The 288,358-nt window shown below is 41.1% G+C and overlaps 4 protein-coding genes and 1 pseudogene across 36 annotated transcripts in view; 1 reads left to right on the forward strand and 4 right to left on the reverse strand.

Moving 5' to 3' along the window:
* Positions 1-61,036: 61,036 nt before the first annotated feature.
* Positions 61,037-78,808, forward strand: SLC10A2 (solute carrier family 10 member 2; the record flags this gene model as incomplete). The annotated part of the gene is made up of 6 exons (XM_081265621.1): positions 61,037-61,413; positions 66,824-66,942; positions 73,325-73,413; positions 74,501-74,676; positions 75,970-76,127; positions 78,681-78,808. 6 exons carry the CDS (start codon positions 61,037-61,039, stop codon positions 78,806-78,808), a joined length of 1,047 nt encoding a protein of 348 aa, XP_081121747.1.
* On the reverse strand, positions 78,500-227,072 carry LOC308632122 (protein-lysine methyltransferase METTL21E-like). 26 transcript variants are annotated; one of them, XR_014018428.1, is made up of 9 exons: positions 225,118-225,753; positions 224,798-224,877; positions 214,739-214,905; positions 213,886-214,003; positions 208,512-208,788; positions 206,987-207,121; positions 172,649-172,954; positions 171,685-171,887; positions 170,536-170,632 (listed from the first exon to the last, which is right to left on the reverse strand). XR_014018428.1 is itself a non-coding variant. In XM_081263848.1 (8 exons), the coding sequence occupies exons 1-7, from the start codon at positions 225,306-225,308 to the stop codon at positions 200,405-200,407; spliced, it is 918 nt and encodes a 305-aa protein (XP_081119974.1). In that variant the 5' UTR covers positions 225,309-225,754; the 3' UTR covers positions 199,597-199,729; positions 200,358-200,404. The 26 variants fall into 26 exon arrangements, 19 of the variants coding, with proteins under 19 accessions (XP_081119960.1, XP_081119963.1, XP_081119972.1 ...); XR_014018429.1 differs by lacking the exon at positions 172,649-172,954 and having other exon boundaries at positions 170,546-170,632; XR_014018431.1 differs by lacking the exons at positions 170,536-170,632; positions 171,685-171,887; positions 172,649-172,954; positions 206,987-207,121 and adding exons at positions 199,590-199,729; positions 200,172-200,439; positions 204,084-204,133 and having other exon boundaries at positions 225,118-225,754.
* Positions 209,264-212,176, reverse strand: LOC308632062 (heat shock protein HSP 90-alpha-like; annotated as a pseudogene). Its single transcript has one exon. The product of its transcript is annotated as a heat shock protein HSP 90-alpha-like (transcript).
* Positions 227,073-236,271: 9,199 nt separating the features above from the next.
* ERCC5 (ERCC excision repair 5, endonuclease) lies at positions 236,272-260,613 on the reverse strand. Of its 2 annotated transcripts, none has more exons than XM_081290234.1 (15): positions 260,103-260,613; positions 255,498-255,673; positions 254,134-254,249; positions 253,496-253,582; positions 252,329-252,389; positions 251,044-251,187; positions 248,956-249,163; positions 247,599-248,684; positions 244,904-245,136; positions 244,442-244,561; positions 244,097-244,310; positions 242,805-242,949; positions 239,089-239,289; positions 238,273-238,357; positions 236,272-236,882 (listed from the first exon to the last, which is right to left on the reverse strand). In XM_081290234.1, exons 1-15 carry the CDS (start codon positions 260,188-260,190, stop codon positions 236,331-236,333), a joined length of 3,516 nt encoding a protein of 1,171 aa, XP_081146360.1. In that variant the 5' UTR covers positions 260,191-260,613; the 3' UTR covers positions 236,272-236,330. The 2 variants fall into 2 exon arrangements, with proteins under 2 accessions (XP_081146360.1, XP_081146359.1); XM_081290233.1 differs by having other exon boundaries at positions 236,745-236,882; positions 238,273-238,347.
* Positions 260,614-264,246: 3,633 nt separating this feature from the next.
* The window catches only part of BIVM (basic, immunoglobulin-like variable motif containing), a 40,408-nt gene continuing 16,296 nt past the window's right edge, over positions 264,247-288,358 (reverse strand). For 5 of the 6 annotated variants that reach the window (XM_081290255.1, XM_081290256.1, XM_081290254.1 and 2 more), the window contains 8 exons: positions 283,246-283,372; positions 278,724-278,819; positions 278,343-278,447; positions 278,036-278,130; positions 269,448-269,580; positions 267,998-268,084; positions 266,748-266,844; positions 264,247-265,920 (listed from right to left, as the gene is read on the reverse strand). In XM_081290255.1, the coding sequence (XP_081146381.1) occupies positions 265,627-265,920; positions 266,748-266,844; positions 267,998-268,084; positions 269,448-269,580; positions 278,036-278,130; positions 278,343-278,447; positions 278,724-278,819; positions 283,246-283,372 (1,034 nt within the window). In that variant the 3' untranslated portion in view covers positions 264,247-265,626. The remainder of the gene's footprint in view (positions 265,921-266,747; positions 266,845-267,997; positions 268,085-269,447; positions 269,581-278,035; positions 278,131-278,342; positions 278,448-278,723; positions 278,820-283,245; positions 283,373-288,358) is intronic. The other variant, XM_081290258.1, reaches the window with a different exon arrangement.

The raw sequence follows: 288,358 nt of genomic DNA on the forward strand, positions 1-288,358 counted from the left end.
CTCACTGTATATGGAAGACTTTTGCACTAAATAAAGTTAAGTCACTAAGGTGAATTAAATACGTTCCTGACTCTTGAAAACTTTCACCTTTTTTTCTTGCAGGTTAATTAGATAAAGCAATTACAGTGATATACTGTGCAGTAACAAAATACTTTCCAAGTGCAGAGGGCAAGAAGATGAAGGCACTTGATGTGTTAGAAAATATAAAAAGACTTGACGGAGACCCCTTAGTGTCTTCATAAAGGCCGCCAAATGCTACCTGTTGGCACAGGTGGCTGCACACCTATGAACCACTCACTTTCTGATGGTCAAACTTGTTGATGGTTCCAGCCCTCCAGGTGAAGTGGACAATAGTAGAAGATAAAGTCTTTCCCTAAAAATATAATGTGGGGGCAGAGTCCTGTGACCACACATGTGGAACTTGGCTTCTAAGACCTGATGACCAATACAACTTCTAATCAGTCACTTTCTCTAGAGGAAGGTGTCCTCGGACATGAAGCACCTAGGTTTGACCGGCGCTGCCCAGGTCCCCTTCTAGCACCCAGCAGTTTTATTACTTGGAAAGAAAACTACTAATTCAGATTTCCTGTCCAAATCATTGCATCAGTTCTCCCGACCATAGGTCATCTGGGAATAGCAGCAATGACTAGAGGGAAAATCCTCAATTTGAGCCTCTCACAGGGGCCCTGACAATTCAAATCCACTCAGTAAAGGCAGCGTGGTCAGAGCACATTCAGAGGAGTGCACTTAACACAGAAAACACCTGGCATGCGGACTCATTTCCTGATCTCTGTGAGTACCGTTGCATAAAGCTTTTGAGACTTTCTAAGAGGTTATTGGTCCCAGGGTGCCTAGTTTTCCCATAGCCCAAAGAAAATAACAACTTCAGAACTGGTGGTAGAGGTGCTGAGGGTAAAGGTGTAAATGTCACAAAAAAGAAAAAAATAGCAAATTCAAGAATCTATAAGGAAGCTTGGATTGGAAAACTAGGATAGTTGTGATGTGCAGCAGACTGGGAGTACTTCTCAGTTCCAAAATAAAGAACTCTGGATACAGCAAGGGGTGTGACCTGCAGCCTCAAAGCGGGAGTCCAGAGACTGTGGGCTTTGGCCCAAGTTACCTGCTTGTTTTTTAGGGACACTGATGAAAAAAAAATGGCCTGAGGTCGACTGGACAGACACTGAAGGTCTAAGGAAGCATGTAGCATCAATAAGAACACCCCAAACTACCCAGACAGGGCCAGACAAAAGAAAGACTAATAGAGTCCAGAGACTGAGATCAATACCTCAGGCCAATTGTACAATCAATACTCTCCTTAATGCTCACTGAAGAATCCCAGTTTTCCTTGCTGTCAATAGGCCCTGCTGAAAAGCTCCATTTCATTTTTTCCTGCTTTGCAAGGGTGGCGTGTAGGGATGGTCAACAGGGTCAGGGCACAGAGCTGGCCCAGATGTGATAAGCAGAAAACTTTGAAATTGCCATCCTCTCTCAATTAAGAAAAAGCAAAATGCCCCTGAAAAAGGTAACCTCTGGCCATTCCTCCTGCTCCCGAACCTGAGGTATGGGAGTGACACTGGACGGAGGCCGCCATCTTGTAACAAGGTGGTAGGCAAGAGCCAGGAGGTCAGCATGGTGGACAGAAGGGCAAAAAGAGACTGAGACACTGGGATGTCCCATTTTGTGCTCTTGGGGGAAATCAACCACTATTTGACTGAGCCACCTTATACATGCAGAGTGTAACATTCAGTGAGCAGTAGCCAAGTGAGGACAGTGTAATGGCACTTCCTGACTCCCAGTGATGAAGAGCCAGCAAGCCTGGGAATCCAGATCCATAGAAGACTTCCTGTGCATCCAGTGTGTGCCCATAGGTGCCAGCCACATGCCTCTCAGAGATAACATAATCTCCTTTAAGATTAAAAAAGAAATTATGCATCTTTAAGGAGCCAGATGGACTCCCAACATTAAGACAAATGTGACAGAGCGCTCAGCGTATCCTTACCCGAGCAGAGGAGTGTGCATACCGTTTTGATAAACAATGGAGGAAAGACAGAAAGCAACTAAAATTAGAATCATGCCAGAGCCCTGACATTTCAGATGATATTAAAACTACAAACTGGCACTTATAAATGACAAGAAACACACAGGAGACGAACACATCTGCCTTGTGCAGCTGATTAAAAGTTTGAAAGGAAACATTAAGACTCAGCACTTACAGATAATGCCTGAAGAATTTCAGATTAGTTGTAGAGAGACAAAGAGGAAAGCACTATTCTTCTGGCTCATGAAGAAGAAATGAGGCCCAAACACCTGGTTGCTGAAGCAAACAAACCTTAGGGATGCTGGGATTTATTGCTTGATATGGGTGAACTGGCCAAAGCAGAGGGGTGGACTGGGTAGCCCCGGGGACATCCCACTGCACAGCAAACATTGTCGGGAGGCTCCATGAGCTCAAGGAAAAGGACAAAGAAGAAAAGTCCACTTGGTTTAAGAGTCATTTTTTGTTAAGAAAAGCCAGACCTTCCAGGGAGCCTCAGCCAGCAGAGCTTTCAAATGGGTGCTTTGCTGGGAGCATGCTTAACCAGAACTTTGCCTTCCCATGTAAGGAGGTAACGTGTCACTTTGCAGAGACTCGGGGTGTATGAATGCTGGTCAAGAGCCGTCAGCAAGTCTCACCCAGAGCTGACCACCACCTCATCACTACTGACTCAGGTCAGACCCTCAGAGCAATCATGGTGCCTGAGACCCTACACTCTGCAAGACACTAGGTGCCCCGGGTGTACCGAGAGGCTGATGCACAGCAGCAATAGAACTGAGGGCAAGACAGGGTTGAAGGTTCCTTTTCTCCACTTGCTAAGAACTTGACAGAAATGTTAGGAACCTCTGTGTTAACAAAATTGAAAAGTACTTTAATGGAAAGAAACCTGAATTTTAATTGTGTCTATACCCAATAGATGAAGAAAATCTTAGCAACATGCTCTTCTTTGGAGAAGGAGCAGCATGTTGTTAAAGGGAGAAAGACTTTGATAGGAACCCCAGCTTTCCTCATAACCAGGTGTGGTCTGGATTTGTTCACCAAAGCAGCAAAACCTCAGTCACCCTGCATTTGAAGGGCATTGTGACACTGACATGCAAGGAATTGGGGAGGACTGAATGAGATGCTTCTGCAAGGTTTTGATTAGCAGAAGTTGAAGTGTAGTTATCCTTGGCAATTTTTAAAATGTGACTCACACTGCCTTCATGAGTAAGATATAGGTTCAAGAGTAAATCACCATTCTAAAACACATTTAGACTCCAGTGAGAGGATTTCTGATCCTTGATCTGAGAATTTTAAAAACCACTGATGTTGGAAGATTTTGCCTCACTCCAAGCAACGAGCTAATGATAAAGAGCAGGAGAGTGCTCTGCTCTTGGACCCTGGGGAGACCCTCACCTCCAAAGGATCAATAACAAGTGCATTTGCCCAGAATAGGAGTTCTGGGCCTGAAGTAATGAAAGTTGATCCAGGATGATGTGACCCAGGCCTGTGACAGAGTCAGGGTGGAGGGTGCAGGGGGAACGCAAGCTCAGCACATCTGGTCCTAAATGTCACAAAGTCTCAGAACAATAATGAGCATTGGCTGAAGGAAGAACCGGAGATCCAAGAGGCCTCAATCCAGCAGGTGAAGTCACACAAACAACACAAATGTTGCTGAGCAGCCAGCCCACACCAGCCAAGTGGGACTCATGATCTCACAGTAGAGCTATGATGCGGAGCTGGTTCTGCCCATCCATATGAGCAAGCACACGTCCACAACAGTCAGTTGTTTAGGTCACACCAAGTCTTCTGAGCAGAGATGAACCTGTCTGGTCATGAGAGTCTCCTACTCCATTCAACTCCACAGGGAAACCGTTGCCTCTGGTCTGGTCCCTGGTGACTTAGAGTAGCTTCACAGTGGCAGAACACATGGCTCTTGGTATCTTGGGACCCATTGGTTTTACAAAGCTTTCTGATTCCAAATTCCCAAACATGACCTGCCTGTCAACTGTCTTGTTCTTTCTGATGACTAGATATAAAATGTCTATAAAAACATAAGCAAGCATAATATTTTTATTTCCTTCTGGAGCTAAAATTTAATTGAGGTTCTTAAAGAGTGTGCTGTAGCAACTCTGGAAGTCCCAAGAGCACTCAGTGACCACTCTTTCCAAATAATGCTGTGACATTGATTGTGTCTTCACCATGTGTTGTTTTCCTTGAAGTGACCGGCTCACCTGGTTCATTTTCAAGAAAATAACTGCCGAATACCCAAGTCTGCGAACCTTGGTTTTTCTTTCCACCATTCGTTCAAGGAAAGAATGTTATTCTACATAAACGTGGCAGTTCAGCTCAGATTCCACCAGCTCGAGGTCTTTTCTTGGAGACAACAACTGTCCCATGGTACACAGTAAAAGCACACTCTAACTACTTGTCGTGCCATCACATAGAATATTTTTTAAATGCACTAAAGGGTTGAGATTTAATAAAATAAACAATCGTGTTGCTTCATCACAGGCCTGTTTCAGAGGAAGTGGCTGTGTTGGCTTTTGTCTCTGCTGTGACTGTGAGGCAGGAGGGGAGATTCTGAGGACCATTAGCACAGTGTCCTGTTGCTGCCTGGATGTGTACAAAGGCAGCCTTGTTTTACTCACCGCTGCTTTTGCAACAACAGTGCAAATGTCAACAAAAAACAAAAAGCAAATTTGTTGTCAGTGACAAAATCTGACCTTTCCAGAGGTGGGAAATAATGGAAATTTAGAACGCTTGTATCACCACTGGAAGCTTTCCAATACTTAACAGATTTTTGTGATGAAATTAGTAGCGATATTAGCAAATGTGATTTTTCAATGTTGTACTATGAAATGTGACAACAATTGGAAGATCTTCATAACACTGTGAACCAGTATTTTACAAAGGAATATGCTAGATTTTGCAGAAATAGACTATGAAAAACTCACTGTCACTTGCCCCACTTGTCAAATGTTGGTGTAATATTAAAGAAGCAAATCCAGAATTACCTATGAAGGCTATTGTGTACCCTCTCCTTTCCCAGCACCATTAGCGGGGGGGGGGGGGGGGGCAGATATTCTTCATATCCTTCAACCAAAACCATATATTGCAGCAGATTGAAGGCAGCCTCCATGAGGTCTAGATCTCTTCTATCAAGTAAGACACAAAAGGGATTTCAAAAATACAAAGCAATGCAGCTATTTTTCTTGCTGAAATCTTGTTCTAGTAAATATGTTTTTTAAGAAAAATATATCTTACATGTAATGAGCTTATCATTGACATTGTAAATGAATTAGTGAATAGACATGTTTACGCTTTTCTCAATTTTAATTCCTAGTGCAAAAAAATATCAGTAAAAACCCACATGAACAAAACTCTTTGGGGTCCTCAAGAAATTTTAAGAAAGTGTAGAAGGGTCCTGTGATGATGAGGTGTGAGAGCTTTTGCCTTAAGCTGGAAAAACTCCAAGGATCAAAAAGTAGTGTTAGATAAGACACTTGTGTACCTCGTATGAATTATTCAGGGCATCTTCAGTGGAAGGCAGAATAACAGCCCTCAAAAACATCAAGTCCTAATTCTAGAATCTATGTGTCTGTTCATGAGGCCAAAGAGAAGGAAGTTTGCAGATAGAGTTAAAGTTGCTAAATAGTTGCTCTTGGATAATCCAGGTGGAGCTAATAATATAATCACAAGGGTCTTTAAATATAAAAGAAAAAGCAGAAGAGACCATGTTGGGATGATGTGATGTGAGAAAGACCCCAGCAGCCACTACTGGCTTTGAAGATTGGAAGAGGAATGCAGCGGCCTCTGGAAGCTGTGACGTGGGAGAAAACAGAGCCACCTGGGGACTTCAGAAGGTGACGTGGCCCTGCCACCACCCAACCGAGGAATACCCATTTTAGATTCCTAGCCTCCAGAACTGTGAGAGAGGAAATTGGTGTTGTTTTAAGCCACTGACACTGTTGGATTTACCCAGTGCCTCGGATCTCAGAAATAAGCTCATGTGAATATAGCCCTTTGTCATGATGTGCTCTAGGAAATGAATAATTGTGAAAAATCAGTCTTCCTCACGCGATTTGGATAAGGTTCATCTTGAACCTGCCCATTACAAGGCCAAGCATAGACCCTCAGTTATGGTTTGGATATGAGGTGTCCTCCCAAAACTCCTGTTAATACAGAAATATTCAGAGATGAAATGATTGGATTGTGAGTCCTGTCACCTGATCAGTCCATCCTAGTCTGAATGGACTGACTGGATGCTGACTGTGGGCAGGTGGGGCACGGCTGGAGGAGGTGAGTCACTGGGGCGTGCCTGGGAAAGGTCCTTCTTCCCTACAGCCCCTCTCCCCATCCACCTTTGCTTGCTAACTCCACTCAGTAGCTTTCCTCCACTGGGCCCTTCCCACCTGAAGTGCTGCCCACCTTGGGCCAGAGCAATGGAGTCAACTGTCTAAGGACACCAAATAAACTTTGCCTGTTTCAGGTTTTTTTTTTCCAGGCATTCTGATCACAACAACTAAAACACACTCCAGATGCCCATTCTGTGCTTCATCCATGGTTAGCTAGCTATGCTGTTTTGTCCACAGTGTCAACTGGAACAAAATACCCAGGAGTCAAAGTTGAACTCAGCTTCTCTCCTTCCCCAGGCCTCTGAACTTGAGCCTACCCACAACCAGAGCCAGCATGCAGCCCCCCACAGATGTCCTCTCCTAAGGGTAAGGTGATCTCAGGGTGACACGCTCTCCAGGGAACTGTTCTGTCATTCGACTCTTATCCTCCCATTCCCACTAGGGTCTTGTAGCCCTGTTTACTCTTCCTTAGGAAGGAAAAGCCTTTTTCTCCCTGACCTCTGAGATCTTTGCAGCCTTCAGAGTCACCACATTCTCCTATGACAACAGGACCTTCACCCTCTAGTGATAATGTTTTCCAATAAACTCTCTAGCTAAGCCTTGATTTGTTTTTATCTGGCACCAATGAGTCTGTGGCAATTTGTTGTAACAGCAAGAGGAAACAATGCCGGTACCACCTCAGCTAACAGCAGCCTACTTGCCACAGCCGCCCTGGGAGAAGGAAAAGAGCAGGAGTACCAGTTAACAGCACTGGTTCCCATGCACCTGTAGTTCCTATCAAATGGCCAGGATGGTAGTATTCATACCAAAAATGGTGATGATATGAGATTGAAAGTTTATCAACATGATGCTCTTTGCCCAATGAAATTGGTGGTCCCTCAATTCAAACTGACAGGTGGCATAGCAAGAACTCTCAAAGAACTTCTGAAATTCCTCAATGGCCCAGAGTCTCCTACCCAGGAAAACACCTCCATAGCCCAAATAACAAGCTGGGGTCATTTCTTACAACATGAGCTAGCATGTTGAAAAACCCTTATTTCATTTAAAATGAAAAAGTAAGCCTTGAAGAATATGCACATATATACCATTCCCTGGGTGAAAAACGGAGAATAGTCCTATCTAGTTCATAACACTGAAACCCTTGAGTTCAGAACAGAGGTAGCATTTACAAGGATGTCTTCTTGTAGTAGGAATGACTTTGTTTCTCTGTCAACATTCTTTCTAGCACAGGGAGGTGCAGTGCCAGCAATCCTGAGAGATGGTGTGTTGAAGTTGCAAAATCAAACCCCTTTACTTCTTAAGAAAGAGATAATTTTGACCTCCCAAGGCATCCTGATGAGCCAGATGTTTGAGTTATGTTGGGTGCTATCTTAGTGTCTTCAGGTGTCACTTTGAAGTTGAAGGTTTAAAACCAAAGACACACACAGTCCACTGGATTTTGTTAGCAGGCAACTGTAAGTCTGTGACACACGTGTACAATTACACTCGCTCATCTCCACCAGGCCACAGGGCTCCAATTCGGGCTGTTTATCAACCCTCCCTATCTAAATCCACAGGCTGCAAATTTTATCTATCAGAAACACTCACTATGATGGAGAAATAATCACTGCACTAAAGATAGCACACATACACTCTTCTTAGCTGTCTCTGGCTCTTCCACACAGTAGGTAGAATCTGAGACTCCTGGCTTATCGTCCCATAGAACGCAGCACAGCACAGGTAATGCCTGGTGCCTCGTAAAATGAAAGGCTCTCTGTGCTCCTGGCCATGTTTTACCACTGTTCCATTCCTCTTTGGAGCCCAGAGACCTGGTTTGCATTTCCCCTGCAGCTTGAAATCTGCAGGATGCTTTCCCAGATGAGTGGACAGCAGCAGGGACCATGGCCCTGCTCCAAGGAGCCCAAGGGACTGCACACGTTACTGTTGTTTCTAACTGGCCACTGGACAAAACTTTAGCTTGCCACCAGGTGAGGATTGGAGGTTGTTGAGGGTTAGACAAAGCCAAAGAGCAAAGCAGGGCTTCCTATAGGTGATGGACAATCTCCCCCTCCTGACCCACAGTTGATCCTGGCTGTGCAGGCGCCTGCTGACCTGAGGTTCTGCAGTGGGTCTGGAGAGAGGGATGGTTTCCTGTCATTAGATACCAAGTTGTGGAGGGTGACCAGCTTTTACCAGATTCACAGTAAAAACCTAAAGCCATCTTACTACACTTTAAAATTCAATGGAGTCAAAAATATCTTCTTTAAATTCTACAGCACAGCTCAACTATTAAAAATCTTATATCTCTGTTTTAAGTTCAGTTGTAACAAAAGAAAAGTTTCTTTTTTTTTTCTTTTCTTGCCAATGCTCGAGGGGAAAAAAAATGAAAAAAAAAAGAAAGGGGAAAACAAAGAAAGACAGAGGAAAAAACTGAACCTGGTGGTGTAAGAAAAATTAACCAGGCTAGTGGGTAAAACGTAAAGGAAAAGCAAAATATGGGTTTAAAATGAAAATCAAATAAAGAATTGCTATAATACTAGACTTTTAGAGCTAGAAGTCCTTTGGGTAAGTGAACCCCATTAATGATTTATCTAAACTCTTGTCCACTCACTCTCATCTCACCAACAGCAGCAAGCATTGTCCCTCACCAGGGTGAATGGGCAAGGGAGCAAGGAGTTAATGGGCCCTCAAACAAATAACACAGAGGACAAGAAGCCCCTGCTCAGAACTTGCTGGAGTGCCAGGGCCAGGATTCAAGGTTAAGATCCTCAGGTTGGTCTCTGAGACCCACACACACTCCAGGACCCCAACCTTCATTTTGACAGCTTTCTTTCCAGAGGACTGTGGCCAAGGCAGGTGGTCACATGGCCTGGGCTGCAGCTTCCCACTTCCTGCCTCAGTCCTACTGCTGACCCCTGCAGCTTCCTGTTTCCTTTGTCTGTGCAGAATACACCTGCTGACGGTTCTTCTTTCTCTCTGGCCTCCACACCACTGATGACCCCGGTAGACCCTGGGGTGTTGACGATGAGGACAATCTCTGATTTGTCTCAGCCCCGCAGCTGACAGCAACTAACAGAGGTTTTGGCAAAGAGAAGGCAGCCTCTGTGTCATATGGAAACGGAACTTTAATGGACTCAGAATTTGCTCATCCGACAAGCATGCATCAATCACTACTGGACACCAGGTCCATGCCGTGAGAAGGGGACCAAAGATGAGTTAGCACCAGCTTCTGCTCACAAAAGGCTGATTTGAAAATGAATGCAAATCTATCAAGTTCTGCAGGACAATATAGTACCTAAGCTTGTTCCTTCTGACACTGGGTGGGAGGTGCCTTTTCCACAAGGCCAGTTATTCCACTGGTTTTGGAGAAAGCACTTGACTGGGAATCACAGCCATGCTTAATGAAGTTTTTATAATTTGATATTTTTAGAGTTAGATTCAAGTTAACAGAGACCTAAAGATGTTAGGGTTAGGTAAGGGAAGTATAAGAAAGAAAGGAAGAAAATCAAATCTGAGTAAAAGCAAAGTAAAAAGATAATCCGATTTTACAGTGGAAGATGTTGCTCTGTTTCTTTGTCTCAGGTGAAGGCTCAGAGGAGAATTTCCCTCTATTCTTCAGAAAATCCACAGCTGGCCCAGGAGGCCAGGCACGTACTCAGCTCCCACCACAAGACTTCATTTAGAGCATTCTACTATTTTTAAAAATGGATTTCTATAAAATGCTTGATAATGTGGACTGGTTTCTTTGGGGTCTGCCTCTGCACTATAGCTGCATAAAAAAAAAGACATTAATAACTTCTCCGTTAATGGGTTTTTCAGAGTCTCTGAAGACTCACCTTATACATTAAAACTTCCTCCACTTCGCCCCCTGGCTAAATCCTGATTGCCCTTGGAAGGCATCTTCAGGACACAGTGCTGCAGTCAAGGATGGCCCTTTTCCGGTGTTCTGCACCGGGCACTCGCAGACCACAGAACCCAGGTGCCGTCCTTCCAGCATCATTGTACCTTTGCCCCGAGAAATGCTCAGCTCCACAGGGGCTGACCCTGCCTGGTCGGCGGAGGACATCAGTGACAGAGGGAGTGTGGCGCTACCCCGACTTGGGAGGTGGCATTGAACCGCTTATTTCACATTTCTGTCCTTCACCAAGACATTCTAGAATTTCCTAACTGTAGGCATATATAAAATATATGAGCAAGTGAGTTCCTGTGGTGTGTGTGTGTGTGTGTGTGTGTGTGTATAGGACAAAAATCTGAAATAACCAGTTCAATGTCACCTCCTGAGTTGAGGATTCAGATACACCCTCTCTGCTTCTGTCAGTGAAATTCTTATACAGAAAAATTTAAATATATATATATATGTGCGTGTGTGTGTGTGTGTGTGTGTGTGTGCGCGCGCGCGCGTATTTCAATACAAAAATTTGAGACCACTCCAGATTTTCTATTATCTGCATATCTGGTCTTTATTTATATGCATAAGGGCCACAACATCACAGAATATAGACCTTCGCCATGGCAGGTTCATGTCACTGCTTCTAGTGTCGAGATTTTAGCCTTCCAGTGAAAGGAAGTGTTAGTTGTGCAAGTATCTGTCGTTGTCAGGATTAATGACTATTACCAGCCCAATTTAGCTTAGTAAATAAAACCTGAAATCAGATGTGACAAGAGAGGTCCCACAGCCCAGTTACTAAAACAGGAGTTCTTTACCTTTTATATGTTACAGACACCTTTAAGAATTTTTTTTCTTTAAATATATATATGCACCCACACAAAAAGGTGTGCATGCCGTTCCTGGAGATGACAGGCCCTCACAGCAACTTAGGAGTATCTTGCTCCAACAAGCAGCTCACCCTTCCTGTCCCATCCTCCAGCCCCTCCCCAGCCTGGCAGCTCCCAGTTGGATCTGTGCCCTCTTAAGCTCCACCCCAAGAGCACTCCTTAAGGAAGCCACCACCAGGTACTTGCCGTGGTCCTCATGTGCCTCCCCACACTGCCCTTGAAGAAATGGCAGTCTGGCTAACAAAGCGGCACTGGTGTAGACAGATGACAAAGTGTTTGTGGTGTTGAGATCCGTTCCAAAACAAATGGCAGTCTCAGGCTCCTCAGCGCGCTGTCAGGAGACTGTCAGGGGCTGCCTGTGCGCCTGCATGTCCCAGGAAGCCTGGCCAACTGGCACTCACAGGAGGTGACATCTATCAACAGCGTCAGCCTCCCAGGCCCCCAGCAGCACAGCCAAAAGCATGACAGAAGAGACCCTGGGGGCAGCAGCTGCAAGGAAGCCACAGAGAAAAGTCCACTCCAAAATTTGGGTTTGGGATTATGGATCAGTGTAGCACGCAGGCCGAAATCACAGGGTGTGGGCTCCATCAGGCTTCATTCTGCTTCTTACTGGACCATTCAAACCAATTGCTGAAGCACCCTAAGCCTCAGTTTCCCAAATAGAAAATGGGGGTGATTGGAAGGAAAAAAAACCTTCATTTCCCAAAGTTATAGTAAGTGGTAAATGCAACGGTAATAGGTACAGATACAAAACCTTGCATAGTGTCTACTAGGTTTTAAGTATTCAGAGACTCAGAACAGAACAGTAAATGAAGTCAATTCTAGTGTATGAGAGGAAACTGTGCAAGTTCTCCAGGAAATGTATGGGGACTCCTTGGCCTTCCATAAGAAATCCCATGTTCTGGGTAACTTCGCCAACAGAGTCGAAGTTGTTGTGTTTCTGGGAACTCTCTTCCCACTTCCAGGTAGCTGTTACTGGGCTCTCACATGGTGGGGGCGAGAGAGACGAGAAGAGGAGGAAACAGAGACTTCTGAGCTCTCTTCCTATACGGACACTAGTCCTGTCCGATCAGGGTCCCACCCTACGGCTTAACTTAACCTTAGGCACCTCCTACACTGGTTGTTAGGGTTTCAGCATGGGAGCAGGGGGCACAAGTGGACAATCCACTGTAGAGCAAGTAGTAATAGATTTTATGTCATCTTAGGAATTTGAAAAATGAGGCCAAAACTAAGATATTTTCTCTGATTTACAAATTTTGTACAACTGAAGTAAGAAAAATAAAATTTCTGAATCGAAAAAAAAAATGGTTCATCTAAAATAAATTTCTCTTTCTCTGGGTTAGGAGGGAGCCATGCCAATCAAAAATGAGCACTGTAGTGAATATTTATACAACTTGAGGTTGGGAAATGGAGCCCAGAGCAGGACACAGGGTGAGAGATGTCAGGGAGCCAGGGTGGAGGGCCGTCTCCGGTCCTCCCTACACACCTGGCTCCAGCCCTGTCACTACGGTGATGAATATCCTAAGGTTCATGGCACACAGAGAGTGAGGAAAAAGGAAGGGGACACTTTCTAAATGGGGGATACCAGCCAAGTTTTCTGCCAAGTCTTCCTGGTTCTCCTTCTTCTCACTGATCCTGGAGAAATGAAAATGGAGAAGATCAAGAGAAGCCCTCCCACATTCCCAAGCTTCTCTGTCTGCCTCTAGCTTTTCTTCCGGCTTGCATGCTATTCCTCCCTTCCCTGATGGGCAGAAATGTCCTTCAAGTCCCAGGGCAATGACACTGATTTCCTCTCTGTGATTCCTCAGAGGTTCCCAGCCCATCAGCATTCTCTCTCTTTCTCTCTCTCTCTCTCTCTCTCTCTCTCTCTCTCTCTCTCTCTCACACACACACACACACACACACACACACACACCTGTATCCCTGTGTCCCGATATGTCTCTCCACTCTTTCTACTCTAAACTTTTAGCAAGTTCTTCACCTCTCCATTTCTCAGTTTCCTCCCATAGAAAATAGGTATGATATTGACATTTATCTCACGGATTTGTGATAAGGAATAAAATAATAAATGTGAAGCACTTAGCAGTTGGATGTCATATTATAGGTGTCTAATATTTGACTGATATTTGCCTAATATTACAATATGCTTTTTGTACCTTGAGTATTTCACACATCTTGAACAATTTTCCAGGCCTCCATTAACTACATAGTATTCACAGGAGTCCATAAGCACCGCTAGGGGCATCTAAAATTATGTATGCCATATTCCTTTAAAAAAAGTAGACTGCATTTGTGATTGTGTGACAGATTTATGATTTTCCCCTATAAATCTTTGATCTTTTCAAATCAGCCTTGGTGAGGCATCATTTATACCTAATATAAAAGCACCGTTTTGTGTAAGGTGTGATGTGTTTTGACAAATGCTTACACTGTTGTAAACACCACCACGTTCAAGATATAGAACACTTTCATCTCCCCCAAAAGAGCTACTGTGCCCAGATCCAGGCAATTTCATTCTGCTCTCCATCCAAGGAAACCACTGTTTTACTATCACTAAAGATTAGTTTTACCTGATCTATAGTTTTATATAAGTCAAATCCTACAGTATATTTTCATTTCTTCTGGCTTCTTTTGCTCAGCTGAGTATTTTCTGAGATTCACCCATATCAAATCTATCTTTTGGCTCATTCCTTCTTATTGCTGAATAGTGTTCCCTTTGTATGGACATACCAGGATTTGTATATAACTTCACCTGAAGATGGATGGCTGGTTGTTTCCTTTTGTCTAAGATGAATAAACCTGCCATGAACATTTCAGTACAAGTCTCCATGTGAATTTATTTTTCATTTTTCTTGGAGTAGAATCACTAGTCAATACTGCAAGAGTCTATAAGAAACTGTCAAGTTTTCCCTATTTTGATCCCTCCCACCACCTCTAGAAATGGACAGTTCCACAGCATCACCAGCATGTGGTATGGTGAGTGCTTTTCCTTTTCATGATTCTAGTAGACATGCAGTGGTATCATTCATATTTCCATGATGGCTAGTAATGGCCACCATCTTTCATGTATTTCATGTCCATTGCATTGTCCTTAAAGCAAAGGGGACAGTAAAACACTACATCCTAGATGTCCCTTTCTGACTCCACACACCAAGCCAAGCTCAGGAAACAACGAGAGCAAGCCTGGGCTGGAAATCCAGATACACGTCATCTTGAAGGACTGACTTTCTCTCATGCACACGGGGAACCAGGGCAAGCTAATGTTGTCTGCAGAAAGCTATCTTCTTGTGTATCCTGGACAGTTTCTCCTAGGGACACTGGCCACACAAGCAAACTAAGCAAGTCAGAGCTGAAGATGCCACACTGTTCCTGCAGCTTAACATGTAAGTAACACCCCTGTCTGAGTGGGGCTGGACACAGAACGGAGGGCACCGTGGAGAGGATACACGTCACTTGTCCATCCAACCACCACTGGACAGACACCATGAAAGGGGAGGCACCTCTTGGCAAAACACCATGAAAGGGGAGGACAGAGGGGCCATCAGTCAACTGTGACCACTGAGCTCTTCTTGGAGCAGTCACTGATCTCTTGTGAGTTTTTCCCCATAAACCATGTGCCTCCCATGCCGTCCCTGGGCACTGTCTGCAACCTACGTCACTGCCCTGGCACAACTGGACCTTGCGTGAGACAGCCATTCATATAGTGTCCTGTGTGAAATGCCTGTTCAAGTCGATTTTCTGTTTGTCCTTCCTTATTACTGAGTTGTAGAAATGCTTTAGATATTCTAAATACAAGTTATTTGTAAAATGCATGTCTAGCAACACATCCTCCTGATCTTTGGCTATTCTTTCATGTTTTTAACTATGTTTCTCTAAAAATACAACTTTTTGATACAGTCCAATCATTTACCTATTTTCAGTTTTTGTGTACTGAGAAACTTTTTCTTGCCCTAATGTCACAAGCATTTCCTCTTACGTTTTTGCTGAGTAGCTATGATCCACTTAAAGTATATTTTTGTGTAAGTTGCAAAGTAATTTTTTCCATACAGGATGTTCAGTTCTTCCAGAACGATTTATAAAAAGAAAAAAGAATAACTCAGATACCTTTGTTGAAAATCAATTGATTGTATATCCATCGGCCTATTTTAGGCTCGATATTCTGTTGGCTGCCTTTGTATCTGTTCTTAGGTCAGTACCACAGTCCTGAATACTGCTAAGTCTTGAAATCAGGCAATTCCTTCTGCTCTTTCAAAATTGTTATTCTTCTGCACTCTCCGATAGAAATTTTTGCAATGATGAAAAGGTTCTATATCTGTTATATCCGATACAACATCCTTTAGCCACATGCAACTAATGCTACTCAAAATCTGGCTATTTTGACTGAGAAACTGAATTTTTAACTTTACTTAATCTAAATTAAACCTTAAATAGTGGTGGGTGGCTACCATGTTGGACGTCAACGCTCTTTGCCTTTCCATAGAAGTTCTAGAGTCCTTGTTCAAGTCTATCAAAATAGACTTCTGGGATTTTGATTAGAACTGCACAGAATCTATAAATCAATGGGGAGAACTAATATCTTAATATTGAGTTCTAAATTCAAAAAAAAGTGTCTCCGTTTATTTAGCCCTTTAACTTTCTCTCAGTGGTTCTTACACATTTCTGTGCACAGATCTTATACCATCTGAGTCCATTCGGGCTGCTATAACAATATACTATAAACTGTGCAGCTTATAAATAACATAAATTTATTTCTCACAGTTCTGGATGCCAGAAAGTCTAAGATCAAGATGTCAAGTGGATTCAGAGTCCTAAGGCAGGCCTGTTCCTAGAAGGTGCCTTCTAGTGTGTGCCAACATGGTCTTGGTGGATGTAGGCAATGCGCTCCCTCAGGTCCCTTCTATAAGAACACTAATCCAATCCGTGAGGGCCACACCTCATGACCTAATAACTTCCCATACTTATACCATCACCTCAGAGGTTAAGATTTCAGTTTATGGGTTTGAGGGGAGGGGATAAACATTCAAGCCAGAATATACATTGCCACAGGCTGGCTGGGCACAAATCACGAGCCACTGAAACAGGAACAAACTTTATTGCTGAACTCCACCAGCATACTCCACACACGCTCTCCGGGAACTCTCCCAAATGCCACCCACGTGGCTCCTCTAGGAACCACCAACAGGAAATCCCTCCTCCAGCACTTCCCCAACCAATGGGAACTCTCCGGGAGTAGCAAGAACTCCAAAATAGCTGGGAGGCGGACAGCAGGGGTCTAATATTACAATTGAATACACAGCTTAACATAACCATTATCATCTCAATGGCTTGCTGGTGTCACCTCTCAACCACTTCATTCTGGCAAAAATGCCATGCGTCATTCTGACTGGGCTATGGCTCTCAGCAATACATGTTTTTTAAATTATCCCAAAGTGTTTTGCTTTTTCTGTGCAATAGTAAGTTGCATTTTATTCTTTCTTTCCAATTTATATAACTAATACATTGAAAAAAGTTGATTTTTGTACATTACAATTACATCCCGAAATCTTACTAAATACTCACTCATTACTTTTTGCATTTGCTTCTGTAAAATGTTGTATTCCTGAGGCTTTTGCGTATACATCTTCATGTCATCTCTATATAAAGATACTTCTACTTCTTCCTTGCCAATCTCAGGCCCTTCATCTCTTTTTCTTGCCCTACATGGAATCTCTGGTACAATACTGGATTTAAGTAATGAAAGTGGCTCTTTGTCTTGCTCCAGGCATAGAAGAATAACGTCAGTAAATTGGAAATAGTTCTCTTCTAGACACTCTTTGCTATACTGAAGAAATTTCCTTACACTCCAAGTCTACTGAGAGTGTTTACCAGGAATGGATGCTGTGTTTGGTGAAATTCTTTTCTTCAACTACCAGGATGTTATATAATTTTTCTGTTTTTAGTTTGTTAAGTACACTTTTTTCGCTGCTTTATTTCCAAACATTAAATCTCACCTTTCCATTCCAGAAATAACCTCTACTTGGTTACAATGCTTCTATACATTGCCCAATTCCATTTGCTAAGGATTTTTGCGTTTTATGTCCATGAGGATATTGGCTATAATTCTGGCTTGCATTGTTTGTGAGGAGCTAGGGGGGTTGCTCTTAATTTCATTCTCCTCTTGCTTTCTTTAAGATTTTTTTCTTCTTAACCAATATTCAGCAATTTCATTGTCACATGCCTTAGAGTGTATGTGTGTGGGGGGATGTGTGTGCGCATGCACATATACCTTTCCGGAATTTATTTGTTAAACTTTTTTAGTCTATTTGCTTTTAAAGATTTTCTCAAATTTTGGAAAAAAAGGTTAGGAATTTTCCTCTCAAACCAACTTTTGCTCCCACTTCTTTGGTACTCCGAATATGTTGGACTGCTTGATACGGTGTCACAGGTCACTGAGCCTTGTTCCGTTTTTTTTTTGTTGTTGTTGTGGCCTTCAGCCTTTGAGCACATTAGCAGTTCCAAAGTCCTTATTTGTTAATTATGTCATCTACGTCATTTCTGAGTCCATTCCTAAGGATTTATTTTCCTCCTAATCACAGGTCACAGTAATGTTCAACAGGGTGGAGATGATGGCTACTGTGACTGCTCTGCTACCGCATTCTTCTGTTTCCCTTGAAGTGTTTTGGCACGTGTTTAAGTTAGATGTCAGCCTGGTCCTCTAGATACTTGTTTTTAGTTTCAATGACAGCAGAAGTAGAGTGGCCTTGATTCTGGAGCACTTCTACCTCTGCTACCAAGACACAGCATCCAGGAGCCCCTCCTAAGACGCAGCCTCCTGGAGTCTCCACTGAGCACCTGGGTTTCCACAAGGTCTCTGTCCACTTGGCTGCTGGTGCTTCCGCTCTGAGAATTGTCTGATCCCAGGCCCATCACACTGACTCTTTGCCCGGCCTAGGAACTTCATCCTGGGCATATGAAGATGTGAAGGTCTTTCTCTGAGTAGCTCCTTTCTTCTCAGTACTCTGTCCTGCAGATCCAACTTCCTCCTCAACTTCCTCCTCCGTCTTCTCAGCTCCGTGCAACCACTATGCTCTGCTGGTTATCTCTCTCCTGGCATCACTGTCCAACAAGTGCTTTCAAGCAGAAATCTGTAGCAATGATAGGATTCACTGTAGGACTTCCTGAATCCAGGGTTTAAGCTCCTAGATTACTACTCCTATATTTACTAGCTATGTGACCTTCAGCAAGTTGTGTAATCTCCATGAACCTCGGCTATCCCATCTTTAAAATTCTGATTATAATAGTACCTAGCACCTGGGGTCATTGGGCAGTTTCAATGTGTTAATAGATGGACAATATTGGAAACAGTGTCTGGCACAAAGAAAGTGGTAGATGAACATTAGCTATCGCTGATATGGCTGCCCACTAGAAGCTTATGTGTGTGAAAAGCAGGCAAAGCACAAAGCATGGAGCTGACAAAGGAGGGGACAAAAGCACTTTAGTGAGGATACAACCAGGTGCTGCCTCTGTAAGGGTGTTCATGTGGTCCCTGACGATGCTCTAGTCTTCACGCAAACGTGATGTGCCTTGAGTTGAATCCCACACTTCTTTATGCACCACCACGTCCACCAAGACCAATCTGCCCTCTGGGTCCCACACTGGCTTCATCTCCTAGCCAGAATGGCTCCAGTAAAGACCCACGTGTTTCCATAATCCTTCCTCTTCATCTCCCAACACCACCACTCTTCCCGGTCCCCCAGAGGGTAAGCGCAGGCTTCATCTCAGCTTCTCTCCTGTTCATCACAGCAGAAGCCCCCGTGGTCCCAATACCCTCCTCCAGCAGGACTGGGCCAACGAAGGGTCTAGCCTTTCCACTGAGTGTCCAGAGTGAAAACCCAGTACTACTACTCAGAAGTGCTGGGAGTCAGGGCCCTCTGGGAAGGACTTTGATCCTAGCCAAACAGAAAAACACCAGAAGATAAACTCTTCTCCCTTCCTCCCTACTTGACTGCTCTGAGACATGGTAGCTCCATGCCACCTCTCCACCTTTCTGGAAACCTCCCCTGTGACTGAGCACTTGGCTGCATCATCCCTGAAGCCATGGCCATCTCTCTCAGGCACTTTGAATTTTTCCTGCCTTTTGTGCCTCACTTTCCTTTTTCCTTTTAGTCCCCTTAGATTGTGTTCTTCAATAAAGCAGAAATTAAGCAAAAAAAAAAAGCATAAATAAAGCATGCACGCTTGACCTCAGGCTATGTTTTCTTGGGTAAAAACAACTTGTTTTCTTCTAATAATATAGATTAACTTGCACTGACATGTGCACTGCATCTTCCCTTTTTGCATATTCATATCTATTGTTAAACATATTCATCATCTATTTTTGTAACAAAGTACCCAACATTTAGTGGCTTAAATCAATAAACATCTATTATCTCACAGTTTCCGTGGCTATGGCATTCAGAAGGCGCTTAGCTGGGTGCAGCTTAAGGTCTCCCATGAGGCAAGATTCCAGGTAGGGCTGTAACCATCTGAAGGCCTGATTAAGGCAGAGCATTGGCTTCCAATATGGCGCACTCATCTGGCTCCTGGCAAGAGGCTTCTGCATTCTGTTAACTCTTGGCCAAGCGTTTCTCTATAGGCCTGTTTAAGTGACCTCATAACATGTTGCTGGTTTCTCCAAAAGGAGCGTTCCAAGAGAAGGCCACAAGGAAGACACAATGCCTTTTATAACCTAGTCGTCAAAGTGGCACACCTTCATTCTGCCTGTTCAAGTTGCCAAGGGGAGTAGAATAATTCTCTACCTTTTGAAGGGAAGAGTGTGGACAGGCATTAAAAGCACCACACCTCATTCCCCTGGTTGTCGTATGTTCATAAGATCAGTCACTGGGGGAATACTCCACAGACTTAGAGAGATGTCAATGAGCCCCCAGAGGACTGAGCGGATGGCCACCACTAACACCAGGCTCTGACCACCTGTCACACAGCATTCACCATCATAAGTGACTCCCACGTGTTTTCAGAGGGAAGTATAATGCTAAGGAAATGCCTTGGAATCATTTTGGTCCATGCTGTACTCTTTATGCCCTCTTCCTCTCTCTCTGACCCATATCTGCATCTTATAAACAGTGTCTGCCTCAGTTGGGATCTAGAATGTCCCCCGAACATTTATGTGTTGAAGCAGTGTTCAGAGGTGGAGCTTTGGGGAAGTGATAATGTCATGAGGACTCTGATCTCAGAGTCCACAAGTGAATGAACCATTGGGAGGCAATGGATCCTGCAGGAGGTGGGACCTAGTTGAAGGCAGTGGGTCCTTGGGGGCATGCCATCAACAATTATATCTTGCTCCTGGCCTCCCCCTCCCCCTTCTTCCTGGCCATCATGAAGAAAGCAGCTTTGCCTCACCTCACCCTTCCACCTGATATACTGCCTCACCACAAGTCCAGGAACAATACATCAGCCAACCATGGACTGAAACCTCAAAAACTCATGAACCAAAATAAATATTTTTTCATCATTTAAGTTGTTTTCCTCAGGTATTTTGTCACAGCCATGAAAAGCTGAATAATACAATGTGCCAACAATTTATTTATATTGAATTGCATCTATTCTTGGTAATGAATTCTATCAAAAATCAATGTTCTCCATTGTTAGTAATTACAGGTTATTAGAAGAAAATAGGTTATCAAACGAAAATCACTATAGCATAGCACCTGGCATGGTAGATGATCGATAAATGTTTTCCTCTAAATTAAAAAAAAATCCAAATAAACCACTTACTCATCAGCCAATAACTCATGGTATATTACTGTTGGAATCAATGCAACTTTAATCTTGTGGGTTCCAGTTCATACAACCTGAATTTGTTTTTCTCTGACCTTAAATAGTAATAGGTAATTTGTCTCTTTAATCTGATTTTTTTGGGGGGTATAGATGGATAGATAGGGTATTTCTATTTAATTGCCTTCCTCCCTACTTCAGATGTCCCTTTGACCTTGGTGAAAAATAAAGTGAATCTCTCACACTGCAGTTTTAATTAGGTTATTACCCTGCATATCCAATGAGGTTGCAGCTTCTGTCACAAGTTACCTATTTAAAATATATTCTTTCACCTACTAAAGGAATTAACCTTTTAACTGAAAGTAAACTTTAATAGCTGGTCATGGCTAGAACTTCAGATGTGGTATTACTATTATTTAAGATGAATACTTTGCATACACATATAGGTAAACCTTGTGGATAGGTGCTTATTAAAGATCTTTATGTCTCTTGTTGAGTTCCTATGTACAGCCAACTTTTAATTATTTGCATTAATAGGGTAACAACATAATTGAAATTAATGAACCATTAATTGTGTCGTATCTTCCAAAATCCTTTCTTCTTCTCTTTATCACAACATTGAACACACTTAAATAACCTGAGTTTGATCTCTTTCTATTTCTACTACCCGTGCTTAAGTGGCTAATAAGCAAAGAAGAGTCAACATAGGTTCACCAGAAGAAAAGCTGAGAGCTGAGTATACTCAAAAGTCAATGTTCATTGTGCAAAAATATAAGAATGACCTGTACTTCTAGGCATAAGAGCAGAGTGTAGGAATATGTTGTCTAGTGGTAAGTAGAAGTAGTAACACTTAGGTCAAGAAATAATGCTGTTGTGACTTGGGAGGCTGAAGCAGGAGGATCACAAGTTCAAAGCCAGCCTCAGCAATTTAGCAAGGCCCTGGGTAACTTGGCAAGGCCCTGTCTCTAAATAAAAATATTTTTTAAAAAAATTAAAGACTGGAGATGTGGCTTAATGGTTAAGCACCCCTGGGTTCAAACCCCAGTGGAAGGAAGGAAGGGAGGGAGGGAGGGAGGGAGGGAGGGAAAGAGGGAAGAAAGAAAGGTAGGAAAGAAAGGAAGAAAAGAAGGAGGGAACTAAATAGAAAATAAAAAGCAAGAAAAAAAAAGAAGGTTTTCAACCAGGTCAATGAAGAGTTTTTGACTCATACTCCAACTTCCCATGGTGCGTAACACTAGAGCATCTGTTCAAAAAGGACCTCAGATCCAAAGCCATGCAGGGAAGAGTGGTGCACATCTCCACTTCTGAAAACAGTGCACTCAGGATGAAGGGCCTGACCACTTTATATCCAGCATCCCCACTTGACCCACATAAACCTCACCTTTGAGCCACTAATTCCTTCCACTTCTGGAATCCAGGTCACCATTTGCCAGTAATTCCCTTCACCCTACCTCCATTAATCCAGCTGCCACATGGATCCTCAGTACACCGTGCTCACTCCCAAAGGAGGAGAGCACAATGACAGCAAGTTCAACTGAGAGAAGGAAATGGGGGAGAAAAGATCCCCATCCCATGGGAAAGGTCAGACTGTCCCAGCTTCAGAAAGGGCTTGTAATACTCTGCTCAGAGGAAAGGCTATTGCAACCGTGCTGTCCTTGAAATTCCAGCCGGTGAACACCACCATGGGAATTGACCCAGATTTCCTGGTGGATCTATTCTTAGGTTAGGAAGAGGATAATGGGCTTCTATAGAAGCAATAGGGCTGGACTCCACCTGGAAGTTTCTGAAAGTCATTTACTTATACAAAAATCATCTGTTCTATGCAAGGCCAATGCCAAACTACCGTGCATTGGACAGATATGGCTACCCAATGCCTCCTTTGTGAAGGACCTTGTACTGTTTACCTCCCATTCCCTGCAAAAGATGGCAGGCATTGCTTTGATACTGCTGACCCTCTGGAAGTTGACTCAAAGTATCTATCTGGCTTAGCAGAGAGAGAAGCCAACACTTCATCTCCAAGAACCAAGGAAGCGATTTGACAATTGCTTTTCTCAGAGCCCAGGGATCACTTAACATTCCTGCAGGAGCCATCTCCCCCACGCTCAGCACGCAGCTCCAAAGAGCACTTAGTCACCAGGACCTCTTCAGAATCCATCTCTTTAATGAGTGCTTTGCCCTTACAGAGCTGACTCAGACAGACGCATAAGGCCCCTGCCGTTGATGTGCCCTAGATCTTGAATGTCCTTCCAAACAAATGCCCAATAGCTGAAAGCCCATTTATTTGGAGAGAAAAATGCATTTATTCCCATTTTAGCCCTGCAGGCAAGGTCTGGCCATTTGGAAACAGAAAGAGAAAAAGATATCTTTATATTGCATGTCTTATATACCATTTCAATCAAAGCAGCAAGGCCAAACTTACACAACACTTCCTACTCTAATTTTAATATTTTGCACATAGATTATTTTCTAAAGACTCTTACTGTCACAAGTACCCTTTAGTCTATTAATCTAAGAGTTCCTAAATTACATCCATGTGCAATTTTTACCTAAATATTTATGTCTTTGAGATTGAAATTGTGGCTTTTTATTTTTCTAGGCCACTTCCTTTATAATTCTGCTTTTTCCTGTTTTTCTTCACCACTCCCAGGCCATGTAACCTGGAACAAGTCACTTCCCCTCCTTTGGCCTGAAGTTTTTCACCTATGAAGTGACAGCATAACAGACCCTACCACACAGGGTTGATGGGAGGGTCTGTGCTAATACATCGAGAAGCAAACAGAACTGAAGTGAGCACAGACCCAGTCCATTCTCACCCAATACCACCATTTGAGAGAGAGAGAAAAAAACTTCAGGTCACTGTATCTGAAAATTCCATTTTACATAGTGAGTATCAATAAGTGCTATTCACTGTATCAACCAAAGTCTCACTACCAAAGAGGACCATGTTCCAGGTATCCTGGTCCTAAAGGTGCTGATCTCTTTCAGTTCTCTTTGGTCAGCAATGTGCTCATGACTGGCTGACTCCTGACTTTTGACTTTCCCTCTTTTCTGTGGTTCTCCTCTTCAGACTCCCTGACAGGTATAGTTCCACATTGTCTCCGGCTCCAGCCTCCTCTGGCTGCCTGGGGTACTTCATACAATACCTGTCCTCCAGCACATCCCCCTTGGCGTCCTTCCCAGAGATGAGCAAGCAGTGGGGACAGGTGCCTGTTCAGTGCCAGAAGCTGCTCCAGGCACGAGCTGGGAATGGACATTGTGAGCAGGTCCTGGGCAAATCAGCATGGATGCACCTTCATAGCTGTTTGAGCTCAGTCTTCCATCCATCATTTTGTGGACCAACGAGAGATAAACAATGTTTTAATGTGCTTATTGTATATTCAAGTGGGAAGAAAATTTGCCATCAACTGGGTGGTCACTTTGCACGTGTTATACTTCTGGGTTTTTTCTTTCTTGGACAAGTCCACAGAGCCCAGAATGAAGAATTGTTTAGGAGAGAAGATTGCCTAAATCCAGAGGAGCAATGGTTTGATTGGGTCAATCTATCCAGGTCTCTGAAAGAGTGGCATGCCAGGAGCGACTTGCCCTTGGCTCCCCTCATCTTCACCGTTACTGCCCCAACCTCCTGAGGTCTGATCACCTCCTTCTTGCATCCCAAATCACCTCTAAGCCTTTTTTGCTCTTATGCTCAAATTATACCTGATCCAACTCTCTTCCCTAATGAGTGATTGATCTAATCCATGCACTCACCTGCCGGCCTTACAGCCTGCCACATGGAGTAGAAACTCCGTGTTCTAGCATTTAAAGCCCTGCAGAAGTTTAGCTCCAGCCTATGTTCCTAGCCCTCTCCTTCGCTTGCTTACACACACCATGTACTCCAGCTGGACGGTTCCCAGCAATCTTTCTCAATGATTTGCAATTCTATTTCCCCCGGAAACTTACTCTCCCAATTCTCCCTCACCCTTGCTCATTTTCCATATCAAATTCTACTTCCTCCCTGACCACAATCACCATATTTTCCCACACTCACAATGAGATGCAATCTCTTCTGCATCAGACCTCTCCAGTGCTTTGGTGCACCTCTCCGTGGGCCTTCAGTATATCCTGCTCTATATTATAATCCTCCACACATCGAATTTCTCTTTGTCATTATCAAACCATGTTCACCTCGACGGTAAAAACCATATCATTACATCCTCTGTCATGCTTAAAACAGAGCTTGGCGAGCAGCAAGCACTGAGTTAGCACTTTTCAGCTCGAATTGAAGATTGCATTGTGGAAAGCCATCCTTTTATTTACCTTATGTTATTTTGTTTTATTTTGAAAATCTTACTGTTATCAATCTAACATTGATTTTTCCCTTTTGAACTCCTCATATTGCCAGTAAAGAATGTCTCAGAAGGCTGTGTCTAAATACTGAAAGCCAAAGACAGATACAGAGGCCAGAGAGGGATTGCATCTAAAATTTTCAGATTAACGTCCAAGGACACCTCGTTTTCTCAGACCGTCAGCATGATGCTGGCTTCCCTGACATAAAGTTTAAAAAGCAAGTTCATACTTCTTCTTTGGGGTCCATACTTCTCATTTGTCTTTGGTTTACCTCTAAGAGTCTTTCACCTCCACAGTGGTTTGAATGTCCCTCGAATTCATGTGTTGGAAATAATCCCCAGAGCCACAGTGTAGGGAGGTGGGCTAATAAGAGGTGGCTGGGTTAGGAGGGCCCTAGGCTCAGAAGTGGATTGCAGGAGCAGGTGGTCACAAAAGTGAGTCTGCACTCAGGTTCTCTCTTGCACACACACACACTTGCTCTTTTGCCTTCTGATGTGTTAAAAATACAAGAAGATCCTCACCAGAAGAGGTGCCTGGGCATCAGACTTCTCAGTCTCCTGAACAGCAAGACATGAACTTATTTTCTTCATAAATTACCCAGCCTGTGGAACTCTGTTATGCAGTAGGAAACACACTGAGACAATCACGGCAAATTTCTTGTCCTATCCATCTTCTCATTACAAGCAGTTTAGAAATGCAAATATGAAGGTTTAATTTTTAGAAGTTATGAGTGCTGATGAAAAACACATATCTCTGTGTCCTCACACTTTTCTTCTCTGTCTCTGTGGTTTCTTCTTTCTGGGTCTATTTATGCCTTTAAATGTGGTTAAGTTCTAAAAGACAACAGGCGGAAAAAAAATGAGCAAATTCACTGTTAAAGAATGCAGTTGGGTACTGTGGCTTTGTCATTGGTATTTAAAATACAAAACAAAAGAATGTGAATTTAAGAGATCGTCACAATGTTTTATCTGGCTCTTCTAGCAGGAGCACCTGGAAAAATGTACATTTTTGTTTAAATAGATTTCTCTAAGGCCCCTCCTAGCCTAGTATATTGAACACAAGGCGTGTAAAACAAAGAAAGCAGTAAGGAGAAAAACGGTTGATACTTTTTGTTTGTTTGTTTCTAGATTCTTTAAAAAAAAGAAAAAAAAACTTGGAATTGCTGAAGCAAGCAAAGAACGCTGGCCCTGGCAGAGTTGGCCCAGACTGTCTCTCATAATCAGTAAATTGAGGGGTATAAAGGAAGACTTTCACCTAAGCCCCACAGCACCTGTCACAGTCTAGGGTGGAGTCCATCTAAAGGGAACAGCCTGGCCATACCCTTGAAGAGCTCCAATACAGCTATCCGAAGCATCCCCGTGGCTGCTTACTGTGGGTCACTTCTGTGAACACACACTCAGGTACCTGTGCATGACACAACCGGTGAGATCCAAGGCAGCTACACAGGCTCAAGGACCAGAGGCTGAGCATCTGGAAGCCCTGGGTCCTTGACATTGTAGAGCAAATCTGCCCAGGAAGATGAACAGGGCGGGGCTTCGAAGTAGGTTTGCAAACCAGAATGCACATTTCAGGAATATCAGTGAGGGAAAAGAGGTACTCTCTTAGGCATTGTCCCACCCGGAGTCTCCATTTAGACATTTTCTACTTTTGTAAAGACTCAAATTTTCTTAAAAGCAAAATGCCTACATATTTGACTCTTGCCATTTCCTTAACTTAAAATTTCTTCTATGTTTTATTCTTTTTATGAGGATGACCAGACTTGGCAGGTAAAAATACAGGACAGCCAGTTAAATTTGAATTTCAGATAAATAATAAATTATTTTTACTAGACCTATAGCCTATGTAACACATGGGATACGCTTACACCAACATAAATTTCATTGTTCATCGGGAATTAGCATTTAAATAAACGAACATTTTTACTGTGTGTCCCAAATACTACACAGGACATATTTACGTTGAGAAATTATTGTTTATTTCGCTGAAATTCTAATTTGGTGGCTGTCTTGTATTTTGTCTGGCAACTCTGCTTCTGTACAAATTCTCCCATTATGTGAAGCCCATATCAAATCCTATTTTTTCAGTGAAAGTTTTTGTATTGACCTCACTTTAAAAGGATTAATGCATTTTGTTAGTCAATAGACTTGAACACTATTGCCCTCCACAAATTGTTAGGCACAGGGATAAAACAAAGAGTCCATAGTTAAAAGGCAGAAGGTGGCCTTAGAGGGGCGGTGGGATGCAGGGAGCAGGTGCCAGGAGGGCTGTGGGCCTCCTCTCATTCCTACCCGCCTCTTCTGCCTTTTACGCTGTCTCTCTTCAGTGCTGCACTTCGCCCATGGTAGGTACTGATGTGCATCTGTTTTACTATTACAAATCCTTTGTCACTCGATGACTCTTCCCTGGATTCTTACAAAGACAAGCACAAGGTTGATTGGGTTTGTTTCATCTTTACCAAAGGGAGAAATTGTGACTTTTCCCATGTGCTAAATGTAAGAGGGTCTTCTGAGTGTACTTTACCCAGGCATTTATTTGATCCTCGCCCTGAACACTTTATACGCTGTTTTATGAAAAAGGAAATGAAGACACAAAGTGGTCCAGTTTCCACACCCTGAATCAGTGCTGAGATTCGGAGCCAACAGTCTGGCTCCAGAATGTTCTGTTGCCACTCTATAATACAGTAACACAGAGATATTAAAAGAATCCAATTAAATTAGCTTCTGGATGCTTTTGCAGACACTTAGCATGTTCTCTTTTCAATTTTTAAAGAGCAATCCTTACTATGTTTTTAATGATCCATAAATGAACCATATAGGCTCAAGGATGACTCAAGGGGAAAATGCTAAGAGGAAGCTAACCCAAACTGCCATCTCACATAACAAAGGCACACGGTCCACACAGGGGTTCCCTGCCTTGCAGCCTTCCTAATGATCCAGTCTGTGCTGAAGACCAGGCAGGGTCTGATCCGGCAGGAACACCAGCCACCTTGATACTGCTAGGCAATAGCCCAGCTTATGGATCGGAGGCAGTCATGAGGGCTTTTTAACTTCAGGTTAGTTATCACAGAGTTGAAATAGCTTAAAACAGCCTTAAACATTTGCTTTAGAAATTTTGGTAATAAATTCTGATAAAAATAAACAAAGAACAGACAGAGGCACTTTGAATTGGGTGCTATAACTACAGCTTTACTGCAGACAGACAGATTAAGTCAAATGAATGTCCTGGTGACTTTCAAATCTGTCCTTTTTTGGGCTACTAGTGAATGTAAAAAAATGTACATTTCTCCCTCTGCATAGAATGAGAATACCTAAAACATAAAGAGATTAATCTGGAAGCACCTCAAACCCCCTTCTCTAAGTGGTACAGTCCTTCACAATTCTTGATGGAGGGGATTTCTAGCAAATATTTTATGATGTGAATTTCAGCTTCCTGGGATACCACTTTACTATGGGAAAAAAAATGAAGAATTGGCAATGTCCATCAGGAGATTCTCATCTTCAGGAGATAATTGTTCTGCTTTGAATAACACAGGTTGTGGTAGTTTAGCCTCAGTGTTCCTGTCTCACTTAGACTGATGTTACATTAAGGAAGTTTCGCTTAGTATAGTCTTTGCAAATAAATTATGATGCTAAGATAAGAAAAATAAGTTAAATTGCTAGGGAAGGTCTGTTTGTCCGTAGACAGCATACTCACATCAAAGCAAAGGATCTAATAATAGTTTTTTTTTAAAAAAGTCTATTACCTACAAAACATAGTTTATGGTCTCTTTCACTTTAAGAGTCAGAAGAGAATGAAGAAATGAGAACTTAGAGAAAATTGTATTTAATACCTATATAAACCAAAAGTTTCAAAATCTCAAAAACACACAAAACTTTCTCAATTGTTAGGGATTAACTGAGTGGTAACTGAAGTGGTAGGGTGTCACTGGAGGAGGTGGGAATTGGGGCATGGCTTTGGGTATATATTTGCATCTGTCAAGTGGAACTCTCTCTCTACTCCTGATCACCATGATATGAGCTGCTTCCCTCTGCCACCCTCTCCCGCCATGGTGTTGAGCCTCAAGAAATAGAGCCAGCCTTCTATAGACTAAGACCTCTGAAACTGTGAGCCTCCAAATAAACTTTTCCTCTCCTTTACAGTTGTTCTGGTTGGGTACTTTAGTTACAGCAGCAAAAAAATTGACTAAAACAATTGTCTTACATATACATTAATACAATCTTCATATGTAATTGACAACACTATGACATTTAGAAAAGCATGAAATGTCTACAGAGACACCTTGAATAACCATGGCACAAGGGCCTGTGTCCACAACTATAAAGCAGATGGGTCAGGAGAACAAGAGTCTCCACGGCTGGAGGACTTTACAGGCTGCTGCGCCTCCCCCTCCTTCACTCTGTAGCATCTTCTCTAGAATCCGGCCAGCCCCTCTGGAGTGCAGAGGGGTGTGCCACATCTCCCTGGAGGTCATGGATCATTTCCACCAAAGACTCATCGCTGGAACTGATTTATTAACAATGAACGGAGAAACAGGGCAAGACCAGGCAGGGACCTTGAACGCACATTTCTCCATCTCTCCTGCAACAAACGCTTTCATCTCCCTTTGAACCTTCTCCCATTTTTCCTCTCAATATTTAGAGAATTGGGTGCATGACTAGGTGACTAAAAACAGCGAAAGGGAAATCAGCATGAAATGCAGGTGAGATCGGGAACAGGTGGGTGGGTCAGAGGAACAGTGCAGGGCTCTGATGGAGGACAACCAGTGTCCTTAGGTTGGTCTGGAGCTGAGAAAAAGCCTTGCAATCACAGACCACCATTCTCAACAATTGTTATTAAAAAAGACATCACATAAAACTTCCCATCTCAATCGTATTTAAATATGATTTAAGTAGCATCAGTTCTATCTTCACGTTGTGAAACCAGACTCTACAACCTTCCCGTCTTCAAAAACTGCCACTCTGCCCCTTGAACAGCAGCCCCCTATCCCTTCACACAGCCCCTGGTTCTTCACTCTGCTGTCAACTTCTAAGGGTTCTACCCCTGGACACGTCACTAGCAGAATTATGTAGCCCTTGTCTGGTGGTGTCTGGCTCATCTCAATCAGCATAGTGTCCTCCGGGTCCATTCGACTGTAGCAAATGACCTGACTGCTTCTGTTTTAAGGATAATATCCCACTGTTTCGATGTACCACGTTTCTTTATCCACCCATCCACCCATCAGTTGACATGTAGGTGGCTTCCTTGCACCTCTTACTATTGTGTACCATGAACACGAGCATGCAAATATCTCTTTACACACTTGTTTTTAGTTCTTTGGGTTATATAAAAAGCTGTAGGCTTGATGGGTCACTTTTTTCCCATTTCTTGAGGTTCATTAAGACATTTCTTAGTTAAACTTACTATTACTTTTTCTTTCCAGGTGCCTGTCCTTTCAACTCCTAAAATTTTCCATGGACAGCTGGGGACAACCTTCTGCTGGCTCTCCTACACAGATCAGAGCTGCTGAGAAAAACCAAGCCTTTTCATTCTGATTTTTACGTTGTCCTGCAAGGGGGACCCAGTCCTCCTCTTGCCTTGGCACCCTAGGATGAGGAGTGCTGCTGACTCCCTCTAGGGATTGATTTTGGTTCAAGTCTTCACTAAAGAAGGCCTGCCAGGAACACAGATATAATGTATAAGAATGATCTTCTTCTTCTCCTTCTTAGAAAAAGGATTTCAGGTATTTTTAGGTAGAAGAGAGAAGAGAGGAGAGGAGGGGAGAGGAGGAAAGGGGAGAGGAAGGAAGGGGAAGGGAGAGGACGGGAAAAGAAGGGAATATATTATTTTAGGATACTTTACATGAAACATGTATGAATGTGTCAATGTATGTAATAAGCCATGAGAATAATGCACAGAACTAGATAATGCCCACTAAAAGCCCAAGATAAAGATGATCTATCTCTACAAATTAAATTAGCAAAATAAATACATCAAGGAAAAGACTGATTTGACGGAAAAAATCTCCTGAAAGATAGAATGGTTCCAGGAAAGTCTCTAAAAAGTAAGGCCCAGGAGAGCCCCAACATGGTGGCGGGCACGGAGAGATCAAGTCTCTGACCTCTCCAGCTGCATGGGCATAGGGAATCGTAAACTGTCTAAATACTGTTTGCTCAGGATCACTAGGCAATGCTGAGCTGACATGGATCTAGGGCCAACAGTTTGGGCCTCTCAGAACACACACCGAGCCCGGATCGGCTGCATTCAAGCTCCGGTTCGCCTGCTTCTTGTGACTCAGCACTAATGATCCCGCTGAAATAACTGGTCAGCCCTTCTAAACTTACAGAGGTAAAAGCCAACCGAGCCTTCATAGGCAGTGGCCACAGGATTGAAACGGGGCTTGGGAGAGACAGTCAGGACTCACCCGTTGCATTGGTCACCCAGCAAAGGGAACGAACGGTCACCATTTGCATGGGATACCACCATGGCAGAGAACTGACGTCACAGGTGGAGGAGATAACTTCATTGAAACCAGCGGCAACAGCATCAAATAAGTTTATAAGAGTAAACAGTAACTCAGCAGTCAAACAGAACAAGAAGTAACATGAGCAGCATAAAAAAGCAAGGAAGAAAAGGAGTATAAACAATTCAGGACAGCCTAAATATTCAGGAGGACCTAGAGTCACCAGAAAAATGGCCAAATAAAGAAGTCAAGGAATACCTTAGACAGATGGAATGGAACATTAAAGAGGATACGAGACAGCAAATCCAAACAGTGAAAGAACACATTGAAAATGAATTACATAAACAGATAAAAGAAGAAGTTAAGCATCTTTATCAGGAGATAGAGATTATAAAAAAATCAAACAATAATTCTAGAAATGAAGGAAACGATAAACCAAATTAAAAACTCAATTGAGAGTATCACTAACAGAGTGGAGCAAGTAGAAGCCAGAACATCAGATAATGAAGACAAAATATATCATCTTGAAAAGAGTCTAGCCAACTCAGAAAGGCTGGTAAAAAATCATGAGAAAAACATCCAGGAGCTATGGGATAACAAAGAAAAACCAATCTTACGAGTCATCGGGATAGAGGAAGGTACAGAGATTCAAACCAAGGGAATGAGTAACCTGCTGAATGAAATAATTACAGAAAACTTTCCAGAAATAAAAAAGGAAACGGATATACAAATTGTAGATGCATACAGGACACCGAGCACACAAAATCACAGTAGACCAACACCAAGACACATTGTTATGAAGATAGCCAATATACAGAACAAAGAGAAAATATTAAAAGCTACAAGAGAAAGGAGGCAGATTACATTCATGGGTAAACCAATAAGGTTAACAACGGATTTTTCATCACAGACGCTGAAAGCAAGAAGATCCTGGAACAACGTATTTCAAACACTGAAAGACAATGGATGCCAACCAAGAATTCTGTATCCAGCAAAATTAAGCTTCAGGTACAACAATGAAATTAAAATCTTTCATGGTAAACAAACGCTAAAAGAATTTGTAGCCAGAAAACCAGCATTGCAAAGCATCTTGAGCAAAACACTACATGAGGAAGAAATGAAAAACAACAACCAAAACCATCAGTGGGAAGTGCCTCAGTAATGACAGAGGTTGGTGGAGAAAGCTAATCATGGAGAAACAAACTAAATTAAAAAAAAAAGAAAGAAAAATAATCAAACATGGATGGCAGTACAAACCATATATCAATAGTAACTCTGAATGTTAATGGCTTAAACTCTCCAATAAAGCGACATAGGCTGGTAACATGGATTAAAAAAACAAATCCAACAATATGTTGCCTCCAGGAGACACATCTGATTGGAAAAGATATACACAGGCTGAGGTGAAAGGTTGGGAAAAAATATACCACGCACACGGTCCTCGTAAGCAAGCAGGGGTGGCCATCCTCATATCGAATAAAATCGACTTCAAGACTAAGTTAATCAAAAGGGATAAGGAAGGACATTATATACTGTTAAAAGGAACCATTCACCAACAAGACATAACAATTATCAATATTTATGCACCAAATAATGGTACTGCGACATTCATAAAACAAATTCTCCTCAAGTTCAAGAATCAAATAGACCACAACACAAAATTATGGGTGACTTCAACACACCTCTCTCACCATTGGACAGATCCTCCAAACAAAAGTTGAATAAAGAAACTATAGAACTCAATATCACAATCAATAACCTAGACTTAACTGACATATATAGAATCTATCAACCATCAACAAGTGGAATACTTTTTTCTCAGCAGCACATGCATCCTTCTCAAAAATAGACCATATATTATGCCATAGGGCAACCCTCAGTAAATATAAAGGGGTGGAGATAGTACCATGCATTTTTATCTAATCATAATGGAATGAAACTGGAAATCAATGATAAAAGAAGGAAGGAAAAATCCTACATCACATGGAAAATGAACAATATGTTACTGAATGATCAATGGGTTACAGAAGACATAAAGAAGGAAATCAAAAAATTCTTAGAGATAAATGAAAATACAGACACAACATATAGGAATCTATGGGAAACAATGAAAGCAGTTTTAAGAGGGAAATTTATCGCCTGGAGGTCATTCCTCAAAAAAAGGAAAAACCAACAAATAAATGAGCTCACACTTCATCTCAAAGCCCTAGAAAAGGAAGAGCAAAACAACAGCAAATGTAGCAGAAGGCAAGAAATAATTAAAATCAGAGCGGAAATCAACGAAATTGAAACAAAAGAAACTATTGAAAAAATTAACAAAACTAAAAGTTGGTTCTTCAAAAAAATAAATAAGATCGACAGACCCTTAGCCATGCTAACGAAGAGAAGAAGAGAGAGAACACAAATTACTAACATACGGGATGAAAAAGGCAATCTCACAACAGATGCTACAGAAATACAGAAGACAATTAGAAATTATTTTGAAAACCTATATTCCAATAAAATAGAAGATAGTGAAGACATCGATAAATTTCTTAAGTCATATGATTTACCCAGACTGAGTCAGGAGAATACACACAATTTGAACAGACCAATATCAATGGATAAAATAGAAGAAGCAATCAAAAGACTACCAAACAAGAAAAGCCCAGGACCAAATGGGTATACAGCGGAGTTTTACAAAACCTTCAAAGAAGAATTAATACCAATACTTTTCAATTTATTTCAGGAAATAGAAAAAGAGGGAGCTCTGCCAAATGCATTCTATGAGGCCAACATCACCCTGATTCCGAAACCAGACAAAGACACCTCAAAGAAAGAAAACTACAGACCAATATCTCTGATGAACCTAGATGCAAAAATCCTCAATAAAATTCTGGCGAATTGGATACAAAGGCACATCAAAAAAATTGTGCACCATGATCCAGTGGGATTCATCCCTGGGATGCAAGGATGGTTCAATATACAGAAATCAATAAATGTTATTCACCACATCAATAGACTTAAAGATAAGAACCATATGATCATCTCGATAGACGCAGAAAAAGCATTCAACAAAGTACAGCATCCCTTTATGTTCAAAACATTAGAAAAACTAGGGATAACAGGAACTTTCCTTGACATTGTAAAAGCTATCTATGCTAAGCCTCAGGCTAGCATCATTCTGAATGGAGAAAAATTGAAGGCATTCCCTCTAAAATCTGGAACAAGACAGGGATGCCCTCTATCACCATTTCTATTCAATATAGTTCTCAAAACACTGGTCAGAGCAATTAGACAGATGAAAGAAATTAAAGGCATAAAAATAGGAAAAAAAGAACTTAAATTATCACTATTGGCGGACGACATGATTCTATACCTAGAAGACCCAAAAGGGTCTACAAAAAAAACTACTAGAACTAATAAATGAATTCAGCAAAGTGGCAGGATATAAAATCAACACGCATAAATCAAAGGCATTTCTGTATATCAGCGACAAAACTTCTGAAAGGGAAATGAGGAAAAACACTCCATTCACAATATCCTCAAAAAATAAAATAAAATACTTGGGAATCAACCTAACAAAAGAGGTGAAAGATTTATACAATGAAAACTACAGAACTCCAAAAAAGAGAAGTAGAAGAAGATCTTAGAAGATGGAAAAATATACCCTGTTCATGGATAGGCAGAACTAACATCATCAAAATGGCGATATTACCAAAAGCTCTCTATAGGTTTAATGCAATGCCAATCAAAATCCCAAAGGCATTTCTTGTAGAAATAGATAAAGCAATCATGAAATTCATATGGAAAAATAAAAGACCCAGAATAGCAAAAGCAATTCTAAGCAGGAAGTGTGAATCAGGCGGTATAGCGATACCAGATTTCAAACTATATTACAGAGCAATAGTAACAAAAACAGAATGGTACTTGTACCAAAACAGGCGGGTGGACCAATGGTACAGAATAGAGGACACAGAGACTAGTCCACAAAGCTACAACTATCTTATATTTGATAAAGGAGCTAAAAGCATGCAATGGAGGAAGGATAGCATCTTCAACAAATGGTGTTGGGAAAACTGGAAATCCATATGCAACAAAATGAAACTGAATCCCTTTCTCTCACCATGCACAAAAGTTAACTCAAAGTGGATCAAGGAGCTAGATATCAAATCAGAGACTCTGCGTCTGATAGAAGAAAAAGTTGGCTCCGATCTACATATTGTGGGGTCGGGCTCCAAATTCCTTAATAGGACACCCATAGCACAAGAGTTAAAAACAAGAATCAACAAATGGGACTTACTTAAACTGAAAAGTTTTTTCTCAGCAAGAGAAACAATAAGAGAGGTAAATAGGGAGCCTACATCATGGGAACAAATTTTTACTCCTCACACTTCAGATAGAGCCCTAATATCTATATACAAAGAACTCAAAAATTAGACAATAAGATAACAAATAACCCAATCAACAAATGGGCCAAGGACCTGAACAGACACTTCTCAGAGGAGGACATACAATCAATCAACAAGTACATGAAAAAATGCTCACCATCTCTAGCAGTCAAGGAAATGCAAATCAAAACCACCCTAAGATACCATCTCACTCCAGTAAGATTGGCAGCCACTATGAAGTCAAACAACAGCAAGTGCTGGTGAGGATGTGGGGAAAAGGGTACTCTTGTACATTGCTGGTGGGACTGCAAACTGGTGCGGCCAATTTGGAAAGCAGTATGGAGATTCCTGGGAAAGCTGGGAATGGAACCACCATTTGACCCAGCTATTGCCCTTCTGAGACTTTTCCCTGAAGACCTTAAAAGAGCGTACTACAGGGATACTGCCACATCGATGTTCATAGCAGCACAATTCACAATAGCTAGACTGTGGAACCAACCCAGATGCCCTTCAATAGATGAATGGATAAAAAAATGTGGCATTTATACACCATGGAGTATTATGCTGCACTAAAAAATGACAAAATCATGGAATTTGCAGGGAAATGAATGGCACTAGAGCAGATTGTGCTTAGTGAAGCTAGCCAATCCCTAAAAAACAAATACCAAATGTCTTCTTTGATATAATGAGAGCAACTAAGAACAGAGCAAGGAGGAAGAGCAGGAAGAAAAGATTAACATTAAATAGAGACATGAGGTGGGAGGGAAAGGGAGAGAAAAGGGAAATTGCATGGAAATGGAGGGAGACCCTCATTGTTATACAAAATTACATATAAGAAGTTGTGAGGGGAATGGGAAAATAAACAAGGAGAGAAATGAATTATAGTAGATGGGGTAGAGAGAGAAGATGGGAGGGAAAGGGAGGGAGGATAGTAGAGGATAGGAAAGGTAGCAGAATACAACAGTTACTAATAGGGCATTATGTAAAAATGTGGATGTGTAACCGATGTGATTCTGCAATCTGTATTTGGGGTAAAAATGGGAGTTCATAACCCACTTGAATCTAATGTATGAAATATGATATGTCAAGAGCTTTGTAATGTTTTGAACAACGAATAAAGAAAAAAAAGGAAAAAAAAAGTAAGGCCGAGACTCCCACAAAATCTTAGCTGAGTATTAAGAAAATCAATGACTGATCAGAGAAATTACAATTCTAAGCGTAGTCCGCAAGAGGCCAAAGAAAGGTCTGTGTGAATCAGAGAAATGTTTCAGTGTGCATCAAGATCATTCAGAAAGAAGCAATATTGACTGGGACAGAAACATTGCTCTTCCCAGAGGTCTCGGGCATTGGGAAGTGTGTATGGCAAGGAGAGTTCCTTGCATTTGCCATAGCCTAGAGCAGGTAAATGGAGGGAATAACAGCCCAAGATCATCTATTTCCTGTGTGCCATATCAACAAGCAGAATTTTCAAATTCCCTATGGTACCAACACTGCAAAGGAGCCATGTGAATTGAGGTCACTGGAAATAAATTTTCTCCATTGAAATGAGTAATAATCAGGCACTGTGGTTCATACATTGCTGTCTTGTGTATCAAGTTAAGGTTTTGGCCTTTGGGAAGTTTATAAACTCCAATCACTCTGTTCCTCTAAGCCTTATGTCAAGTCACTCACGTGGAGATCTCACCCTGGTCCCTGCTTAGCTATGCAATCCCCTTACCACTTCCTGAGTTATGGAAGTCCGAAAAGCGGCCAACTGCTTGGAATAAAGATGAGCTCTTACAGACAAAAAACATTAATGTCTCAAAAATTATTCTGCCACATATGCAATGAAAATTCAAAATGCTTTCCTCAATAATTATCAAATGTTGAGATAACTGTCAGTGAAACAGATGGAATAAATTATGGTTAAATATTTAAACATTTATTAGGACTGAAGTAACTTTTCAGACAACCAAGAAATCCAGAATAATATTCCTCAAGATGTAGTGGAGGTTTTGGAGTTCTTACCCCATCTGAGGACCTCTGCTCTTTTCATTAGGTACTGGGTAAGAAAGGAAGGCATTTTAATGGGCAAATTCCAAGTCAATGAGCCTTTCTGTTTGGAGAAATGAGATATGCCATAGGAAAATCAAGCCCATGGGTAAGTCAACTGTGGCGCCTCATGTGTCTCCATGGAATGGCACCCATTGATTGAAATCCCACATTTACCAGTACTCAAGAATGTTCCTAAACAACACTTTTCCACATAGTATCATCAGCATCAGTCACTCTATAATTAGGTTCCATTAACATATCCCAAACTCCAAAGGGGTTGACAATAGTAACATCTAATGCATAAAAATTTAGGTGTTAGCTCTCCTTACCATTGAATTGTATATCCTATTCCTTTTTATTTCTATTATATTCCTTCTCAGGAACACTGAAGATTAAGTTTTCTTTTGGAAGTTCATGCATTTCAATATTTTTGATACAAGTTTTCTGGAAGATGAAACAATATAAAGACAGAAAATCCACTCATGATTAAAAATGTTTCCATCTCCACTCTCTCTTCCCTGTCAATCTCCTTGTTGAAATTAAGCTTCGTCTTTGAGGAAAAGAGATTAGTTTGGAAAGAAGGAATGGAATATTTCTCAAGATGTGCAAAGCAATCTCCACTTATATCAAACAAGGAAGGTGGACTAAAATAAAATATAAGTTCAGTCACACCTGTAATATTTAGTGGGTGCATGAGCTTCAAGCAAAATACAGTAATTTGAGTAAAAGACCAAAGACAACCAGCAGCTGAGGTCTGAAATGGTACTCACTAGTACAACACACTGTCGTATTGTTTTCAAAATGAAGATTGCACATAAATTCCAAATTCCAAATAGATTAATTCATTGACAAAAATAAATTCACATATAAACATTAATCTACATAAAAGGTAAAAAAGAAGATAAAACTAAAAGTAAATATTTGATAATTTGTCAATGTGAAGTAACAAAATAAAGGCAAAGTTAAATATTTTTGACCAATATTCCCACAAGACTAAATAGCTATAAAATCCTTAAAAAGAACTTCATGAAGATGTCAAAAGCTAATAATGTAGGAAATAAAGAGACCCAAGGAAAAAATATTTTGAATGTAGAGGCCATTTTCCCCCATGGTTTGTTCTTAGGATTCTGGGAGAGAGAATTAGCTGCATAGTGGGTAGATCCTAAGTGTGTGGAAGACAGTGATTGGAGTCTGGTACATAATAAAAAATAATAGCCAAGATCTCAGGAGAGAGAATAAATAATCAAAATCCAGGGGTGGGGGAGGGGCAATGGAATCTGATCCCTGATGGCTCCAGTTACACCACAGTCTACTATAAAAGATTTGTAGCCCCCATCCAGTGCAGGCCACTGATCCAGGGTCACTCAGGTGAATTGGGGGTGACATGAAATGACCATGCAAACACACAAAATACCTTTATCTGGGTGTCCAAGACAGCTCCCCCACCTCCAGCCATGAGCTCCCATAAGGGGGGTAAGAGAAAAACAGGAGAGACTGGTGAGAGGTGGGGGGCATGTCCTGAAGCCCAGCTTTTTATTGGGGGAGCTATTCAATGAAACATGAAACATTCTGTCCAGAAAAGGGCAAGGGGTAGGATTACAACAAACAGGTGGGTGTAACTCGACCCATTGGGTGATGCCCAACCCAGAGCTGCACCTTTCTATCTGAGCAGAGGTAAGTCCACATGCATTGCAATGGGTGCAATGCCAGTCCAGTACCTCCTTGCTCAGGACTTAAAGGTGTGTGCATGACTCCTGTTCAGGGCAGCCCTGACACTCACTGGGTTCACACAGACCACAATCAGGATTGATATTTTCATCAGAGAATGGGGCCATCTAAAAATAATGAAAATTACAGAAATGAAAACTGCAATAACTGAAATGAGAAAGATATAGATCAGTCAGTTAACATAGTTGAATGGAAAATGAATTGATAAACTGTTAGGCAGGCCAGAAGAATAGAACAAAAATAAAAGACAGAAAATATATGATAGTAAGCAACTCAGAAGGTGCAGTTAAAAGGCCTACAGTGTGTGCAATTTACTTCTGAGATAGCTTGTCAGAATGGAGAAGATACTGAGCAAAGCATTTAAAATCACTATGAAGCCTAAACAAGATATGTTTTTAAAAAAAGTATATGCAAACACATCATGTAAAATGATAAAAACCAAACAAAAAGATAAAACACCAAAATCAGCCAGAGCTGGGCACTGTGACGCATCCCCGTAATCCCAGCAGCTCAGGACACCAAAGTAGAAGGATCATGAGTTCAAAGCCAGTCTCAGCAATTGAACAAGGCCCTAAACAACTTAGTAAGACCCTGTCTCAAAATGAAAAAGTTAAAAATGAGCTGTGGATGTTGCTCAGTGATTAATCCATGGTTATGTGTGTGTATATCTATGTGTGAGTGTATGTATATATATAAACACACATATAACCAGGGGTTTTATATATATATCTATCTCCATGTTTTTTGTAGCACTATTCACAATAGCCAAGATATGAAATCAATTTAAGTGTCCATCTGCCTCAGTCTGGCTGGGCACAGAATCACGAGCCACTCAAGCAGGAACAAAACTTTATTTTTGAAAAAGCCGCCAATACTCTGTACACACTGGCAAGCCAAAAACCGGTCCACCCACGCATGCATCTACCGGAACCAGAGCCCAGCACCTCCCCCGGAATTCCCTCCTACTGTCCTTCCCCAACCAATGGGAACTCTCCAGGAGTCCCGTAACATGAGTCCCATAGCAGGCCAAGGTGAACAGCAGGAGTCCAATTTCCATATGAATGTAAATCTTAACATAATCATATCATCTCAATGGCTAGCTGGCATCACCTTACAACTGAAAGTGCCATGCATCATATTATTTGCTTGTGGCTCCTAGCATCTGCCCCCTTCTGTTTAATTAAGCAACAGGCAATGTGGCTAGGGACCGTGCCTGTTAGGTATGTCCAATTCAACATATGGTTCTTACCCGTCATCGGAAAACTGACCTCTAGGGGTCAGCCTCCTGTCTTAGGTTGATACCACTGCAACTGAATCATACTGACTACCGGTCCAGTATATAGCCATACCTGTGGATAGGCCTATGCACCAGTGGGGGGGTGAGGTTCTTTGCCTCACCTCTGTTGGCCCCCAAATTTGACCTTGGTGCCGGTGGGGGGGTGACGTTCTTTGCCTCTCCTCAGTTGGCCCCCAAAATTAGACCATCACTAGTAGAAGGGAGGAGGATACAGAAATGCCACGACATCAAGTCAATAGACGGCTCTTTAGGAAAAATTGCATCACTGGTGACACATCAGCAAAGATACGCCAGCACTACCATAGTTCGCTGCATCAACAGATAGAGCACAATGCATACAAGTGATACATAGTCCAGGCAAGTTTTGTAAGCAGTTCAAAGTGGAGGAATCTATCAATATGTCCATTTCCTCCCAAAATAAATCGACTCAGTGATTGAGCATTACTTGTTGAGTTATTATTCATTGATGCATCAGTTTATACAGTTTGTTGTGATAATTACTGAAGAAGTTGTAGTTTGGTTTCATCTTTGTCTTCACCGGCACTGGGATGAAAATAGCGATTGACAATGATGTTAAGAAAAGAGACGAAAAAAAAAATGTAACATTTCAGCAGGTATTAAGAAAACAATTTTTAGAACAATTTACATTATCCTGAACAGAATTATTAAATATAATGAAAAGGAAAGGTGAAAGTAAACAAACAGATCTGTTAACCTGCTTATTTGTACACATATTAAAACAGTCTTCAACAGCTGCTTACCCAAATTAAATTAAACCATTAAAATCACGTGAATAATAAAAAAAAATTGGGATCCATATTTTTATGAGCGCTCCTCATATATGATATATGGACATACGCACATACAGACATACAACACAAAACAGAAATGTGCACACGTAACATACAACATATAAGACAATAGTAAAGGCCTTGTAGATTACCTAGGTGAAATCTCCATTGCAATGTTTAAAAACTCCATAGTCAAAAAATAAAACTGATCAGAAAAACATTAATTTATGTCTGTATGAGCTCAAAAATAAAATGAAACTTTATGATGTGGGAAAAGCAATAATAAAATAGATATTGAAAAAAGCATCCTGGTTGATCACTGTCGAAGATGTAAGAATAGCCAAGCTGGAGTTCTGGATATCAGCTGTTATGGATTTGAGTCAAATCATCTTCTTTTTCTGTAGAAATTGTTTTGGTTAATCTCTCTGGAATCCAAATCGGCTGCTGTTCCTCCTGTGGAAAAACACAGACAGAGCCCCGACTCAAGACTATCACTGGATCCGGACCTTTCCATTGTCCTGTTAGAATATCTTTCCAAAGTACCTTAGGCTTATGTACATTTTTTGGATACAAATGTCTTTCCGCAGCACTAAGTCCCGATGAATCCAAATTTAAAAAGTTTAGAGTAAAAAGGGTTATTTTAAGTTTATCTTTGGGGGATATATACCCCTTTCCAATTCCCTCCTTTTGTTTTAATAAGTACATTTTAATAGTTTGATGAGCTCTTTCAACTATGCCTTGTCCTTGTGGATTGTATGGAATTCCTGTTATGTGAGTAATGCCAAATGATGAGCAAAATTGTTTAAAAGAGGTGGAAGTATAACCAGGACCATTGTCCGTTTTTATCTGTTTTGGAACGCCCACAGTGGCAAAATTTTGTAAGCAATGAGCTATAACATCTTTAGTTTTTTCTCCGGCATGAAGGGAGCCCATCAAAAATCCGGAAGAAGTATCAACTGTAACATGTAAATATTTTAATTTTCCAAATTCTGGCAAGTGTGTGACGTCCATCTGCCAAATATGGTTAGGTACCAGTCCTCTAGGATTGACTCCAAGAATAACTTGTGGTAAAAAGGTCACACAATTTTGACATTGTTTTATTATTTGTCTAGCTTGTTCCTTAGTTATTTTAAAATGCTTTTGTAAAGTATTAGCATTGACATGGAACCTTTTATGAAAATTTAAAGCTTCTTCTATTGTGGAGAAAATATGTATGTCATGTGTAGATTTATCTGCTAGTTCATTGCCCATACTAAGGGCTCCAGGCAATCCTGTATGTGCCCTGATATGTCCTATAAAGAACGGATCTTTTCTGTCCCAGATTAGACTTTGTATAGCGGAAAACAAAGAGAAAACAGTAGAAGAAGGTGAAATCCTACCAGCATCTTCAAGGGATACTATAGCATTAACTACATACTGACTATCAGAAAATAAATTAAATACAGAATATTTAAACATCATAAAAGCTTGTAATACTGCATTAAGCTCTACCTTTTGAGCTGATTGTTTGGGTACTAAAAATGTAAAAGTGTGATCAGGAGTAACTACTGCTGCTGTACCATTGTTTGACCCATCAGTGAATATATTTGGAGCATTTATGATAGGGGTTTTTCTTGTCATTTTTGGAAAAACTACAGGATGCTTAGACCAAAAAGACAACAAAGGATTAGATGGTAAGTGATTATCAAATGAAACACTAGTTTTACACATGATTATTGCCCAATTATTTAACTCATTAGCTAACTTATCTATTTGATCCATAGTATATGGAGTAATAATTTTATTTGGAGAAATCCCAAACACTCCCTTTGCTGCTTTTATTCCTTTGAGTATTAATTGTCCTACAGCCTCAGGATACCTAGTAAGAATAGTGTTAGGAGAATAAGATAAATGTATCCATAATAATGGACCTTCTTGCCAAAATACTCCTGTAGGAATATTTTTTGTTGGTAGTACAATAAATAATAAAGGCAAACTTATATCAATTCTATCCAAATGCATATTTTCCATATATGTTTCAATGATTTTTAATGCTTTTCTTGCTTCAGGCATTAACATGTGGGGTGAATTTGGATCTGATGGACCTTTTAGGATATCAAATAAAGGTCCCAACTCTCCTGTTGGTATGCCTAGATAAGGCCTTATCCAATTTATGTCTCCCAATAACTTTTAAAAGTCATTAAGTGATTTGAGTTGATCTACTCGTATTTGAATTTTTGGTGGACGGACCATGGTTGAGGATAATAGAACTCATAAATAATTAATTGGAAGATTTAATTGTACGTTATCTATTGCTATCTCTAGATTATAATTTTTCAATAAGTTTGTAAGTGTGGCATAACATTCTAGCAATGCGTTTTTATCTTTATGTGCCAATAACATATCATCCATATATTGAAATATTTGTAGTTCAGGATTTTGATTTCTAAGTGGCTGGATTGCTTTATTAACATAAATTTGACACATAGTTGGGCTGTTAGCCATCCCTTGAGGGAGTACTTTCCATTCATATCTCTTATCAGGACCTTCATGATTCAGTGCAGGGATAGTAAATGCAAAATGTGGACTATCCTCGGGATGAATTGGAATTGAAAAGAAACAATCTTTAATATCTATAGCTAAAACATGCCAGGTTTTTGGTAAAGCAGACAATTGGGGAATCCCTGATTGAGCAGGTCCCATAATAACCATCTCATTATTAATGGCTCTTAAATCTTGTAATAATCTCCATTTATCAGATTTCTTTTTAATGACAAAAATGGGAGTATTATGGGGGGATACGGAAGGTTGTATATGTCCTTCTGCTAATTGTTGTCTGACCAAGTCATGGGCTACTTGTATCTTTTCTTTAGTCAGGGGCCACTGAGGAACCCACACTGGTCTTTCTGATTTCCAAGTAATTTTGATTGTCTCAGTGGCCCTTTCTGAAAACCCAATCCATGTCTATTTATTTCTTGATCTATTTGAATAGGTGCTGTCATACCTTGTTCTTGTTCTCTTAATCTTTTTTCTTTCCTAAAGCCTTGTTTAGCCCTAGTAGTGGGCGTGTTAGGATTGATTTGTTAATGTCAATCCTAATTGATCTAGGACATCTCGTCCCCATAAATTTACGGGAAGATGATCCAATACATAGGGCTGTATAGTTCCTTCACATCCTTCAGGATCCCTCCAATCTAATACCATAGCACTTCTATGGGGATTTGTTGCCACCCCTAGGCCTCGAAGCGTTTGAGTGGCTTGTTGTAATGGCCAATGTCTTGGCCATTCTTGACGAGATATGATGCTGAGGTCAGCACCTGTGTCCAGCAGCCCATTAAAGTCATGTCCTTGAATATTTAATTTTAGCATTGGGCGAGAATCTAAATTTAAAGACAGCATAGCCCAATCTACACCTGTGGAGCCTAATCCCTTGGAACCTCTTTCTACATTACAACTGGAAAATTTATCATGCAGGCTGGGTATTATTAATAACTGTGCTATTCTATCTCCTGGTGAAATTACTGATATACCTCTTGGAGAACTGGCTATAATTTTTATTTCACCCTCATAATCGGGATCAATTACCCCAGGACTTATCATAAGTCCTTTTAGTGTAGAAGAACTGCGTCCCAATAATAAGCCTACTGTTCCCTGGGGAAGAGGTCCTTTTACTCCTGTGGGAATGATTTGAACTCCCATCTCTGGAGTTAGTACTGCTCTGGCAGAGGCGCAGATGTCCAACCCTGCGCTCCCTCTAGTTTGTCTGATGAGGGATTTAATGGATAATGCGTCCTGGGCACTACCTTGATGGTGCTGCTGGGTTCCTCCATTGCCCCGTATATTTGTGGTTTTGGGCCCCGGGGCATTGGGCCCTCTAGTCCGTTTTTTGGCAATGGAGCCTGATACCTTTCTCCACGATATCATGGGTAAACACTTGGTCCTTGTCCATTTTTTGATAATGGAATACCCTCTATGGTGGTTTGAGAACGGCATTCATTAGCCCAATGTTTCCCTCTATGGCATCGTGGGCAAATACCCGGTATTCTATTCCTTTGATACCTAGTTTTGTTAAACCCTCCTCTTATGGGGCAACTCCTTTTAAAATGTCCTGTTTGATTACAATTATAGCATGTTTTTGGCCTGGCATCTAAAGCCTGTTGTACTGCTGCTAAGACTTGCCCTTGTTCATTAATGTCTCTACATAATTTAATATATGTGTTTAAATCTTCATGTCTCCATGGTCTAATGACCTCTCTGCAGCAACGATTTGCTTGGTCATAAGCCAGTTGTTTTATAAATGGCATTGCCTGTTCTGTATTTCCAAATATTCTAGAGGCTGTCTGAATAAGCCTATCTACAAATTCAGCATAAGGTTCATTAGTTCCTTGTATTACCTTAGATAATTGACCTTGTAAATCTCCATGCCCCTGTAAAGTTTTCCATGCCCTAACTGCATCTACAGCAATTTGTGCGTATATGCCAGGGTCATATTCAATTTGCTGTCTTTGACCCTCATAAGGTCCCTTTCCTAATAACATATCTAGATTTCTTTGAGGGTAACCGGCTTCTGCATTTCGCCTAGCTGTCTCCATGCAAAATTCCTCATTGGCAACCTTCCATAACAAATATTGTCCTCCATTTAGCACAGATCGATACATGTTAGCCCAATCTGCTGGTGTCATGTCCAAGTTGGTAACAGATTCGACCATACTAATCGTAAAGGGTGCTTGAGGGCCATAGGTTGTTACAGCCTCCTTTAATTGCTTTACTGTTTTGAAATCTAAAGCACGGTGAATTCGTTGCCCTCCTGCCTGCTCAAGTACAGGACATGCTAATCTTTGGGGTCCTGCCTCAGAATTCCGTCCATCAACTACGGGAGTTGAGGGCCGCTCAGCTGTAGATGGAGCTGTTGGTTGAATTACGCCCTCTGGTGATAGAACGGAGTTAGTAGCAACCTCCTGTTGTAACTCTCCACCTGATGGCTGCTTTTCCTCTAAGCTTGCTTTCTTTAAATTTTCCTCTGTCTGACTAGCTTGAGAGACCTTCTCTTTTGCTTGATCTAACGTTCTTTCTACCATAGTCTGGATTTCTAACAATTTACTTAACAGTTTTTCGGTTTGTTTTTTACTAGATTCTAATCTACTATAAAGGTAACGTAACCCAATAAGATAGGATAAAACAAAGCCGAAGCAGAATGAAACAAAAACGGAGCAGAGAATGGTTGTATTGATTTTCTCTTTCTCAGGGCCGAATAACTTCAAACCTTGAGCCAACCATTTTTCCCAGTTCGCCTGAGAAAATTCTAGGGCTAGGGAGCTTGAAATAAAAACAAAATAAATCAAAACAAGAACACATTGTTTTTTGAAATGGTCACCCATTCTGTCGCCTTCCCTCAGGGGCGAGCAATTTTACTCACCTCTAAGTTTCAGGCGTTCCCCGTCCGGGCCACCAATTGCCTCAGTCTGGCTGGGCACAGAATCACGAGCCACTCAAGCAGGAACAAAACTTTATTTTTGAAAAAGCCGCCAATACTCCGTACACGCCGGCAAACCAAAAACCGGTCCACCCATGCATGCGTCTACCGGAACCGGAGCCCAGCACCTCCCCCAGAATTCCCTCCTACTGTCCTTCCCCAACCAATGGGAACTCTCCAGGAGTCCCGTAACATGAGTTCCATAGCAGGCCAAGGTGAACAGCAGCAGTCCAATTTCCATATGAATGTAAATCTTAACATAATCATATCGTCTCAATGGCTAGCTGGGTCACCTTACAACCAAGTGCCATGCATCATATTATTTGCTTGTGGCTCCTAGCATCCATCAAAAGATTAGTGGAGAGCTGGGATTGTGGCTCAGTGGTAGAACACTTGCCTAGCATGTGCAAGGCCCTGGGTCGATCCTCAGCAGCACATAAAAATAAATAAATAAAATAAAGGTATTGTGTCCAACTACAACTAAAAAATAAATAAATAAATATTTTTTTAAAAAAGGATTAGTGGATTAAAAAATGTAATGTCCTCTCTCTCCTCCCTCTTTCTCTCTCTCTCTCTCTCTCTCTCTCTCTCTCTCTCTCTCATACTATTCTGTCATAAAGAAGAATGAAATAGAATGAAATCCTGCCATTTGCAACAATATGGATATACCTGAAGGACCTTATGCTGTACTGTATGATCTTATTCACATGTGGGATCTAAAAAAGTTGTTCTCATAGAAGCAGAGAGTTGAATGGCATTACCAGAAGCTGAGTCGGGTTGGGGGGCAGGGAGGATGGGGTCAAAGAACACATGGTTACAGCCAGAGAGAAGAAGTAAATTTCAAGACATCTTTTGTATAGCAAGCTGACTAGAGTAAATGACAATATATTATATTCTTTAAATATATAAAGAAAGTAGATGCTGTATGCTCTTACCACAAAAATGATAACTGTGTGAGTTAATGTTCTTAATCAGCTGTATTGAGCCAGACCATTGTGTTGTGCACAAAATATTATATATCAATTTTTAAAAATAGCAAAATTTTAAAAACAATAAACAAATAGAATATAAATAATGTATTTGTTGAGATTAGTCAAAATGTTTTTTTTAAGTTCTAATTTTATTTTAAATGGATTTTTATATCTTGGTATATAACATAAGAAAAATGCATTAAAAACACACCATTCATTGCTTTCTTTTCCTAAAATGAACATTTTTATAAGCACAACTGAGGTTAAGAAACACCACTAACAACCCATATCTCTTCTGTGGCCTCCCAACCACTGTTTCCTAGTGGACATGATTTCCAAGGTAATCACTTCCCAGCTTTTCTTTAAAATTTTGCCACCTAAGCATGCCTCCCTAATGAACGTGATATAATTTCCCCCTTTTTTTTAGCATTTTAAATAAATGGAATCATACTGCTGGTTCTGGTAATGCTGAGTTGCTCATAATAAACTCACTCTCCTGCAGACAGTAATGATAAATCCTGGAAAGAAAAATCCAAAACACTAAGAAGGCCTTTTGAACATAATGAAGAACCACCGAAGGCAGGAAGAAACCAAAAGGGATCTGAGTGGTGAGAACGTGAGCATCTGGGGAGGTCTATAATTACAAACTTATCAGTGCAGACAGCTTGAAGTCTCAGGGAACAGGCTTCGGGACTGCGGGTACCTCCAAAAGTTAACAAGAAATACCAGGAAGAAGGAAGATGGAGGGGTGGCCCCAGTTCTGCATATGGTCTCCTCTCAAGTCCTGGGCTGACCCCCAAGCAGCCTGCACAGGGGAGCACCAAGGAGCCGAGCAGAAAGGGCTGGGTGGCTGAAAGCTGATCTCAGATTTCATTTCTTACCCTCTACATGCAAAACAAAGCTTAGATCTGAGTTCTTCCACATTAGAGAAGTTTGGTCAATACTTCAGGCTTTCCATCAAAATCTAAGAGGGGCTGTGTGTTAGGAAGGAAATCTGTCTCAGGAATCAGAGTCTAGCCTTCAGACTAAGTGCCAAGTCAGGAGGACCTCCCTTTCCAGATGAAAACCAAGCCATAGGAGGTCCATGCAGCAAGCCAGTGCCCTGCCTTCCTGTGAGACAGTAAGCAGCATGGTTCAGAGGAAGAGTCCGTAGCCAGAGCCGCCCAGAGGAGGGTTCCATGGTCAGATTCTCTGCAGTATATGACGCACAGTGTCCACTGCACACTTGAAACAAACCTAGCTATCTGAAGAAGCAGGAAGTGTGACTCATCATCAAGAGGGAAAGTGATAAAGTCTAGAAACAGACCTCAACATGGCACATTTTGTCTAAAAAAATAGCAAGTCCAACATGGCCCCGCAAAAACAAAATTGTTTAAAAAAATAAATAAATAAATATTTGTATCATCTGGAAATGCAGGAGTTGAGACACACAACTTAAAGCTAAGAATTTCAACTGGTAGTGTCAAAAGTAAGAAAAATAAGACTGAATTCTATAGTAGCCAGGCTCCTATGACCTGTCTGACAACCACCATTTATTCTTTCATGAGAGTGAACCGCATCCTAACATTGGTCACTAATATTTCAAAATATGGAAACAGATTGGCTGGATATCTGTATATATATATATATATATATATATATATATATATATATATATATATAAAATTTATGTTCACACGTTCTTTTAATCAAGGGAAAGAGATGAGTATGGGGATGTGGATCACTTGGGGCCACGTCAAGTTGTACACCGTAGAGCCCCTAGAATACATGGTCATCAATTCCAGGAGGGGTAAATTCTGGAAAGGATATTTAGCAAAATCTGAAAAGTAAACAGAACCTAGCTCTCAGAACACACCACTTTAACCAAGTTCTCCTGTGCATTTTAGGATCACAAATAGTTCAACAGACACATCTCAGCTCTAAAACGCTCTCAGAGAGTTACGGGGGAAAATGCCAGATAAGTCAGCAAAAAGTTCAAAGAAAATCATTGAAGTTAGATGAGGATACAGACTCTTAGAGATTCATATGCAAACATGAGTAAAATGAGGCAAATCTGCCTATGAAATTTGTGAAAGTGGGAGGAATAGAAGGAGCAAGAAAGAAGAGAGAGGGAAATGTGGAGGAAGAGAGAAGGAAAGTTAAAAGAAGGAAAGGAATCGGGGGAGTGAGACACAGAAAGAACAGACTCCAGAAGGGACTCTTCCTTAAGGCACAGAGGGAACCCCTTCAACTTTCCACTTAAGAGCAATGGCAGGTGAATACCACAAGGTAAAATTTAACAGATTAGACCCAAAAATTAGAGTTGGGTGAAAATTGATATTGCAGAACCAAGTCAATAATTTTAGGACAAGAATAAATCATTTCCAAAGTTAAAAATAATTTTGAAATGATAAGGAATCATACAGATAAACAAAAGTTGAGACAATCACTATAAATGCAAGAGATGAAGGGAAACTTTTAAAAAATAAGAGCATAAGTAACAGAAATGAAGGGCTAATATGAATGATCCAAATAAAGTAACTGATTTTACTTAAATAAATGTAGAAGTTAAAACATGAAACAGGGAAAATATCTCAAAGATTAAAAAAAATTGTCTGATCAAAAAGGAAAAAATATAGGACTTTTGAATCCAAGAACGTTTGAAGAGCACATAGTGTTTTAAAATATGGTGATTAGTGTGATCAACCCAGAGACTTGTTCTAATTTAGTTTCTGAACTTTCCAGACAAAGAATAATTCTTTAGTTATTCAGGAAAAGGGAAAAAACCAATGCTACTTATAAGGAGGGGAAAGTTCAGCCATTCTCAGACTTCTCTACAGCAACCTTCAGGGCCCAAAGACACAATGTTTGTGGAAGTGTGGGGAAGTGACATGAAATAGAATATCACCCTGTCAAGTCGTGATTTGAGTCAGAAAGCAAAACGGTAGACATTCTTACACAGGAAAGAACTGGGAAATTAAACACCCGAGACTTTCCAGAAAAAAATCATTAGCAAACCAGGCGTGGTGGTGCACACCTGTAATACCAGCAGCTCAGGAGGCTGAGGCAGGAGGATTACCAGTTCAAAGTCAGCCTCAGCATTGGGGAGGCATTAAGCAACTCAGTGAGACCCTATCTCTAAATAAAATATAAAATAGGGCTGGGGATGTGGCTCAGTGGTTGAGTGCCCCTGAGTTCAATCCCCAGTACCAAAAGCATCAAGAGGGAAAGTGATGAAGTCTAGAAAATAATAATAATTAGCAAATACACACAATCAAAAAGAAGAAGCAAAGTCAAAAATAAAACTAAGAAAAACCCCCAAATGGAAAAGCCTTTGCAGTGAATTACAGTTGGCCACATTTGTTTTTTGTCATATGTCCCAGGGAAAGGTGAAGTTTGTTTACTTCTCCCGCTGGCTCTGCAGCAGGACTGGTGGTGTCCTGCAGGGGGACTGGTCCTGTGCCTCTGCTTCTTCCAGGGGGAAAGCCCCTTTCTGAGATGCTCAGGGAACAAGAACCCATGTGCAATTGCTCCAGTTAGCTGCCCTACTGTGCTTCCAGCTGCAACCACATCACCCACCAGCACCCGAGTGAACCATCTCAGGTGCTCCTGCCTCCTCTGACAGCAGGCCCAGGAGCAAAACCACCCTCCGGAGCCCAGTGCACCCCCAGAATCCTCGCAGAGGATGTCCCCGATGTTGTCCTACAAGACTCAGGCCCCAGGTCTTTTGTTACCTCGCATTGGAAAACTAAAATGCTGATATGAAAGAATCGGGGTCAAGCACCAAGTCCATTTTAAAAGACTAAACTTCAGGAGCGCAGCAGTTATAAAGAAGAGTGTTAGCTTACAGCAATGGTGAGGAGAAAGACCCTCGCAGCTGGAGGGCCCCCGCCCTTTCTCTCCAGGTGAAGGCCAAAGTCCTGCCCTACTGGACCTTCCCTTCCCTCCTGCATGGTGCTGCCCCTTCCAACTCCCTGCTCTGAGCGCACTCCACTCCAGCCATCTTGCCTCCCTGCTGGTCCCCCGACTGCCAGGCAGCCCCAGGGACTTGACCTGCTTTCCCTGGACAGGTGCTGCCCCAGGGAAGGATATGTGGACTCCCTGCCTCCTCCCACATCCTGCCTCCAAGATGAGTTATGTAAGACGTGCCCTCTCCTTCCCCCCACCCCCAGCACTCCTCACCGCTCTCACCCTTGGTGGGGTTTTCCCTATTTTTATGGACCACATAATTGTTCTGTTTATTCTTCTGATGTATTTTCCCATCTCCTCCTGACTCCACAGAAAGTTCCACAGAGACCAGAATCTACTGCTTTCACTAGTGTCCGCGGCACCCAGCACGGTTCTTAGTTCATGGCCCAGGCTGCACCTATGTGAACAGACACAACTTGGAAACTGGGGGAAGGTTTGGAAGAAAAGTGGGAATGCTGATTTTCCCACCTTGTATGCTAGGAAACCAACACTGCACAAAATTCAAGTTGTTTTCTGAATTCCACATTTTATGTTTCCCATGAGACCCTCATGGTCTTTATCTGAATTTCTATAATTCATTTCATTTTATACTCTTTCTTTTCAACTCATATAAAAAAATTAATACATTAGATTTTTAAAATAGTTTTTGGCAACAGGATCTTCTTTTTGTGAGCTTATCTCTTCATATCCAGACAGAAGACCTTCCCTTCCCTCTGTCTGCAGAGGGTATGTCTGGATTGATGCATGCTTAATGTTCACAAGAATTCTTTCTGTGGGGTGGTACTTAGACATTTTCTTACCCTCTAAGTCTGTTGGCATTACTTAAAGTCTTTGTCATAAACATTTATTGTTTTTGGAATTTATAAATTTAAATTTAAATGATAAATTACTTATTCCTTATAAAGCATCACCACCTAAATGTCCCAAAAGTAGCCAGTACTCAACATATTCAAAACTCGACTCCACCTCAAGCTTTTAGCCTAGCTTGTTTTCTTGTGCTTAATCAAGGACAAGTCACACTTGAAATAGAAATCTATCTTTGATTCTTTCTGCTTTAACAAGGCAACTAGTTACTAAGTGTCCTTTGTTTCTAATCTTAATGTCTCATGTCCATTTCTGCTGCTTCATTCCTCTGCTATGATCCAAACTTTGTAGGGGAAGTTCAAATTTCTTCACCTATCATTCAAGTACTTCATCCATCCTTGACCACTTTTCCCACCTTGGAATCCTCCCCTCTAACCCAAGCACCACTAAGACCACAGAGATGCACCCACACAGAGCGAAGACCAAGTGAGGACACAGTAGGGAGGTGGCCACCTGCAAGCCAAAGGAAGATGTCTTAGGAAAATTCAACCTGGCTCACCCCTTAGTCTTGGGCTTCAAGCCTCCAGAACTGAGAGAAAATAAATTTCTGTTAAGTGGTCCGGTCAGTCATATTTGTTATGGTGGCCCCTTGAATACGAATACAGAAGGCTTGTGTTTTATTAGACAGATTCTTGCCCTGAACTTTGTTTTTCAAAGTAATATAGAGCATGAGCCTCCTGAGTGAGTGATGTACAGTTGCATGCCATGGACTAGCTAGGTCCATAATCCCCCCAGAGGTCCATGAGGTCACCTCCCAGGTGTCAGGATGTGGTGGACATAACTCTCTCCTGAGCTCACTCCTTGAAGGCCTCGACAGAGAATGAAGTCCAGGCGTTTTTGAGAGGAATCAATGAGAAACTACTCAAGAACCTGGGAGGTTGGGGCTGGCAATAGGCCTGAGGTCAAAGAGGGGTAAGAAAGAAGAGCTGAGAGGGAGCCTCTAGTCACTTAGCAAAAGGGAATCTCAACCACACAGCGACTCTGACGGGGGAGACAGGAAGGAGAGAGGGATGTCCGGATGGAGGAAAACTGTAGTGTGCATCAGGCACGGAACTTCCACCACAGGGTTTCCATGCCTGGCATGGAGCTGGGCGATGGTCTAGCCAAGTGCACTCAGGAAGAGATCCGCATGTGGGATGAGGTCTTTACGGTGGGCCCTAACACAATATAACTGTGTCCTTATAAAAGGGGGACATTGGACAGAGAGAAAGTCATGTGGAAATGGAAGCACAGATCAGGACCATGCTTCTACAACCAAGGAATGCCAAAGATTGCCAGTTAACCCCAGAAGCTGAGAGGAGGACCTGGATTAGGGGGCTCCTCGGGCCACCTTAGAAGGAACCCACCCTGCAAACTTTAATCTTGGATTTCTGGACTCCAAAACTGGTAGCCCATAAATTCCTATTGTTGAAGCTACGCAATTTGTGGTGCTTTGTTAACTAACACTGATGGAAACTGATGATAAATAAGTCACCAAAGAATGACAATGAACCCCCAGGTAGTAAGGAGTCAACAGAGTACGGGGATCTGACACAGGAGCAGGGGAACTTGTTTAAACAGGGTCATCAGGAAAGGCTTACTCTAAGGAATTATATTTGAAGAAGACTTAAATGAAGTAAGGGAATTGATGCCCCTAAGATCAAATGGGAAAGTATTCTGGGCAAAGCAGCAGCAAGAACAAAATCCTGAGGGAGAAATGAGCTCATTGTACTCAGGAAGAGTGAGAACAACAAAAATGAATGCCGCAAGAACAGGAAGATCAGATGGACCGGAATGGGCTCTTCAGGCCCTTTGACAATACAGTGGTTGGGATTTTGTTCTGTGTGACGGGACCACATTGGGGCACTGGAGTAGAGATTGGCATAATCCAATGACTTCAGTTTTAGATGTGTTTAGTCAGCTTTCCATTACTATAACAAATAACTGAGATAATCAAGTGACAGAGAGAAAAAATTTATTTGGGCCCACAGTTTTAGAGGTTTGGGTCCATGATCAGTTGACCCTGTTGCTTTGGGGCCACTGTGAACAGCAGGGCATGGCAGAACATAGTGGGCAGAACCGGTCATCTCATGGTGGGAGGCCAAAGAGAGAGGAGGAGGGGGTCAGGTTCCAGCACCCTCTCTGAGGGTGTGCCTCCCACTGAAGGTCTCCTGAGCCTTCCTCTTAAAGCGCCCATCACCTCCCATTGGGGCCAAATGGGGACCAAGTCTTTAACACACGGACTTTGGAGAACATTCAAGATCCAAACTGTAACCAGTTGTTTTGTTTATTTTTGTTTGCGAAGATTGCTTCATGGAGAAGAGTCCTTGGTGGAGGGAGGCTGAAGGCTGAGATGACACCTGCTGGTGGCCTGGGACAGGAAGCAGGGAGGTGACCTGAGGGATGCAGGGGTGGAGGGCTTGGTGGAGGAGGTGGCGGAAGCTCTGGAGGGGCCTTCATCAAGAAGAAAAATTGGTCGTGACACCAGCGCCATCTGGTGGAGATGCAGCCCAGATAGAAAACTTGAGGAAGGAGAGTGGCCTTTCGCAGGAAGTTCCTGCTAAATGGAAGGGCTCAGGGCCAACCGAGGAGGCGGTTTTGAACTAACTCACGTGGCCATCCTTCAGTCAGTGGGAAGAAGATGTTCTGTGATACAGACATTAAAGTCTCTTTTCCTGTGTTGCCAGCCCATACGGAGTTTGTCAGGGAAGTGGCCCAGAGCCACGGGACCCACACTAAACAAGAGTATGTGTTCTGCAGTCTCTCAGCTCACTGGCCATGGGAAGCAAGACACTGTGATTTGAGTGAAGTAGCGTTTGCTCCAACCCTATGACAGAATGATCCCACACCAAGATGCCATCCAGTTGGTTTCTTCAGAAGCCACCTCCTTGCTTCACGCAGTACCTTCCGCTGCCCACATGTGGCCTTCCTGTGTGTGCTGTGTGCAGGTCTCCCTGGTGGCTCTCGGCAGGTCCAAGTTTCCTCTTCATATAGGAGCACCACCCTAAGGGCTTCCTTTTGACTTCAGTGCCTCTTTAATGTCCCCAACTCCAAATACAGTTACAGTCTGAGGTCCTAGAAGTAAGAGTTTCAATAAATGAAGCTTATGGGGACACAATCATCCGTTACAGAAGTGATTTTTATAAATTCACAGGAAATACTTAGATGATTAGCCTGAAAATCACAATAGATAAGCAACAGTCAGCTTTTCCTAGAACATATTAATAACAAAGCCCCCAAATGGCTTGTGACACCAACTCCTATGGGCTCTCGGCAGCTCTGTGTCTGCTCCCTTGTCTTCTCATTCCAGAAACAGATAAGGGAGACGCTTTGAGGCAGAATTTGCCATTCCCGTGGGAATGGGAACCAGTGGGGGAAAAGTGATTCACACAATGGCTCTGAGACGTTCTGCTTGAGGGCAATTTCCCTGGTTTGACATCCACACTTAACAACCAGCTCTGTGCCTTCAGCGGGAAAGCTCTGTAGAGTCCAACTCAACAGGTGTGGCAGGAGGAACCCATCGCAGGGAAGCAAGAAGCAATAAACTAAGAGCCATCATGTACTCTACCACCAGCTAGGCCACCTCTTTCCAGAAAGTAGTATCCATCAGCTTCCAAACATAACCCAAGACCGTTAAGATAGCATTAGCAAAGCACGTGACTTAGTTTTCTCTTTTAAGATTACCTGTTACAAATGAACCAGAAAACACACAAAGGCTGCTTTCCCTGGAAGGTCTCTCGTGGAGTTTAACGATTGTTAAACCATCCTCTTCCACACCCTGCCTTGTTCTCTCAGGACTGCTCAGGTCCAGAGCCACCTCTTGCCTTCTCTAGACCAGGACAGGTCACTTTCCCTGGTAGGTTCTTGTGGACGGTTTCGTCTTGTTTTGACTCTGCACTGAAGCGTGGCTCATTGTGACTCCGTTCATTCTCTCCTGTTCCGTACAAGATAATGACTGTCCTGACTTCAAACACCATAGACGAGCTTGACGTACTTGTGTATGCTCTTTGTGACTAGCTTCTCTCACTGGGCATTAGATTTGTGGTAATAGATCATTCACCTGACTGATGCAGGGGGGTCCAGGGTGTGAATACACCACAGTGTATTTAGCCAGTCTACCTAGGTGGGTACTCGAATAGTTTCCATTTTGGAGCTATTATAAATGGAGCTACCATGAACATTCTAGCTCGTGTCTCCAGAAAACTTCATTTATAGATTTCTTTCTTTACCTAAGACTGGAACGACTGGGTCATGGGGCATGTGGATATTTAGATTTAATTATGTTGCAAAGTGGTGGTAGCATCCTCTGTATCTTCAACAAAGCTTCACGTTCATACATTAAGGTCGTAATAGTTTCACAGCATATTCAAAAGAAGACGACCAAGGACCCAGTTCTCTGAACCCAAACCCAGAGGGGTGTTCCTCAGATATATTCTGATCCTTTTCTCTGCCCTTCTTCTCCCTAGAGTTATGCTGCCTTTTCCTTTAACTCCTAGTCAGTGGTTCATAACCCATTCTCCCCAGAGTATTTTTTCTGTTTATTTCAAAGAGGGTTAGTGGAGCCTCCAAATAACTCTAAATGTGGAACTTTGGAGTTCCATTTAAAAATTGATGTGTTGTTGGGGCTGGGGATGTGGCTCAAGCGGTAGCGCGCTCGCCTGGTGTGCGTGCGGCCCGGGTTCGATCCTCAGCACCACGTACAAACAAAGATGTTATGTCTGCCGATAACTGAAAAATAAATATTAAAATTCTCTCTCTCTCCCTCTCTCACTCTCTCTTTAAAAAAAAATTAAATTTAATTTTAAAAAAAAAAATTGATGTGTTGGGAGGAACTGGAGAAAAGAGAGAGGGAGATCATTTCAGTCACACGAATGTGGATCTGAATAGAGCCATCCCTGATAAAATGCACCTGGAAACGAAAAGCTCGTCCTTTGTCATGTGAACTGCAGGGCGAACACGCTGGCAAGCTTGTAACCCCAGCTTCTCCTACTGTACGTGGAAGCCACTTTAAACGGCAGCCCTCTGCGTCTCCACCAGGGAGGCCCAGGCAGGAATCTGCTGCTGGTTTCTCTAGAACACTTGAATGTGAGTCCAGAAGAGCAGGGAGACAGAGCAGTCAGGTGAGAAAGGCCATAGAAAACCCAGCCAGGCTACCAGCTGCCCCCAGGTGCGCATCTACCCCTCCTTCCTAGGTTACAGACACGGAGAACAATCTTTATATATTTAGATATTTTCCATGCCTGGATTTGAATGTAGCTGAAGTTAAGGGTAGTAATTAATTGTGGATCACTCCAATACTTGAATAGAAGGCCTCTCGAGTCTAATGTGCAAATTTATGTAAAAACAATGTGAAAATTAGAAATGCATTGGCACTTTTTTTTTTAACCAGAACTGTAGCACTCTGTCTAGTCAAACAGACTGCTCATTTGCAAGTTGTCTATATGCAAAGCATTCTGCCCTCAGGAGCCTAAAATCTCCTTAGCAAGTCATCTGAAATTTGAGGAGAGCTTTATTCCGAACCTGCTTTGTGCTCTCTCCACTTTCTCTCCTCTGCTTCTAGTAATGTGGACAAAAAGGCTAAGTATGGACTGCAGTTGGCCGACCCAGTGACCAACAGGGCCCAAACCAGGAGTCCCACCGCGGTCAACCACCACCGGACCTCAAGAGATGGGTGTCTGACTATGCCTGTCTTGACTCTGTGTATCAGTCTTGCACTGTGGCCTTTCCAACTTCAGAGCAATTTCAAAATCCAAATGCTTCCTTAAGTTTCTCTTTGCAGATAAAACATGGTGAAGTAGAGAGGCTACTTGCTTTTAGGTCCCAGGCTACTTTATGACTTTCAGCAGGGTTTGAAGTTCACAGAAATCAAGGCAGGAAGAGAGAAAACATGAACACCGCACACAGTCTCCTTCACCCAGCCCGGAGGAGAAGAGAGCTGTCACGAACAGGTGCCAAGGTGCAACAGCAGGAGGAGCACTCAGCTCACCTTGTCCTTGGAGGGCTGGCACCTGCAAGGACAGGAACCAGAGGTCAGTCCCAGGAGATGCTTAGAGAGGCCACCAGGGCAGGGCCAAGTCATTCCACACCCAGAAGTGGGAGGAGAGGCCTCTTTGGGAATTACCTAGCTAATCATTTAGCTGTTGGGAGAGACAGGAGGCGCTCCCAGGAATTGGCGGGCAGCCAACTGATTCTGATTCTGGAAGTGGGCGGGGTGGGGCTTGGCAGACTAATGGCAGCCCACCAGTGCCAGTGTGACAGGAGCTGTGTCAACGGGGAGTGTAAATCGCTGCCACCCTCCAAAGAAGTGGCTCAGGTTTCCAAGTAGTTCCATCTCAAATTAAAGGGACATCATCCACAGGCTCCCAGCTGCTAGGACACTTGGCTCTGCTTACCCCTCTTCATGGTGGCCCCTGCAGTGACCACAGCTCATGGTGGAAAGGCCAATTCTTCCCACGCTCAGTTGTCCTGTTGTGCACAGGTCCCACTGCTGTCCTGCTGCTCTGAAGGCCTGGACACTCACAATGCCGTCCCCAGATCAGCACTGTCCCCATCAACTATGAGCTTGTTGGAAAACAAGCCCCACACCCACCCCCTGCAGATTTCTAGAACAAGAAGCTACATCTGAACAGGCCCCTGGGACCCCTGTGCCCACTGAGACACCCCATCCTAGACCCGGCTCCGAATCTCCACCAAGCAAACCAACCCTTTCCTGCCCAGAGCCAGGAAGCTGAGTTCCAGTAGTTCCAATGACCAGCTGGTAACCTGGCATGAAGCATTTCACTTCCTCAGCCCTCAGTTCCTCATCTGGAAAATGGGGGTGCTAACCATACTTGACTGAAGATGATTGAATTGAACGATAAATTAGAATTTGACCTCCCAATTGTGAATCATGATTGCAATATTCAATTTTATGCCTATGCTGTTTCCTGACTCAATAATTAGGTTATAAACATCAGAGAACAGGACAATCTCTCCTCTACCTTTTCTCTTTATCTCCCTAATTTACCTAAGTACAGTGTTCTGTCCGTAATGAGGGTGACTATTTGACATTTATGACAATCAATCTCCCTGGGAATCCCTCCCTGACAAAAAAAAAAAAAAAATCTACTTTCAATTCCTGACTCTTAAGCACAAAGAGATACTGTCACTTTGACCTAATCCTCTGAGGTTCATCCCTCTAAATAATTGTATTGTCTCTGTCTATAAAGCACTTTGTTACTATGGCAACACATGCCGAATTACATGTGTAGGTAATTGAGGGTGGCTCTGCCAGTCAGACTCCTTCCCACCAGAAAACACCCTGTCTTCCCAAAAGTGATTCTCCCATAGGTTCGCACCAAGGCCCTAGAAGTTTCTCCAACTTGCATATACTTTATACAAATTACAGTCCAATAGGAGTAAGCAGGAAATTGAAAATCTGGTTTGGGTTCAGTCTAGAAATTAATTTATAAGATAACTTGGCACAGGGAGCTTGACTTTTCTGAGCCCAGTCCACCCTACGTTGAAGGGAGCTGAGGGAACAATATGCTTTCCTACTCCTCAACCCCTACCATGTTCTATAATATTCAGAGATTTTAATTGTCACTTAACTGAAATTATTCAACAAACCTTCCACACATTAAACATTAACACAGTCATTTCTATGTGGCACAGTTCATTATCATGCCAATAAATGATTAATTATAACATTCTGTCTGGGCCAGTAATTTTGCTCGACTTTTATGATTCATTATTTGTGCTATGTTGTAACGCTACCTCTCGAAACTGACATACTAGCATTTATTGTTTTTTATTGCTTCTCTAAGGTGGCTTTTGAAAGAAACACTTAGGGCCACATGTTTAGAAAGGGTTTAAAAGTTTGATGTGAAGGGAGCATTGCTTCATCTTGGCTGACAGTAGAGACAGGACCAGGGGACCGTGCTTCTGTGGTCTGTCAATTGGAGCATCAAACCCAAAGATGAATAACTGGACAGTCTGCTTAGCCAACGCATCCGTCTGTGAAGGTTCGTCCTGTGTGGTGCCTGAGAGCAACTTCAATGCCGTGCTCAGTGTGATCGTGAGCACCGTGCTGACCGTGCTCTTGGCCTTGGTGATGTTCTCCATGGGATGCAATGTGGAAGTCAGGAAATTCTTGGGCCACTTGAAGCGGCCATGGGGCATCTTTATTGGCTTCCTCTGTCAGTTTGGAATTATGCCCCTCACGGGATTCCTCCTGTCGTTGGCCTTTGGCATCCTGCCTGTGCAGGCCGTGGTGGTGCTCATCATGGGCTGCTGCCCTGGAGGAACTGCCTCCAATATCCTCGCCTACTGGGTTGACGGTGACATGGACCTAAGGTAAGACATCTCCGCTTCCAACTTCTCCAAACTGACTGGGCTAACTTTTTTCAAAGTCTGTGGCCTTCTGAATGCCATTATAAGGTCACACTAAGGAATTCAACCTGAGCAGGTAAATTTCTTCTGCTGCAGCTGCTTGGCTGTTAGAATTTGGGACTTCCATCTGATTGTGCTTTTAAATCAAATTCAGTTAACAGGGAGTTGCATAATGGCTGATGATCTCTGGAAAAAAAGATTCAAAGTTTCTCAAAAGAAAAATCTTTCCCAAGCCAGAAGCCATAGCTGAGAAAGTTTGCCCTGTTGGTATCAGAAAAAAACAAAACCACTTTCTTTGTGGTGGCAAGGAACTCTGAGGACAGGTATGAAATCAAACTGTTCTTTAACTTTAGGATCTAGGGTAAGATGAGGGTCAGCTCCACCAAGCCACCAGTTCTTTGGACAGAGTCTTGGTATTAACCTAAAGAAGGATCTATAAATTTGTTTTACTTCTACTGACACTGAATACCGCCCCCCCCCACACACACACATAATCAAACATAACCCTACCGAAGTCTTTTTAAAAATTATGCTTAGCTCACTATACAATAAACAGAAAATGGTTTCTCTGCTTCCCACAGAGTAATCTAAATCATAATGTTTGTCCAATTCATCATGTGCCAGACTGAACTAGCACCAAGGGGGAAAAAGTGTAATAGAAATAAGAAGAAGCATTAATGGGACTAGACCAAGAATTTTAATCTGGGAAGTTGAATAGACAAATGTCTTTTTCCTTACCTCACATTCCTCATTTCCTGTGAAAGATATGCATTTCTGAAAACCATCCAGGTGTTAATGCAGCGTGTGCTTATTAAATACTATACCACAGGCAGTCAGCTCTGATAATCCCCAACTACTACACGCAGAGGAGAGAAGCTCCCAGTGAGGAAATGGAACACTGAATGGATGGAGTGCCCACTGAGCAATTAGGAACTTGCTATCACATCTCAGCTCCGGAAGCTTCAGAAAAGTCTTACAAACTACATACCCTACGTGATTCTTTCATATAAGGAAATGGAGTATCTACCTTGCCGTAGATTTTTTTAATTTAATTATTTTATTTTAAGGAAGGCCCTGTGGAAGAGCACAGGCTGGCAGGTGCTGCTCAGGCTTTGTTCATCTGGAAACAAAATGAAGCAATGGGTCTTTTTAGACTTGGATCAGGTTTGACCTAGACACACAGAGATGAGAATTCTAAAAACTAGCCCCTACTCCACTGAAGGGAGTGAGCAGGGGCTTTGACCTCCACTCAATAGCTCTGAAATAGTTGTAACTTTTGAGCAATAGGGGCTTGCCTCTCAACAAGACAGCTTGCACCTCGGTGCAACGCCACACATGCAAACATATCCTAAAACAGGAAAATAAGTCATGCAGGAGGTTTGGGCTGTTGAAACCTGTTCTTCTCCGCAAGCTAAATGTAAACCAAATCTAAAACCTCCCAATGCCACTGGTCTGCTTTTAAAAGAAATGTTAATTCTCATGAACAGGAGGTGATTAAGTAATCCTATCTACTTCCTTTCACAATCCCAGTATATTACTTTTTTTCAAAAAAAGATTAATCAATTAATATGAAATCTTGTAGAAAACCTCCAAATGGATCCATGGATAGGATTCCTTCTTCAGCTTGATATGGGCCCTAGAATGGAGTAAATGGCATTGAAATTTTCAATTTTAATTACATAAACTGTGCACTTCATGGATTCCCCTTGTGTTACAAAGTGCCCATAACACCTTCATCTGTCTAGGATGAGTCCACCTGTCCAGCAGCCACCTCAACATTTTATAACAGCTAGTCATAGTGTGTAGCACAGAGGACCCTCATCACTGAGAAGATGGTAACTCTGCTACTAGGTAGAAGACGGCACCATGAATTGCATACATTAGGGAAAAATCCAATATTTCTTTAAAGCAAATTCAGAAAGTAAAACTTCAACTGTTGGGGAAGAGCCTTCCAAACGTTTTATTCCTCTGGAGTGAGCATTAGATAACCGTTAAGCCTCATGGTAATGTACTTAAACAGTCCTTCCCACATTTATATCTCCAGTTTGGTGCTCTTAGAACTTTCCCTCCCATTTCCACCTGCACTCTAGTGATGACAGCCAAGACGTGACTGTCACACTACAGGTACCTTTGCCAATAAGCGAACACCACACAGTGCTAACAAAACAATTCCACCCAGATGTGGTCCTAGGATACAAAACCAGGACGTTTCCCCCTCCTATCATCTCTTCTGAGATGGGAACCATTGCATTTTACCATCTCTAGTGACTAAAAAGATGACTGATAGATAGGTAGCCACACAGACAGACACACACACACATACATAGACAGTTATCTGTGCTCAATGAAGCACAGCCTCTTGTCTGATTATGCCTGGCCTGGAAAGCTGTCATTTGTGAATGTTTGGTGCACAGATAATTTCTGCCTAAGTTATAGCTTCACTGCAGCATCATGTGCTCGAAATGTGTCAGGGAGCAATGAAGGTGACCTTGCAAGTGATCTGCTGGTGGCCAAAACCCACAGATGAGGGACACAAAGCTGTGCTACCTCCTTGGTGTTTGTTCTACCATAAGATACAGGTAAACACCCATCTCTCCAACTTTCACAATGGCCTTAGCCACACCAGGCCAGGACTTCTCCCGACTTTCCTTTCTTTGACTTCTGCATCCTCTCCTCAGTCTCCCCCAGGCCCTTCAGAGACACCTACTCGCTACACTCCTTATTCTCTAGATCTCTTATTTCATAGCTTTGCCTATCACGACTTTTGTCTTTGGCCATGTGCTGTTCTGCTTTTCCTCTTCCAGCTCAAGGCCCCCCACCCTCTGGCCTACCACAATGCAAAGGAGACCCTCTGCTCCACTTGCAGAGAGGCCCGCGTCCTCTCCACGCCTGGGGGAACTAACCCAACACCATTTGACTCTTCCCTTTATCTTCCCTCAAAGCAACCAAGCTTTGCTCTTCTCACGTGGCATTGTTTATATTTCACAAGATAATATTTATTAGACACTATTGTGTTCCATGAACAGCGCTAAGTACTCAAAATGCATTGAGGTGGGCACTCTTCTTTCCTGCATTTGGCAGAGATCTTCTGGCATGTCTCCAGCTCCTACCAACACCAATGTTCTCTTCTCCTGGTCCTCCCACTGGGTGTTCTGATTCTAATATGATGAGAATCTTTTGCATTCCTTGCCAGTGATTTTGCTGAGTTCCTCATTATTCACCGAATTCTCACATTTTGACTTCTTTTTTGCCCACACACATAAAAGTTCTCCCTGTCAGTTAATAGTACTAAGGTCAGGAATTAAAGTCAAAAGATGTTTTATTTTCCTATACATTAATATCTTCTCTCCTTCCAATATAAATTCATGTTAGTATTTCTATTTTTGACACTCGTGGTCTTTATAGAACTTCAAATTGCTCATGAAAAAAGAATTTTCTTTCGATAATTTATTCCCCAACCTTGTGCATTAAAATTCTCTGTGAATTGTTTCATTGTCATTTTGAGGGGCTTGACTTTGTTCTTATTAGTTAGAGAGATCAACTTCCAGCCACCTATTCTCTTATGCCTCTGTAACATCATATTGTGAAAACTGCTCACTAAATTCAAACCATTTCCTCTCCAATTCCTATCTTGTTCCCCTCTCACAGTCTTTAAGAAATAGCTCTTGAATGATGCTGATCAAATTATATTGTTATATTGTGTGCATGTATGAATATATAACAACAAATCCCACTATTATGTATTATTACAGTGTACCAATAAAAATAAAGAAAAGAAATAATTTTTTTAAAAAAAAAGATTGCTCTCATGGGCTGGGATGTGGCTCAGCGGTCAAGTACTTGCCAAGCCTGGACTAAATGCCCCAGCTGTCCAGGAATATCTTTCAGAGAAATTGCTCTCAGCTTCCTGATTCTATGTGTAGTGGAACACAAAATATAGGAACTTAAAAATGATAACATTAACTGGCTCTCAATGAGTGCCTTGCATTGTCCTAAGAACTGGACACCGTTGGTAATAGTGTTCACAATCTGCATTTGAGATAAGGAATCTGGCAAAGAGAAGTCAAGTCAACTGTCCAAAGTCACTCCGTGAATGGCACTGCTACCAGGGTCTAGAGGCTGTTGGGTCCTAACTAACTGGATTCAGTCTCCCACCCACACCAAAAATAAGAGAATACAATACAGAAAGAGAAAATGGATTGAATCACAGTTTGGTCAAAACTGGGAAGACAGCTAATCGGTCTTCCCCCTTTCTACAAAAACATTACAGTTTATAGAAACAAAAGCCAGGAAATATACATATGTGGTTATGCTATGCTGGCCAGAGGGAGAATTCTGTTCTCCTTGGTGCCCGTCTGGGCCAGGAAACATGCATCCTCAGAATAAGGAAGCTGGGACAGAGAAAATACAGGTGACCAGGAAATGGGGAAGGAAAAAACCACCGTGTGGCTTTCGATCTCAAAGGGGCCTATCACAGCTCCACTTTCTTCCCACCCAGACATCGAGCACCCCCCTAAAAGCCCTGACAGTAAGTGGCTCTGCCCTGGGGCAGTCAGTGTGCACTGGGCACTTTTGAAAGGGAACCAGGAAGAACCACTACCCAAAAATTTCTTTTCCATCCACTGTCACAGTTGCTGAAAATAGTACCATTTGATATCGATTCCTCCATGAATGTCAAAAGCCAAAATCCAATTAGTCAGCCAGTCCCCCTTACAAAAATAGACTTGCTTAAAAAGGAATAACACCAGGCCCCAATTCTTCTGAACACACATTTGGTAAATTGGCAATGACGTGGTCCTCAGAATCCAGGCCTATTTCGCCTGCAGGCACATTTTTTTGTTGTTGTTGTTTTAACTGTCAGTTTTCTCTTCCCCAGCATGGCCATTTGGGCAATAATTTGAGTGTTTGATCAAGAGGCAATGAGGTCTTCTCCCCTTCACTCAGGTGTTCTCCTCCAAAGTCCAGGAGGGCCCAGCTCATACCAGCACAGAGATACAAAAAGCCCCCTATGGTCCTGTAGTCCAGACTAGTATGAATGCATTGGCTGTTGTCTCATTGGAGTTTCAAAAGTGACACACCCAGGCTCCTTGTACCTTATTTAATAATTAGTTTAGGCCATCTTTGAATAACTCCTGTGCTTCTTGAGCATAAATAGAGAGGGAAGGAGAGTGGAAGGTGAAGTAGAGAGACACCAGATATGAGTGGTGGTGCCCAAGGCCAGGCTCTGCAGAAACATGTGTGCTGTGCCAATTGTACCGGATGATGTCACCGGCTGAGACAGTTTCTTGCAGAACTTTCGTGTCATGAATCAAAAATGAAACCGCTTGCCCCTAGGAAACCCAGTGGGCCTGTGAACATGTTCGTTTCCTTACAGCGTCAGCATGACCACGTGTTCCACACTGCTCGCCCTAGGAATGATGCCTCTGTGCCTCTTTATCTACACCAAGATGTGGGTGGACGCTGGGACCATCATCATTCCCTATGACAACATAGGTAAGCCACTCTTCTGCAAGATCATGTCCGACATCAACCTCAAAACGCCAGTTTATTCCTGACTAGGATCTCAGACAGGCTCAAGCTCATCCAGTATTTTCCTCTTGGAGTAATAGTGGTTTGGGCCCAGTTAAACTTTCCTTAGAAAGTCACCTCAACATTTGGGTGAGAATTGGCAGGGTGCAAATTCTAAGGCTTGACCCAATGTGAGAATCTGAGTTTTTGTCAATTCAAATAACCAAAGAAGAAGCCAACATAGGGGGCCCCCTTGCCCCATCCAGCAGTCTACTGGAGGCTTCAAAGTTGCTGGCCCATGGAAGCCTCCGTCTTTTCCTTAAGCTGGAGAGCGAGTAGTTCATAGTCGTGGGAGATCACACCAGATCAAAAAAAACATTCACATGATGATTTCTTTTTTTTTTAATTTAAAAAAAAATGTTTGTTTGTTCTAATTAGTTATACGTGATTGTAGAATACATTTATGCACTTTGAAATATCACACATAAATGGAGAATAATTTCTTATTTTTCTGATTGTACATGTTGTAGAATCACATCAGTCATGTATGTACATAAGGTAATAACATCTGTTTCATTCTACTATCCCTCCTACCCCCATACCACTTCCCCTCCCTTCACTGCCCTCTACCAAATCTAAAGTAACTCTATTCTTCCCTATCCTCCCCACCCCTTATTGTGAATTAGCATCCACATACCAGGGATGCCTTTGGATTTATAAGATTGACTTATTTCACTTAGCATGATATTCTCCAGCTCCATCCATTTACCGGCAAATGCCATAATTTCATTTTTCTTTAAAGCTGACTAATATTCCATTATATATGTAAATATACATCACATTTTCTTTATTCATCTGTTGAAGGGCACCTAGGTTGCTTACATAGTTTAGCTATTGTGAGTTGAGCTGCTACCAACATTGATGTGGCTACATCACTTTAATATGCTGATTTTAAGTCCTTTGGATATAAAACAGGGAGTGGGATAGCTGGGTCAAATGGTGGTTCCATTCCAAATTTTTTGAGGAATCTCCATACGGCTTTCCATAGTGGTTGCACCAGTTTGCAGTCCCACCAGCATGATGATTTAAAAATGGAGCACCTAGTGAGTACTCAGGAGTGGGACACTCTTGAGATGAAGCCTACTGTGAGCAGCTCTCAGCTGTGCACCACATCTCGATACACAGTGAATGTAAGGGCACAACCTGCATTTCTTGCCTGGAACTCAAACATTCTAGTTATAACCATCTCCTTTCAACTTTTAGATGTTCCTCTATCTCGAAGGAGATTCTCCTCTATTTGGGGGAGAACAGAGGATGGTGGGAGATGAAGGGGTTGGCATAACACAGGGACAAGGTCAAGGGCAGGACAAGAGCGCTTCTGGCTTGTTGAAAGCAGGCCTTCCCTAAAACTATGTAGTAAAGATGTGATGGAAAAGAGCAAGTACCAGCCTCCAGGCACACTGCACGCTCAAAAGCCTTCTCTTCAGCCACCCTGGGAAACACTGGTCTTTCTGATGAGCTGCCTCCAAAGCTGTGGGTCTCCCGTGAAGGGAAGCAGGAAACAGTGACTCACTGGGGTGACTGTAAGAGAGACTCCTGTTGGGATGGGAATTGAACTAAAACTCCCTTCCAGCTAAGACATGCTGTTTCTGTGATCAAGTGTGATTCAAGGTATATACAACAGAGTTGGAACAAACTTATGAGCACCAATTGGGAGGATCTATACTGTAATATTTTCCTGCAGTCTCTTTTCTCTCCCCAACTTTGACCATAAGTATTAGATTTAAAAAAGCAAAAGAAAAGCAGTCCTCTTGGACACAGCCTATTCAGTATGGGTTTTCTCTGTACAGGGTCCTCCTGTTGACCCATGGGAAACTCCATCATATCAGACATAATCTCCCCAAACCAGGCTTTAGAGTGTCCCTCCTGTCCGGCCCCCTTGGCTGCTTAACCCAGGGCTGCTCCTCAGTGAACAGACTTCTTAGAGTTAAAGAAAGCAGTTTGAAAGGCAAGCATTATCTGCATCTCAAAGAACCTGCTTGCTGACTCAGGAATTTTGATTACATGTTATTCCTTGCTTAAGGAAAGAATTTAAACTGTAAGTATTCTCCTCTTGATATTCAATTTTTTTCTGGAAAATACCTATGGGAATATTGAGTAATTCTAACTACCATGTAAATGGTTTATACCCCCCTTTAATGGGAATAGACTTTGAAAGGAAGAGAAAATAAGAAATACACCAGCACCTCAGTGGTGGAAAAGGTCATCATGAAAGAAGTTAAAGAAGAAAAGAGAAAAGAAGAACAAAGAAGAGTTTGAAATACAAAGATATCAGCTCTGTTTATTCACAGGGTTTGCTCAGGCCTATTCTCCAACCTACTCTTTTTGCTGTTGGTTTTTCTAGTTTTTTAATGAAGAAAAAAAACGAGCTGATAGTCTCTCAAGAGATGTTATCATCACTTTATAAATGAGGCTGTTGAGCATGGTACTGGTACCAAAACAGGCGGGTGGACCAATGGTACAGAATAGAGGACACAGTAACCAATCCACAAAACTACAACTATCTTATATTTGATAAAGGGGCTAAAAGCATGCAATGGAGGAAGGATAGCATCTTCAACAAATGGTGTTGGGAAAACTGGAAATCCATTTGCATCAAAATGAAACTGAATCACTTTCTCTCGCCATGCACAAAACTTAACTCAAAATGGATCAAGGAGCTTGATATTAAATCAGAGACACGGCGTCTGATAGAAGAAAAAGTGGGCTATGATCTACATACTGTGGGGTCGGGCTCCAAATTCCTCAATAGGACACCCATAGCGCAAGAGTTAACAACTAGAATCAGCAAATGGGACTTACTCAAACTAAAAAGTTTTTTCTCAGCAAAAGAAACAATAAGAGAGATAAACAGGGAGCCTACATCCTGGGAACAAATCTTTACTCCACACACTTCAGATAGAGCCCTAATATCCAGAGTATACAAAGAACTCAAAAAATTAGACAATAAGATAACAAATAACCCAATCAACAAATGGGCCAAGGACCTGAACAGACACTTCTCAGAGGAGGACATACAATCAATCAATAAGTACATGAAAAAATGCTCACCATCACTAGCAGTCAGAGAAATGCAAATCAAAACCACCCTAAGATACCATCTCACTCCAGTAAGATTGGCAGCCATTATGAAGTCCAACAACAACAAGTGCTGGAGAGGATGCGGGGGAAAAGGGTACACTTGTTCATTGTTGGTGGGACTACAAATTGGTGCAGCCAATTTGGAAAGCAGTATGGAGATTTCTTGGAAAGCTGGGAATGGAACCACCATTTGACCCAGCTATTCCCCTTCTCGGTCTATTCCCTAAAGACCTAATAAGAGCATGCTACAGGGACACTGCTACATCGATATTCATAGCAGCACAATTCACGATAGCAAGATTGTGAAACCAACCTAGATGCCCTTCAATAGATGAATGGATAAAAAAATGTGGCATTTATACACAATGGAGTATTACTCTGCTTTAAAAAATGACAAAATCATAGAATTTGGAGGGAAATGGATGGCATTAGAGCAGATTATGCTAAGTGAAGCTAGCCAATCCTTAAAAAACAAATGCCAAATGACTGCTTTGATATAAGGGGAGTAACCAAGGACAGGGTAGGGACGAAGAGCTTGAGAAGAAGATTAACATTAAACAGGGATGAGAGGTGGGAGGGAAAGGGAGTGAGAAGGGAAATCGCATGGAAATGGAAGGTGATCCTCAGGGTTATACAAAATTACATATAAGAGGAAAGGAGGGGTAAGAGAAGAATAATACAAGTGGAAGAAATGATTTACAGTAGAGGGGGTAGAGAGAGAAGAGGGGAGGGGAGGGGAGGGGAAGGGAGGGGGGATAGTAGAGAATAGGATAGACAGCAGAATACATCAGACACTAGAATGGCAATATGTAAATCAATGGAAGTGTAACTGATGTGATACAGCAATCTGTATACGGGGTAAAAATGGGAGTTCATAACCCACTTGAATCAAACTGTGAAATATGATATATTAAGAACTATGTAATGTTTTGAACGACCAACAATAAAAAAAAATAAAAATAAATAAAAAATAAAAATAAATGAGGCTGTTGAGTCTCAGGGCAATTGTTTAATTTGCCCAAGATTGCTGAGAGCTGGAAAGAGCCCCCTGGCCTGCCCCCTACCCTGCCCTGTGGGTGGGCATTTTGTCTGGGACAAAGGTACTCCTGTAGACTCCAGATTCAGGAAAACGTGCTGGACCCCCTCAGCTGATGGCATCTGGAGGGGAGGAGCCTCTGCACAGCTGGACATTAAGAAAACCCCAGACAAGCTGTAGTTCCCCAGGTCTGTGAGTCTCAGAACCATCTCCATGTCATCAGCTAATTCTCCCAGCACTGCAAGCAGACACCACCACTCCACGCAGGGGAAACCCATGCACAGAGGGCCCAGGTGACTTAGGTAGTTTCCAGTTTGTGAATAGTGAAAGGTTCAGTGCCAAGTCCATCTGGCTCCCAATTCCTCCCCATGAATCTGTTCACCTCTGTTTTATTCTCACTTTCTTTTCTTGCCTCCTATACCTACTGAGTAAATGCCACTGGAGAGCCCACGTGTGATTTCAATGGTACAGCTGCAGGCAGAGGCTCCTTCACCTACATAGGCATAGAGGACAACTGGGGTAGGAGGAACTGGTCCTGGGAGAGAAGAGCACCAGCCCAGGGCCCACTGGGCAGTAAAGACCTGCAACATCCCTTCTCTTCAGCAGAGCCACACCTGTGGGTATGAAGAAGGGGCAACTTCAAATCCCTGGAAAACTTTGCCTGCCACATCTGGTCAGGAGAGGCAGAGCATTCTGCCATGAATCCTGGCCAGTCATCCTGCTCGCCTGTTTCTCTGGCCTTGGGCTGCCCCACAGAGATCAGGACTCTAAGAAAGAGAGGCCAAGTAGATCCCGCCTGTTAAAACCTAACACCAAAACCTAACCTGAAATACTTTCCATCCTAAGTCACCACAATACGAACAAGCTGTATCAAGATAATTTTTATTTAAGGCCTATAAACTTCACAAAATTTAGGAAGTGGTCTAGAGAGATAGGAAAATTCCTCCCCTTCCTCCCCCCCAAAAAATAGGATGTGGGGACACCCAAAGGGGATTCTCCTGGGGGCCTCACCTCAGTACTCCTGCCCATATCCCTAGATCCACCTTTCTCCTTACTTCCTCCTACCCATTCTTCTTCCCAGCTCTTGGTTTCATGAATCATTTAATTTTGCTGAGTATTTTCTGGGCAAATGTAATTGTTGACCCTTATATATTCAGGAGTGCTAGAAGGCTGAGAAGAAATTGCGTTTTCATCATTATTATATTCATTTTAAGTTAATATTATAGTGCTGGAATCCAGGACCTGTTTTCCAGTCCTAGGTCAATTTATCCCAACACTAGACAACATCTACTCTTAAAATTTCATTATTTGATTCCACTTTCTCATATCGCTTGAAAAGGAGGCTTGAAAAGGCAACAGCCCATGAGGAATTAGCAGCTGTTGGTGCTATGTTGTATAAAGGCAGCTTTTCGACAAATGAATGTTAAATAATATGGAGAAACAAACCAAAAGTTCCAAGATAAGCAGTAAATTTAACATGGAAAGATTCAAGTGTAATTCTTTCACCTGGCTGGGTTAGCATATTGCTGCAAAGAACTATAATTACAGAGAGTTCACCAAATACATTATCTCATGGAAAATTTAAAGCATGTTCTTCCAATCTGTTTTCTCACTGTGGTGTGGATGCGAAAACTGAAGTCGGTTTTCCAGAAGTCATTAGCCATTAGAATGCCTGAAGATCTTGAGCAAATTTTGAATATTTTCTTCTATGTCTCTTATTTTAAAGTATTTCTCTTATTTCTACAACCATGAAGTAACACAGAGAATCTGTGTACATCTATGTACAGCACAAGAACATATTTACATACACACACACACACACACACACACATACACACACACACAAAATAAAAAAACTTTGGCCAGATAGTTTTCCTAGAATATAAAGTTTTGAATAGACTAAAGACTCAATTCTGACAAATTTAAACAAAAGGATATTGGCTATATAAGGAACTCTGAAAAATCAACCCAGGATTTATATAACCAATATTATAATATTATTAATTGTCAACCAGTAATATTAAATTAGCTTCCGGAGTGGGTGAAAATTTGTGTGTGTGCACGCGCACGTGCATGTTGATTCTGCATTCCATTTTGTAAGTCCAAGAAACGTGACCGGCATCTTTTTCAGGCTGATTACTTTCTGTGCTATGTGTTCTGTTGATCCAACTGCTCTTCTGCCATCTGCAGGGATTTCTTTGGTTGCTCTTGTGGTTCCTGTTTCCTTTGGAATGTTTGTTAATCACAAATGGCCTGCAATAGCGAAGGTCATACTTAAAGTAAGTACCTATGCTACAGCCTACATAGGTAGGTGCTCCTCAGGAGACCGGGAATGGTGGGGTGGGTCCATCTGCTGAATTGTTTTATCCTCCTCATATCACTACCTCTGGGGCCTGAAGTTATTAGTCATACAGTCTCCTCTCCCAGAACGTCCTTCTTGTTCCCATCGACAGAGTGAATTTCTATCCATTCTTTGAGACACCAGTTCAAATATCACCTCTTGGTTTTACACTACTTTATACCACAGTGCATTGCTGTTGTCTCTGTCATAGGAGTTCTGTTATAAATATACCTCAACAGCTATCTTAGAAAATAGAACATACCTTTCTTATGTCTGTAACCGTATGACCATCTCAGTAGGTGTTCATATGTATATGTGTATATATAAATATATATATATATATGTATGTATATATATAAAATCACTACATATATTGATCATTCATTCCCCTTCACCAGCTATATTATACTTAGATTATATGAATACAGCTGTAGAGGCTATAGATAGATTCTGCTGCACAGGGGACAAAGTAAGCTAGTTGGAATTCCTTGCATCTCTACAGAAAAAAAAAAAGTTTAAATTTCCAAATATGTTTGAATGTCAAAAAGAGAAAACAATAGCAATAGTGGCTTATGTTTATTAATGCATTTTTAAATCATAGACTTTTACATCCATTTTTTATTGCCATAACCATCATAAAAGGTGGCTGGAGCAAGTTTTTATCCCCAATTACAGACGAAGAAATAAAGATTCAGAAAGGTTGATGATTCACCCAAGGAGACAAACTGGGAGGAACTGAATCTCCAAGCCAGGTTCTCCAGGCTCTTACTGTAGTGGATTCTCTTCCACTCAGGCAGCTAATTTGCAGGCCAGAAAACCTTCTTCAGGCTATTTGAGTATGCATACTGTATGTCCTGCTCTTTTCTTAAAGATTAGCACATGGGACACACCCTAGTCTGGGCCTACGGGCCTTCTAGTTCCATTACCACTTGCCCCAACGGAAGGCGTCTTCTTGACCCATGTCCTGGCACCACATCTGCGCACGCTCTGACACGACTGCTGGGTGCCCTGTGCCTCTCTTCCAGATCGGGTCCATCGCGGGTGCCATCCTCATCGTGGTCCTAGCTGTGGTTGGAGGGATACTGTACCAGAGTGCCTGGATCATCGAACCTAAGCTGTGGATCATAGGGACCATATTTCCTATAGCTGGCTATAGCCTGGGATTTTTTATGGCTAGAATAGCTGGTCAGCCCTGGTACAGGTATGGTGTTTTGGTGTTTGGGCGTTTGGGGCTGGGAATTTTCATCTGTGATTGCTGTGGCTATCATTTGCTAAGGACCGCCAGCACCAAGTGTCACACACTGAGCAGCTTAAGTGACAGAAATTCATTGCCAGTGTTTTTGGAGACTGGAAGTGAGAATGATGGCCATATGGGTTCATTTGTTTTCTGAGGGCTACAAGGAAAGGAGGGGCTTCTGTCCTTGGCTGGTACACACCCATCTTCTCTGTGTCCCATCATCTTCCCTCTGTGCACAGCTGATTAGGGCGACCCTAATGACCTCATCATAACTAATTAGATCTGCACTGACCTTATTTGCACATAAGGTCACATTCTGATATGCTGGGGTTAGTGCTTCAACATATGAATTTGATTGGGGGAACATAGTCAACCCATAACAGCAGTAAATACTATTAAGTTCCAATTCCTTCACACTTAATCACATTCACCCATTTCTATGTTGCTCTCAATAGACTCATTCATACCTGAATTATTCAAGTCCCCCAAAAGAACTGCCTTTACTTTTTTTTTTTAAGTTCCAACACAACAAGTTTATTGATGTTTTCCAGTTCTACACTGCAGCTTACCCTGCCACATGCCATGTTTTGGTATAATAGCAAAATCTATCCACAATTGACTAAAGAGGCTACCAAAATCATCCTACAGTTCTGTATTAGGTTGGCTTTCCTCGTATCTTTCAATCAAAACAGATAATACAAGGTTTTTTTATTTCATTTATTTTTGCTCAAATTCTTCTGGACCATTCCCTAAGTGCAGGTCAGGATCTTTATGATTATGCATTCTTATCCTCCAAGAAGAGCGACTTTAACAAAAATTATGCATTTGGCCTTGTAATGCTCCCAGGTCCCCGACTCCCACACGAATTTAGCAATAAACAACTATAGCTAATATTGTATCTTGAATATTTTCTGAACCCTCCTCTGTGCTCTGTGCCTTTACCAGGGACATAATTGCCATTTATGGAACACTATTCTAAATGAGCCTGTTCTTCACACATGCTATGTGACATACGTATAGGTTTATTTATATCACAGACAATAGATCACTGTATTATATGACAAATGATACCGGTATATTTACGTATGTAGAGTTCTATATGAAAATTTATACATGAACTATGTACACTCAAAGCAGAGGCAAAACACATACAACACAGTCTATGTAGTCATTGCTATATCTGCTTTTCAGGTCATACAACAACAGAACAGAGCAAGAACTAAAGCGCATGTTCTCCCCACATCTCCCCTCCCCCAGGTGCCGCACGGTTGCTTTGGAAACAGGGATGCAGAACACTCAGCTGTGCTCCACCATCGTACAGCTCTCCTTCACCCCTGAGGAGCTCAATCTCGTGTTCACCTTCCCGCTCATTTACAGCGTTTTCCAGCTCCTTTTTGCAGCAATATTATTAGGATGTAAGCAACAGCACCAATCAAATTTCTTTATGACATTCCTCCTTGAGAAACCTTAGATTGCTAAAATGTCCATTTTTTAAAATTCCCTGTTCCTGGCAATGAACTGTACAAGTAAAAGAGAGGGACAGCCCACTGATAATATCATCAAGACTTCCCAAAGGCTGCACTTTTACCCAAAGGCTTTAAGGAAGAATTTTAAGTCAAAAGTAATGGAAACCAATTCTCTCCATGAGTTTCTTTTCTTTGGTGATTACGGAGAGTGTTAACCTGTTAGGACTATTTTACTGTGTGCCTTTCTAAATGCTTCCAAGGGACCCAGGACTTGGTGATTTTCCTTCAATCTTTGTCTTAATATGCTTTGTAAATATAGGATATGCATCAGAAAATATTACAAAGGGCATTAATCAGGTTGTTAAAAGGCAGGCTTGTGTGTAATCTAAATGCCCATGTAATTGAAGAAGGTTTAGCAAAAGTGTTCTTTAAGTATCTGGGTAGTTAGTAGTCAGCCTGACTCTTAATTTTACTCCCCTATAAAATACATTTCCATCCTCAACCACTGGCCATCACCCAGTTGAAACTTTTCCCTAGGTTTTACTTTCCAAGGACCTCTATTTTTAAGTTCTTTTCATATATATATAATCTCAGCTACCTTTTAAAGCTTCATGATATTTAATGGGAAATACTAGGTGCATGACAAAAATAATGTGAATATTAAGCTAGGAAATGTCTGGAGACGTTCCTTTGGTTTTCCTGTGTAGCTCCAACCTAGTTCCAGCCTCCTCTGCACTCCTGTCTTGCTGTCATCCTGCCAGCAGGAGCTTCCTTCTAGAATAGGACTTTTGAGATCACTGAAAACCTTGCCCTGATTTAACTCTGATTCAGGGGACGCAGGTCCATGGTCTAATGACTTGTTTTCTTGTAGAATAATCTTGTTTCCTTGCCTCAAGGTCTATCCAGTTTGACACACTGTGAGATTTGCCAAATAATTAGTGATGTCCACTAGACGAGGCAGGGAACGTGGGCTGGTCCATAATAAAACCAAAGGCACTAGTTGAATGAAGAGTCCAAGAGAGATTAAGTCATATGGACTGAAAGAGTGAAGGAAGAGAGCACTGGCATTGGTCTGGTACCTTCCTGGTTTTACCCTTAAGCATGGTAATAAGGAAGACATCTTTCTGAAGTCTGTATAATGACAAAAACATATCTGATATATTACAGTATAGATATTTATTGAAACAAGAAGAGGAAGGAAGGAATGGAAGAAGGATGGAAGGAAAGAAAGAAATAAGATGCAGTTTGGTTAAATAAAACCATTGGCATAAACGGAGGAAGTCCCAGCTCAAAGCAGTTTGTAATAAGTGATGGATCTTCAAACTGGGCACAAGCTACATTAAATGCAATAGCTGGGTGCACTGGATTCAAAGTAATAAGTAGGGGCTGGGGATATAGCTCAGTTAGTAGAATGCTGGCCTCACATGCACAAAGCCCTGGGTTCAATTCCCAGAACCACAAAAAAAAATCTAATAATTTACTAGAAGTTCATGGACAAATCCAAAGGCAATGTTAGTCTGGATTTACTAGGATCTTTGAGACCAGACATTGTGCCTCTCAGCTGCATCTCATAATGACCATCCCTGTTTGCTGATCGACACTATTCTCTATGGGCAAGGCCAAGTGCTTGATTTTATCTTGTTGAATGTTCACATTGCCCTATGCAGAAGATGATGTTATTATAGACATTTTATATGTGAGGTATTGGAATTTGAAGAGTCCAAGAAATAATACCTTCTTTTCCCTTGTTGACTTTGGAACCAGTTGAGAGGTAGAGGGAAAAGATCAGATATTTAGATAACAAAATAGCACTTCTACTACAAATAAAGCTTACCTGGAAAATATGGCTTGACCCTATAGACAAATGGGCTTGTGAGTATGGCCCCCTCTCCAAAGCTTCGTGCATGTGCAGATGAATGCACACATGCACACACATGACCTGCAGGTGTCCCCTGGCAGGACAAAGCTGACCTCAAAGACAAGCTGAGAAATGGTCGCTACCAGAGACCAGCAGCATCACCAAAGAGAGGAAAGTTGATCACCACTCTGCTGTGGCTTTTCTCTACGACAGAGCAAGTGACAGAGAGACCAGGAGTATTACTCTAGATCAAATCTTTCTTAGAGCACCAAGAGACCAAGGTCTTGGCACTATGCCGTAGCCTGCAGTATATTTATTGAGGACTAGGATTTGATAGATATGAATGAATCCTTCTTGCTCTTATTATTGTGGAGGACCACACCAAGGACTGGAATCCTGAAGAAGGCATGTAGTTGCCCCAAGCAGATATCCCTGAAGTTTCATGATCGGTCTTCCTCCAGTGTGGCCATCCCTCTTGTCATAGGTGACTGGGGAAGTGGGATAGTGGCTGTGTTCTCTCAGCAGCCTCCATTCTGCAGAAAATATAAACTGTTTTATGAATCATACATGATAATCACTGTCCCGAGTAAGTTTGTAGCTAATCACCATGAAATTTACTTAACCTCTTGTGTATTGTTTTCCAGTTTATGTTGCATACAAGAAATACTATGGGAAAAACAACGCAGCATTTTCAGAGCAAAATGATACCAAAACGGAGCCTGAGTCATCCTTTCATGCCATAAATGGAGGATTTCAACCAGATGAAAAGTAGAGACTAAGTGAACAGCTACGAAAAGTACTAAAGAACATCCTTAAACTACAACTATATTTAATTATTTGTTTTGATGGGACAGTTGTCAGGAAAAAGTTAAAGTGAACATTCAAGTTTCATTAGAATCTATCTAATGGTTTTCTTACACAGTGGTTGGTAGTCCAGTTCTTCACTGTGACAAATATTGTTTCATATGCACATAGTCCCACTTACACACACACACACACACACACACACACACAGAGAGAGAGAGAGAGAGAGAGAGAGTTGTCCCTCAGGTGTTTTGGAGAATTGGCTCCAAAACACCCTCAGTACCAAAATCTACAGTTGCTCAAGTCCTTTATATAAATGGTATAATATTTGCACATAACCTCCCATAAGCTTTAACTCATCTCTAGATCACTTATAACACTTTATACAATGTAAATGTTATGTAAATAGTTGTTATAATGTATTGCATAGGGAACAATTACAGGGAAAAAGTCTGCATGTGTACTGCACAGAGTGTGTGTGTGTGTGTGTGTGTGTGTGTGTGTGTGGGTGGGTGTGAGAGAGAGAGAGAGAGAGAGAGAGAGAGAGACTTTAAATATATTGTCCTTGAACTGTTCACCAAAATATCTGCAGACCTAATCTGACATCGGTAACACTGAGAACCTCCTAACACCTGAACTGAATTTTAAGGCAGAAATCTCCTAACCTAGATGAGCACTTTTGTATATTAGAATAGATATAATGAGTTATTATTGTAAAGTGATCAATGTTTTATTTGCTATTTATGATTGTATAAAGATTTTTATGAATGTGTTCTGCCAGCATTTTAATCATCTTACTTTTAACTTTGCAACCTATTTATTTATATATTTTCTTAGTATAATATAGGCAAATATCTGACTTCCCGTTTTTTAAAATAGATTTTTCCAGTGACATAAAAGCAGAAATGAGAGAAAACTGTCACTAAATAGAATTCAATAACTAAATTGGAATCAGGTTCTTAACTCATCGAGAGTGTTGTACACCCTCTGGGTCACCCACAGGGGTCAGCTGATGACCACTAAATACTTCAAGGAAACAATAAATTCTTTCAAATGGACTGAATTTGGCAAATAGCTCTTCAAGCCCTAGAGAAGGACAATTTGCAGATTGTCTCATATGACAGCTACTCAGTTCATAGGAAGCACCCAGATGACACCTGCATCGTGACCAGGAGGCAGCAGGAGGTGCAGTCTAAGCATTGGGAGAAATACCAGGACTCTAGTGGGTGAATTAATACAATGAGAGATAATGGGAGATACATGGAAAAGCACAAATAACAGACACCCAGTTAAAATGTTTAACTAGAGTCCAACTGATGTGTAGCAGGAAGTAGCTAAAAGAAGAATGCCTTCAGGGAAGGATCAGGTAATGAGTATTAAACAGTGCTGAGAAGAGGCCATGTCCCTGGGCCCAAAAGTAGAAAGGACATAGCCAGGTGAGCTCCTTGCGTGCCATAGACAGGTGCAATTAGAGGAAACAACAGGACTTGAGAGATGGCAGCAGGGTTTTGTGGCTACTGAGTGGAAACAACTGGTCAAGCTCTGGGTTCTCTAGTATGAGACCTAATTCAATCTCCTTTTCTTCATTCTGTGGTGTGATGCATATTCTGCATCATCTGAACTCAGTCTTATGTTTGGTTCCATACTCCACGTGGGTATGTTTGCTGCCTCATCAATTCTTTTCAAATGATTTGGTTCTAAAGGACTCTTTGCATTTGGATGACCTGAATTCAGATCCTGCTGGTCCATCTAAGGATTACAGGAACTCAGCTCTTCTAGTAGAGGGATGAGGACCTCTGTCTTTCAAAACTGGAGCATGTCTAGCTTTTTATAAAAGACTCACATTTACAATTGAATAAGGTCTCCATTTTTTCCCATCATTAGACAAATATACCAGAATGAACTTGGGGATTTTTTTTTAAGGAATACAAGAGAGCAAGTACAGATTTTCTTTTTAGAGAATGTCAAAGAATGTGCCTTCAAGGAGGCAAACAGAAGACTTTCAGTCTAGCTGTTAAGTACCTCCCACACTGATCATCAAACAGAAAGGAGACAGGTGCACTAAAGACACACTGCGAATTCATATCAAACTTTCAGCACACCCAAAGTCAAGGGCCCGGATGCCAGCAGCTGCAGCAGCAGGTTTTTCCTCCCTGTTGATTAAGATACGTGAGCAAGACAGAACTTGGATTTCTTACATGCTATGGTTCCTTGTGAGCTGTGTTTTTTTTCCCCTAATGTGCTAGAGGGAAGAAAAATAGCTAAGCTTTCTAAAATGACAGCTCTCTATTTTTAAATGAGTTTGAAAAGCCGATTAAATTATGTATTTTATTGCCTCTGTGAATATCATATTAAATGAATATTTTATTTTAAAGGCTTGAATAAATGAAAATAATTTTTGTAATGTCTGGTCTCGTTGAGTCTTTATGAATACTGTCAAGATGTCCTCACTGTTCCATTCTAGAGTTATAAATAAGGTAGAGTTTCTGAGATCTTAAATTGTTCTTTGAAAAGTGCCTGAAAGAAACTCTTAATTAAATACTCTAATAATTAGGTTTCCCACTGATACCAATTGAGGTTTTCCCCAAGAAAATCATATAGGGGAAACATTAATCAAAGACTCTTTAAAATGGTGCAACAATGATAGTTAATTTAAAATAATGATAATAATAAAAGCACTTCACTGTGCTCATAAATAAAGCCACCTTCCTTTATGAAATGGTGAGACAAATACATAAGTATATGTACACAAATAGAGAAAGAGAGACTTCAACTAGATAGCTCATGCATTAGTATCTCTCGTCAAGGACAACAGATTCAGGGTGCCATCCTCATTTGACCTTTCAAAGACCTCATCCTGTTCTCCATCTAGGAGACATCAAAGAGCTCACTATCCCATCAGGAATAGTGGAATATTTAATATCCCATTGTTTCTCCTTCCTTCAGCCCTTCAAAAACTTCCTACGTGCAGAATACAAGTCTTCAAACTGTAGTATGGGTATCCATCCGTAGGAGGTCATGAAATTGTCCAGGGGGTAGACAGGTACAAATAGGAACTAGTTTCCATTTCTTCAACTTGTATCTATGTTTGTTCTAAAAACTGCCCTCTACTTGAGCTGTCCTGGGACCTCCTTTTTCTCCTGCTCTCTCATGGCCAGGGTTCTCCCTTGTACAAAGCAGGGCCTTATTCTCAGCATATTAATCTTCCTGTGGTACACTGGCCCAGGGTGGAAAATTTTAACATCAAACAATTCAAAATACTGATATCTGAGAAAAGCTCATCTTTCCCAGTCGTATGCATATTTTCTTAAGGAATTAGAAATGGAGTTGTTTGGCCTGTGTTTGAATATTCTGATTATAGAAATACTGCAAAGTGGGGTGAGAGTGAAGACATTCTCCATTAACCTGCCCGCACCTTCCTCAACCCAGAGCATCACCCTTGGGAGTGACGGACCCTTGGGACCCTAGGAAGGCCACCAAAGTGCATGGGTTAGAAGCACTGAAAGAGAACACACATTTTGTTTTTTCCTCCAGGAGACACAAAGCTGTGGCAAATAACTAAGCCATTTCTGTCTTAGAAATGGAACTCAGATATGAGATGACCACTATAGGGGTCCACTTTAACATATTTGTTAGAATTGAAAAATACAGTCAGATAATTTTTCTGACAGAAAGAAAGCCCAGTTTGGCTAACTGGTTTGACAAGGGCCCTTGCTCTGAAAACTAGAAATACAAAGGGAATTTTTAAAAAATATTTTTATTAGTTTTTCATAGACCTTTATTTTATTTACTTATTTATAGGCAGTGATAAGAATCAAACCCAGTGCCTCACACAGGCTAAACAAGAGCTCTACCACCGAGCCACAACCCCAGCCCACAAAGGGCATTTTTTAAATAAATTAAATGAGCTCAAAATATGGCTCAAAGATTTAAAAATATTTTTAAAAGATAATATAAAAACACAATATAATTTATTAAAAATACAATAAATATAATTTATTAAAAATAATAAATTTTAATAATTTATTAAAAATACAAAAATAGAGCTTGAAATTCACTAATAAGAAGTCAGGCAACCCAGTGTAAAACTGAGCAAAAAATTTGCTCATTTTAACAAAGAATGTCAACTAGAGCAACTAAACACACAATGATGGTAAATAAGTACATAAAAAGATATTCGGCATCATAAACTAGTCAGATAAACACAAATTAAAGTCACAATAAAGTGCCACTGCACACCCAATCAAATCACTATTGTGAAAAAATACTGAGGATGGCAAAGATGACAAGAATGTCAACTGCGACTCTTGTAGATTCAGGTGGTGCAGCTACTGTGGTAAAATTGAGCACAAAACACAGATAACCCAACCATCTTACTCCTGGAGAGTGAACCAACGCTACCTGAAAATAAAACAAGAGCAACAAAAAAATCATTTGGGTCCAGGCATCTGGGAAAGGATTGGCAATAATGCATGAGGAAACAAGTTGGCTAATGAAAACGCTCTGCATGGGGGCTTCGGTGGTGGATATACCAACTTTATACATTCGTCAAAATTCACACAAGCTCACCTTCAAAATGGGTATATCAATTCTATGTAAATTTTACCATGATAAAGCTGATCAAAAATTTTATTGGGTAAGATGTAGCAGGGGAATTTGTCTACTATTTTTATTTTCCCAGCCCTTTCAGAGAATCCTAAATCAAATTTCGAGCCTCTAAATGAAGAGTAACAGGCTCTAAGAGCTATTTGGTAAGTCTAGAAAATCCTTTAGTAGCCAACTTCCCAGAAATTGACATAGTGAATGACTTCAGTTACAGAAACCGTTTGAAATATCAGTATTTCCAACTCTTTGTTTTCAACAGAACAAAAAGAGAGTTCCATCAGGTTGTCAACTCTTATGCTAAACAAATGTTTTGATGATGCATGGAACTTGGAGGGAGTTCAGAGTTGAGAGATAATGGATACCAAAAGTCCTCCTGTCATCATCCACTTCTGTATGTATAAAAGGAGGAACTAAACTCTAAAAATCTCAGTCTAAAATAACAGCCAAGTGTCCCAGGTTTTCTTCTAAGTTATTTATATATGTGCACCCATTTACGTCTCCAAGGTAATTCTCTATAATATTAACCATTTTACAATCCAAGGAACTTAAGCACAGAGAGGTTGAGCAATTTCCCTAAGGTCATTTGTTGTGGTGAGATTAAAATTATTTAATCTCACCAAGTCAGTCTTTTTTATTAATTTATTTATGTGTTTTAATTAGGTATCTATGACAGCATAATGCATTTTGATTCATTGTACACAACTGCAGCACAACTTTACATTTCTCTGGTTGTACACAATGTAGCATCACATCATATGTACAGCCATACATGTACCTAAGGTAATGATGTCCATCTCATTCCACCATCTTTCCTGACCCCATGCACCCTCCCTACCCTCCCTTCCCTTTACCCAATCAAAGTTCCTCCATTTTTCCCATGCCTACCCCTTCCTCATTATGGATCAGCATCCACTTATCAGAGAGAACATTCAGCCTTTGATATGGGGGACTGGCTTATTTCGCTTAGCATGATATTCTCCAACTCCATCCATCCACCTGTAAATGCCGTAATTTTATTCTCTTTTAATGCTGCATAATATTCTATTGTGTATATACACCACAGTCTTGAAGCAAGACAGGCAACTTTACTCACCAGCGGGCTGAAGCGCGGTGACCAAGTCGACTCTGCACCCCTGGACCTCCATCAGGAGTCGGAGCACATCTTCTATAGCCCAAAACCACAAGCAAAGTAGGAAGCAGGTCCAAATGACCCAGGTCAGGGTGCATTGTACAAGAATACACTGAACAAGAATGAAAGAAACATTTTTAAGCCATTTGCATGACCAAACAGGGTGTGCTAAGCAGGAGGTGGGTGACATAGGCAGGGTTTTCACATGGGAGAAACATTTCTTATATGAAATGGAGTCTCAGTATAAAACAGAGTTTGTCTGGTCAAGGCACCAAGAGTTTGGCCCACAACACATTCAGCTGTCAGATAACAAGATTTGAACTCAAGAAGTCTGCTGGCTGTATGATCCATAGGTTGACCACAGTGCTAACCTATATAATAACCATCCAAAAATACATGAAACCACAACTTTTTCAAGAGTATACTACCTTAGAATAAAATTCTACAGTGGAGAAGGAATCGAAATACCAATCCAACAGAAAATGAAAAACATCGTGAAATTCCCAAATACAAAGGTAAAAAATTCTGGGTTTTTTAAATAGACAATGATTATCATGAGTTATGTAGATTTACTTGGATGTATTTTAAAGTGATATAAGGTTTTAGTTTTAAATTTTTAGAATTCCCAAAATTGTATTTGCAACTTTGGTTAGAAATTGAATGTACTTAATTATTTAATCTTATGGTGATAAAGGTAAATATTGACTTTAAATGTACAGGACATACATAGATTTTAAAAATCTGTTGACATTATGTGAAGTGTCTTCTATTTTCTAAAATCCAGAGTTCTGGCCTTCTACTAACTTGCTAAGCATTGCATTTAAAAGCCTGCTCAGGGTTACAAAGGAAGTTGGGGAAAACTAGTTCTAAAGGATGATCATTGTCATTTCAGCAAATAAAATGCATACAAAAAATACAAACATATATATTGTGTATATGCATGTAAAAAGAGAGATAGTATCACTATTTAAAATTTAAGATGGCAATTTGGATGTGTAATAAAAAAAATTAAAAGCTTCCAGCTGTGTTAAGCCTATAGTTTTTAGCTGAATGACTAACTCACACGACATGAATGAAGTCTTAAGGGGTCATGGCTGCACACTCCTCAAACCCGGAGAGTTCAAAAAGAAGGGCTTTTAAAAATAGCAAATACAATACTGTCTTTTGCTACTGTGGACATTCAGCACTTTGTGTCTCCTGGCACTCAGGAACGATATAAGCTACTAAACTGCCTCTCAATTTCGATCCTTTAAAGGCATCAGTGAAGATGGTACAGATACTCATTAAAAACAAAATGACGGAGAGGAAAAGATTGTGCAATAACGTTAAGTAAAAAGTAAATTGGCATTTAGCAATCTTTATATTAAATGCCAAGGATCTAATGGAGTGAGAATGTGAGATTATTTTGAGGAAATGAGGCTTTGGGTTGATTTTCTATCTTTTTCTATTGTATGACATGCAAGAAGTAAATAAGAGCTGCCTCAGAGGAACATGGCCCCCTGGGGTCCACCTACAGGTCTAGACTGGGGGATGACAGGGGAGTACCAAGCCTGGAGCCTGGTCTATAGCTTCCGCCACCTGCAACCTCCCCCTTCCTCTGCCCTCGGTGTCTGTGCTCTTCACCTGAAAGGTCCCGGTGTGGCAAACACCACTGTCCGGTCAAGCCTGAGGTTCATGTCCAATCCTGCCTCCCACTCCTACCTCCGCTGAAAGGTCACGCTTTCACCTGGACTTGCACCCTCCCTAGTATGCCATGAGACACACTTCCAGACAGGTACACAGAGGTAGAAATCTCTTAGGGTGATTTGGGGAGAAGCATCGGAAATTTTTTTGTTGATGTTGCTACAAAGGTAAAAGATGTTCCTGTCATCAGTGATGCCGACGTTGTTCTGCCTGTAAGACCAACAATTCCCATCTGCTGCCCTGTGAGGAAGAGAGGACTGCCTCTAGACTCCTGGGCACCTGACCCAAAGAAACACCCACCCACTTAAGCTGCTGCAGACCACATCTGCCACTAGAGGCATTCCTAACTTAGACACCTGGTGATCCCTTGTGCCTGGAGTTACCTTTGGCATAAGGTACCCACAGAGACACCTGAGGAACAGGTACAGGTGAGCAAGAGAAAGTACCAAGGAGGCGAGGGAATGTCAAGACAACATTTCTTCATATGGAATTTTGCTTGGGGAGCAAGGTGGAAAGTTCCATAGAGGATTATGACATTTAATTTGCCATATCTCTCATTATCACAAAAGAAGTTTAATACATACTTGTGAAATTGAATATACTGGCTCTGAATCAGATTAGGAGAAAGAGTTGCTCATTTTGAAGCCGAAATAATCTTCCCCATAGATTTACATTTAAAAGTAATTAATACAGAAGTTGCAGATTTGGAGAACAGGGATTAATTTTTTTTTATTTCCTAGTAGTTACTGCCAAACTCTGTGTTGGATATATTTCATTTTGTATATAGCACGATTATAATAATTTTTATTAACTCTACCCAGACTATACAAATTTCTATAAAGGATAATAACACTATTTATTTGATGTAATAAAAAGGAAATCTTGCCATATAGCAATTAGGTGGTGGGGTAAAAGGACAGAAAACAAAAATAAAAATTATGTAATTCTAATGTACAGTAATATTTTTAAAGTTTTCAAATACACATTTATTTACCAGGTTTCCAGCTGCACATAGAATTATTACTCAGACTATCCTAACACTATCCAGTAAGCATTAGGCATGTTTTAGGTTCTCATTACTAATACAACCAACCAGAACAAACCTATTGACAGTAAGCGTGTCTGGGCTGTCATGTGAATTCAGAGGAGTTTCTTGGGAATGTGCTTAAATGCAATATTTATTCATTAGCTCTCTGGAGAATACCAAAGTAATATGTTCACTATGCCAGGGATTTTAATGTATCAAATGATGTTCTCCAAAATACTGAAGTGATATACTGTGCTTAACTTTATCCCCCAGGTGCTAATTCTCAAGATGTAAAAGACTGTGAATGAATCACCAACATTATAAAGAGTTTTCTACCTTTGGAGTCTAAACTCTCCAAGTGTTTCTTTCCACCACTTCTCCAACCCCTGTTCTCCACTCCTGCTAGGAGAATTGACCCCGCTCTTCCTTGCCTGGAGAATCTGCTGTCCAGTCTAAGAAATGTCCTCCAGCCCCACAGGAATGCCTCCCCAGGCCACAGAGCATGTCCCTTCCTGAAGTTTTTCCTATGTCCAGTCTCCCTTGTAACAAAACTCATGTCTCCATAGGGCCAGGAGGTGAGAACAAGATCATGTGTCCAGCATGCACCAATATCTCTAAAGGAATCACTCATCTTACAGCGCACACTTCTCCATATTAATTAAGCTGCTGCAAATTTTTTAATTTTCAGATTTGTTTCTTTCCTGTACTTCTCCACTTCTTCTAGACTCCTATGATCATGTATGTGTACTTCCCAAAGTCTTGTTTTGCTAGTTTTCTCTAATATTCACTGAATAATGGTATTTTAAAGTGTAACAGGTTTTTAAAAGGTTTTTTTATCTTTATTCCTCTTCCATCCTACCTAGAACAAATGTCCTTATTCTTGTCTTTCAAATAATCCCTACACCTACAAAGTACTATTTCATAACTCAACAAAATATATCGGGCTCCATACATGTGCATCAGCAGCTCAGTTAGAGTCACACCTTGGTGTTAGTACCAAATAAATTGGTTTGTTTCTTGGCAAAACAAACATTTATCTGGAGTATGCACTGAACTCTTAACTGAATTATTATAAGATCCTTGGAAAGACTTGTGAGTAATGATGCCATTTACCAAAGGGCAAACGGCATGATTGTGCCTGGTGTGTGCGCTGTGTGCATGGGCACGTGAGCAGAGAGCCTGCACGCGCGGGGGATGCTGATATTTACGTAAACACATCTTCCATGACAACCAACACTATTCTTCCAGAGGCAAGGTGCAAATTTGCAAAGGGTCAGCCTTCCATGGTACATAGTGTGCCTGGGTCTCACGGAGGTTGGCTTTCCTTTGTTTATGACACTTTTTCTGACAAAAGGCCAAGGCTAGAAGGTAAAATTGACTCAACAGCTTCATTCCCCAAGGCAACGTGTCTTAAGAGACTTGTCACTGCCCCACCCTTTCTACAATCACCTTTTTCAAGGACTTGAGCATTTTATAGTCTTGTAAAAAAAATCATATTATAGCTGACGATGATGATGTACATCAGTCATACACCCGAAGTTCTGTGCATTCCACACTTCGTCTTATCTCCTTTTTTATGACTCTGTTTTACTGTCATTTGGGATTACTGAATCATAACCCTAAAGAGGAAAATGTTCCATTTTTAAAGTATCTTTTTATGTTATTTGAGGGTGACACCCACGTTCTGAATCTTTGCAATATATTGCATGTCAGCTAATTAAAACGTTAGTGCGTGATTTCACACAGCGTAATGGTATTTCACCCTCTCTTGTATTACCCCCACCAATGCTCGACTTCCACCTTCAAGGACTTCTATATGCAACCCTGGAGCCTTAGCCCCTCACCTACTGCAGCCACCCAGTATTGTCTGTCAACTATGTCTGTGAATGTCCACTGTTGGACACTCACATCACCACTTTCCAGTGCAAACCCTCTTTTTCTCACAGCTGGACAATGACACCACTCTCTTGGTTTCCTTATTCTAGTCCCTTCTCTATGTCTGTACACCCAATACTTGACCTCACGTATCCTATTAGGAGTCAAATGCCACTTGTTCAATGAATGAATGATATTGTTAGCTGAGGGATCCGGGCTGCAGCATATAACAGGTCTTGGACACCGAGCTCGTCAAGGTCCCTGCAGTCCCAGTAAGTCTCAACACAGACTTCAAATCGATCGTCTGTATTTCCAAGCTATCCACCCCCAGGCCAGCCAGATTCCAGCATCTCTGGCTCTGGAATGTCTTCCTTTTCACACCAGCACACCTTGCCCTGTCACCTCTCTGAGTACACATCTGGGGTGACCCGCGCCCCTCATTAGCCTGCCATGCTCGCCAGCTTCCTGTAGCATTCTGTGCATACTAGTAAGAAAGTTTGGCATTCTAATCTGCAATGTCGCTCCATGAGTTCTTACACATATATCTTTTTCCCTCAGCAAGATTTACATAATCATGAAGGACTAAAGCCATGTCTTAAGGTCTTTGCTTGGCTGACTTCAATGATTTAAATGACTTGGTATTTCTTTAACTGTCTACATACTTCATTTTACCTTAGTATAGTTCTTTAAAGAAGAAAAATGAAACCAACTTCAAAGCAGAATGAAACCTACACATAACAAATGCACATTCTACTTTAATTTATTAACATGGAACACATACTCAAGAGACCACTAAGAACAGAGCACCCTAAATACTTCCATTTATAGCCCCAAAAAGGGGGGAGGAGTAAAACATCAGAATTAGAAACAGAATACTTTTTTTAGTGCTCCCTTTAACACACAAAATTGACTTACTAACTCTGCTTATTAGCAGCCAGTTGAAATAGGAAAAGAATATATACTGTTGCTCTGTTCTTACATAATAAATGTCTAGAGAAATTTATTTTATTTGAAGATTTTTCTATGTACTTAAGAATAAAAAAATCCATATAACCTGTTTTTTAAAAGCATCTAGCAATAATAAGTCAAAAGAAAGACGATAAACAAAAATAGAAATCAGATATCAAAGAAAGTACCATATAATTTTATTAAGAATACTTGTTCCTGCAACTCAAAAGTTGAAAATGCTCATATTGGATCAGTTTCAAAGATAAGAAAAATGACTGAAGATAAGAGTTTATTTCTGATCCTCAAGACTAGCGGGCATTTAGTTAAGTACTAAAAATAATAAAGGAAATAACTCTCTTTTTTTTTTTTTTTGCCTTAAGAAATGTCCTGCTGTTAAGGAAATAATTCCACAATTTTTATTCACCATGTTTTCAGATAAGTATTTCAATATACATTTGACTTTGGTGCTCGATCATAAAATAAGGGTTTTTGAAGAAGGATCTCAAGAACAGAGCCACCCCGGGGCTGTGCTGTAAGATGACGCGAGCCAGCTCCTGCCTGTCCTGCAGGCTGCTCCCCTCTTCCGACAGGTGTGCACTGAGGGTCTCTCTAAGCTTCCCGTGTGGTCTCCTGCAGAAACCTTCACTCCAGAGGGCCAAACCCTGGCGAAGCTGCGGTCACTCCTCACACACCCTGCTCCGTGCCCTGCTGAGGACTGTCTCTGAATCCTGGAACATCTTCTGCGAGTCCCTCTCCCTATCCAAATCTCGTCCATCCTTCCAGGCCCTTCCCAAACCCCACCTTCAACGTGGAGCCCTCTCTGACCACGTCAGTCCCTCCTGAAACTCTGCGGAACTGAACCTTCCAGCACAGGCCATGTCCCTCTCCTCAGGTGGATGGGCTTGTCCTGGTAAGTGCCAGCATATTCTGTCTTTCACCAGATGCCTGATTCTAGCCCAAACATGGGCCTGCCTGGATTAAAATGACCACTCCTTCCTTTAATTCTCTTCGGTACTTTCCTGGGTCCACTTCCTGTTGACTTGTCACGTCGTGCTTTTGTAGGATGAACTTTAGTTTGAACATTTCTCATCTTCCTCCCTGACCAGAGTACAAGCCTGCTAAAACAAGGGATGTGTTCTATATTCAACCACCAAGACCAGCAGTGTCCCATACACATAGAGAACTGAACAGACTCCAGTCTAACTCAGGTTCTGTGGAAGCCAGAGAGGTGGGAACAGCTGGGGCCCGGAGCCTGGGTCTGCTCTCGCTCCTCACCCCCAGCCTCGGCTGTGGCATTGTAAGATGTGGGTGTGCTCTGCTGTTGTCAGTCTCCTGGCTGGAATGGGGGAGTCTGTGGGCCCCCTCTCCCATCAGTAACTGGAAGAACAGTCCTGTCCTTGGCAAGAGGCAGTTGTTTTATTTAAGAAATCTTAACTGTGCCATTGAACTCTCTTCAGAAAATTTATTGACTCTTATCGCTGTATTTTTCTGACGTTTTTCTTCCAAACTCATAAAGAAACAATACTAGAAGGCAATAAAAACAAAGGAAAAGAGACATTTATAATATATATGTTCACTCTTAAACCCCCAAACAAATGACACCCAAAGAGTCTTCACTGACAAAGATCATTTTGTGATCCTTGATGGGTCTCCAGCCTCCTCTATGAACAGATTCTGGGTTTGGGAGACAATTTTATAATTCATTTCTGTTTTGGTCAAAGCCTTCAACCTGATCATACTCGCTTCAGTGAAAAGGTTCAGAACCATCTTTGGTTGTTTAAAATGTAACAACACTTTATTTTTTTTTTCCTATGTGGGGGCTATTCTGCAGTGTGAAGTTCTACCAAAAAGGCCCCTGAGCAGCCAAGCAGCAGGCTTCTGGTGGCTGAAAATGTGTATGCCTATGTGACTCTGATTCTCACATGCCAAAACAATTAAAGAAGCAGGAGGAGTTTAAAAAATTGTCAATTCTTCTTCTTGTTCTGAGTCATTGCACACAGCTCCTGTGCATAATTTGTTTTCCATTATGCAAACTTTAACATCTTGCTTGCCACTCTTCAGATGGGGTTTCTCCCTAATGGAACGTTTTTTTGCCTTTCTATGAACTGATTAGGAGGAAGATTTCAAAATCTAGGGCTGGGGTGGTGGCTCAGTGGTAGAGTGCTCTCCTAGCATGCATGAGGCACTGGGTTTGATCCTCAGCACCACATAAAAATAAAATAAAGGTAATGTGTCCACCTAAAGCTAAAAAATAAATATTTAAGAAAAAAAGATTTTAAAATATAAAATGCAGTCATTCTTCAGAAATGGGATTGGTGCTCAACAATGAGCATGTGTAGTAAATGCTTAGGGAGGCAAGGAGTGAACTTACTCTGGACACTCATTTGTCTGAGCTTATTTACTTGTTGGGCAAACATTGTACCCCAGTCACTGTATCAGTCCCTGGGAGTAGATCAATTGACTTTCTTTAGGATACTGTAAATCATCTTTCAAATTTTTAAGATGATCTGATTAGCAAATTGAAGACAGAAATGTTACCCTTCCAAAGACTGGTCTAAGCATAGAGTTTTAAATTAGCCTTTCGACCTTTGGATGTTATCCAATGGACTTCCCAGTCATGGTCTTCAAAGATATTCAATAACAGGACATCCCAACATCATTATCTAATCTTTCACGTTTTTCAAGACATCAAATATGGTTTCCTAGGTAAATTCAGTGAGTCTAAGCTTCTAGGTAACAAAGGTATACTTGATTTGTCCCTTTTTAAAGTATTTCACTGTTTTGGTCATCCCCTTCCTCCTTAAAAAAAAAAATGTTCTTTGTACTCTTTTCTCTCAAACTCAAGCAATAGATTTATTTCTCCCAGGAAATCCTTTCAAACATGGTTTCAATAATGATGCTCACACAAAGAAAGGACATTTTGATCAACCTCAAACAATATCTAGATCATTCTAAAATATAAATATCCTTGGTAGGTAAATATGCATTTATTATGCACTTTGCACAGAGAAGCTGTATAATTAATATCTGGTGAAAGCATAAAATTTCCTTTAACTTCTCATCTCTCTACTTAAACAGTCTTTCCAATATATCATTCTCTGTTAGTGCACATTTTAACACACCAAACAGATGTATTATAAATAGAAACCAATTACAAACTTATAAAAACCATTAGCAGTATTAAAGAACTTCTGCACATGCTGCTATAGAACTCTTCTATTTCTCATTTATGCAGAAACATTAACCAAACTACATGAGAAATTTCAGCTCCTGAGTGCTGCACAGAAATTAGAGAAGGTACTTCAAAGAGGGAAAGAAGGACATCTTTCCATCACCCTTACTACCCTTCTTTCAAGCCCAGGTGGCTCTGCCTGCAGAGAGATGCCCTCTGCTTGTGGGAAGGAGAAGGAAGGGAGCATTGGACCTTGCCTTGGACCCCAATACTGGGCCCAGTAAAATCCAGTGCTGGATAAGTCCCAGGGTGCTCAGGCTCCAGGCCAGTGTCCACAGATTGATCCTTAGGTCCACTTCAGCCACAGGTAGAATCGCACAGTTCTGGTTCCAGGCCTGCCCAGGAGATTAGGTCCCAGTCCATCCCAGTGTCAGGATTACTCCAGCAGTCCTGGACTCCAGACTGCTTTGGGTCTGACTCTCAGATATGCTCCTGTGGTCCCAGATTTTGACAAGCCCCAGCAAAGGCTAACCCTATAGCCCAAGGCTTCAGGACCCCCACCCAGAACAAAGACAGTCCCTGCATCCCTAGTCATCAACCTAGCACCCTAAGAGTGTCTGTCCCTGTGGATACAGGTTTGAGGCCTTTCCCAGGTTTCAGACCAGCCCACAACCAGGTTAACCCACAGAACCCCAGACTTCAGGCCTACCACAGTTCTTATGTGATCAGCATCCCTGATCTCAAACACTAGGCTAGCACCTGTGTAAACAGGCCCCAGGAATACCCGGTGCCAGTGGGTCCCTGCAGCCACCCTTCAGGCTGGCTCCTACAATCCCACACTTCGATAGACCCAGAGTCCAGGTCTGGCTCAGAAGGACTCAGTGCCAGACCATTCCTGATAGACCAAGGTATGTCCACCCCTAGAGACCTGGAACCCAGAACTGGCCTCAGGCTCCAGGACTGATGGAGTTCCAGGTCAGACCACATAGATTCAAGCTCCAGGCCTAACCTAATGTACCCAGGAGCCAGACCCATCCCTGCACCTGATTGGCCCCTGCATATTTAGGCTCAAAGTTCACCCCAGCACCTGGTCAACCTTTGTTGACCCAGGCCTTAAACTGGACCCTACAAGTACAGGCTACAGGCCCATGCCTGTGGACCCCATGAGCAGGCACAGAACATCGAGGCTCCAAGCCCAACACTACAGACCAAGGCACCATGTCAGCACCCCCATGGATTATGTCAGATGGCCTCCGCAGAGTCTCTAGATAGGCTGAGCAAAAAATGAAGTTCCCATACGAAGCCAGTCTGAAAAGCCTGGAATAAATCCCTAACTTTGTCAAATACATAGGCTAGTGTAAGGCAATAATAAACTGAAAATCAAGGAGATATAACACCACCAAAAGAAGACAATAATCTCCCAGTAGTTGAAACCACCTCACCAAAAATGAATCTATTTAAACTGTCTGAAAAATAATTTTTAAAAAAATGATGCTAAGGAAACTAAAATATGTAAAGCAAATTTTAATAGATATGAAGAGAGAAATAGGAATAGAAAGACCATGTAGACAAAAACCACCAAGGAAACATTGGATTTCAACTACACTTAGACTAAGTAGACCTACCAGACATACACAATATCTCCCCTCCAACAGCAACCGAATTCACATCCCTCTCAAGTGCACATGCAACATTCTCCAGGATAGAAATTATATTGAGCACAAAAGAAGTCTTTTCAAATTTAAGACTGAAATCCTATTGAGCATCTTCTCCAGCCAAAATAATATGGAATCAAAATCAGTAACGGGAAGAGTTTGGGAAATTTCACACATACATGGAAATCCAACCGCATGCTTCTAAACAACCAATAGGGAACAGAATTTAAAAGGGGAATTCAAAAACATCTTGAGACAAGTGAAAATGAAAACAACATTTCAAAAACGAGAAGATGCAGCAAAAGCAGTTCTAAGAGAAAACCTTGTAGTAATAAATGCCTACTCAAAAAAGGGAGAAGGATCTCAAATAATGTAGACCTGGGAGAACTACAAAAAGAAGAACAAACAAATCCCAAAGATATCAGAAGAGAGGAAATAATAAAAATGAGCACATAAATAAATAAAATCAAGATTAGAAAAACAATAGAAAACATGAAACTAAGAGCTCATGTTTTCTAAAAAATAAAATAAAATAAAACTGGCAAACCTTTAGCCAGACTAAGAAAAAAAAGAGAAGATTCCAAAAATAAAACCAGAAACGAAAACAGTGAGATTACACTCAATGCCACAGAAATACAAAAGACCGTGGGACTTCTATTGGTAATAATACACCAGTAAATTGAATGAACAGGAAAAAAAATGGATAAATCCCTAGACACATGCAATTACCAAGACTGAATCAGGAAAAAAGAGAAACCCTGATCCAATAAAAATGACTAGGAAGGCTGAATCAATAATAAAAATTCTTCCATTACAGAAAAGCTCAGGACCCAATGGCCTCACTGCTGAATCCTACCACACGTTTTAAGAACTAATATCAATCCTTCTCCAACTCTTTCAGAACCGTTGGAAAAAAGAGGGAATGAAACTGTGAAGCTACTAGAAGACAACACAGAGGGAAGGCTCCATGGCACTGATTTTGACGATGACTTTTCAGATATGACCCGAAAGCACAGGAAATAAAAATAAATACAGAAATCACATTAAATTAAAATCATGTGCACAGCCAGGGAACAATCAGCAGACTGAAGAGACAGCCCACAGACTGGGAGAAAGTACTTGCAGATCACACGTCTCCTCAGAGGCTAATACCCAAAACATACAAGTAATAGAAACAATTCAGTAACAAGGAAACCACCTGGTTTAAAATGGACCAAAGGCCTGAACGGACATCTCTCAAAAGCAGAAATCCAAATGGCCAACAGGTCTATGAAAAAATGCTCAACGTCACCAATCGTAAGAGAAATGCAAACTAAAGCCAAAATAAGATATCGTCTCACACCTGTTAGAATGGCTATCATCAAAAACAAATAAAAGATCCAAAGTGGTGGTGAGGATGTAGAGAAAAGGAGACCCTTGCACACCGTTGGGAGGAATGTTAATAATATAGCCATTAGGGAAAACAGTGCAGACATTCCTCAAAAAAGTAAAAGTAGAACTTTCATGTGATCCACAATTACTGGTCAAATCATGAGGTGGTGTCTTTTGATGGACTACTGGATGTATGACCAAAAGAAATGAGATCAATATGCCCATGAGCTGCACCCCATGTTTACTGCACCCCATGTTTACTGCATCTCTGTTCAGAATAGCCAAGTCCTGGAATCAACCTCCTGTCTACCAACAGGCTAATGGACAAAGGAAACGTGGTCTATACACACCATGGAATACTACTCAGCCTTTAAAATGGAAGGAAATCCTGTCATTTGTGACAAAATGGATATACCTAGATGATATTAAAGTGCAGTAAGTCAGGCACAGAAAAATAAATTACCACATGATCTCACTTATAAGTGGAATCTTAAAAAGGTGAACCAGAGTATGGTGGCAGTGACCCAGGGCTGGGTGCTTCAGGATTTAGGAAACTATTGGTCAAAGAATGTGAAACTTCTATTAGATAGAATAAGCTTAAGATCTACTGCACAACATGATGTCAATAGTCACAGTACAAACTGGGTTACTGTGCTTTGGAAAATCCCTAGGAGTATATTTTAAATGTTCTCACTACAAAAAATTATGTGATGTAATGAATATGTTAATTATTTCCATTGAGCCATCCCACCATGTACCTATAATTCAAAACACCGTGTTGTGCACTGTAAATGTATATAGTTTTAATTGTCCATTAAGTAATTTTTAAAATTGTTTGAGGTTTGTGGAAAGAGAAAAGTGAAGTCTGACTCATTTAATAGCTTGAGTCACTTCAAAGGACTCTTTGATTTTTACAGGTGAGACCTGGGGATATAGACTAGAAGAACAGATGCTTGCCAAAGCTATCCCCAGTTTTCTAAGAAAAGAAAAAAAAAAAAATATATATATATATATATATATATATACTCACAAACAAAAAAGCAATTACTGATCAAATCGTGAGCTGGTGTCTTTTGTCTAGGAATTTCAGCCATAGATAGAGAGAGCCAGGAAATCTCACAGAGGAAAAGCAGACTTCCAAGATCACCAGTCTATTGGAAGTAGATCAGCAGAGCAGTTATAGTCCTAGGCTGGCCCCCCAGAGGCCTCCTTGGCCAGAAATGGTGGAGACCAGCAGCAATTTCTCAGATTAAGCCAGAAGCCTGGGACCAACCTGGAACAGAACCACAGAGAAGCTGGAACAGAAGCTGTGTGTTCACTCGCCAACATTTACCTCAGCATGAACCTGCCAAATAGAAAGCGCCAACAAATTTTTAAGAGACTTACCTTTTAGCTTCACAGCAATAAGACCTGAGTTAGGGTCAAATTGTGTATATCTGTAGTGTCCTTCCTGAGCTTGGTGCACTGAATCATGCCTAATGTCTGATGATAGGAGATACCCTCTCATCACTTTTCCATCATAACCAACCCCAGGATGAAACCTTAAGTCCAATCAGGAAAAGCAGCTGAGGCTCTTTGCATCGCAGGCACAGCAACGCTGAAAACCATCAACTTTCAGCATTAAAAGCCAAGAACAGTGAAGACCTAGACCCAGAAAACATAATATGTGTCTTAACTTATTAAACTTTATATTCCTTTCAACTGAACGCCTTGTTAAAGGAAGGATAAACCACAATTACTTGGTCATTGGCCCAAAACCAAAGCAGTTTTCTATATACGTGTATCTCGGTAAGAGGTCACTTGGAGCGTGGCCCACGGCTGGAGGCATAAGGGATTTCGGCAGTGATGCCGTTTGTATCACGTTACAAGTTCATCAGATGTCGTGATGGGTTCCCTTAATAATCTATGCGGCCGACACTGCATTGGTGAGTAGATGTTTAAATTTACAGCTTCAAAGCCGGGGAAGTTTGCTGACAGGTACAGCACAAAACATCTTTGCAGGAAAAACACCCTCGAAGGCAATCTTACAGTGTGTTCTTGACATCCTCTTTCCCAGCCATGCACACAGCCCCAGGAACAGCCAGCTCTTCAGAGGTGACATGCGATTGATTAGCTTCAGGCACCTGGGAAGCTGGACAGAAGCCGGATTTGGGTGCGATCGCATTATCTGTCTGCCCTGCCTCTGCCCCGGCTTTCCAGCATGTCTGCTTATGTGTGCAGGGTGGTGGTGAACGAGGCTTGGTTTGGGAGTTCCTCCAAGGAGCTCCGTGGTTGCCCTCCAGCCGTTCTACCCAGCTCCACTCCTGTGTGTCCAGTAGACCAGAAAGAAAACACGACGTCTCTGGTAGTCCAATTACATCGCTATTTCAGCACATTCTGTTCTTTTTCATATTTTGATTTTGTCTTTCCCTCTTGTTCAACTTAATAATGTAACACCATATCTGATTTTTTAAAATTCTATGGATACACAAAAAAATAAAGGAAAGTTGACGGGAGAGATCGACACATAAAAGTGTGATATCTCCAGTCGGAGCCAAATTCCTAAAGGGTGAGCCATGGAAAGGCCAAGCAAAATAAGACATGATCGGTGCTAACTTCATTTTCAAAAGTTCCCACAAGTAGGTTTACAAGTGCCTGGAGGGATGAGTGAGCCTCCGCTGTGTCTTGTTTAATTTGGCCATTTAAAGGGCTAGCTCTTTTCAAACTTGGCTCTCCTTGTAGATATCACACCTCTACATGTCTGAATTTGATTCTGGACTTGGCTTTTTCAGTGCACATTAAATGTTTCTGATTTGGTATCACTCTAGAAGAATGTGTGAGTGGTTTCTTTGCACTCGTGTCTGGGTGGATTGGGGTCAGGTGTGTTGATGGGTTTACACTATTAAATTACTACAGGCTCCCTCACCCTACCTATCTCAGAGTTCATCTTCTGTGTGGGAGGCCACTGAAAGAGTTAGATTTACGTGTTAGATTTTGCTGCAATGTCAACAAAACAAAATTAATACGTCATTTTATGAAATAAATGCATTATCTCTGCCAACAACTTCTGATGAACACTTTTCAGTTGGGGAAAAAGTAGAGAGGGATTGTCTAAGCTAGTAAACAGAATGCAGAAATTATCATTATTAAATTCGTAAATGGGTAGACCACGGTTTACTTCATGACTTAGTTTGAAGGAGGACAATTGGAATAAGCTCGGAACACATTCATGGCAATTCATTGTTTTCATTTCCCTCTTCTTCAAAAAGGGAATTTCATTCAGCCTGTAGAGATACACAAAACCACAAGATAACATAAACCAGAACAGGTGAACTGGGCTAGAGATGTAGCGCAGGGGTGAGGCACTGGGTTCGATCCTCAGCACCACATAAAACTAAATAAACAATATAAAGGCATTCCGTCAATCTACAACTAAAAAAAAAAAAAAGTTTTTTTTAAATAGAAGAAACTGTGCAAAGATTCATAGATGGAGAAGAAAATGAGCATATGAGCATATGGTCTATGAATCTTAGAGTCCAAAAACTGCATCTATTTCCTGAATTACTGGTTTTATGACCAGTGATAAGTCATTTAACCTCAGTGAGCCTCAATTTCTTGTGTGTAAAATAGAAATTATGATAATTTCTACCTCACTGGGCTTTTGAGAAAATCACATGAGACTGTGGACATAAAAGTGCCCTGCAGAATATCAATCCCAATAAAATATTTTACTAATCTTAATAAAGAATTAGGGAATAAGTGCTGAATTATGTCTGTAAAGGTGAGAGTTTGGAGATGGAGGATATTGTATAAATTGGAGATTAAAACCTGTTCTTTGGAGATGGAGCAATTTGAGGTGGACCTTGAAGAATCTGTTCAATTTGAGAAATTATGAGAAGAAAAGAAAGTCTACTGAATAAGAAGTGCACACAAGTCAAACTCACTGCTCGTGGGAAACTTCAGACGAGGGTCCACAGAATAACAGAAGCCATCAGGGAGATGGAAGGAGCCTGTCGTGGACTATATATTTGTGTTCTCCATGCCAGCTTCATGTGTTGAAGCCCTGACACCTAGTGTCATCTACTTACTCTAGATGAGGGTATTCAGAGATGGGGTCAGTATGAGGTAATGCGGGTAGATGATGTCATGAGGCTGTGGCCCTGGTCTGATGGGATTAGTGCCCTTGTAAGAAGGGACGCCAGAGCATGTGCGCTCGCTCGCTCTCTCTCTCTCTCTCTCTCTCTCTCTCTCCTCATCAAGCACACACAAAGAAGAGGTCATGCAAGCACACAGCAAGATGTCAGCCACCTACAAGCCAAGAAAAGAAACTTCAGAAGGCAACTAACCCTGCAAGCACCTTGATCTTGGAGTTCCCGGCCTCCAGAACTGTGGAAAATGCATTCTGTTGTTTAATCCTCCCAGTCAGTGTGTTTTTGTTATAGCAGCCAGAGGTGACTAAGACAAGCCCCTGAAAAAAGGAAGCTAAAAAGTTAAACAGAGCTGAATGCATTGGCTCCAGGCTTCTGGAGAGAGAGACATCAGGAATAGGTTAGGTTGGCAGTGAAGCCAGGGTGACGTGAAAAGGAATGAGGCTAAAAGCAGAGAAGCAGGCTAGGAAGCTGTTTCTATCACCCATTAGAAGTTTAATGATTGAGATGCAGCAATGGGACAGAGGGGAGACAGAACCTGACGGGTACGTCTAAGATACAAGAACATCCAGTGTTTGGGAATGAAGAAACCTCAACTTAGCTTCCCAGGAGAAGCTGGTGCGGCCACCCTGGGCCCCCAAACACTCAGAAATGTAAGGCAAACCAACTCTCCAAGAAGGCCAATTGATTTGAAGAAGAGCCAAACCCATCTCTAGCCAGGTCTTCTCAGATCAAATTTCTCCTGCCGTCATTGAGTTCAAAAGCAGATCAGAAATCCAGATAAAATGTATCACCCCTGTTTGCTTCCTCCTGTGCCTGCCCCTGACTTTCCTATCACCTGGGTGCCTTCCCCACCCTCTGAGCTCTTCTTGCCCCCCCCCCAAGGCCCAGGGCCTCTCTCTAGCTGGGGCTCCACGCTGCCCCTGCAGCTCACCAAGCTCACAGCTGCCTGCCCCACTCAAAATCAGAACCCAGGTTCCCTAGGTCTTGTTTTTCAAGGTCCGATTGTGACAATCAAGTGTTATTAGAACAGAATTTTCCAACGTGTGCTTCTCTTCCATCACAAGTAAAGGCTTTTCATGTTCAGATAAGTTTTAGAAATACTCCTGACTATGTCCCCTTCTTGGCAATTCACTCAACACATGCAAAACTTTGGGGAAATTCATAGTTTAATAAAAATAAAAAGAAAGAAAGAAAGGAGAGAAGGAGAAGAAGACATGGAGGAAGGGAAAGAGGAAAGAAGAGGGAGGAAGAGAGAAAATGAAGGAAAGTGGAGAGCACAAAAAGAGAAGGAGAAGAAGGAGGAGTGCTTCAGTCCGGCTGCAGTCCTGACTTGTTTACAGACTCTAACAGAGGAGAGATGGGGAAAGAATCCCTTTCTATTCAGCTCAGGGTTTGCCAAGCCAATCAGGTCGCAGCCCCTTTGTTTACCTAGTGTCTCTGAGAAATCATAGCTGGTGAAATGCATTTTAGGAAAACTTGCATTGAGGTCTTTATACCTGTAATTGGATTAACACACTGCTCATCTCCACTAATGTATTTGTAATTTAACTTGAACTTCTAGAAGTACACCTTAACCCAAGGGAGCGATTCCTGCAGGGAGAATCTTATACAAACAACAGTCCCTTGAGAGAGAAGGCAAGAGGCACAGCCTTTCCTGCCCCACAAAAATGTCATCAGGAAATGCACCCAGCTGGGCTGGACACCCTGCTGCTCCTCCCGTGCCTGGGCCCGTGGTGAACAGGAGTCTCAGAGCCAGAGCTTTTTTATTAATCACATTTTCTACATAAAAGCATATGGATATAAAATCCCTGAGGAGAAAATTGAAATGATACGGTTTTTCACACAGTTTTCTTTCTGCGGCATTTATTGAAAAAGGAATTATCACATGGAATCCCTTTGAATTGCATTTTGATTTCGTAATTTTATTTATTCATGGTTTTCTGATGTCAAGGTGTTGTGAGAGCTTAAAATTCTATTTCAGAGCCACCTAATTGTATTTGAAAAGATCTATAAAAACTGTTTCTACCGTGTGAATTACCTGTGTTGGTGTGATGGTAACAGCTCCAGCACCTTCCGGAAGGAGCCCCAGCAGGCTGCCTTGACGCCCCCATGCCCCTCCCCTGGACAACTTGCTCAGGGTGAGCCTAATGCAGCCTGACGGACACAATCCTCCCTCCATGTGCTCCACCACCTCTGTCGAATCACATTGCTTCCCGTGTTTTCTTTATAACTGATGCTGGATTAGCCAGAGCTTCTAGTAGCTTCTAGAAGCTTGTAGTTTTGTTTTCCCTTTTCCTACCTTTGTTGTCTGCCTCCTTAGCCCCTCACCTACTCCATATCCTACCACAGCATCAGCAGATGAACTGGAGAATAAACAGAGGCAAGATGCCCTCAAATGTAGCCTCAATCCCAGGAGCAGAGGGAGAAGAAACTGACAATGGCCCCCTGAGGCTTCCGTCAGGGAGCCCATGATGTTGTCTGCTTGCTTCCTTCTCAGTCACCTAACATTCATCCATTCATTAAAAGGAAAGTTGAAGTCCTCTTTGCTTGTGATGAGATGGGATGGATAAATTTTATGTATCAACTTGACTGGGCTAAGAGATGCCCAGACGGCTAGTAGAAAATTGTGTCTGGATGTGTAGGTGAGTGTGTTCTGGAAGAGATTAGCATTTGACTGAGTACAGATTTGCTCTCACCCACATGGGGGCTTTGTCCAATTTATTGAGGGCCTGAATAGAACAAAAGGTAGAGAAAGATGAATTCATTCCCTGGTTGAGCTGGGACGTCAATCTTCTTCCTCCCTTTGACATCAGCACTCCCGATTCTCTGACATTTGGACTGGGAGTCGGACGTACACCATCAGGCCCCCAGTTCTCAGGACTTCAGGCTCAGACTTTGGACTCAGACTGAATTACACCACCAGGTTTCCTGGTTCTCCACGTTAAAGGTGGCAGATTACAGGACTTCTCGGCCTCCATGATCATGTGAGCCATTCTCATTAAAATGGGTGTGTATGTGTGTGTGTGTGCGCGTGCGCTTGCACGCGTGTAAAACCTCCCACAGCTTCTGTTTCCTGGACAACTTGAACTAATATGTAAGGAGATGTAACAAATCACAACCCATATTTATTTCTGCCACAGAATTACAAGGTAGTTGTATATGCAACCATAGCACAAACCAAACATTAATGCAAGCAATGTCTCTTATTTTATTGAATAAATTCATTTTTATGGAATACGTTCACTTGAAAAAAACAACATCATTATTTAGCTCCTAATGCCCCCAGGCAGGATGACTGGAGCCAGGGATGAGTAGGTAGAAGAAGAACCCCTGCTGACAGGTTCCTACTTACAGTCTAGTGAAAAAAAAGAAAAATTAACAAGCACCTACAGAATAGCGGGACAAGTGCTTTGAAAGAAGTATTTCAGGAGTGCTACAGGGAAACCAATTCTAGTCTACCACGTCTGGAAAGTCTTTTCCAAGAAAATGATCCTGAGGTGAGTTTTGATTGAGAGGTCTGCCATAGCAATAAAAGAGGTAAGAGCATTTAAGTCAAAATGAGCAGAACAAAATATTAAAAAGGCTCAGAAGTGAAAAGAAAACGCTGGGTTCTGGGACCCATTTATATGGATGGAGCATTTGTCACACACAGAGGTGTCCGAGAACAACAACAGGAGAGGAAAACCTAGCCAACCACAGAGGGTCTGATGCGTCCTACAAAGAAACCTGAACTGTACCCCCAGGTGATGAACAGTCATGGTAGCATCGTGGAGAAAGAAATCGGGTCACTAGATTTGAATGTCACAAAAGTCAATGTGACATAAATATAGGATGCATCTGAATAAGAGCTAGTCTGACCCAGGGCAGCAGTGAGGAATCTAGGATGATGGCCGCACCTGTAACTTTCCTCTGAGGAGATGACCATTCCATTCACTGGAATAGAGCATATTGGAGGAGGGTCCATTTCCGTGATGGAGTTTGAACCAACTCAGTTCAGTTTCCTACAGGAAACTCCAGGAGGGTCCTCATCCGGGCCTCAGGCTCTGGGTGAATGTGCTTCTTGTGTGTGGGTGGCAGCGGGAGCTGAACCCTGAGTTTGTCAATGGTGCGAGATCATCCAAAAGAGACGTCCCGGGGGAAGGAAGCAGAAAGATGTCAGCCAACTCAACACCCACCAGGCGGGTGGAAGAGAAAGCCAAGAGCAGCTGAGGAGTAGTCCAGAGAGGAACTGCAGAGCTAAAGTACAAGCAGAGCTGAGAAACAACCTCTCACCCTGAGCCTCCGCACTAGGTGGGTGTCCTTGCTCACCGCAGGAGCTGAGATCTCTGATTTTTGGGGGGATCCTCTTGGGGCCATGATATTAGATTTCATGTCCTGAATTTGTGTGTCCTGAATGCTTTGCTCTGCTTGTTCTACTGGTTAGTTAGTAAAACTAATGTGAAAGCGGTTTGATTCCTCATTTTAATCTATCATCAGGCTTGGGGAAGTGTCTAGTCTTTCTAGCCCATGTAATTACCACTTTCACTGTGGAAATAAGAAAAAGGAGGCCCAGCGCTGAGACTTGTTCACACAGGTAATCACAGTTAGTGTCAGGATTAAACTTTTATCTGGCTTTCAATCCAGTCATTTCCCACTGTATTCCATTGGTTCTACTGACATCCCCATTTATATTCTGAGTGTGTGTGTATGTGTGTGTGTGTGTGTGCGTGCACACAGGTGCGTGTCTTTTCCATTTCTTTCTTCCAAATGAATCCAAACTAAAATGATGGACTGTGTTCAAAATTTGACCTTTCAGCCCTCAGTAAGTGAGAATCTCATTGCTCTTTGTGAAAAGCACCTTATATAAAAGGCAGATGAGTGGATTTTTAGTCCTTCTTATAGTGTGAATGCTCATTTTTTTCAGTCTTATTTCTCCTCCTGCTATTTGAAAAAGACCAAAGAAAAAAAAATGAGGAATGAATGTATGAAAACTTCAGCAAAATTTCAGTCAAGCCTTAGAAGAGCATTAATCCATGCCATTGATCACATTTTAACATGAAAGTAGTCTGAGGGAAAATAAATCAACTCCAGTAAACATACATAAACATTCTATCAAAAAAATGCAAAAATAATTTTTATAACCCTGCAACAGATTCATGAAAAAGACCCAGGAGAACGTTAAAATGCAATTGATCTAAAGGTTGATGTCATATTTGGGAGTTAAGACCACTGTGTAATCTTGAGTCAAACATACTGGGAGAATAGGATGCTGGGGAAGATTAGGTCAGATTAAAGAAGCTATTTTTGTTTAATCCAAGAAAATAACATTTTTTAAAGCATCATAAAGTGTCCCCAGTGACAGAAATTATTATGCTGCTGTGAGCAGAGAACTCGGTTCAGAACTCATTACCAAGTGGCATTTCCACAAGTAGCAGGGGAACATGCTGTTTCCTATCAGACATTACATCCAGAGTCTGGGTAGCTTTCTTTCCTGAATCGGAGCCTAAAAATCTACTTCATTTCCTCACCTTTGCCCAACATTTATAAGTATCCAGGTTTCACCAGTGGTCACGAGTAGTCGACAAAGCCCTCCAATTCCCCGAGCTGTAAAACTTATTTTAAAAAGCAACTTGTAAATTCAGCAGCTTACTTCAGCTTCTTCCTGTCGACCAATAATGGCCAACTATTCCCATTCTTAGGGACGGACAGAGGAAAACTATCACAGCCAAAAATAATTTTCTTTCTTCTAAACTGGAATCAATCATTTCTGGTACGACTTTGCCTTCATTTCTTCCTCCCTGGAGGATCGTTATGGAATTTAGTGCCACAGCCTTGAATTATCAGCTTTGGGGTTTGCTTTGGGGCTGTCACTGCCAGTTACCGAGAGCATTTATCGTGGCTTTTGTTGTTGCCCTGGCATCTGAAGAACCCCAAGCCGTACTGCATGGTGCGTTCTCTCTCCAATCCTCATAAAATCTCTAGAAAGAAAAAAGAGCACCACATTTTTAAAATATGAAAATGTTTCCACCCGGTGAAATAAGATGCCTTCCTACCTATAATCTCATAGTTCAGCCAGAGTCGGAGTTCATTCCTGACGTGGAGGCTTCGTGAGAGCAGATACTTTGTGTTGATTACTGGGTGGATGAAAGGATGAATGCACAAGTGCAGAGGTGACGGGTCATAGGCAAGAATCTCAGTGTCTCATCCTTCCCCCTTCTCATCTCACAAAGGTGAGGAAATGGGTGGATGGGTGGGTGGATGGGTGGATGGATGGATGGATGGAGAGGTGAGTGGATGGATGGAGGAAATATGAATGGAAGACAGGTGGTCGTGGGTGATGAATGAATGGAAGATGGTGGGTAGGTGAGTGGATAGATAAATGGATGATGGCACTGCTGATTCTGACCACAGACATCATTCTATGACACAGGTGGGTCCGCAAGAATCTCAAGTAGGAGCTCCTACATCTAGTAGGATCTCCAGGAAAAAAAAATTCCACAGAGAAAAAGGAAGAATTAGTTGAGTCAGAAATGTAGTGTTAGCTACAAGAAACCTTCAGAAAAATAAAGCGTATTTGGGGGACTTTATTTGAGATTAAATCAAAATGCAGGGTTTACAGCTGGGCTCAGTGTTGTACACCTGTAATCCCAGCCACTAGGGAGGCTGAGGCAGGAGGATTGAAAGTTCAAAGCCAGCCACAGCAACTTAAGGAGGCTCTTTCATAAAGTTAAAAAAAAAATTAAAGGGGACTAGAGATATAGCTCAGTAGTTAAGTGCCCCTGGGTTCAATGCTGAGTTTTGATTGTCCTAGTTCTACAAGTTACCCCAAATTTTGCTACAGGATGATGAAGAGGAAACTAAGGGACAAGTCAGATGATGGAGGCTCCAACCCACTCCTGAAGCCACAAATGAACCTGAGTAGCTCCTCAGGGATCACTTTTGGGTGTTGTGGGTCTATAAAAAGATTTTGCTGAAGAAGCAGCTCCCAATTTTGAAAAAGGATTAAAAAAAAACAATGAAGAACAACTGAGTGAATGAATGCTTCAACACATTTCTGCCAGGCTTTACCATAGCATTGATCAATAGCATTGATCATATTTTAACTTTCATGACCATATGGCATATTCATAAAATTAAAATAATGTTTAAATTCAGTGCCTACACTAAAACAATGCCTTTCTGCACAGGAACACTGTAAGAATCAAATGATGAACTGCAAGCAGAAAAGGATTTGAGAACCACCAAGAGCTTTGTAAGTATAAAGCATTACCAGAATTATACGAAATAAAGAAAATCTTGAGAGTTAAGAACATCCTTTAGAATGTCCTTTCCCATTCGCCCAGGCAGCCCTATGGCCCTGCAGGCCCAGTCTGTCTAACTACGTCATGACCTTGGGGTATCTCATCCTGCCCTCCATTCCTTTTTCTTCTATAAAAAGTGGTGCTGCGAACATCAGAACAAGGTAAGAAGAAATTGGTTGGAAGGAGGTGGGCGGGGGAATACAAAATAGGGTCAGCAAGGAAGCTCATTTTGTTTCCAAGGCCAATCTTGTGGGTGGGGTGCAGCAGGGGGGGTTTCCTCAAGGCCTTCTTTATGTCTGACCTACATGAGTCATCTTTAGATTCTTAAGACCGTCTAAAATAAGTTGTCAGATCCTTTAATATAAAGCCTCAAATCAGTGTCAAGCCAGACTTCCAACAGCCTTTGCCTGCCTAACAGAAATTTGAGCCCTCTGGAAAGCCAGGAACCAATTGTTTTCTAAAGTATGTTTTAGATCAGAGATCTTCTGATATGCTCCTGATATTCCAATACTGTTTGGGTTACTTATTGCTGTGTGACAAACCACCCTAATACCTCATATCTAAAAGTAACAGTAAACACTACCTCTCACAATGCCACAGGTCTGCCTCTTGGGATGGTCTCCCAGGGTGTCCTCCATGAGAGTGTAATTGGACCGCATGGGGCTGGGTTAGCTAGCAGCTCTGATGGCAAAGTGGGCCACTGAGTCCCTCTCCCTGTTTACAGGCTCAGGGCTTTCTACATGATTTCTTCAGCAAGATAAACACCACTGTATGGTACTCAAAGTTAAAAGAAAAGGAAATAAAAGACTATTCCAAGGGAGAAGAAGCAGAAGCTGTCAGTCTCTTAAAAGCCGGGCCCAGAACAGGTACTGTATCACTACTGTCACCTTTCATGGTCAGCATGAGCCATAGACCAGCTAAGACATAATGCAGAAGGAGTTCGCACAAATGTGACTCCCCTAAGGCGGAGTCCACGGGGGCCACCCTTGGAAACCCAGTGCCACACAACATTACTACAAAAAATGCTTCTACTAAACAAAAACGAAAAAAGGAGGGACCAGCAACCCTGCATGCATCATGTTTCAGAACAACAAGGATCACAGCTGTCTTCCTGGAGCGTGTGGTCGCACTGACAGACCTTAGATGGTCACTGTGCAAGTGTTCAGCGGCTGTGATCACAAAGTTTCTACCAAAGGTACATCGCTGCTTATAAACTAAGATTATAAGATAACAGAGAAGAGACAGAAAGAAAAAGATTTGGGCTGAAGAAGCTCATCTGATAACCATGACAGATAAAAACCCAACCTGAGAGCTCCATCCAGCAAGAACCGCCACACTCTCAGCACTAATGAGCTACCACAGGCCCAAACGCTGGCCCTCCCTCCGCATCTCACGCCTTCTAATTATCCCATTTTCTTGGTTGCGATACCACAATCATATATTAAAGCCTATAACAAGTCTTGGAACTCTTAATGTATTTTATTTTATTTTTTATTTATTTTTTTTTAAAGAGAGAATTTATTTATTTATTTTTTTTTTTAATTTTAGTTCTCGGCGGACACAACATCTTTGTTGGTATGTGGTGCTGAGGATCGAACCTGGGCCGCATGCATGCCAGGCGAGCGCGCTACCGCTTGAGCCACATCCCCAGCCCCCTCTTAATGTATTTTAGAAGTTGAAAATAAGTGGTTACTACAGAAACTCCATCCTTAAAAGCAAAGGGAAGAAGTAGTCTGAGTAAAACAACCCGTTATTTATAAGACGCTGTATTTGCTACAACTCTGTCTCTCCTGCTCTCTCTTCACCTGTAAGTCATATTATTAATGAGCCACTTAACTGATAACTCACCGAGCCTATTATGATATGTGATAACTGAGTGTTTTGTGAGGCCATTTACCTTACTTCCTTATATGACTTCCCTAAAGGCATTGCATCAAAATATTTTTTTCCAGGAAACCCAAAAAGTGTAGCCAAATCACTTTTTAAGATTGTTATACACAAGATTACAATTTTCAAAATAATGTCTTCTGAAACTCAAGGAGAAGAAGAAAAAAGAAAAGGGCTATTTCCTTCCCCGATGCTGCTATGGGATGACGTCTCAGAGAACATTCTGGAAGGACTGCTGCCGAATCACACGGTCCTTCAGTCACTCCTTGCACAATCACTGGAGCGCTTACTCTGTGCCAGGCACAGTGATGGATGGCTCCTGCCTTCAGATATTTCATAACCCACTCATAGACAGACAAGCAACAAAAATTTGACGGTAGGTGCCAAGATGAGACACACAAGTGGAGTGAGTCCATCAAAGAAGGTTCTCAGCCTGCATCAGAGGCTCAGGGGAGATGGATGGGAAGGGGTCAGACTGGACGGATGGGGAGCAGTTTCCCCTTCTCATTAGCAGGGCAAAGTGCACATGGGAGAATGGCCCCGGGGAAATGGACTGAGGTAGGGATGTGGGAAATTCTCAGGTGTTCAGAGACTGCAAAGGTGAAGGCACTGGAGGAGAGAAGAGTGAAAGTGGCCGGAGATGGACAGACACAGGGGCAAGGCCACATGAAGCACAAGGGGCTTTGCTTTCCTTGCAAAAGAGTTTGGATTGGTCCTGTGCATTAAGGAATTGAGAACAGAGGTGCACTGCTACCCTATTTGTTTGAGGGGATCTGGGAGGGAGACCCCCAGCCTGATCTCTGCAGAGCAGCAAACAGGTAGTTTTTCTCCAAGGAAGTACAGGAGGTGCTACCTCATCAGCCATGCTCACTAAAAACCCTGGTGAACACCCAAACGACCTAAGGAAAAATCCACCCCAATGTTGCTCTAACATTATTAGCACTGGACACTTGTAGAAAATGATAAAACAAAGAGCATATTTCCTGCTGAAGCAAATCTGACATGGTAAAATTTTAGGTTTCTCAAACTGGGAAACAGGCGCACATCAATCTGGCTCATCTGCCAAGCATGCTAGTTTTTCTAAAAATTGCATGGCAAAAATAAAAGGGTAGATAACTTTCAAAATCAGCATGCTATTTTAAAATCTGAGCATAGGACTTGAAGCTTGGTGTTCTAACCTGTAATTCAAACTCTTTTCCTAAACATCCCCCCCTTACCTGACTCCTAGGGGTCCATGTCCTTCTTCTGTACCATTATGGGAGCACCGTGAAAATGTCTGAAAACCCAGAGCCCCATACTTTGTGTATGGAGAAGGATAATCCCCTGAGGAATAAGTGTATTCTAGGGGCAATACATTATGTACACTCTGCTATAATCCCACATAAGTAAGTCCATATATAAATTAACACCAAACCCGTAAAGACAGGAATAATAGCACACTGGATTTTGTCATCCACTGTTTAGCCTCTGTCAACAGCCCTGCCTCTTTCACAAGGTTATTTTAAGGATTAAACAAGGAAATGAAAGCACTTTGTAAACTGTAAAGTGCTACCCTGATGTAATGTTTCATTAACAAATTAATTTACGAATGACTAGGACAAGGTGCCCTGTGACTGAAGGTTTTCATTTTCCTACATGAATTAAGGGGAAATGCTCTAGTATGGTCGACGGAGCAAAACAAAGGGTGGCATTTCCTGATGTCATGGCACAGATGTGCAGAATTCCAACCGTCTCCTTCCCACAGTGGCCTTCGGGCAGCGGGTACAAACCCATCTGGTTCTCATATTGCCTGAACAACGTGCTGGACGGAGGGTATTCACTGAGCTGAATATCTTAACATCAGAGCAAACTGTCCTCAACCTGGTCCCTGCTCCTTGATGTTCTCTGTCAGCAAACCCTGAGCTATCTCCTAAGACAAGGGCCAAGTGGTGGCAGTTGGGATGGTGACACGGGAGCTCGTGACTGGTTTTATTGAACTGCCGCTGGTCCCTTCAACTGAGAAGTCATATGTGAGACTTTCGGAGGTGAACCAAACACAAACCAGACCTGCCCAGTTTTTAATGTTCTCAGCTGTGTATTTGTGGGAAGTACGATTCTTGGAAGCTTGCCACTTCTTTGTTGAATGCCACGGCTCAGGAATGGTGGTGGGATTGCTGGGGCAAATGCTAAGACTGAACACAGAAGCCCAGCTGAAAAGAAAAAGCTTTCTCTCAAGGAGATACACAGCTTGTTCTGTCTGTTAAAAAGAATTATTATTTGATTATGGGATAATTGTTATACATAAGTATAAAAATTAAATAATGATATCTTATTTGATTCGAGTATTGAATTATTTAGTCAAATCTCATGTCAAATGTAAAATATTTGATTTTCACTCCCTTCCAAGACCTTGGGATATTCTTATTCATAGATTGTTCCATGGGAGTAGAAAAGATAAAAAGATAATGAAGGGTTAATCTTAACATCCAGTGGTTTGGTTTTTTTTCACCATAGTTATATAAACCAAATCCAGCAGTGTAGCATAATTTAAGATACACCAACCCTAAAATCTATCCGATCACTATAAGACATGGGCCAAGACCTAGGATAGATACATGAAAAATAGGATCTTTCTCATTTATCTTACATTAATATAATCTCCACTCAAAGCTGGATCCCAGCCATTAGCTGAGGAAGCAAATGTGGTCCTTAATAGGCAGGAAATATGGTTGGGGGCATTAAATGACATTAAAAATGGTTCTTCTGCTTAAACTAGGAACATTGCATGAACACCGATGTTATGAAATCCAATTATTACCTCTGGGTCCCTGCGCTATGGAAACCTGTCTAGATTCACACATCCCCCTTGTGCTGGTTCTGATCAGAATGGATGTGCGCTATGGCACCACACCTGCCGCAGAGCTCTGCTCTTGGGTTCTCTGCACGAAGTTTGGGTGACATCAGTATTAAAAGGAGCTAAAAAAAAAACATTAAAAAAAAAAAACATTAAAAGGAGCTCTGCAGAAAGCTGACAGATGGAGAGGATCCAGGTTCTCAAGATGAAAATGTCGGTGTTGATGTTTGGTCTAAAGAAAATAGAGACCAGGGAGAACAGATCCTTCCATTGCTTGCAAGACGCTCTTGATTAAGTTTTATCATGATTGTGTTGTTGAGATAAGAATATTCATGTTGGAGGACATTCTAGTCTATTTTAAAAAGCATTTGTATGGCTTAGATATGAGGTGTCCCCCCAAAAGCTCATGTTGGAAACAATTCATGAGAGTTTAGAGGTGAAATAGGTTATGAGAGTTTCAACCTAATTCGTGATTTAATCCCCTGGTTGGGATTAACTGGGTTGTACCTGGGGAGGTGGGTTGTGGCTGGAGGAGGTGGGTCCCTGAGGATGTGCCTTTTGGGTATATATTCTGTCCTTGCTCCCTGGTGCCATGTCCTGAACCATTTTCCTCTCCCTCCCTCCTCTGCCATGATCTGCCTCACCTGGGGCTCACAGCAATGCACCTAGCCATTTATGGCTGAGAACTCCAAATCTGTGAGCCCCCAAATAAACTTTTCCTTCTCTAAAATTGTTCTTGCCGGGTCTTATGGTAACAGCAGTGAAAAAGCTGACTAAAACAGCATTGCACATATTTATGATGATTTCAAAAATCCTGTGAAGTGGATGTTATTATTATTGTCTTCATTTCACAGAAGAGAGAACCAGGGCACACAGAGGTGATGAGACTTGCCCCAGGACTCACACTCAGTAAGTGAAATGGAAATAAAACCCAGACTTTCTGATTCCTAGCCTTAGTGTTTTTGTTTTTCCATCTTGTGCATCTTTTTCTTTCTGTACAAACATGTGCGATGTTTGTGCAGGTCACAGAGTTACTGGAATATAGAACTGGACTTTAAAATTCTGGAATTCCAGTGAGTACCTTCAACTACATGAGCTGTCTCCTGGCTGAAAAGCAGTTGCTGACTCTCATTGTTCTCATCAGTCAGTTAACTTCTGCTTTGGCACCTTGCCACTGACCAGTCCTTCTACCCCTTTTTCATGGGCATCAAGGAGCCCTGGGTAGGACAGCAGCAGGAGGGACAGAAGACAAGGTTGTGATTTCTGGTCCATCTTGGGATCACTTCCTACACATGCCATCAAAAGGCCTAATATAGGGCTGGGGACATAGCTCAGTTGGGGACATAGCTCACCTCCTAAGCACAAGGCCCTGGGTTCAATCCCCAGCATCACAAAAAGAAAAAGTGCTGAGGGCCATTACCAAGTAGGAATGACGCATCGATTTCCTTGCCAGCGTACCCCATGTTAAATTTGCTGTGACCTTGCATGTGTGTTTGAGAAAGATGACCCTACTCAAGGACGAGGGTGGATCCAGGATTAGGGTGTATCCTGCAGTTTGAGGAAGTATAGTATCCCGGTCCTTGGGTTTAGGGCGTTCCCAGTTTAAGACCTTGGGTTTTAGGGAAGTTCGATGTTGAGGATTATTGCTGCTGGAAATAGGGCGTTCCTGCTACCTGAGCTCCCGTTGAGCTCTCGTGAGATTCAGAGAGCATTTTGGGAAAAAAGCCTCGGGTAGTAGGTGAACTGGGCGGCAGCAGAACTGGGATTGCCCCAGAATGTGTGTGGAGGCCGGTGTGAGTTCGGGAATAAAGAATTGCTGTTTGAATCTACAAAGCTGTGTGGTGGCTCGTGATTCTGTGCCCAGCCAAGACTGTGGCAAAAAAGAAAAAAAAAGACTTAATATAACACATTCTTCCTTAGGAAAGAAAACTAGTTTATTAAATTTGCTCACATGATCATAAGTATGAAACAGGAAATTCAAACTGAATGGTAAATTGCCTGCTTATCAAGAGATGGTCTTATTGACTAAAGATCACTGGCCAACATGACTCATGTGGTAAGAATCCCTTCCACCCCTCATTTCATAAGGAAAGGTGAAGAGACACGGGTGTTTCCTGTCCTTCTCCAGCTTATCAGCAAGAACAGAGATAAGCGAGGCCTTGTAAGAAGAGTGAGGATCCACTCCCAAATCCTTCACTGGCTCTGCCCCTCCAAGACTTGCTGCAGGTAGGTCCCTTCCCACCGCCCCTCAGTCATCATCAGCCAGGGAAAGAAGAATGGACCCACTGGACCAGAGGCCTGAACACTCAAGATCTTCTGAGACCAGTGGACAGGAAAAGCTGAGTAAAATGTTGCTCATACACTCAGATGCTCGCAAGGCCCAGGAACTGCCAGTAACCACATTCTCTTAATACCCAGGGCCAGGGACTCCTTCCCGTCCTTAAGTGCAGAATATCACAGTTAAACAATAAACAACTCCTTCAGCAGACCTGAACTTGATCTCAACTCCAGTCCTAGACTGTTTCCAAGTGGCCACCCTCAAACCATAAGCTAATCATGCATTCATTACAGAGAAGTGTGCTCCGACCTCACGAGTATATCATACGACTCAAAGTAGATGTCAACTACTGCCCATTAACCACCGGCTGCTTCGGAAAATGTTGAGTCTATTATTCCATGATCAACAGTTTTGTCTCTATTTGAGACCATGTTATTTCTTCAATGTATACCAGCACTTATGTCTATTTATATGCTTCAACCACGGATGGTGGCAGGCCTTTGAACAAAGTGTCCATTTGATTTTTAATAACCCTCTTATCTCAGATTCAGTAATCTCTGTTTTAAGCATCTGCACTATTTCAACCTTCATTTTATATCTGCCCATAAGCCATAATGAGAAGAAAGCCTGGCCTTGGAAATTCATAAGTGCACTAAGACGGAACACAGTAGTTGCTCAATAAATAATTGTTGAGTAAAATAAAAAGGACCTGTCCAGCAGCACTGAGACATTAGGAATGATGGAAGACAGGCAGAGGAAACCCAGGAAGCACCCTTTGGTACTTAAGGGCCCCCATGCTGCACAGAACACTTGCCACGATGCTGGCTTTCTCCCTGAAAATTCACATTTTTGTTCTCTCTCTTCAGTCAAGAAGGTCTTTCTGGGAAGTATTTACAAAATCTTTTCTTGAATTGGAGGCCTCCTTCAGTTATTTGCTTTCCCAAAATAAAGTGTACATGGGGGAACACACACACACACACACACACACACACACACACACACTTCCCCTGTTGGAAGACTAAGTACATATCCTTTATTTAAAAAAAAAAGAAATTCTCACTTGGGTCAAGGAGGCCAGCTGGGGTTCTTGTCGTCTGACCAAGAAATATCTGTGTTATTCTTTCCCTTTTTCTTTTTGGGTTTAAGGTTCTGTGATATTCTGAGAAACAACAAAGGGCCTTTCCATAAATCACTGACGTGCTAAGGTGGCAGATACACTGAGGACAGAATTCATGGTTCGGGGTCATAAGTTTCAACAAAAAGAAGCCTCTGCTACCTTGTATCAGGGATTCTTCCATAAGTCTTTGTCCTCTCTGAAGCATTCTTCTCCAAAAAGTAAATTAATCAGCATCATTTCCACCTAAAAATTATTTCCAAAAATGGAACAAGAATCATGGTTTATGAAACCCCTCAAACACAGTTAATTCAAGTCCTCTCAAAGACCTTTCAAACACTTCCTCTGGACCCCCAGAGACCTAGGGTTCTAACCCAGGGTGGAGTCCCGGGAGCTGGGCCTATCAGAGTGGAAAGGAAAGAGTGAATAAGGACCAGGTGGCCTCAGAAAGTGAGACATTGTGAAGTGTGTCAAATCCGTACAAGGATTAAGGATATGGGTGTGTGTGTGTGCGTGTGTGTGTGTGTGTGTGTGTGTGTTTTACTAATGCTTCCTCGTGGCTTAGCAAAGTTCCTGGTAAATAATAGAGGAAGCCTTCAATGATGAAAAATGAGACCCAAAATGTAGGGATCCAGACCATAACAGCAATTGTACATGTTCAGGACATGAGGATTTTTTTTTAATCCACTTTGTGTAGCGTGCCTAAAAAGTCAAGTTGCTTTAGAGGGCCACTACTCCCCACTCTCACACCACACAGCTGCCCACAGCCCCCTGGGGAAGGAGCAGACATACTCTAATCCCCTTGGTGGACAGGGTTCTTGTTGGGTCATCCCCGTGACATATGGAGAGTCCAGTTCTTCCCAGACCACTGACTTGTTCTCTTTCTCACTGAGTCTCTCACCAGAGTCCAGGTGAGTGACCAGGTCTTGTGTGCATCAGGTAAAGCAAGGTAGAATCAACAGTGGAAAGGTGATTGGGACCTCAGGTCCTCAGGGACACTCTCCTCCCTCACTATGAAGGAGAGAACATCCTGAAATTGTATGGCAGAGGCAGATGGAGTGGCTACCAAGGAGAACCAGACGCAGTCTGATGAGCTGAACCACTGTGTATTGGTGCTCTTTGTTTATGAACCCCAGAACCCATCTCAAGAGCACCCAGGATGTCTCCTGTGCCCTTGGACAGTATGTAACCAACCCCCAATTGTGGGTGGGGATCAGAGCTTCAGTGCCATCTCTAAGAGTTTCATCTCCGTCACTTTGGATGTTGAAGCAAACAAGAGGGAAGGTCTGAATCAGAAGTTGGAAGTGGGATCTCCAAGACCACAGAGAAAACCCAAAGGACAAATTGCAGTTAGGATGGTCTTGGAAAGCAAAAAGCCACTCAAAAAAAGGGGGGGCAGGAAGAATGAAAGAACCAAATTCATGATGCCAGACACTTAAGGGAATTAACACTCCTGGGTCAACTGATGGAGCGAGGAATGTCCTTTCACATGACAGCATTGGCCTGCAGTGGGAGGCAAGGGGGCTGGTAGGAGGTGCAGCATCACACACAGGCACAAGCCCAGGGCAAGGACTCCTCTAGGTTCTGCCATAGAGTCACTTCTCAAACGTGGAGATTGTTATAAATAACTCCCCAAGAGTAGGGGAAATGCATATTGATCTTGCCATATATTTCTATTTTTTCATGCCTTCATGCTTTATTAAGATATGCCAAGAAATAATGGCCCTAATTTCTGTAGAACAGCCATTTCTTGGCATTTAACTAGGACACCAAAGTGAGATAAAGGAACAATATGCTATGCCAGTCTTCATTGCAAATACACTTTTTTTCTTGGCTTCTTAGCAATTGGTTCCTTCCCCTTCTGCCTCCCTCAGTGAATCACAATTCTGTTAAGATGTGAGTCTTCCATCTAACTTTAGGATCTCTCTGCTCTCTGGGAGTTAGTCCTCTGGGACGCCATATGCAGTACTAACAGGCTCAACAGTATCAGAGTCACGCACAAACAAAATTGACAGAAATGTAGTCACTAGATGTGAAATCATGTTACAATTTAGTCCTTTCCTGTTCCGCTGCCCAGTGCTTCAGGTGGTGGAGCTGGATGCAGGTGCCAGGATGCAGTGAGAGGTGATTTGGGGTGAGCCAAGCGAGGGGAAAGACAGGTTAAAGGGTTCTCCCTTATTCCACCAAGAATGTTGACAGGGAGGCATTTTTCTGTCAATGTTGTTCAAAAGCATGACTTTCTTTAAATTCTCTCTAAATGGTCAAAAGAAAATGCTGATGTAAATGAATATCATGTTCCTGTTAAAAATCTGCAGTCTAAAGTTGAGGAAAACGTAAACTCCATAGATGAATGGAGTGTAATTTATCAATATATCAACAAATGTTTATTATGCATTTCTGTGCCTTAGGCACTGTACCGAGCCAGTTTTTATGAAATAAACCTAGTAAAAATTATACCACCATGTTCAAACCCTCTAGGAGAAAAGATTTTTTTCCCAATTGCATGAAAATAACTAGCTTAAAAGCAATGGAAGGAATCCTTTTGATGGAGTTGTTTACATAAAAGTGCAAACCTTTCTCTCTCAAAAAAAATCAGAGAGAAAGTAGCAAACAAAAAATATATATGCATGTGTGTGTAATTATTTCACCCACAGGATAATGTCCTTGATGGATGATGAAGTCATATAACATAATAAGACACTGAAGTTTTCATTAGATACAGAGTCCGCAGACACAACATTCACAAGTGAGGACACATAATAGTTTATTTACATATTCAAGAAAATCAACCTCAGTAATTAGTCAAAGAAATGAAACTTAAAACAGTAACAAGAAAATAAAAAGGCAATTTAATTTACCAATTTGGCCAAGACATGTTTAATGATAATTGAGAAACTAACGATCTATTCTTGTGCGAATCTTGGCCATCTTGGACATAAGGAAAAGAAACAGATTTCCTCTCTACCCCCCTAGGTACAGCAGAATATGGGAGGGAAAATCCACATCAATAAATAACAGAAGACAGAATCTCTGAGGAAAATAGATTTTTAATTAATAGAATTGAAGAACTGCAGATGTGGGTGAGGGCAGAGTATAGCCTGGGGATCTGCTCCGTCCCCTGAGAAATCAAGGGACAATTCCCCTAATGCAGAGAGCTGGAAAGAACAACAGAGACTTGGAAAAGATGGTTAGATTGAGCAAGACAGTCAGCATGCGACTGCCAAGTTCAACAGGCTCCCTCTTGCAGTGGCCATCGGTATGTGCTCTGTTCGCCAGACCAACGCTCCAGTAGCAGGAGGGTGGCTGGGGTCAGTTCTGGAGGTCTGCACCCCCAGCTGTTGGCTGGAGTGATGTGAGCTGGTGGATTCTAGAATATCAGAAGCAGCAGATGGACCACATGTTCTTCAGGAATCCCCCAACCCAATTTTTAAAAGATATTGATTGCATGATGACAGCCGTATCAAGACAGTCTGTCTGTGTTGTTCACCAGGCACAGACCTAAGTGCTGGAACAGTCATGCGGAGGTCAAGGTCACATTAACAGCTCCTTTGACAGAGCTTAACAAGTGTTCCTGCTCCCTGAGAAGAACTAAGGTACCGCTCACTACCGGCAGGAACGAGCGTCCCCTTAGAATATTGCTGCAGATCAGAAACCAGTGAATATCCAAGAGCCCAGGTTCTACTCCTCAGCTCAGGTCACAGCAGTTCAGCCCAGTCCACTTTAAAAGTGGGAGTAAATATAATTGAACTTGCTCAAAGAAAAACGTCCAAATGCAACCATGCGATGTCTTTCTTAGCAGCAACACTAAGCACCGTCCTAAAGAAATGATCAAGTGAACATTTTAGTGGATGAAAGACTTCTTAGATCATTTTTTGTAGACCAATTAAATAGTGGGGAATGTGAATCCAAAAAAAAGTAACTTAGCTTTAGAATATTGATCTGTGGCCCTTCCAGCAATAATTAGTTAGGGTCATTATCTTTTCAGGACACTCTCAGTTCAAGATAATAAATGTTCAAGCCTATGAAAGGCTTTCCATCTCCTGAAGGAGAAGAGAAGTTATGCAACACAGTCAAAAGTCCTGTATGCTCTTTAAGAAACTAACATAAAAGGCACCAGAAATGATTCTTCTTAGCACACAAAACATCTCTATGTCTTCCCCCCGCCAGGCAGGATTCCTTTGCCCGTTTGAATATGACTATAGGTTTATATATTCATGCAGTTCATACAATTTAGGCCCAAACCAAAATCTAAAAAATCAAAGCCTAGGAAAAGTTAATTTAAAAAAAATGAGTCAGCAAACAAATGGGTCTGTAGTTTGAGAGGAAAAACAGTATACTAACTATTAAAATAGGATAAATAATACTTGGGGCTTGTCTAGGATAAACAATTTGGGAATGGAATTCCATCATTGAGTAATTAATACAAAATGAATCATAGACCTACATATACAAGTAAAAATGATAGATCTTTTCAGAAAAAAACATAAGAGAAAAATTTTCACAACCTTGAGTTCATCAAAATTAAAATTATTTGTACTTCAAATAACATCCTTAAGAAAATGAAATGACCAGCCTCAGACTAGGAAGAATAGCTATAAGTTATATATATGACCGAGGACTTGTGTCTAGAATAATCCATGCAACTGAAATAGAAGACAGACAGACATATAAAATCATGCTGAAATGAATCTACAAAGAGTATAAAATCAGCAATATCCACAGGAACAATTATCAGTTCCACTACAACCAAACACAACTTGCATGCTCTGAAGGAATTTTTATCTGCTGTATGACTGGTTTTCCAAAACATCCTTTCATCTCCACAGGGCTGTGAAGACTGTGGGTCAAAGGTAAGCCCAGCAGAGACCGTTCAGACGGATGAGCAAACCACAACGCCTGCTGAGTCTCAAAGCCTTTCGCAATTTTTTGTACACAATCTCTTGAGACTTTTCATGACAAAAATGGTATTGAAGTATAGAATATTTCAATATGAAATTTATTCTTTGTGAACTTTTTTCTAAATACTGTCTGTACTCTTATAATCTTTGAAAGTTGGTTCACTTCTAATTTAGCCAGTAGGGTCTGGTTTCCTCAAAGTCCTTCTACGTGTTATAATTTCAACACCAGAAATCTAATGCAGGGCTCCCGTGCACCTAGAGAAGCTGCTGAGATCCAGTCCAACCACTGAAGGACTGACCACCCAACCTCTTTAGGCCCAGAAAGACTGACCTGCCCTACCTTCCATAGTCCAGCACTGGCCCCTCAGTTAAAACTACTTGGAAAATCAGAGACTATTTCCCCGTAAAGGAAGTAGGCCATGGTTCCTAATTAGGGTGTAAACAGTGCTGCACCTGAGGGGAAAACTAGGGTCCAGATCCAACAAAGCCTTCACACAGGGGCTTCCCCAGGTCACTAACTGCTGGAGGGACCAGGTCAGAGTAACCCAGCTTAGCATGAACTTGGTCCTTGAAGACTGAGAGCCATGGACTAGATACATAGAGCTCTTCCAACTCCCCCACGATACATGCCTAAAGACAAATGAGACAAACTTATTATCATGATTATTATAGTATGTATCAGACACACTTTATGTTTTATTTACAAATAAAAACTGATTCAGCAATGGAATTGTACAAGTACAGATGTTTCAAGGAAAGATCTCTTCACCCTAGAGCCATCCCATCAACATTAAATGAGATGATTTTGGCAGAAACACTATGGATCCAGTAGACATGCCACAGGGTGCTGTGCACAGCACTCACAGGATAGTCCAGTGTCAGGAGGACACCCTCCAAAGCTCTTTCCTATGTGGCTAAGCATCAGTTCAGAACCCCCTGAAGCATGCAGTGGGTACTACAGGCTGCTCATGACAGGAAGTTTGGAAGTTCATGAATCCTGGTGGTCAAATCCCTCTAGCAACAGTATGAATTCCTGATTCAAAGAAAACTACAAGGGCCGGGTTCAGTGGTGCACACCTATAATCCCAGCAGCTCAGGAAGCTGAGGCGGGAGGATTGTGAGTGCAAAGCCAGCCTCAGCAACTAAGTGAGGCTCTAAGCAGCTTACCAAGAACCTGTCTTTAATAAAATATAAAACAGGCTGGGGATACGGCTCAGGGGTGAAGCAGCCTGGGTTCAATCCCCAATACGAAGGAGGGAAGGAAGGAAGGAAGGGAGCAAAGTCTTCAGGGTCTCCATAAAATAGAGCAAAACTTGTATATAAGTCCCAAAATCTTGCAGGTCCTGAGGAAGTTCAGGGACTCTTTTATAAGGAACTGTACCCAGAGAGAAAGCAGGACATGCTGGCGTAGATCAATTGACACAAGCATTCAGTGTTTCTGTATTTATGTAGTGGCGTAGACATGAAAAAATGTTAAAATCACCATTTTTAACTCAATAATGTGAATAACAGAAGTTAAACTCTACTCCATCCCTGACCTCCATGACCATCTCAGGGGAGAGATTCAGTAATAGGCTAATATTGAAGGACAGTGTGGTGGTATCTGTTTTGCACATTATGAGAACACGGTTTAAAGCAGAGCATTCCATGAGAGATTTTTTTAAGGAGGCTGAAAGTATCATCATGTTATATAACCAACCACAGGACACAACCCACATCCACTCTATCAAAGACTGAATCTCAGAATTTCAGGGTGAGACTGTAAATGAATATTCACCCTGCAATTTTTTCCAACTTCCTTCCTGGGCAAGGGACAGGACATTTGAATTTGGTGAAAGATCCTGAATCAGCACTGAAGACAACATCACCCAAGATGATGCTTTGTGATTGGATTAAGTGGTATCACCTGTCATGTGCTAAAAAGGCTTATCTGACAAAGCCCATGGTTCTGATATTGAAAGGTGATTAAGGAAGTAAGCAGCCTGTTAAATATTAAGCATTTCTTGGAATGTGAACACTGTGCTAGAGGTTTCAGCATCAGAGGAAATGAATCTGCCAAGGAGCTCAAGGTCTTCAGCCTCAACCCTGTGTTGAAGCACTAAGAAGTCAAAGTGTCTAAATGCACTCCAGGGGCCCTGAAAGGGCACATGACTGCATGAGGGTGCTCAGCTTCTCCAGTCCCCAGATACTTTCTCTCTGGGCTTCAATACGATTGCCGCCAGCGGCTCAGTTCCTTGCGAAATAAGGTTCAATCCACCAACTCACAACCTTCAAATGAGGACTCTCCTTTGGCTATGTATTTCCTGCTTTTCCTCCTCCATAGTATGATAAGGTTTCTCTAGTCTTGCCTGGTGCTGCCACAAATACATAGTCCTTCTATTTATTCTATAAATAGTACCAATTATGTGCCAAGTACAAAGACACTTTGAAACACTACAGATGTGGCCAGTAGGCCTTGCTGAGAATGCTGAGAGTCTGCTTTTCTGCTTCAGGGCCCATGTTGTGTCTCCTCCATGACACTAGGCCACTCTTTCTGCTTGTCACTGAGCCTGAATGGTTTCTTTCTCCAGCCTGCAAGGATTTCTACCCCTACAGCTTCTGGTTGTTTTCTTCAAACAAAAATGATTAAACTTATTAATTGCCATTCTAGGGACTTCCATCCTCAACTCTCAACCAGTAGAGCCATCTCCAATCCCCTGCACACAGGGTCTAACTTGCTGCCCAAAGATATGCCTGCTCCAACTTTCCAACACTGTGACCTGTAGCTCCATAATACTTGGTGGAATAATATACATTGTTACATTATTTATAACTGAACCTAATAACACTCCATGCCTATTCACATGTAACTCAATAAAAGACAGATGTTTGCCTGACCCTTTACATCATTCAAATACTCTCCACCTCCTCCTTCCTCTTTTTCCTCCTCCTTCTTCCAGAGCATCCTGAAATCCCAGGTTTTCTATGAAGGTATAAAAGCTACCTCTAAATTCATCATTTTTAAATACCAACACATTTACGGCATAACATGCTCCAAAATACTTAGATTTTTTTAAAGATTTTTAATGTGTTTATACCTAGAGGAAATTCCCATGTTTCAGATAAATTAAGTACTTCTGTTCATTACTCTACATTAGTGTAGAGATAATTTCTAATGAGCAAGATTACTCTGTAAATGATCATTGATGTTTGCTTCTTGAAGGGTGAATGGTAAGAAACAGGATATGAAGGTCAGAACAGGTCTGCCTATTCTGCCACTTCCGTGGGAACTGATCACTTAAAAGAGAAAAGAAAAAAAATAGCACCTATGGATTTTCTTCTTGGTTCTGTTGGATGGTGGTATTTAGGGAGAGGAAGCCTAGAGGGAGTTAGAAGTATGCGGTTCTTTTATGTATTTTTATTGAGTGGAGCAGGACCCAGAAACCTCAGTGTAAGGCGCAGATGTTCTGCTAGAACTTCACCAGGCACTCTGAGAAGCCACTCCACATCTCTGTAACACAATTCTTCTCACATGTAAGATGAAAGAATTGGACTTGAAGCTCTCTGATCCACCCAAAATGTAACTGTACAACTTCACTATGAAATGAACCAGGCAAGAAGGTGTATATACATCATAATTCTCTCATCTCCAATTTGTCTCTACTGGCATTCCAGAATTTTGAAAGATATTCTAAAGGCATCAGTGTACCTCAGTGGTGGTAAGCAGGAACAAAAAAAGATAAGCAGTATAGAAAAGTGTTTCATTCCATTACTAAACTCTGGTACTCACCCTAGAAATGTCTGAGATATTTTTGGAACTTGTACAGAATGGACAATGAATATATTGCATTTACTCCTGGAAACATTAATAATGTGGAGATGTAACCACAGGACAATTCAGAATCATAGATATTTGCAAAACATCACATCATTGCCATTTAAATCATGCATATATGAAAGAATGTTGGGGAAGTCAAAGGTCACTTGAAGTTTTCATCTAATTACTCCATAGGGCCAAAAAGGCAGTCAAGATAAAGAGTGGGTAGGAGGCTCTCTGGATTACAATCCTTACTTTAAACTGCAGCTAGGATCTAGAGATACAAAGGACAAAGGTGTTGAGAAGATAAAATAAAGGTGAATAGTCTTGTCCGAATGGTATTTTTCACTTGGGAATTTAGTAAGTGCCCACAACATGTTGAGCACCTCCAGTTAAAAGAGTACACAAAATGTTAGTCTATACAGTATGTGAGTTTGCAATCAAGTTGGTGAGAAAATGAACTAATGCTCATCTTATAATTAGGAAAATGATTAGATGCTCAACTCTTGGAGACCATAAAATCATATAAATCTATAAACAGGGAGGGAAAATAAAAGAGTCTATGCTCTGAAGCTCTTGAGATTTCTAGCGCGTAGCGGAGTCAATCAAGAAGTCTACATTGGAATTCTGACTTTGGCCATGCACCTGCTTTGTATTGCCCAGGGTTGCCTATGCATTAGGAATGGACATCTCCAGGAAACCATATTGCAAGCAGAAAAGCATCAATATAAAAGGTAAATAAAAGCAGTTTGCTTATAGAAGAATAACATCATTCTTGGTGATAGAGATGTTGGTAACTAAGGCAGAAAAGGATAGCAATTTTGCCATAAAAAAATTACCACATGGGATGGCTTTATTCCAGCAATAACATCAGGCTTCCCCTACAATTAGGAGGCAGACTCAATTAGGAATGTGCCCTATGGGCCTTAGGTGCAATTGTCATCCTAGGGACAAACTGCGCTCAATTAGAAGAACCGCTCTTATGCATCAAGCTTACAGCTCAATTCACCAGCCCAGTAAAGAAGCAGCATCTAAAACACAGGCTGATTCCATTAGCACATTAAACTGTACTAATCTTCATAACCACTCACACGATTCAGCATCTGAAAGGAGGTGGAAAGCAGTCCTTGTTTTGGATCCCTGCTCCCACCAACCCCTCCCAGATTCATTCCCCTGGATGGCCAGAATGGGCTTCTGACCTTTCCTCTTTCACCCTCCTCACACTCCCAAACCCAGATTTATCTGCTGCTGGATATCTCTCTAAAACCCCACTGTGGCTATGGCTCGGCCCTTCTTACAAACCTTGCACGATTCCCGGTCCTGCCCTTTGGAGTCTACATTTCTTCTCTCTAGATTTCCCCTCTGTTTCCTATCATTATCTTATTCTGAAGCTCTCCAAACTGGGTTACCCAGAGTACTCTGCACACATGTTGACATCTGCATAACTGGTTCTCTCCACCCAAGTGAGTGTCCCTCCCCCATCTTCCCCAACACCATTGAGAGGGTTTTAGAAATATACCCATACATCCACAAATTCTTTGATATCCCTCCCTTTGAGATATGAGACCTAATTCTCCTCCTGTTAAATGTGGGATGGACTTACTGGTGGTTGACTTCTAATGAATTAAATGAAAATACCCTCAAAACTAGATTCCCCTCCCTAATTGCTGGCCTAGGCCAGCTTGTGGACGGGCCCAGATAGTGAGAACAGAGGCTCCCCACCAACAGCCAGCAGAGCCCTGAGCCTTCTGCCAAGGTCCAGAAGAGTGAGCCATGGAAGCAAACCCTTCAGCCCGCTTCAGGCCTTCAAACACTGCAGTCTAAGCCAACAGCTTGACTGGAACTTCATGAAAGACCCTGAGCAGAACCCCCCCTCACCCCGAGCTGCTCCCAAGTTCCTGGCCTACAGAAGCTGCCTGATAACTGTTTGTGGTTTTAAGGCACTGTTTGGAGATAATCTGTTATGCAACAGTAGATAATTAATTAATAATAATAACAAAGTATTGACTAAGATTGCATACTGACCATTTCCAAATGTCTAAACTCTAAGTACATTTCAAGACTCAAATGAAATACCTCCTCCACAATCCCTCTGGCCCACCTGGATTAAAGTAGTGTCGACAATCGTATAAGGCAGGATCTTACCTCTTGAAGAGTTTCATCTCTCCATACAATGATGTATTGTACAGAATAGAAATTATGGATGTAGAATGGGCTGGGGTTGTGGCTTGGGGTAGAGCACTTATGCACATGTGAGGTACTGGGTTCGATCTTCAGCACCACATAAAAATAAATAAATAAAGATATTGTGTCCATCTATAACTAAAAGAAAGAAAGAAAGAAAGAAATTATGGATGTAGAAATCAAGAAATGACTATGTTCCTAACCAGATAACAGAGTCTTTGCCCATTCTTCTTCCAATTTAAGGCAGGAAACTTTCTCTTTCACATTGTTTGTAATCTGACAACATCCCCTTGACCACTGCCATCCCTCTTACTGTGACGTTCCCTAATTTGTACGATATTAATGAAGCATCAACAGCAACATATGAAAAGTGAATAACCAACTCTGATTATTTGTATCTAAAATCCAGACTTCCCATTTCCTCTGAGTAATAGAAAATGTAAAAACTGATTATGAAGTGAGCATGCAATGTTCAGAGCATTTGGCTTTTAAAAATGAAAGCACAAAAATCATTATGCTTTCCTGGAGCTCCGCAGACATAATTACATAAAGGGACAGCTTCTCCCTGCCAACCCTTATCTTGGCCCTTCCCCTGTCAAATGCTGTCAAAGCCCTTCCCCCTGCTTTTTTTTATAAAATTCTTATTATCAACCAAGGTTCAATAGTCAAAAGAGCTCATATTTGGGCAGAATTAGCCTCAGTGGACAAACCATGCCTACCTCTTATGCAACCAGATTTGATCCTTGATCTGATGATAAAACCATTGAGACATTTTATACAGAGGTAATTGTTTTTATAGTAAATAAGTACCCATTTACAGATTATTGTATACCGTAAAACTTTGATTTCTGTGCGGCCTGTCAGGCATTCTTGCATATAAGACAGGAAGCCAGCTGCCCCCTTTGCCAAGCAACAACGACCAAAAATCAGTGAGTTCCCAAAGGCCAGTCATGCCCAGTCTGCTCTCAAATGTTAAGATAATATATTTTCAGTTCAAAATTTTGATAAGGTAAGGAAAGTGTCATACTCTAGTTTCCAAAGCACATCCTTGGAGTTTTGTTCCAACTCTCCACTCTCAAAGTTGGGGGCTGGGGTGGTCACACCTAGAAAGGCTAGAGGCCCTTTGAGGTGTGTCAATTACATGGCTAAGCATTAGATTCTAGCACATCTCTGCATTATTCTCCACACTAGATAAATGAAATAAAGACTTAGGCAATAATTCAAGGAATTTAATCAATGTTAGCCATCAATATAAGGTGATTCAAGACAGTATAATTTTAGTCCTTGGTAGTAAAAGTGTTAGGCCTGGATTTTCCAGAAAAAAATAACCCTATATTTCTCTTTGTCAGTGTGGGTGAAACTTCAGGGGATGTAGAGGAAAACTTTATTTTTTTTCATTAGACATACCTGTCATTCAAATTGCCACTCTTTACACAAAATACTCCATGCAATCCAAACTAATAGACTCTCAGGCGCTGTTATTAGGAGTCATTTGACTAAGCTCTCCCGCATCCAAATCTTGGTGAGTTTAATCAGCATCACCTGAAGCCCTCCTGAACTTTAACTGGCAGAGGAAGACCACCCACAACACAGCCACGGATGGAAGTGGTGCTCACCATAACACACCTTCCTGAATGGAAATGTGAAGAATTAGGACTACGTGAAAACCTCCACCCACCTCATCCCCAGGGAAAGCAAGAGGGGGAAGGAAGTTACAGGCGCATGCAGAAGAGCTCACTGAGGTAATTCCACATTCCTATGGGTGTCTGCAGAAGGCTCTAGGAAAGCAGCTGTGTCCACCTAATATGAGCAGCAATGGTATTGGCCAGTGGTGACTCTGACAGACTATGTGAAAACAGAGACTTTGCTGACACCAATTAAAAATGCACACACACACACACACACACAAAAATGTTTTCAATATCAGATAAAAATTCAACTATCACATTAGTGTGTTGGCTATTGCCACAGAGACAACAATCATGTCAAGGTGGCTCTGTATCCCAGCTTGTCCAGGGCCATCCTGGCTCTGCTTTTACTCTTTGAAGAATGTGTCTCTTGGACAACAAATTATATAATCACTCAAATTTTAAATACATTAGTATTTAGAAAGAAATAACAATGACATAATACATGCATGATAAATCTTAAAGAAAGCTCTCTTATTTACTTTGTGCATTCTGATGTTCCTCAGTTTCTGGAACTGAGTAACCAATAAATGTACAATTATCATCAATGTTCAACTTGACCATCTAATCCAATTAGGAATCTCTCTCTCTCTCTCTCTCTCTCTCTCTCTGTGTGTGTGTGTGTGTGTGTGTGTATGTGTGTGTGTGTGTGTGTGTTCCCCCCTCACACACACACACATGCACACACACATTACATATACTTACACACACAAACAACACATTTTTCTGATGCTTCCTTTACACATTAGCCCAAACCATATTGCAGAAAAGAATTGGCTCTTATTTGTCAATCAGTGTATAACTCATCAAATACCAAGATTGAGACCCACTTGCTCACTTTCTCTTCCTGTTTTCACTTCATAAGATCCTAGAGTTAAAAGCATATTACTTAAAATGTACTATATTAACATGCTCAGAAATCATTGTAGGTTGGATTGCATATACATAAACAGTGACAAAATACACTGCCCAACCCCTAGTTGTACTAGAAAAGAATTCTGGCCTCCTGGTCAGTGATTACCCTAAGCTCTGGCTTCAGAGGCTAGGAAAGTATCTCCACCTGGGGGTGACTCACAGGACCCCACTCCTCAAGGGCACTGTTCCAGATACTGTCCAGCTACAAAGAAAATTACCTGCCTTGTTTTTCTTACCTATTTGTAAATTTATTTTATTTTGATAAATAATTAAGCATGGCTCTTGCTTGCATGGTTAGAATAGCAGGAAAAACAGAAATTAGACATCTATAGTACAAAATGTGATATAAGTACTACCGAGTAGCTACAAAATACTACCAAAGTTCAAAAGAAGGAAGAAAGCAGGAATCGTAAAGCACTGGAATTGGAGAGCCCTGACATTGCGTTGGGTTATATAATAAGATTACCTAAGAGCAGGAAGGTCAAGGGGGAAGGACATGCAGCTCAGGTGGAAACAGCATAAATAAAGGTATGGGGTTCAAAGGTGGAGAATACAATTGGAATAAAACAATAATTCAAGCCCACAGAACAGCTATTAGAAGAAAGATATGGCCTGTTTAAAAAGGGTAGATTTCTTCTACGTCTATTATAGCTGGAGAGAGAGATTGAGAAAGGAAGGAGAATGCGTTCATGGCATTTGTGCACACATGAGCGTCCCTACAACTTTATTGAAAAATGTCCATAATTGCTAAATGCTCATTTGCAAAGTGCAGAGATTGAATAATCTCCTGCTGCACACGTTTGCACAACAGCTGCTTTTTACTCAGAGAAAGAGAAAATCTGCCAGGAGCCCCACAGAGACCTATTCTATCAAAGATTCAAATTGCATGTGAGAATCAGGAGACAGAATAGCCCAAATCCACACCTGTAAAATTTCTTAAGTTCATGTTCAGCAGCTCAGATCTGAGGCTCACGCTGCATTTGCGGATCAAGTGCTGGAAGAAGGCAGAGCCTGGGAGAAGCAATTACTCTGTTGAAGCTGACACGCCATCGCGTCTTCTGGATTCAGTGACAGAGCCTTGCTTTCTCCACTCGAAGTCTCAATCAGTTTGATTGATGCACAGATATGTTCCTCTCCCTCCTCCCTGGGGAGGGCAAGGAATATGAAGTGCAATCTTGCAGATGGAAAGTGGTTTAATACACATCATCTTAATTTCCAATGATGGAGAAAGAAGAAAAAGAACAAGAATTCTAAGTAGCAGAGAAAGGTTCAAGGTTAATTTGATTGGCAATATATGAAATGCCACTTACCTCAGGCCATTTCAAATTGCCCCTCATTCTCTCCACAGTGAATGAAATTATTCTTTCCAAAGACAGAGGGATCAACCGATAATGGCCGTTATTACATATTCATACACCACTTTACATTCTGAGGCTCGCTCGGCAGGAATTCTCGCAAGTCTCTCTTCACAGATGCCCTACCAGAGAGGTGAGGGTGGAAACGAGTGAAGTCTCACGGGCACTTTTTAGTGGACAGAGGAACAGCGATGGGCAACACATCAGCCTTGTCTGGGAGACATCACACCTGTGCCATGTGGGTGATCCACGCTCTGCCTCCCCTTTTGCCTGGACTACCTACGGCCTCTGGACCTCCCAGGGGATGTACTTTTCTAAGACTTGATACATTCATGAAGGGCACACTTATTTTTTGCAACTCATACTTTTAACAATAAAGAGTACTTCCCAGTGTTCCTCAAGCAGTGCTACCGAGAGGCTGAAACAGTCACTTTTTTAGTAATATAGGACAATTCTCTATGTTGAGGATGACTTCCCATCCTAGATAATGGAAGAGACTTTTTAAAAACTTAAGAATTAAAAAAAAAAGGAAAACAAGAGAAATCGTATCATAAGTTTTTATGTGAAGTTGAGTTTTTATGTAAAGTTGAGTTTCCAACTAACACAGACCCTTGGAGCACGAGAGCTAAATCAATTCTACCAACACCCATTTGCTGTCTCTAGCCTCAGCCTGCGAATTTCAACTCCCATATAAAACCAACCCAAGTCACAAGGTCAAAGGCCTGGCCAGAGATGGGGCTCCTAACTACAGCTGAAGACAAGCTGAACAGGAAAGGCGGGTACCTGAGTGTAAACCCACTCACTCTGGAAAAGACACAGGCAGTTTAATTGGGCTCAATCATTAGCCTTGCAGTTTTAAACCATGATCTCTCCCTTCCTCTCTCTTCCCAGTTATTTAGTGACATGGCCAATTGCCGAATTGCTATTCATGATTAACTCTCCCCCTTCAAGGTCGGTGACAGCCCTGATGTGATGACAGTGCTCAGGGCAACACAGGACTCAGACAACCCTTGGAACGCTGACCTCTCATAAGCAGAGTGTAATTAAAGGTGTGCCTGTGCCCCAGCCAACTGTTTGAAACCTGATGTCTCTGAATTTATCCAGAACATCTGTCCATGAATGATCTTCACAAGCCCATAGTTCAGGGCAATTTTTATAGAGCACTAAAAATATGCATGAAATTAATGACAGAAAATAAGCCTGAACTTACTTTCTAAATTGACTCTAACAATTTGATTTTAAATGATTTAAATTTTATATACTGTTGGATGATAACAGGTGAATTCCAATACTTAGAGTCCATGTTTAGACACACACATGTTTCTTAAAGAATTGCTACTTAGAAAAGTTCTGACCAGAATTGTTTTCGGTGTAAATGCTTTTTATTACTAATTGAATTGGAGCTCCCCAAAATATAATGTCGAGAGGAAGAGAAAGAGAAAGAAAGTTCCCACTAAAATTGTACTAGAATAGTCTTGCCACAGTCCCCCTAAACATTACTGGGGAATGCCAGATGCATGTTGACTTTCTATGTGTCTCTACTCAAGGACATTGCTTAAGAAACAAAAAGTTACCTGGAGAAAAGAGTTGATTCATCCAAGTTCAGCAGTAAATCAGGTTGAAATGATCAACCTTGAGTAAAGAAACACACTTTGGAATTAGGAATGTGTTTAGATAAACTAAAGTCATAAAAAAAAAAAACTAGGGGTTTATGTTTTAAAATACAAGAGCATCTAAAAGATATCCTTGTAACCTAGAATGGTAAGAGCAAAACGGAATGAGCAAATATCTGAGAGAAAAACTTGCCAGGGGTTGGCTCTGGGGATTGCTCAGATGTCCATCAGAGAGGGACAGAGACAGAAACAGAGTGACCAACAGCCAAGTCCTGTCGTCAGCAGTGCAAGGCTCAGCGGCAACCATGCGAGTGTTTTTCCAGCTACTCCCCAGACTTTAAAGTGCCATTGCTCATCTACAAAATGAGGATCATGATACCTGCCCCTAGGGTGGTGAGGATTACGTGAATTAAAAACCTAGGACCATGCCTAGCATGCAATCAGCTCTCAGCAAATGAAGGCTGGTGCTCTATGTCACAGGTGTCATGTTTTTTTTTCCCTTCTGTGGTTAGCCATGAATTTATTTTATTGGTAAAAACATGTACTTGACCACAGTCCTTTCCTCCTAAGTGACCAATGAGTAACAATGAGAGCTTGGTTTTGAGAAAAAGGAAAAAGAAGTTTTATTGCTTTGCAAGCAAAGGAGAAGCACAGGGAACTCCCACCCCAGAGGCTGTGATTTTGCCCATGAAGGGGAACAGAAGGTTTTTAAGAGGTGACTCAAAGTCTCCATGTGTTCTTTCTCACGGTTGTAATTCACTTGTTAATTTGGGAGATGATCATTTCTGAGATCTTCTGGTGCCATCCCCAAAGTCTGAATTCCTTTGTTCCTGTGGCAGGGATGTGCTGAAGGACAGATCTTTCTGCCTAGATGGGGAGGAAAGGTAATTCTGTTTCTCCAAGATTGGGGAGGGGGAGAGATTAGGGAGGAGCAGGGAGGAAGAGAAGGAAACATGTTTATTTTAAAAATAAGTTACAGTGGCAGAGCAGCAAGGGCTATATTCAAAGCATAAAATGAACCTCTGGTCCAGATGCAGGACAAACCCTGCGTGACTCCACTTGCAAGAGCCACCTAAAATCGTCACACTGGAGACAGAAAGCAGAATGGCATCTGCCAGGGGATGAATGTACGGGGAGAGGTTGTTCAGCAGGTGTAAAATTTCAACAGATGTAAGGTTGAACACCTACAGTTCAACAGGTAAGAACACAAGCAAATTATAGAGTTAAACTCTATAGCTCTGGGCCTATAGTTAACAATACTGCATTTTACACTTAATTTTGTGAAGATCTCATGTTAAGCGCTCTTCCCCAAATAATAAATAATTGGAAGTGAACTGTAGCTGACAGAGTTCTGAGACTGTCAAGGCAGCATCAATTCAAAACTTCAGAGGTCTTCCAAGCCTATCTTCTACACAAAAGTGGATTATTTGGCAAAAAGTAAATAAATAAAGCTCTATGTTCAGCAGGCCTAAGTAAGGTCTCTCAGAAGGATCCAGGTGTACTCCAAGTAAATAAGAGTCAAGCAGGAATGTAAGCAATCAATTTGGGAGAACTCATAAGAATCTGAAAGTCAGAGAAGTAAAAATACTAACTCACATAATGGAAAGCGCCTCTGGCAACACAAGGCTATTAGGCCTGGTAGCTCTTCCCTTTCAAAAGCTCTCAAAAGATGAAAACCTGGTCTTGCAGCCCCACCCTGGGTTCCATCCAGGAGACCCACACCCACACTCTTCCCTCCACTCTGGTCCCTAGCACTCTGTCCTTCAGCATTTGGCTCAGATGCATGCACATATGCAACCTTGGAAGGCCTTCAAGCCCAAGTGCATGTTCTAAATGGTAGACCAGTGTCAGCCATAGCTTTAGCTAACACATGAAGCCTAACAACAACAACAGAAAAAAAAAAAAAAAAAAACAAGCAAGACTTGCTTTCATGGTCTTCAATACTGGCAATTTTTCCTACCTTGAATCATTCTCATTGATAAATTCCCTAAAATGGCCCAATTTTACTCACAATAAAAAGTTGGGTTATGTGCAATACCATGTTCTCCTGATAATTATTCATAACATTTTGGGGTAATTTTTACTGTTTTGATAAATACACTCATCTTCTTATTCTCACTTTTGCATTTTGAACATTGGTATAAATTTTAAATCTTTTGAACGATCCATAGCTAACCACAGCTTCACATTACAGACATTGTCCTCTCTCCATTTGTGTCTTAGGTGTTTGAATTATCAGTTGAATGTAGAGCAGACATTTTTCAATTTCATCCATCATTCACATTTTTGTTAGCTTCTCCAGTTAGACCCTGCCTCTGTAAGTACTCAAGAAAATCCGTAGTGGTACCAACCCAGGAGTTACTAATGAAAGGGAGCCATTATGAAGAACGATATGAAGAATGAAATTTAATTGTGAATTGTAAGGCTTTATAACTACCAGGCATAAAGCTAAGTACTTTACATTCATGACCTCATTTCATCTTTAGGACGATTTCCACACTCATTTTACTGATGACAAACTGAGGCAGGAAGATACTTCGCAATATGACAAAGATCACATAGTTGAGAAGAGACAAAATTCAGAATCCTGCCTGCTAGTCCCAGAACCTAGACTCTTCAGCATTAAACCATGTGCATAAAACTTCGAGTGCTCTTTTATGCATGTGCTTTTGTTCAAACTACTTTTCAATGTTGAAGTAGCCAAAAGAAATGCATACATAATGGAATAAAGGCTTTGGCACTTTAAAACTCCTTTAAACTTTCATGTTTTTCTTTCTAATGTACCTCCTTGCTATTACCTGGTTTCCATTCAGTCACAGTTAGAAGGCAATAAAAGGGTCACTACACAAATGATACTAAAATAACCCAGGTAGCCAGCGCAGCAATCTGTAGGAACACAGAACAACATGAAAGCAAAGTCTACAGCCTCCCCACAAGGCTTCGGCCGTCTGCCCAGCACCCTGGATTCACAGCAACCAGCCACACACCACAGAACTTCTGAGTTTCTGCCCATAGTGAAATTTCCATCTCTGATGTGTTATTATGGGCTTCCTAGAACAATCTGCGTAAGGTCGAATTTGCATAAGTCAAGTGTTCCAGGGTCTGTACAGCGCCTTAACCTAATACAGGATTAAATCGCCATCGCAGGCTATGATTAAGCCTCCAGATTGCCCTAAATGCCAGCCAGCATCCACTTAAAGAGAACGGCTGAAAATGCAGGCAGGACACGGCAGTCAACTTCCCCAACACCTGGAAGCCTCAGAAACCGTTCAAGAGAGCGCTTGGCCTCACCCGCGTCCTTTTATTCAGTAACTCAGTACAATTGGGAAAGTCGGTGTGTGCTGGTGACAATGAGGGGATTTCAAAAGACCAGGCGTGGTGATACCGTTGGATTGTCATCCGTGGAAAGCAGGCACTCGTTCGCCCGGTGGTTCCAAATTGACATCCAGAAGTCCTGGCCCTGCTGCCAAGCAGCTTCAGGATTGAAAGAAAAAGGCCAGTTAATACAGCCACAGGTCCTCAATCTGTCCTTCAACCAGTGCGACTGTGTTTTCATCTGTCAAACACGCTGAGAGCCCATGCGTGGTTTGATTGTAAAGAGAACCTGATGTCAAATATGAAGAGAGACAGGCCACCAGCTCAGGGCAGCTTTCACCTCTACTTACCCCACTCTGGGGAGGACGTGAGACCCAGGATTTTGCCTAGAAAGCCAAGGCCGGACAGGGGCAAAGCCTAAGATGGAAGCCATGTATTGGGGTTTCTGGTCTGGCACCCGCCCCTTGCACCTCGAGCTTTCCTCCACCTCTTCTTTTGCCTTTCTCTGCACCCACTCTGGAATGTCAATTGCTATTTTTCCTAATGTTGGTTAATATGTAAGAATATGAGGCACACAGATAGTTCTTCCATAAAATCTTTAAAAAGTGGGCAGACCTGTGAGTGGTCTTTGGACCTTGGGGGGAGCTATACCTGCTCCAAATCCCATACGGATGAGGTCTGAGCATGTGCATTTTCCTCTGTCCAGCCTATTTCCTGCAGTAATTACCTTGTTTCATTTTCTAGGCCTAACTGAACCCAGGCACATCTTTCAACTCAACATAGAAATTAGCCTTTCTGTAAAAAAGTGCAAAAATACTTATGTTGCTGGGAACACTACAAGTTTATAGTTTGATAGGGCTTTGCAGATCCAACTCCTTGAACCTATAAGCTAAGAAAATTGAGACCCAGAAAAGTTAGATGATGACATAAGGCTGTTAGTATCTAAGCCGAGGCTGAAAATCAGAGCAGCAGGGCTGAGCCAGCCCCTCTCCACTACACAGTCCAGCTGGGGCAGTCAAACCTCCAAGGGGAGTTTCAAAGGGCCCAATGTCCTTTCCGACTTTGGTGGCCCTGTTCATAGCTGCACACGTGACACATGGCACATGATTGGTTGGCAGCTCAGAGAAAACTTCCTTGCTACATTGGCAGGGCCCTGACTGCCAAGCACTGCCAGGGACCTTTGTTATGCGTTCTCATAACCCTCACTCCTTTCCTTCTTAGCTTGTTCTGTCTTGCTTACCCTGTGATTTCCTGATCCTAGCACAAGGTCTAGGACATAAGCAAAAGTCAGATGAAGGAGAAAATGAGTAAATGTTTGATCAAGTTAATCTCACTATCCCACAAGTGCTTCTATTAGTAGACTTATTACATAGTATTTATACCGTGCATTCATGTTTCATTCGCCCTGAAAAACTAGGAGCTTTCTTGAGAGCTGTATCTGTGCCTTGTAGTTCTGACAGTGCCTCGTTTATGCCTTATTAATCCAAAGAAGTCAGCTAATAAGTATTCTTCAAGTACGGAAGTTTATTTATGTTCATTCATAAAAACCAAATGATCTTGGACATCTTATGGGATCAAATATATATACTCATGGTTCAAATGACTGACTGGTGGGTTGATTGATAAAACTCCAAAAAAATTAAACATACCTAGGGTAATAGTTTTAGGAATCATGATAAAAATTGAGTGTTTGGGGCTGGGGTTGTGGCTCAAGCAGTAACGCGCTCGCCTGGCATGCGCGGGACGCTGGGTTCGATCCTCAGCACCACATAAAAATAAAATAAAGATGTTGTGCCCGCCGAAAAATGAAAAATAAATATTAAAAATTTCTCTCTCTCTCTCTCTCTCCTCTCTATAAAAAAAATGAGTGTTTTATGGAAACTTGAATAATGCCCCTTTGTGACATGATTCTTCTTAATTCTTTCCTTCCATCTTATCTTTGCTTCCCCAATTGTTACATCAGTGTCTATTATATAATACCCATCATGGAATAAGTTCTTAACTTTTGTTCAGAATACTGTGCAAAGAGAAACCATGCCAGGAACGTAGATCCCTCTCTCCACATCACTTCAAGTTCATTGATTCATAGCTTCAAAAACCAAAAAGGGGCCGAAGTTCAGGGTAACCACTTATGACTGTGAGCATCACGGCATGTAATAAAATAGTCACAGAGCTACTGTTTATTAGATTTGAGAAGGTCATTGTGAGCATGGCTCAAGGGTGAGTGCCTAAGTGTAGTGGGCAATGCCTTGGATTATCTGTACCTTTTAAAAACACCTTTGCAAAGCAGATGACAGCTGTGGAAAAGAGAACACACACACACCCACACAAAACACACACCCACACACAACACACACCCACACACACACACACACACACACAAACACATGTTTCCCACTGACATTTTGGCTTCACTTTTGAAATACTACAAGGTTTATTCTACAAAATGGAAACATAACAGAGACAGCTTCTCAACAGCTATTGAAAATGAAAAAACAACAGGAGTTAGTCTTTGATCTTTCGGCCATATTGCAGGTGGGATGAAAAGAACAGACTCCCTTGGGCAGCAGGTGCGTGCGCTCATAAGTGTGTGTGTACTCTGCTGTTAACCTTGTGCTCCCAGGAAAGGAGGGGCCGATTTATAACCGAAATCCATCATTGATGTCAAACATTTTGTTTCATGTTATCACTTTGTTATTTCTTCACCATACATCTTGCTAAAATGATACTAAGTGGCTTTCTTTCCCTATCTCTGCCCATCTATTGTGAAGAAGTTAAAAGCAATGAGTTCTGTATGAGGCAGGCACCAAGCTACTTAACCTGTCTCAAACCTTGAGTATACAAAGGCAGCGCCCTGTGGGCATGCCACCTGTTAGAGAAGCTCCCACATGAAGTGTAAAATATCCAGAAGTTAGAGATTCCATACATCCCGGGTCCCAGCTAAACACTAAACTGGTATCACACATTATTTGGGCATGTCCAGTCAATCAGTCAAGTAAGCCCCTCTGGAGTGTAGCTGGAGAACATGCTAAGAAACCTCACAGAGATTTTGTGAAAGGAAAGAGAACACAGGCAGAATGAGAATGACACAGAATGAAAACCTCAGAGAACAACGGGTTCTGTTAGTCAGTTTCCATTGCTGTAATAAAATACCTGAGATAATCAACTTATGAAGAGGAAAGTTTCGTTTTAGCTAACAGCTAAGGAGCTTTTAGTTCATTGCTCTGGAGTTTTGTACCTTTGGCATGGTAGTTTGTCAGAGCAGAAGTGTCTGCCGGAGTAAGACTATTGATCTCTTGGCTGGGAAATGACAGAAAAAGAGTAGAAGACCTCCCAGTAAGCCCCACTTCCTAAAAGTTTCCACCACTTTCCAAAGCAGAGGACTAAGCTTTGAATACTTGGACCTCTGGGGGACATTCCAGATCCAAACATAGCAGGTTCTCTTGACTTTTTCTCCCACTTTAGTTGACAAAACCTGACTGAAGCCTGGGAGGAAAGAGAGTATGGGGGAAATAGGGGCCAGAATGACTGCTTCATAAAACCCCTCTGCTTAGGAAAACACCCCCTTCTCTACCCAAAATAACAAAATAATACAATAAAAAGCTGGGAGGAGGAGGACGAGGGACAGGAAGAGGGACAGGGAAGAGCAGCGCCAGTCGGCCTCACAGTCAGGAGTGCAGCCATCCCAGCACCTGGGAGGCTCCAGGGCCTCCCACGAGGCTCTGCAAACCCAGCACAACCCTGCTCCCTGGAGGGGTGTGTTCCCACCTGGAAATACCAGATGTGCTCGGCAGCAGCTGGGGGAGTTTCTGAAGCGTTTGAAGTCCTGTGTGAGCCTCCTGGGACAAGCGAAATGTGGGTCATTACTAGTAAAGTGCCCCCATTTGTACCTAAACCCAGGGAGGCCTATGGAAACTCAGGAGAGACACATATGGCTTTACATACTTTTAAAAATCTAAATGACCATCAAATATATGTGTATTGGGGGTCTGGAACCCACGTGATCAAGTTCAGATTGCATTTTAACAAAATTTATTAGCCGTCAGTTACATACAGTCCATTGGATCTAGTTCCTTGTTTAAAAGTCGTCTTAAACACTGTCCTTTACGTACTGAGCATGGTGTATTTCTGATGGAATACTAGGACAAACTCCTATATCAGAACATGCACCTCTGTGACTTCTCAGAGTAGAGGAGCTGGCTTTCTGACAACTTGACATTCATGTCACTGCCATCAACCAAATCAGCCAGTTTCGAGGCCTCTAAATTCCAAAGGAAAGTGTCAAGAATGTATGCCTTTGCTCTAAAGCAAAAGAAATTGAGGCACCTCAAGGTAGAGGCCACCGGCTTAGGGTGATACATAAATTTAAGGTTATCAATTTCAAGTTTAGTTACCTGTATTCCCCTGGTAACCAACAGCATGAGAAGTGACAACTGACAGCAAGAGACAGGACCAAGGAAACAAAACACCACAAGAATCTGTGTGCTTGACGGGCTGCATGGGCCCAGGCATCTCCACAGCCTTGAGGGCACATACATCACAGCACATCCGTTCAATGTCTAAACTTCAACGTCTCCAAGCCATCCAGAGGAACCGGGCAGCATCCCATCTCTTCTGCTAATCCACACAACACAACACACCCAGACTCCTTTAGCTTTGCTTGAACTATCTCACTTTAAGGCTTAAACGCTGGAATATCCTTCACCAACTGTATATAGACTGGAGACAGAATCCCTGGCCAGGGCAAGACAGCAAGTTAGCAGAAAACCAAAATGAGCCTCTAGGTCCTGGTGCCTGGAAACTGTGTGCAAAGGGATGAGGATTTCAGAACTCAACAGAACCTAAGTAGTAGCTTCCTCTCCAACCTCATATGTTGTAGGTACAATCATTGCTTTCTAGAGAGATAAGGGAATTACTCGGGGTCACAACTCAGTGATGGGAAGAACCGGGACAAGAATATAGGTCTCAAGAATTCTAGTCCCATATTCTTGCCATCAAAATGTGCTCTCTTTACTAAGACAGTCAAATGGGACTCAGAGCTTACTCACTAACCACCTGTCATTGGCTGTCCCTTTCACAGGGTGCATGCTGTGCCAAGAGGCTACTGCTTCCGTGTACATAACCCAAGTAGGAGAATGAGGAAGTTGGCAGATCACAGCATTCACCACTGGAAGTAGTTGGAGTGTTTTTGTTTTTGGTTCCAGGGGATTGAACCCAAGGGTGTTTAACCACTGAACCATTATCCCCAACCCCTTTTATATTTTAGTTAGAGACAGGGTTTTGTAATGCCAGATTCATGGGACCCCAATAGACCTCCAGGAGCCGAATCCAATGCAATCACACAAGAGTCTTTATTGCAAGCTCCAGCCTGGACTCACAGCTGTTTCCGATGCAGCGGTCCCAGGGAGTGAGTCCCAGTCCTTTGTTCAGTGAGGATTTATAGGTTTGGGGGGATACTCTATGCGTCACAACATCACACAGCAAATCATTCCATACTGCGGGAAAATCAAACAACTCTTAACATTGATTAGCACATTCACTGGCAGGAACAAGAGGGGTCGGGTGATTGGTTAGTACAAAAGGGGGATTCCTTTGAACTGATTGTTTAAGCCATGAGGGGTGTACGTGCTAAACTTCATGGTTTCCCAACATGTCATCAACCACCATAAACTATTGGGGGGTCATCTGGCATCCCAGGTATTTTGCCTGTCTCATGCTGATTGGTGGTTGCTAAGGGGTTGCTTTGGGTCCTCACCTAGCCTGACTGAATCAGGGACACCAGGCGCTGTAGATCTCTCCTGTTATTTACAAACAACTCAGCAGGGTGTCTATCTGCCTAGAAAGGCTCTGTGGGTTTTTCCAAGGACAAGGGTCACACCCGCCCCCTTCCTTAGGACAGGTCTTGAGATAGAAGCTGCTATTATTTATTTTCAAAAATGGAGTCACATCAGTTCGTCAGTTTCACTAAGTTGCTCAGGGCCTCGATGAGCAGCTGAGGCTGGCTTTGAACTTGTATACCTCCTGCCTCAGGCTGCCGAGGTGCTGGCATTACAGCCATGAACCACTGAAGCAGATAATTTAACCAACTGCTTCCATATGTTTCAGCTTGAGACATTCAATGAAGGAAAATTATATCCTACAAGAATATTCGAGGAAATGAGGGGGACGTCCATGCATACCTCTTGCACAACATTTCAGCTTTCTAATGTGTTAAAAACCTACTATGTGTGGGAAGTCTGCCTACCCTTCAAGAACACTAAGTCCTTAAATGTACCCAATTCCGTCTCCAAAGGGTGACCTCAAGTCTTCCAACAGTGCCTGTGAAATTTAATAATTGGAAGGCCAATACCAAATCTCATTTATTGCTGCTTTAAATGAAATAGATCACAGTTAATAAAAAGCCTGCAAATTAAAGTAACCCAGCAGTCTTAACTAGCAATTAAAATGACTTTTTTTTTTTCTATAAAAGGTGAAACCATATGCTGGAGCAGGTTTTTTTTGTCACATACAAGATAAATGAGCAGTTTGACCCAGCAGGGAATAGCACTGGTTCATCTAGGAGGATCCATCTTAGAATTGAAATCTCTTGGAGAATGTCAGGATCCTTGATACCAATTACCTGAAGGCATGGGCTCAAGAGCCATCCCACAAATCCCGCCCCCAGGGTAGAAAGGGGGAACCAGAGTCCAATATCATGAAGGTCGTGTTTGAAGCGTGGATTCCAACAAAAGCCGAACCTGACTGCCACCCTCCTCACAAGTACTGACAGGGGTATGCGCCCCTACTCCAGTAGGACACAGGATGGGGTGCAGGCCAGGGGAGAGGAGCACTTGGTCACATCCAGAGCAAGGCCAGAGGATTCCTGCAAACACGCTGGAAGGGATAAATGTGCTCTGGAGACTACCAGTCACACTCTGAGAAGGCTGCAGTGGCTTATGGAGCTACACAATGTCACATAATATAATATGACAGCATCCAGTCTCTGCAGGCTCTGCTGTCTGGAGGACTTTTCCACAAGTGTCTGGACTTGACTCAGCATTCTCACTTGCCTGGATAGGAAAGGAACAGAGACAGTAGAAGTGGCTTTTTCAAAGGAAAAGCAGAAAATGACTACTGAGAACAAAAGACAGAAAGAAAACTTGAGTAGAAAGAAAGAAAAGATAGACTAGATATGTTGAAAGGTAGATTGGTGATAGACAGATATCTAATGGCAGTAGGGATGGGTGTTGGGTGGTTGGACCAGCGAATGACCAGAAAGGAAGAAGAGTCAAAGACACACTTTTTACATGTCTACACTATTCTGCTCACTGAACTTCAAGCTTTCCCCCATGCATCAGCTTGAACACTACAGCTGTAATGCACACAGGTATTTTGCTTTCTTTACACATAAACTATCAGCATAATTAATAACCTTACCAAAGTTGAAGTTACATCTCAGTTCTAGGTGGGCATAAAACCCTAGGGTTATCCATTAACCCACATGGCTTCTCATTCAAGGTCATGCCAAAAATCATGCTATTTTAGAGACAGAATGCATGTCACCTCCAATTAATGCATAATTATGAACTACACCCTGAGCATACTCAACCATTTAACACATGCATCCTATAAAACATCAGTATAAAAAGTCAAGAGAGAGCAAGCAGTGCCTGCCAACCCTCTGTCTGTCTGATGGCAAGTGAGAGGCACTTTTCTGACTAATACTGTCTTCTGTCTTCTCTGGTCTCCACCTTCCACATGGTCCCCATACTCCCAACTGTCTTTCCATACCATTGGTTCTCATGTGGTAATGGACATAGAAATTGCCTGGGATTTAGTCAAAATGCAGATTCTGGCTCAGAATTTCTGGAATCTGAGATTCAACAGTTCTAACAAGTCTCCAGGTGATACTGGTGCTTCTAGCCTGAAGACCACCCTTTAGGAGACTAATCCCACTCTAAACCCCTTATTAGGGGAAAAAAAATCAAACCTCGTTAGACATAGAAGGCTATGTAGCATCATTCTCTGGGCACCAAGAACATTTAATACAACTAATAAGAATGAATGTGACCTGGATTGGGGGATTTAGGCTGTAGGTACACTTGAAGGAGGAGTCTCTGTGAGTCATAGAAACCGCAGTCCCCAACAATTCACCCAGATGCAGCTGTTAGCAAAAAAAAAAAAAAATACAAATTTTTTAACAACACCATCTTGATGCAATTTAAATATATATTTACTTCTCTTTCATGATCTTTCACCCATTTAATTTTCTCTGAGAGATTATTCAGGTCACTTTTTAAATGGGTTTCAGTGTTTCTAGGGCTGCAGCTCATTATGAAAATGTTCACAGCAGATAGAATCTTGATTCGGCATAGCACTATTTTAAAGCTGGCAGACACTGAAATTGGTATGCAGATATTGTACCATAAACATTAATTTAGTATTATGTGGAAGGTTGATTGATTAATAAATACATAAGCCAGGAAGCCTAATTTAACTCTTAATTCATTTTTTTTTATTTCACCAAGAGGGAAAAATTAATATAGAAGTGTTGATTGATTGAGAAATTTAGTCCCGTCTATTCGGCAATGGAAAATGACCATGAACCTGGGACTCTGCAAACTGCATCATTTGCAAAATAAACCCGATCAACAAATTTCATCATGTGGTGATTGATGGTCAGAAAGGAACGGCTGTAAGGGATCATGAAGGAGCAGAATATATATTCCACAGAGGAAGCAGCCCACCATGCAGGATGGATAAAGAAGAAATAATTAGTAAATATTTTCTGCTCAGAGGTGGACACAAATTAAAGAAAATACACTTGAAATTTTAAAAATTAATGAGCATCAGGGCAGTCCAGTGGACTAGCAAATTAAAATCAGTACATTGCATTAAGAATGTACAGGATATAAATGTCTCTTAGCTATCGTGGGACCACTGCAAAGACTGATGAGAGGAAACAACACAGACTCTTGCTATGATTAAAAGGTCACGTTTATGAACCAAATGTTCTACATCCAGATGTAAATAGTGTTGATTTTTTCCCTAAAAGCAAGGGATACATACTCATTGTTGTCATTTTGAAGAGTCACAATTAAGCAGAGCAAGACAATTGCTTATAAATTAGACCTGCATCTTCTTCCTGTAATTCTGTTTTCCTTTTCCAGCTCATATTTACACAAGGACAATCAAGGTCAAGTGCTAAGCCCTAAGCTTTGGAAAGCTGGCATCGAAATCATCTAAACTGTTAGTATTTACTGTGTTCATGGATCGAATGTTTGGAAGGAAGGAAGGTAAGAAGGCAACATTTGAGGACTTGCCATAATAGGAAACACAAATTTCTGATTTGCAGCTCTGCAGGTCAGAATGCTCTATGCAATGGGGTCCTCTGCTATGAGTCTCAGGGGGCTGAACCTGGGGCATCAGCAGGATTGTGTTCTCTTCTGAAGTCTCTGGGAAAGAACTTGCTTCCAAGTTCATTTAAAGGTATTGCTTGAATTCAGTTCCCCATAGTGGTAGGGCCAGGTCTCCATTTCCTTGCAGCTCTCAATGGCTAGATCTTACAACTAGAGGTGCCCACATTCCTTATCTTGCTTTCTATGTGGCCCCTCTAGCTTGGTGGGTACCCTTCACACTTTGAATCTCTCAACTCCAACCAGGGAAATTTCTCCACTTATAAGGGTTTACTGTGATTAGATTGGGCCCACCAGATAGTCAGCAATAATTTTACTATCTTAAAAGTCCATACACCTTAGCCCAGTGCAGTGGCACATGCTTGTTATCCCAGATACTCAAAAGAGTCTATGGCAGGAGGGTCCCTAGTTCAAGATCAGCCTGGGAAACTTAGAGAGATCCTGTCTCCAGATAAAATAAAGTAGGGCTGGGGGTGTAGATCAGTGATCAAACACTTGGCCAGCATGCACAAGGCAGTGGGTTCAGTTTCCAGTACTGTAAAAATAAATAAGTAATAATTAGATCAGTCCATAAACCTTAATTTTCTGCACTGTTTCTTTTGCATATGATATGTTCACAGGATTCAGAGGTTGGGGTGGACAGTTCTAAGGGGTCATTCTGCCTACCATAGTTAGCCTGACCTGAGACCCCAGGATTTCCATTTCTAACAAGTTCCTAGGTGATGCTGAAGCTGCTGGTCTGGGGACCACACTTTAAGAAGCCTGCTCTAGATTCCCCCAGTACAGTCCTGTAGCATTAGCATCACCTGGCAGCTTGTTAGAAATGCAGAAACTCAAGCCTCATCCCAGATTTACTGGAGTAAGAAGTTGAAGTTGAACAAAATCCCCAAGTAACTTATATGCATGGTAAAGTTTGAGAAGCATTGTTACACAGCAGATGAATAGAGTGAATTGCTTTATTTATTCCTCACACATTTTGGAAAGATAGTTTCTTTGCTGTCCAGTTATTACTCCTTCCCCCACCCCCATCCCCCAGCAGGGTGCAGAGAGAGTATCTTACTTACAAAGTGGTGCCTGTCCAGAACTCCTGCACTGTCTCTCCAAATAGCTTCAATTTGCTCATTCCCACTCCCAATTTTAATACAAAAAGATCTGGAGAAACTCCCCATGATCCCAGCCCTAGAAATGTTTAGCAGCCTGAATACCTTCAAGTGGATTTTACTATTCATTGGACTGCCTTGAGGGGGATTTCCCTCCTTTGCTCACTACCTTGAGGGGGATTTCCCTGTCACATCCCAGTTCAATAAGAACAGATTAGATTACAAATGATGCTCAGAGGAGCTCTAGAAGGAACTGTAGAACTGGCCATCATCCAAGACCAGAGACAGGGTGAGGACCATCATATGCAGCATGCTCTGCATTTACTTCACCATTAATGGAATTTCCTCAGTCCTGGGAAGAGATTCAGCAGAATCTAAGGGCCCCAGAGGAGAATGAAATATCATTAACCATTTAACTGGAGATGTTATTGGCTTTTTGTGAGTTACCATTACATGAGAAGGACCGCAGTTAGATGTATTGAAGAGGACAGCAGAAAGATGCAGACAGCCTGTGACTAAATACACAGCAAGTTTCCATCTCTGTCCCCAAAATTCCTAAATGGAAGTCTAATTAGATAACTAGAGGAACGTGGGATATGTTCCAAGATGCAGACATTAACTGAAAATTAATTATCTCCAACTCTCCTGCATTTTCTTAACTTAAGGTGAAATAAGGAGAACAAAATGAATATGAAAGGAAGTTTGGGAATGATAATGAGAAGATAAAGGGCACAGTGCAGTGCTGCCAAGTAAATTATATCTGCAAAAGACAAACCAACAACTCCCCTTTTCTCTCTTTCTCTCTCTGCCTGCCCCACACACGCACACACAAACTGAGCTGTTTCGTTTTGTGATGCACAGCGCTCCCTCCAGGTGATAATGACTCCTGTGTCTGCTTAAATCAGCTGATTATTCTTGAATACTCACAAAGGATCATATAAACCACCTCCCCTTGCCAGAACATTCTCTCCACCCTTGCAGTTGTTTTTTGATTGAATAAGACCAGGGGACCATTTCCAACACTTACCCAAATTCTCTAAAACTTTACTAAATACTCATCAATAATTGTTGTGTACTGTCAGAGAATGTTAGCAGTGCAGAAAAAAATTTTATGAGAATAAATAAAATACCTGTATTTTATTTTCAGATACCTGAAAATACAGGCAAATGACATCAGCCATGTTGATAAGGCAACAGCCATTCAGGCAAGACAAGGAACAAAAGCCTAAGAGGAAACTTGCAGCAAAAAACAATTCCCATGTTCAATGCCCATCCCCACCTCAATTTCTGGAAACTATTTACTTTAAGAGGCACTAAAAAAAAAAATCACTGCTTCCTGAAATCTGAAGAGTGTTTATCTTCTAAAACCACCTGGCAAAATAGCTTAACATTCAACACATCACTGACATGCCAATGTTCTTTTTGATCTGTGTTTATTGGAGGTGGAGGAAGAAATGGTAAAGAGCCAGATCAAAGGTGGGATCTCTCTGGGGTCACTGTGGGAACACAAGATGACCTTTCACTGGACAGTTGACCCAGTGAAGAATAGCCAGGGAGGTGGCATGCAATCAATGAACTTCAAATCGTTTTTTCTTATAATTGAGCTATTGGAAATATTCTAATTCATTTTGATAGCTAGTCTGTGGTGGAGCTCTTCTTTAGAGGTTAGGAAACACTATTTGCATTTGTTTGGAATTTTACCATTCCAAATGCTACTACTGATTAGTCAGCCTCTTCTAGAATTCACACCTAGAACCGCTGCAGTGAAGGGCAGCACTGCTTTTGTTCATCTAAGCACCATCATGAAAGGCATTTTCTAATTCCTGCCATCAAGATTCTTCCATTCTTACCAGCTTTCAATCAGTCTAGTTCCTCTTCCCTTCCCACCCAGTTCTGTCCTAAACCCTTCACTGGGACACAGCAAGGTGAGCATATATGTAAGGATGGGGGAAAGAGGGAACTACAGTGACTTAAAGTCACTGCCAGAGCCTGAGCAAGCTCAGGAGTATTCACCTGGGAGGCTTGAGTTGGTACAGACTGCTTGTGGGGAGAGGATATCTGCCGGAGGGAGGAGCTGCCATGCCCACAGGAGATTATTAGATGCTGAGGAATCAGTCAGTTACATTCACATCTGAAGGATGAAGGAAGGATGGTTGCTCATTGAGAACAGAGTTACAAACACACAAAGGGAGAAAACTAAAATGAAGCCTGTAGTGTTGGAGTGGAATTGGAGGTGTTTTCCATATGGATGCAACATATATATCTGTGAGTAACTTTTTACATAAACATATTTCTATTCATATGTGCATATTCATATGCAATTCCTGGGTCCATCCACTGAGAAGACCTACATGGAGTAACATCCCAGAGGCAATGAGCACCCTCAGCACCCAGGTCCTGGCTTCTAAATACCATGCTCTGTTAAAAGAAATGAGATCTCCTTGAAGAAAAGGCTAATTCTAGAATGGAAAGCAGGAAATGTCAAGGGCAATGAAATTCTCAAATAATGATGGTGTGATGGTACATGTCAAAAGAACACAAGCTAGCTAAATGAGCCCTTGCCAAACTAATCAGAGACAATCTGAGCACCAAAGTAAATAATGACATTAATAGATAACAGTCCACTGAATAAAGGGAAAAACCCATGCATTCATAGTTACAGAAAGTAATGAATGAAAAACTGATTCATACCAAATGGGTTTCTTAAATTATTTCAAAGTTCCTCACCCAAAGTACCATTTTTTTTTACAAAATTCAAAATAATTACAATAAAGAAGACTAACAAAATTCATCAGTGGGTCAATGAATACATTATTAGTAATGGAAGAAACATGAATCATTCACCACCTGGTGAGATGCCATGGGAAGACAGCAATGCCTCCATGATACTGTTTCCAACACTGAATGAGGCATAATACAAAATATCTGGCCTTCAATCCTCAAAAGAGTCAAAGTTACACAGGTCAAAATAAGGCTGAAAAATGTTGCCAGGATGAAGAATAGGCAGAGACAAGACAACTGAAGACAAGATGTGACTCTGAACTGGGTCATTTTTCTCTAACAGGCATTGTTGGAACTTTGACCCTCCTGAGGGAGGTGTTAAGAGTTGAAGGTGGTAATGTCTAAGTGTTAATTTTCTGACTTCGAAGGTTGCATTTGGGAATGCTAAGCATCAAGCCATTCAGGAAGAAGGAGGGGGTGAAGGATAGAGGAGAAACTGTTGTTTTCACTGATCTTGAAACTTTTCTGCGAGTTGTGGTTCTTTTAAAATGAATAAAATTATATGAAAGGCACATAAAAGAAATCCTTCGCATCCCAATACTTCTGTCCCTTGGGACTTCATTCCCTCTCATCTGCAGTGTCTGCCCTCATCCTGTTTGTGCAATGTCTCTCTGCAGGAAAACCACCCCAAACTTGGTGGCTTAAAACAGCCACCTATTTATAAAGCTCGGGAGTCCACAGTTCAGCAATTTTCTTTGAGATTGGCTGGGGAACTCTTCTGGTAGTCTGAGCGCGGCTGACTCATGGGTTTGCAGTCAGCTTCCCGTTCCTCTGGGCACCTCTCCTTCCAGGGGTTAGCTGGCTGTCATCTGGAATCATCAAGGTAAAGAGGCCATATGTCTGTAATTGCCCACCTGGTGAGGCCAGGCATGTCCCCAGTGCCACTCAGAGTTCCCAGAGGGAAAAGCAGCAACCACAGTGCACCTGTTCTATGTCTTCATGTCTCTGCTGGCCTCACGTCTGCAGCTGTCCCACTGGGAAGTCTTACAGCCAAGCCCACAGTGAGTGTAGGGAAGTTCATGGAGCCCAACCAAATACTGCACCCAATCCACCACCCTCCTAAATCTTTATTTCCACTCCCATCCTACTGAAAAATGCTTCCTAGACACCTCTTCATAATGAATCTCAAATTTTACATGAATGAAATTCATCATATTACAGGCAATATTACATGGTTAAAACTAAACTTAATTCTGAGTTTGAATTCCACTTATTGTGAAATTTTGGTCAAGTTGCTTACCATTTTAGGATGACTTCTTTCTATTTGCAATAAAATAACAATAATAAATATCAATAGAGTTATTATGGGGATTAGACAAGATAATGTGCTGTCAACCCTTAGCACATAGCAGGCCTTCAACAAATGTTTTGATGTTATCTATTGTTTCTGAAGAAAAACTTACTTCCCTTTTAAAATTTCTTCCTTCACCCACTCCCTGTCATCCAGGCCTGGGGAAACACTGGCTGTTTTCAAGTTTTCCTTCTCCTTTGCCCATTCATGTGTAACCTGCCCACCTAATGCACCATGGTGAATAATTACACTGAACCACTTTTCAAAGTGCCAGTCATGTCATGGCCTTTTGTACTTTTTTAATTTTTAGAAAGATTTTTAACAATTTAGTTATTTTCAATTTAATTCATTGCATTTCTGCAATTTTATCCAACAAACACTGAGTATCCAGAGATGAGCTCCTCAGGTTTCAGGCCTCTCACACAAACCAAACGTCCTCCTCCATTCTGGGCACTGCACAGCCAAATGAGTCAGGACACAAACTGGAGACCCCTCCATGACGCTGTTCTCATCCACTTTGTTACATAATTCATCGCAAACTCTTACTGATTTTTGCCCAGTAGAATTGCATAGTGCTTAAGAGTTGCCTGGAATTTGAGTTTTGCCTCCAACACTTATTAGGCACGTGATCATGGACAAGTTCCTTAATCTTTCTGGTTCAGATTCCTCATCTATCAAATGGGACGACAGTAAAGCGCTCCCTTAGACAGTGCTGGAGGAGTGAATGGACTGTACAGAGGGCACTTAAGACTGTCCTGGTGCCCAGCAAGTGTCGGCAGAATTTGGTTGCTGTTATGGCCCCCTTGAATCCTTCCTTTCCTCCCCTCTCTGCTGGCAGCCACTTCAGTTCACTACCCTCCCAGATACCAGGGCACCACCATCTAACAGCAGCTCACTCCCTCCAGTTCCCCACTCCTGGAGCCAGAGAAATCCGCACCCATGGAAAGGCCCAGTGGGCCACTTCCACTCTCCACAGACAGCTGCCTTCCAGACGCTCTGGACTGCAGTCTCAGGAACAGAACGTACTTTTGTAAGACACAATAAAAAGTAATTTGGGGAAAAATTAAATAGAAAACAAACACAGACGATAGAGAAGCCCCACATTTTCAACTAGAAAATGGAACAGGCATGGGGTGGCAAATTGCAGGTGAGTTTCCAAACACAGGGTCCTGATTTCTGTTCTCCTGTCGTCACAGACCAGACAAACAGTTCCTGAAGCAGCCACCCTTAGAGAAGCCACCTGTGGTCTGGCTAGATTCATGCCTGCTCCAGTTCAATTATCTCCCTGTTGGCACACCACCCCAGCTCCCCCTCCGACTTCAAGTTTATGTATTTATGTATCTATTTACACAGGGTCTCCCCGACAGGCCATCTTCCTCTGTCCAGTCCCTCCCTTTCCTCCTCCTAGTTCTGCAGCCAGAAAACTCCTAACATCGGTTAAAGTCCCACACGGGTAATCGTGGCACTCAGTCTTCCTGTGTGCTGTTTGGAATTGTGTCGGGACTCTGTCCCCGACACCGAAGCTGGCAACCACCCACCCCCCAGCACTCTTTCTGCTTGGCTGCTGGCTCTCCTGTACCTCGTCCCTCATCTTAAGAGCGGCAAGTCACTCAAGCCTGCTCCCTCCACCAGGGCTGCCTCGGTGCTGCTGCTTCTAGATCACCTGGGAACTTCTTCTCTAAGTAACTGAAGCCATCTGAGATTGTTGGGGAAAGCCTGCTCGGTTCATCCCTCCGGCCCTTCCCCTAGGGTAACTGGGGCAATGAACTTGAACACTGATCCAGAGGATATTAAAGGACACCAGCTCGTATCTCAAAACCTTTCCAAACAACTATTCCAGGTGGTCCTAGGTCCTACCTCTCAGGACTGCCATCATAAATGGATGGATGGATGGGCGGGGGGGGGGGGGGGGGGGGGGATGTGACTCAAGCGGTAGCGCGCTCGCCTGGCATGCGTGCGGCCCAGGTTCGATCCTCAGCACCACATACAAACAAAGATGTTGTGTCCGCCGAAAACTAAAAAATAAATATTAAAAAAATTTTTTAAAAATAAAATAAAATAAATGGATGGGTGGACATTCAAGGGACATTAGTCACACTGGTGACTAAGATTTCAGTGTTGGGAGGCAGCTGTCCATGGATTTGTCTTCCTTTTGCACTTCTGAGTGGAGGCACAGACAGCCTTCCTCACTTTTTCTAGGCTGTTTGAACGTTTGGATGATACAGTGTCTTCTGGGGCAGAGGGCAGAAATGCCTGCTGTCCAGTAGGACAGCCATAACAGCTCCTTCCTGGGCACAAGATAGGCAGGTTGCCTGTAGCCCCTTCACTAAAATAGAGGTTCCCTAAGCTCAGAGTCCCTCAGCTATAGTCACAGCATCCTGGACTCCTCTGTGTTGCCCCTGAGGACCTGGGGGACAGAGCAAACTGACACAAGCATGAGACACATGCTGCTCTCTATGTGAGGAGTGCCAAGGCTCTTTGTGTATTACCCAGGTGAGCCGTGTCTTCCACCCGCATCTGTGGAGCCACATAATTAGCTCAGAAGCAGGATAAAATCTCAGAACCATCAGCGTTCTTGACATTGACATGAGCCAGGGAACTGTTCCCAGGGTCCTGACACACTGGAGCTAAGACATGCAGTCTTCTGAGTCAGTGACCAGGGCTTGCTAGGAGACAAACAGAGAGCACAGGGAAAGGAAGAGCATCCCCACATAACACACTCAGGAAAACTCCGGTAGAGAGGTGGTCAGATCAGCAGTGTTTATTTTGGTTTGTTGGTTGTTTGGGTTGTTCGCTTTGGTTGCAGTCATGAAGCTGAATCAGCTCAAGTCATCCTCAGGGACCATTTTGAGTTAACATTTGAGCAGTATTATCCATAATCTTGAAATGGCTAGTGCAGTGCTTCCCAGACTACAGTCTAAGAAAAACGATGTATTCTTCTTTGTAGTGTTAAACAGTGCACTGAGAAAATTAGACTTTTCTTGCACTATTAAGTTATTTTTTTAACTGCAAGCAAGATTCAGTACTTTTTAAAAACTGAATCCCTTCTGGAGACTTTAATACTTCAATAAATATTTTGAATCACAAAATTGGGAAAATTAGCATATGGCCCAGCCCAAGCTAATCTGATCAGAAGGCCCTTGCTTGGAGAGCCCTGACTAATACTTCCCAGAATCATTGTTCCGCTCCTCCTGATATGAGTAATGTTTGTATAATCCATTTAAAAATCACTACAGCATTATAAGCAAGCAAATGAAATTATAACTGAATAATATTAATCTTGAGCTGAATTTGCTTTGAAAATATGTCTGTGGGGTTAGGATTCTGTGGCCCTAGACTTCATAGTTCACATAAACTAAAATACTGCAGAGGGCCATATCCATCTGTTCTATTTTCCAACAACCTACAAAATAACGTGAATTGCAGAGGAACATTTAAGTCACCTTATCTCTATAACTAAATTGTTGTAAGACCAACCTACCTAATATTGGAATATGTATACACATATACATATGTGTGTGTGTGTGTGCGCATACCCAAACTCAGAGTACAAAACACAGAAGTTTTGAGGTTTAACTTGTACATAAACCCAGACATATTAATTAACAACTTTATAACTCCCTGTAGGGAGGGGCAATTCCTGGGACAGGTTTCCTTAGCAACAGGTTGGAGCAGGGGCAGGTTATCTTGACAGGGTGGAGGAAGGGCTCTGAAGGCATTTCAGTCACTCAGGGGGCAGTCTCCAACTTCCTGGACTCACTCAAATTGGTCTCCTTGATCCACCTTGACTTGATTTACCTATCTATACTTACTGCCTGTCTAATTCTGGTTCCATTCCCCCTCTAATTTTAGGAACTCCTTACTGCTATAAGGAGAAGGGGCTAGGACCACTCTGGCTACTTCGAGCTGAGAAGGGGTGATGTGAGGTGGGGCAAGCAGTTTAGAAGCTGGGTTGGATTGAGGTCGGGTTGGGGAAGAACAGGTTGTAAAGTCATCTGGGGATGGGAGCCTATATGAGAGATAAACAAAAAGACATGAGTACAAAATAAATGTTGCAGCATCTGGAACATGTCAATGAATATCGTGAAGATGATAGAAGCCAAAAATCTCTCACCAGGAGGTGTGGGGGCTGAGAAGTTGTTCCCATAACAAGGCTGGAGAGGACAAGGCCTATATTTGGGAATGTAACATTGCCAGAGTTAGGAAGATGCGTAGGCCTTAAACTAACTAAAAACTTTTGACTCTGGCAGTTTCTCTTGATAGTTATCAGGCATTCCTGCCTAAGAATCTCTCTTTTGTAGCCTCCAGTCGTACTTATTCTTGGGGGCTAACACAAGTATATATAAGTGTATATAGGCTTTATTTACTTCTCAGAGTGCACTTAGAGTTTTGTTATACTGCAGGTCATTGAAAACAGAGTATAGCACACATATTATTTCAATGGAGAAAGTACATATAGTGTATAGCACTATATGTCTTATGTGCATGCACATATATCATATGTAGATATTTTGAAACATCTATGCAGGTTTCTTAACTATAAAACAAAAAGAATTAGGAAGCCAAATAAGACAAACTTGATGGACCTTTGGTTGTTGGTCACTTCATAGTTGAAACAAGGTTTAATCACTGTCAAACACACAAAAAAAATGCTAGTAGTCTCTTCAATCAGTGGTATTGGATCAACCAGATATCCACACACAAAAGACTTAAATTGCTCCCTTATTAAAAAATCACTTCAAAATGGATGAAAGTCCTAAGCCTAAGACCTGAGACTATAAAACTACAGGAAGAAAAAGAGGGGAAAGCTCTTAAGCATTGATCTGGGCAAAGATTTCTTGAATGAGACTTCAAAAGAACAGACACCAAAAGCAGAAATAGATATCTTGGACCGCCTCAAACCAAAAAGCATCTGCATAGCCAAGGAAACAATCCACAAAGTGAGGAGACAACCCCCAGACTGGGAGAAAATATTTGCCAACTCCTGATAATAGCTATTATCCAAAGTATGTAAGGAACTCAAACAACTCAACAACAGGATAACAACCTGATTTTAAATTGGGCAAAGGATCTGAACAGAAATACAAATGGTCAATAGATATATGAGAAAAAAATGCTCAACATCACCCACCATTACAGAAACACAAACTAAAATTACCAAAACATCTCACACCTGTTAAAATGTCAGTTACCAAAAAAGATAAAATATAACAAGAGTGGTAAGGATATGAGGGGAAAAAAGGAATGTGTACACTGTTGATGGAAAATAGCATGGAGAGTCCTCAAAAAGCTGAAAATGGACTCGCCATGTGACCCAGCAACCCCACTACTGCATAAATATCCAAAGGAATTGAAGTCAGTAGGTAAATGAGACATCTGCACTTCCATGTTCATTGCAGCAAGATTTACAGTAGCCAGGATACGGAAGCAACCAAAGTGTGTATCAGCAGAGGACTGGGTAAAGAAAATGTGGTACCTATTTACAAGGGACTACTACACAGCCTTTACAAAAAAAGGAAATCCTGTCACTTGTGTCAACGAGGATAAAACTGAAGTCTATTGTCCTAAATGAAATGAGCCAGGAACAAAAGAAAACAAATACTTTATGAGCTCCTTCTTAGGGGAACCTAAATAGGTTGATCTCCTAGAGACAGAGAATAGAGAAGGGGTTGTCAGAGCCTAGCGACAAGGAAGGGAAAGATATTGATCACAGACATGAGACTAAGGAATTTTTTTTTTCTAGTGATCTGTTTGTTTCAATGGATGGTGGCCACTGTTTGCAACCATGTATTGTATATCTCAAAATTGTTGGGCTGGGGTTGTGGCTCAGTGGTAGAGCATTTGTCTAACATGTGTGAGGCACTGGGTTCAATCCTCAGGACCACATACAAATATAAATAAATAAAACAAAGTTATAAAAAAGTTGTTAAAAGAATAGATTTTTAATGTGCTTACCACAGAAAAATGATAGATTGGTAAGGTAATGGATATATTAATTAGTTTGATTTAATTTGTCTATAATATATAACTAGATCAAAACACCACATTGTATCCCATAAACAAACACAATTATTTTTTATCAGTTAGAAGTTGACTCCTCAGCCTAATAAGAAGACCTATTATCAAAAAGACTAAAGGTAACAATTGCTGAAGAAGATGTGGAGAAAAGGGAACACTTCCACACTGTAGGTAAGACTGTAAATTAGTATAGCCCTTATGGAAATTTGTAGGGAGGGTCCTCAAAAATCTAAAGTAGCTATACCACTACTAGGTGTATATCCAGAGGAAACAAAATCAGTATATCAGAGACTTATCTGCCCCCCCATGGTCATTGCAGCACTATACACAATAGCCAAGAAACAGGAACAACTTAAGTGTCCATCAACTGATGAATGAAGATATGTGCATATATACAATGGAACACTATTCAACCATAAAACAGAACACCATGAGTGGAACCAGAGAATGTGGAAGCCAGGCAAAGACAGACAAGTGCCACATGATCTCATTCACCTGTGGAATCTAAAACAGTAGATTTCATAGAAGTTGAAATAGAACAGTGGTTACCAGAGGCCAGGGAGAAAAGAGGGGAAGGTTAGGGAAAGATGGATCAGTGGGTACTAAGTTACACTTAGATAGATGCAGAAAGTACTGAAGTGCTCTTGTACAGTAGGGTTATAATAGATAATAATAATATATTTAAAAGCAGAATGAAAGAATTTTGAAAGTTTTTACCATAAAAATATTGAACATATTTGAGAAAATAGATCGGTTTAACCTGATGTAAACATTATAAAGTATATACCTATATGGAAACATTACATGGTACCATTAACATGTATAATTTTGTTTTTAATGTATCAGTTAAAAATAAATTATAAAATGAAAAATAAATTAATTAGCTTATCTTTAAAAACAGGAAAAGTTACAAAAAATGTAAATATCATTTCCTTAGAATTGAAGAGAAATGGATAATCCCCACATTGAAAAAGCTCTAGTAGATGTTGTACATGGGTTTTTCCAGGACTCCCTGGGCTACGGTCAGCTCTCCAATCTTTCCATAGCACAATTGTGTTCAAGTCACCCCACTTTTCAGGAGCTCCAAAATGTACCCCATAGGCTATGGAGTAAGCTATAAATCCCTAATTTACAATTATTGAAGGAGCTGGATGTCTCGGCTCCGTCTATGTTTCCAGTCTTAAAAAGCTAGGATGAGAGGAGTGATTCACATTGCCCACCTCTTTATAGATAAGTCATCTCCACAGGGAGGCTAGAGACACAGAGCACTGCTGTATGTTCCCAACACATTTCATTTTCCTCCTGGGCACACCAACAACTCTTTCTAAGCCTCTGACATCTCACCAGAGCCATGTGACTAGTTATGGCCTATGGAGTGTGGGCAGATTTAACTTCTTGCTAGGCCTGGTCCCTAAAAGACCCTCTACACTCTGTCCCTCCTCCTCTTCCTGTGATGATGGGAGACCTACATAAGAACAATGACATCCCAAGATGGGTACCTAAAGCACCTGTAGCAGGATTCCATATCCTGTCTCCCCAGCCCTCCAAACCACACAGGACTGTGATATTAGGAAACATTTCATTTGCATTGTTTCACGCCACTGAGTTTCAGGGCTTATTTGTTATTGAAGCATAAACTAGCTTATTCTACGAACACAAGCCAGAAAGTAACTCCATCCTCTTGGACATGAAAAGGCTAAGTTTCCAAAACGTGACCTCCAAATGCATATGATTAATAATTAGGACCACAAACTCAGATCTTCACTTTCAGATCATTTGAGCTTCTCATTTCCTTCTTCTCCCTTTTCTGCACTCCCAAAGTGATCATTTAGCACAGCTACCCTGAAACCCTAAGGGTTCCTTAAACACCCAGTGCACTTTCCCACCTCCAGCCTGGCCCTGGGTGTTGCTGCTGTGAAGGCTCTTCCCTCTGCATGCCTGGACTCCAGCCTGTCCAGCTCTGCCTCCAAGGGTCTCCACAGAAGTCCTTCCCATGTCCCCAACAGTTGTTCCTTACCACTGTGCTCACACAGCACTTCATCTTTCCCCTTCTTATTGCTTTTTTAATATCGTGAAAATGCATCTATTCTCTCCCATTGGACCAAAGCCTCCTCAAAGAGGAAGACCATATTTATTCTCTTTGGCACAACCTGCTCTGTGTAGCACTGTATCCCACACGAGATGCTCCTTAAATATTTGCACATACTTTAATTCACATTTTAATACCTTTAGAAATTTTAACATATTTTCTACTTCTTTTAATGATTTTAAATGATCCTGGCCTCAAGACATAGTATGCAAAGTGTCATACTTTCTTGTTTCTTCTTCTTCTTCTTTTTTTAATTGGCCATGCTAGGGATTGAACCCAGGACTTTGTGCATGTTAAACAAGTGTTCTACCACTGAGCTGCACCCCCAGTCCATACCTTCTCTCTTGAAAGTGCTTCTTCAGTGGTAGTAGTTCAAAGACAAAAGAATTGACAAGGACACTATAAGCAATATTGGATTTCATTGCTTTGCATGTAAGTCACTCAAGAATCGTGTCAAATGAATGAACGTGGTGGTGTTACTGTTTAATCTCTCATTAGCAGGTACATGGACTTACAGTGAATGTCAATGGAAGTCACTTCTGATAATAATGCAGAGGAATAATATATGCAAAGGATCTTCCGGACATGGTGTCCACTTTGATCTTCCTTTTAAATACAGTACTTTAGTTCTGATTTTTAAAGTACACTTTGAAATCCTCTGATCTTCTCTAATGAGCTACTAGATTATAGAAAGCCTTGCTTCATGTTTTAGAAAGGAATTTGTGGTGTCTACATTAACCAGAGATGGACTTGGGGAATTTGAATAGTGGAGCAGATTTTAACAAGCACTTGTTCTTATTTTATTTTTGTTACCACAAACCAATTTACTTCAGCAATTTTTACCTACTTAAAAAAAAGTACACAAATTAGAGTATGCCTTTAAAAATGAATTGCTTCTAAATAAACTTTAGATGCAATTAGAATTATGATACTTATTATGAAGGGCTGTGCCTCCTTCCATTTGGCACTAGTGACAAAGGTTAAAAATGTCCTTCTATAAAATACCACATAATTAAACAAAGCAGTTTTGTAATTAACTACTACACAACTGGGTAAATTCCAAGTTTCATAATTATTTTAACCTATATATGATTTACTTGTGCAAAAGAGAAAAGAAGTTCAACATATTAAAAAACACACTTTCTCTTTAGCATAATTTAGCTTTTTTCTCATTTTCACAATTTGTTCAGCTATTCTCTTTAAAAAAAATAACAAATAATAGTTTTCTCCTTCTTGTATGTCTCTCCTCATCTAACTCTGCAGATAAAGCCCTTGAATGTCAGGCTTTCTGTTTGAGCATTGATAAAAACCCAACATGGGAAATGAAACAAAAAGTGGTGTCTGGCGTCTTGAAAACTCAACACAGGCACAGACACACATGCACCCACACACAGACATACAGAGCAACAGGTGCAAGGATAACGCCTAAGGAGAAGTTGAAGGAACTCATTATAATAATCTGATAGAGACAAACGTCTGCAAGAAGCAAATCTCTGTTTCCCAGTAGGATCACATTACAACACTATGTAGGCAAGTTTCCACCATTTCTCCAGTGTTGGATTTCCAAAGACTTCAGTCTAAACTGCACACCATCCCCACATCCTTTCAGAGTACCACGGGAACAGGGGACCCCGAGGTCCAGATAAACATCCAGCAACCTCATTTCCTTTCTGTCACACTAGATGTAGAACATTGCCTGTGAGCAGTTCCTCGGAAGGAATCTACTCTGCACAACCCACACACTTTGAGATGAGGAAGAAAAGAAAAAAACTTTTTAAACCATCTTCCAGAATTTCCAGGTCACTGCATGAATTTTAAAATCACAACGATGACCAAGTCCTTTCATCAAATATCCATGATTCACCTGAGGCATTTTGCTGAGTACTAATCCTAATACCTCAGCCAGGTTTCACCTCTGGGGAGTCTCCTTGTTCATTATTAGCCATTTTACTATGGAAGTAGTGCTCTTGCTCTAGGCTCAGACCACTTCTCCACGGTACATTGAGCAAATGTCCCCAGATGCCAGGAAGCTGGATGGAGTTTCCCCAGATGAAAAATCCAAAGTGATGACATCTGTTGAACTTTCATCACTCTTAGCTCTTGAAGTAACATTTCCAGATGATCACTTTTGCCTTCTGGAAAGTTGCGAAACAGAACCTGCTGACCAATGAGTTCCTGGGTCCAAGTCCAATGTCGCTCCAGGACTCACCTCCCAGACTGTGCATTCAGACTGAGAAGGAGCAAGAGTCGTGACTCCAGGCAAGGCAGGCTGCATTTGTCCCAGACTCCCCTCTGTCTGAGTTTTGGAATATAAACATAGGATTAAAGTATGATCTCTGCACCCATTGGACATCTAGGGTAAGTTCCAACTAGAAAATAACTTGGAGCAATATGAAAAAGACACACATTTATTCATCACTTAATGTGCCAGACACCTGGCTAGGTATAAAAATCATCATTTCGAATTCATCCTGTAATTTTTTTAAGTGTAAGAAAACTAAGTTCTAATAATTTAAGTGACTTCCTCAAGGTCATCCAATAAGAAAGAAGCAAGGTGGCACCTGACTTCAATACCATAGTTTCATAGTTTCACCTCCATGGATTTTAAGTTCATGATTTTTAACCTTTAAATCTTATTTTCTTTGCAGAATGGGAATGTTCCCAAGGTCACACAGCTGATAATTGTCAGCTGGATTTCTGGACATAATATATACCAAAGAAACATTTAATCTTCCTCTGTTGATTTTTTTTTCTTCCTCCAGTCTCTTCCTGCTCAAAACTTGGAGATCCTCTTACCGTCACCTTTCCTCTCCTCTCTTCTATGCATAAGAAAAGACCTGGCAATTCTACTTTGGAATATAACTTCAACCCTTCGCTTCTCTCCAGTTCTGGGCTAACGGCCACCACAAGCAGCCCAGGCAGCAGCCCAGGCTGACTGCGCTCCCTCATCCTTTCTTTCTCAAGTCCTCCAACAGAGATAGGGGAATCTTCTGGAATCCCAATTAGGCCACATTACCCCTTTTCTAAAACCTTTTATTGACTTTTTTATTCCATTGGGATTACCCCCAATCATTTTCCCATCTTGTCCCACCCACTATTCATAGTTCCTGTCTTGCCAAAGTACAAAGATCTCTGATTTCAGGGGTTTTGTACATGCTATACCTTCAGGCGAGGGCATTCTCCCTCCAAATATTTAACCATTGAGCTTCAGTTACTTCTTTCCTGGCCCCTCCACTCCACTTAAACTGGGACCCCTCTTGCCCCCTCCTATGGGCTGAATTGTGGTTCCCCCCACCCCAGACTCATATGTTGAATCATATGTTGAAGTCTTAAACCTCAAAGTGATGGTGGTATTTGGAAAGGGGCCTTTGGAAGGTCATTAAGGTTAAACGAAGTAATGAAGCTGGAGCCTTTAGAACGAGGCTACTATAGGATCCTTATAAGGGGAGGCCAGAGGAATGTGTCTCTTTCTCCTTCTCAGCCATAAGTCTATGCCAGAGCCTGACCAACCACCATTACCATCATTGCTAACAATGTTGGCATCGTCTTGATCTCAGAATTACAGCACCCAGAATTGTGAGGGGAAAAAAATTGTTCTTTGAATCACTCATTCCATGGCATTTGTCATGACAGCTCAGCAAGCTAATGCATAGTCTTTGTTTCCTATGTTAGCTAAGATACCAACTAAGTAGCAAGAACAAAGAGATCCAAAGATACAATGGTTTCAATAACATGGAAGCTCCTTCCTCTGCCACATGATAAGCCAATTGGTCAACGATGGTATGGGAAGGTCTGCCGCCTTCAGTGCAAGGCTTTCATCTTGGAGGGCAAGGCTGCTCTTATGATTCTCAGCATCTTCCAGCTTGCAGGAAGGCATAAAGGGCCAAGGGAAGGCACAAGCATACCAGAAGTGGCATGAATAAATTATATTTATATACCACTGGCCACAACTTTGTTACTTGGACAAACTGCAAGAGTTGTTGGGTGTGTGGTCATGCTCCCAGCTGAAACTCAGGTAGTCCATCATTAAGATGGACAGAATAGACCCAGGTGAAGAAGCAGCCATCGTGCTCCCTCATCAAAAGAGGTATTTCATGTAGCAAGCACATACTCATTTGTTCCACGTCTGCTCTCCTGTTGACTGTAAGTTTGACAAGGGAGAAACTATACATGTTTGAATCACTGTGATGCTCCCATGCCAAGCACAGTTCCTAAAACATAACACGAAGATTCCTAACTATTGCCTGACTGAGTGAGCAAGCAAGCGTGTTCTTTACGTGTTATACAATCTGGTAAGCCCTACCTCCTCTAAATAGACTCCTCAGAGGACAGAACATGTACTGTGTGGGGGGAGATGTGTGTGTCTCCTTTCACCCCTGACAATTCCAACACTGCATGCATTCTTCAATGCCCATATCTTCCTTAAAAATTTCATCTGGGGGAATGGGAAGGTAGCACAGTGGTACAGTGCTTGCCTAGCATATGGAAGGCCCTGGGTTCAATCTCTAGTACTGAAAACAAAAATCTCCTCTGGGGCTAACTAACACTGCACTGAAATTTTTTTCTTGGCCAGGTTTCTGTGTCAACCTATGTCAACCTATTTGTCACTACCAATCATTTCCTTTTAGAATTTTGCCTTGTTTTCCCTCTTTTAAATAATATTACTTCTAAGCACCTAACCAAACAGGCTAGGTACTTTTGAGACATGGTTTACCATGCCTTCATTATTCCATCACAATTAAACTTTACTCATTGATTCACCCTCTTCCTTCTTTTCATTCAAGAGCTATTGGAATATCTATTTTATGTTCTGTGCTAATCAGCAAGAACACAAAACTATAATATAAGGCCTCTTCCTCAGGAGAGCTCAGAGTCTACTTGTGAGACAGGGCAGCCAATAAGCAATTCAAATGCAATGTAACGGGTGCTATAACCAAGATATGTTCAGAAAATTATGGGAACATAATTATGGAGTACTTGGTTATCTTTTTTTGATCTATGATTATCATCAAATCATCTCAACTTTAAAGATAAGGATGTTGAGAGTCAGAGCTAAGGAATTTGTTCAAGGTTAGATAACCAGGAAGTGAAAGGCAATTGACAATTCAATACTGATAACAATCTTTCCCCTCTGCAACGCCCTAATCGAGTTCTATTCTCCTTCAAAGCAAGTACTCTTAAGATGGCATCCAGTTCTGCTGCTTCTTCCCCATGTCCACAAGCACCCAGCTCAGGTCAGGCCTCCACAACATCCTTAACATAATGACCACTCATGCTTTTTTACCTCACTAGGATCCTTGTACACACTACTAGAGGGATACAGTGCGGAGAGGGAATTCCTTTTTATTCTGGTGTTTCCATTATGTGTTACTGCAAACTACTCCAAAACTCCATGGATTAAAACAATGTCATTGCTCTGAGTGTTTGGCGAGCCCCATTGGGTACCTCTTGCTCAGGATTTTCTGCAGCTGCAGTCAGATGCTGGCAGTAATCATCAGATTACTGGTTATATTCTTGGGCTAAGATGACTGGAATAACTGGGAGCTGGTCAGATATGGCCACCTGTTGAGCGTGGGCTACCTCCCAGCATCAACTCTTGGGGTAGCTGGACTTCTTACATGACAACAGGCTGCTTCCAGAACAAACTCAGTTTTCTTATCTGTAAAATGTTGAACACAATATTCTCTCATTGGGCTGGTGTGAGGATTGAGTGAAATCAATTTTGTAAAGTGTCATGAGCCAGGCAGGGGCTCAGTACATTTCAGTTTCTTTTCCCATCATGTATCATGCTTACTCAGAAGCAGGAGATAGAATAGAGTTTCATAAAAGTTTGTTAAATGAATGAATGAGTGAAACTGTGCAAATCATGGAGTTCCAAAGCAATCTTCGGACACATCATGCATTATGCCTCTCTCATAGGAATGCAGAGCATCTTCCAATTGCTAAACATAGAACTCAGGACCTCCCACTTTCTGTTGCCCCATCCCCCCACACATTCCCCAGGCAGAGCTTTAATATAAAATAGATGACAATGGGTCCATACACACATAAATAAATGGTTAAAAGAATAAACTAGTAAAGGGACAAATTTCCTTGCTGAATTCCAAATAATTTATGTAGATATTTTACCCTCTGGAGGGTGAGGCATTTTATACTCCCCCCGCCCACCCTTTCACATAAGGCCACACATAGTAACTTCTGTACAAAAAGTACAGTATGGAAGAGATTTAGAAAAAAAAAAAAGAGTAACTTTTCAGTAGAGAAACCTGACAAACATGACTTAAATCAGGCGATCAAGGTGAATATCAACAGCCATATAAGTCATGTTAACAACATTTCCCATTATGTATGTGTTGAGAATCATATTCCAGCTCTGATTCCCCGCTTTCAAAACCTGTCATCCCAATATATTGAGAAAAATATCAGACAGATCCTAGCTGAGGGATGAGTATTTGACCCATCCCTCTCAAAACTGTCAAGGTTATCCAAAACTAGGGAAATCTGAGAAACTGTCACAACCAGGAGGAGCCTAAGGAGACAAGATAACACCATGCCTGCATAAAGGCCTCCCTCCCAGCCCCCTCTCCATTTCAGTCCTTCTGAGGCCACCAGAGTTAGTGTCACTAAATAGGTGAAGGTGCTTAATGGGTAAATGTTCTTAAAATCACCCACTCAGATAGATTGCAAGCTTGCTTACACTGACAGAAGACTCTTATCCTGACCCCAGCTCACACTTCATCTGCTTCTTACCCCCATCTTCTGATGCACCTCGTGCTGCAGTCCCGCCAGTTCACCTCTGCACGTCCACCGACATGTCCTGTGTTCTCGTGACTCATGCTTCTGCATGAAGCTCCAGTAGGAATGGTCTGGTCTGTGTTCCCTCACAAGATGAGCCACTCACTCCACAAACCTCATCTCAGAAGTTTCTACTCTGGAAACTTCCTTTGACTCTCTCAGGCAGAAATGGCCCATTCCTAGCTAGTGTCATTCATGTTTGATGAGGCTGATTGCCACAAGAGTAATGTGTGAGGACCACATAGAGCATCCACACCGTCTGTGTCTGTCCACATGGTGACCCAATTATAGTATGCCGGACATTCCTGTTCATCATGATAACCCTTGGAGATAACCCTTGGAGACCCCCTGCCCCCTGTGCACCACCACCACCATCAGAACCTACTTTCTCAGATGACTGTATCCCTGGGGGATCAACTAAGGATTGGCCAAGACAATCTAAAGCAAGAAACAGCAGAGTTAGGAAAGAATTGGTACTTTGCACATTAGCCAGAGGCAGAAGCACAGAAGGCAGACCAACTGGTGGTTGTTCCTCTCCTTTTGTATAAAATACATTTCCTGTGTCATTGATATCTCCTGCTGACTCAGGTTGAAACAGCTATAGCCATCAAGGGCCAAGGGTAACCATTTGCTTTTCCCAGTGACTACAGTGTCCCATCTCTTTCCTGATGACTAAGCAAAGACTTATGGGTTCCAATAGAGAACATCAGAGTGTCCCTGCCCAGTCCTCAAGCACATAGGCTGATGTCCACTGGATTGACTGGCCTATGAGCCTCTCAGAGCTCCTGGAGTCTATGAAATGCTTCCCCAGAATAGATGGCTATACCATCAGGAACACAGATCCAAAAAAATGAATGAATGACAGACCAGATTACTAGAGGAAATGAAATAAATAAACTTCCTCAAATAAATCACACAGAACCCAACATGTTCACACACATCGCTGTTTAAAATTGTGCCCCTGATCACAGAATGCCAAATGAACATCAAAGCCTATCTACATTCATTCACAGATTATTTTTCCAAAGTTCTTTTGTGAAAGAATATATTTTATCACAATAAGGTTATTTCTTTACTTCTGCAAAATCTGTCTAATCATACAAATTACAAAGCTCCTGAATTTTTTCTCCTAGTTTTGTGTTTGTTTCTATGAAACACATGAGGACGATGATGAAGATGAAAAGAGAGGGAGACTGGCACCAAATTGTTACACCAGTGCTTGCAATTGGACTCTACCATACTGGGGCTTCAACCCCATAAGACTGGAACCAAACCTGTTTTCCATGATCCTGACAATACCAAATGTGGCTCTATACTTGATGTAGAAATTTAATAAATTTTAAAGATGAGTGTTATATATTGTGATTTGCTTAATACAAGTTCATTAAATTTTATATCAAAGTCAAATGAATTTGTCAATGTCAAATAACTAGTATGTTAATAAACATCAAAACCAGAAAGCCCACATTTTGATGCACACCTTCCCCCACTCCATGCAGTTACACACAGAAGGGCCTCATGCTTGGTTTAAAGCTCAGGTAATGCTATTCTGAAATTCTTAACACTTTTGTCTTTGAAGTTCGGTTTTATAAGCAGAATCCAAGGGAAAATGAAGCACACACATGGGCATGTTCTGTCTCTGCTCTTTGCTGACTCATTTGCATATAGTGGCCATGGTTACACAAAAGCACAGTATTTCAATGGCCCCAAGGTATGTGGACTTCTGGAGTCTCAGGTCTGTGACGGAGTAAGTGGGCATGGATATGTTTTCTATTCAAACCAGAACTTGCTTCAAATGCAGAGAGAAAGCAGTGACATTCGAAGAAAGCTGAACAATCAAGAAATCTGTTGGGTTGAATTGTGCCTCCCCACAGCCCCCAGTATACACACGACTCCTACATTGAAGTCCTAACCATCGTATCTCTAAATATAACCTAACTTGCAAAGAGGATCTTTGCAGATGTTAGAAAGGACAAGTTAGGATGAAGTCATACTGGAGTACTGTAAACTCTAACAATATGACTGGTATCCTTATAAAAAGGGGGAATATGGACACAGTCACACAGACAGGGAGAATACCAGGTGAAGTTTAGAGTTATGTTGCCACAAGTCAAGAAACTACCAGAGGCTTGGAAAATCCTTCCCTAGCACCTTCCAAGGGAGCAAGACCCTGCCAACATCTTGATCTCAGAGTTCTAGCCTACAGAATATTGAGACAACACATTCCTGTTGATTAAGGGGAAAAAAATATGTTTTTCTTTTCAATAGGATCTCTATATGAGTGTTAGATAGCCATAATGTAAAAAGTCACTTTTTTATTTCTTTTTTTTTCCTCCAAACTGATATTTGCATCAGAGTTAGCAGCTGATAACAGAGATTATGAAAATTCTGGCTAAAATTAAAATGCCAAAACTAGATCTTCTGGATAATGAGAAACTGATTGGCTCTATTACTGAATCGGAAATGAAAACAGCAATAGAGAAATTTGCAAGTAACAAGCCTCCCGTGGTGATGAGTACCAGTTGGAATAGGATAAAGCTTTTGAGAGCGAATCAAAGGATCTGTTACGCAGGATTTATGAGGAATATCTACTTATGAGACCTATGAAAGCACCAGTGCAAGGGCCTTTGTTCTTATAATCTGTCACAAGTACCAGCGTTGGTCCTGTTTGCTTAATTAATTGCACTGGGGGGAAAAAAAGCCTTCCAGGTAGTAAGTGAATAGAATAAATTCAAGTTGAGATTGGTGGTGGTTTCTCACATGGCTGCACTTACAATCTGTGCAAAACTATAATACGTGTAAAGTTATGTGTAAAGTTATAATATGTGTAAATTTTCTAATTTAAAAGTGTCAGCAAACAGATTTAAATCTCCCCTCTCTGGCACTTTACAAATTTGCACAGGAAACCTTTATCATGTAGAAAAAGAATATTTACAAAGGCTCTCAAGCAAACTTCATTTCGAGAACTTGAGTAAATGAAATATAAAGCATGAACCCCTGTGTGCCACCCCATTCACCAGGAAAGAGCTGCTTTCTTTCTGGAATAAACACCTGGGATATAGACACCTCTTCACTCCAGTTAGTCTGTTGACAAAAGAAGTTTATGTTCGATTCAATAGTGCAGTGATTTAAGGGAAGCCAACCTCCCTTGATAACTTCATTTTGCAGCAGTTGGTTCATCCCCCTTTTTCAATTTACTTTTAAAATGTCACTTCATCAAAACTCACCAGAATTTGCAAGCAAACACTTAACAACAACAACAACAACAAAAAGAAAAAAAAATATAAAGTAACTGTGCTTAACAGCACTTAGCAAGTGGGAAAGGACTAAAACCCAAGCCTCTTTAGCCAAGGAAAAATTTTTGACAGACAATATTCAAACATTCATTAAAAACATAGCAGCTGATCATTTATTTATTCTCTTTGGTTTTTCACAAACTATAGCCTCATACTACCTGAGTGCAAAGGAAAAGAAAAATTCCATATTATTTCAATCACTTCTGAAATCACCCTCAGAGCCAACACAAATGTACAGCACACAAGCATACACCTGTGAAGGACTTTTTTTTTTTTTTTTTAGAGAGAGTGAGAGAGGAGAGAGAGAGATTTTTTTTTTTTATATTTATTTTTTAGTTCTCGGCGGACACAACATCTTTGTTGGTATGTGGTGCTGAGGATCGAACCCGGGCTGCACGCATGCCAGGCGAGCACGCTACCGCTTGAGCCACATCCCCAGCCCTGTGAAGGACTTTTTTATCTTGAGTCCAAGTTTCTGAGCACTACTTGTCTCTGTTGGACCCAAAAACCCTTGATGTAGATGAAGGATTCTGAGCACAGGTTCCAAGACAAGGTTTGCCTGACCAATCGCTTATTTAACCAAAAATATTTTTTTCCTTTTCTTTTCTTACACATCTTAAGTTTTACTTCCCAGTGAAGTGAGAGGTGACTCTAGCATACTAAAGACAGGAATTAGTCACATCAGGTGCACTTAAGTGTACTGAGCACAAGAATTCTTTAAAACATTAAAAACTTTGTTGTAATATACAGTTGACTTATAGACTGATTTTTTGACATTTTCTCACCCTCAGTTTGCATGTGAAATTAATATATCTATTTTTCAAATACTCAAACCAGGCTGACTAAAGATTATTGTAGATTTTTATGATTATAGGACTACATTGTTATTTCAATTTTCCAAAACTATTACAGATTACTGGGAGAGGCCATAACAGAAAACAAATTACTAAGGAAACTATTAACTGTTTGGTGCTTTCAGCTCATATGGAAATACAGATGTTGTGTGTTCATGAGAATAGGGTAGGCATATTTAGCATGAAATTAATATTCTTTTGAGGTAGTGTTTTGAATTTTTGATTTTGCTTTTGTTTTAGCATGTTGTTAGACTTCCATAAAAACCAATGTCTTTCAAAATTAAGCAATGAGGTCTTTCTAGGGACACACTTCATTTTGAAGGTTGCATTCCAGAACAATTCACTATTGTTGTAAGCATGACTTCAGCAGATTGGCTGACCCATCTGAGAGGGAGCAGGGCAGGCATAATGGCCAGGAGACATTGTTCAAAAGGTGGTCAGCTTTTTAAAAACTTCCACAGGGTTTCATTAGAGGAGGGAATGGGACTTGGGCCCCACACCACCCAGAAATATCAGGCTCTAGAGCCTATTGAGCCAAACTCCAAATCTTAGATTTATTCCAAAAATATTCAAATGGGGCTTAAAGCTGACACAGGAGAGCCATGGTCCAGTGAAAAGTGTTGGGGTGTATGTGTACAAAGCACCTGAGTCTCCAGAAGTAGGCAGCAGGCAGAGGAGATGACCAGTGAGGTCCATCTTGAAATATGGCTGAAGACCGTCCCATTAATAAGAAAAACAGGCATCCCGTAAGAGGGAGTGAGCAAAAGTGGTGCAGCTCAGAGATACCACACAGCCCAGCCAGATGTGCACTGTGCTTCAGCTGCACAGTGAGAATAGGGGACGCTGCTGGTATAGGGTAGAGTTCAGCTATTCCCAGGAAGCATCCTCCCAGACTGGCCTAGAGCCACCAGCCAGGGCATGTGAGAGCATAGGTTCCAGAAGGGAGACCCATACGCAGGGTATAAGGGATGGTGGGCAAGGGCCTGGACTCTGGAGCAGACTGCCCATGTTCTCATCCTGGCTCTGCCCCTTTCTAACTCTGTGACCTTAGGCATGTGGCTCACTCATCTGTGAAATAGGAATAGTCGCAGTATCTATCTTAGAGTCATCATGAGGATTAAAGGAGTTAATTATTTGTAAGGTGTTTTGCACGCATCTGGCAAAGAGTAAGTATTACTTAAGCGCTTGGTAAACAAAATAGTGGCTGAGGCAATTAAGTATTGGGTCTTCACCAAGAACACCTGCTCTGCATGCAGACTTGAAGAAGCCGAGTTTTCAGCCAAAAAAGACACACAAAGGATATAGTTTGTGACTATAGACTCTTAAGCTAACAACCTGCTCTAAGGAAGAATTCCAGGCTTGACTCCAGTATTAACTGTATCGAGTGTCACAGGGTTCCTCCTAAAGGTGGCGCCTGGTTCCCTGCAGAAACAGAAAAAGTCCTTGCTTCAGTGGACAGTTGAGAACAAAGGCAGCAGCTGATGAGTCGGAGGCACAGCCAGGAGCAGGGATGCTCCTCCTCTGGGGCTCTGGTTATCCTTGGCCTCTCTGACAAGCCATCTTTCCTTTTTATAGGTTCTTCAAAAAGAAATACAAGGTTATTAAGAACATTTTTTAATTCGCAAAGCCCTGATAGTCTTGGGTCACTCTGTCATAACTACTGAGTTATGCATCCTGATTGTATATAAAATAAAGTGTGTATATATGAACAAATGAAAAATGAACTACAATATTCCCTATAATTGCAGCTACAATCACCTAAATGGATCATTAAAAACTTTATAGGAACATACTAGATTGTGCTTTGTCTCCAGTTTAAACTTGTGTGGCCCAAGGGTCATCCAACCCCATTCACACAAATAGACAAGCTCATGCTGGATGATTCGCTGGCTAAATTCTGTGGGATTTATACTACAAACTGTTGTCTTCTACTGAAAATAACTAAAAAGAGCATTCTGCTAATTCCATCATAGTGAAATAAACACAAGATGGAAACATGGTGCAGCACAGAATGCTGACTTTTAAATTCAGCCATCCTGATCCATAATATGTCAGAATCAGAGTTTATTAAAAATTAATTACTGCTGTTAACTATTTCATGATAAAATGTTGAACGTTCACAATTTAGACACTATACTTCTCTTCAAAATGCAAATCAATCTTAATGCTTCAGTATATGTTCCCCTGACACCACTATTCTTACCCAAATGTACCTTTACCTATGAAGGTAACAAATGAGAAGACCCAGATGAAATGTAACTTGTACTAGATGGAAATCATGAGAGTGTATTGCATTTATATGTAATTTCCTTAAAAAAATAAAATAAACAAAGCATCCTAAAATGTTTTTTAATGAAATAATAAATTTTCTTTAAAAAAAAAAAAGAAAGTAGAAAATGAAGTCAGGAGAATGAAAAGAAGAAAGATTTCTAAAGAGATTAAGAAAAGGCGTCTCATGTCACAAATTACATTACCTTTCAACACAACTGTGCTCCCTGGTGGGAAGTTCTAAAAGGTTTAGTTTAAATTTTTTAGAAGTTTGTTTCACGTAAGCTTCACCACATATGCCAAATGGTCCATTAAGGGCGTTCCATTACGGCTTAAAGAGCTCCAAGTTAACACAGAGTGCTGCGGCCAGAGATGAAGACGCACAGCTCCATTTCCATTTGAGGTAACTCTGCAAGAAGATATTATCCACAGAACATTTGCTGTGTTAAAGCAAGCATTGATACGATGCCCTCAGAACTTTCCAGATGATTTGGGTGCTTCTGACCCCACTAGACCAAAGTCCATCTGTCTTAACATTTTGGAATGCTAGTCGATTCCCATCCTTCATATACAGGATCTATGTGTGTAAAGTGCACATTGCAAACATGCTCAGAGACCTAAGTTATATCTCTGTGTCTTCATAAGGACTTTGTTCCATCATATCAACCCATATATTTTTGGCCCAAATCCCCAAGAACTTCAGTCTTGAGTCTTTGTCAAGCTAGCAGTTTCAGAATTTAAAGTGGGGACCATTCAGACTTCTAAATTATCCTGATCTTGTATTGCTAATTATCCTGCATGTTTCTGTAGTTAAGTAGTAAACATCTCTGCAGCCAGAATTATATAAGTAGCATCTACAAGGTTAGGAAAGAAAATTGATAGCTGCAAGTCACTAATAATGTCATGGATTTAAGACCCTGGGTGTGTCCTGAGAATGTTCCACCACATGAGCCCCTGAAGTCTTTTTAGAGTCAATGGTGCAAAAATATCCTGTAGAATCTTGAACAAACGCCATGTGGGAAGAGGGAGACACATGATCTACAGGGCGAAACGAAAGGTGTATGTCTTAAAGTATTTATTTCTTGGAGGAAGTTAGCTTACTTCTGGAAAGTAAGGTTGATTCACATTAGTCCTTTATCTCTCTCTCTCTTCCCACTCATTCCCTCTCACCTGAAATCACCAGACTCAGCCAGGGATTTTGGAAAGGCAGGCAAGGTAGGATCTGCACATCCATCATTAAAATTTTGCACAGGTAGAGAGGAGTGACGGCTCATTCTGAGGATGAACTACACCATAAAGCCAGGAAATTGCTGTGGTGCATTCAAAGACCAGAGAGGGCACCTGCTTTGCCACATCACAGATTTGCACTGGTATTGAGGAAGGAGCTTATGGCCAGATTTTCAATTTTTCCTGCAGACAATAAGAAGCCATCAAAGGCTCTTTGTATATTGGAATGCCCAGTCCATGAAGGCTTCTCTGAAAGTGCAAAAGAGAGTTGGATGAACAGGGTGAGCCATGGAAACTGGAAAATGGGAAGTGTCAGAACGCCTCTGGGCCAGCCCTCTCCCCTTGGCTCCACAGGATGCTTGGTGTCCAAGAGAGTCACAGCAGCAGGGGAAAATGGAAAACTGCCCCCACCAACCCCCCCCCCCGCCCCACACTCCCCAGAGCTGAGCCAATCACATCCTGAGGCCCCCAGAGAACCAAGTCCAACAGGAAGCCAGCGGTGTGTTCGCCCACTCCTGTTCACTTTCTGAGGAAGTGCAGCTAGATAAGGGATCGCCTTTCTTTTTAGGGAAACACCTTTCGTTTAACTGATAAGAGCTCTTTAGAACCAATAAGCCTCCACCTGGAGCAGAGCCAACTACATATATCTCTATTGCCCTGGTTAAAAGGCCCCAATCTACCGAGGCCTTTTATCAAAGAAAATCATCTTCCAGAGCATTCTTCATGCTAGACCCAGCCCTCCTGAAGTTCTCTCCCAACTTCCATGCTAGCCTCTGCCCAAGCACAGCTCAGCTCACCCTGGACCTCCTGGGCCTCCACCTGTGCTGAGCTCAGCCTGCCTCTCACCGGCTTATCTCCAGGAGCCACAGTGGCCTTGAGCCACTTTCCTGTTAGGGAGGCTGCCAGAGGAAGCTGCAGAGAGATTTGATCCATGAAGGGTCTGAAATGCATTACAAGCAGGAGAAGAAAGAAGAAGACAGCAAATAAAACCAGAGGCCTGATTTCTGGTGCCAGGTCATGGAGAAAGGGCTACATGGCCATTCATTCCAGAGACAAGTCAACACATAGCCCATTTCTACGCCATCTTATATTCTCAGAAACATGCACAGAATGAAATCTTCAAATGCCTTTATGGTGCTGGTATTTGTCCTAAGTCTAAAAATTCATAGTAATAATTTACACCAACAAACGATGAGATATAACGGGAAAAAAGACTTCTTTGTCTCTCTTCTTTCAAAGTGATTTAAATTGGGTCATTGAAGATAACCTCAGAATGCTGGCTCTCAAGAATTCTTCATGACCAAATCCAGGTTATTCTTATTTCTTTCCTGTCATACAAATTTTGAATTTTTCATATCATAATCTATTTTATAAAATATTTACATTTTAAAAGAAGGTGAGAGAAGGCAAAGAACACAAAGAATGAAAATGCTAATGCTTTGTAATAGACATGGGTACTGAGGGACTTTGATCTAATCAGCCACCCACAAAAAATATTGCCACATGAAAATAAGATTTCCACATTAGACCCAACCCAAAGTCCTAAAAATAGAGGTTTGTTTTATAGTGATACACAAGGATGTGTTATGGGGGCTCTGAGTTTGTTCTGTCACTACACATTTAGTAAGCATGTTTTGTAATCCAAAGACTTACTGAAGTTTGAGGGGATTGCAATTTTGTTTTAAAATTTCAACACCAGCAACAGTTTTTTCTCGCAATAAGTGTGATAAATACAAAACCCTATGGAATCACACAAGAATGGTACTAGGTTCTGAAAATGGAGTCAGGGAAGAAACTTCCTTGGGAGCTGGCTTCCAGTTGGCATGTTGGTGAGGAAGAGGAATTGACCAGGCATGTAAGTGGGCGCTGTAGGGGAAGCTGTCGCAGGCATAGGGGCACAGCACCATGGCTGGTCCTAGGACACACAGGGGACTGTAGGTCATTCCACCCATGAGAATGAGGTTCCAGGAAGCAAGTGGTAAGAAGGTGTTGTGGTTTGGATCCAGAATGTCCCCATGGGCTCCTGTGTTGAAGGTTTGGCCCCCAGTACAGAGTGTTCAGAAGTGGGAAGCCATTGGCCATGAGGAGTCTAGTCTCATCAATGGACCAAACTACTGATGGATTCGTGGCTGAATGGACTATTGGGAAGTGGTGGAATCCATAGGAGTTGAGACCTAGATGAAGGGAGTGGGTTCTTGCAGGCATGCCCTTGGGGGTTATATTTTGCTCCTGACCCCTTCCTCTTTCTCTCGGCTTCCCAGCACCATGAAGTGAGGCAGCTCTGCTCCACCTGCCATGATGTTCTGCCTCACCACAAGCCCACAGAAATAGGGCCAAATGACAATCATGGATTGAAACCTCTATAACCATGAGCCAAAATAAGTCTTGCCTCACTGAAGTTGATTTCTTCAAGTATTTTATCACAGTAACAGAAAGCTGACTAACACAGAACAGAAAATAAGATGGCAAAGGCCAAATCACAAAGGACTGTGTGTCCCATTAAGGATCTTGGCTCGTATCTGGAAGGCAATGGGAAACCATGAAGGGGTTTAAAGAGAGCATTGACACCATTGGATTTATAATTAGGAACACTCACTCTGGTGTCAGGCTGAGGATAAACTGAGCTGGGGCTGGAATGGAAGTGGGAACACTAGGCAGGATAGGGAGCATTCCAGTGAAAGGCCCAAGCCCTCAACTAGGACAGTGGGAGTGGGAATACACAGAAAGAGTGGGAAAAGATGAGAAATAGGTCAACTCAGCAGAGCTGGGCTCCTTCTAGGTGAGGAGACAATCAACGAGTTCGTAACTTTTGATTGTATAATAGGTGAACGGTGAAGCAATTCTCCAAGTTAGTGTGCACGTAGGCAGGAAAAAGTAAATTTAGGTTGGAGGACTGCTGTGGGGGTTATCCAAGTAGAAATGTCTTGGTCTTTGCTAATGTTTAACCTCAAAGACTGACATCCAAAATCTTTATTTCCCTACTGTCAGAAAATGACCTTATCGTCCACAAAAATAATTCATCTCAGACTTTCAGATATACAATGTTTTCCAGTTACCAACTTTTGGGTTCATGTGTTCTACAAACATATTACTCACATTCAAAGTGCTTTCTGTTTGTTTTTTTTTTCTGAAAAGATCCATTGCCATACCCTTCTGGAATTTACTGAGAATCTAACTGTTTAGGATTGCTTAACCCAGAGGGGGCTAACTCATCCCCCTCTTCCCTCCTTTGTCTTCTCTGTGGGGCCTCTCCTGTCCACACACTACTGACTTAAAGCACAGCCCCCAGAGCTCAGAGCCTGAACTATTTTTTAATAGCATGTAACATTTAACAAGTACACTTACTAAATCAACTGTTAATTTTTGGTCTCCTTACACTAGCATTTGCAATGTCAACTCAAAGAGGAAAGTGAGGTTTCTCCTTTTTAGTTCCTTAGTTTTGGTTCCTGAGAACCATGCCTGACACCCAACAGCCTGCAATAAACAATTCATTGAATTAATATGAGTGAATAATAAATGGTTTCTTTTTTAAATATTTTTTATTTAGTTGTAGATGGACACAGTATATTTACTTTATTTATCTTTATGTGGTGCCGAGGATCGAACCCAGGGCCCCACGTGCCAGTTGAGCCCTCTACCACTGAGCTACAACCCCAGCCCAATAAGTGAATTCTTATTGCTAACAAGAGTTTCCAGAGTTCCCGTCTTGATCAGAAAGACTCCAAGCCACAGGAAGTCACTAGGTAGGTTGGTAGGAACTTTTCCTTCAAACTGTGAACTGAGCCACCTGGATGGGACTCCCCACTCACTACTGACACCACTGGGTCTCTAATATCAAGACATTTTTCTCCTTCTTCCTTGCACTCATTTACCCTTTTTTATGCGCACATTTTGAGAAGTCTTTGAGCAAAAGGACTCATACATAGTACACATTTCACTGCTGACATTGACTCATGAAATTTGAAAAAAAAAACCCTGCATTAATTTTCTTTTCTTCTAGACATGATGCCAGGTGGTACAGAGGGTTTTTTTTTTAAAGAGAGAGAGAGAGAGAGAGAGAGAATTTTTTTAATATTTATTTTTTAGTTTTCGGTGGACACAACATCTTTGTTTGTATGTGGTGCTGAGGATCGAACCCGGGCCGCATGCATGCCAGGCGAGCGCGCTACCGCTTGAGCCACATCCCCAGCCCACAGAGGGTTTTTAAAAGATAAAAAGCCATGGCCCTGAGCTCAAGAACCACACTTTCGAGGTAAGAAGATAGAAAATGACTACAGATGACTGGGTAAGGTCTATCTTTACAAAGGAGGAACATGTGATCTGAATCTAGAGGACAAGATGCCTTTGGTGAGTGGAATAAGAAAAGAGAAACTTTCAAATTGAAAGAAGAGCAAGAATTAGGACATAGAGGCAGGAAGGGGCAGGGGCCACCTTGGCTTCCTAGTCATCTGCCTGTTTAACGTCAATGCAGTCGAGTAGCTTTTGAAAAGTTAGAAATGAACAAATGTAAGAACCATTACAGTCACTTCAGAAACTGAATCAGTGTGATCTGCATTTTGTAACCAGAGATATTAAAAATAGCATAGGGGACTGGGTTTGTTTCCTTTTGGTAACCCAAGGACACTTCTCCCTACTTTCGCTATTCCATCAAGTCACAGTAACTCTTTAACTGACCTCCTGTTCAAAGAAAACTGGAGGAATACAGAGGAAGAGAGGAAGTGCAAAAGGGAAATCTGATAATGGTTCAAACCGCCTGTCCCACGCCATTCCCTTGACGAAGTGGTTCTGGATTTCCATAGGCTCTGGACCCTTGAGAACTGATGAGATTGAAACAGTTTCTCCAGGAAATTACACATGTGCACTCTTGCTCAGAATCTACCCAGAAACTGTGGTTTTTACCTTTCTACCCATTTCATGTAGACTGGAAGAGGAAATGAGTCTCAAAGGCATAGAAGGGGGTTCATCACATGGCCCACATGTCCATGAGCTCCAGGATCAAAACTTCTCCATAGACTGAGAGGCCTTAGAACAGAAAGCCTTGCACCAGAGCGAAGATGAAGAACCAAACATTGCACAAGCACCACAGGGGAGCAGCCTTGGCTACTCCTTCATCCCCACCCTTCAGACAATGAGGGCCCTGGGAAGCCTGAACACAACACTAACAGGAGCCTTCAGTGGAGGGGGGGATACAGTTGTGTGGTCTATTGCTAGGAGCCACAAGCATATATACGATGTATGGCACCTTTGGTTGTAAAGTGACGCCAGCTAGCCACTGAGATGATTATGTTAAAATTTACATTCATATGCAAACTGGACTCCCGCTGTTCACCTTGGCCTGCTACCGGACTCAAGTTACGGGACTTTACGGGACTGCTGGAGAGTTCCCATTGGTTGGGGAAGGATAGTAGGAGGGAATTCCGGAGGAGGTCGGAGGAGACGGGGGGTTCCGGGACGCGCGGTTCCGGTCGGACACCCTCGTGGGAGGACCGGTTTTTGACTTGCTGGCGCTGAGAGTGTTAGCGGCTTTTTCAAAATAAAGTTTTGTTCCTGCTTGATTGGCTCGTGATTCTGTGCCCAGCCAAGACTGCGGCATTTGGCGGCCCGTGCGGGGAACGCCTGAAGCTTAGAGGTGAGTAAATTGCTCGCCCCTGAGGGAAGGCGACAGGATGGATGACCTTCTCAGAAAACAATGTGTTCTTGTTTTGATTTATTTTGTTTTTATTTCGAGCTCCCTAGCCCTAGAATTTTCTCAGGCGAACTGGAAAAAATGGTTGGCTCAAGGTTTGAAGTTATTCAGCCCTGAGAAAGAGAAAATTGATACAACCATTGTCTGCTCCGTCTTTGTTTCATTCTGCTTCGGCTTTGTTTTATCCTACCTTATTGGGTTAGGTTATAGTAGATTAGAATCCAATAAAAAACAAACCGAAAAACTGTTAAGTAAATTGTTAGAGGTCCAGACTATGGTAGAAAAAACGCTAGGTCAAGCAAAAGAGAAGGTCTCTCAAGCTAGTCAGACAGAGGAGAATTTAAAGAAAGCAAGCTTAGAGGACAAGCAGCCATCAGGTGGAGAATTACAACAGGAGGTTGCTACCAACTCCGTTCTATCACCAGAGGGCGTAACTCAGCCAACAGCTCCATCTACCGCTGAGCGGCCCTCAACTCCCGTAGTTGATGGACGGAATTCTGAGGCAGGACCCCAAAGATTAGCATGCCCTGTACTTGAGCAGGCAGGAGGGCAACGAATTCACCGTGCTTTAGATTTCAAAACAATAAAGCAATTAAAGGAGGCTGTAACGACCTATGGGCCGCAAGCTCCCTTCACAATAAGCATGGTTGAATCTGTTACCAACTTGGACATGACACCAGCAGATTGGGCTAACATGTGTCGATCTGTGCTAAACGGAGGACAATATTTGTTATGGAAGGTTGCCAATGAGGAATTTTGCATGGAGACAGCTAGGCGAAATGCAGAAGCTGGGTACCCTCAAAGAAATATGGACATGCTATTGGGAAAGGGACCATATGAAGGTCAAAGACAGCAAATTGAATATGACCCTGGCGTATACGCACAAATTGCTGTAGATGCAGTTAGGGCATGGAAAACTTTACAGGGGCATGGAGACTTACAAGGTCAATTATCTAAGGTAATACAAGGAACTAATGAACCTTATGCTGAATTTGTAGATAGACTTATTCAGTCAGCCTCTAGGATATTTGGAAATACAGAACAGGTAATGCCATTTATAAAACAACTGGCTTATGACCAAGCAAATCGTTGCTGCAGAGAGGTCATTAGACCATGGAGACATGAGGATTTAAACACATATATTAAATTATGTAGAGACATTAATGAACAGGGGCAAGTCTTAGCAGCAGTACAACAGGCTTTAGATGCCAGGCCAAGAACATGCTATAATTGTAATCAAACAGGACATTTTAAAAGGAGTTGCCCCATAAGAGGAGGGTTTAACAAAGCTGGATATCAAAGGAATAGAATACCAGGTATTTGCCCACGATGCCGTAGAGGGAGACATTGGGCTAATGAATGCCGTTCTCAAACCACCATAGAGGGTATTCCGTTATCAAAAAACGGACAAGGACCAAGTGTTTACCCACGATATCGTGGAGAAAGGTATCAAGCTCCATTGCCAAAAAACGGACTAGAGGGCCCAATGCCCCGGGGCCCCAAACCACAAATATATGGGGCAATGGAGGAACCCAACAGCCCCATCAAGGTAGTGCCCAGGACGCATTATCCATTAAATCCCTCATCAGACAAACTAGAGGGAGCGCAGGGCTGGACATCTGCGCCTCTGCCAGAGCAGTACTAACCCCAGAGATGGGAATTCAAATCATTCCCACAGGAGTAAAAGGACCTCTTCCCCAGGGAACAGTAGGCTTATTATTGGGACGCAGTTCTTCTACACTAAAAGGACTTATGATAAGTCCTGGGGTAATTGATCCCGATTATGAAGGTGAAATAAAAATTATAGCTAGTTCTCCAAGAGGTATATCAGTAATTTCACCAGGAGATAGAATAGCACAGTTATTAATAATACCCAGCCTGCATGATAAATTTTCCAGTTGTAATGTAGAAAGAGGTTCCAAGGGATTAGGCTCCACAGGTGTAGATTGGGCTATGCTGTCTTTGAATTTAGATTCTCGCCCAATGCTAAAATTAAATATTCAAGGACATGACTTTAATGGGCTGCTGGACACAGGAGCTGACCTTAGTGTCATCTCTCGTCAAGAATGGCCAAAATATTGGCCATTACAACAAGCCACTCAAACGCTTCGAGGCCTAGGAGTGGCAACAAATCCCCATAGAAGTGCTATGGTATTAGATTGGAGGGATCCTGAAGGATGTGAAGGAACTATACAGCCCTATGTATTGGATCATCTTCCTGTAAATTTATGGGGACGAGATGTCCTAGATCAATTAGGATTGACATTAACAAATAACATCAATCCTAACGCGCCCACTACTAGGGCTAAACAAGGCTTTAGGAAAGAAAAAAGATTAAGAGAACAAGAACAAGGTATGACAGCACCTATTCAAATAGATCAAGAAATAAATAGACATGAATTGGGTTTTCAGAAAGGGCCACTGAGACAATCAAAATTACTTGGAAATCAGAAAGACCAGTGTGGGTTCCTCAGTGGCCCTTGACTAAAGAAAAGATACAAGTAGCCCATGACTTGGTCAGACAACAGTTAGCGGAAGGACATATACAACCTTCCGTATCCCCCTATAATACTCCCATTTTTGTCATTAAAAAGAAATCTGGTAAATGGAGATTATTACAAGATTTAAGAGCCATTAATAATGAGATGGTTATTATGGGACCTGCTCAATCAGGGATTCCTCAATTGTCTGCTTTACCAAAAACCTGGCATGTTTTAGTTATAGATATTAAAGATTGTTTCTTTTCAATTCCAATTCATCCCGAGGATAGTCCACATTTTGCATTTACTATCCCTGCACTGAATCATGAAGGTCCTGATCAGAGATATGAATGGAAAGTACTCCCTCAAGGGATGGCTAACAGCCCAACTATGTGTCAAATTTATGTTAATAAAGCAATCCAGCCACTTAGAAACCAAAATCCTGAACTACAAATATTTCACTATATGGATGATGTGTTATTGGCACATAAAGATAAAAACACATTACTAGAATGTTATGCCACACTTACAAACTTATTGAAAAACTATAATCTAGAGATAGCAATAGATAAAGTACAATTAAATCTTCCAATTAATTATTTAGGAGTTCTATTATCCTCAACCATGGTCCGTCCACCAAAAATTCAAATACGAGTAGATCAACTCAAATCACTTAATGACTTTCAAAAGTTATTGGGAGACATAAATTGGATAAGGCCTTATCTAGGCATACCAACAGGAGAGTTAGGACCTTTATTTGATATTCTAAAAGGTCCATCAGATCCAAATTCACCCCGCATGTTAACGCCTGAAGCAAGAAAAGTATTAAAAATCATTGAAACATATATGGAAAATATGCATTTGGATAGAATTGATATAAGTTTGCCTTTATTATTTATTGTACTACCAACAAAAAATATTCCTACAGGAGTATTTTGGCAAGAAGGTCCATTATTGTGGATACATTTATCTTATTCCCCTAACACTATTCTTACTAGATATCCTGAGGCTGTAGGACAATTAATACTCAAAGGAATAAAAGCAGCTAAGGGAGTGTTTGGGATTTCTCCCAATAAAATTATTACTCCATATACTATGGATCAAATTGATGAGTTAGCTAATGAGTTAAATACTTGGGCAATAATCCTGTGTAAAACTAGTGTTTCATTTGATAATCACTTACCATCTAATCCTTTGTTGTCTTTTTGGTCTAAGCATCCTGTAGTTTTTCCAAAAATGACAAGAAAAACCCCTATCATAAATGCTCCAAATATATTCACTGATGGGTCAAACAATGGTACAGCAGCAGTAGTTACTCCTGATCAAACTTTTACATTTTTAGTACCCAAACAATCAGCTCAAAAGGTAGAGCTTAATGCAGTATTACAAGCTTTTATGATGTTTAAAGATTCTGTATTTAATTTATTTTCTGATAGTCAGTATGTAGTTAATGCTATTAATTCCCTTGAAGATGCTGGTAGGATTTCCCCTTCCTCTACTGTTTTCTCTTTGTTTTCCGATATACAAAGTCTAATCTGGGACCGAAAAGATCCATTCTTCATAGGTCATATCAGGGCACATACAGGATTGCCTGGAGCCCTTAGTATGGGCAATGAACTAGCAGATAAATCTACACATGACATACATATTTTCTCCACAATAGAAGAAGCTATAAATTTTCATAAAAGGTTCCATGTCAATGCTAATACTTTACAAAAGCGTTTTAAAATAACTAAAGAACAGGCCAGACATATAATAAAACAATGTCAAAATTGTGTGACATTTTTACCACAAGTTAATCTTGGAGTCAATCCTAGAGGACTAATACCTAACCATATTTGGCAGATGGACGTCACACACTTGCCAGAATTTGGAAAATTAAAATATTTACATGTTACAGTTGATACCTCTTCCGGATTTTTGATGGGCTCCCTTCATGCCGGAGAAAAAACTAAAGATGTTATAGCTCATTGCTTACAAAATTTTGCCACTGTGGGCGTTCCAAAACAGTTAAAAACGGACAACGGTCCTGGTTATACTTCCTCCTCTTTTAAACAATTTTGCTCATCATTTGGTATTACTCACATAACAGGAATTCCATACAATCCACAAGGACAAGGCATAGTTGAAAGAGCTCATCAAACTATTAAAATGTACTTATTAAAACAAAAGGAGGGAATTGGAAAGGGGTATATATCCCCCAAAGATAAACTTAAAATAACCCTTTTTACTCTAAACTTTTTAAATTTAGATTCATCGGGACTTAGTGCTGCGGAAAGACATTTGTACCCCAAAAATGTACATAAGCCTAAGGTACTTTGGAAAGATATTCTAACAGGACAATGGAAAGGCCCGGATCCAGTGATAGTCTGGAATCGGGGCGCTGTCTGTGTTTTCCCACAGGATGAACAGCAACCGATTTGGATTCCAGAGAGATTAACTAAAACAATTTCTACAGAAAAAGAAGATGATTTGACTCAAATCCATAACAGCTGACATCCAGAGCTCCAGCTTGGCTATTCTTACATCTGCGACAGTGATTAACCAAGGTTTTTTTTTTTCAGTATCTATTTTATTATTGCATTTTTCCACATCATAAAGTTCTATTTTATTTTTGAGCTCATACAAACCTAGGTTAATGTTTTTCTGATCAGTTTTATTTTTTGACTGTGTTTTATTTTTTATTTTTTATTTATTTATTTATTTATTTTTTTTTTTTTTTTGACTGTGGAGTTTTTAAACATTGCAATGGAGATTTCACCTAAGTATAGTTACAAGGCCTTTATTTACTATTGTCTTATGTGTTGTATGTTGTGTGCACACTTCTGTTTTGTGTTGTATGTCTGTATGTGTGTATGTCCATATTTCTTATATGAGGAGCGCTCATGAAAAAATGGATCCGAATTTTTTCTTTATTCACGTGATTTATATGGTTTAATTTAAATTAGGTGAACAGCTGTTTATGATTGTTGTTAAAGATGGTTAACAGATCTGTTTGTTTACTAATTTAAATTTGGTAAACGGCTGTTAAGGATTGTTTTTAAAGGAGTTTAACAGATCTGTTTGTTTACTTTCACCTTTTCTTTTTATTATATTTAATAATTCTGTTCAGGATAATGTCTCTTTACCATCATTGCCAGAATTTCCATCTCCATCCCAATTCCAGTGAAGACTGAGATAAAACCAAACTACAGCTTCTATGATAGCTATCACAGTAAACTGTATAAACTGATGCATCAATGAATATAACTCAACAAGTAATGCTATCAAGGACTTGATTTACTTTGGGAGGATATGGACATATTGATAGACTCCTCCAATTTGAACTGCTTGCAGAACTTGCCTGGACTATATATCAGTTGCATACATTGTGAAATATCATCTGGTGCACCGAATTGTGGTACTGCTGGCATATTTTTGCTGATGGTGTCACCAGTGATGCAATTTCCTTGCCAGCTCACCCCATGTTTATTGTGGTAATACTGGCATATCTTTGCTGATGGTGTCACCAGTGACGCAATTTTTCCAAAGGAGCCGTCAATTGGCTTGGTGTCGTGGCATTTCTGTATCCTCCTCCCTTCTACTAGTGATGGTCTAAATTTGGGGGCCAACAGAGGTGAGGCAAAGAACCTCACCCCCCCACTGGCACCAAGGCTAAATTTGGGGGCCAACAGAGGTGAGGCAAGAACCTCACCCCCCCACTGGTGCATAGGCCTATCCACAAGCATGGCTGAATGCTGGACCGGTAGTCAGCGACGGGTTGCTCTGATTACAGTGGATTCAACCTAAGACAGGAAGCTGACGCCTAAAGGTCAGTTCTCCCATGACGGGTAAGAACCATATGTTAAATTGGACAACCTACCAGGCACGGTCCCTAGCCACATTGCTTGTTGCTTAATTAAACAGAAGGGGGCAGATGCTAGGAGCCACAAGCATATATACGATGTATGGCACCTTTGGTTGTAAAGTGACGCCAGCTAGCCACTGAGATGATTATGTTAAAATTTACATTCATATGCAAACTGGACTCCCGCTGTTCACCTTGGCCTGCTACCGGACTCAAGTTACGGGACTTTACGGGACTGCTGGAGAGTTCCCATTGGTTGGGGAAGGATAGTAGGAGGGAATTCCGGAGGAGGTCGGAGGAGACGGGGGGTTCCGGGACGCGCGGTTCCGGTCGGACACCCTCGTGGGAGGACCGGTTTTTGACTTGCTGGCGCTGAGAGTGTTAGCGGCTTTTTCAAAATAAAGTTTTGTTCCTGCTTGATTGGCTCGTGATTCTGTGCCCAGCCAAGACTGCGGCAGTCTATGTCTTCAACTCCCTCATCCACAAAATGGGTCTAATGTAAGTCCTCTCCTACCCTCCTCCTGGCATTGCTGTGAGAAACCCTGTCATAGGCTGTCGAGTGCTCACAAATGATAGCTATGGTTGTTATCTGATTCTTGAATAGAGGCCACCTTTAAGGAATCAATAGCTGCTTCTACAACCCACTTCAAGGCGAAAGCTCTTACCTACCACAGTGCCCTAATCATTTCATAGTAAATAGTGTAAAATAAAATAAACTGCTTCATCGTCAGCCCCCTGAGTATTATCAGATTGATCAAGTAGTGTTTCCACTAAAGGATAATCTGTTTAACCTGGATGAATCAGCAGTGTTATTATTGAGAAAGTAGGTAGGGAAGGCCAGTTGTGCTGGAAGATAACTCAAAAAAGCTGGGAGCCTGTTCAGTTTCCCCCTTGAAATGCACTCAACACTCCCAAGTCCCCACCTGAGCTCACCATCCTCACCACCTGCCCAAACGCCTCCCCATCCTGTTTGTGCTCACCATCCAGGGCACCACTGTCCCCGGCTGGCTTTAATCATGCCCACCCCCACTGGCCCACTCCCAAATGCACACATTCTATTAGTACAAATCTGTCTCTGTTCTGGCTCTTCCCTTTCCACCCATTGATACTGTTTCTGCCCGATCTCTCTTCGGCTCTTGAAGAAGAGATGGCACAATTCCACCTAAATGTGCATTCATGATATTGGGACCAGTTTCTCTACCCGTGAATTAGATCAAGCTTCTTAGTGTGTTGTTAACTCCGTGGCAGCCCTACCAAGTTTTATTTTGCAAAATCCCACCAATTACTAACAGAAATGTGCTAAAAATCCCCCACTGCAATGGTGGGTTTGTCGGTTCTGCCCTGTAGTTATGTCAATTTTGGTTGTTTAAATAGAAGCTGCATTATCAGGGGGTTGGTTACAAGGTTAGAATTCATACTCATATTTTCCTCCTGTATTATTCCTTTGATGAAAGTGTGGTAATCCTCTTCCACCTTAACAATGCTTTTTTGCCATCAGGCCCACGGTGCTGATGTTAATATAGTCCAACCAGCCCTCTTTGGGTGAATATTTAGCTCGTATATCTTCTTCTACCCTCTCATTTCCAGTCATCCTGTAGATCTGCCCCTTGTAAATTAGAGATAGCTGACTTGGTGTTTATTTTTCCTGTGGGCTGTAAGGAATTTTTAATCTGTTCTGATAATCTCTGGATAACAAGTGATAAATGTAGTGTGCTTGTACTGGTTGTGCCGACTGCTATCTCATTTCATGCTTTCTTTTCATCCATTTCTATGCCTTTTTCCTCCTTTATGCCTCCTGTTGGTTTTATCATGTTTCACTTTGTTCCTTTCCTCTACTTACTTGAAAGTTCTAGATCCTATTTCTATTAGTGTTCCTCGTAGTATTTAGTATGCTGCTCTCATTTGAGGTTACACAAAAATAGGGCGATGGCAAGGGGTGTAGCCCAGCGGTAGAGTGTAGGCTCGCACGAGCAGAGCCCTGGGTTCCATCCCAGCTCTGAAAAAATAAAATAGGGTCATGGGGGGAGGCAGCGATGGGAACATGGTGGGCACCAGCAGAGGAAGAGGTGGAGGTGGTGCACTCCATTCCGAGCCTGGCTCTCCTCATCCTGCAGGGTCTTCCCCATTCTCCCTCAATATGGTAAATTGTGCCATAACAAATAGTCCTTGAGTAATAACTGCCTAACTTACAAAGACATCAAACATCCATTCATTTATTTACTATATAAGAAAAGCCACTGTCATGGTGTTGAGATTATGGCAATGAATGATAAAAAAAGTTGCAGCTCTCATGGAGTTAGAGTTAGTTCCTACTCCAGTAGGTAGTAAAGGACAGTATATAGACCATCTGATGGAAAGACAGAATGAGGAGAAGGGGAGGGGAAGAGAAAGGAAGAGAAGAAAAGAGGGAAGGAAGGAAGGACAGACAGCTATGAGTAAGGCTTAGTCAGAAAATTAAACCAAGGTGATGCCTTGGTGATGGTTGGGGTAAACAGTTCAGACTTAATGGTCTTACCCTCCTGATGCTGAGCTGAAATCTGACAGATGAGATCTGAGCCCTTCAAAGGCAGGAACAAGAACATCCCAGGTACATGGAACAATCCGTGCAAAGGCCCCGGTGAGTAAGCATTGCTCTTCCAAAAAGCCCACAGAAGCAAGTATGAGTGGAATGCAGTTAGATCCTGGGAGGGAGGTCGGAAACAAGGGCAGAGAAGTAGACATGCACCAGACCATGCAGGGCTTTGTGCACCAGGTGAGCATCCTGAAGCTTATTCCACACGTGCTCAGAAGTCCCAGGAGAGTTTTAAGTAAGAAAGTGCCATCACCTGAATTCCATCTTTACACTATCACGCTGGCTGGGGAGCACCTGCACACTGTTGGTGAAAATGTAAATTAGGACAGCCCTACAGAAAATAGCTTGGAGTTTCCTCAAAAAGTTAAAAATCAACCCAGTCATTCCACTACTGGATACATATCCGAAGGAAGTAAAATCAGTGTGTCAAAGAGACAACAGCACTACACTATTCTCAATAGCCAAGAAATGGAAATAATTCAAGTGTCCAAAAACTGATGAATGGATAAAGGATAGGGAAAAGCGGTGTGTGCACACACCTACACCCAGTGGAATGATAATTCTATCATTTGCAAAAACACAGATGGGACTGGAGATGATTATGTGAAGCAGAATAAGCCAGGCACAGAAAGACAAGCCCCGTATGATCTCACTCTTCCCAAGGTCACACATGCGTGACAGCTGGGATGAGAAACTTCCCCACTACAGCAGACTCTAAAAGAATTAGTCTTGTAGAAATTGAGAGTAGAATGGTCATTACCAGAGGCTGGGAGGGGGTGGGGGAGGGAGAGATGGGGAGAGGTTGATCAGTGGGTCTGAGTGGCAGCTAGAGCCGAGCAAGAAGTAGGGTATATGGGTAACGATAATGAACTGTGTGCTTTTAAAAAGCTGTAAGAAAGGATTCTGAAAATTTTCACCATAAAGAAATGCTGAATGTCTGATTAGACAAATACGCTTAATCTGATTTTGAAATTATACAATGTATTCATGTATCAAGGCATCACATGGTACCCCATTAACATATACAAATTTTATGTTTTTATGTATCCATCAAAAAATAAATTTTAAAAGTATATCACACTGGCAGATGCATGTTGTAAATACAGAAATTGTTGAGGAGATGCATGTAAAAATAACTTGTGGGCAGTTTCATACTTCCTGCCTGATGCCTTGTCTCCCCTAAAACCACCATCATGGCCACACACCACCCTGCATCTACTCACCAAGCTCTGGTCTCATGGCACCATCTCGTGGTCAGAATAGGAACTGTTGATTCTGTAGCCTCTGAAATTACCCAGGTCTTTCCAGAATATTCCCCGACAACACAGTCCCTCATCAAATTTATTCAGTCCCTTTAAAAATTATCTTTTTATTCTATTTTCTTATTTTATCTTTGTTTCTGTACATATTAATATAAGATATTTTATTATTTTTTTGCATTATAAATAAAGCAATATTTGCATGAGATGCTAATGGACTAGGTTATAATCTTAAGAGTGATTACTATTAGTCCAAATAGGTTTCATAAAAAAAGGAGTATCGATTTATCTCCCCTTAAAAGCCACTTGCAACACTTCTAGAACATGACGAAGGGGTGCATAAGACAATCCACAAGGCTGCTTTGCCAAGAGGTTTGACGTCAAGCTCAGACTGTGGTCCTAAACGTGTAATCACAACATACGGAGCAGCTGGTGAATTCGGAAAGAACTACAGGGTTTTCTTTTTCCTTAAGAAAGTAGCAATTTGAAGTAGCTTTGTTTCAAAAGGGAAAGTCATTTAGAAGAGGCAATTGGCAATTGCTGAAGCTCGCTCCGGCTACTTGAGATGTATGTACGGAAACTATTGCCTTTTCCAGGACGCTTATGGTCAAATCAAACAACCCCCAACTTTTTCTCAGCTAAAAACAAAACAGCTTTTTTTATATCAATTTAAGCATGTGACACCAAGGCCATCGTGCCCTTTTGAGAGGTTTTTCTACTCACAAATAGGTGGCTAATTGCAATGATACAGGGAGAACAAGTCTTCTCTGGTATTTTCTTGTCCGTCAAATTGAAAAGACCTTAAAAGCAATGCTAACCCACCCCACTTTATTCAGGAAACTTTGACACATTATAGCAAGTCTGTTAAAAATTTATTTCACTGGGCATAAAGATCCCCCACTGCTTTCCTAGGCAAGGCTGAGGCTGTGAATTTTCACCCCAGATGTAATTAGAGTGACTCTTACTTTGGGGATACTTCTGGATCCTTCCACATCAAAGTAAGATCTGGAGAATCAATGGCAAAATTCCTTTTTGGGGGGAAAATTAATTAAGATGTGATTTTCAGTAGCTGTGGCGGGCTTTAATGAGACAGGCCTTTGCTCTTGGTAATGACAGTCCCTCTCCCAGCCCTGCTCTGCTGTCGAATTATCCCACCGTGCCTCGTCTCCTGGGCACCCTCTACATGAAATGAGTTAGGGGTCTCAGCCCTCTCCTTAGTAGAGCCTTGTCACAGAATCTTTCTCCACCATCAGCAGCAATTAGCACTAATTGGTACCCTGGGCACCCGTCGAACGGCGAGGTCAGTGATGGAGTGAACAGGCAGAAAGAATTACCCTTTTGCCTCTGGAAGTGAACTTATCGGTTGTGTGTGGAGTTGCTCTCATCCTGCTACTTCGGCTGCGCTGAGGAGGTGGATCAAGGAGGAATTTATTCTCTGAGGCTGTCAAACAAGACAACTGAGGAAGGTCAGTCCACTGGCAAAACAAAGGAGCTGAGTTATGGCCACGGGACAGCCATAAATAGGCCTCCATCTTCACCCCCACATTACCTCACCCCTTCCTATCTCTCTCCCCACTTTCAGTTTCTCCCTGTAATATTATAAATCCAATCAAAGCAAGTGCTCCGTCAGCGTTTTTTCTCCCCTTCGCCTGAGAGTGCACACTGTTTATTCTCATTACTGTGAGACCCGGGTCACCCAGTGGCTGCGAATGGATGCTGTCATTTGTCTTTGCATCTCTGTGAATTCATCCTACCTACCTCACAAGAGATGAGGGAGTATCACAAAGATGCATAAAATAAGACCTGTGCAAAAGTTAGTCCTTGCAGAACATCAATTCTGCTAATTGCCCTTATGTTTGTAATCCTGATATCTTTACCGTAGCTGCTTAAGTCAGGGGGTGGAAAAATCCTTGGGAGAGTTATCAAGGAACAATTAATAATCCCTTCCTCCCCTACAAGTAGCCACTCGATGACTTGGTATCACTCACAAGACGACAGAAGGCAAAGGAATGTTGGCGTTCTGCCACCTTATAAATCTCACTTCTTCTTCCACTGAATTCTGATGCCAGCGCTTGTCTGAAGGTTGAGCAGAAAGGACTCAAAAAGGAAGTGGGCACTGGCTGACCAGACTCACAGCAAATAAAAAATAGTCTCCGGATATCAGTCAGTGCCCGTCTGTCTTCCTACAGAGAGCAAAAAGTTTGAAACTCAGTGAAAGCCATTCATTTTCTGTCTTGCATTACTTAGAAATACCTTTCATCCAAGTTTTTAAGTATTCCTGGGGGAGAAGAGAACCTAGAAGTGGTTGACCTAGAAACAATTCAGCCTTACAGAGATGCCGGAGCCCAGACATTAGCCAAAGCCAAGAGGGACCTTTTAGTGCCATTTATAACTAGATCAATATGTCAACTGGTCCTGCCCTCACCTCACTCAAGTTTCTGTCGGAATTGAAAGATTAACCCAGAAACAAAAACTGCCAGAAGAAGCAGCGGCCATAGACAGTGTGAGGGAAGGATCTGTTTCTCAAGTCTTCCTTTTCCTTCTTTGAAGGGTGCAAGACAAGTAGCTGAGTATCTGCTTAAGCTTCCTTTTTATTCTCAAAGACCAGCAAAACGCCTAGCAATAGAAATACTCAACCACCGTTTGTCACATAAAAGAATGGATAAATCACCAAAGAGTCACTTAGAGGCCTAGAAGGAATAGAACTTATAGAACTCACCCAGTCTACTCCACTCGGCCAAAGGGATGCTCTTTGCTAATGTCAATCAAGGAGTCCAGAGCAAAAGGAAAAGTGTGTACCATCGAGTCAGTTGACAAACATTTACTGACACCTGCGGCATGCCAGGCCACCTATCAGGCCCTTGGACACAAGACGAACATTGACTGTCATAAAAGTTTGGCTTAGTTGAAAGGACAGAGATGAGACCAAATACAGACAGAACAATGTGAAAAGGCTGTTTGGGGGTACCCCATGAGAGTGCGGCCGGAGGGTGTGTTTGAGCTGGTCTCTGGAGAGTGACCAGGGAACCTAGACAGGAGGCTCAGAAAGCAGACAGAAGAGCAGGGAGCCCCATGCGAGAGCCCTCGGAGCTTGACAAAGAGAAAGCAGGACAGTGAGAGCCTCCAAAGAGAACTGGAACCAGGTGGAGAAGAAAGGAGGAGAAAGGGAGGAAGGAGAGGAAGAGAAAAATGAAGGGCTGAGTAAGCTGGGATGACAGTTTGGCCAGGGCCCGTGGTCCACCTAGAACACAAGCCTGGACTCACCCACAGGCCAGAGTTGAAGGCAGGGCATGAGCTCGCCTGCTCATCTGGGAGGTCGGTCTCCACCCTCTGGTCAGCAAGGCAGGGCTCCTTTGATCCCTATTCACGCCTGCCTTTCTGGAAGCTTTGAATGAATGAATGTTTCTAGATAGATACTGTAGGATTTGGGTTGTTTTTGTTGTGTTGTTTTTATTTTTTTTAGTTGTAGATGGCCATAATATCTTTATTTATTTTTATGTGGTGCTGAGGATCGAACCCAGTGCCTCACACATGCAAGGCAGGCACTCTACCACTGAGCTACAGTGCCCCAGCCCGGAGGGTTTGTATTTTAGAAATGGTATCACACATGGGGAAATGCTAGCCATGGGATACAAAATTTCAGTTTATCTATCAGTTAGATAAAAAGAAATAAGTTCAAAAGATTTATTGTATACAACTATAGTTAATAACAACATATTCTCAAAAATTTCTAAGAGAAAAAATTGCCATGTTCTCACATTAAAAAAAAAAAGACACCTACATGAGGGTAATCCTATTTTAATGAGCTCCATGTAGCCATCCCACAATGTGTACATATTTCAATCTACTGTACACAATAAATATAGACTATTTTCATTTGCCAATTTAAAAATATTTTACAAATTTGAAAATAGAGCAGATTAGGGGAAATGTGTTGGAACAAAATAAAAATAAAGTCAGGGAGACCACTGTTCATTAAAATACTAGATTTGCTGGGCACAATGGCACACGCCTGTAATCCCAGTGACTCGAGAGGCTGAGGCAGAAGGATGACAAGTTCAAGGCCAGTCTCAGCAACTTAATGAGGCCCTAAACAATTTAGCAATACCCTGTCTCAAAATTTAAAAATTAATTAATTAATTAAATCGGCTGCAAATGTGGTAAAGTGTCCCTGAGTTTCTAGTACAAGAAGAAAAAGAAATCCTTTAAAAGAGTAGATTCAATATTTTTAACTCCAGAAAAGAGACCCGTGGCCCTCAAATAGTCTCCAGTATCTCACTGTTTCATTGAACAATTATGTGGTTAAAAGTGTGAGTGGAGATATGTTTCCTGTTTAAGAAAATAACAAGAAACACTTGAATCCTGGCGCCTCACAGAGGTCAAGTATGTGCTTGCAATATTATAATTTCACCAATGTAAATTTCATGCTTTCTGTGCCCTGAGTGTATGAGGAATAAATGCTATGTCGGAATTAAGGATGGAAGTACATTTCAACAATAAAGAAGCTACCCGCTTCTTTCACTTGCAGTCTCAATTTCACCCCACCAAGGAGAGTATGCATTTGTGTTTTTTTATGAAAGTCTGAGCTCAGAAACCTGTGCAGCTTCTCAGGCCGAGAAATGAACAATGACAGGCAGGTGAACAGTGCTCTCTGCCGATGTGAGGCTGCTCCCCCCCCTCCCCCCGGCCCTCCCTTGATGATGGCCTTGCAGACTTCTGCCTCCTCCCCCCCAGGCTTCAGGGATCCAGACCTGTACATTATTCATTTTGCCTTTAGCACCCAGAGTGCACACTTTCAAACAGATGGACAGATGGGTGGACATAGCTATGCTAATAGCCACTTCCCCACTGCAAAAATGTACCTGAAAATCACATTTTCCCAAGCTTCCCCTCGGGCATTTTAAACACTCAAACGCAGGTAGACTTTTCAATTTTACACTGAAGTTAGCAAGTACTCTGCTATGCAGGAATTTTAGTCAATTCCAAGAGGAAAAAATATTCTTAAAAAGTTATAAGCAGCTTAAATACAGTTTTGCACAATAAGCTGTTTCATTTTGGGTTTTAATCTGTATCAAAACTAGACAGTAAAATTTTTATTACTTCCCAACTGGTTCTAGCAAAGGTTTTACTCTATGTTCTTACTTTCTCTTTTCTCTCACAAATACAGGAAATTAAAGATAAAATGCACATTAACAATGTTTATGTTACAAATGTAAACACAAGGAAGTCTGGGAACATTTTAATAAGGTTCTCATACTCATTTTAATTCATCCATGCTGTGCTCAGGCAAAAACTATATATTCTTGTGCTGCTCTCCATCCATATAGTTTATTGAGGAATAGATATATCTCTGCAAATTCTTGTTTACAAAGAGAATACTCATTTTTGCCTTTATTGACTTGAATCTGTAACCCAAATAAACTGAATTACCCAGTTGTTTCACAAGTCACTTACACAAAGAAAAGAGCTTAATTTTTCTTCTCATACTTCTTAGTAATGCCTATCAGGACAGCCAATCAAATAGACTTCATAATCTCCTAAGGCTCTACAAAAGCTATTTTCTTTTTTCTCTTCAACTTGCTATCTGAGATATACCATAGGTGATGAGAAGCATGAGAGAATTTAAATGCTACATGAATTATCCTTGGAATTTGTATTTTTCATCCAAAAAAGAACTGTTCCCAAAGAACTCTCTTGTAAATAGAGACTTTGAAGAAAACAGAGAGGTGCACTAAACTGGGCATCCTGCAGAATGCCTTCCTGAGCAGAAGATGATGCCACCTTCCTACTCAGCTCTGCCTGCACAGGATCTGTTAATGGCAAGCCATTGCCTCTTCTTGTCCCCTGCACAAAACACTTGAAGGATCTAACTCCCAATGCAACAGATTTCTTGATAGCTCATCACAGCCACCTGGTTGTACTGCTGATAGTCTTCTAGAATTCCAAATCAGCTTACCAATGTCATTATGTATTTCTACAGTAAATAAAACAAGAACTCTAACAGCACCTTTTAAAGTCAGTAACAAGGATGGAAAGCATCAAAATGATTAGGCACAAAAACCTTGAGAATTTATCTTTAAATTGCTAGCAAAGGAAAGGAAAATAAAAAATGTGGCAGTCAGTCATTCTATGGAACAACATTCTTTTTCCTAATACAAAATGAAATGCCATACGTGCAGATACTGGCCAATAAAAAGGAGCCAAGTTACATCTAGCAAAGATTTTTCACTAGGTGACCATTCTTGACAATATTTAGCATTGTGAGAAATAAGTAATGTTAAGGTTTGACATCTGTAAGTGCCTGAATTTTCATAAAGAACTTGAAAGAGATTCAATCAGGTTACTATGGTAAGATGATCTATCAAGAGGAATAATTTAAGAGGAATTAAAGTTTTAAAAACAAAAATCTTTTTTAAATTAAAAAAGAAATAAAAATCTTTTCCCAGAAAGACCTGTGCTCTCTTTGATGCTGCTTTGTCAATGGAAACCTGGCGGTAATAGGCATTTGTAACACTGAGCACAGACCCTGAGAACAGTAGCTAGGACTCCCACAGATCCTGATAGCCTGACCATAAAAAGAACCAGCAAGAACACCACCTGCCTATAGTGACACCAGAAAATTCCCTGAGGTAAAGAATCCTCTGTCGTTTTTCCTAAGACCAAGCAAGTCTTTGGAGCTCTTAAACAGTCCAGAGTCAACCCTAGTAAGACTAACTATATTCTGCTAACTAGGGAAAGTGGAGCATGCCATTTTGTTCTTAATCTTAAAAATGAAAAACAAAAGTGAGAGGTACAATATTTTTGCACCTATGTTTTTGTTCATATATGTTTCAATAGTGAAATATAAATAAAGCTAGGAAATTGAACTTAAATAAAAAGTGGACATAAATATGCCGACTCCAAAGGTCAGTAGAGCTGCTGTTGGCTCTGTGCTATTTTGAAATGATTAGTCTATGTTGAATGCTAAGATTTCTTTTTAAAAGGAAAGTTCCACAGCAAGTTTATTACTGTGACTTAACTTGAGCTTTCTGGAGAGAACATAAATGGTTTTAAGAAAATACTGAATGTGGCTTTCAAATTCCCTAAATAAATCTACATACCTCAGAAAAAAATATCTAGTACCAAATATAAAGTTCATTTCCCTTTTGGACCCTTTCAGATGGAGCCAAGTTCAGGTAGGTACCTAAATTTCCCAGATCCTTGTGGATGACAACTCCCTTCTATTTCTTATTTCTTGTATGGGTTTGAGTAATTTCAGAAGTTATCAAAAGGGAAGCATTGGACTCTGAGCTTCTAAAGCAAGTAACTGAGTTTGCAGAGGGCAGGAATTTCCACTGGAAATTCCACATTATATTCTCCCTGATTGGACCCAGACAGTACACCAAAGCATTCTAATACTATGTTTCCAATGGACAAGTAAAATCCAAATCCTAGAAAGAACACTTCTTGGTTTCTAACCTATCTGTGAAATGTCTGTATTCCATTGCTAAGGTGTTAAACACGTCAGAAGTAATTCTCCCCGTCCTGATGAGACTACCTCCACAGTACTGTCTCAGATTTTGGAGACCACAATTTAAGAGGTGATATTGAATAAATGGAGTACATTCAGAATAATCATCAAGATTCTGAAAGTAATGTCAAATGACAAATGATTTTAAAAGAATTGGAGACATTTATCTCACAGTGGGGGGGGGGGAAGACTGCCTTATACTTTTCTCATTGCATTTTTATAGAAAATGCTTTTTTTATTTTTTGTATAGAAAATACTTACTTTACAAGTTCTGAGAGGAAAACAGATTTCAGTTCCATGTAAAGGAAGTGTTTTCTCATAATTAGACTATACTTTTTTTTCAGAGATAGGGGTCCCTTCCCTAAAACAATTCCCATTAACCACATGTTAACAATGCTTTTGCACTAAATAAGAGGTTCGGCTCCTGACCTCTAAAGTAGCTTTAAATCCCAGATTCCTAATAGTCTATATATTTGGTTAACACAATGTACTAAAAAAATTTTTTTTGCATCAGAATTCTGAATTATTTATGGAGCTGAGAGTTTCTTCTAAAGCAACACAATAAGCCAAAAATTATTTGATTTGATGCCAGTAGGAATAATTCCCATTTCCTTACAGATTGGGTTATAGATAGAACCAGGACAGCATGAACTTCAGTATTAGCTTAGGTTAAAAATCCTTCCTTTATCATGGATAACCTGTCATGACTTCAGCCAGTCTTTTAACCTCACTAAGCTTTAATTGCCTCATCTGTAAAATGGGACAATTTAACTCACATATGATACTTTGCTCATAAGATTATTGTAAGGATTAAATGAGTTGATTAATTAAAAAGCCTGGTGAAGTTCTTGGTTCAAAGAAACCCCTAAATATAGAGCAGCTCTTCAAGGACAGCTCATCAGGCCCTGTAATACCCCCTATGAGGGCCTAGCATGTACCTTTCCCATGCACTGTCACACACACACACATAGAGGAGAGGAGGAGGACACCATGTTCATGTGCATCATCCACAAGTAAATATGTCAGCATGCACTCAAACACAACTCAACTTGCTTTCTTTTAACTTTTTATTTTATTGGAGATTCTCATGTAATTAAAAGATACAGAGAGAATCCTGGTACCCTTCATCTTTTTATGTAATTCTACATTTTCATATCATTTAGGCCTTATTGTCTTTTTTTTTTTTTTTGGTCCTCTACCAATTTACTGATGCAAGACCTGAAAATAATAAAAGTTATCAAATTGACTTGGCTATGAAGGCACCCAGAGCCAGGGCCAGTATTCTCTCCTGGGACCTTGTGGTCACTCTGGGTTTTTCTCTTTAGCTTGCATTCTTCCTTGCCCGCTCCTGGCCACTGCAAAGCCCCTGTTCTGTGAGGCTGATGACTTGAGCTCTTGGGTGCTGTGGCTCATTGGGCAAAGCATGCAATTTGTGTTCAACATAGTAATATTCCAATTTCTATTGATTAGATCAATTCATATTCCAGTGCTGAGGGGAGGCAAATGTTTTCTTTCCTCCAAAAACAATTACTCTGTATTGACTGAGCTCCAGGGGAATTGTATCCTAGGATGTGCCTAAGGTTGGTTTCAATACAGTTGGAGTCTCTCATGTGGAAAATTCTCTATTTAGCAATTACATGCAAAGAGAAAACTTGGAATTAATAAGAGGTTCAATAAATCACAAGCCACGAAGAGTGCAGTAAAAGCCAATGAAAGTCTAGGCATGATTAGTCACATACACCCAACAAATATTTCCCCCCAAATGGCCAATCAACAGAATCACAAGGGAGCTTTTAAAAATACCAATTTATGCACCAAAATGCACCCATCTTCACCCCAAATTGTTCTAGCTCAGTGGTCTGAGACAGGACCAGGGAAGCAGCATTGCTATAGAGCCTCAAGGAGCTTCCGCTATTCAGCCACAGTGAACCAGCACTTTGGCCGTCATCTTGTCAAGCAATGCCTGTGCTCAGATTAGAAGAAAGAAAATACACAACTCTCTTCACCCCCACTTCCAGAACTTCCTGATTTCTGATGTTAAAATTGTTTTCTACAATGATGATGATAAATTCCAATTTTGGAATTACTACACAGAGATGTCTGTTGGAGGAATCACTAAGCTATTTCATGAGCAAATATGACTCTAATTCATCCCAAAATTGGAGTGAAAAAATATGGTGCCTACTACCAGAATATTACACTTGTAACAAACAAACAAACAAAAAGTCTTACTGATGTTAACCATCTTCTAGCTTGTCCAGCAGGGTGAAGGTGGTTAACCATGCTTGCCTAGGTCCACATCTACATGATGAATCAAGGCTTCTTCTTGGGTGAGGTTTTCTCTGTGCCATCACAAATCCTGCTGCAACTACTTGTGTAGATCAGAAACTCCCCTCTAAAAATATTACACCTGTGGAGAGTTGAATCTCTGGGACTAGGAGCATTAACACATTTTTTTTAATTAAGAGCCTGTCTGAGTACATACTGTAGCAATAAAATCAAGCGTTGCCACTGTCTGTTCTTTAATAGCTTACATGCATTTTATATTCAGAGTCCCCAAGCTCAAATTCCAAGAAATACCCCCTTTAGTCTTAAGCTGTAAAATAATCTCTGCAAGGTTTTTCTCACTTACTCTTCACTCTAGACTATAGATGACCCCACTTTAAGTGTTAGATTCAAGTGGACATAAATGGCACATAAAATAAAAGAATATAAAATGCAAGTAGAAAGGTTGGCCTATGATCTGCTTTGTTGAATTTTCCCTGCTGTCTTAGAAGGGATGAAGGCCTCCTGGGTAAGAGTGGTCATTCCAGGAAGAAGAATGCCTTTTAAGCACATGGGTCATCAGATACAGCAGACTAGGCAACTAAAGATAGAGTCCATCAGCCAGATGCAGGTAACACCCTCATGTACAAAATGCCCCCGTCTCACATGACAAGCACTTGGTGGATAGGTAATCTATGAGAACAATAGGCCTCAAAGTGTGGTTCCCAGCCAGGATCAGCATCCCCTGGAAAGTCGGTAGAAATGCAAATCCTTATGCCCATTCCAGACCCAATGAATCAGAAACTCTGGGCTGTGCCAACTCATGTTTGAACAAAACTTCAGGTGATTCTTATCCGCATTCAAGGCTGAGAACCCACATGTTCTCCTGGGCTGTAAGATTCAGAACCTCCCTTCCCACCCAGCAATCTCTCCACTAGCTTCCTCTGTCCATCTTCTCCCACTCCACGGCTCTGCCCTCTCCCACCCACTCACACACCCATTCACACTCACTCACTCACAGCTACACACCAGCATGGTGTTCAAAGAACAGAAACCAGCCATGATTTTTTTCCTCTCCTTGGAGTATTTATTTCATAACGTGTGCATAGAGCTGAGGTGAGGGGTAGAATTTGAACAATCCCTAATTAAGGAAGATGGCACCATGCATTTATCACATTATACTGTTGTGTATTTACCCCATACCGCTTTTGATGCATTTGCATATAATCTTTCATAATTCAATTCGCTTGTTGAAATCATTCCTTTTATTTTCACTTGTTTATTCAGACGGGAAAGTTCATTTGGCAGATCACTGGGGCCTCCCAGTGGCCACTGTATGTAATTTCCAACTGGGATTTTATTCTGGGAGCTTTGGGAAATGGTAACCAAATCCTTGGATTTTCACCTGAGAGAAGCATAAAATAGAATCAAAGCAAGAATTTTACCAAGATAGATTATATCAGCTGAAATTTCCCCAGACGTTGGCTTTGTTGCCTTGCATCTATCAAATTTGGTATGCAGTACTTGCTTAGTAGAGATGACAGTGGCTTCAGGTTTTGCAGGTCAAGGTAAAAACCAACCAGGAACACATACAATAAAGATACTATCACAGAGCTAGGGTTCCCTCCTCTCATCCTGCTCTTGAAGTGGGGACTGCCCAGGGTAGCCTTCGCCCCAGATGTCTTCCTTGTGGCCATCGGGTCTTGCCATCGCTCCCCAGAGGCAGTGGGCACCGTGCTCTGACCCTGGCCCTCACTCTGACCTCATGGAAACAACTGAGCCACCCACAATTGCATCAGCAGACACCCATCACCTGTCAGAGGCTCCAGCCAGCGTGTGAGGCTTACTCTGCAAATCAGTTTCCCAGAACAAGTTGCCTGTCATTGGAGTAGTGCAGGCTGAGGACACCAAGAGCCATTTCGCTTAGACCAGCACATTGCTTGGCAGGTGCCGTGTGCCTCCAGTCTCACTCTGAGTCCCTCAACTTCTGCCTTGGCCTGGGGAGGCTCTGCTTCCTGAGTTACCGGACTTGCCTTGAAGGACAACTGGAAGGTGGTTTCCAGGAACTGCTGTCCTCACCTCACCCCAGGACTGAAGTCTGCCGGGCGACACCGCCTGGTGACAGACCCACACACATCAGCATCATTCACACAGCCTGGTTACAAACAGATCAGATGATGTCTTAAAGTTCAACCCCACCCCCTTGGCCTTCTCCGATGAAAAGTCACCCGAGGGCACCCCACCCCTGGTTCACATGGATATTCCTGAGCCTTCTGTCAAGAGCAGAATGGTGCTGGCTCCATCGGGACACCTCCACACAAGAGGCCCTTTTTTGTTTACTGCACTGGCTGCTTTGAGATCACCAATATCCTTAAATGTGTTAGTCTAATCTGTGCCCAGTATTCCTTGCAAATACGTATGTAGTTAACTCTTTGGGGGTATATACACACATTTTATAAAGGCAACTATTAAAGATGTGTTGGGAAAGGGGTTCATCCTTCCAGGCCCCCTTGAGAGTATTCCGCTTGAACTAATTTGTTCTCAGGAGGCAAACAATGACCACCTTTAGCTCCCAATTAAGTGGAATACAATTCAAATTCAGTATTCTCTTGCAGAGCTCAAGTGCAATACCCCAAAAGAGAACAAGCTTCAGCAGGCCCTGTAGAGGTCAAAGTTCCCATCCTATCTGTCACAGGTGTGTGACCTTGAGGAGGACACTCCCACAAACCTCCATATCCACATAGGTAAATTGCTCTAGGGGTATTGGGAAATCTGAAAACAGGTAAAAGCAGGGAGTATCCCATTGATTGTAGTTATTATTCCAGCAAGAGTTAATGGAAGCTGCAATTTTCCCAGCCAGTGGTTCCAACAGGTCGCTGTCAGCTGCCTCTAAAGCTTGGTCCATGCTGTTTCTTCCACCCAGAACCCACCCCCCTTCCTCCTTTGCCAGCTCCAGCTGGCTTCTCCTGGCAGCCTGCATGGTTCCCTGGCTCTGGGTTGGGTTCCCCACCATCAGGACACCCCCACACTTCCCCTACCACACTGGCAACTTCACTGCCTCTGCCCTTGGCACTGAACTCAGAGTCTCCAGGAGAACTGGCACTACCCTTTTCCCTGCCACCCATAGCTCCAGCACCTTGTGGGTTTCAATATATAGTGAATAAATGAATGACAACCACTAGGCAGCTTTCTAAACAATTAAAACTAAAATCCAAAGGAAAAAAAAGTAGCTATGCTGATTATTTAGCGTTCTTTTAATTGAACCTAGGCGTGTTTAACACTGAGCGACATCCTCAGCATATTTTATATTTTACTTTGAGATAGGGCCTTACTAAGTTGCTTAGGATCTAAGCTGCTGAGGCTGGCTTTGAACTCACAATCCTCCTGCCTCAGCCTCCAGAGCCACTGGGATTACAGATGTGCGCCACTGCACTCGGCCAAGTCTCCTTATTTATTTAAAAGTAAGTTGAAATCTGTTCCCAGGAGCTCGAGCACTTTGTTCCCTTCACCCCAAATGCTATGCAGAGTTATTCCTCAACTCTTCTTTTATCCACGATTATGAAATGTGTCTGCCATGTTTAGCATCCTTCTAACCATTAAGTTGCCTATTAGTCAATCAACAAAGCTTTGGTGGGAGAGTGTTAATAATTTACTAGTTGCAAACTGTACATTTACCCTGAACACCAGGTGGGTAGAAACATTACTCATGTTTTTTAATCTAAGAATTTCTCACATTTTTATGGCCTGTCCTTTGGGCTTATTTTTGATGGTTTATGACCAAAAAACAACCCTTGCCATTATGATTTATACTCTGCCAACAAAGGAAACAAAAAGAGATAAGAAACCCAAATTAAATCATGGACCAGGTAAGAAAACCCAAATTAAATCATTACACACACACAAAATCCAGTGAAAGCAAGGGGCTGACTCATAATTTAAAATTAAAACAAAGAAAACCATACATGTTAACAGACTTTGGACAAAGAAAATTTCAAAACCTCAACCTCAAAATGTAACACTCGCCCCAAATGTGATTTTCATATGCCCATCTTATATTTGTGACACTATGAAATAACCCCTGGCTATTAAATTATTTTCAATGGCATATCTTAATCTTATTTTGCTTGTACATTTGTTTGAAAAAACAAAAATACTTTTCAATATGGAAAATTGGTATTGATTGGCAGCAGATATTCAGTATTTTTCTTTCTTCCTTTCTTTCTTTTTTCTTTTTTCCTACTAATGTCATTGATCACAAACTTGACCTGGACATCTGTTTTCATTTTAGTGATCCCTTAGAATTCTCTGATGGCAAGTGTCAGCTCTAAAATTTGATTGGATTTTGGAGAAAGACAATTGCCTTAGAAACAAAGAAATTGGAGAATTGAGAAGCAAGAGTCCTGCCTGTGAGCTTGCCCAATAAAAACACTGTTTGTGATAGAGGCCAAGGGTTAGTTCAATAGAATAAGCAGTCAATAGCATAGGCTCAGCAACCTAAGTACTACAGAGTAACACGCCATCCGTGCAAACACTAATGGAATCCTGAGCAAATGCAGTTAATATAACCTCAGAACTAATTGATGCTAACTAAGGCCACCTAAGACACCCTGTCTAACAAATACTACTATACAATTATTCAGAACACTGTCTTTGATTTCATGTGGAACTTGGAAGCAGAGCAAATATTGACATTGGGCTTGCAGGTAATACACTAGGCTTAATTTCACATCACAGACTCAGATGACAAAAGCTATGTGTGGAACTCGTTTAGGAGCCACACCAATCTTTGCAAACATGCACTCACAAAATCCCTGTACTTTAAAATTTGTTTTGCCTATATTCCCCCAACTTTTGCAAATGCATTTACCTACTCTGTTCACAATTTTGTTTCCAATTATTGCTTTATAATTTGTTTTAAAAATACACATATTTGACAATTTTTATTTTCTCCATGCACAGATTTCCATGAAAACCAAATTAAAATGAAGTAAGAAGAAGCACGCTATATTAATTTTCTCATAGTTTTACCTAAGCTTACTTGCCTGATTTGCTTAACATGACCTGACTTTAATTCTTGTTTAGAACCAATTCCTGGTTTGTTTTCATGGTACATACAAATCTCATCTAGTATCAAAATTCAGCCAAGTGGACATATTTCACTTCTAATGGATATTTGTAAATTATTTATCTGCTTATATGCAAATTAACACTTAAAACCAGTTAGACATAGCCTCTAAAGACAGGGCATTCTCAGAGAACACCAACTTGCAGGAATTTGAGGCCTTAGAGAAAAAAAGGAATATTCCATTCTATTATGCTTACCCATCTTTTTTTTCTTTCACAATAATGTGTTTACACTATTGACTGTAAATCTGTTAGAAAGTTAGTTACCCAAAGCTACCCTTTCATTATCCAAAAAAGAAAAGACATTTCTTAAAAATTCTGATTGAGCCAGGTACAGTGGCTTCTGTAATCCCAGCAGTTTAGGAGGCTGAGATAGGAGAATTGCAAGTTCAAGGCCAACCTGGGCAACTTATAAGACCCTGTCACAAAATGAAAAATAAAAAGGGGCTGGGCAAGTGGTTCAGTGGTAAAGTACCCCTGGGTACCAAAAAAAAAAAAATACTAAAATCTGATCAATAAAAATTGGTTCAAATGAAAGAAGATATATCATTAAATTCTAAGACAGAGATTGTAGTGCAGCACTTAATATCCTAAAGTCAGCTGACACATCTGGGGCACAAAACTCTCCTGGTTACCTGTGTGACATCTTGAGTTGAAGAGAATCACCTGCAGGTTGGTCTGTCTTCTGTGGAGCAATAAGTATTCTGATTTAACCTCTATTACAATTTTGACTATCAGTATAAATATTCTATTGAAAATCCAGAAAGTTACTGCAAGAATTAGACCAAGGTTTTTAATAACATCATCTAACTTCTCAAAAAGCCAGATACAAAGGGGCAGAAGCTCACAATAGAACTCCTTTGGATTGAAGTTAACAAATCAATTGCTATTCGTTAAAAAAAGAAGGAGAAATTGTAAGATAGAAAAGGTCTATTCAAATTTTATCTTCTGAAATTGAATTACTATAAAATTAACTTGAAAAGTATGGAGAAACTGCAGCAAAAAGAAAAGTAGACAAGTTCTCAGGATGAAGTAAGCAAGGAGGCATGGTGTGGGGCTGGGTGTCCACATTGGCAGGCGAGAGCTATAAACAGAATGAAACAATGGATGGGAATGTCACATTTGACAGACTGACACACAGAGAAAGAGGAACTCGAAAGGACCATATGGCTGGTTTAGTCCTCATGCTGTCTTTAAGAGGACATTTTATCTATTCTACCTAAAAATACTACTTAGTGATATTCTAACAGCCGTTTTTCTCCTGTATTTACCTACTCCATTCACAATTTTGTTTCCAATTATTGCCTTATAATTTGTTTTAAAAATGCACATATTTGACAATTTTTATTTTGTTCTGGCTGAGGCATCCCCAGTCCTCAGGCCCCAATGACTCTGAGCAACTCTGAGGAACCCTGGAACTCTGCTGGCCAGTTCTAAAACCAGCATGGATTCAATCCCTAGTATGTATAAATAAACAAACAAATAAATAAATAAAATTCATGTTTTTCAGAGCCCATGGATACTAACACAACTGTGGAGGGGGCAGAATCTCAAAATACAACAAAACAAAAACCCCAAATTCCCCTGTCTGATCTCTTCCTGTATCAAACCTCAGGACTCAGTCTTCATCTTATTCTCTCTGGCTCTCTGAAGGAGCTTTACAAACCCCCCAGCTGATGCTGCTGCACTTATGTCCAGTGGCTCAGACCAAGCATGGCGGTCAGCCTGACTGTCTCCCTCACGCTCCACACTCCACTTGGCAGGAAGCCCTGCTGGCTCCAGCTTCCAAACGCATCTAGAAATGACTACTTTTCATCCCATGCAGATTCCTTGTTGCCAGCTGCCACTCTCTGGATGACTGCCACAGCCTCCCAGCTGGTCCTTTGTCCCTACATTCCAGGTTCAAAACATCAGCCAGAGTGGCTGCTATGGTTTGGATCTTCCATGTCCCCCCAAAGCTCCAGGGTCGAAGGCTTGGTCCCCAATGCAGCAGTGTTCAGAAGTGGGGTCTTAGAGAGTTGACTGATCATGAGGGCTCTGACCTCATTGGTGGGTTAGTCCCTGGGTGGATTCATAACTTAATGGCATATTGCGAGATAAAGAAAACTTTTGGAGACAGGACCCAGTTGGAGGAAGAAGGTCACTGAGGGCATACCCCCTGAAGGGGATACTGGAACCTCAGCCTCTTTTTCTCTCTCTCTTTCTACTTCACAGCCACCATGAAGTGAACAGCTCTGTCCCACCATGCATCCTCCACTGTGATGTTTGGCCTCAGGCCCAAAGTGATGGAGCCAAGTGACTGTAGGCTAAAATCTCTGAAATCATGAGCCAAAATTAATCTTTCCTCCTTTAAGTCCATAGATCTCAGGTATTTTGTCACAGAAAACAAGGAAGCTGACAGTGGTCCTTACACAAAATAACATTATTTACTATTCGACTTAAAACCCTCTAGTGATTTTCCATGTAGCCAGAGAGGAAAGAAGTCAAAGTTCTTTCAGTGACCAGTAACCTGAAAGCTTGTGGTGGACACTGTGACATGCTGCCCAGATCCTCTTCAGAATGACTTATTACCCAGCTGCTGGAAGTGCTGTTGGCAGACAGTCCACAGCTGTCACCATCTTCAAGAATGGCCACAGCTGAAGAGGGGCTCACCCAAGGTCATGCAGTCTTCCAAGGACAGCCATATCCATGACTGAGCCATGTGACACTCTCAAGGCCTGGGCACCTTGTCCCATTCGGGACTGTCCCAGAGGCCACTTGAGGTCTGGCACTCATGTCCTACTTCCTTCTGCTCCTTCCCGTAGGCCTTCAGCCCAACGGCATAGCCTAACAGGTGACCTGCAGCCTGCCCTCCCTCTCAGAGCCTCTGTGTGAAGAACACAGCCTGCAGCAAAGGCAGCCCATGGTCTGGCTCCCCCAGTGCCCCTCTGACTTCAGGGCTCATCAGTCTCCTGTGCTTGCTCATCAAGTCCAGCCTCTGAGGTGTCCTCCAGGATTGGCACCCTTCTGCCATCAGGCCCCGGCATGGCTCTCCCTCTGCCTCCAACACACTGTCCTCCTTCCTTCCAGTGCTACTCAGATGGCACCTTCTACATAAGCCTACACCGACCCACGGGCTAGGGAGCAGGAGAAGGGTTTCAAGCAGGAACTGTTTTTTTTCTCAAGTATTGGCTTATCCTTCTGGGTACACATTTCCTTTTGAATAAATGACTTTGGTTATATAAGAAAGAGTTTGACAATTGCTGTTTTAAATACATGACGACAGCGCAAGGGTTAGGAACACAGGCTTCAGGCTCAAATTGAGCCTGACTTGAATGTCCCAGTACCATACTCCACAGACACCAGCCTGGGCCTCTTGGCCTTCTTTCTTTATCTGTGAAGTAGGGGTAATGATATTACAGTCCTCAGAATGGTTCTGAGTTTAAGTGACCTCATGTGAGTAACAGACTGTGAAAACAACAAAGGTCCATGTAAATATGAGGAGATATGGAGGTGGTCCTAAGAAACCCCACGCACCAAAAACTCCCCTGGAGCATACCTGCACCCTGGCTTGCAAATCAGGGTCCCAGGAAATCATCTTCTCAGCTTTGCTCAACCCTGAGCTGATAACTTTCATCAGAGTAGAGAGGACTGATCCCAATGAGCAGTGTCACCCCAAGGACACAGTGACAGCCTAAATGCTCAGGTCAGAGCAATGGAGGGAAGAAAACTTTTCAATTCATCACATGGACAGTATCTTGACATCTATACTTATGCTAACTGGGGACACAGCAGAGTAGTTGCCAACCAAGACCAGGTGATTACGTGGAACAAAGCCCTAATTTTTTGCTCTTTTGCACTGACTTTAATTACTTCTGAGTTTAATCTTTAAGGCCCAATGTAGAAAAAAAACTCAAGATTTCAAATATCTAAGTCTATATATGTTTGTTCATCAGAAGAGCTTCAAACTGTAAAACCAGCCATATGTCTGGTTGAGATTAGAGGCCTAAACCTTTTCATGTATTTTCAACACGAAGATTTTATATTTGCTTGTTTTAATGAAACAAATTAATTTTACTTGGCTTAAAAATAAAACAATAATTCCTCCAAAACCTCAACTATTCTTTGTGCTTTCATTCATTTTTTTATTTAGTAGCATGAAACATCTTTGCCCACAACCTCAAATCCATAGGATGATTTGAGAGGTTATGCTGGAAGCCCACCCTGCAAGCAGAGGAGAGAGAATACCTCTAAGCTTGAACTAATGCGAACCACAAAAGTCTATCATTTTCCATTACATTATGGATTTACTTGCAGACCCCTCCTTTGTCAATTTCTTTATTTCTATGGAGAGAATCCTTTAGGCCAATGGCTAGAAGGATGAACAACAATGTCCATTTTAGCGATATCATTAAAACTATCATTTTGTAATTATACATTAAAATGTTTACAACATTTATTGAAAATGATAAGAATAATAATACTAGAGGAATGAGGAGAGCTGACAATGAACACACGGAGACTTTGCCAAAAGTCCCTGTTACCATGTGATTGTGGCCCTTAGTGCTAGTGGAGATATTGGAGGAGCAGGTTACCCCAACCCTACAGCTGCATCTCTTGTATGCAAAATCCCTGCCTGGAGTAAGGCGAATTTGGTAAGCTATCCCCTATTCTCATAGGAGTGTGTGTGTGTGTGTGTGTGTGTGTGTGTGTGTGTGTGTTTGAGTGTGTGTGTATGTGTGTGTGTGTTTGAGTGTGTATGTGTGTGTGTGTGTGTGTGTGTGTGTGTGTGTGAGAGAGAGAGAGAGAGAGAGAGAGAGAGAGAGAGAGAAAGAGTGTGTGTATACTGTACATTTCCCTTTAGGAAAGTAGTGGTGCAAGAGATCATTCAGGTCTTCTTTAGAGTAATAATCTGTTAGGAATCACCTGAACACGTCCATGTCCTCATTAGAGGATATTATGCATTCCTTCGATTTTTTTTCACAGCTTTATACAACTTAATATTCAGACTAGGGAAGCTGGAAACTTCCTCCAGATCAAACATCTCCTTAAATCTATCTACAAATTTATTTTCTTTTTCCAACCTGAACTTCATGGCCCAGAGGACGATGGTCGTTTCTTTGCACAGATGGTCAAAGGTAAGGAGGAGGTCTTCTAGGAACGGGTGGGCGTAGACAACATCTGCTGCCAGGACATAGTCAAAACTATTGGAGGCCCTGGGGAAGTTTTTATCTAAAGCTACTCCCCAGGAGAGTTCCTTAACCTGAGGCAAATGCTTGCATTTCATTTTGGTGTTGCAGGAAATATTATACTGCAGGTTTCCAAGTAACTCAGGTAAGTCTGTCGCAGTCACACGAGCACCTGTAAAACAAAAGATTGGTAGAAAAAGTAATTCTATGGAATAGGGTCCCACTATCAGCTGACAAGCTGACTCGAACTCTGCTATTCTGCTTAATTGCTAGTCCCAAAGAAAAGTCTGAAAAGATGATCCCTTTCAGAATGGATGCTAAGGTGGCCTCTGTCCATGATATTCTTGCACACCATGGAACTTTTCTGTTCTCCTAGTTTTTTGTCTCAGTTGTTGTTGTTTTCTATTTATGTACTACATGTTAGGAGAAAAATAACTGAAAGAGATATTCAAAATCTTTAGTGCCCTGATTAGAATAATCTAAAGTCATGGGTGAAAGAGAAATAAGTTCTTCCCTAAAAGATCTCTGGGCTTCAGTCATGCGAGTCCAAGTGGGTGCAAGTAACATTTCCTGCAGGTATTCAGGAAATGCTCAGGTCAGAGCAATGGAGGGAAGAAAACTTTTCAATGCATCACATGGACAGTATCTTTTTTTTTAACTCATCTGCATTTATTACTGTTTAAAGCAGAATGTTGACTTGGGCACTACATATTTCCATTCACAAGCCTTACTGAGTTACTTTTTGAACAGCTTTGTAACACACCTAAGGGAGGTTTAAGCTTTGTTTCTTGAAATACTTTTCTTTGGAAAACAAGCCCTGTAGAGTTCCTCCCAGCCAGTTGTCTGTTTCACATACTTGGTTCTAGAGGACTAGTACATGCACAGTGGGTAACTATGGGGGATCCTAATGAGATGAAACTCAAGCCATTTTAACAAATATCTTTCTTTTAAACATCAAGGTATATCCTGGAACACTTCAGGGACAAAAGATTTGGTCTGGTCTACTAAGGGATACAACTTGGTAGTGGAACACTTTACACTACAAAGTTAGGTTACATGTCTTAGAACAAACATCTCAACCTGTTAAAATAAGCCAATGTGAAACTAGAAAAAGCATTACTAGCTCTGCTTTAGTGCCTAAAGTATCACAGTATATCACTTAAAAGTACAAAGAAATCTTATCTCCCCTTTAAGTAGATATCGTCATGCCATACACATTTTAATAAATGTTAAAAAAAACAAAGAACAAAAAAATCCTTGAAAAGGTATCAGGAATGAAGGTGAAGTGGGGGACACACATATGAGTGGTTCTTCAGAAACTTAGTCTACTTCTTCCATGCGTGATGTGTCATCATCTCCTTCCAGGGGTGGCATCTCTTCTGTTACAGCAGCACTGGTGTCGTCAGCAGTGGGATCATCCTCATCAATACCTAGACCAAGTTTGATCATCCTGTAGATCCTGTTAGCATGGGTCTGGGGATCTTCCAAACTGAAGCCAGAAGACAGGAGAGCAGTTTCGTACAGCAAGATGATCAGATCTTTCACAGACTTATCATTCTTGTCAGCCTCTGCCTTTTGCCTCAAGGTCTCAATAATGGAGTGGTCAGGATTTATCTCCAGGTGTTTCTTTGCTGCCATGTAGCCCATTGTAGAGTTATCTCTGAGAGCTTGAGCTTTCATGATTCTTTCCATGTTTGCTGTCCAGCCGTATGTGCTTGTGACGATACAGCATGGAGAGGTCACCAATCGGTTTGACACAATCACCTTTTCAACCTTTTTCTCCAAGATGTCCTTCATGATCTTGCAGAGGTTTTCAAACTTTGTCTTTTTCTCTTCCTGTTTCTTCTTCTCTTCTTCATCTTCTGGAAGCTCCAAGCCCTCTTTGGTGACAGACACTAAAGTCTTCCCCTCAAATTCCTTCAGCTGTTGGACACAGTACTCATCGATGGGCTCAATCATGTAGATCACTTCCAAACCATGCTTCTGAAGACGCTCCACAAAGGCAGAGTTAGCTACCTGGTCCTTGGTCTCACCTGTGATGTAGTAGATGTGTGTCTGGTTTTCCTTCATTCTGGTGCAATAGTCCTTGAGAGAAACCATCTCATCCCCAGAAGCAGAGGTGTAGTATCGTAACAGCTCTGAAAGCTTCTTTCGATTTTGAGAGTCTTCATGTATTCCAAGCTTTATATTTTTAGAGAACTGCTCATAGAATTTTTTGTAGTTCTCTTTATCTTCTGCCAGTTCAGTGAAGAGTTCTAAGCATTTTTTGACCAAATTCTTTCTAATGACTTTCAAAATTTTGCTCTGTTGCAGCATTTCACAGGAAATGTTTAGAGGAGGATCCTCAGAATCCACCACTCCTCTAATGAAATTCAGATATTCAGGGATTAGCTCCTCACAGTTATCCATGATGAATACTCTGCGTACGTACAACTTAATGTTGTTATTTTTCTTTCTGTTTTCAAAGAGGTCAAAAGGAGCACGTCTTGGGACAAAAAGAAGAGCTCTGAATTCCAACTGTCCTTCAACTGAAAAATGCTTCACTGCCAAGTGATCTTCCCAATCATTGGTCAAGCTCTTATAAAACTCTCCGTACTCTTCGTTAGTGATATCATCAGGATTTCTGGTCCAAATGGGCTTTGTTTTGTTGAGTTCTTCATGATCGATGTACTTCTCCTTAATTTTCTTCTTCTTTTTCTTGTCACCATCCTTCTTTTCTTCTTCCTCTTCATCAGAACCAACATCTTCAATTTCAGGTTTGTCGTCAGGCTCTTTTTCTTCTTTTTCTTTTTCCTCCTCTTTATCTTCTTTTTCTTCAGCCTCATCATCACTGACTTCTTTATCACGTCCCTTCGCCACAAAAAGAGTAATGGGATAGCCAATAAATTGGGAATGTTTCTTCACAATCTCCTTTATTCTTCTTTCCTCCAAGTACTCAGTTTGGTCTTCTTTCAAATGCAGGATGACCTTTGTCCCACGACCCATTGGTTCTCCTGTATCAGTCCTGACGGTGAAGGAGCCCCCTGCCGAGGACTCCCAGGCATACTGCTCATCATCCTTGTGCTTGGTGATCACAGTCACTTACTCGGCAACCAGATACGCAGAATAAAAACCGACACCGAACTGGCCCATCATGGAGATGTCTGCGCCAGCCTGCAAAGCCTCCATGAACGCTTTGGTCCCAGACTTGGCGATAGTACCAAGGTTATTGATCAGGTCGGCCTTGGTCATTCCAATTCCAGTATCCACGATCGTGAGGGTTCGGTCTTGTTTGTTTGGAATGAGGTTATTAAGCAGCTCCTTCCCGGAGTCTAGCTTACTGGGATCCGTCAGGCTTTCGTATCTGACTCTGTCCAGGGCGTCCGACGAGTTGGAGATCAGCTCCCGCAGGAAGGTCTCTTTGTTCGAGTAGAAAGTGTTGATGATCAGCGACATCAACTGGGCAATCTCCGCCTGGAAGGCGACGGTTTCCACCTCCTCCTCCTCCATGGGCTGGTCTTGTGTCTGTGTCTACTCCGGCATCTTGGCTGGACAACCGCACGGGCTCCGCGGCGTAGCAGCACCATAGCGGCGGGCCCGCCCAGCGCGCGGCGCCTTTTCCAGAAGCTGGACAGTATCTTGACATCTCTGCTTATGCTAAGTTTTCAACTCGACTCCATCACAAGTGTAAATCTTCCCACCATGACCTGTCTGAAACCTATCCATAACATAAATGCGATGGTCATAAAGTCAAAGATCATAGATGCAGGAAAAATGTTTAAATCAGAGGGATAGAAAGAATTCCCAAGTTATAAGTATACAGCAGCGATCATTTTCAGGCAGGAATTCGGTAGGAACAAATTTATAGAAATTTCATTCTTAAAGAGAACTTTGAACAGTATCAGACCTGAAAATAATCTAAATAAAACTAGGGATGGCTAAAACAACAGCATCAGACAAGCACAGGCCGGAATACGAAATGGGGAAGCAATGCTGGAAGAGGTGGCTCAGAGAAATGAGAATCCATCCCTTAGCCACAATGTCAAGTTTCTCTTAACACTGATCAGGAATGTTTTGTAAAAAGTATAAAAATGGGAGGGAAATATGCACATCATTGGCAAAATCACAGAAATATGAACCTCCACATTCTAGTGTGTATGAAATTGGTCATTTTCAACAAATATTTTTAAATCTCAAGATCAGGAACGGTGCCCTGCCAATACTAAGTATAAACTACCTGTTAATTTTGAGAACTTTGTGTCTAGAGAGATAAGCACCACCACTCTGAGAATACTGAGTAAACAAGACCTCCATCTTTTGATGTTTGTTCCAAGTTAGACAAACTCACTGAAGGGATCAATTCTTCTTAATAAAACAAATGAGTTCCCAAAACACAAATTTTGTCTCTGTACCTGGAGGCTTTCAGTATAAATCAAATAGTGTCTCTGACTCTACCCATACCAAATGGAACAGTGACTTTGGAAAGCACTGTGGACGGAGCTATTTCTTTAAAATACCTGGGAGAACTTCAAGGGTCCTACTCCTCTCCAGTGTTTAGAAAGTTGTAAATTACTAAATCTCAAATTCCTCTCAAGACTGTAGAGTGGCAGGTGTGCACTTCTGAAGATCAAGGAAATCAAGACAGATTTGGGTAGTGCACCTCAGAGAAGGCAGCTAAATTAAGGCGATGAAATAGGTAACAACAAAGAAAGACTGAACTGAAACAGGTTCTGGCAAACATGGAGATGATCAGTGGGGAAGCCGCTGTTGAGAGAAGGAGGGTCATAAAAGAATGGAAGTGACCTGAGAAAATAAATCCAAACACCTAAAAATAGAAGCAGATGTGTGACTGTTACATGATTTCCAATATCCCTCTCTATTCTAACAGGCACTTTTCATAAAAGCATAGGACTTCAAAACCCAAAAGGAATCTACAGCTACCTAAGAACATTGAAATAATGCTAAAATCTAAAGAACATCAAAATCAGCATCAATAAAACATGTAAGCCTGTTTCACAGTCTGTTCTAATAATCAGGATGATGAACTGAACCTCCACTTAGGTGTGCTTCAGCTAAGGCTTGTGTGTTAGCGCCCCATGGGAGAATTACCACAAATTCAGGAATGAAATGGTCAAGAGACATAAGGATTGGTACAGTTTATTGATGAAGTCCATTTAAACAATTAAGGTTACAAAGAGACTCAGGTCATATAGCACATTGGAGAGTAAAGACTACTTATTTTGGATCATTAAATTTTCATTCCCCCATTCAATCAAAAATACCTACTTACCCAGTAAACTTGCCACAATGGAGACCAACCCTGTTCCAGCTCCAATTTCAATCACGTTTTTATCAACCATATTATACTGCTTTGCATTTGTTTCCAGGAAATAGCATAAAACAAGTGCCTACAAAAATTAAATTAAAAAGTTGGTGCTTGGCAAGTAGTAACAAAGAGCAAGATGAAACTCCAGTAGGTAAATGTGTCACTGATGTTACAGGTGAGTATCACCATGTGAGTAGGAGAGCATCTGTGGCTGTTCATAGGCCTCATTCCAGGAAATCATCACAGAATTACATCCCCAATATGTTTAACATTTTGTCTAAAAATAGTCTTTGGGGATTATTGGGAGGAAAGAGAAATAACTAAAAGTACAGAGTTTAGTTGCTTAAGTTGGGTCACGTTTCAAGGAAGCAACTAGTAATAATACCAGTTATTTTTAGTGTGTGGGCAGGGCAGGCTGCAGTGGAGGGTCTGTGTCCTTCATGCTCAGTCGTTGAAGGAGTGGGTGCCCTTTGAGAATATTCTGCATGTTAGACTCATACAGATGTCACTATAATTGTTTAACCCAAATGGAGCCAGTAAAATGGGAAATAAAAACATTAACTCTTCTAAACTCTACAGTCATAAAAAACTGAAGGAGTAAACAATGTTTTTATGTGTCTCACAAATTTTGATAAAGTTAGAAATAGAATTAATTAGTGGAAATGACTTCCCAATTGCATGATTTCTAAGTTTTAGTGCTGTGTGAGGTCACATAGTAGCATTATACAACCTGTTTCCTTCTTCCATGTAAAACACATCAGTGAACCAAACTGACTGGAAAACAATTGAATGTAGCAAATTTTGTATGAAATTATACCGAGGGCCAAACAACAGCACCATAATAGTCCATCGCTTCAGTAATCCGAATCTCATGACCAACAAAATGAAAGGCTTCCCAGGAAATGCTTGTTACCAGAGTTGGGATAAAACATCTCGCCATGATCTCTGAGACCACCTGCTTATCGTCATGGTCTTCTCTGGCCTCTGCAAGGAAATCAAAGAGGTACTAGGTATCTTAGAAACCCAAGACAGAAGAGAAGCAGCTAATGGAAATGCAGCATTTCCTAGCCTCAGATACTTTCAAATATTCACTGACCTTAGATGAAACTAAAAAGTAAGGTCTACTGTCAAATATTTCATAATGTAAGTTAACATTCACACATCAGGGTGTCCATGTTTTTCTGTTTTCTAGACGTCACACTATCCATTTCTGCAATGCTAAATGCAACACAGAGTGACTGACATACTACTTAAGCAATATGTTGGGCAAGGAGTACAACTTAGAGGTAGTGTGCTTGCCTAAAATGTGCAAGAGGAAGGAAAGAAGAAAGGGAAAGAGGGAGGGAGGAGGAAGGAAGGAAGGAAGGAAGTTTCCAAGGACCACCAATCAGTTCTTCCTGAACAAGAGAAGACTTTGATGGGATATAAGATCCTACCTTTTTGTAGAGTCTACACAGAGTGATTACAGGTGTTTTAGTGACATATAATAGGCTGTCCTATTTAACTTGCTTTTAACCAGATAAAAGATATGTTGCAATACCACCCAACGATATGCCCTAATATTATTTTTTTACATATTTATTTTTTAGTTTTCAGTGGACACAACATCTTTATTTTTATTTTTATGTGGTACTAAGGATCGAACCCAGCGCTCCTCTTATGTCAGGCGAGCACGCTACCGATTGAGCCACGTCCCCAGCCCTATTTTTTATTTTTATATTATCATTTTGGGGCACTCATGGAATGCTGGCATCTACAATCTTACTTATGGTTAATAAGTAACATTTAACTACTAATTATTGAGTATATAACTTAACATGCTAGAACATGCTATATATTATAATAATATTGCACTTAATTTTGTTGTTGTTGTTGTTCTGGGGATTGAACCCAGGAGCACTTAACCACTGAGCCACATCCCCAGCCCGTTTTATTGTTTATTTTGAGGCAGGGTCTCATTAAGATTCTTAGGGCCTCACTAAGTTGCTGAGGCTGGCTTTGAACTTATGATCCTCCTGCCTCAGCCTCCTGAGCCTCTGGGATTACAAGTGTGCACCACCACGCCTGGCTGCCCTTAATCTTTGCAACAACTGTATGGTACACACTATTAGTTTCACTTTCACTGATAACAAAGCTACCACTCAGAGAATCATGTTAACTTGACCAGGCCCACACAGGGTATAAATGAAAGAGCTAAAATTTGAGCTCCGTTTGTGGTTGCTCCAGAGCCTCCTTTCTACAGTTTTAAAAAGCTGTGATATAATGTGTGTTTTTTTTAATCTATTTGTCTCTAAGAGTTTACAAACTTAAGTAAAATGTGAAAGAGAAATCTATATCAAATGACGTTGGGAAGCAATATGTATAAAGTGCTTTGCATATTGCCTGCTACATGGTGTCTAAAAATTACTACTACTACTATCATTATTATTATTTTGAAAGTATAGCAAAGTGTATTAGAAGAGAAAGAAGAGGGAGCACCCTCAAGGGAGAGAACAGGTCCTCTCACAGAAGAGACATAAAGTATGATCATTATTTTTGTAACTGTTACTATTTTGATCACGAAATTCAGACAGAACAAGATCACCAGTTAATCAAACCCTGGATGGTGTGGCACAGACTTGAAAACTCAACAGTTCAGTAGTGCTGTGGCTGAGGTGCTTGGAGTGGTTTTATGAAAGAAGTTTGCCTTTGGTCAACCTTTGTTCTAACATGACTTCCATTGATAGAGAAGCTGTTTCTCTCTCACACAGGCCCTTAAAATCCACTGCTCCTTCTAGTATTTTCTGCTCTCTCAGCTCTTGCCATCCACCTCCCCTTCCCCAGCACTCATGAAGTCAGGCTTAGTTTTCTCCGGAAGAGAAGATGGAAAATAAAGACCAACTGTGAATATAAGGAGGAAACAGCATGAAAAGACAAATCCAACCAAAAAACAGTTTTAAATTCCTAAGTAGGAAGAGATGAGGCAGCAAAGTCTCATTGTAACCACTTTGGCCAGAGTAATCTTTGTTCCTGGGTTAGCCCATTCACTCACTCTAGAACTCTGTGCTGAAGGCCTGGTGTGCACCTGCCGCAGTCTGAGTGGTGGAAATACGGTAGCTGGCCAGAAGATGTGGTCACTCCCCTCAGAAACACTGGAAAGACAGATTTAATTCCTCTACACCTCAACAATGCATATGCTATCTCAGGGCATCAGAGATTGGATTTAATAATGTGAGTTATAATAAAGGTGAACATAAAGCCCATATTCTGGTAGAGTTTAGCAGTACTGTTTGGGGTGGAGGCAGATATAATAGAGATGTAGGATTAACTGGGCCTAAGCTCAATATGAGTCAAAAGTATAAAACCAGTATCAATAAAAACTTGTACACTAAGGTCATGTTAAGAATATAATTTCTAAAATGAGGGCAGTAAAGGCTCTGCTCTATTTCATGCTGGTCAGATCATACTGTTAGTCCCATATGCAGCTGCAGAAGTCTCACTATACTGGAATGCCAAGAAACTGGAGGAACCGGGAGGTGAGACATCTTGAAACTCAGCCACAGGAGGACAATTTGAAGAGATAGACCTGCTCCTCAAAAATAGTAAAGACCTGAGGGAACACAAGAGTTGCTACAACTTTAAAAAACTAATAAATAGAAGAATTGGGGGTGTGTGCGTGTGTCAGAACCATGTGTTCCCCAAAAGAACTCCCGCTTAGCTACAGCCCACAGGAAGGGGCCTGTCCATCACCCGATTCTCCCACTATCACACTGACCCTCAGTAGGGATGCAACAAAAATAGCAAGATGAAAAATTGGTATTCTTCAGCAAGTGCCACCTCTTCTAATATATTCCACTGTACTTCTCCTTAAATAACTGCATGCATTCGCATTCAGAAGAGCTCCAAGAACCAAATAATACTGGTAATATGTTTTATTTGAACTTTAACTTTCATTCCACTACATGCACTTGGCTTGCTAAGAATGAAGGAGTGGGGGAGGAGGTTTGCTGTGGTGGCTCTTTAGGGAAAAGCAGAGAACATTAATTGCTTCCTTGACCTTTAGCTCAGAGTGTCCTCCTGGGCCTCCTTGCCTGCTCCTTGTAAATGCAGCACTCCTTTGACAAGTCACCTAAGGTACCAGGGATTAATAGATGTTAGAGTACACCAAATCCCAGGAGCATCTCCTAAAGTTCCAGCCTTTGATACAGAAACTTTGTCAGTGAATATTTACCGGTACAATTTGACACCTCTGACTTTGCACGTTCTTTTAAAGGTTAGTTGGCCAGATTAGTGCTGCTGTCTAACAAGTCGGTGATAACAAATGAATTCCTGGCTTTTGACTGTCTTTCTGAATATACTGAGCTAGTCCTTTCTTTTTGATAATGACTACATCTTTGTCCTCATGTGGAAATGAAATTTTTAAAATATATATGAGTATATTGTTATAATTGACAATTACACTCCCAAGACAAAGGACCTTGAAAAATATTTCGTGAAACAACTACAGCCACTATTAATTGCATATACACTAAAAAAAGAACAACTTTATCTAACACATATGGCAATTCAAAACTAGTAATAAAACTATGATGATCTTGTATCATATAGAAATCATTATCAGTTTGAATAAAATTTAATTGATAATGTTTTATATTAATATTCTGTTTTGCATTTAAATGTTATATGACTACTATAGGCATTACATAAGAAGTAACCCTCATAAAATTAGCTTAATTTACATCAGAAAGCCAAAATATGCTGAATATGGCTGCTTAAAACAATTTGTTAAAAGAGGAACAAGATCTTTCTAAGAACCACACTGATAAAATAATCAAGTTACTTTTGAAATGACTGATGAAGCTTAAAACAAAATTTCTTTATGACAATAAAAAGATCACAATAATGTCTAGATGTAATATGTGAGATTTTAAAAGGAAACATATACATCTCTCTATGATTATTTCCATCTTAAAACACACGCTGTTCTTACCCTGCGTGAACTTCTACCTAAAGATCTTGAGGTAATAGTTGTAATACAGTAGTAATTTTTTATGTAAATGAAGACACATGTAATATTAAGTTCTAGTAATGACACCACCTACTTCCAGGTTGATAACAAGAATCTCTCACCTAGAATCTAATGGGAAGAGCAGTATACTACACAGGCATCCTGGAGCAGCCTCCTTGCAATAGAAGGGAGGGATCTATACCCCAAAGGTAATTTACAAAGCACACATTCCTCAAGCTGCATTATTTACTGAATACGGGATTTAGTGTTTAAAAGATTTATGAATTAGCAGATAGTGTTTGGTTCTTAATTAATATTAGAAGAGCAATTTCCTCAAAAAGTTAATAACATTGTCATATATTGGAATTCTAGAAGCATTTTTGGACAATTTTCCCACATATATTCTCTCCTTATTTTCTAGCACTGGGACAAAAAACTAAAACTGGGTAACCTTACACAAAATAGTCGATCTTGACTTTCCTGGATGAAAGCCCCCAAACTCCTGATGTCTTCACCTTTACATGAAAGCTATCTACCTATCTTAGAGTATTATTTTCTTGATGAATTTAATATCGAAACATAATCATCAAAAGATCTTAAATAAAACATAATCAAGACACAGTATTATAATTATGTTGCTATCTTGGGCTTATCTATTTTAATGCTTTTTCATACAAAAAAATTCTAATACCATTTTCCTGCTATTAAATCTTTGCTGATTTAAAATTTACCAGGTGGCTCTTGTTCTCCTGAGAACTAAAGGGATTTCAAGGATGAAGTGAAAATTAGCAATATTCTGCCACACTATGAAGACTATTCTCCTGAGAAAAATTCAGTGGTGAATTGATTTTGGTGCTGGATTACAGCAAGCCTTCCAAAATAGCAACTCTGTCTACAGTCCTCTATTTTATATCTTTAAGGTCAGTAAGAACAATAATAAATGAAGGGTCAGAGCACAGAAATACACTAAATAAAAAAGGAGAAAAACAGCAACTTTTTAATAGCAATGACAAGTGAATTCGAGCCTCCATTTGCAGGCTGTCATGAGAAAGTGTCAGCAAAATATCAAGTCAAGCCACTCTCCTAAATGAAAGCAACTGTCATTCAACCGAATCTTCTCTTCAAAGAGGAATGTCATGTGCTTTTTAGAAATGCCTACGGGTTTTTTTAAGATGTTAAAGATATTTTCAGATAAATAAATGGGCACAGGCTAATCTGAAACGTACAATTGTGAATGTCTCAGTGATGTCGATATCTTGAGCCCTTATATTGAAATGGGTTCCTGAGAAGAGTCCACAGATATATTCTATCTGCTGGTGCACTGAGTTTCAAGAATTTAGAGTCTGGAACTCTAGTTGAGTAGACATCTTATGTCTTCACAGAAGAAGAAAATTCCTCTTTTATTGAGACTGCTCAGAATGCAAGTAGAAAACAAAGAAGAACCTCAGTTCGTTGTACTCAAAGTTCACTCCTTGAATCATGAAAGGGAAAGATTCAATTTCACTGTCAGTGGAGTTTGGGAAGTCTTGGAAAGCCCTTCTCTAGAGGCTATAGAAGTACCCAAGTTGGTGGGATCAGGAGAAGCAACCTTGAGGAGGAGACATTTGTGCTCAGGGAGCTATGAAAAGATCAAGGTGCACCTGGGATCATTGTGAGAAATGAGCCTGAAGAAGCTGTCTGAGACCAGACTTGTTGCAGTGTTGATCCTTGTTCTATAAGGGAAGGAGGAGCCAGGAACTGATGTGATCAGATGTGCTGCTCAAGAACTACCTCTGTTATGCCTTAGATGTGAGGTGTACCCCAAAAGTTCATGTGTGAGAAAATGCAAGAAAATTTAGAGGTGAAATTATAACCTATTCAGTGCATTAATCTCCTAATAGGGATTAACAGGGTGGTAACTGTAGACAGGCATGGTATGGCTGAAGGAGGTGGCCATGGGCCATGGGGTGGGGGCTGCCTTTGGGGTTGATATTTTGTGAGCTGAGTTTAATCTCTCTCTGCTTCCTGGTGCTTTTCACCTTCATGCTCCTCTGACATGCGTTACCTCAGGCCAAGATAAATGGAGTTGGCCATCTATGGACTGAGACCTCTGAAATGATGAGCCCCAAATAAAATTTTCCTCCTCTAAAGTTATTCTTGTCAGGTACTTTCATCACATCAGTGAAAAAGCTGACTGAAACAATCTCTGGCAGAAGTGGCTGTGGGCCTGGTGAGGTCAGAAGCTAATGACAAGCCCGTTGCAAAGGCCCAGTTGACGGGGGTCTGATGAAGGCAGCAGACAGAACCAAGGGCCGAGTCCCACCGGTGTCCTTTGAGCAGCACATGCCTCCTCTTGGGGACAACAACTGGCACCCAAACCTGACATTCAAACCAGAGTTTTGAAGACATCTGAGGCAGATTGAGGCAGTAAACTTGAGTTATTTTTGTTAAACATGTGAAAAATTGGTTGTTTTTTAGCTGATACTTATTCGGGTTACTTTTTAAATATTTAAAGTGTGTTAATGAGTGATGCTCACCTTAATAATGCTATGGTACCCCAACTATAATATCACATATTTTACCTCACACTAGTTTGGTAGGTTTCATAAACAGAGATAGAATTACTCAGGTAAACTTTTTTCTTTGTGCAGTAAGGATAATAATATTATTCATAAAAGCATATTACTCATTAATCCAACTCCGTAAAGATTTATGAAAGTCCTCGGGAGAGAGTTTCATGTGATACCCTGAGTAGGATGTTATACTAGGCCTGGAGGGAGTCAACTGGCTGGTGACCAGAAATATAAGACCATCTCTAACAAGCAAGCCTAAGTCCAACCAATAGCCTTGGTTATAGTTAATTCATTTATTCACTCATTTATTGAGCACCTGGGCACCATGACGATGAAGACAGACCAACATGTATGTGCTCTAACAGAGGCTCAACCAGATAATTCAAAAATTCAAAGTTCCACTTCTCAGGAGCTCAGCAAAGAATTACCTGAGCCTTCATGATTATGGGTTTGCCAGGCAAGTAAGACATGTCTTAAGAGGAGACGTGTCTCACATAGGGAACAATATGTGTCAGCCCACTGGCGAAAGATCTCTTGATCAATTTTACAATTCGAGGAACTCTGAGAATATATGAGGTAAGTGGAGGGGTCAGTAGCACAAGATAAGACACTTACACCATGCTTAGAAGTTTTGATTCTATCCTACAGGAAATAATGAGACACTGAATAATTTTAAGTAGAAGCCTAATGTGGCAAGGTTTGAATTTTAAAAAGATCATGCAAGCCACAGTGTGAAAAAGGAACTAGAGAGGGTGAAGAAAGTTAGTCCGGAGTGAGATAGCCAGTTAAAGGCAGTTAACAACACTGGAGAGAAGAAATGATAAAGATCAGAATCAAAGCAATTGATGCTGGGAATGGAGGAGGAAAAGTAGGAGCACTCATGGAGGAGGGCAGGCGAAACCAACAGGCTGTAATGGGGAAGGGCATGAAGGAGAGGGAGAAGGCTCCTGGGTAGCCAGGAAAGTGATTCTGCCACATTCTGAGACAGGAAATACACTGAGGGGAAAATCTGCACAGGAAACCCACAGTTAAGGCATAGTCATCTGTGATAAGATGTGCTGGCCATCAAGGGGAGCCACTCAGATGAAGGGAACCTGCTATAAGGAGCTCAGTTGCCAACAGTGCCGCCCTCTGTGTCTTTGGCTCCTTGAGAGCTTCCTCCCCCTGCGGCTGCCTACCAAAGCCAGCCCATCCCATGTTGGACGCCCCTTCAGTGGTCAGCTTCAGCTCAGGGACATCCCTTGCCCACCTGAGATGACTCAGAACTGTTGGAAGCTCTTCCTACCCAGTCTATCCATCTCTCCCCTTCTTAGGTGTAGGACCTAAGCCGAGATCTGAGAATTCTGCCTACTTCTGCTCCTTGCTTCTTTATCTCCCACAAACATTTCCCCAAATAAAGTCTTTGCATATTTAATCCCATTTGGGCATTACTTCTGAAAAGACCCAAACTGACTCAAGGCAGTCTAATAAGCAACTGGAGTGATCTGAGTTGCTGTGCACCAGAACCCCTGAGTCTGGGGAAGGACAGTCTCCTCCATGGCTGCAGACTCTCAGGAGACCGTTTTAGAAAACTATGCTACATGTGCTAAAGCTAGAGGAGGCTGCAGGCAAGCGTGGGACACGTGGCATTGTTAATGTGGATGAGGTTTTAGACAGATTATAATTCCGCATCAGAAACATGTAGAAAGGAATTGCCAGCACGCACCCTACTCGTAGTTTTAATCTGTGTATAAATGAGTGACATTTTATAGTTCTTGAATCTTCGTGCTGGTGTTGAAATACAAGCTAGGAGTTCGCTCCATCCTTTCCAAGTAAGAGATACTAAGTATAAAAGAGCTGGGGTAGGACATATCAATACCCCCCGGTGCCAGAGAACGCCTTGTTCCCCTTCTGGGTGGAGCCTTTGCCAGCAACACAACGCCTGGCTCTGCTCTAACAGCACACCCTTAATCCCCGAGCTCTGTGCTTTTGAACATATTTTTAAAGCTTTAATTGGCTATACAGATGATTATGGGGTGTGTTTGTTCATGTTGTAAAATATTTTAATACTACTTCTGTCTCAACCTTACCTTGAACTTCTTCCACTTCTTTTGTAATTTGCCAAATTATCATAAGCACAGTTGAAACCTAGAATTGTTACTAATGGTAATGATAATGATGTAATTTTATTCATAAACCACACAGAAATTGTATCTTCACTCAAATTATCTAAATGGCTGGATTCTCTAAGTGATTACAACTTAAATGTTTAGGTTTGCAAAAATCGCTACAGGAAAACCTGGTGTTTAAGCCAGGTAGGCTGCCAACCCTGGGCACGCACCCAACTCTCTCAGCCTGAAGACACGCTCACCTAAGTAGAAGCCACCTGGTGTGGCCAAAAAAGGGAAAAGCAGGATGACAATTCTTAGAAAGCGCCACACCATGATAGACCAGGAGGGAGAGAAAGAAAGAAGCAAGATGATTTTATTTATTTTGAATTGCTCAACAAAAACATGGTAATTGTTCTAGTCTCTGTCAAGAATATCTACAAGTCTACACTTTTAATCTAGAGATAATGGGGTACTTATATTGTGAAAACCACACAGGTTCACACTTCATACGTAAGACTATGTGAAACTTGTAGGACAATTTAAATAATTACACTGATGGCAGAACTCAAACTTAAATTCTACATCCAGAGGTCAAATTACATTAACACATACTTCATATTTAAGACCATGTAGTAATGGTGGGCTAATTTCAAATAACTACACTGGTTGTAGAACTCAAATTCTTTTTACATTTAGAGGTCAAATTACATGATGTATTTGCCTCTAATTAATAGTCAGAGGGATGGTCCATAAACACGTGTTACAGATGTTTTTATAGCCTAGATTCATCATTCATCCAAGCATTAGTAAAATCTTCAGTTTTTTCCATAAAACTATTTAGATCTCTCTTGCAAGATTCTTATCTAAAATAACTTACAAATCACAAACATGCATTTCATGTATGGTATTGGGTAAAAATAAAATTTTCCATCTTTACAGATAAAGAAAAACTCTAAATATATAGTAAGTAAATTCTAACTACTTAGTAACTCTATATATTTTATTTATTGTCTGCCAAAATTATCTCAAACATATCCCCAGGATCCTAGGTATGATAACAGTAGGCATAAAAAATTACTGGAGATATCTCAGGTTAGCAAACACAAGCTGAGACATAACATGCAGTAAATCAATGTCCTAGCTCCCTTCAAGACATGGATGAACACTGCAAAAGGAATATTTTATATTCTACTAATTATTTGCCTTCTTAGAATTGATCAAATGGTGAAAGAAACAAAATTATTTACCTTCTTGAACTTCTGGCTCCATCAAGTGATCAATCAATGGATGGCTATATATTGATGTTTTCTTGATCATTTCTTGAAAACTAGGCAAGTAATAAAATGTCAAATGGTATTAAGAAGTAAAAATATGTACCGAGCATACTCATGCTTACCTACTAAAGTTTAACTTCAAATATAGCTGAGGGAATATTAAAGCACCACATAATAAAAAAGCATGATTTAATCAAGACCAACTCAGTACTACCTAGTACAAATCAAAACTGGAACAAAGGCTTCAGAGTCAGGACTTCTATAAGCTACTAGAGAAAGAACGTGTTCCTCACCAGAGACAAACAGCTGCCTCAGAGAGGCACATCATACTGCCTGGTAAGACAGCAAGGCCAAAATTTAAGAGATGACTAAAACATCGGGAAGAAATGGGTTTTGCTTGGTGCATTGAAAACCATAATATTAATCTAAAATAAAGCATCCTAGCAACCAGTGCAGAGTTCATTTGTTCCCATCTGTGCGTCATTAGCACTTCCTCAGTGTCAAACAGCACCAGGGCCAGATGATCGTCCTAGAAGCTTCTACCATCTATGCACACCATCCCAGCAGACACATAAGACTGAATAAATCAAAGTATTTCATGCCTCTCAAGTGGAGCAGATAATCAGAATTAGCTCAAATGAGCCATTACTCAAACCTCACTAAAGTTTGATTGGTATCATAGAAGCTATCACTGTACTACCATAAATTAGTAAAACACTTTCTTCCAAGGATCCCAAACTACTTATAAGTCACATTTATTTACAGCATGCCTCAGTAAATTAGAAGCCAAATTATTTTCCCTAGAGTTTACAAACAAGGTCACAGCTCAAATAATAGCAAGACATATGTTTTGTTCCCAATTTAATCTCTTCCATTAAAGAAAGCAGTCTTCATTACACCTGTCCACATGAAAGCCAGTATTTATTAAATGTTAAGCCTAGACACACCTAAATGACTTAGCCAAGTTTACAGAAGGTTAAAAAGTATCATCCACAACTTCTGTTTTGCTGCCGAGTCCTCTGGTAGAGCCTGAAAGGCTTGCACCAAAGCAGAGTTTACTACTGTACACACTGGCAGTGGGGCCGTGCAGAAGGATTAGGATCCCGACAGCTGCAGCTTCCTCGCCTCTGGTTACACAGCAGTGAGGCTGGGACACCCTTCTGAAGGGGCTGAATAGCAGAATGACTTCGGTCCATGAAAGAGCTAAAACCAATAGCTAGATGCAAACCACTCCCATGAGTAAGCAAAGACTGCACGAAGGCAGCAATCCAGTTCTCCCACGTCAATGTCATGGCTTATTCTAATACTCCATGGCTATCATGTCCTGTGAAATGGAGGCCGCATAATTTTCATATCACCAGTCTGTCTGGGTGTGATCAGTGTTTTCAGAATCCAATTGCATCAGAATTTACACAGCACTGCTCTGTGCCCAGGAATCAAAGCACCCCAACTCCTTCCTATTCAGGTGGAATGGCAAGCTAAGGGTGTGTTCATCTCTGTACTTACACAGGTGTACTATGTACCTGTAGGCATGCATAAACATTCCCCTGTCTCTGAAAAGATCCCCTTGATACAAGTTACTTGAAGCAACAAAGCCAAGCAATATTGCAAAGTTAAACTTAGGAATGCAAGAAACACTTGACATTCCATGACTTACACAGAGCTAACCAAGGTCACTCTGCTGTACCAGGCAGGCCTGCACTTCAGGAGGCTCCATTTAGTTATTCCTATCAATAATTAGCTGGTGATTTTGACCATATACTTAGCATGTTCCCTGGCTTTCTCATCTACTAAATAGGGATATAAAAGGCATATAATATACATATTTCTTGGTGAATATTATAGGTAAAAACATTCTAGAAAGTCTAAAATCCTAACCAATACAAACTAGTATTCATAGGCAGTTAATTTTGGGTAAAGGACACTCTTTTTGACTATTTTTAAAGCAAGAATAAAGAATTATTTAATGTATAAAATTATGACTTTTTTCAAAGAGCTGTTTGAAAGATGATGCAATCCTTGGTGCTAGATTTCTTCAGAAGCAGAATCCCTAAATCAATCATCTTAGCCAACTGTTAGACATAATCATTTCAATTATACAGAACTGTTTAAAAAGCAGAGACACAGAGATTTCTGCCTCTGGCTGTATGTACCTAGAGCAGACCTCTGCTTCCTTAGGAACCAGAAAAGCAGGTTTTCAAATATAAACACACACATGCTCACGTGCTCCTGTTAGACAGCATCTAGCACTGATCACCGGTGAAGAGAAAGAGGCTGAGTAGCCCAAGAGGAAACAATGGACCCAGCTCAGCTTCAGGCAACCTCACAGAAGTGGGCAGACAAAAGAACAGCTGGCAAGGCATCCAGGCACTGAGGGCCTGGATCCCAAAGAAGGGACAGGGAAGTAGCCTGACATTCCTCACTGACCTTGCACTCACAGCAATGAGTAATTGTGCTGTTTAGGGCATGAGGCCAATTTCCCAAGCATGACAAGGCAAAAAGCAGAGCAAAGTTCAGAAGAGAAACACCAGGCTTTCAGCTGGTACTCCTGGAGAACCTTTTAAGAATAAGGACTGAGCAGCAGCTGGAGTTTTGTAAAGACTGAAAACCAGACTTGAGTCCACTTTATCCTGACATGACGTGATCAGCCCTGCTGCCTGGCAGAATACCTCTGGGATCCCTGGTTGCAGGGGAGGGGGGTCAGAACAGCCACAGTTTCTCATTCAGAAATTTTTTTCAGTCAAAATTCACCAAGCACATCAACAGACAATAGAAATAAACTCACAGGTGACCCAGATAATGGAATTATTTGATATAGGCTTCAAAGCAACTGTTTATGATGATCAAAAAACATATAAGGGAAACTATACCAAAGAATTAGAGTATATTTAAAAAGAGTCTACTAGAAAGAAAGGAAAAATAACAATACATGAAAAAAATTCAATGTATGGGTTTGACAGCAAATGTAGATAAAGCTGAAGAAAACATTAATAACCTGGAAGATAATTTTATAGAAAAGATGGTATCATTTAGATGTAATACGTAATCAACTTGCTCTGAATAATGATAAATTGGCTTTGCTGCTGATTATTTTCAACAGGCAACCTATTTTTGTAAGTAAAACAAAACCCTGGAATTTTGAGTTAGATTTGAGTTCAGGTAAAAAATCTTTTTTTTTTTTTTTTTTTAAAGAGAGAGAGAGAATTTTTTTAATATATATTTTTTAGTTCTCGGCAGGCACAACATCTTTGGTTGTATGTGGTGCTGAGGATCAAACCCGGGCCACATGCATGCCAGGCGAGCGCGCTACCGCTTGAGCCACATCCCCAGCCCCAGGTAAAAAAAAATCTTACTGACTAGATGGGTGGCTTTTATAGTCCGTTAATGTCTCTAAACTTGTCTATTCCTTTGTAAAAGAATATCCTTTGGTCACATGGTTAAACTGAAAAAGAGGATATACTATCAAAGGGTTCTATAAATATAATTTTCAGCATGTTTCTCATGGTCCTGAATATCCATTTTCTCCTTCTTCCTAGGCACAGACCAGGTAGAAATCACATTTCTGAGCATGTGTAAGTATGGCCAAATGCTCAGTTCAGGTCAATGAAATGGAAGAAAAGTGATTTTTCCATTCACCCTTAATGTAAGACATTCTGCTTGTCCTGGATTTGGTTCTTTCCCCTTCCAGGAGGGTGAAAAATTGATGCAGTGGTCACAGTCTGTTCAAGCAAGACACCCCAGAGGATGGTAACCTGGGCTCTGAATAATTCAAAAGACAACAACTTCCTCTGTTGACACGTCGACAGTAGAGTAAGAGAGAAGGAAGCTCCAGCTCACCTAGACCATGTATAGGAAGGTCTCTGTTACAGTGACAGACTTTATATCAGCTAACACAATGGAAAATAAATTTGAATTATCTATTAAAGCCAACAAAATTAAAATATTTAGCACTGTTCTACCCACATGTATATGCAAAAACTCCCAATTACCAGTACCTTTGAAAAATACCAATGATATGAAAACATATTCCTGTCCTCACTGAAGTGTTCTGCTTCAAATACCTCTAGAGCAAAGAGGCATTAAGAAATGACTTGAGTTTATTGTGTAGACCTCATTGTCAATGTGAGAAGGAAGCTGCTAGAGAAGACTGAGAGAAGCAGAAGCCATATTTGAAATTAAGAAGAAGCGATGAGCATAGAAAAGTAACAGCTGAAGTCCAAGTATGGAGAAGTTTGGTTGAACAGTAAACAAACGACATCCTAAAATCCTGAGGACTCATTGAAAAGTGTGGGGAGCCATTCTGACACGTGATTGGGTGACTCCCGTTAAGGGCCTGAGGCGCTCTGGCTGTGTTGGAGCTATCCCGACCCTTTCCTGATGAGAGAGCCCATCCGTGTGGGGGTGTGCGTGACCACTGTCCCTGGAGACCCAATCACTGACCCTGACCTTGGAGTGCAGCCCCCCTCAACCTTCATTGGATGGAATTCTCCCCTGAATCTCTTGTCCCCCAAATAAAAGGCTACTCCCCGGCGTATTCGCTCTCTCTCTCTCCTGCTAGCCCAGAGTAATCCTCGCTGCCCTGCTGGGCGGCTTGAGGCGGGAGCCAGGGAGGCGAGCCGTCTCGGACCTAGCATATAAAATAAGGTACTGTCTGTGTGTTTTATTTTGATCTCTTCTAACTAACTTAATGCCAGAACCTCATTAATGAAACCACTGCGCAGGCCGCGTGGTAGAATTGGCGCCCAACGTGGGGCATTCTGAATTAGTTAGATTGAGTGGGAGCACGCGCTAAAAAGATTAAGGGAAAGAATAAAAAGGAAGATAAGGAAAAAGAGATAAAGAGAAAGGAAGATAAGGAATAAAGAGAAAAATAAAGGAAGAAGTGACATTTGGGTCACAAAAGTACCGGGAGATATTGAAGGAAAGAGACGTTAATTTACTTAAAATGGGAAATTCTACTTCTTCGGATAAGGAAATGTATCTAACTATTTTAGACAGTATAATTAATCAGAAAGGAAAACAGATAAAGAAAACTCAGTTATTGCAATTCTTAAAGATTGTAAGTGAATATTGTCCTTGGTTTTGTGACCAAGAGTCTCCAAATTTACTTACTTGGGAGAAATTAAAAAGGAAAAAAGTTTGTCTTTTTAAAAATATGGGCCAGAGTTCACAGCCCCCTGAAGACCTTTTAAAAGCCATTCAAGGAGCTGTTAAGTCTATTCAAATGGAAAATCGGCCTAAGGCTAAGTTAATTTCCTTTCCCTTGAGCCATTTAAGAACAAAAGCACTAAGGACCAAAGTTAGAAATGTGAACTTAGACTCGCAGCCCCATGGGGAGAATTCAAATGGCGCGGATCAGCCCGCTTTCTCACCGCCGCCGGCATTTCCTCCTAGCGAAAGCCCAGGAATTCCAGGGGAGGTCGCACAGTGTGACGTCATCACGCCGGCCATGGGGGCCGCCATCTTTAGATTTACCGGAGCAAAACAAACAGTTTCCATGCCGACCATGGGGGCCGCCATCTTTAATTTTACCGGAGCGGAACCACAGTTTCCGTACAAACCCCTAATGATTTTCAAGGCTTTTAAGAGAGATATTTTAGCCAAAATGGGACTGTTATTAGTTATTCCAAATTCTATAAGATCAGTTGAAGAAGTTAATCAGAGGTATTTTCCTGGAGATGATAAGGAGACCTTTCAGGAAGAATATCTGTTTACAAGCCAGTCTCCACAACAAAGATTAGTAAATACTCCAGACCAAAATTTTTACTAGGGGCCCTGAGTACTTCCCCGATCCCTAAGACAGCTGAAAAAATCACGTGGCTCACAGAAGAGCCTATATGGATTTCTCAGTGGCCCATCTCAGGGGAAAAGCTTAAAATAATTCATAGATTAGTTGAGGAACAACTTCAGGCTGGTCATATTGAACCAACACTTAGCCCTTGGAATACACCTATTTTTGTTATTAAGAAAAAGTCAGGAAATTGGAGATTACTACAGGATTTAAGGGCGATAAATCATGCAATTCAGCCTATGGGATCATTACAGCCAGGACTTCCCTCCCCCACAGCCATTCCTTTAGATTATAGCTTGATGGTAATAGATTTAAAAGACTGTTTTTTCTCTATAAGGTTACATCCTGAAGATTGTGAAAGATTTGCTTTCACTGTCCCAGCAATTAATTTTAAGGAACCTGTTAAAAGATACTGCTGGAGGGTGCTTCCCCAGGGAATGCGTAATAGCCCTACACTGTGCCAAAAATATGTTGACCAGGCAATAGATCCCATTAGAAATAGCTTCCCTGATGCCTACATTATTCATTTTATGGATGATATACTATTGGCTCATATTAATCCAGAAGTACTTTCAGAAATTTTTACTCAGTTAGAGACTTCACTTACAGCAATGGGTTTATGTATAGCTCCTCAAAAAATTCAAAAGGTATCTCCTTTTCAATATCTAGGTCAGATAATTCAAGGGAGTACAATCCATCCTCAAAATCTTCAGATAAGAGTTAAAAAGTTACGTACCCTTAATGATTTTCAAAAACTATTAGGAGATATTAACTGGCTAAGACCATCTTTAAAGCTAACTACTTCTGAGTTAAGTCCTTTATTTCAGATATTACAAGGAAATCCTTCTCCAACCTCTCCACGTCAACTAACTTTGGAGGCCAAGGCAGCCTTAAGGAAAGTGGAAATTGCAATTAAAAATGCACAGCTTACTAGAATAGATCCTAAAGAGATAATGTATTTATTAATATTTCCAACTGAACATACCCCAACAGGAGCCATATGGCAAAGATTAGGAGTTATTGAATGGATTTATTTATCTCACTCCCCTCAAAAAACATTAATTCCTTTTCATGATTCTATAGCTCAATTAATTATTAAAGGTAGAACTAGGATTTTACAATTAATTGGATCTGAGCCTGATATCATAATTATTCCATTTTCTGTTCAACAGACTAATTGGCTTTTTCAAACTTCTAGTTCATGGCAGATAGCTTTTGCAAATTTCCCTGGCCAAATAGATAGCCATTATCCTCGTGATAAGATTGTACAATTTGCATCATTAACATCACTTATTTTTCCAAAGATTGTACGTTCTCATCCAATAGAGGAAGCCTTATCGGTGTTCACGGATGGTTCCAACTCTGGTAAGGCAGGTTTCTTCAGCCGTGTTCACACAGAGGTAATACAAACTTCTTATACTTCTGCCCAAAGGGCAGAACTTCAAGCTCTGATTTGTGCCTTAGATTATTTTTCAAATGAGCCTATTAATATCTATTCTGACAGCTTATATGCAGTCGGAGTTACCAAAAATATTGAAACCTCAGTTATTGGGTTTACTTCATCACAGGAGTTATTTAAATTATTTCATAATTTACAAAAGACAGTGCTAATGCGAAAGTTCCCATGTTTCATTGGACACATCCGTGCGCATACTAACCTTCCCGAACCCCTAATTGCAGGTAATGACAAAATTGATAAATTAGTAGCTTTTTGTCAACAGATGTCTTCATATGACTGTGCACTAGCTTCCCATTCCTTGCATCATCAAAATGCTTCTAGCTTACGTAAAAAATTTAGTATTACCAGAGAACAAGCTCGTCAGATTGTAAGCCAATGTCCTAAGTGTGTTATTCACACTCCATCTCTGCCATCAGGGGTAAATCCCCATGGATTAAAACCAAATCAGATATGGCAAATGGATGTAACTCATATTCCTCAATTTGGTAAGCAATGTTATGTGCATGTCATAGTGGACACTTATTCTAGATTTATTTTTGCCACAGCACGTACTAAGGAAAATACTCAACATGTAATTTCTCATTGCTTAGCAGCTTTTTCCGTTTTAGGGTGCCCTATGCAGATTAAAACAGATAATGCTCCAGCTTATGTAAGCTCTTCTTTTCAACAATTTTGCCAAGAGTTTCAAATTAATCATAAAACAGGAATTCCTTATAACCCCCAAGGTCAAGCCATTGTAGAACGAACTCATTTATCTATTAAGCTTCAATTACAAAAATTGAAAAGGGGGAATAAGATAGTGACTCCCCAAAATAGTCTTAATCATGCCTTGTTTGTTTTAAATTTTTTAAACTGTGACGCAGAAGGCCACACTGCTGCTGAGAGGCAAATGTCTCCCTCGATGACAGGCCCCTTAGGCAGAGTTCTGTGGAAAGATTTACAGACTGGTCAATGGAAGGGCCCAGATCCGGTAATATCATGGGGCCAAGGGCATGCCTGTATTTTTCCAGAAGGTGCTTTCCGTCCTATTTGGGTGCCTGAACATGCTATCAGACATGGAGGAAATAGAACCCAGACTCAAGCGACTGAGGATCGACCCGGAGGAGCCATAACCCAGAAGGAGGAGATATCGGAAAAGGATGAAGAAAGACCAGATTGAACCAGCCGAAAAGCAGCCGAAAAGCTGATTTCGTGGAAAGATGTGAAGAAATTGACAACCCAGGCTTCCCAAATACTTCGACGCCTAAGAAAGAATAGGACCCCAGTCTTGATGGTAGCAACAGTAATTGCCCTACTGGGCTGTCAGGTAAAAGGGAATCAAATAGACACTTATTGGACATATTTCCCAGATCCACCCCTGGTACACCCAGCTGTGTGGACTGGAGAATCTATTCCAGTATTTACAAATGACTCATTCATGATGGGAAGATTTACAGATACTCATATTACTCCCAATCATGTGACTAGATTTAATTATTCTGGCTACAGTGCCCAATTACCTTTGTGTTGGTCACATGATAAACATGCTGGCTGTCTGAAAGTATCATTTGAAGAAAAGACAGCGATTGGTAAACCTAAACTGACAAATAATTCTATTTATGGAGACTTAAAACCTAATACTAGATCAGTAATTAAGATGGGACTTTCCCATAACAAGCCAGTCATTTCTGCAAAACCTCCACAGATACCCCACTGTCCAAATAGTTCTACAATTGAAATTGGCACCTTTCCTAAATGGATGGATTGTGTAAATACCTTTCCTGTACAACATAAGGTGTCTAAAGCTAGTGGGTATATTTTAGACTGGTCTCCAAAAATTGATAAGAGACAATTACGAAGAAATTCTGCTATGACACCTGCAGGATTTGTTAGTAATATTTTGACTTATAGTGAAGGAGGCATTCAAAAAGATATTTGGCGTTTAATTGCTGCCTCAGAATATTTACATTTTACAGATAAACCTTTACCAAAATTTGTTGGCAAGAACTGTAAAGAGGGATCTTGCTATGGCTTAAGAGCCTGTATCCAATCTCCTTATGTTTTAATTATTGGAAATGTAAAAGTTAAATAGATAAATGACAGATATTTTGTTACTTGTAATAAGTGCAACCTAACTAATTGTATTTCTAGGTATAATGGAGGAAAAGGAGTGCTGATACTTCATCAGCCCTCTTTTGTTTTATTACCTGCTAATATTTCAGAGCCATGGTATGCTGATGCTGGTTTACAAGTCTTACAGCAGATTCATGCCCAGCTAACAAGACCTAAACGTGCTATTGGAGTCGTAATTGTTGGTGTTTTAGCACTGGTCTCTTTTATTGCCTCAACTGTCTCTGCATCTCTGACATTGTCTCAGAATATTCAGCATGCAAAATTTCTTAATAATTTAGCTCAAAATACTTCCAAGGCTCTGCGTAATCAAGTAAATATTGATGAAAGGATTGAAACTAAATTAAACACCTTAGAGGCGACTGTTATAAACATTGGTAATGAACTTTCAGCCTTAAAATTTAAGGAAAGGCTTAAATGCCATGCTAATTATAAGTATGTATGTGTTACAGCTGCCAAGTACAATGCTTCTCTCTGAGATTGGGAGAAAGTTAAAAACCATTTATTAGGTATTTGGCAAAATAGTAATAATAGCTTGGATATTCTGGAACTTCATCACCATATCCAAGACATTCAAAATAATAGAGCTAATTTTTCAGATCCTTCTTCTTTGGCTAACCAAATATTGAAGGAGTTAAATGGATTCAACCCTGGAAATATTCTTAAGCACTCCGCTTGGTACATTATTGGATTATTCTCTTTGCTGTTAATTCTCTTTTGTATTGTAACTATAGGATGGCGAGTCTTCCAATCAAGAATCCGGGGACTCCAGAGAGTGAACCGCTGCCTCATTGTTAAGAATAGAAAGGGGGAATATGTGGGGAGCCATTCTGACACGTGATTGGGTGACTCCCGTTAAGGGCCTGAGGCGCTCTGGCTGTGTCGGAGCTATCCCGACCCTTTCCTGATGAGAGAGCCCATCCGTGTGGGGGTGTGCGTGACCACTGACCCTGGAGACCCAATCACTGACCCTGACCTTGGAGTACAGCCCCCCCTCAACCTTCATTGGATGGAATTCTCCCCTGAATCTCTTGTCCCCCCAAATAAAAGGCTACTCCCCGGCGTGTTCGCTCTCTCTCTCTCCTGCTAGCCCAGAGTAATCCTCGCTGCCCTGCTGGGCGGCTGGAGGCGGGAATCAGGGAGGCGAGCCGTCTCGGACCTAGCAATGTAAAATAAGGTACTGGTTTGTGTGTTTTATTTTGATCTCTTCTAACTAACTTAATGCCAGAACCTCATTAATGAAACCACTGCGCAGGCCGCGTGGTAGAGAAAAGTATCTGTTTGTATCTTATTTTCTTTGGTGAAGATTTTCAATTTGAAGGCCAAATGGTGGAAACAAGGAAAGATGGAAATATGAAAGATACCAGAAGGATTATGAACTTGGGAAGGCACATCTGAAGGTACCCTAGACTCAGAGTAGCAGGCAGTATTATCCATACATTGTTAGTACTAAGCAATCAGGAATCCAGGAGTAGCTCTTGCTGGAGATCTCCGCCTAGTAATCCTAAAGTAACCTAGGCTGACCACTGGACAAAGAGCTGTGCCAACAGTAGTCAACACCTAAAGTGGACCCACCTACACTGGCTTGATGAACCCCTGAGCCACCAAATTTATTTACAGAGAAGTCAGCTTCTGACAACTGAAGTAGTGGAAAAGCAAACATTAGGGTGCAGAGGTTCCCATCATTAATGGTCACAGGAAGAAGAAGCGCCTCAGTCAGGTTTCCTAATTGCTAAAATCACACCAATCATGTTCTTCAAATATGCTCCAGCAGTGAGGGTCCCTCCTGCGATCATTTTAAGAAGAGCTTGAGGGAGAAGAGCAAGCAGTGGGGAGCAGGACTCTATTACTATTTGTTCCTAAACCTACAGGTGTCTTTCTTCTCACCTAGGTACGAGTCAGAGGGGAGGCATTCTGAGATGGCGCTGGCCATGTAGATCCTTTGTTCTATTTTTCCTTCTGTGGTCAGAAAGCGCCAGACAGTGTAAGGTAGGGAATCAGGAAGAGAGGACACGGGTCCAACGCGACCCGCTGGCACTGTCAGGTCCGCCCCGATCTTTTTAAGAACCACGCACTGGATACCAGACCGTGCCGACACTTTTAATTCCACCGTGCCCCTCACAGCCACCGAGAAGGCGGATTCTGAATCAGGTTTTCCTCGCTCTTCCCCGGCCACGTCTCGGCTTCCCTTTCCTCCTCCCAAACACGGGCCTGGCCGTCACCAGGGCGGCCCTGGCGCTCCGGCCGCGGGGCTCCTCGTCCTCGCTGGAGCTGCTGGTGCCCACCCCGGCCTCCGGCACGGGAGCGCGGGGGTCCCCGGGCCGCTCTCCCCCAGCTCCCCTCCTGCGCACGTTCCTCGGCGGGGAACCTCCGGCGTCCTCACCCGAAGAGGCACCGGACTCCGAGAGGCAGCTCACCCCCAGAAACCCCCCGCAACCCTCGGGGCCTCCAGACTCCGACAGCCTCCTCCTCTTCAGGCTCGAGGCCTCCTGCGGTTCCTCGGGGAGGCTCCTCTTCTGGGCGCCGCCCTGGGCCGCGCCCCGCATCTCGCCCTCGCCCTCCACCTGGCTGGCCGCCGCCTCCCTCTCCTTCCTCAGCAAACACGTCACGGCCCTGTGGAGCCGCTGGCTCTTGATGCGTTGAGCATCCTGCTTCTCCTGCTGAGCCAGTCTGAAGAAAGAATCGATCCGGAGCTGGGTCTAGAACAAAATCACAGACCAATCAGACAAATTTCCACACCATATCAACAAGCTCCGCCTTGACTGCTCACATGGGATTCCCACTTCAGAGAATGCTAATTTACATCTTCCAAAAGCCAGTTCTCTTCCAATTACTGACAGTGGATCTCAGTGAGGTCTAAATGACACTGAAAGCAATATCTGCACTCACTCTGTCGACTAAGTCCTCTGTCCACATCTCCAACAACGAATCTCTTCTGCGATACTCGAAAAGAATCGTCTTCTCAAGCAATAAAATTTCATTGGGCTTGTTTCTAAGTCCTACGTCTCCTTCTCCTTAAAACATGATATGATCATATAGTACCTCCAGGAGGCAAGCTCACAGGTTATACTAAGAGCTGTAAAAAGTATTCACGCCTTGGGAAGATACTCTTTAAAAATACTTACATGTGAGAAAAGTTTTAGGCTTAATGTCCATCACAACATTATTTACACTTTCCAAGTTTAGAGAAATAAACTTATATTAAGTTCAATAGTGGGAAAGGAGAAAGTTCTACAACAAAATGTATCTAGAGCCGAGGAGCAACCAGTCAGTGAGAAACAGCCTCACTCTCAGCTGGGCGATGCTTTCAGCAGAGAAAGGTCTTCCAACAAACAAGAGGGATCCCCTGGAAATGCTCTTTACATCAGTTTTGCTTATTTTTTTTTTCCAAAATTGACCAGACTTAATGGAAATTCACTCAATTATCTTAAAAGATATTTTTTCATTTGTGCTAAACAGTGGATTTGAGAGTGTGCTTTGTGGATTGCTTCCGTGGTGGGCAAAGACTTGCTTTAAGTGAGCAAGAACACATGGACAGAGCAAGATCCACTCACCTGCCCAGAGGAAAGGGTCCTTCAAGGCCTCTCCTCCTCCAGATCCTCTCTTACTGATATGCTATAATGACTGAGCTTCTACTATAAAGATCTATATAAAAATCATAAATTAAGAAGTGCTTATAATTGAGAAACCCTAATGACCAGAACTGTTCTGGATTAGACATTTCCTAAGCTTTTAAAAAATGACAATAACACCAAGAGGGTAATATTTTTAATCAGAAGTGCTTAGTGTGAAATTAATTATTGTTTTTTTTCAAAGTCAGAATGAACATGAAAGGCCATCACAGTCCAGCACTAAGAGAGATATTGTGAAGTGAAGACTAAGTCCAATTATTCTTTTTCTATTTTCCTCTGTTCTTTACCTAAAATGATTGGCAGCTGTTGAAGAACAGCTAGTTAACTCTTTGGGTATGCATCATAAATGTATGTTGCATACCCAAAGAGTTAACTAGCTGTTCTTCAACAGTTGCCAATCAAAGCCCTACTAAGTTCACCCTTCAGTGTGAAATCAGGGAAAGAGCCACCTGATTACCTGCTGGACATCCAGTTGCTTTAATACCGGAAATAGAGATTCATCCGTTTTAGTCCTGTTCCATCCAAAATACCGCTGACAAAATATGCAGGCAGTTAAGATTATAAATGCTTTCAGAGGTACTTAACAAGTGATAAATAAAAGATCCAAAGAACTGACCCTTTATTCCCTTCCAAAAGATTTTCATATTTAAAACATTAATGATAAAAAGATAACAAATTATTCCAACATGATCATCTTGCAGTATGTTCTTTTCAATCCTGTAAGGCAGAAGAAACTCCACCCTCATTTTACGACATCAGCCTTTTGACTATGAAAAGTCTGACTTAGAATAAAATGTTTCAGATATCTTGTCTATGAAAGAAAAAAATAAACTGTAGCTAGATTAATTCTACTGTAACATTTTAAACATCAACTGAAATACTTAAATTTAAGTATACAAAATAGAAAACCAGCAATAAAAAGGACAAAATTATGTGGGGCTGGGATGCAGCTCGGTGGCAGAGAGAGCACTTGCCCAGCACTCGTGAGGCCCCGGGTTCAACCCCAGCACCACACACACACAAAAAAAAAATCATCATCATCTTTCCTATTTTTTCAAAATAAATAGTACTTAAGTATGTGTTCATGTCTATGAATGCTATCATGGCTTATCTGAAAGAAGATCCTCTTTAATACTGAGAGGGAAAAAGGAACTAAAAGGAGGGTTTCAAGTGAATGTGATATCAGGGGAAAATGATCCAAGTTCTTGTTCAAAAGTTTAACAAGCCTTACTATGGCTTAATGTCCCTTATGTTTGCAGAGATTCAAGGATACTCTCTAATTTTGTCAAGATCCGGTTTCCCCCACAGAAAGGAGCCCTTTGAGTCATCCACCACAGGTCTGAGGTAAGCATCCGCAACCGCTGGGTTAGGGAAACCAGGTGTGAGTTGCAATTTCCGTAGTTTTTTCTTCACTTTGGTGTCATAAGGATTGGGTCTTATCTTCTTATTTTTTTGAGCTTCATGCCACCACTCTCTATAAGGTAAAGAAAATATTTATAAAGTAATGAGACAGTGTAGTGCATACACTGGGGGTAAAGAACTGAAGGTAGAGTTCAGAAATGGAAAAATCAAATCCTAACTCCAGTGCAAAGTGAATGATGTATAGAACACTAATTGTATTGCTTTCAGTATTATTAACCACGAGGAATAGTGATAGGGAACATTTATTAAATGATGTCTCTGTACTTGGTACTGTTCAATATTTTATCTACCCAATAATCAACCATACAAGCAGAGTCCTATCATCAGCCTCACCTAAAGAAGAAACTGAACTCAGAAAGAAGAAACTTGCTCAAGATTTGTAGTTGGAAGTGAGAAGCCTCTCCCAGAGCCTTCATGCATAATTACACTAACACACAATTTCTCCAGGTCTCCTTCTCAGTAGTAAAATGAAGCAACGTATCTGCATTTTCACCTCTAACAAAATGCATCGATGAATACAAGAGTATTCAATAAAAGGTGAAAATGCCAAGAACATGATAAATTTTATAGTTGAAAAACATAAGTCAACAAAAAGCATCCTATCATTTCTTTTCCCAGAGGGGAACATATAATGGAAAAAGGTCAACAGATATTAAAAATAATAAATAATAATACAAAATATTACTTTCTTGTGTGTTAAGCGATGTTCTAAGCAAAGATATGGCTATTTTTTCTTTATATTTTATCCATTTTTCAATTTTTTCCATTCTAATACTCATCTATTATTTCTTGAACTCATCCATTGTGGTTAAAGAAAGCCACTTTTTTTTTTTACATTCTTTCCATAAAAATGTGGGACTGGGGGAGGTTCTGGGGAATTAAATTTATTGAATTATACGCATGTATGAAAATTCTACAATAAAGCCCAATATTCTGTATAATTAATATGTACCTATGAAAAGAAAGAAAGAAGTGGGGCCAGACGCTCTGGGACTGGCTGGCCAGGGTAACAGACAGGAAGTAACTCTATGCTGGGCTAGGAGGATATCCTTTCCACTTTCCTCTTCCTGCCTCTTGGAACATTTGCTCTTGGAAGCAGCCACCAGGCTTTGAGGAAGCCAGTCTCACGAGCAGGTCCAGATGGAGTGGGTGCAAAGCCCCACCCACAGCTTTGTCTGGACTCCCAGTGACAGTAAGACCACCTGGTCAACGTGTGTGTCAGCTATTTAAACAGATCCTTGAGCCCAGATGAGCTGTTCAAACAACATGGAGCAGAAACAAAACACACCCAGGAAGCTGACTAAACTTTAGATTCATGAGCAAAATCAATGACTTCTGCCATTTGAAGCCCCTGAAATTACAAGGTAGTTTGTACTGCAACAGCAGAACACCAGGAAAAATAAACAGCATAAAGTTAAAAACATAAAAATAACCCTCACCAATCCATGGACTCAATGGAACACACCTGTCCCCTGACCCACAAAAAAGCAAAACCAAAACCAAAAATCACTGCTTCTCCCACTTACTGGTGTTGGGAACTAATTCATGGAGTGGTATCAGCCTGCATTCCACCTCATGACACACGAGTGCCATCTATTGTTGAAAAGACTAACTGCAGTCTTCGTTGAATCAAAACACACACACACACACACACACACACACACACAAATAATTAATAATAATCGTCATCTATCTTCATCACTTTTATAACACTGTTTCCGAGGGTGTCCTGGGGAAATGCCCATGAGCCTGCCACCACTGCTTCACTTTTGAATTTTCATCATGACTGCCAGATAGGAGAATGTGCTCAGCACACTGGGCTCATGGAGCCAAAAAGACCACTACTCCTTAAGCAAGAGGGCCAGACACTTAACATCTAGGACGAACTGTGGCATCTGTCAATCAGAGTGGCTGTGGGAGGAGAGCAGGGCATAGTGGCACCTGTGACGAAACTGAAGGACTGGTGTGTAGGAGGGAAGCAGCTGCTGCTCCAGCTCAGCTGCTGTGGGACAATTAGGGAACCACCTCCCCAAAGAGAAGCTAAATTTTCTTGTGAAATCACCCCAGATTCAAATGTTGGTAGCCAGTTCAAAAATTGAGGCTCTATGAAAGTACACAGAGAGTAGGCCAAACCAGAATCAGTTGACTACACACAGCCTGCTGGCCCAGAATAGCTCCACTTTGAAGAATGATTGACTAGCCAGGGTCTGGTTAGGAGATGATGAGAACAGAAAAGCACGGTCGCACACTCAGCTCCACTGGCCTCCCACCACTCCTCCTCATTAACTCTGCACCATCCTAAACCTCTGAGTCAGGCAGGAACCAGGCTGCTCCCATCTTGTCTTTAAGCAGCTAGAAGATCAAAGAGAGAAACTGCTAAAGCTGACTCTAAGTATACAACACAGTTTCAACCTGGTTTAAAAAAGTAATTACAATGTACATTGAGTATAATGTGCATAGAAAAGTTTAAAATATATAAAGCAAAATATTTAAAGTAGGTCCTTTTTAATCCACACTTTACAAATTGTTATGTATTTATTTTATTTGTATAATAAAGTTACTTGGCATTTTTTTCCAAGTTATTTACCTATCATGATATATGAGTGACCTAGTAACTTAACCCTGGTACATAAATTTCATCAACAATAAGAAAAATATGGGAAGAGAGATAAAGAAAGCATTAATAAGATACACTGGTGTGTGTGGTAAGTCTGAATATAGGCCAGCAGTCAGTACTACAATTTCTTATTTCATCCAGTGACTCTGATCACTGGTTCTCCAGACCAGAACATCCCACATTTTCCAACCACAGGACAGAGGAGATATAACTGAAGAGAATACGAAATCAAATTGCTACCAAGGCCAGAAGATGCCATCACGTCTTGTGATTATGCTAAACACCACAGAACTAGTCACTTCAGGGGTGACTTTTATGGTGTGTGCAAACTGTCTCTTCTTTTTTTTTTTTTTTCTTCTTTTGCAGTGCTGGGGCCCCATGCGTGCTAGTCAAATGCTCTACCGCTGAGCTAGAGCCCCAAGAAAGAACTACTTTCACAGATGTGCTGATGACTCCTACCATCTCAGAGTCACCAGAACTAATAGCTGAACTGCACGACTCTGGGCTCTAGACCAAATGAGATTCCACAACTGGACATACCACAGAATTCACAAGGAGAGGAACAGGACAGCCACCTGGAGGCCTCAGAACACTGAACACACAGTGCAAGCACCTTTGCTCCTCACACCCCAAGGGCACGGGAAGCCCCTCAGGCAGTGACTTGCTCATCCTTCATATCCCCAAGGCCTGCAGCATCTAAGGATTCAATAAATACTTGAATGGACAAAATGGCTTGTACACTCCTCCCCTGGGACCAGGAGAAGCCTGGTGCCACTCAAGAAGGAAACTGACTCTGATCTCATGAGGACTCCAGGGGATCAACGGGCACCTCGTGCTAGTCTCTCAGTCCACAGTGATCTGTGACAGCTCGTGACTTGAGAAAAAGTTCCATTTGCTAGAATGGGTATTTATACAAACATCTGAACTAAAGAACTGTAGAAAGAACTTACGAGAATTTTAGGAGAGGTTCCAGGCCACGTCCAGGGAATTCATTGAGAATCTCCATGGCTGTTACACAGCCTACAGTCGGTATTCCTTCAGTGTAATCACTTCCAAGCAAATAGGCCAAGTTTATTAATTTGTTCCGGTCTAATCCTACAAGAGTAGCAATTTTAATTTAAATATTTATTTTATAACATTTATAAACATAATCACATAAATTACATAATTTACATAAATGTTATATAAATGTTATATACACACACACTCAACAGCCAAAGATATCTCCTTTTATTACCTGAAATAGATTTTTTAAAATGGCATTCTGTTCAGATTTTTAAAGTTTCTCTGTTCTCACAGCTTCAAATTTCCTCTACATGCTAACCTTTGAATTTAACCATCCAGCTTGGCTGTCTCTGAACCACAGTTGCAAATATTCAACTACAAACTCTGTATCTCCACTTGGGGATCCCATGGGCATATCAAATTTGACACATTCCAGCCTGAACTCTTTCCTCTCCCAGTTCCACTCCTCTTCCTAGTCTCCCTCATCCTGTTGATGGTGGGCCCACACCACAGGCTGCTTGGTACCTTGTTCCTCTCCTCTCCCCTCCCACACCAGCTGGCCCACACTCCCTCCTCCAGCATACCACAATGGCCTTGACCCAGGTCTCTCCATACTCCCCACCACGGAACTCTTCCCACTCCTGCTAGCCTCCTGGGAGGGGACTTGTGCCTCAGGGCCTCTGCACTTGCTAGTCCCTTTGAGCACTGATCACCAAGTGCTCCTCTAAAGCACTTGCAGGTCTCCTTCAGGCCCCTAAGGCTACCTATAAATACAGTTTCTCCAAACTGTCAATAACTTATACATTTGCTCATTATCTGTTTCTCCTATTAGACTGCTTCATTCCATCTCCCTGTCAAGAATAACTGGCATTCAGGGATCACTTGATGTGGTATTTGCAGAAAGAGTAACCAATACCAGGAACACCAGCATGGGCCATGGGCAGGAGTCACTCCACCCAATTCCTCTCTCCTACCCTGGTTCACTCTGGAGAGCTAATGACTAGTAACTAACCAGGTCAGATGATTAAGCTCAGAAAAAAAACTAAACATACCAGGACTTTGATTGAAGTCCAGTTTTCAAAATCCTATTTCTCCACTTAAGTAAAAGATCTCTTATATGAAAACTTGTATGCACCTAACCATTTCCATTAAGGCATCAAATTAGTTCCCTGGAAAGAAAACAATGCATAAGGCAAATAGCAAAGGTAAATTTCAGAAATCTACTCTGAGGTCTTACCTAATTGGTTGTGAAAGTCCACATATTGGTAATATTCTACATATTTGTTTTTATTGAAAAAGTTCTTATAGACATGCCGTGCTCCAAACAGCCAGATGTCACTATCATCGGTGATGGTTCCAGAAGTCTGGTCGGTGAGGTCCAGGATGGCACACTGCGCCTCCGCCTCCATGGGAGCCTCGATGTAGGGAATGCCAAACAGGCGCAGGAGCTCCTGCAATCAGACACAACAGCCCTGGGGAAATGCACCCAGGCCGCAGCCAGAGGGAGCAGCGCAACCACATGCCATCCAGCCTTCCCTGGGGTCTAAGGAAGGGATGCGGATGCCCCAGCCAAGGAACACACCTGGCTTTCCAGGAACATCTGTCCCGTCACAGTGGCAGCCATCCGCTCTTGCTGCTGCTTCTGAGCTTTGAGTGAATTCTGTTGTGCTAAGAGGTTGCTCTCCAGGGTTTCCAGCTCCTCCTATAGAATCATTTTTCATTTGCAGATAATTATATTAATAATCCAATTAAGTTCATTTGTTACAAAAAGCCTGCATTTAGTCTGACTGAAAATATCAACAACCTTCTTCTCTTCATGAAGCATTCCACATAGATTTCTGAGCAAGACTATAATACCTGAGCTCCCTCACTAAGTCACAAGAAAAGCAGAGTCTATCCCAGACAGTAATCTAGATAGAAAAGAAGCCATCAACAAGAAGATTCATTGCAATCAGCTAATAAATTTTCATCCAACAACTCTTAAAACTCAAATGCTACTGAGGTCAGCTTCTTAGCAATAAGTTGAAACATGCTGCATTATTACCAAGTTGATATCTTGCCATTCATCCAGGGAGTCTTCTGCTTGCTTTTCAGCTTCTTTGCGTGGGTCAGTATCAGAGTCCTCGCCTTCTGAGTTGTCCTGTAGGAGGCTCTGGGTGCCACCAGGGGCTTCTTCCTCCTCAGTTCCTCTTGGCTCCTCTTCACTTTGTTCAGAGGAAGGTTCAGAAGCTTCAAGTTCATCATCACTTGTCACATTCTGCACTTCAATGAAGCTTCCTGTACCAAAATAACAGGGTCACTTCATCTGCAACCGGAACATGGAAATTATCCTGAAACCATCAACACCTTTCTGAAGAACCCTGAAAAATGTTGTCTCCAAAGAGAAAATCTGAGTTTAGTAGAATACATGCAATTAATGTTACTGTTAAACAAACTCAATCACAAATGCCTGTAACTTCAAAACAAGCCTTTTCAATTAGATAGACTTGTCTTTGAAGGTAGGAATCAAACTCTAAGATTTGCATATTAGATTAATCAACTGTTATATGTCCTAAGTTAACTAATATTGTTTTTAAAATTCAAAAGGAGTCTGGGGTTGTGTCAGTGGTAGAGCACTTGCCTAGCATGTGTGAGGCACTGGGTTCGATCCCCAGCACCACATAAAAAATAAACAAACAAGATAAAGGTATAAAAAATATTTTTTTAAAAAATTCAAAAAGAAAAATTATCAAGTATAGATTGTTAAATATGACTTTATGCCATTTCACTATGAAAAGAGTAAATAAAGCTGAAAGAATCCTGGGTAATACTTAGAGAAATAGTTCTTTCTCTTCCACATTCCTTTCCTCTTCTCTTGTTATTTTTTTCTTAATAAATATATATTGGTTCCATTCCTTGCTTTCAGGGGAGGGAGCTTGCACGTATTTGTGTGAGGAAACAATCAGGACAGAGAGGACCAGACCGAGGAGGAGCCAGAGGTAAGGGGAGATCATTATAGATAAAGAAAGAAATAGCAGATAGGTAAATATATTGAAGATAATGGGAGGAAGTTTCTCACTGTTGAGAAAATGATAGGGGCATGAGGCACTGGGTTCAATCCCCAGCACCACATAAAAATAAACTAACAAAAAATGTCCATCTACAACTAAAAAAATATTTTAAAAAAAGAAAATTATAAAGACAGGGGAGGTTAGAATAAACCCTGGATGTTGGGAATTACAGATATCAGTGTGAACACCTGGATCTTAATACAAAGATAGATGTGTGCACACATGCATCTGTGTATGTATACGTAAATGTAGCTCCAGGCTCTGGTGCTGAGGGAAACAGTGAGCACTTTGCACCCAGCCATGCTTTCTAAACATCATGCTCCCTGAAAGAAGAAGGGGTCTTTGGTGAGAAGATCAGGGTCAGGGCATGAGTGCAACACAGGCCTGGAACATCTAGGCCAGAAAGTAAGGAAATGCTCAAACTGTAAGGGGGGATTGTCGAAAGCCACAGGAGCCAGACTGAAGAGGCCCCACTGGCCAAAGCTGGGACAACTCAAGCAAAAAAATAAACTGTCAGAGTATCAGATTGTAACTCACTGAATAAAGCCAGAATCCAGGAGGCCACACAGAAAAAAATAAAAATAAATGAGGGAGTAGAGACAGATCTTCCTTATAGTAGGGTGCCCACTGATAAATATACAAGGAATGAGGCAGTTAGAAAGCCCCATTTGGTAACTATCATAGCTACAATTTACACAGATAAAGTTATCAATGGATACAAAAACAAGTGTCTACACGTGTGTTCAGGTGCACTGTACTTATTAATCTCAACTGGGAAATCATGAGTTTAGAATGTAGAGGTCCAACAGACACCAGGACACAAGGTGAGAGTGTATGTGTACAAAGATCTTCGTCATGCAGGGTTTGGTTTATAAAGTTACGTGAACACTATATTGGCAAAAAGAGGGTCATTGCTCCTGCAGGGAAATATGTGTATCTATATGAACATGTTGCACATACACTTTGGTCCTACTAAACAACCCATCTTGGCAGATTACATTTTCTCCATTTTACAACAAGGAACGAGGTTCAGAAGTGTTGGGTGGCTTCCCCGAGGTGGCCCTACTCACAAGTTCTGAAGTTGGGATGCAAACCCCAACGCTGCAGCTGCTTCTACTACACTGCCACCCCACTGTTCCCACCCTCTGGCCTTCTCTGCAGGAGCGCTGAATCAAGGCAGATCTCATTGGGGGATAGTGTGGCGATAGAAATCCCCACACCCTGCAATGTTGGCAAACGACACTAAGTACTGACTCTAGAGTTACAAATAATTTTATACAAATGTAGCATCTACACATAATGAGCACCAGCAGCATATAAGTGCATACAGAAATAGACACATATATCATATCCATGGGGAGAAAGCCTAACAACAGTGGCAGACAAAGTAAGAAATGATAAAACAAATACAAAGTGCTTGTCACTGAGGTACTGGCAAAGGAGCCTGAGAGCTAAAGGAAAACCCCAGCTCTGCCTTCTCCCTCTAGGGCACTACCCCCACTTTATAGCCAACAATGATGGAGCTTTGCAAAGCAGGACGGATGAGGACGCAGTCCCAGCTGTGAGTCCCTGCAAAGTCATTTCCCCTCTTTCTGGTTTCTCATCTGTAAAAAGTGGAAACGGGGCTACGCTAAGGGGCCTCTCAGCTCCCACCCCACCTCTGCCGCTCGGAAATAGCACAGCGCTTACCATCAGATTCACTTTCTTCAGACTCCATCTCCACTGGTTCCAAGGAATTCAGGACTGACACTAGCTCCTGGCCCGCGGGTGTAGTTATCTCGCATTCCTGGGTGGTTTTTGGGAAATCCTCGCGCTCTGCAGCGTTTAAGGGCACGGCATTTTCTAGGTTACCTACTGCCTCTGAAGGGACACTTACTATGTCCCTCCTTTCTTGTAAAGTGCTGATGCCAGCGACCTCAGCGGGCTTTGCTCCAGCTTCTCTTTCATCATCGCTTGACAAAGCAGAATCATATCCACCCTGGGAAGGGCCAGGACCTGCCCGCAGCTCGAGCTCCTCAGCATGTGCTTCGCTCCTGGGTTCAGAAGCTGTGCTTGTGGGAGGTGTCTGTGTCAGTTCCTGTCCCAGGGGGAGCCCAGGCCTGTCACTGTGTGGAAGAGGACCCTTCCTAGCCTTATCTGTGGACTCACTGTTCATCTGAGAGACTCCCTTCTCCGTGTGAGTGAGTGGCATGTGTTCTTCTGGAACGTCAGACTTACTGCCTTGACTAACTACAGTGCTCAACAAATGCGCCGAGTCTGTCAGCTCCTCTCCACTGCCAGGGCTGGCCCCGGGCTCCTCCAGGAAGTGCACGTTGGCTGGAGGGGGGCCCGTGGTGAGCAGCCCTGCTCCCCCTTCTCTCACTTTAGGCCCTTCAGCATGCTCTTTGCCGGGGCTGTCTCTAAGCAGCGTCCTCACTCCTGGCCCTCCTGCCTGCATGGTGTCCCCGGCACTCACTCCCACATTTTCGTCATCATCAAGAGCTCTCTGAATGGCCAAGAGGGTCCGTGGTGATACGGAGCCTTGGTCTGGAGCAGCACCCCTCTTGCTGTGCTGCTTTGGGGCTCCACTCTCAGGCTCCTCTTCGGAGCTACTGCCCAGCATGGCGGCTTGCAGAGCTAGCAGTGTTCTTGGAGAAGGAGGGGTGGCATCAGGTTCTTTCTCTGGCTTTGGGTTTTCACAGGGAGATGACTTCATGTCAAAAGAAATGTTGTGCATTTTGCTGGAAGAAGGAAGAGACTCCAAACTCACATCTTCCACTTTCTTAGCTTGAACACCTTAAGAAAAAGTAAAACACTTCTCACCACATAGTTCACAGTGTGACCATATACTTCTAGAAAGATGAACGAGACATCATTGGTTCCCATAAATGAAGTTACAATTTTTGCTAAGCAGCAATTAATTTTTAGCTAATAGATTAGTTAAGCAGCAAATTAGTTAATTTTAAACTGGGTTGGCTTTGGGTTCATTCATTTATAGCTGCATAAGCAAGACCTCACTAGCATTATCCAGGACCGGTAGTTTACTGAACTCAGAACCACTACATACCTTTTATCAAGATGTAGTGTGAAGTGTCCTCAGAGACCACTCTCCTCGATTCTACCTCCTTCAGAAAACCCCCTTCTTCTTCATACTGCTTCTGGATCTGTCCTGAGTGCTGTTGATTCATTTCTTTCTGGACATTTTCTATGTGCTGGTTTAGATAGTTTTTTTTAAGCAAGCCTTTGAGTTGGTACTGTGAAAAGTCATTGGACTCCTAGAGGCAAAATTAACAAATAAAATTACCGTTTTACATTTAATACAGACACTATTCCACCTTTTCCCCCAAAAGGGGACAAAGAATAATTGCCCATTTTAATTAGTGGTAGTTTCATATTATACAAATACATTGGTTTATTTTACAATATTGTAACATATTTAAAAATAAAAACTGACACTAGGACAGACTATAACTGCCTTTAAAAAATAATCTTTAAAACAAAAGAATTAAGCAAAAAAATATAGAAATTATGGGTACTGTCACAATTTAATCAAAAATATTTATTGAGTATACACATAACAATCTTGGTCATGGCTTAACACATAATCTAGAATGCAAGTGCCCAACACTGTCCTTGGCCCATAGAAGACATACACCATAAGTCACAGCAATCACAATTATTAAGAGTCATAGTAAAATTTACAAAGCTTTCCTGTAAAGGGCATTCTTCTATACACTTTGATATAAACCATCTCAATTATTTCTCACAACCACCCTATGAGACATTATTTCCCTTCTGCAAATGAGGTTAAGTAACTTGCCCAGAGGCACATGGCTAATAAGTAGTAGATATGGGATCCAAAGCAGACAGATTTACAAAATTGAGCTACTACTATTACTATTAGTACTACTGCTCACCCTCACAACTAGCATCAACATCACCTTTACACAACATGCAGGTGATACAAAACCCGGAAGACTCAGAACATCTCTGTTCCATCAAAATGAGAGATGGAACAAGCTGCTATTCCACACCACCTTTCAGTACTGCACCCAAGACGCTGCCCTAAGGAGGAGAGGAGGAGCAGGTAAGGAAGAACTGTGTCCTATTTCCTCAAGTACTACGGAAATCCTGTGTGAAATAAAATGCCTGATACACACAAGAGGCTCAAATATTTTTCCCTGAAATAAAAATTAATTTACTTCTGTACACCCAAAGACCCAAGCATCTCATTTCTTGGCACCTCAGTACTTTCCCATCTTCACATCCCACATGGGAAAACAGAAGAAAGTGAAAGGAATAGAAACATATCCTGCCCTTTTCCTACTTCTCATGTCAATTGAAGAAGTACTCAAAATCTGCAGAAAACTCTTTTTAAAAAAATTACTATGTCCCTCAGTAGGGATAATGTCACAAGATTTGCTTCTGTCCTGCAGTGGGCAAAAGAACAACTATGGAATTGTAACTAATGCCCATTTCACCTCTGCATTGCTTCAAATAATGTTGTTCTTTGCTTGGTGAATTCATTTTTTTTCCCTCAGAGATAATGTTTAATCTCATCAATTTTGCATTCTATGCCAGATAGATATTCAGGTTACATACTTAGAGAATGTACTTTCCATTAAGAGTATAAAACAAGATTATTGGTTGCAATTTACAAAGAGAAGGTAACTGTGAGTATTTACTAATCTTTCCTTCATCATTAAATATACATGTTCTTAAACAACAAAAATACTTCTGTTTTATGCTAAAACTATGGATTGAGTCACAACTGTGCAAACAGTTATAATGGATTGTAACATTTACTTTAAGATGGAAAATTTATAACACAGATGTTACTCTCAGACTCCAAACCAGCATTAGAATGGACTTCTAAACTTAATGTAACTATTTCCCCTTAATATGTTAATTACAGAATATTTGAAGAAGCTCAAATGACAAAGGAAAAAAAAAATTGCCCATTGTGTCACTGCCCAGGGACAATGTCAGGACAGCCTGTTGCATTTCCTTCCTGGCCTTTTCAACTCTATCACCAGAAATTAACATATAATTTCAGTATTGCTTATCAAATTTCTCTTCTTTCTAATAAAAAGTTCTGCTGATGTTTTTCTATTCTAAATATTAACATACTACTGTATACTAATATCTATGTCACCTCTGGCATTGCTTCAAACAATGTTCTTCTCCGCTTGGTAAATTCTTTCATATCTGTCAAGATTTCATGCTTTACTTCCGGGGGTAGACTGGTGAAGTCCTCAGACTCAATATCTATTGAGTGAGGATTATGGAAGAACTCTTCCTGAAAAGAGTAAAATATAACACAATGAAATTTACATTTCATACACTTAGTTCAATTCACTGTTATACTCAAATGAATGTGGTTATCAAAGAATGTTATCTGCTTTACTAGGAAACTTGAGAATATGTTCATTTTAAAAACTTTTATATACAGTATGACTTGAATTTATAAAAACATTATTCATTAAAATATGTGCAGTGAGAATGTTAAAACACATCCAGATTCATTGACATTCTTGTCTAATTCTCTTCTTAAATAGGCACTGGCCCTAGGAACTGACTTCTAACTAATAGAAAGTGGTAGAAAGATACTATATAACTTCCAAAGCTTGGTTAGAAAGACAGCGAAGTTCCTGCCTGGAACATTTTTTTTTTTTTTTTGGGAATGCTTGTCCTTGGAACACAGCTACCATGCTGGGAAAAAGCCCAGGCCATGTGGAGGCCACACACAGGTGTTCTGGTGGCCAGCCTCAGTGAGGTCTATCTGACAGCCAGCGTCAACAACTGGACATACAAGTCCAGCCCTGGCTGTAGACTGACCTTTACCTACGTGGTGGGCTCCAAGAGAGCAGTACCTAAATGAGCAGATCAATACCCAGACCAAGACAGAATGTGAAAATGCCCACTTCTATACCAAATTACATGATAACAGATAACTAGAAAGTAGGCAGACATGCACACAGACAAGTGCATATACACACGTACATTTGGTGCATATTCGCACACCCAAATACAAACACAGGTATTCAACCAGATGGGGTGGGGAACGTGATCTACAATATACCAAAATGTTACTCCAAGTTAGTCCAGATGGTATGCTTTCTATATTCTACATAGGCACGTATTACTATTTATTGATTGGTCATTTGATTGGCTATAAAGAAAATAGCTATTTTGGACAAACAGATATATATAATGGCAATTCCACACATGTGTATATGGGCGAGTTTGTATTTATACACACACATAAATGCACAAATATGTACATATATGCATATAAATACACACAATAGAAAGGGAATATGTATTTACTTACTTTTTTCAGGGACTTTGATTAATATACAATAACTAATCAATAGTATTTTCATGTTACTCATTTCAAATAACAAAATACATTCTGAATTTCAGAATTATTTAAATACCTGTAATGCTTGTTTCTGATCCATTCTTTCTTGCCACTCTTTTTCATCTTCTTCTTCTGAACTGAAAGTCAAACACATATTTACAAAACCTAAGATCATTTTGAAGCCTAATGATTTACTGAGTGCAAGACGCTGCAACATCTTGGGCAACAACAGCAAATAAGCCACTAAGACCTGGGCGCCAGGGGCCGCACTGTCTGGTGGGGGGCACAGGTAAGTCGGCAACCACAACATGACCTCAAAGCCTGCACCGTGAGGGAAGGGCAGGCTGCTGAAGGTGCACCCAGGAGAGTCGTCTCAGTCCCACTTGGGGAGCCGTGAAAACTGTCCATGTCTCCTAAATTACACTGGCTGGATTCAGCCACTAGTAAATGTGGTGTCCAGTTGTGGGGTACAGAGAGATTCATGGAGGGAAGTTTTCCAGACAGAAGAACTAAGCTTTAGAACTATCTAAAAACAAGAGAAAGAAAGCCTGCGTGTGGCCAGTGTGACGACCAGAAGATGAAGCTGGAGCAGTGTGATTAAGGGTTGACATTTATCCTCAAGAAATAGACAGAAGTGCTTTAAGTAAGGAAATGACCTGGGCTCAGCCCCTGTTGCCTTGTCTCTTGGGAATGGGGCTAAGGACGAAAATAAGCCACAAGACTACTAGTCCTCCACCTACACACCAAACACAGAAGCTGCAGGAGGCGAACAGGCTACCAGAAGAGGAGGGGCTCACAGAGAGCACTGAAAGGCACAGTCCCAGAACACAGGCCAGCAGGACAAGTGATCTGACCTCAGGGCTGAAAAGCCAGCACACCAAAGTGCACAGTGCCCCCTGAACTGAGCAGCAAGGGTGTGACATGTGGTGTCTCAGCACATGGTGAGAGACGAAGCAGTGGCGAGAGCGCATCAAGCAAAGTGTAAGAGAACCAAAATGCTTTCTTCCAACTTATAAATCCAGTGCTAGCAAAGGCTCTTCAGTATGCAAAAGAGCAACAGATCTCCAAAGCACAAAGACAAGTCAGAAAATGACAAACCTGGATTTTGGAACACATTCTGAAGGGTATAGAGAAGGTTCACTAATAAATCCCCACATGCCTTATCATGTAGGTAAAACATAAAGTTTTACTATCTCAATACCACAATCACTAAAGTAATATTCTTAAATAATTAAATACTTACCTATGTTTTTCTTCCTCTTGTAAAGGTGGCAAAACGTAGATGTCATCCTCTCTTCGAACTTGTGTAAGACTGGGTAATGCTTCATTTCTGAAAAGCAAACATAACTGTAAACAGAGAACATATAAAAACGTATTTTGAGTTGGTCATCTTCCCACACTGCCTACCAAGCCTGCTCAAAGGCAGTGGCTCTCCCCCTCCTGGCGGGCTCTCCAGCGTGGTGGGAGCTAAATACAGCCCAGAGGAAAGAAGGGGACTCACAGGGGCTCCTCAGCCTTGGCCACAGCCCACCCACAGTCAGAAGATGGAGCTTTATTAAGAACCAAGTCGGGCTAGGCGGGCAGCTCTGTGACAAGCACTTGCCCAGCACATGAGGGGCCTGGAGCTCAACCCTCGCACCACAAAATCAATGAATGAATGAATGAAATGTAAGCCTTTGCTCATTAGCAATGCTGATTCTCCTGGAAGGGGAAGGTTCACCAATTCAAACTATCAGAACCAAGGACATTCTACTTATCCCTCTCATTTCACTCTCTATTTTCTGTTGAGAATTAAAGTTAGAGAATGAGAACCCTAGGAAAGCAATACAAAAGTGAAACATTTTTAATTAATCTCCCAAATCACTGTAATTCCCCTCTTGCCTTTTGCTGCTGAAGGCGGTTTTGATAGCCTGTCTTTTCAAAAATGTTTTCAGAAGCTTCTCTGTAGTTTTTCTGGAGTCACTGGAGGCCAAATCCTTCCTCTGCCTTCTTTTTGCCTATGAAAAGTAAGGACATAAGATTCGACACAGAGTTATCAGTCTACTAAGAACATTTCTGTGATTTGTTTTTCCCATAAAATTTGGCTTGTCTGAGTTTTGAGATGACAGCTGTTCCAGTGTCTCCTCCAGTGAGCACCCTCAGGTTTCCGCTACGTGAAGGGCACCCAGAGCTTCCACCTATTACTTATATAGTATATTGGGGGAATTATTTGTTACTTTCAGGCTCTTTTAAATGTCTTTTAATATGGCCCAAGAAGCCTAAAACTTGATATGTAATCAAATAAATGTTTCCCAAAATGAATGACAACATTAATTCTTTAAAATGCTGTTATGCCAGAAACAATTTTCGATATTACTTTTTTATAAAAATGCATTACTTGTATGTAACTCTGCCCCTCAACATCCAAGATTCTGTCAGAAGAAACCCTAAAATGTACAGAAACATCTTAAAAGGAAAATCCAACTAGGGATAAATGAAACAATCTGTGCTTATGGTTGAAATAGGCAGGAATAGCAAAGATATCCTCTTTTCCTTTCTAATCTTTCCAAAAAAGGACTTGACACAGAGTATGGCAAACTAAAACATTCAGGTCTAGACATGTATACAGAGTTAACAAATGTGCTCAAGCATTATGAATTTATGAATCCTCACTTCTACTCTATATCCTTACTTGGATAATAATTTGTCTGACATGATTATAAACTGATGAGCTGGCATTTTCTACATATAAAAGTCATATAAATTATTATTATTATTTGGATTGCTTGAAATTTTTTTAAACTACTTTCAGAACAATAAGGAAAATCATTTTCAATCTTTTATATCAGGCCCAAATTCCTCCCTGGATAATCCACTTCATCACCACCTTCAACCACACCACACTGCGGCCTCCTGAGACGCGACCCACCTTTAAAAGAAGGCGTGGTACCAATCTCACTTTCAGGGAAATCTTAAACAGGTTTTCCTTAAGGTTCTGAGCAATGGTAGCATAGTGGGAATAAATGTGGAATACCTAAACAGATACTCTAAAGATAAAACTCTCAAGTTCAAGAATTCTAGTAGTTCTAGTTAAATTTTATCATCCTACCATGATGTACTATAATAAACCGTCTTTAAAAAAGAAAAACTTGCTTGTTTGTTAAAGATGAATTTTAAAATGTAGTTGAAATTAAATTGGTTATATGTCAAAATAAGTCTTGGTATCTAAAAATTCTAAAAAGAAAATAAAATTAGAAGATACTTACCAAAGTCTGCTTCTTCAACAGTGGAGCATCCCCATCGAACACAAAAATAGGGCGAATTCGAAAAAATAAGAGTTTGCAGAGCCGATGAAACAAAGTGAGAAGATGGGCATTCTCTATGGCGTTCCCATGGCGATCCCGGGCTCCTTTAAGCGCCTGGTTGAGCCAAATGCTGATATCTGAGAGGATTGTTAAAGGAAAGCGTTCTGGAATGTCCTCCTCATCCTCACAAATTCAGCCTCCTATACCTGGTAATACCAAGCACTGAACACCAAGATCACCACTCATCTGAGATTTTAAAACGTCTGGCCCTGACGAGATCTCACAAGAACACTTAACTTTTACTTCAACCTGTTACTACTGTTCACATACTTAAAATTTTTATACCATTCAAAGACAGACATGTTTTTAAAAAAGAGAAATTATATCCTATCTGATTCAATTGTATATGTCAAGATCATTGTACTATCATGTGTAACTAAGTAAAACAAATTTAAAAAAAAAAGAATTCCATTTCCAGGCACTCATTCTCAGGAAGCATCATGGCTTAACAAGATTCATTTACAAGAATGCTTGTATATAGCAAGGAAAATGCGAAGAGCAATTCAAAAGCTTTCCAACAGTTTTTTTAAAAAAAGAGTTATTTTTAAAATCGTGACATATGGATCTGCTAAAATACCAAGGAGCTCTTAAAAATGGAAACTGAAGAAGCATGTTTAGTGACAAGAAAGACAGTTACAAATACTACTACAGGAAACGTACAGGTAACAAAAATATATGCACTATGATCCCATTTACAATACCTATAATGTTAAACATAAAAATCTAGAAAGTCATTCACCAAAATATTAAATAGCAGCTATTGTGGCTAAAACCAAAGGTAATTTACGTTTTCTTCTTGGAGATTTCATTTAAATTTTCCAACAAATGTGCCTTTTAAAAAAATTTTTTTTAGTTGTAGATGGACACAATACTTTATTTTATTTATTTATATGTGATGCTAAGGATCAAACCCAGGGCTTCACACATGTTAGGTGAGCGCTCTACCACTGAGCCACAACCCCAGCCCTCACAAATGCACCTTTGAAAATGCACTTTGTACTTGTCCATAGAGTGGCCCAGCACCCTGCCGCCTTCCTGCTCTCATTCTCTTGGCCAGCTCGTCCACCTCACCATGGAGGAGCTTTGACCTTTCCTAGGCCTTCTTCCCTCTTGTGTGCACCACTCCGCGGGCCACCTCGGCCACACATCACACCCTACCCACGTGCATCTGGCTTTCCTAACCACACACCAGACACCTAGTTGGCACCACTACCTGATGCCTCACAGACATTTCCAGCTGAATTCCATGTGTCCACCAGGCCACTGAGGCCCCTACCTCGGTGACTGCCACTCCTATTCACCAGAGAGAACTCCAGGTGTCCTCTCAAGTACTCCTCTCCTTCAACCATTGACAGATTCTACCAATCCCACCTTCTAGTGCACCTTCAAAGTGCATTTGGATCTCAGCAACAATTAAAGCCCCCTGAGGCTTCCCATTGCCTTTAGGATCCAAAGTTCTCCCCATGACCTACAAAACGCCTGAATCTGGCCTCTGCTCATTTCTCCCATCACATTTTAAGCCACTAAGCTCCTTCCTACCTCAAGGGCCTTCTCACATACTCTTTCCTCTTCCTCTGAGTTTCCCCCTCTGTTTAGTTACCATATACTGAGGTCTCAGTCTATGAGTCCCCTCCCCAGCCTAGATTAAGACCTCCTGTTACACATCCCTATTTAAAAATGCATTATTATGTGGCAGAAATTCTTCTATGCAGCACTGGACAGTTTCTGCCCTTAAGGAGTTTACAATGTAGTGGAGGAAAGCAGAGCCTATGAGCGCCACACTCATCTAAAGCACGCTTCTGTGCACTACACTCCCTTCCACACAGCCTATCAGAGTGAAAATAAGTATCTACTATTAAATGAGCTGAGCAGTTTAGTATTTAAGTGAATGTACAGGGCCTAACTTTTACACCCATTAAAAAAAAAATAAAAAAAAAAACTTAGGCTCATCAACAATTACCTAACTAAATGCTATGCAACAAAACAGCTAGTGCCCAGCACACCATGGTTTTATTTATTCCTGTAACATCAGTGCTGCCGTGGGCTGGGCATACACAAGGCTCTAGGGAGATGCATCAAGTGATACAGTTGTGAAGAAAACAGATGTGGTCCCTATCTCTGAGAAACTTAAATCCAAACAAGGGACACAGACAAATAAATAAATAATGGACATGTAACAACTTGGGTTGTTGGTGAGCACCAAGGAAGAAAAGAGCAGAACAAATGGACACGAGTGACCAGGGCTGAGGGTTAGGGTTAGAGAAGGCTTCTGAAGAAGACACAGAGACCTGAACGGAGGAGAGAACAGGCCAAACACAATGCCCTAGGACCAAAGCCACTTAAATGCCCAAGGCCCACACGGCAGAAGGGATGGTGGGACTGATGTGCAAGCATCACAAACAGCCACTGGATGACTTTCAGAACCCCGAGGATCTCGCTGGGGAACACGAGAATGAACTGCAGGGAAACCAGTTAACTTAGCTGTAACAGCTCACCGGGACAGCAGGCAGCTGTGGCAGAGACCATGGGAAGTGGTCAGGCCTAGACCCATCTTGGAGGCAGGACTCAGTGATGTCTTAGAGCCACACTGTACTGAATAACTACGTCTGCTTGCTACACTGTTGTACGGAATTACCTGTCTGCATAGTAAGTTTATTCTCAACTTTATGATCAGACAAAATCTAATTTCAGATTACTGACTCTCATTCATGCTCTTAAAACTGGATATGAAGCTTTTGAAATATAGATTACTAAACTCCATATGCCTAAAATACTGAATCATAGAGACTTGATGGGGTTTTTTCGTACTTTTAAATTTATCAAGGATAGTGTCAATCCTCAGCCAGTGTTAAGAGCTTCAGCTGGAAATTCTTAGAGAAGAAATACATAGAATCAAACAAGCTGAAAATATTTGCATAACTTGACTTGTCTAATTTCAGAAAGCTATGTCAGGCAAAATTAAACTTCTCCACCGGGTAGAAAAGTTAAGATCTATAGCAAATCCAAAAATCATTTCATGTTAAAAACCCAAAGAACCAATAACATTTAAAAAGAACAACAATTTAAAAAATGTCCTTAGTTATAGAGTTACGTGAGTTAATTTTGAAGTAATCCCCATTAGTATGCATAGCATAGAGTGTAGTAACTTCATAATACACTTACATGCTCTGTACAAATGTTAAGGTCCATAATAAAAAAGAAAAAAAAATTAAACTGCTGATTGTGTATTATTTAACAGCCATTTAAATCACATAAATAAACCAGACATTCAACTATTCAGATGGTTCAAAACCACTTTATTTAGAGACCCAAGAACAAACTACGAACCTGGTATAATTGTGAATAAGTTCTTTATTAACAAAAAATAAATAAAATATATATCTCAGATGTCTGAATTATTCTGAAGATAAAGAAAAATCAATTATGCAAGCTATCAAGTACTGTATATGAGGTTATCGTTGTAACTAGGCTGATAGTCCTCTTTAGCTAAATGATTAGTTCTTCAAAAGAGCCTAAAATAAAAATGACTTCATATTCCAAACGGGCCTCTTTGAGCCATCTGCAAACATATAATCTAAATTACATGGTTTACCTTTCCTTCCTTTGATGTCCTACAAAATTAGAAATGTGACCTTGGTGTTTCATATCAGTAGTTCTAGAAAATCTTAATCTTGTAAAAGGATTTAACTATAAAATGACCTAAATCTTTGCTGACGTTTTAAGGGTTCCTGACAGTGAAAACCATCTTTTCATCCACTAATAGGCCATCTTCAGAATGCAATTATACCGAGAAACCACTGGGGGGCAGCAGAGCGCGGCTGCTTTAAAACAAAAAACTTCCTTTTCCCCAACTCCAGGTCCCCTGAACAAAAGCTTTTAAGCTGAGCATTCAATGCGGATGTATTTAAATATTATCCACTAGGGAAAACGTGGTAATTATCTCATTATGTTCTTAAAATCATCAGTGTTCCTCTTCATGCAATGGCTTCTTCCCGGTCCTCCATGAGGACACTGGTCTAAGGTCTCCGCGGCTTCGGGGAGGGAACAGGTACTGGATCAAGGCAACACTACTTAGCGAATACAAGGGTCCAAATCTTAAAACCAGCATCACGTTTTCATAATGAAAAAAAAATCAAAAATTCCAAAGACACGAAACCAGCCAAATATGCACACAAGCCGCTATCCGTAACAAGTCAGTCACGGGGAGTGGGAGGGAAAGCATTCACTGCGTACTTTCGAAAACTTTTCCAATGTTGTAACAAGGATTCCCGCTTCCAAAAACCACGATTTAAGGAGCTGCCGATTCAAAAGAAAAGGGTCAGACCACCTGGTCGCACAAGCCTCCTCCTTAAGTAACACGAACGGAACTAGACTCAGAAGAGGAGAAGACACGAAGGGGTGGGATGCTCCATGCCGACCTCCCACCCACGACACCACTTCAGATCTGCAGAAACTTCGCCAAGTTCACCTGCACTTGGCAGAAGAGCCACCGAGAGCGAAGGATACCCACAGCGAGGACTTTCCCCTCCAGGGCCTCGGGGCTGACCTGCCGCCCCGAGCACTCCAGCAGCTTCCAGAGCCCCTGGACTCCCATGGGGCAGGCGCGTCCGGGGTCGGCCTTTTACTCGAGCTCTTCTACAAGTCAGGTGACGCCACCTCCCGGAACCCAGGGAGCCAGCTGCCACTCAGGAGCGGAAAACAATACGAAAGCCCACGTTTCCCGGGGAACTGGCCTGAGAGCGCACCAGGAAGGGGAACCCACGCCAGAACACTTCCTGGCGGCTGACACCTCCTCCCGGAAGAGAGCGGTCGGGGAACGGTTCGCGTTGGCATAGAGCAGGGCCTTGACTTGTCAGGGCTTTATCCCAAATGTTTGCATTCCGATGGAAGACCGGGGTAGGCGACCAGAGACGAGTGACAAACGACAGAAGGCATAACTCGAATTCTGCTAGCTTTGCTAGGGTGGGTCTATAATTTCACAAGAAATGGTGTCTTCTCAGCTTCCTTCTCACAGAATGCGTGGGGCGGAAGTCCCGCCCTCGTCCAGACGTCAATTCACTGCGTCCACTGCACTCCGGAAGCGAGGGAGCGTTTCCGCCCCAGTTTTTGGGTCTAGGTGCTCTCTTTGGTGCCACGGTCATCAAATGTGGCCACAAAACTGGTTTTGCGGGTGGCGACTTTATGTGATTTTTCAGCACCCGTTTCTCCCCCAGTGAGCCTCCAGTTGTGCGGAATCCATGTGGTTGTGGTGTTTTGGGGCAGGATTTGTACAACAGCGTGTAGTAACTAGAGAGAAGTAGTAGAGTTCAAAGCTTCACCCAGCGTCTTAAACTTAGAATTCCACTGTTTGTGGCCAGAAATGGCAAGAAATGAATTGGCCGAGTAGCTCCAAGAAAGTCTGGCGCTCCAGCCCTCAGGCCAACATTCAAATCATGACTGTACCTCATTAATAAGTTGCTGAGATTGTATTTGTTAAGAATTTTTATCTAAAGATATACACAAAGCATAAAAGTGAAGCTAGATTTACAGATAGGTAGTTAGTGTAGTTAGGTCAATATGGAGAATGAAGGCCATATTGAGAATAGAGTCCAGGAAAAGGGGTATTGAGAATGTCCCCAAGGCCCAGAGCCCATGCCAAGGAAATGTTAATGAAGCAGCTCCCAGCAAACACGGAGATGCTAATCCAAAAGTCCTTCCTACCCATAGTACTCCTTCAGCCCTCTTGTCTCCTGCCTGGGAAAGCTGAAAGAAGACCTTAGCTATCAAAAGGGGAAGACATCACCCTTCCACAGATTCCACCTCTTGGGTTCCCTTCTTCCTGCGGGAAGAAGTCTTTTCTGCTGTCCTTTAATAAAGCTTTTATGTGGCTGAGGATGTGGCTCAAGTGGTAGTGCATTCACCTAGCATGCATGAGGCACTGGGTTCGATTCTCAGCACCACATAAAAATAAAATAAAAGACATTGTATCCACCTAAAACTAAATATATATATATATATATATATATATATATATATATATATATATATATATATATATATATATAAAAATAAAGCTTTTACTTTACACTCTAAACTTGCCTTGGCGTGCTTCTCTGGTGTTATACTTCAGCACTGGGGAAGCAAGGATTCATCACCAGTAAACAGCGTAACAGAAGCAGCCTTGCAGACTTGGAGAGGATAAAAGGTGATGTGTGCAATGCTTTTAGCACTAGCTATCAAGTGAGAGTATTATCGTTCGCATTTGTTCAAATTTAAGTGATGTATTGAGATTGTAATCCAGTGAAAAAAGTTGGTTTAAAAGAGCAGGTAATTTCTTAAAAATATCAGAAACCAGTTTTTAGCAAAACCATGTGTGTTCAAACTTAGTTCATAGTAGCCGTGTTAAGTTGACTTACAATTTTCCATCAGGAATAAGCTTACAAAGTGCTTTTCACATTTCCTCCGTGGGTAAAGTAGTACCCAGAAATTGTTCAGAGTTTTTTTTTTTTTTTTTTTTTTTTTTTTTTTACTGAGGGTAGTATAATTACATATTTAATTTTTGCCCCCAAACCACTTAATGAAACCAAGAACTATCATGCTGATTTTCACCCCCCACTTCTACTCATAGTAGGCATTCATAAATGCTGCCTAAATGACCTCTCAAGTCCCTGGTCTAAAACTCTCCATCCTTGCACCCTGTAGAAAAATATTTCCTAGAGGTCAGGCAAATGTTAGTTCAGATCTCATGTAAGCTACGTAAAAACTGATATGGGCTGAATTGTCCTACAAAATACATATGTTGAAGCCCTAACCTCCAATACATCAAAATGTGGCTCTATTTCAAGATCAGATCTTTAAAGGGTAATTGTTAAAATGAGGGTATTAGGGACTTGGTGGATCACTCAGTGGTAGAGCACTTGCTTAGCAAGTATAAGGCCCTAAGTTTGATCACCAGCATCATTGAAAAATAAGAGGTGAATGAAGCCTTTATGTTAACCCCTTATCAAATTTGATGCTCTAGAGGGATGCCCTACACACACACACACACACACACACACACACACACACACACGAAAAGCCAATGAACACAGTAAGGTGGTGGTCTACAAATTGAAGAAAGGCTTGAGAAGACACCAAACCTGCCAAGAACTTGTCTTGGACTTCTAGACTCCACAAGTGTGAGAAAACAAGTTTCTATTTTTTAAACCACACAATCTGTGGTATTTTTCTATGGTAGCTGTAGCATACCAAGACACTCTGTTGTGCTAGACAGGTTTCTTCACTCATGACAGCCTCAGTTCCTGCCAGCAAAATGGGAGTGCTATAACTTTTTTAGGATAGTTTTGAGATCACAGTTCTAAAGTGAAATGCCTAGGAGGTAATGGCACTCAAACTAGTTTTTGAGCAAATGACTGGCAGGGTGAAAATGCTGCATGTGAAGTTAAATTAAAGAATGTGACAGATCCTGGAGCACCTGATTGAGCTCCTGCAGCGTCTGAGAGAAGGCAAGTTGGGAAGAATTGTAGCTGCTGCATCAGCTTGGCCTAATGATAGGGTGTAGCTCTGTAACAATAGCAGTCTGAAAAGGAATAGTTACAGGATTTGATCTAAATCAGCTTTGTTTCTGGCTAAGAGCTAAATAAAAACAATTAGCCAGGGTGGCCATTTGAGTGCTATAAGTGCTTTTAACATCAAAGCAATGCTCTTGAGTATGAAATGCTTTTGAAGGAATAGCAACTAAGGGGCATATATTGGATTTACAAAGAATTAGTTCTTTCAGATGCTGTTGAAAAGGCTCTCTATAAAGAATCTAAATAGTAAAACAGACATATTTTAGAATAATAATAGTAAGCACTTAAATAGTATTTCCTATCCAAAAGGCACTGTTTTAAATATGGCACGTATCAGGTTATTCATTCTTCCAAATCATTATTCCATTTACCAATGAAGAAATAAGCACAAAAAAATTAATCTTAATGTGCCCCAAGTCAATATATCTGGTAAGTGCAAAACCAGTATTTAAACCTTCATTGCATCTATGGAAACTCATATGAGTTGACCAAAAAATAAAATAGAGTAGGAATGTTACTAGTTTTCAAAGAGAAGTGTACAATAGATCTCCCATTGCCAACAATCTTTGGTAAAACTGTGCCACATTACCTAAGCCTCACTGTGCTCCAAATAACTGCCAGACTTGTAAACCAAGTTATTAAGTGATCACATGTATCAAGACTATTATAAAAATTATTGATTAGTATCAGACTGCATAAACTCTAATTTCCTAGGCATCACCTTGTTCTTTAATGTCTTCTTTTACTTTCCATTTTTCTCCTTTCTTCTCCTCTTTGCTCTTTCAACCTACCTCTTCTCTAAAATATTCAGTTGAACTATATGAAAGAGCCTATATTCAACCATGTTTGAAAAATTATACTTTCTCTTGGTTCAAGTAATATAAGAATCACATTTTCCATTTTCTATTATAAAGTCATATAGACATCTAAAATTATAGTCATCATAATGCATATTATTTCATTGATTACAAAAGTAATGAGATTCAGGATGGTTTCCTATAACACACTAGTTAGGCAGAACAGACAAATTATCATGTACATTAAAGTTATAAGGGTATTCTTTTATCTAAAACAAAAGTTTGATAACACATGACTAAAAGTAGAAAACAAAATTTTATTTGATGAAAACCTTTTAAAAGTTCCAGTATGAAGTAACAAAATCAACAACCTACAAATCTTTCAGTCCTTTGCATTTCAAGCAAAATATTCTCTTCAGAAAAATGACCATTTCATAATATATATCCCTTTCTGTAGGCTAGACATGTGTATGTGGACAAATGGATATAAAATTCAAGAGAAAAAAAATGAAAATATTTTAAAAATAAAAGTCGGAACCCTCTCCTTGAGGTGTATTGCAATGTGGTTACCAACATATCCAGCACCTTGTAATCACCAAGCTACTGTTGTAAGTCCTGGAACAAACCCCTGAAATGAAAGAACAAGAGATCCTAGTTGTTTGTGAGTCACAGGTTGGCAGCAGAAGAACTGACAGCAACTAGAGAGGAGCTCAAATACATGAAATCCACACTTCCAAAATATTTAACTCACTTCAAAAAGATAATTGGATCAAAAAAAAGAAACAGCTCCGAGTTTAGAATGTGGAGAGTGCCCTCTGAGTGACCTGGGCATTCTTGATGCATCTTCAAAGCCATTATTAACATACGATGCCATTCCAGGGACCAGTCAAGTATCAGAAAATCTCCCTGCAAGGTACCTTGGGTACAGAAACTTCAGATGCCACTGTTCTTCTATTCTATCACTAAGCCAGGTTTATTCTAGACTTACAGAAGTCTTCAAAACCTAAGGTTCTTGTCAATATTTGATACTAACAGTCAGGAAAGTCAAGAAGGAATCAATGCACTAAGTCACCCTTTACACCAATAGAAAAAGACCAGGTTTTTTGAGTCTTTCCTCTTTTGCCTCTTTATTGAGAATCCTGAGACAGTTAATCAGGAGACAAATGAGGCAAGCAAAATACTGCTATAGTGAAAGAAGTACTGGACTCAAAATAATTTTAAATGAGTTTTAACCATGAGCAAAACCTAGCAATTGGCAGCCCCCATTTTTTAAGGGTAGACAAATGCTTTACATCTTCATCTTAGGAATAAAACTATCTGTAACAAATTATCTAGGGATCGAGTCATAAATCACTTCATGCTTAAGTATTTCAAATCTTGATGCTGTTAAGTGAATTTGTGTTTCTGTTTAGAAATAGTTGTAAATTTGGGGATTTTATGAAACTTTTTGTCCAGATTGTTTACATACTCTTAATTTTAAAAGGGCAGTAATCTGTGCTTATCTGCTTATATATCTGAAATCTCCCATGATAATCATATATAAGCTTATTTACTAAGAACTACAAGGTTATGCTTTGTACCACAAGATCTGTTCTATTAATGTAGACTTGCAATCTTCCACTATCTTATTGCAGTCCTGTAGGTAAGCTGTGTGGATGACACCATGCGGAGAGCCCAGCAGGGTCACTCATCCCCATCATAGTCGCTATAGCCCTGGTAGCCACTGTTCCTTCTCTCATGGATGCTGGACATCTTTTTCCATGATGAGTCCTGATGGAAACTAGCACTGAAGGACCGGCCCAGACGCCCATGCTGCTTCTTGGAGATATTGTCTTCACTTTCAGATTTAGCGATGCCCTGGGCATGTGCTGGGGGTTGTGAGTCTTGTCTGATGGTTCCAAATGGAAAGTTCCAAAGCCCAAATCTTTGCCAATGAAGTCTCTGGAATGCTATGAGGCAGTGCAAATTCCCCCCAACCTGAAAAGAGAAAAAAAAGGCAGGTCAAGAAAATATAGAAAAGTAAATTATAAAAATTTGTGGGTCCCAATGGACCCCCTTTTTTGTTTGTTGTTGTTTTGCCCTTACACTTCCTAAAAACAGTACTTCTCTGGTCAGACACCAGAGCACACTATCCTATGAATCATTCCTGACACTGTCTTTACAAAACAAAGCCCACAGGAGCCAAAACACCTCTCCCACCCCAGGTGCCTCTCTACACACTGTCGCTGCCTCTTCTGCCTAATTCAAACACCAAGATCATCCGTCTCCCTCTCCCACTCTTCATGTGCTCTTACATTATAGGATTACATCAGGGATGTTTACGCAAATCCATACTGCAATCTACTTTTCTCTGAGAGCTTCCCTCTCAGCCTTGTTGAACACATGGCTCTGACCCATGATCATAATTAATTTGGTCCTAGTTCAGCCAAGATGATGGAACTAGACCAAGGCAGGTCAGTCTCAGTCTAGACTGGTCATCTGAAAGGGAGACATGAATTGAAAGATGATGATCTTCAAGAAATAATCAGAGGAAATGAGAGCTAAGAAAACTATGACCTCCATAAGAGTGACTACTAGCTACGTGGGTCCTGCTATCATTCCTATACTGAGTGCCATTCTCTGGTGACTCCAGGCTCTTCTCTGTCCTTGAGTTGTAAACACAGCCCTAGGTCTTTAAGATAATTTTCTGTCCAATATGGTCTGAACTAACTTTCTATTATTTACCACCTAAAGAATGCTGAGTTAAAACACTGCATTTTGGTTATTTGGAAAAATGCCTTCAAATGCAATAGTGTTTTTCTTACCTTCTTTGTTTTTCGAAACTGCAGCCCTCTCTCTAAATGCCGAATATCTAAGTATTCTGGATTTTGAGTGTTTAGATCGGTAACAATATCCGCCCATCTATAGTTAAAAAGAAAGAATACAACACAGCTTTCTTTAGGTCCATAATATTCTTTCACAAGACCAAGTAACTACAATATCAACAAAACAATAATTGGCAATAATTCTTGTCAGCATTGTTTCATATACTAAGCTTTGAAAACTTCCTGTTTTATGACAATTGTGTTTATCCACGTATTTATTGTCAAGGTTCATAGTTTACAACAAGTTACTTTTCCTACAAAATAAATATATGTCAGCATATTAGATAACAACCTTCAGGCGAAGGCAAGAACATGTCTTATTTCTTTGGAATTATAATCAACTTTTTTTGAAATGGAGTCTTGCCATGTTGCCCAGTCTGGCCTCAAGGCACAGGCCATAGGCCTGGCTAAATTTTTAAAAGAATTAAAAGATAACATTTCTCCATTAATAAACAACACAATTGTGCAGAAAATCTAAGAGCCTTACAGAACAATTCCTAAAGTTAATAAGTGAACTTGTTAAATATATAAGATTCAAGGCCTACATAGGAAAATCAGTTATTTATTTGTATAGGACCAGCAAATAATGACAAAATTAATTTTTAAAGTTAATTTACAATATCATCAAAAAATATAGAACACTTGGGAAGCAATTTAACAAATGATACATATGACTATTAAAAAATACACAATACTGCTGAGAGAAATTAAAGTTTAATTAAGTAGAGATATTCCACGTTCACAGATTGGAAGATTTCATATTGTTAAGATGTCAGTTCTCCTCAAACTAAACTATGAATTCTATGGATTTTATCCTAATCAAAATCTCAACAAGTTTTTTAAGTAGGAATCAACAAATTCTGAAATTTTTATAGAATAATATAGGTTCTAGATATGTTTCATAAATGAAGAAGCAGACACAGAAGAATTTTCTATCATTTCATTTATACGAAATTTAAGAAGAGGCCAAGAAAAAAAATATGATGAAGAGATCTCAACTCAGGTTGCCTGTGGGAACAGACAAGAATAGAAAATGAGGGTACTTTTTATAACAATGAAAATGGACCACGTCTCCATGGGGTGATAAACTTATCATAACTCATCTAATTTACACAATTGAGGTCCATGCTTTTTATGACATCTAAATCTTATCTCCATTAAAGAAGAAAAAAACAGGAAAGTCAACATACTTTTTACAGTGGATGGCAGGATGTTTTCTACTTGATTCTCCAATTAAGATCCAATATTCTACTTCCTGTGGTGAGAGAGGACCCCTGCTAAATATAAAACACATTTATGGTAAGCGTAATAAATGTCATTCACCTCCTCAAGTACACTGCCTCAACTATATATCAAAGGGTCTGCTAAAATGCATTGAAAGACGGCGTTCATTAATCTAGAATGGATATTAGGTTTTAAGCTTGGGCAAACTTCCGAAGGCCATTAAAGACAACCTACAAATTAAATGTAAGCCTTAATTCCCTACTCAAAATCTAGGGTTCAAAGATTTTATATATCATCTTCAAATCCTAGAAGGAAAAAAAAGTCCTAGCCTGCTACAAGCATTCTTCAATCTCTCTTCTCCTCTCACAATGCAACCAAGAAATTTCAACAGGTGCGATAAAATTACAAGCCTAAAACAAAGATGCACTAATGCAACTTTTAACTACACTGATTTCCTAGACATATCCCTGGAAATTCTAACTCAAACAGGTCTGGAATGGTCTTTCTTTAATAAAAGAAAGAAGCAAATATAACCATTAAGGTAATATAGTTCCTGACATTAGAAATAACAATGGGCTCTGAGTTTCCCTGCAACCAAGACAAAGGGAGAACCCTGATACACTGCATGTTTTTCAGGTGAAGAAGGGAAGATAAAATCCCATGGTTTTCACTCGAAGATGGAAGATGCTTTTCACTTTACTGAGCTGTAGCAATCCTCTTAATACATTGTTCATGTGGGACACTGGATGAGGAAACAGAGATACAGTATGGAAAGTCCTTTGGAACTATTTTAAAAGAGACATAAGAGTGAGTCTTCAAATGACTTTCTCTTATAATGGCTATACAACAGTAAGATGGATATGTGTTAAACTAAGATTAAATACAATTCTGCAAAAAAGCTATATATAATCTTTAAAGAACAGTCTAAGTTTTCAATTTCTAGGATGCCGCAGTCTGGCTGGGCACAATTCAGGAGCCACTTATCAAGCAGAAACAAACTTTATTTTTAGAACACATGCCACACCACAGGAGCTCTTCAGGAATTCCCTCAGAGCCCAACTGCCACCACCGGCTTCCCAGGAGCCTCTCAACCCCCCCACTCCTCCTGCTCTTGAGGCGATTGGCTGGGTTGCTTGGGCAGAGCCAAAAGAGTCCCCCAATGAGCAGCTCCATGGTCTGAAGGGCGGGGAAACAGCCCAATGAGCATCACCGCAGAGGAGCCAATCAGCTGGCAGCTGGAAGTTTGCTGGGGCCACAGTGAGCCAATCAGCTCCAAGTTTGCTGGGGCCCCTTCAGCTGTGGCTCTCAACACTAGGAGACCTACAATATTTTTTAATATTCCTCAAAACACTTTCTACACTTTCTACAACACAATTTTCCTGTCAAAGTACCCAGATAAAATTCACAAACGCTTACCTGAAGGCCTTATTCGCTTTAACGGGAGTTGCTTCAAAGCCAATTGGACAAAAATAATGATTTTGGCAATGATAGATATAAGCCAGTGACTCATCTTTCAATCCACGCGTTAACTTCAACAAGGCTCCTGAAGCTACCAAAACAGAACCAAACACACTGAGGGCCCATAAAGCAGTGGTCATGCTTTATACAATGGACTAGTTAGGACCAAAAGACAGAAAAGACATTGCTTGGAACACACTGACATTGCTGGGGGGAATGAGAAGATATTGAAAGGTACAAAAAGATTAATGAATTTATTTTCAGTTTCACTTTTTAAGACTGAAATTCAGACACATTGAATAGAAGAGTATGTCCTTGCTTACCCAAACCTAATAATACACAAAGTTGTCTATGAGATTTAATTCCTATATAAAACCCAGTAACTTGTGCCTACAGCAATGATCTCAACTTTTCTGGTTGTGCACATCTATCACTCAAAATTCTGAATTACCACGCCCAGTTTAATCACATTTGTTCATCCACTGCATACATACACTTTTATACTAATGAGACAAAAAGTTAAATCTTTAATTTAGATTAAAATTAAGATATATATTCTAAAATGGCTGTAGTATGTTCATCCCAGATTAAAGACGATCGATCGATCGATCGATCGATCGATAGATAGATAGATAGATAGATAGATAAAGATAGATTCCAGGTAATTAGTAGGCTCCAAAAATGCCTACTTCCCCCAATATCACACTTTCTTTCTCCACATCTTCCTTCAAAAGTTACAGACAAAGTTGTTCTTGTAAGAACCTCAGTCAGGCTGGAGCATAACAACCTCTTCTAACCATTCTTCCTCCTCTATTTCCCATAACTATAAGAGTTGTCAAGCAATTTTAAAAGCATTACCATAAGAAACAAGTTTTTACCAGCACTCAGTACCCAAAGCCATTAACTGAGGCTTCATTAACTTGCATTCCTGGAAGAAATTAAATTATTCATTAACAAATAGCCCATTAAAACTGGAAATCCTAAAAATAGTAGATAAAAGCTTGCAAATTACAGTTACAAGGATCGATTTTCTGGGCCCTGAAATAGCTGAAGACCACCAAAAACAGCAGGCCAATGACGAGAGAGGAGCAAGAGGTCCGCTTCCCACGTCTCCTCTGCCCATGAAGACAATAACGTTTCTGGCTTAAATTCTTTCTCCAAAGTTGTTTCTTCTTCTTGCTCTTTTTTTTTTTTTGCGGGGGGGGGGGAGTTCTAGGGATTAAACCCAGAGTCTCCCATGCTCTACAAGTGCCCTACTACAGAACCACATCCCCAGTCCCCAAAGCGTCATTGTATATATTTCTACCACCAGGGCATCCCTATACAGCTAAGGGATCTTTTCTACCACAATCACTATTTCATAATGACAAATGATAGTCAGTTTTTTGTGGGTTTCGCTTGTATATCCCTGATGATCTAAAGACTGACACCCGTGGACAGCTCTAAATGAAGAATTTTAAGAACTGAAGTTCAGAAAAGAGTCAACATTTCATTTCCAAAACTGAACTTGACTGTAGATAGGTTCCAGGATAGTATATAAATCTAAATGTGTGGATTTAGCCATCTTATAAGCTCGATAATTATAAAAGACATTTATACACACAACTGACTTAGAAAAAGTCCTAAAATCATTTTAAGTCTTTTTAAGGTTGCAAAACTGATAAAAAGTTTTCCAAAATAATTTAAATGTTTTTCAAAAGAACTTTCAGTATAATTTTTTTCCCAGTGGGAATCTTTATGTATTTCATATTTTCCTTCTTTCTTAATTCAAATGTAATACAAAAGTTCAGTGATTGTGAATAGCAATACTTTAATGTCCTAAAATGTATTCAAGATGTCATGAGCAAAAAAAAAAAAAAAAAATGTCATGAGCAAATGAGGTAGGTAAGAAAGTCTGCTATCCTTAATACTCACATCATTTTGTCTGCTGATGTGACGTACTTTTCTGGAAAATGGGAGGTGGTTTTTCTCCTCTGCAGTGATGTTTATGGGCTTATTATTATATATGATATGTTGAATATCTACCTACATGATGTAATATGTTAGAATGTTGATGAGTTTACGACACTCAGGGATGTTTTTCTTCTTACTCCGAGGTACGTGACATCATTCTGTGTGGCTTAAGTTAGAGATCAGCAAACCTTTCCTTCTAGGGCCACCTAGTAAACACCTGAGGCTTACAGGTCACAGGCACGACTCACACAACTCAGCTCTGCCACTGTGGCCTGAGAGCAGCATGGGCATGTGTGAGACAATGGATGAAGCTGCGTTCCAACAAAACTTTATTGAAACATCAGGCCCCGTGAGCAGGGGCAGTAGTTTGCCAACCTCATGCCAACAAATTTGGATCAGCAATTTTCAAACTTTTCTTAAGATGCAGCCCCTTCTTCAAAGAAAATTTACATGGCAGACTAGTCCATTAAAGGAATAAAAGCAGAGCTGCTAAGGAAAAAAAAAAAACTGGGAGGCCTGCAGGTGCCACCCTCTCCCCTACCAGTCCAGAATCCCCAGGATGCAACTAAACACAGTTTGAAATGATGGTATTTCCTACAAATGGAAAGCCATGTTCTTGATAAAGAGGCTGGATACCCACTCTTAGGAAGGCTACATCAGTGGTTCTCAAAGCTGAGAATGAAGGGCTTGACAAATGACACACTGCTGGTGCCACCCTTGGAGCAGCTGAGCCAGCAGGTCCATGGTGGAGACCTAGAAATCTGCATTTCTAACAAGTTAGCAGGTGACACCGATGTTGGTCCAGAAATCATAGTTTGAGAGTCACTGGTCTAAAGTTAAGAGGAAGTTTTAATTTAACTCAATTCATGAGCACCTTATAAATATACCAGATACTGTGAGGAAACGATAGGGAAGATGACACAAGTAACTTTAATATAAGGGGGAATACGACAGGACTACAAAACAGACATAGAATTCAAAGGAGAAAGTGCACATTGGGTTTGAGGAACCAAGAAGATGTGGCATTCAAGATGGAACTTAATGAGGTGGCAGGATTTCAACAACCCACATAGAGGAAAGGGTGGGAGGAGAAAACAAAACCACAGGAGTGGGAGGCATGTGTCAGGGAACAGCAAGTCTCCTGGTTTAGAACAGAAGGTACAATAGTAGAAAGAAGCCTACCGTAGGACACCCCCACAATTTCAGGACAAAGCCAGAAAAAGATCACCCTCTGAAACAAAAGACAGTAAATACAGTATTTAATACATTACAGTCTTCATCCAAGAGAGTGCTTCTGTGAATGAGAAGGCATGAATGTGTTAGTGACAGGAGCCAAACCCAGAACAAAGTTCAGACTAGACCTGTATATTATCTAAAAAAATCTGGAACTTAAGTGACAGCACAAGCACCACTAAACAGAGTCATGAACTTACAGAGGAGAGAGAAGAGATTAAAACTATAGGAATTAGCAGGTTTGCTGTACCATCAAGAGAAGCCAGTGTTGAGCTGCCAACAAGAGAATTCAGGTCCAGGAGGTAGAATGAGTCTCACCTTAGTGCATTAACATCTGACATTTTTAAGATTTGTTTAATATGAGCTTGTCATAGAGAGACTGATCAGCTATACAAAACCCCAGCAAACTCTAAAAGAATTTATTAGAATGTATTTTTACAATATAAAAGATAAGAGATTCTGGAACTGTGATCAGTTATTCAGCAGCATCCCATCATCCTGCAAGGGCCTCACCCTCTTGACAGGTACACATGGGACAGCAGTGGAAGGCCAATCTGCATCAATTTGGAAAGATACCAGGGGTTTGTGCCACAGGCAGGCACCCAAGAGCTGCTAGGGAGGAAAGGGAAGTAAGCACTGCACGGTGAGGAGATTTATCTGGAATTGTGTTTATTATGAATTGGAGAAAACCAGTGGACAAGGAAAATGGATATTAATGCACTTTCCCCTTGGGGTATGCAGGGATGCTCAGCGAACTGGAGTTCCGGCCATGGGTAGGATATGTGTGGGTTATGTCAGGATGAGGAAGAGGTTGGTATTCTCTGTTAGGCAAAGTCATGACCTGCAATACCCACTGGAAAAACAAAAAGTAGACATCTGAACAAAAGTCAAACTTCCAAGCCAGCTGATAAAAAAAAAAAAAATGAATCTGGACTTCCCTGGTATAAATTATTGTGGTTAAGCCAAGCTATCTGAATGGATGGCTAATACTGAGACTAATTACACCTCTGAAAAAAATACTTCAACTCACATTGACAGTTAAATTTTATCAAAATCTCTACACTTCACTTTTATTCCATGAGTAAGTTCAGTTTACTGAGGGCCCACTGGAAATGAACGTGTACTCAACCACAAGGGAATTATTGTCAAAGAAGCAGAGTACCAGGAAAACTCAAGCCCAAAGGGAAAAGTATCCATAAAAAATAATTTAAACATAAAAAGAAGAAACATTTGTCAGCAAGCAGCACCAACTGACAAAGATTTTCACTACTGAATATTTAAGATATGATCAAGAAAAGCCTATCTCTGTAATTATTTATTCTACAGTGAGAGAAATCAGAAAAAATGCTTGTACTACAGAGCCTCATTCCTCCCTGAATACAATCAGAAGCTGTATGGAACATGCTCAAGGTCATGCATCACACATGGAATCAGAGGGCTATACAGGACCATCCCTATGGACAAGGAGCCAAACACTCAGATTGACAAGATTAACTATAAGATAGCATATACCAAATGCCAGATGACAGATGCAGATACTTAGCTCTGTAAGAGTTAAGAGGAATCCAGGCTAAAGTGGCCAGATGGTTCAGGGCTTCTGTGGGACCAGAGACAGTGTGAAACTCTCTCAGGAAGACCAGAGAGTTTCAGGGCAGTAAGCAGATTAATTAACCTTCAGGAAATGCACATAGAAAAGGTAACAGGAACAATCAAAATGTTCTAAAATGAAAAGGAAAATAGGAATAAAAGTGGGAAAATATTTTACTAAAACTTAAAGAAATTTTCAGAAACCACCACTGATCCTCACCTCCCTGCCAAAAAAAAAAAAAAAAGGAAATTGGGTAGTTTATCCCACTCCTCAAATGAAAAGAGACTAGATGTATGTTGGAGGAAGTTTAAACACACAAGTTAAAATAATCAGTGCAACCCAGTACCACACATCCTGCACATCTGAGATTGTTCAGATAACTGGACAGCATGTCCATCAAATCATTACACTTAAATTTGTCATGAAGAACTTGGGAGGTACCAGACTACTGGAAAATTTCTAAAAGCATACAACTTCAAAATACTTATAAGTGAGAATTTCTAATAAAATATGGTATAAAATCTTAAAGTTGTCCAGAACATTTGGTCAAAACTCTTATAAAATACCAGAATAGCAGTTCCTTGGGGAATCAACTTTATCTAGGGCCCTTTTAGTATGTTATTAATTAAGGTTTATATTTTCTTCCTTTGAGAATTGGATTAAATTTAATATGACTCGTGTTTCCTCCACACCCAGAGCTTCTTTGCTATCCTATGTTCTTTCATATTCTAGTTTTTCTGAGTGTTCATGATTCCCTTGATTCTCCTTAATTTCACCGACCGATCTTTTCATTCATTCTCCCACTCCATCTTGATGCTGCCAAAAGCTGTGAAAAGCTCTGATGAAATCCTCTTATGATCAGCAGCCCAAAAGGCAAGCACATGAAAGGAGTAAGGGTCCTTTTCCAGTGTCTCCCAGGATCCTACTCAGACCACAGCCTTGGGACACAGCCCAGGAAGTGTACAGCATGATTTTCCTTGCATCCTACACGTATGTGTGACATGCCCCTCACTGATTATTTCTACTCCTACCTTTTGGTCCATGCTCCATTAAGAAAGATAGAGTCCCATGAAACAGTTTAGAAGTGATTTTGAGAGGTTTTAACCTTTTTCTGAACACTTATTACACAGAAGGCAATGTCCAGGGCACTGCTAAATGTAAATTTCAGGCTTTAGGAAAAGATAACAACTAGCCGTCTGAAAAACTTCCAAGGAAGATTCAAAGAGACAGCAGAAGGATACCAGATGGGCAGGGCTAGCACTTGAGTGCAGATGCTGAGGTGTTGGGGAGGGAGGGGAGGGAGAGCAGGCTAGAGCCAGAAGAAGGGTTGCTGAAGAAAGAGGAAGCTAAGTATCTCCTTCCTATGTCAGGACAAAGAGCACTTCCAAAGGAAGAGGGCCAGATTTTTAGATGAAGAAAAAGCAAAACTCTCTTCTAGAAGCTTCCTGGCCCCATCTCCTGAGTTCCTCCTGCCTCACTGCCTCATTCTAGGATTTATTAAATTTACTGCTTATGAGAACCAAAGTATCAGGATGGTAATGCATAAATGATAAGAACATGGATTTTGGCCTCAAGGAAGCTCAGGCTTTTTTGGAAGAAACTATTTTTTTTATATTTATTTATTTAGTTAGTTAGTTTTTGCTGGGCACAACACCTTTATTTTTTATTTTTATGTGGTGCTAAGGATCGAACCCAGTGCCCCGCACATGCCAGGCAAGCGTGCTACCGCTTGAGCTACATCCCCAGCCCTGGAAGAAACTATTTTTTAAGAACAACCTAGGCATGGAACAAAAGTTCTATCAGAGGCACACACAAAATGTGATATTCTGGGGGATGGAGGGATTTGATCTCGTCTCGCAAGCAGAAGAAACAGTCCTTCTCGAACTTGAGTCCAGGATGAGCAGCTAAATAGCAATCTGTCAAAGTAAGAAAACACTGCATTCCATGTGTTCCACAACAGGCCTTTCCATAAGCAGGGTGCAAAGAGCTAACCACGATCTGTACTTTGTGAAGAAGAGGGTAGGAGAGAGAAGCCGGACAAAGCCCCGCAAAGAGACTGGCAAGAGAGCTGCCAGTCCCTCAAGTGTCAGGTGGCGGTATATAGGCATCATCAGTTAAGGTCAGGATTGGCAAGCTCCCACCCACAGGCCAAATCAAGACTGCAGCCTGCAGCCTATTTTGAATAGTCAGGAAGCTCAATGAATCAAGGGCTTTTGAATGAAAACTATGATAGAAAAAAAATTAAAACACTCAAACTCAATGGACAGTATCAAAAGCAAATCAGACAAATGAACAACCTGGAAAATATATCCTTTTAAACTTTTTAATTGCCTTATTCATTACTGAGAAGGATGTGTTAATAGTCTGCCTAGAAATTTAAAAAAAAAATTGACACAACATTTCAAGCTGTCTTTTCCACAGGGACAGACAAGCCCCAGGTGAATGCACAGAACTCAGTCATAATAGAAGCTAGTGCTTTGTGGAGTCCTCACTCCACACAATACAAGGTGCTCAGTGAGTCACAAATAGGTCCCCTTTTATCTTCACCATGCCCAATAGAGTGAGTACAAATACCAAAAGACAAAAGGTTTACACAAGGACACAGTAAGTTACTTTTTTCAAGGTCACAAACGAGCATGCATAGAAACCAACACATACTCTCCAAGTTGCCCACTTCATAACCAACTTGATAAACCCCACAGAGGTGAACATAAATGCACCTTACTCAATGTTCAGTCCCTGACCTTGGTAAACCATACACCTCTATTGATAACAGCTCTCTCCTAGACCAATCCTTGAGCCCTCTTCTCAACCAGTCTCAACCTTGGGGTTTGTGTCCAGTTTTTGCAAGAATCTTGTTAAGGCAGCTTAAATAGAATCTTCCACTCTTGGTAGTTGATCAAGCTCCTTATCACCCCATCCTTGATGTCTAAGCCCTTGTTCTACATTAAGCAGGGAGACTGATATGCTGTTTTGATAAGAATCCTCCTAACCTTGAAGTCTCCTCTTAGTAACTGACCCTTGACTCTGCTCCTTGACTGTGAGTTCCCAGCTGTCTTTGTTGTCTTTGGATTGAGTCCAATCTCTCTTCCCTAGTGTAACAGCCTACTGCGACAATCGAGAGTTGTCTTCCTTCCATTTCACAACTGTCAGAGTCATTTTTCTTTAACATGAAATTACATTTATCAGATTTGTAAAGTCAAAAGATTAATGTATAGTTTTCAAATGGACATTGTTCAATAATACAAATAACTTAATTAGTGGCTAACTAATCTTTAAAATCAAGTCCACTTTTTTCTCTGTTGTAACCAAGACAGTTTTATAATAGAGCTTTGTCACTTTCACAGTCTGTTGTCCTGTTGTTATCATGCAGGTCTGACATCAGATATTCTTAAATCTTTTCATTCCCTTATAAGAAAAGGAACTGCAATTCTATGCTTATTCCCAAAGGTATTTCACTAGCACACACATGCACATAGCCTGGACCCAGATAATACAAACAGTGTGTCACAGTCATGTTTATGGTAGATCTTAAAGTTCTAAAAGTTCTACATGCAAATATCAGAAAAGGTAAATATTCAACTGAATATTGAAGAGTCCCCTACAGATTACTATCATGATTTTCCATTTGGATAAACAGATATGAAAGTTGTGTTGAGGATTTACATAATGTCCCATGAATCAAATAGCCAATCTTTGAATTGGACGCTTAAGCAGGTGTGTGTGTGTGTACACACACATATGTGCATAAATCTTGTATATGTTCACCTACCCGTTTCTCCAGCTGTTTTGTTCTTCCCGTGAGGCTTATATAGAACATAGGAGCATCCTTTTACATGGAAGTGGTCATTAATTTGTCTAAACCATCTGAAAATAACAAGAAAATTTGCTTATAGCACCAATTCTTTAACAAGGAAGGCCATTGTTTGAATTCTAGAGAAATTCAAGCCAAACCCAAGCTCAACATATCTATGACCGGTCAGAGACTAGCATCAAAGTACATGGTTTAACACACACCTACAGTATCAGTACATTGCAGAACTAGAAACAACGGATTGCTTGGAAGTAGTGCTTTGTACCTCATGAGTGTTGTGTTTCCGGTGAAAGGGCCAAACCTGATATCTTCAAATGGGGGTTGAAAGCCCAAAATATGTAAAGCCTCTTCTTGGGTAATAGGTGGAAGACTATAAGAGAAACACCGCCTTTCATTTTACAGTCCCAATCACACACAAAAATCTGTCTCAATGTTAATACATATGTCTGGCTTGCACATAGTTTAGCACTATTCTTTGTTTTCATTTTATTGAAGACATGCATATGTTTTAAGTTAAAAGATTAATAATATGATTCAGCAGTTTTTTCTTAATTTATGAAAAACCTATCCCACCTTCTATTAGAGAACCAACACCAAACCACTTTCAAATTTGGAATTGGAGAAACCAATAAAGTGGCATACTTACCTTCCAGCTCCCATTGTGCTATATAAGAAATTCCAACAAGAAATTAATGAGGAGATGCCACATGAAGTCTTATATTGTGGTCGGCTTATGCAGTACCTGAAAAAATAAAAGATCGCTTTCTTCATTTAAATAAATATGAAAAAAAATAACAGAAATATTCATCTAATGATGACTTAAAGTGTTAATATAAAGAAAGTTTTGATCACTGAAAGCAATATAAAACCTTTATTCATTTAAAATATTTTTGTACTTATTAAACATTATAAATGCATAATGATAATAAGTCATCTATTTTAATAAGGATAGCTAATATGACTATTAAAATGAATACTATCCAAACTAATGGAAAAATAGACGATATATGAATTTAGATATCAGCTACTCAATTTCAGCTTGAATGCCTAGCGGAGCAGCAACTGCAATTATTTGCAACCTCTGAAATACTGGAGAAACAGGGCAAAGCATTGTCCCCCACATTTCAAGTTTACAGGGAGATTCTTCAACTCAAACTAAAAGACATCCATTTATCACCCACTGTGTCCTGGACAAGAATCCATTGAGCAGAACTGTCACAGAGGATTTTAAAAATGAAACACAAAACCCTTACATGGCACAATTCAGTTGTGTAACCCAGACAATTTTCCAAGCAGTCAAGTTTCAAGGGAAATGACAAAGACTCACATGGACATAAGGAAAAGAAACAGACTACAGGATTCAGTTTTAAAGAAGAAATAAGGTTAGCTTTCAAATGATGTTTTCCTAACTAATGAAGGTACTAATGAGTGGCCAAAGTAAAAAAGAAAAACAAGCCTTATCATTGTAATTACAGTTTTACTCTTACCTGGAAAAAAGAAAAACTTTATACATATGTGTATTTGTATGTATATATTTGTATATGAATTTATAATGCAGATATGTACACAAATCAGCAATGACCCTCAAATATAGAGATCGAATTGTGAAACTTAAGACCCTGAGACACAAAAACTAATCACAGTCATTTGATATAATATGCTAAGTTTTATGGGTTTAACAGTGTCCCCTAAAAAGATAAGCCTAACTCCTGATATCTATGAATGTGACCTTATTTGGAAATAGGGTCTTTGCAGATATATTCAAGTTAATGATGTGAGGACATATTGAAGAAGGGTACACCCTTAATTCAATGGCTGGTGACTTCTAAGAAGGAAAAAAAACAGATAGGTATGAAGAAACAGATGCATGGGGGAAGAGGTTGAAGTTCCACACAAATTTTAGGATTTCTTTTTCCATTTCTAAAAAAATTGCCTTTGATATTTTCATAGGAATGGCACTAAACCTGTAGATCCCTTTGGGAATTACAGCCATTTTAATGATAATTGAGTCTTCCAATCCATGAACATGAGATTGCTTTCCATTTACTTGTGTCTTTAGTTTATTTCAGTAATGTTTTGTAACTTTCAGTGAAGAAGTCTTTTACATCCTTGGTTGAGTCTAGGCTTAATTATGTAATTACTTTTGATACTATTGTAAAAGGGATTATTTTCTTAATTTCCTATATGCGCTGTTCACTAGTATATAGAAATATAACTGATTTTTATGTGTTGACTTTGTAGTATATAACTTTGATGAACTTGTTTACTAGTTATAACAGTAATATTTTATGGAATGTTGAGTTGTCTACTTATAAAATCATGTCATCTGCTTGATAATTTTACTTTTTCTGTTCTGTTATACTTTTCCTTTTCTTGCTTAATTTTTCTGGCTAGGACTTCCAGTACTATTTTGAATGTAAGTAGTAATATTGGGCATCCTTGCCTTCTTCCTAATCTCAGAAGAAAATTTTTTTTTGTTTTTTATCTTGAGTACATTACCTGTAGGCTTTTCGAATATAGCCATCATTATGTCGAGGTAGTTTCCTTCTAGTATGTTAAGTGTTTTTATAATGAAAATAATTTGAATGTTATTAAATGCCTTTTCTGTGTCAGTGAGTCATAAGAGCTTTGTACTTCTATTAATATGGGGTATTAGATTGATTGATTTTTTAAATAAAAATGCATAGATGAATTTATTGCTTACTGTAAAGGAGGGTTATGCTAGTCAGACAGTCTCTCCAAGAACAGCCAACTTATACACTGATTGATTTTTATACGTTGAACCTTCCTTGTGTTCAAAGAGTAAGTCTCACCTGGTCATGGAGTATGATTTTTTTAATGTGCTGTTGAATCTGGATTTCTAGTTTTTTGGTAAGGATTTTTGAATCAATATTCTTCAAGAATATTCATCTGTATATTTCTTTTCTTATAGTATCTTTGATTGATCTTGGTATCAGGGTAATTGGCCTCATAAAATGAATTTATAAGTATTCTTTCCTCTTTAAATTGTTGGAAGAGTTTGAGAGAAGGCTTGGTGTTAATTTGAGTCTTTCTCCAGTTTCTAATAATCAAGAGGGTAATGGTATTCCTACATCTAAAAATACAGGTGGTCTGTGTTCCACTCTTGAAATCACTATCTTCTCCACAATTAACTAGGATCTACAACTGGAAGTTAGGCAGTAAGATGATAAAGTGGTGGTTGTCAGTGTCTTCCTCTGCATTTCTGCCATGTTAAACTGAATATCCACAAAAAAAAAAAAAAACCTCTGCAGATTCTCCCCGACATTATTGCTTTCATCCCTTGACCAAAGGCTCACTGGATGGTTTAGGAGGACCATCACATTTAAGGAGACCTGCATTGCTTGAGGTCTGCAGTAGCCTGTGCTGCTCTGAGTCCTCTCTTGTTGATCCAGTATGCACAGGACATGGTAAGTACATTTTAGATGCTATGGTTCAGGGATGTTGCTATTTCTTTGTTCTAAAGAAGATGGAGCTTTCCTCCTGGTTTTCATTTTGCTGCTGCTGCTATTATTCATGGGTTTCCAGAAAGAAATAGAGTTTTTTTTAAAGCCTATACTTACTCTGTCATATTGAAATCCGCCCCCCCCCCACTTCCATCTTAAACACTTCACAAATCTTGGGCATCCTAAGGCATCTCATCAAGCTAGTTTTCCTCCTCAGACATTTGACCCTCCCGAGGTTCAAAGTGACCTCTAATTCATTGGAATACCATTGATTTTTTTAGTGAAAATTAGAAGGCCACCAGAAAGCATATCCACCATTTGCTGTTGTCCTTATTCAAAGTAATCAATATGAGAATAAATTTGAATGTAAGAAATTTTTGTGAACAAAAATTTGTGGTCCACCCCGATGAAGCACTAGCAACTTATTCATTTATTGACTTTTTCTTTTTTCTTTTGTGAACAATCCTGCCTCAACCTTTGGGATTATTTTACAAATCCAATAATATACGGTGTTTTATATGTCACAGAATTTATCTTTACAAATATTTGGAAGTATTATATTCCTACAAATTCTTTCTTGTAATAACAAGTATGGCCTAAAGCATAAAAATTTTAATATTTTTTTTTAAAAGACAGAGGGCAAGGAAAGTTTCTCTTAAAATTTTTCACACTTCTTCATCAACCCAAACTTATTAACTGGTCTTATTCTCCACCAGGTTAAAATTTTTAACAACACTTTACTATCTTTTATAGGCTTTCCTATTCCAACCCTAATCTTGCAATACTCTTAGTGGGAAATAGACCTAGAATTATTCCCCTCAAGGCATTTCTCCCATCTGTCCTTCCTAGTCTGTCTTTGTGGCCTCACATGTTATAACATTAACATTTAATTACACATACTTGTTATTAAAACAAATCTTAAGTCTAAAAGGCTGGAAGCAAAAATGTACAAAGCCATTCTTCAAAGAAGTCTGAATTAATTTTTTATTTTTGTGTTTCTTCTCCAATACATACTACATATTAACTACTCCCAGATTATCTCTGTAAAATGTGCTTTCATTAAGAAATCTTCAATGGTTTATCTCTACCTTAGGAAAAAAAATCTATGGGCTAGGTGTGAAGACATTTTCAGACAAATCTTGGAACTGAATTCAGCCGAGGATTTATATGTTAAAGAAATATTGCTAATTTTATTAGATCTGAGAGTAGTACCTGGTTACATAAAAGCCATTTTTTAGAGGTGATACTTAGGCATGTTATGTAAAATATGATTGATTTCAGTCATTTACTTTAAAATTCTTCAGCAAAGAAAAACTAGGCATATAACTATATCAAAATATGACCATTTAGATAACCATAATGTGGAATTACACAGATGATTCTTTTTTAGTTATACATGACAGTAGAATCCATTTTGACATAATTATAAAAGCATGTAATATATCTTATTCTAATTCAGGACCCAGTACCTCTTCTTTCACATAGATTATTCTAATAACCAGGAGAGTCTGGGAAATATGGGCATGGCTCATAATTAATCTACTCCAAAAATTTGTAGTACACTTTGAATATTTATAAATCCTGGATATAATCTGAGAACTAGAAATATTTATCACATATGCTTTATTAACTTATAATACCAAAGTTATTGCCAAAATATGTATTTTAAAAATTGAAAAGTAAAAATTGTAATGACAGCAGTACCATCGTCTGAGGTCTAATACTTTCCGCTGTTTAATGTCCTCAAGAGGAGAATGCTGAGGACATTCCCTCTGATGTCTTCCTTTTTTCTCAGAAGTTTTTTTCTTGGAAACTTGTTTCTTTGCATTGCCTAGAATACAAAGAATAAAATAAACAAACTGCTTGGAATGAAGTAAGCTGCCATGATAAAAATTACATGTCAAAATTTAAAAGTGAGCTGGGGATATAGTTCAGTTGGTAGAGTGCTTGCCTTGCATGCACAAGGCCCTCGGTTCAATCCCCAGCACCATAAAAAAAAAAAAAAAAAGCAACTACCATTAGCTCTAAACATGACATTTGCAAACACAATGAAGTAATACATGTATTTTCAAGAATTGTTCTCATGAAGAGAAAGCAAGACAGAAAAAAAATTATTTGATCAACCAGGGTTGCTGTCTCTGATCAAGTTCTTACATTGCAAATCCAGAGCTAGTCACTTAGCTGGTGAAGAATCAATTACAAAATCTTTAGCTACATCTAGAAAATCAAGTTATCAACAGTAAACTATTGAACTAGACCATTTCCAGAAAATAAATTCCTTCCATAAAACAGTAAAACCACATTAATGCAAATTTGTTAAAAAGCAAAAGTGCTGTATGCAGTAATGTGATTATGGATGCTTAAAAATCCCTCGAGGCCTTCAGAGACACAAATGAATGGCAAATGAGGCACATGCGCATTATTAGAATTTAACATTAGCACCAGGAACCAAAATGGTAAAAATGTCTCCTTTCCCTGTGCATGTATGCACATACGTATGCATGTATACACACAAACACATGCACGCATGCACATATACCTCCCCAGAGACAGACAACCAACAGTGGTTTCCTACAGGGGAAGGGAGAATTATCAGCTGGACAAAAGGGAGGCAAATGTGAAAATTTACCTGTTTAATTTTTATTCTTTTTAATCTCTGAACCATGCTAATCGATTTTTCGGTCACAAAATTATATAAATTAAAATATTAGCAATGTCCAAACTCATTTTGTTAAAATGCTATTAATATTTCAGGCAACTACACTCAGATACTTTAAATACATTCATAAAATTTAACTGAAGGTTAGTTAAGGTTGGGAATATAGCTCAGTAGGTAGGGTGCTTGCCTTGCATGCACAAGGCACTGGGTTCAATCCCCAGCACCACACACACACATACACACACATACACACACACACACACACACAAAAAAAAAACCCTTAACTGAAGGTTATAAAACAGATTATATAGATACATTCCTAGAAAACAAACATGGCCAGGGAATTGCATTATTCATTCAAAATGCCTACCACAGCCAGGTGTGGTGGCACACACCTATAATTCCAGCAATTCAGGAGGATCACAAGTTCAAGGCCAACGTGGGCAACTTAGTGAGACTCTATCTCAAAATAAAAAATAAAAAGGTCTAGGTCTTTTAGGGTGTTGTTCAGTGATAAAACACCCCTGAGTCCAATCCCCAGTACTGAAAAAAAAAGAAACTATTCACACACACACACACACACACACACACACACACACAACTTTTCTCAAAGTTCCTACAATGCAACCCTGTGACACCCAAAACAAGATGGAACTCAGAAACTATTGTAACATATGTAATATCTGTAAAGTGTTAGAATAAGGAAGACTGTACAATCAAGAAGCAAATCCCCCCTTTGTTTAAATTATTCTTAGTCTTCACAGAGAACATCATATTTTTCACAGAGCTGAGCAACCACCTGCAAACATGAGCTAAAACTCATTGTGCCAACTTTCCCTCAATGATCAAATGGACAGTAAAGAGTCAGAAGACAGAAAAATGGCTTTCTACCATTTCCTGAAATATCTTCACTGTCTAATAATGACTTAATTCCCTTGACAGTTTTCCTAGCCACTTAGTTTCACAGCTAACAAAACATGGAAATCTGTGACCACAGCAGGCCATGGAAGGGTCTGTTCTCCCACTTTCCCCCAAGGGCTGCAAGAACCTGTCTTCTGTGCACTTCTGGTTTAATCCTGAGTCAGGGAAACTACACCTGCCCCCAATAAAAAACCAGAATCCTCTTAAAATTAAGGGAGTAATTTATTGGGGGGGGGGGGGAATGAGATAGCCAAGCAGGCTTTCAGCCTTATGCAGTTAACAGATGCACCTGAAAATTAGGAGTTAAAAATTGGACCAATCTTTGAGGCCATAAAATTAAGATAACTCACCAGGAGAAGGGAGGTTGGGAAGACAGCTCAGCCTTCTGACATCATGTTGTCAACAGTAATACCAAGAAGCCACAGCCAGACAAGGTCACTAAAATCAAACCCACTGAGACCAGACAATAGTCTTCCCTGTCCTGAAAAAAAATATTAGGGACTTTCCCAGATGACAAGGAGCAACATCAGGGGGTGAGGGGCAAATGCATGCACAGAACAGTCACTGAGGTTACCCACAGCCACCTTTACTTCTTTGGCATGGCACACCCCAATGTGAGACGGAAGATGGTAATGAGACATGTGCTGCATGAAAAGGGCAGGTTGAAGAAGAGACAGGCCCAGCTAAAACCCTGTAGAGGTGATAGCATCAAGGGACTGGGACCCTGCCTACACTGCAGACGCCATAAAAATTCTACAACTCGGGCTGGGATTGTGGCTCAACAGTAGAGTGCTTGCCTAGCAAGTGCAAGGCCCTGGGTTCGATCCTCAGCACCATATAAAAATAAATAAGATAAAGGTATTGTGTCCAACTACAACTAAAAAATAAATTTTTTTTTTAAATTCTACAACTCTTATATTCTGCTTTAGCCATCCTCACTCTCTCATCAGCACTGTCTCCTTTCTGGGTCAAGAAGAAGCCTCCACTGAAGAGCCTCATTCCTTTTACACATGTGCATGGCCTGATTCTTCTGGTAGAGAGCACAAGAACCCACTGAGCCCATGGGTCCTGTAGACAAAAGGAATCCACATCAAAGTGGAAGTTGGGATGGGAACAGAAAAGAGCAACCTCTAAACAGTTCTGTCTCCCCATCATATCAATTCAGTCACCTTTGCCCACTGTCCCTTGTCATTCCCGTACCCATTCTTCCCTTGCTCATCCTACCCACAACACACCATGTAGCCCCATCACCAATGTACACACACACACACTCTACACTGGCTTTTAGAAAAAGATATAAAGCTAGCATATAAAAAAGAAAACGCATCATCATTTTTACTTGAAGGAGCCTAAGAGAGTTCTGAGCAATTACCATCAATGGAAAGTGGGAAGGGGCAGAAAAAAAGAGGAGCCGCAAAGAAAGGGAGGCCCAGATTGTGTGTATAAACTGGGGCCAGATCTTGGGCTGACCCCTGAATCGTGCATGCATAGAGCAAGCCCCCCACAAAACAGCTGAGGCTAAAAGGACTGAACTGAGAATGAAGCTGTCCCCAAAAGATAGAATTTACAGTTTTGGTTCAACCAAATTTATTGCTTGCCATAACAAAAACTCAGCAGGTATTAGAATTACACATTGAGATCTATGAAATGTTCTGGTAATAAATGAAAAGATGGCAAACCTTTCCAGGTAAGAAAGAAAAGCTAAAAAGAAGTATAAATTCTAAAACTAAAATAAAAGAATGGAAAAGACATCTACGTAAACACTAATCAAAAGAAAGCTGCAACATTTATATCGATATCAAACACACTGGCTTTCAGAACAACAAATACTGCCAGGGATGATGAGACATTTCATAATGATAAAAGGGGCCAGTTCACGAAGAAGGGATAAAACTCATAAAGTTATGTGTATGCATCTAATATAAACTTCAAATCACAGAATGAACAGGACAGTGGAGAGCAGCAGGAATCTATCTCCCCGTGTGGACAATTACACTCACAAATCTGTTGTGATTATCTGGATACTCTGGATCAATAAAAAGGATGGTAACTTCCAGGGAAAGGCTTGCAGAGTAAATTGTTGATGGTTCTAGTCAATTTCAGCTCACAGCAAGGTACTCTCTACCCAGCCCCAGCTCAGGGACAAGCAAGAATGCAAGTGGTCCTGAGCATCTTCCAGGCAGCTTGAGAAGCCAGGCTGGGTGCCACAGGGACTGTGTCCTACAAAATTTGGGGATATGTGTTTTAATTGCTGATTGCTGCTTCTGGTCTTAGAAGCACAGATGCGTGGAGCGGGGCAGCTACTCCTTTACCCCACTCCCACTACAGCTGTCCCCCTCCAGAGGATGAAAAGTCCCAATGCCTTTTTGTATCATTTTTTTTCCTTTTTAAAATTCTTCTTCACTTTTCTTTTTTATCCTTTTTGGCAACCAAACCTTTAAGTTCTAGGATATTCAAAAGCAACAACCTACATAGGGTAATTTAGAAAGTCACTATGCATACCCAGGGAAAGACGAGGGTTTTAAAAAAGATCTCAGAAGCCCTTAAGTTTAGACCTCAGTCTGATAAGCAGCACGGATACAGCCTACAGCAATCAAAAACAAAAACAAGTCAACAAGCCCTAGCAGAGAGAATAATCTGATTTCCAGATTATTAGATTACATTTGTAAGTCCAGTTTCCAACAGAAATATCGAAATCACAAGACACACAAAGAAACAGGGAAATATGGCCCATTCAAAGGAAAAATATATATATATATACATATGTATATGCATATATATGTATATCACACACACACACACACATACACACACACACACACACACACACACACACACCATCTCTGCGAAAGGCCAGAAGGCAATCTGGCTACACAAAGACTTTAAAACCACTGTCTTAAAGACGCTTGAAGAACTAAAGAGAGACATTACATATATATTAACAAATGGAAATAACAATAAAGAGACAGTAAACCCAAAAAGAAGCCAAAAAGAAATTCTTCAGCTGAATAATAACAATAACGAATGAAGAATTCACTAGAGGGATTCAATAGCAGATTTGAGCAGGCAGAAGAAACAATTAGTAGACTTAAACATACAGAACAACTGAAAATATTGAGTCAGAGGAACAGAAAAAGAAAGATTGAAGAAAAGTGAACAAAGCTGAGGACACCAACCTATACATTATGGTGGTTCCAAAGGAGAGGAGAGAAAGAAAGGGGAAAAGAGATTATCCAA

This window comes from Spermophilus citellus, assembly GCF_964194105.1.
Source record: "Spermophilus citellus genome assembly, chromosome: 1".
NCBI lineage: Eukaryota > Metazoa > Chordata > Mammalia > Rodentia > Sciuridae > Spermophilus > Spermophilus citellus.

Excerpts from the sequence above, each read along its gene's own strand:
- LOC308632122 (XM_081263832.1), bottom strand. The coding sequence starts at position 225,308 with ATGACGCACAGATGGGAACAAATGAACTCTGCACTGGTTGCTAGGATG. Across the intron at positions 224,878-225,117 it reads GAGGCAGCTGTTTGTCTCTG|TTTTCAAGAAATGATCAAGA; the intron begins GTGAGGAACACG and ends TTACTTGCCTAG. Across the intron at positions 214,906-224,797 it reads GGAGCCAGAAGTTCAAGAAG|AGGCCAGAGAAGACCATGAC; the intron begins GTAAATAATTTT and ends ATTTCCTTGCAG.
- ERCC5 (XM_081290234.1), bottom strand. The coding sequence starts at position 260,190 with ATGGGAGTCCAGGGGCTCTGGAAGCTGCTGGAGTGCTCGGGGCGGCAG. Across the intron at positions 249,164-251,043 it reads TGTTTGAAGCAATGCCAGAG|GAGTCCAATGACTTTTCACA; the intron begins GTGACATAGATA and ends TTTTGCCTCTAG. Across the intron at positions 242,950-244,096 it reads GGACTTTCACAACCAATTAG|GATTAGACCGGAACAAATTA; the intron begins GTAAGACCTCAG and ends CTACTCTTGTAG.